The sequence below is a fragment of the Notolabrus celidotus genome, chromosome 19 (genome assembly GCF_009762535.1).
Source record: "Notolabrus celidotus isolate fNotCel1 chromosome 19, fNotCel1.pri, whole genome shotgun sequence".
Lineage (NCBI taxonomy): Eukaryota > Metazoa > Chordata > Actinopteri > Labriformes > Labridae > Notolabrus > Notolabrus celidotus.
Genome location: NC_048290.1, coordinates 12,516,424 through 12,750,309, shown reverse-complemented (window position 1 = coordinate 12,750,309; position 233,886 = coordinate 12,516,424). Strand labels below are relative to the sequence as shown.

General features: G+C 38.9%; 11 protein-coding genes across 13 annotated transcripts; 6 read left to right on the top strand and 5 right to left on the bottom strand.

Annotated features, from left to right (window-relative positions):
• The first annotated feature begins 8,980 nt into the window (after positions 1 to 8,980).
• Positions 8,981 to 18,041, top strand: LOC117830844 (Golgi phosphoprotein 3-like). The gene is made up of 5 exons (XM_034709140.1): positions 8,981 to 9,421; positions 9,894 to 10,025; positions 14,129 to 14,243; positions 14,507 to 14,667; positions 15,711 to 18,041. The coding sequence occupies exons 1-5, from the start codon at positions 9,212 to 9,214 to the stop codon at positions 15,972 to 15,974; spliced, it is 882 nt and encodes a 293-aa protein (XP_034565031.1). The 5' UTR covers positions 8,981 to 9,211; the 3' UTR covers positions 15,975 to 18,041.
• A 9,239-nt stretch (positions 18,042 to 27,280) lies between these two features.
• Positions 27,281 to 41,048, top strand: pstpip2 (proline-serine-threonine phosphatase interacting protein 2). The gene is made up of 14 exons (XM_034709459.1): positions 27,281 to 27,886; positions 28,826 to 28,926; positions 33,352 to 33,426; positions 35,513 to 35,547; positions 35,664 to 35,770; positions 35,869 to 35,931; positions 36,328 to 36,426; positions 37,255 to 37,300; positions 38,597 to 38,676; positions 38,764 to 38,862; positions 39,987 to 40,083; positions 40,160 to 40,244; positions 40,349 to 40,386; positions 40,572 to 41,048. The coding sequence occupies exons 1-14, from the start codon at positions 27,854 to 27,856 to the stop codon at positions 40,622 to 40,624; spliced, it is 1,011 nt and encodes a 336-aa protein (XP_034565350.1). The 5' UTR covers positions 27,281 to 27,853; the 3' UTR covers positions 40,625 to 41,048.
• A 677-nt stretch (positions 41,049 to 41,725) lies between these two features.
• On the bottom strand, positions 41,726 to 54,775 carry dhx29 (DEAH (Asp-Glu-Ala-His) box polypeptide 29). Its single transcript, XM_034709458.1, has 28 exons — positions 54,396 to 54,775; positions 53,756 to 53,829; positions 53,488 to 53,601; positions 52,447 to 52,576; positions 52,195 to 52,334; positions 51,967 to 52,110; positions 51,668 to 51,794; positions 51,418 to 51,585; positions 51,165 to 51,333; positions 49,733 to 49,853; positions 49,259 to 49,645; positions 48,901 to 49,167; positions 48,676 to 48,819; positions 48,408 to 48,584; positions 48,179 to 48,319; positions 47,947 to 48,091; positions 47,742 to 47,862; positions 47,553 to 47,637; positions 47,263 to 47,351; positions 46,349 to 46,477; positions 46,160 to 46,235; positions 45,810 to 46,034; positions 44,838 to 44,974; positions 44,652 to 44,736; positions 44,269 to 44,568; positions 44,052 to 44,183; positions 43,336 to 43,432; positions 41,726 to 42,096 (listed from the first exon to the last, which is right to left on the bottom strand). Exons 1-28 carry the CDS (start codon positions 54,565 to 54,567, stop codon positions 42,050 to 42,052), a joined length of 4,143 nt encoding a protein of 1,380 aa, XP_034565349.1. The 5' UTR covers positions 54,568 to 54,775; the 3' UTR covers positions 41,726 to 42,049.
• An 879-nt stretch (positions 54,776 to 55,654) lies between these two features.
• Positions 55,655 to 88,183, top strand: mtrex (Mtr4 exosome RNA helicase). The gene is made up of 27 exons (XM_034709152.1): positions 55,655 to 55,819; positions 56,177 to 56,317; positions 56,648 to 56,714; positions 57,255 to 57,317; positions 57,490 to 57,602; positions 57,888 to 58,062; positions 58,168 to 58,258; positions 59,828 to 59,952; positions 60,105 to 60,203; positions 61,664 to 61,781; positions 61,886 to 62,017; positions 67,132 to 67,211; positions 67,696 to 67,806; positions 69,927 to 70,028; positions 71,201 to 71,326; positions 71,971 to 72,121; positions 74,218 to 74,390; positions 74,600 to 74,668; positions 74,747 to 74,872; positions 74,955 to 75,065; positions 75,197 to 75,385; positions 77,821 to 77,984; positions 82,988 to 83,093; positions 84,999 to 85,055; positions 85,153 to 85,315; positions 86,077 to 86,181; positions 87,588 to 88,183. Exons 1-27 carry the CDS (start codon positions 55,719 to 55,721, stop codon positions 87,638 to 87,640), a joined length of 3,111 nt encoding a protein of 1,036 aa, XP_034565043.1. The 5' UTR covers positions 55,655 to 55,718; the 3' UTR covers positions 87,641 to 88,183.
• On the bottom strand, positions 87,894 to 107,562 carry plpp1a (phospholipid phosphatase 1a). 2 transcript variants are annotated; one of them, XM_034709155.1, is made up of 6 exons: positions 106,974 to 107,562; positions 100,001 to 100,152; positions 97,304 to 97,584; positions 92,892 to 92,949; positions 89,387 to 89,563; positions 87,894 to 89,173 (listed from the first exon to the last, which is right to left on the bottom strand). In XM_034709155.1, exons 1-6 carry the CDS (start codon positions 107,029 to 107,031, stop codon positions 89,057 to 89,059), a joined length of 843 nt encoding a protein of 280 aa, XP_034565046.1. In that variant the 5' UTR covers positions 107,032 to 107,562; the 3' UTR covers positions 87,894 to 89,056. The 2 variants fall into 2 exon arrangements, with proteins under 2 accessions (XP_034565046.1, XP_034565044.1); XM_034709153.1 differs by lacking the exon at positions 100,001 to 100,152 and adding an exon at positions 102,119 to 102,273 and having other exon boundaries at positions 106,974 to 107,561.
• Positions 107,563 to 109,372: 1,810 nt separating this feature from the next.
• Positions 109,373 to 166,413, bottom strand: csgalnact1a (chondroitin sulfate N-acetylgalactosaminyltransferase 1a). 2 transcript variants are annotated; one of them, XM_034708910.1, is made up of 8 exons: positions 166,291 to 166,413; positions 142,712 to 144,071; positions 133,699 to 133,915; positions 129,721 to 129,822; positions 115,613 to 115,791; positions 114,726 to 114,820; positions 114,409 to 114,490; positions 109,373 to 112,921 (listed from the first exon to the last, which is right to left on the bottom strand). In XM_034708910.1, the coding sequence occupies exons 2-8, from the start codon at positions 143,526 to 143,528 to the stop codon at positions 112,626 to 112,628; spliced, it is 1,788 nt and encodes a 595-aa protein (XP_034564801.1). In that variant the 5' UTR covers positions 143,529 to 144,071; positions 166,291 to 166,413; the 3' UTR covers positions 109,373 to 112,625. The 2 variants fall into 2 exon arrangements, with proteins under 2 accessions (XP_034564801.1, XP_034564802.1); XM_034708911.1 differs by having other exon boundaries at positions 166,278 to 166,394.
• Positions 166,414 to 172,031: 5,618 nt separating this feature from the next.
• Positions 172,032 to 176,339, bottom strand: nxnl2 (nucleoredoxin like 2). The gene is made up of 2 exons (XM_034710431.1): positions 175,772 to 176,339; positions 172,032 to 172,818 (listed from the first exon to the last, which is right to left on the bottom strand). The coding sequence occupies exons 1-2, from the start codon at positions 176,071 to 176,073 to the stop codon at positions 172,650 to 172,652; spliced, it is 471 nt and encodes a 156-aa protein (XP_034566322.1). The 5' UTR covers positions 176,074 to 176,339; the 3' UTR covers positions 172,032 to 172,649.
• A 2,297-nt stretch (positions 176,340 to 178,636) lies between these two features.
• Positions 178,637 to 181,114, top strand: gng10 (guanine nucleotide binding protein (G protein), gamma 10). The gene is made up of 3 exons (XM_034709871.1): positions 178,637 to 178,816; positions 180,743 to 180,870; positions 180,969 to 181,114. The coding sequence occupies exons 1-2, from the start codon at positions 178,736 to 178,738 to the stop codon at positions 180,866 to 180,868; spliced, it is 207 nt and encodes a 68-aa protein (XP_034565762.1). The 5' UTR covers positions 178,637 to 178,735; the 3' UTR covers positions 180,869 to 180,870; positions 180,969 to 181,114.
• Positions 181,115 to 184,211: 3,097 nt separating this feature from the next.
• On the top strand, positions 184,212 to 190,189 carry btc (betacellulin, epidermal growth factor family member). Its single transcript, XM_034709790.1, has 5 exons — positions 184,212 to 184,511; positions 185,286 to 185,393; positions 188,109 to 188,220; positions 188,519 to 188,665; positions 188,922 to 190,189. Exons 1-5 carry the CDS (start codon positions 184,472 to 184,474, stop codon positions 189,055 to 189,057), a joined length of 543 nt encoding a protein of 180 aa, XP_034565681.1. The 5' UTR covers positions 184,212 to 184,471; the 3' UTR covers positions 189,058 to 190,189.
• Positions 190,190 to 197,358: 7,169 nt separating this feature from the next.
• Positions 197,359 to 198,971, top strand: rxfp3 (relaxin family peptide receptor 3). Its single transcript, XM_034709960.1, has one exon. The coding sequence runs from the start codon at positions 197,557 to 197,559 to the stop codon at positions 198,778 to 198,780; it is 1,224 nt and encodes a 407-aa protein (XP_034565851.1). The 5' UTR covers positions 197,359 to 197,556; the 3' UTR covers positions 198,781 to 198,971.
• A 6,773-nt stretch (positions 198,972 to 205,744) lies between these two features.
• slc45a2 (solute carrier family 45 member 2) lies at positions 205,745 to 226,682 on the bottom strand. The gene is made up of 7 exons (XM_034709908.1): positions 225,950 to 226,682; positions 224,161 to 224,337; positions 214,472 to 214,830; positions 212,982 to 213,125; positions 209,745 to 209,868; positions 209,005 to 209,210; positions 205,745 to 206,004 (listed from the first exon to the last, which is right to left on the bottom strand). The coding sequence occupies exons 1-7, from the start codon at positions 226,419 to 226,421 to the stop codon at positions 205,783 to 205,785; spliced, it is 1,704 nt and encodes a 567-aa protein (XP_034565799.1). The 5' UTR covers positions 226,422 to 226,682; the 3' UTR covers positions 205,745 to 205,782.
• Between the last annotated feature and the right edge of the window lie 7,204 nt (positions 226,683 to 233,886).

Sequence of the window (233,886 nt, the reverse complement as noted above, 5' to 3'; positions counted from 1 at the left end):
ACATTTCCAATTTAACAGCTCCCCGGAAGTGAAGCCGAAACATCTATAGCTCCCCCTGGTGTCTGGCTGCTGTATTAGCCACAATGCCTGCCTAACTTTTGTAAGAAATAGAACATGGGTTATACAAGAAAACTAAAATGCATGTCTTTTTCCAAAACATGCTGTTTTCCATGACATTTCTTATCTACTGATTCATGTCAAAGTGTTTGAATCAGTTATTTGATGGTTAAAAGAAGGGATATGACGTCATGATTAACAGTTCCATTGACACATGCGGGCTCCTGCAGGGATCATTATTGGATCAGCAAAGTAGAGGGGTAACAGTAAAAGGAGAAATAACATACACTAATACAAGATTTATTTAACTTTCCATAGCCTTAAAGCTGGGGTTGGTAGTCTCGGAAAACTGGCATGAATTTGAATGTAGCATTTCCTCATGACTCAGTCTAACCCCTCCCCTCCTCCCCTCGAAACTCCTCCAAAACGACCCCCCCCCCCCCCCCCCCCCCCCCCCCCCCCGCTCACATGCACGAGCACCGCTGATTTGTGACCATATGATCGTGACTGATTCAAAACCGGTCCTCACCAAAACATTATCATAGTGAAAGTTAAAAACACAAACAAACATGGCTGCTGTTAGTACTCACAACTATCATGCTAGCATTATCCAGTTGTACTGGTGACATGATATCAGGAGAAAAGTTATAACACATATAATACTGTAACAGCTCTACTGTTTGTTAAACGTGTTCAGTGTAGATGTTCTTAATTCCTACAGTGTTGGCAGTTAGTGAAGGCATCAGGAGAGGTGTAGAGTGTGCGAGCTGGAGAGAGGAGAGACAAGAGGAGAAGTTTTTCATTCATTCAAACATTGATTGTTGTTTTGTTGGTAGTCGTGATCACAGCCGACAGTGACCGATTAGTGAAGCTCAACGTGTTCACGAATCGGCTGGTCATCACGACAGCGGACGCTACAGCAAATATACATTTTCTGTAGGACTTGCTAAATGTCATTAATTCTTTTGCTTGTCAGAGCCCCCGTGGTGAGAGCTTTTTAGACTCTGATCCGGACTACAGTCCTGAGCAAAGTACCTTATCGGGTCAGAGGGGACAGGCCCGAGGTCGAGCGAGAGGGGCAATCAGTAGAGTCAGGGGAAGCAGAGGCAGGGGACTCGGAGTGCACGCCGGGGAAATGTACACGCAGGAGGAGGCAGGCAGAACAGCAGGACTGGATTTGATTTGTTTAAAATTTTGGGACCCAAAAACGGTGATTGGTTGGTGTTTTCCCAGGTTTACTCCGGCTGTAGATAGCAGCTTTTTTTCACTTTTTTTAAAGAACACATTATGTATTGATTGCCATCAAGACATAAAGATAATTTTAACCAGTATAACAAAAAGTGTATCTAAATCTGACTACCAACCCCAGCTTTAAGTGTCTGCTTCAAATCAAAACAAGACACTGTTCTGCCATGGACTGTAGGGATCCTTATCAGTGAGTTAAATGTGTGCTTTGGTTAGCAGAAGGGGTGTGTCACGTCAGTTAGCCCAACCAGCCAGATCACCCCTGTGCTTACATGCCCAGTGTAATATGTCAGTGCAGTTTCAGTGGCGTCTCCTTTAGCAGTGGGAGGAGTTGGAGGTGTGTGGTCCAAATGTTTATACAGTCACATTAAAGTTCTAGTGCCTGTACAGGATTATCTTTGGCCACTTTTTTTCAATTGTCACAATGTGTTCAAACTGTCACTTGATATATTGTTCTTATGATAACTTTGGTTTCAGCCATTTAAGACAAGCTGTGGCAAATCAAAATGCAATTAAAAACAAGCTCTGTAAATTTAAATCAAACTCTCATGTCAGACTAAGCTTGTATTGTTCTGTTAATTATGTTAAACAAGATTTGTCCTACAAGTACAATTCTTCTTCTTTCCAGTGGCATTTTTTTGTTTGTGGCTGATTCTCAAACAATGACTTCATTCAGCCAAACACACGTGATAAAAGACTTCCTCTGCCAGAAGACTGATCTTTGCCCCAGATATGAACCTTTCAATACATGCATTTAAGCATCTGCTGTGAAATAAAGTCACTCTTTGCTCAATCAAATAATATACTGTAGATGTAGATGTAGATGTATTGCCTCATTGTTTTGTTTATTATTCATGTCACTATGAATGGGGCGAAGGCAGAGCACTTCCCGTAATTGTCCTGCGTTTGAGCAGATGTTGAAATGAGCACTGATCTGCTTTTTCTTTCACCCACTTTTTTTTTCTCTTTCGGATTTCTTACTGTATATCACACAGCCTTATTTAGCTCACCTGGCCTCTAAGCTAGCATGTCCTTGGATGTGCTACTGTCATAATCACACAATAAATTGCACCAAGGTTTCTGTTTCAACAGCTCAAAACAGAGAAATAGAATAGGCAGAGGAGAAATTTGCAGATGTGACCTTTGGTTCTCCAATTATTTGCACACAGTTTGGCCTATTTTCCTATCTTGTTTCATCTTACTCTAACAAGCTGTGAGAAAACTGATAGGATACTCAATTTCACGCAATCTTCATGCAATCCCAAAATTGAGACTCTGCTTTTTCTCAGCCTTGTGGTATTCACTTGGGCTTTCGAATATCACAAGCTGTTAAACATAATTATATTTTCTCAGCCATTATTCTCCAGTGAGATGTTCTGTAGAGACCAATTGAAAGATTCTGTAATTCACTTACTGCACTGAAACGGTAAGTGACTCCCATAGTTCCCTCAGTGGGGGTGTTGTCTTTAAAGGGTGTGCGCATGTGTGTGGGAGTGTGTTCCTGTGCATTTATATAGACTGGGGGACCGAGGGTCAACCCCTTTGCCCACTCTAGAGACAGGAAATGGCTCCAATATGGGCCTGAGTGTGGCCTCATGCAAAGCCCTGGGGAGTGATTTACGCGTCTTGTCAGGACCACAACTGCAGGATCAGTGAGCAAAAATGTACAAAGTGAAAAATACAGATGTTCAGCTCGCACCATTTGAAACCATGGATCTCTGAAAGACTTCGCAGGGACCAAAAGGTTTATTAATAGTGTCAGTGGGGCAGCAAATGATGAGCGGATATGTCAGGAAAAATGTATGTCCAGTATAATAGTTAAATTTTGAACCAATGAGGGTTTCTCAGTGGATAGATTTATAACCTTTCCTCATCTTGATGCTTTTTATAGACATTTAATAGGAATCCATAAACATTCATTTATCAGTTAAGCCTATTTAACTAGTATTGTTATATTAAATCTTTCTATTCAGCTTCCTGTGCCCTTACTTCAGCACAAGGAGATTTATTAGACAACTCCAGACCTAACACTCTTGTCATCTTGGAACGAGTGCAAATATTCTACCTAGATGGTCAGAGCAGTGGATGAGTGTCTTGGCTGTGATGATAGCAGGGATGGTTGTTTACACAGAGCATATTTCCGACCGTCTGGGGAATCACCTCTCCAAGGAATTTTTAGGACCACACTTACGAGCCCCTTAACGTGAAAGGAGGAGATTGTTTTTGTCACTTTGTAGGCTCTTTTTGATGTGTTATGACTTCCAGGCGGGGTCTATTATGGAAATACAAAGAAGAGATTATTGTGTGATGAAAACAATGATTTCATTTATTTATATTGTTCCAAATCAGGAGGGAGGGAATTGATGCCTCTGCTCATCAGTGGTCTTACATAACTAAGTTAATTGACTCAATACTTTACTTAAGTTTTCCACTGTATGCCATTTTATATCTACTCTACTACAGGTCAGAGTCAAATATTGCAGACAGAACTCCATTTAATTCACTTGACTGTTATAAGTTGCTAACAATTAAAGATCTCTACAGCTACAGGGGTAGTGTGTCTTATTCTTTGAAGTTTACTTCTTCTTCTTCTTCTTCTTCTTCTTCTTCTTCTTTCATTTTAATAATGTTGCCTGCATGGCACACACGACTAGAGCGCCCCTCATAGATTTTCTATCTGTACATTTTTCCCAGCTGGGGGGGCCCTGATACCAACACACCACCATACAAGGACGCTACATCCTAGGAACCAGATTCCACCACATGGAACGAAATCCAGGCTCATAAGCATCATTTTGAATTTTGTGCAGAATGACATAGGGTGCTGTTACTTTGTCTTTTTCTAAGAATTGTAGAATTTCTGCAGGGAAGAGGCCTCTGCAAGCCCATGCAATAAAAATACTACACTGATCCCCGGTGACTGAACTATGAAACTACATTATATGCATTTTCACATAGGTGAGCACTTTTTGTTTTACAATTCTTAAAAGGTAATTGGACTTATCTAATCACTTTGGTCATCTGTTATTATAGATCTTTACATTAGGTACACCTGCTCAGAGCAGTTTTGGCCCTGACCTGACAAGACATGGCATCCACAAGACCTCTTAGTTTAACATGACTCAAACAGCTCAAAAATTCTTTACTTATCACTGACTGGTGCTTTTAAAACCCTAATTTCAGCGTCTGTCTGAAATACTTAATTTCAGCTAAAGTCTCTTTGATGCCCCCCAGCACTCTGGAAGCCTCCTCCACTGTAGTCATGCAACAACGTTATGCTTCTCTATTTAAAATGGCAAACTACATCATTTACGTGTGTTTTGGACCACAAATATAACCTGGAAAGTTTGGAAAGGAACAGGAACACCACACAAGAGCTGCAATTGTGGTGATGCTTTAACATAGTCTTCTAGCCATCACAGTTTGTCCCATGTTGAAGTTTCCCACATTCTTATGCATGTCTGTTTTTCCTGTTTCCAGCTCTACGCTTTATAGGATAAAATGCTCACCTGTTCAAGACAGTTACTGTGGTAATATGATAACTGATGATATTTACTTCAACTACCAGTGGTCATAGTGTTGTGTCTGAAAGGTGCATGTGCATAATGCTAAGAATAGGGGAGAACGGGGTTGGTTGTCATACTCATTATATCTCGCCACCAGAGGGCGCTGTCGCTCAAATTGGGGTAAGGACATTTCCAGAATTAGGATCAGAGCTCACATACATAGTCTTCTCTGGAGTAAGACAGCTGAACTTGAGGTGAGAGGACTTTTTGTGTTTTTCATGTCAAATTGTAAATATTCAGCTCCTCATTATATTTCTTCTAGGCTTTTAAACGATGGGTTTATAACAAAACAAGTGTTACCCTTACAAAGTGTGAGGGGAAAGCTGTAGTTTAAATTTTTATTAGCTAGCTAACTACTTGTTAGATGGTTGTTAGCCTTGATGCTAGCAAAAAATTCCAGTTGGGATTGGTCGTCAAATTCTCTTTGGGGTTGGTTGTCACATGTAATGCCTAGTTGAGTAGTCCATTATTGTTCGGCCTATTTGTTTTGTTCTTTATGTTGTTACATAGGCTGGCCTAAAGATGTGTTTCCTGCTCACGTTCCTTGCTCATTTTATGTTAAAATGCATTAAGTTATGTAGGCCTATCACTTGTCAGTGCAATTAAACTTTCAAATTTAGTTCTGCCTTCTTGCTTTTTTAAAAGATTTTTCCCATTGAAATACCATTGTGACAACCAACCCCATAGTGTGTGACAGCCATCCCCTTGATGGGGTTGGTTGTCACGATGTGTCAGAGTGTCTTTGATAGTTATTTGCCTCTTTGTTACAATGAGTTGGAAAATGAGAGGGATACACATTTCAACACCTTAAGCTACAATTTAATGTAGCTGCACTCCCAATAAATCAAACTTTATTTGTATAGCGCCAGGTCACAACAAACGTTACCTCAACATGCTTTTACAAACAGAGCAGGTCTAGACCATACTCTATGTTAAATTATTAACAAAGACCCAACATCAAGACAGGATACAGCCCAGTCCCTTCTTACTGACTGGACTCGATCTTATCTCATCTTAATCCACCATGAGCATTGCACCTCACAGTATGTAGTTAGTTACAGCAGCAAGGAAAAACATCCTTTGAACAGGCAGAAACCTTGAACAGAACCAGACTCATGTTAGACAGCCATCTGCCTCGACTGAGTATGGGTTGGAAAAAGGGATAGAGGAGATTCAGAGATAGAGAGAGAGAGAGAGAGAGTGATGACAGTGATGAGACGGATAGTAGTAGTAGCTGTTGCTGCTGGAGTCCGGCCTGCTGTAACAGTTGGAGTCTGGAGTGTCCACAACAGCAGGCCATCTACGGCAGCAACTCAGACGAACCTGAGACAATGGAGGTCAGGGACTCCAGAAAGGAGGTTAGTAAAATACTCTATCTTCTTACTCCAGATCTAGAATTCAGGTTTGTGTAAGCTGGTTACATTACAGGCTACACCTCTGCTCAGCAACAACAGCTGACACAATCCAGCTTCTCCTTTCCTCTCTTCCTCTTTTGCTTTATGATCAGTCCACAAAGTGACTTTGCGGACATGAGGAGAGGACTGCAGTGAATTAAATGGGAGGGGAGGGAGGTCAAGTGGAACACATTTGGGACTTTATACATCATCATTAGCAATGGACCTCTGCCAAAAACAAAGTGGTGCTATAATAAGTGACACACAGCAGCACAAGTAAAAAACCCTACCTGCCCTGCACTGTTAACATTTGGTAACAAAACAAAATAGGAATAAACACATGATAAGATGTCAAGTTGCATGATAATTGTTTGAAGTAAGTCTCTGGAAAATTACATTCCCTAGTTTGTATTTTCAGAATGCAACCTTGTTTGAAAGAGTATTCAGCAGCATCAGTTGTCTGTACAGCGCAGTGAAGAGAGGAGAAAAAGACCAGTAGACTTGTAACGTCTCCTACTCACAGTCTGCCACCTTGTGCTGACAATATGCATTGCATCACGGATTTAGATGTCTGTTTGTCTTAATGATAAAAACTGTTCATGTGTATTGCTTGATATTCTAACTGTAATGGTAAAATAGCAATGAACTTACTATTTACACAAAAAAAATTGTATCAACTTAATCAATAATATAAGTCCATCTATCAAGGGTCTTGCTGATGAGCACTCCAGCAGCAGTGATGGAGTTCGTTATTTTACCTTTCAAATGTTTTGGTCAGTTTTTGTAGTCTTACAAAATGACATTACATTCAAATAAAACATTGGAAATTTACTTTTAAAGATCAATTAGGAGGTTTAATCTGGTTATGAAAAAGACTGAAATGAACAATTAACGTTTCATTTTCATTTTTTATAATGTAAAACTACCTCTGCAACTCAACACTACACTTTATCATATTATTTTAGCCTGTACATATTAGTCAAGCCTATTTGTTGTTTCTTTGTATTTATAGCTAAGGTTATTGTTATTATATTTTTATTTTATTTTTTATTGTAGTTCTTATTCTTATTCCTATTCTTATGCCTTGTACAAAGAGAGCACAGTTTACTAAAGTCAAATTCCTTGTGTGTTCAAGCATACTTGGCGAATAAAGCTGATTCTGATTCTGATTCTGATTTCCACAGTAAAGATTACTGATGAACATTAGATTTGACTATAACAAGAAAGCGGGAAACAATTTGGGGGGTTTTAAAAAATCACCAGTTACACTACTTGTGCAGGGCAAAATCAGGAAAGGGATTAAAGGTACTGATCTGTCCACTGGGGGGCGACAAATTCAAAACAAGCGTTTTAAAGTTAGAAGTTGCAGCATTTTTTTTTATTTTGGAGTGCACATTCACTGATATGAAATGCTCAAGGATGCATCTTGCATAATTTACAATTTTGATGATTTCATAAACAACTGATGATCGTATTTTAAATACTTTGCATACTACTAAATTGATATTTATTTTTTGCTATGAGGGTCGTCGTAGTTGACAAATAAGCCTCAAAAAAGTAGTTTTTAAAGTATTTCCAGAATGGTTGCAATGCATATTTTTGTGTCTGGAATAATGTGTTCAAACAAGGCTTGTTTGAACACATAACGTTTTTTTTAAGTGTTTAAATTGTTGTTGTTTTTTCACCCTTTTCTTAACTTGAACACCCAAAAAATGTCAGGTGGCGCAACCAGATTTTTGTCAAAATATATGTACTTACCTATCATTTATTCTGATTGAAAGTTTTAGTAAGTATACCTTAGAGTGGATACAGTGCTTTACACATTTGTGTTTTGTGAGTATATTTTGTATTTAAAATATATTAGGATTTTTGCATTCTATTGGCCATGTATAAAATATACATTTTACAGTTTTAGGTTGGTTGTACCACCTGACATGGAAAGTGTTACCGTCCACCTATAAGTTGATAAAAGCTTTTCTATTATTATTTAAGAGACATCTACAAACCATTTAACTCAGCCATGACAATTAGTAGGGTCCTCTGAATGATTTCATATGTTGAAGTCCATTATAACTACTTACTTTCAAAATAAAAGGTCCATGAGTATGGTGGTGACACCCTGACATTTGAGAACATGCAAATTACTGGACAAAAGTTTTAAATAACCTTAGGTGCCTTTTAAGCTATTGATATTTATGAAATTATGTTTATTTCAAAGCTCTTATATGTAAAGTCATGCCATGGTGTCTTAATTTGAATTTATTATTATTAAAATACAGTTTTTATAGTGTTTTAAGTCAGTTCAATTGCTCGGACAGTTGCGCCACCTGACATTTTCAGGGTTTGAGATACTTAAAAATAAATTTCAATATTTAAATGTACTGAAATTGTATTCAAAATAAGCAAGTTTTATAGAATCAATTGATGTATGTCTTAAAAATAAAATAAATCTCAATATCTGAATGTACTGAAATTGTATTCAAAATAAGCAGGTTTTATAGAATCAGTTGATGTATGTCTTAAAAATAAATTATTTCAAAAGAAAATGTAAGCATTTACTTACTATAAAAAAAACATGTTCATGGGCCCACGACAGACGAATTCAAGCATTTGTGATACACTTATTTTGCTTTCAGTGCATTGGACATTCATATTTACCGCATTTTTCAGTGTCACTGAATGCAACAGGCGTGATGCGTTCAACGTTCCAGTGAAACCACACTCGACGTCACAGCCACTGCCACCATGTTGGATCAGGAAGTGGGCAGAGTCGAAGCAGGACTCCCGAGCCAAGCTTAACGTAGACGGCTGTCTTTATTCGATCGATCAACCGGTTCCCTGTTTTCATCTTTAACATCCAGGTTACATGCTGCGTGGCTTTCCGACTAGTCGAGGTAGGCGCTTTTCTTCGGATTTGATCGTTTTGCAGCAGCAGCAGCAGCAGCAGCTATGGCCGCTCTCACGCAAAGAAACTCGGGCCTCGTTCAGCGGAAGACCGAGGCCATTCGCAGCGCCGCCGCCGACAAGGAGAGGGAGTCCGGCGATGAGGAGGACGAGAGCCGCCGCGGAGAGGAGGAGGACGAGGACAAGGGGGACTCGAAGGAAACCAGGCTCACACTGATGGAGGAAGTGTTGCTATTGGGCCTCAAGGATCGAGAGGTGTGGGCTGTTTTTAATCCGTCAACTAGCACGGCTTATTGGAGACTGTACTCAACATTGCGTCAACCGCCGTGTTTGCAAACGTCAATAAAGTTAACTCGAGTGACTGTTATCGCAGTTGGAAATGTAGTGTTTTAACGGCTGTAATTGCTCGCTGAGGTTACAGTAAAGCTAGCTAGCTTGTGTATAAACACCACAAATACGTCGTGCTAGTATCTTTACTCTTAAGCTGCATTTTGCTGCTCGTAAGACGCAAAAACGACCCACTGAATGAAAGCAATTATCCCATGTTAAGCTAATTAACTGCCTTCTACGTGGCCCTCTCTCTTTCGTTACCTGTCCTGTTTTTTTGACAACTTGCCAGCAGCGACATAACTCGAGCCTTGTTTCATATATTCATACAAACACGTCAGCTAAGCTAACAAACCCTGCACCTTGGCTGTTTTTCTCCTCCTCCTCCTCTTTCTACCAGGGCTACACGTCTTTCTGGAACGACTGTATTTCTTCCGGACTTCGAGGATGTATGCTGGTGGAACTGGCTCTCAGAGGAAGGCTACATCTGGAGCCCTGCGGGGTGAGGAGGAAAAGCCTGCTCTCTAGGAAGGTGAGGAGTATATGCTGATGTGTCCAGGAATTCAGATGACGGGGGGGGGGACAGCTGTGTTCAACCTGCATTCACGTGCTCCTTAAAAGATAGGAAGTTCTGAATTCGTTGTGCTTACTTCGGTGTGTTCAGCATTCCAAATTATGTAACTTGTTGGTGGGTCAGCCCTGAGTCCTTGGTGTATTCCTACCAAGCGCATTTTAAACGAAGCATTGTATGTCTAAATACAAGATAAATAATTCCTTTGAGTCTTATATCAACGTTTCTCAAAAAGAAGGAGCAATATTGTGAGTTCAAACAGCTAGAATTTACAATTTTGGGATACAATGGAAGTCAATGGAAGATATAAATTGGCTCCATTGACAATACTTGCTAAAATGATCAATTCAATGTAAACCTGTGTTCCTTTTTGTGATATTTGTATAGTAAGAGACTACAATAGTGGAAGTCTGTGGTACATATAAATCCGCTTTGTAGGCACTTCACTGTGGAACACAAATGGAAGTCAATGGTAATTGTAAATGTGATACATAGACAGCACCTTATTCATTATTGATAACAGTCTTTTCCTGGCATATGTTTTTTGTTATAGAAAAGGCAAAATGAAAGCACTGTGATCAAACTGTGGGTATCCTTCCAATAGTTTTAGTACAAAGATGGAGGTCAATAACACATATTGACAACCAATAAAGATGGTACTTTAATTGATCATTTTGGTCTTTTCATAACATTATCCGATTATGGTACTGTAGCTGGTGTTTGGGTCATTGACATGATGTGCATATTTTTGTGTTCGAATCCATTATTTTCTTCTGAAATAATTTGTTATTTTTAAGATATACATCAATTGATTCTATAAAACCTGCTTATTTTAAATTCAATTTCAGTACATTCAAATATTGAGATTTATTTTATTTTTAAGTATCTCAAACCCTGAAAATGTCAGGTGGCGCAACTGTCCGAGCAAGTGAACTGACTTAAAACACTATAAAAAATGTATTTTAATAATAATAATAAATTCAAATTAAAACACCATGGCATGATTCTGCATATAGGAGCTTTGAAATAAGCATAATTTCATGAATATCAATAGTTTAAAGACACCTAAGGTTATTTAAAAACTTGTCCGGCAATTTGCATGTTCTCAAATGTCAGGGTGGCACCACCGTACTCATGGACCTTTTATTTTGAAAGTAAGTAGTTATCATGGACTTCAACATATGAAATAATTCAGAGGACCCTACTAATTGTCATGGCTGAGTTAAATGGTTTGTAGATGTCTCTTAAATAATAATAGAAAAGTTTTTATCAACTTATAGGTGGATGGTAACACTTTCCATGTCAGGTGGTACAACCAACCTAAAACTGTAAAAATTATATTTTATACCTGGCCAATAGAATGCAAAAATCCTAATATACTGTTAATAAAAAATATACTCACAAAATATAAAATATGTAAAGCACTGTAACCACTGTAAGGGATACTTCCTAAAACTTTCAGTTAGAATTAATGATAGGTAAGTACATATATTTTGACAAATATCTGGTTGCACCACCTGACATTTTTTGGATGTTCAAGTTAAGAAAAGGGTAAAAAAAAAATTTAAACACTTAAAAAAGCCATTTTACATATAAGCCTTGTGAGAACACATTATCCCAGACACAAAAATATGCATTGTGACCATTCTGGAAATACTTAAACAAAAAACTTTTTTTGAGGCATATTTGTCAACGACCCTGGTACAGAAGTATAAAAGTGTTTTACCCACATTAAATGTAAAGACAATATTAAGGCCACCATTTTTTTTTCTTTTCAAATTTTGTTTTTTAGACTGTAGGTCAAACTTTTTTCTTTCAAGTTACTGTTATCATTTCAGATGTAAATTAGCTGTAAGCTAACCCTGGTACAATGCATCAAATGGTAACATTTATGTTAGATATTGCACATGGTCCCTTTATAAATAAATCAAATAACGAAAATAAAAAAAACACTCGGGTTATTTCATGTCAATTTTCTTGTTTTTTTCAAACACAAATTTTCCTAAACTGCTGAGATGTTCAGAGTTACTAATTTTTTCAGTTGTTTTGATTTTTGTGTGCCTAAAGCTTTTGGCTTTAAGCTTAGACTAGGGGAGAACGGGGTTGATTGTCACACTTTTTACTGTTTTGATGATTGCTCATCATCAAAACATCTTTCAATAGTCTTTCCTACATTAAATTTGAACTTAAGGTGCTGGCTTGAAATGTGTATCCCTCTCATTTTCCAACTCATTTTAACAAAGAGGCATTTAACTATCATAGACACTCTGACACATCGTGACAACCAACCCCATCACGGGGATGGTTGTCACACACTATGGGGTTGGTTGTCACAATGGTATTTCAATGGGATTTTTTTCTTAAAAAAAGCAAGAAGGCAGAACTAAATTTGAAAGTTTAATTGCACTGACAAGTCATAGGCCTACATAACTTAATGCATTTTAACATAAAATGAGCAAGGAACATGAACAGGAAACACATCTTTAGGCCAGCCTATGTAACAACATAAAGAACAAAACAAAGAGGCCGAACAATAACAGCCTACTCAACTAGGCGTTATATGTGACAACCAACCCCAAAGAGAATGTGACGACCAACCCCAACTGGAATTGTTTGCTAGCATCAAGGCTAACAACCATCTAACAAGTAGTTAGCTAGCTAATATAAATCTAAACTATAGCTTTCCCCTCACATTTTGTAAGGGTAACACTTGTTTTGTTATAAATCCATCGTTTAAAAGCCTAGAAGAAAAATAATGAGGAGCTGAATATTTACAATTTGACATGAAAAACACAAAAAGTCCTCTCACCTCAAGTTCAGCTGTCTTACTCCAGAGAAGACTGTGTGAGCTCTGATCCCAATTCTGGAAATGTCCCTACCCCAATTTGAGAGACAGTGCCCTGTGGTGGTGAGACATAACGAGTGTGCCAACCAACCCGTGTGACAACCAACCCCGTTCTCCCCTATATATTTAATTGTTAAGTCAAAAAATATTTAATCTAATTAAACAACAACTAATGATTCCAACCTTAAAATTCATACAAATCTTGAATATGACCACACATAATTTGCAGCACACAAACTAATTAAATAATCTTTGACTATCAAACCAATGGCAAGCCTCCCAAATGTTCCTCAATTTGTTAGACTTTTTAACCGGAAGAAATATTGAATTTTCACTGTGAAAACAACACAGACACTCCTAATATGATACATTGTATTTTATCACTTAGAGCTAATTTGGGTCACTCTTATATGTAAAGAAACGAATGACCTAAACCCATGTCATTATTCACATTGTATTCAAGAAGAAGTTTCTTGTCATCAACACAACATTTACTTTAGTCCACCCTTTGTTTTGATATGTCATCAGGTGTTTTCATGTTTGGAAGTTGGGTAACAAATGCACCTGACTTTCAGAGTTGTATGGAAATACATTTTTTCGCTTATTAAGACACCAACTTACCGTTTATAACTTGGATATTCAGAATGCTGATGTTATTCTTGTGCCTACAATGTGCTTAAAGTTGTATGAAGAAACCAACTTGTTCAAATTGTAGATAATGTTTTGTGTTACGGCTCTTGTTTGAGAGCTAATGGCTGCAATCTCATATTACATTCAGCCTTGCATATAGGCAAAAATGAATATTCAATGCACTAATTCCTGTAGACGTTTCTTTCAATTTGACAGAGCACAACAGTCACTCTCATCTGCAACTTTAATTTTGTGTAAATGCCCAGGTGTTTGACAACCAGACTAAACTAGAATAAACTGGTGGGGATTCTAACATAGAATACCCTTGTCAGAAACACATTTTTTCTATCATTCTGATACCTCATGGATGTAGGATTAATGCAGGGGTCAGTCAGCCTTACTAGAATATTTTAAATGGCAAAGAAACCGTACAACTTTACGTCTTATTACTGTGAAATTCATCCCTTCACTTAGATGTTGCTTAAGCACGTTTATCAAGTCCTGTGCAAACAGGATGTGAATCTGGGTGGAAGCTAAACTGACGTTAATATGCATCCCAGTTTAAACATGCCTCTTTTTGTTTGCCAAGGTGATCTGCAAGTCAGACGCCCCAACAGGAGATGTGCTACTGGATGAGGCCTTGAAGCACGTAAAAGAAACCCAGCCTCCTGAGACTGTGCAGAGCTGGATAGAGCTGCTGAGCGGTGAGATAAGCCCAACGGTTTGCTTACCTGACCATGTGTTGTTTTACCTGTTGGACTTGTTAGTGACATTTCCATTGTGATAACTTGTGTTATCTTTGCTGTTGCTTGATATCAGCTAACAACTTTATCTGGATTGGTTAATACAAGTTGATGTAAATGGCTGTTGGGGAGTGAAACAAATTTGACCTTGACACTTGAGGCAACATCTTGTCAAAATGATACCATAGTTGTGTCCTTAAAATGGTTGTTATCCTGGCTTTTAGGAGAGACCTGGAATCCCCTGAAGCTGCACTACCAGCTGAGAAATGTTCGAGAGCGCCTGGCCAAAAACCTGGTAGAGAAAGGTGTCCTCACCACAGAGAAACAAAACTTCTTGCTCTTTGACATGACCACACATCCGCTCACCAACAGCACCATTAAACAGGTAAGGTTTGGGAATCGTCAGTATCATTTTCATTCTGCAAACATTTAGCTTTAATGAGAGTGAGACCCACAGCTACAGCTACAACTGTCTGTGATATTGACCTGGACTTGCACCATAACAGCTATTCTGGATCCTGTTACAGTCAGTCCAACTTAAATTTAAGCACAGGTTAATTCTGATGCTGCTTACAATCCCTGAAAGAATTAAGACATTCAAGATACATACTATATTATACTTTCAGGATGGATAGAGAAATTAGCTACGTAGAGCCAAGCCGTTTTTTGAACCAGGCTGTAAACATGTTTATTAATGCTGCAAAGATCATCTTTTTTGAATTGGTGTGTATGTGGTTTCCAGTGTTTCTGCAGCCAGCCTCAAGCGGATTCTCAATGAGTTGCAGTTTATAACACTTCTGCATGGGCTTCGTACTTTGAGACCGGAGGTAGCCGCTGGTCTACAGTCAATCATAATAGATAGAATTTGGTTATTACAACCAAGCACCTCAAAAATCAACCCACTAAATGGCTTTGCACCTTAACTTGTTGAATGACCAGCTAAGTAGTTGTGAAAAAAAAAGTACTGCCTACATCAGTTTTCATATAGCCAGTTAACTAGCTAGTTGTTAAGATAAGATAAGATAAGATATACTCTATTTGTTTATTTTTCTATACAGAACAGTGTCAAAATTAGCAAGAGCATTAATGTTTTTTTCTGCGTTAGATACATGTAGCATTTTCTGCCTCTGGTTTAGTAGTACAACAAGCAAAATGATGCTTGTAGGTATTACACTTAGAATCCAACCTCATTTAGAGCAGAATTATCTCACTTTATAATATATTTGATCGCATTTTCGAGCATCTTATGTTGATTAGCCCGTGTTATAATGTAAGGTGGTAGCTTTATGCTAACAAATCCCTTTGTTAGCATTAAGGCAGGGTAGCATTGCCTTAATGCATTGCATTCATTCTGCTTCTTTAATTCAGTTCAATGCATGTGATGCTTATAATGTCTGTAAAACACTCAGTTCATGTCATTGCCTACAGCGCCTCATCAAGAAAGTCCAGGAATCCGTTTTGGAGAAGTGGGTCAATGATCCTTGCCGCATGGACAAGCGTATTCTTGCTCTGATCCTCCTGGCCCACTCATCCGACGTCCTCGAGAATGCCTTCGCCCCGCTCCAAGATGACCAGTACGACCTGGGCATGAAGAGAGTCCACACTCTGCTCGAGCTGGAGCCTGAAAAGGAGACCGCAAAGCCCAATGCTAACGAACTCATGTGGGCCGTGGTGGCCGCGTTCACTAAATGAAAACACCTGATTGGTTGGACTGGAAGATCTGGCTATGGTCTGTGTTATTTAATCGGTTGAAGGACTTCACTTAATGAGACAGACTTCACTTTAATGAGACAATCTATTTTTGGTTGGGGAGCCTGTTTGTTCATCTATTCCAGATGACATTTATTGGTGGTAGTCCATATTAACCCAGTGCAATGATTGGTGGTGGGCTTCACCAAGTAACATTTGGTTGGTTGGAACGATCTCTGAATGAAAAAGGACTGAGAGCTTTCACTCAATGAGGTAAAAAAAACAACCTGCTACTGGCCTCGATACACGTGTAAACATCAACAATACAAACAGATGGGCCTCTGTTAATGGTAGACTAAAACAAAGAACAAAGATGATGGCAGCAGCAGTCATGGTGGCTATGAAGATTTTTGACTGGGGCCAAGTTTCCCTTCTACAATAAAGAGACATCTCTCCATCATTACAAGATCAGTCCAGAATCACATGCTGGTCTCCATACTCTCCCCACACGCTTATGCAAGGATACAGGATAGCTAATCACATGGCTAACAATGCTTTTTGCACTCATGCAGGTCCTCTGCTTTCAACTTTTCATTCCCACCTGTCTTTGGACTACAAACATGGGGTTATTATTCGAATAGACTACCTGAATTTTCCTAAATTCACTCTGTCCTTCCAGTAAATCCTCTTTTCTCTTTTCCTTTTCCTTTTTGAGGATTAAAAAGAGAAAGCTAATAAACAGTAAAGTTTATCATTTGGTTCTTTTTGTCTCTTCCTCAGATGAAGAGTTAAACCTTCAGTCTAACAAAAAGTCGTTAGTTTTCTGTTTCTGCAAAGGGTCCGTTCTGTGTTTTGCAGAGTGAGACCTGTCTTCCACTTGTATTTATGTTGCTTATCGATGCTTGGAGTAGACGCCGTTTAAACTATTTTGCACAGTCTATAGCCCTGTAGGTAGGTCGTAGATCATATCTAGCAGCCATGGTATAAAAATAGAAGATCTCACTTATTTTGTCTACAGCTATTGAGCTTTATGATATCTTAAAAATCATTCCTCTAGATATATATATTAAAAAAGACTCTGCTCATATTTCTGTGTGAGCTGAGATGTAAAGATACCGAAAAAGTGGTCTAATCCATTCTGATATAGATCACCTCAGACATATTTCTCATACATACTGTATGTTAGCCTACTGGGCTAGTTTCAGGTTAGAAAAGTGTTGAGTCACCCAAATATGAAAACACATTTTCTTACTCTAGTGGTATCTGCAGCAGCCATGCAGGTAATTGGGGTTACATTTAGCTGCTGAACTGTGTCTCAATAATGGAACTTTCTTTTACAATGCTCATCAGCTGTAGAAAACTATATCTGAAGCCACATCTCTTTCTGGAGATTTTGTGACTAACCTACTAAAATTCCTGTAAGTGTTTTTATTTGGAACTACTTTGTCTGGAAGATATTGCCCCTGTGAAATGCAACTGAGTAAGTGGAGGTAAGTGAGTCTGTATTGCATCATTTGGGTGAACTGACACCTTAGGTTTCACTTTTGCTACATTTGTCTCTCAGTTTGTCACGTCAAAATTGTTATTGAAGTCAAATCTGTTTTATTATTTCATACATGCAGATTATTGGAGGGTTACTTGTGCCCCAGATGAATCCTTTATCAAAGACTGAAACTGTTCAACAACATGCAATCTATCGGATATAAAATCATGATTGTAAATGTTTTTCTGGTCTGTTGAGTGTGATCTGTGTATGAAGTTATGTTACCTTTTGTTTCATAGCATACTTTATAGTTCTGTCTTTTTGTTTCTGCCTACAAACAACCAACAGGAATGAAGAAGTGTTGAGATCTGTTTACAGCAAAGAGACCATGCATGCTATCGGTGGAGGGCTGGGTACTTGTGGATGTAGCTACAGAGAAAAAGGCTTGTATGTAATTAATAGTCATTTTATGTGTACGATCTAATGGAATTCAAAGAAAGGGATCTTCTCTCCTATCCTCTATAATTCTGTATGCTTTTGTATTACCACACAAAATAAAGTAAGGATCCTTTAAGTGCCTGAATTTAGCACTGTTTTGCTGTTGTTGTTTTTTATGAGAACTTCTCTTTGATGCAACTTATTAGAAAGTCCCATGTTATGTCAAGGGAATACCATAATGCTCAGACTAATGTGTTTTTATCAGCTTTATTTAGGACTGGATTCTGTGGAAAGTGAATCAATTCCCTGTAAATTAAAAGTTTTCATAGTTGAGTAATCATCTAAATAACTTGGCAAGCAGAACTCCAAATATTTGAGGGTTGCAGTTTGTCATGTCTAAGGATTTTCCGTTATAAATCAATCATATTTAGCAAAGCCACCATATTCCCTGAGGCTATAAATGTTTGTTAATTTCACCAAAACCAAAATATGTTCAGTTTAAAGTATAACCCCAACTTCAGAAAAATTAGGACACACTGTGAAATGTTGATAAGAACAGATTTTGATGGTTTGCAAATAATTTAATTACGTACTGTATTGTGCGAAAACAACACAAGTTGAAATACAAAAACGTATTATTTTATGAAGGATATGCTCCTTTTAAATTTGATGTCAGCAACACATTTCAAAAAAGTTTGGACAGGCACATATTTACCATTGTGATACACCTCTTCTATTAACAACAATCAAAAATGTTTGTGAACGCAGGAAACCAGTTTCTGGACTTTTGAAAGTCCAATGTTCTATTCTTGTCGGATATAAGATTTCAGCTGCTCAGCAGTTCGGGGTCTCCTTTGTCTTATTTTTCATTTCATGATGCAACAAATGTTTTCAATGGGTGTCAAGTTGGGGCTGCAGACAGGCCAGTTTAGCATCAAGACTCTTCTACTACTGAGCCATGCTGTTGTAATACATACAGAACGTGGTTTGGCAACGTCGGTCCATGGGTACTTATTCACCCCCATACCACCACTGATACTATCTTTTGAACTGTGCAGATTCATGTCTGTTTTTAATGCAGCACTGCCTGAAGGCCCAAAGATCCTGGCCATACAGTATTGTTTTTTTGGCCTTTTACAAAATATGTAAACAGTAAAATGGAATATATATATATATATATATTATAATTTGACATAGAGTGGTCTAGACCTCCTATGTTTGTAAAAGCGTCTTGAGATAACGTTTGTTGTGATTTGGCGCTATACAAATAAAGATTGATTTATATATATATATATATATATATATATATATAATTTTCTCTAGTTTTCTGACCACTTAAAGTTCTTTCACATTTTATGTCACATTCAAACATTAAAGCACTGATGGCAGAGGCTGCTATGTTAGTTACCCATCAGTATTAACTACTACCATTCACACACAGCTGGCATAGCCATGTGTGGGGCAGTTTGGGGTTAAGTGTCTTGACCAAGGACACTTTGGCATGTGGATAGTTGGACCTGAGATTGAACCCCTAACCTTACAATTGGCAGATGACCAACTACCACTGAGCCACAGCTGCCCCTTGTAGTAACACATTAATGCCAGCAATGAATCATAGAGGACCCCAAAATGTTGTTTTTCAATTACAAAATAAGGGATAATTGTAATTTAAAAGTTATGGTATTGTATTTTCAGTATTTCTATCTTTTTACCCTTCTTACCTTGCACTTATTTTTTAAAACAATAATTTAGGATCATGTCTTGTCCTTTGAAGCAAGAAATCATTTAAAATATATGCTAAAATTCCCATCCTACTCTTGACTTTTGAGAAAATTGGTTCCTGACTGTCTGAACTCTAACTATGAATAACATAGGTACGATCTGGACTTGCTCTTTTTGTAAAGTGTCTTGAAATAACATTAGTTGTGAATTGGCACTTTATAGATAAAGTTTAATTAATGTCTGACTGTTTAAACAGCGACCACCAAAGTGTTGAACTCACTCACATTGTGATCTAGCTTTTGATGAATTTCTCATTTAACAAATGGTAACTATTAGTTCTATTTTAGCAAAAAATAATCCTGCTGTCACCTGGTGTTTACAAGTATTTACCTTATTTTTGTACCTGAGTCTGTGTACCTTGTCTTTGTGTGTTTTGTGTATTAACACGACAGTGACACCGGTATCTCGTGCCGGACCAATTAAGTTCATGTTCAAGTTCAAGTAAACATGTAGCTTAGAGCTAGTTAGCTTAACCAAGTGTGAATACTGGAAACAGGGCGCTGTCCAAAGAAAGAAAAAAAAGTTCTACCAGCACCATTAGAGCTCTCTTATTATCCCAAATAAAACATTTTTAAATCTATACATGAGTGTAAATATGATTAGCTGTTTGTGTGTTTCTTGTCTTTATGCTAAGCCAAGCTAGCCAACATGATTTCACCTTTAGAGCTATCTAGTTATCACATTATAGATAGTTGTATAATCTGGATAGAAGTGTAAGAACAGCTAGCTTGGCTGCCCTGTTTCAACTCTAGTCTACCGAAAGCCATTGGTTAGCTAAGCTAACGGCTTTTTACCTGTAGACTTTTCTAACTCTCCAATTATGACAAGCTGTTTAATCTGTATGGAGGTGTAAAACCAATTTACTGTGTCCTTCTGTTTCCTGCTTCTATGCTAGCTAAGCTAACTGACTGAATTTTACCATTGAGGCAAAAGCTGGCCATTTTACTCTCAGCAAAAGAGTTCACAAGCATATTTCCAAAATATTCAACTCTAACTTCTATGAACAAGTTGTAGATTTAGCCTGACATTCAGCTAACAAACATAATTTCACCTTTTGAGCTATCTAGTTATTGCATTATAAACAGTTATTTAATCTGGATTGAAGTGCAAGAACAGCTAGCTGCCCTGTTTCCACTCTTTTTGCCTTGCTAAGCTTACCAACAGCTTTTTACTAGTAGACTTTCCAAACCATCCAGTTATAAAAAGTTGTTTAATCTGTATGGAGGTGTAAAAAAAAAGTTAGTGTTCTTCTTTTTCCTGACTTTATGCTAGCTAAGCTAACTGACTGAATATAACCACTGAGGCAAAATGTGGCTATTTCACTGACAGCAAAAGAGCAAGCGCATTTCCAAAATATTCAACTCAAGTTGTAGATTTAGCCTGACATTCAATGGCTTACTTCCATGTAAAACACACGCAACCACATACTGACTTATTCAATTGACATCATTTATTAAAAACTCAAATACTTCCATTTAGAAAAACAGAAAGAGTAATAAATTAGAAAGAGTCTTCAATCTTCAGTCTTAATTTCTTCAGTTGATATAAATGTGACAGTTTTATATGTTCATACATACAAACAGAGCACTTGAGACAACCAACACCTCCTAGCATAGCGTCCATTCATTTGTTCTACTTTGGCTCCAGCTACCAGTGGGTCCTAAACAGAGGATCGACACCATCCCACATGTTGGATTTGTTCTGTGGAGCTCCAGTCTTCAATGACAGCAGTCCATTGACAGTGCATATCCATGTCCCCATCAAGGTGTTTCCACAAGCTTAGATTCACCTTGAATGAAGCCATTTTGCCTACAGTTATGAGTCAAAATCCAAGACTCTTCAACTTAGGCTCTGACTGCCTTTCAGCTTTGTGAAATTCCATTTTCTCTCAATGTTCTTTGGAGACATTTGCTGTTAGATTTTTGTGACAGTCTTGTAGTTCTTGATCAGAATCTCCAGCAGCTTGTATTTCCAGTCAAGGCCATCTCCAATCTGGCGCAGCTCATGTGCACAGGTATCAAGCGTTTCAGCAACATCTGTAGACGAAAGAGAGATAGGCTTAGAACACATGATCTAATGCAAGTTTAAGCTGATGAAGCTCAAATAAAAACAGGTTTAATTGAATAAAATATTTTAGAAAACTTACCATGCCCAGCCATTTCTCTAACAATAATGCTCCAGTGAAGCAAAGAAAGCCTTTTGAGGTTTGGTTTTCCTTCCTCTCAGCGCTGTAGAAGCTCTGTAGTTGTTGTCAGACAAGAAGGAACAGGTTTGAACTATTGATAGCAGAGCGTGCTTAAATACAGCGGCGTGACGTATCTTTATGGCCAAGGAATCCCCGCAGGCTGCAGCCAAGTTCCTCCCACACTAGGTAGACGTCTCTGTTCACAGAATTGTTGTGAGGTTTTTAATCAGTAGCACAAAGTAAACTGTGTGCTTATGTCTTTAACAATTTGTATAACAAAACAAACATCTGTTATCTGTCAGCCAAAGAGGTTGGTGTTTGCAGAAGATATTATGTTTGAAATGTATGGAGCATCAAGTAGGCTAATCAAATTATGTGTGAAAGTTATAAAAGAGGAATAAGGAATTTGTTTACAATAATTCAACAACAGAATCAGAATTTTAATCAAATTGGGTTTTTTTTATTCACAACTTAAATATATTGTTGCTTTTTGCTCATTTAGGTTAAAAAATAAAGTTTTGTTGACATTTTTTGACCAGAATTAATTTTATTTGACAATTAATTTTATTTTTATTTTTTAAGTCTGGGATACATTTTTGAAATTTGGCAACTTTTGTGTGCAATTATTTTTTCATACTGCCAACTCTTTGGCCAGAACCTATCCTTGTAGAAATGTACTACATTCAAACATATGATAACATTAGATAACCTACATTAAAAACCATAATGATGATGAATTAGGTCAGACATAAATTTACAGGAAGTCAAAACAAAACAAAAGGGTGTCATGTGGAACAAGACTAAAGTATGACAAATCACACTGTGCAAAACACAAGCAACCGATTTTCACACCTCACACTTGCATAATCTCACCATAAAGTTTTACTGTCCTGTCAGAGCAAGATTTGGATGCACAACAGTTCACAGGAGCATCAGTAGCTCATGTTGTGTCCTAATGGGTCAATGGTGATAAGATATTCTGGATGTAGGCCGTAAAACACTAACGTCATTACACAGGTTATAAAAATACTAACAATGAAAAATAAGCAGCATGATGTGATCTGATCGGAAAACATGTTATATCATAAGAAATGTCTGAATAACATTGGGCAATTAAGGAGCAGCATTTGTAACCTCAATTTATTTGTCATGACAAAGGTATTTCATTCAAGCAGCACAGCTTCCTGTTACATTGCACACAGCAGGGCAGTGACCTGAATGCACCACAAACCAAATACATGCTCTGTAATGAGATTTTGGAAATGTCCAGTGCATTTGGTTAAAATTCCCTCAGAAAAGGCACAAAGTCTTCTTCAAATACCATTCTCAGCACCTGCATCATAGACATGTTACAGCTTGCCTGCAGCTATCTCTTTCCATCTGAGAAACGGGGAAGTTCCAGGAAGTAACAGCGTCTGCAGTCAGGTGATATGAGCAACATTGTGAGCACAGTAATATATGTTCACGAGACCTCAATGGAACTGACTCAGTGTGCATCAGGACACAGAAAGAGGGAGATTACATAAAATTGAATCAGGGACTATGTGATATGAACATTTGAAAGAGGAACCAGAACCCAAGTGACTTAATCATTGAAACCCAAGATAAATAAAGTGAAACTCTGACTCTTTATAACTACCATTATATTAATATAGAAATTGATGATGAAAAGGAAAGTATACTTTCATAAGTATGATCAGTAAAATGCTCATAAAGCATCAAAAGTAGAACTACTAGCTCTGCAGAAACTATACAACTAGAGATTGATTCATTGATTCATTCCTTTCAGGAAACATACATGATTGAATCAATTATACAGTAGAAGTGTAGGCATAGAAAGCAGCTTAACAGTATATTGTCATTATTCAAAAGTGATTATAGGAAGGCTCCGGCAAGGTATCAAACCAAGGACCTGCTAGACGTGAGGCATCAGTGTTAACCATCACATTAAGGTGCTGCTTTGTAAGGCCTTCTTGGTTAGGTTTATCTACTTTCAAGTATGTTTTTACAATTTAAAAGCATTGTTCGGTTGTGCCCCTGAATAATGCTGAACTAAAGCTTTCAAACAGCAAAGTAGCACTGAACATTTTTGCAATAAATTTACACTTGATTATTGTATTGATTCAGCGGTAACAAGAAGGGGGGTCTGGGGGTCCTCAGTTCAGAAATAAAAAATGTATGGTAGATTTCAATAATGAAAATAATGTTATTCATCAATCAATCAATCAATTAATCAATCAATCAATCAATCAATCAATCAATCAATCAATCAATCAATCACTCAATCAATCAATCAATCAATCAATCAATCAATCAATCAATCAATCAATCAATCAATCAATCTTTATTTGTATAGCGCCAAATCAAAACACGTTATCTCAAGACGCTTTTACAAACATAGCAGGTCTAGACCATACTCTATGTTAAATTATTATCAAAGACCCAACATCAAGACAGGATACGATCCAGTCCCCTCTTACTGACAGGATTCCATCTTAAGGAAAGCCATGTTACGTGGTAATATGGCCCCATCTGCAGCAGTTGATAGCATGATGACCGTACTGGTTCTCTGGATGTTTTTTCAGTAACAGAGCTGAGCTGTCTGGCATGCCCTATAATAATAATCAAGTACTAAACGTTATGTGAATAATGGTGTTTAACATTATTGTATGAATAATCAAGGGTAAAATAGATTCAAAATGTGTTATTCAAAAGAATGCCTTTCAACTAGTGTTTGAATGAGTTTCAGCTTCAAATAGTTATTTAAATGGAACCATGTGCGAAGAGGGGAAATACCTCCATGGTTAAGCATCTAACAAATACCAGACCTGTAAAATTTTGCAACAAGCAAAACTTCACTTAAAATGGTAGAAATAGCAATTCACAATGTCCTTTTGTAAGCAGCACAAAGTTAAACTCTGCCACCTAAAATCTGCACATTTCAACCATAATCTAGTTCATTGGTTTATCAGTACTTTGAAAAAAGAAAGGTCTAAAGGCTGCAGAAGGCTCTGCTGATAAGAGATGTTATAAATCATTCTCAATCATCCTCCCTACTTGACTTATACAGCGTTACATACCTCCATGACAAAGTATTATGAAGAGAAATGCACTATGAACATGCTTATCAGAGTTACTGTACCTGCAAAGACTCAAGTCATGTGATATCCACACGTCAACAAACTGTGTGTTGCTGTTTTTGTTTTCATGTTGTGACATTATCTTGCATAAGTTGTCTGAGGAGATACATGACCTCACGCTTTTTTCCACTGTCTGGAAGTTGAGCAGGCCAAAAGAGGTTTCAATGTCATTGGGGGTGAGAACAAAACAACTATTTAACATTGACTCTGATGATGACACTTAACAGGTAAGACAGGTTTGTTTCGCATGTTTGTCTCTTTGTCAAAACCAATCCTGTGATCATTTAAGAGAAACAGAGAGTCATAGGGTCCCTTCACGCAAGTGTTTATGTAATAAAACAGCTCTACCAAGAGAAACTAAGTACAACTGTCAACAAAGCTTTAGACTGCAAACCATGAATGAACCCTTGTCAGAGATATATCTGATACCATAAACATGAAATTGTGCACTATTAAAATGTTACATGAGAAACTTCAAAGTCATTCATTCAAACTGAAAATGAAACTCACTCAGTAATTTAAATTGACAGTCTACCTCAAAACTTTGTTCTCTAACCTCTAGTGAAGGTTTATATTTATAGCATTAAAGTGTATATGAAGGTGATTTGTGTCAGAGTTCTTATGCTTTTTTTTAGATGGGGGCACTAGAATATACCTAACTCTCCAAAAAGATACAGCTACCTCTGCCAGACTATGAATTCTGGTGTTCCACTTTGAACCTGATTTAGGTCATATTCTTACTTCAGATCCTTGTTGCTCCCTCCTGACCTGCTGTGACCTCCTGTTCATGTCATTCTTGTCATGTCATTCATCAGCCAAAACAAGCTGCTCAGCTGTTCCCACGTCCCTCATTAACTTTGCAATACTGTACTGAGAGGTCATGTAAACAACTGAAACTATATAATGAATACATATGAAAGCATACCCAGCATTGCAAATTATTATTTTAAGAACTGCTCTTTACCAAATACCCTTCACTCTAAAAATCACACTTCGGATTAGGATTTGTAAAGGTAAAAATGAACAGACTTAAGTTATGCTTCTGTAAATTTAGTGTAAAGATAATAACCACAACTGTTTGAATAAGCACTTCTGACAAAAAAAATCCCCCCCAATTTATTTTTTTTCTGATTTGAAATGTATAAGTTTTTGCAAACACTCAAGACAAATAATGACATTACAATACAAAAAAGAAAACAGACAAAAATGAAACGAAACAAAATCTAATCTAATAAAGTAACAATAAAAATAAATAAATACTAAATAGATAAATAAATAAATAAAATAAAAATAAAACCCAAACAAACGTACAATATATATATATATATATATATAAAACCCAATAATAATAATGAAAATAATAAAAAGATAATTAAAAAAAATTAAAAAGGGGGAAAAAAATCCCCAAACAAACATACCATAGACACAAAAATATCATGCATATACCTATGCACACATGCACTCATAAGCACATATACATGTACACATTTTAAAGAAAGATACATAAATAAATAAATAAATAAAATAAAATAGGGGGGGGGCTCTCATTTTCCAACTCATTGTAACGAAGAGGCAATTAACTATCAAAGACACTCTGACACATTGTGACAACCAACCCCATCACGGGGATGGTTGTCACACACTATAGGGTTGGTTGTCAAACACTATGGGGATGGTTGTCACAATTGTATTTCAATGGGAAAAATCTTTTAAAAAAGGCAAGAAGGCAGAACTAAATTTGAAAGTTTAATTGCACTGACAAGTGATAGGCCTACATAACTTAATGCATTTTAACATAAAATGAGCAAGGAACATGAACAGGAAACACATCTTTAGGCCAGCCTATATAACAACATAAAGAACAAAACAAATAGGCCGAACAATAATGGCCTACTCAACTAGGTGTTACATGTGACGACCAACCCTAAAGAGAATGTGACGACCAACCCCAACTGGAATTGTTTGCTAGCATCAAGGCTAACAACCATCTAACAAGTAGTAGTATTAGCTAGCTAATAAAAATCTGAACTATAGCTTTCCCCTCACACTTTGTAAGGGTAACACTTGTTTTGTTATAAACCCATCGTTTAAAAGCCTAGAAGAAAAATACTGAGGAGCTGAATATTTACAATTTGACTTGAAAAACACAAAAAGTCCTCTCACCTCAAGTTCAGCTGTCTTACTCCAGAGAAGACTATGTAGGTGAGCTCTGATCCTAATTCTGGAAATGTCCATACCACAATTTGAGAGACAGTGCCCTCTGGTGGCGAGATATGACGAGTGTGCCAACCAACCCGTGTGACAACCAACCCCGTTCTCCCCTACTCGAGCTACAGCGTTTTGGACCAGCAATCAAAAGGAGCCATCAAAGACTGTCAGCCATCCGCAAACTGAAAGGACTCTATATTGCCCCTCGTCTCCTCCTACTGCTGTATCAAAGCATGATTCAATCCAAGGGCTCGCCTACTGAACAGAAGGCTTTGTGAACAGTGTAGAGTGCAGACTGGGTTTTTTTTTAATGTTGACGTTGGTGTTTGCTTGCATTAAAGTCTAAAGTCTGAAGAGTCTTTAGAGACTTATAAAGGCAGCATGATCAAAAGGGAATTAAAGTAATCAATATCAATTATATTAACAGAGCTTCACTTAGGCTTGATTGCTGTGAACCATGTACATACCTCAGTTCATCACTAGGTGGCAGCACACTAGAAGTGAAGTGAACGTGTGAACCGTTGACGTTAACTCCCTCATGCCCAGCCCATACTGTCACTGTGGCTTTAACAGGCAGAGCTGATGAACAGTCACTGTCAGTCAGAGAACAGACCTGTGAAACCACTGTTCCTGTCCTTTTCAAAACATGAAAAACCTTCATTTCAAGGATTTCTTCTGGGTAAGTTTTGTACAATTTACTTATTTTTTGTTACAATTATGAGTATTTGTTGGGAACAGTGATTCTGTTTGGTAAATTCTTGTTTTTTGGGGGGAGGGTTGCATTTGAATGGTTCCACTTTTGGTAAGTTATTTATGTATATAGTACCAGGGGATAAAAATTAAAACCACTGAAAAATTCTTAGTTAAAAGTTTTGTATAGATAGATATACGTATGCCAAAGTGGGCTACCTATGCAAATATAAAAACAAACATCCATATGTTACCTTTAACTCTAGTCTGTTCCTATTCATGTTTTGGGAGTTTTATAATTTGTGCATTATTGTGTAAGTTTCATTCTATGTTTGTAGCAAGTCATAGTTGGTAAACTGAATATAAGAGCTGATTATAGATTCACAAGTATCTGCAAAGTCACTAGTATCTACAGTGTGGTTTTAAGATAAATGTGAATAAAAAGTTCTGTATTCCAAAGTGAATAAAATGTAAATAGTCAAGTAAAGTACATGTGCTATTCAAAGTACTTTGTACTTAGTACTCCACTGCTATCTCTGTAATTTTACAATAGGCCACTTGAATTTGCCTTATAATAAAAAGTTTTTTAAAGTTTTTAGAAATAGAGAGGCAATATCTTGCTGAGCAAGGTTAGGTTGATTATATGCTGTAACCCTTCTTAGCTTAACTAAATTATGGAGAAGTAATGTGCAAAACATCAATTTACACTCACTGTTTAAAATCTTGATGTGTAAGTGTATCTTCACAAGTTTAGACAGAGCCTGCTGGCCTTGTGGTAAAGGACCGGGTGTTTGACAGAGAAGTGGTAGTAAAGGTTATGGCAATCTATTATATTTGTTAATGGTGCATAACATCTAAAAAATGATCCTCAACTGTGCTACAATCCAAAGGAGATAAACATAAATAATATTTTACATTTAATTTACAGAACTCTGACCTGACCTGCACTGGTGGCTATGATGCCATCATTCTGTATCTCAATGATGGCAGAAGGACATGCAAAGAGGTGGAAGAGTTCATGAAAGCCAGGTAGTACCTTGATTAGTACCTAATCTGTGTGTCATGATGCAAAACAGACCATCTACAACATATTTGTTTGTTAGTTAGTTAGTTTTGGATTGTAAATTATTACTGTGGTAGTTACTGTATTGCATATCAGAGGCAGCATATGTATCAGTGCATTAAGGCTATAGATAGAAAACAGTGTGATAAAGTTCAAGTGAAAAGCCCTTGTGGTTTTCTTGGTTTTGATCCCCATCACAATTGACTTTATTTCCGCAGCAGCTGATAAAATGCTTGATTGCACAAACAGCTACACCTTCAATGTTTGACAAAGTAAGAGAACAAAAGTCAGATAAGGAGAGTTTGCAGAAAGTGAAAGCTTAAAAAGAGAAGGAACATGGACTGTAGACTTTGCAGAGTCATTATAATGGGAAGTTGCAAGATTCATGAGTGAGAGAGATGAGTGAGAGATACTTCCTGAGTGACCAGTAAGTGGATATGAAGCAATCAAAGACAAAAATAACAAAGGATTAAGCATAGCTTTGTGAGAAGTTATTCGAGAGGGCACAAGAAACCAACAAGTGCAAACACAGATATCATATAAATAATAGATCATTGAAGAGGGAGGGTGAACTTGAGATCTACAGTTTATTTTAACAGGACATTTCTGAACATTTAGAGAATGCCCTCTGGGTGATTTTAAAAGTAAACTGAAGACTTGCCTTTTTAATCTGGCTGTAATTTCCTTTTAGCCCTGGACTTCATTATAACCATTATGACCATTGTTTTAGCATCCTTTTTATTTATTTAATTATATTCTATATTTTTCTCTGGTATTTATATGATTTCATTTAATTGTTCTTATTTTAATTGATTTTATTTTAGTTTTCAGTGTTTCATTTCACATTCCTCAATCTTGTTTTAGTCTTGTATCATGTTATCTGTTGCTGTTGTTATCTGCCTCTGTTCTTTTTAGAAGCACTTTGGGCTGCATGCTTGAATGTATGTAAAAGGTGCTATATACTGTAAATAGAAATGAGTTGAGTGGAGAGAGTCGAGTTGCCATTTTGGAGAAAAATTACCAACAAAGGCAAAATTATGAGTTGGTCAGTAATCTGGACCGGCTGTATTAAAAGATGTAGTTAGAGTGTTAAGTGCCAGGGAGCATTTTCAAAAGTTTTGTATGCACAAACAAAACTTTAAAGTCTAAGTTCAATATTTGTATTGAGAAATATTGCAAATGTACAGTGACAGCTCAAGTTAGAGAATCACAAAAGCAAATAAATGTACAGGAAGTGACTAAATTTAAATCTTAATTTTATTTCCTGATCTTATATTGGTAGTATAGCTTATTTAGTGGCACCTGTTCCACTTAGAGGAGAAATGGAAAAATATGTAATGTATTACCATCCTGTAGCTCTCAACCTGTCATAACAAATCATGTATTGTGAGGCATGATCTAGATAGAGTTTATAATGAAGTCATACAAAGTTTTTCATTTGAATTTTGATTTCCTCCTTCCTTATGAGATTAGAAATCAGTCAACCTTTCTCTTCGTCTTATCTCTCTCTGATATCCCACACACATATGCACCAACACATACACATGTCCCATTGGCAGCAAGTGACATAAACCTCCTGTGTTTCCACTGCAGTGCAATTATTCAAAAATTAGCAAAAATTAAAATGATGTGGGGACATTATTGATTCATGTAAATAACAGACGCTTTTCTTCAGCAGAATATAACACAAAAATGGAAATTAAGCAAATGAGGATATTGTGAAAGAACATAACTGAAAGTATCCTCATGGTGGAACAAGAAGTATTGACAAGGTTTTCCAAAATATCACAAGAGCTGCCATAAAATGTACAGCATGGACACGTGCTAGAAATACCATGTGGTGGAGAATTAGCTAAACAAGGTAGAAAGATACATTTGTGGGGGGCGAGTTTGGCCTTTAGTCCAATCAGCCATTCTTCACTCTCTGTCCTGGTTTTCTGCTCTATCCACTGTCCTATCCTCTCAGAATACAGACATAAATGCTTGAAAAATATAGCTTAAAAAAACAAAGATCAATCTGTGTATTTATTTGCAAGATGTATAGATAAGGATGGTACTATTTTGAATTCATGGAATATGTAGTGAAAAAAATTATATATAAAGTAGGGAAGATACGTTTGTAAGAAATCAGGGCTGATACTTATATTTTTTACATTGACCTTTGAGCATTTTTCATGTCTGTTTTTCAAATCAGCCATGTGTTTTCACTTATTTAAATTGCTGCTAGTAGTCTCTCCTCTCTCTCCCTTTCTCTCTCTCTCTCTCTCTCTCTCTCTCTCTCTCTCTCTCTCTCTCTCTATATATATATATATATATATATATATATATATATATATATATATATATGTATATATATATATATATATATGTCATGATTTTCCTTGATGTGCTTACTTTTATATTTATACACACACATGTATATGTGTATATATATATATGTGTGTGTATGTACGTATATGTATATATATATGTGAATGTAAATATATATATGTATATATATGTCTATGTAAATATATATATATATGTATATATATGTGTATATACATATATATACACAGTATATATAAATACGTTTATAAATACATATACTATACACATGCACACACACACACACACACACACACACACATACAGTATATATATATATATGTATGTGTGTTTATATTTCTATATAAATATATATATATATATATATATATATATTTTTTTTTTTTTTTTTTTTAATTGTTGCATGTAGTCCCTTCTCCTCAAATGTCACTGGAGAATGGCTTACAATCTGAATGTCGCAGATCTTCCTTAGAGACAGTGTAACATTAAGCACAGCACCTATTGCCCTTTTATACCACCTCAACTTGCTCTAATATTTATCCCTGTCAAAATAAGAATAAGCAAAATCCATCGATGAGTTTTAGTTTTGTGTTGATATGTATCTAAAGTAGGAACTAAACAATGTCACAATCTCACATAGAGAGCACTTGGTGTGTTTATTTTTAATAGCATGCTGTCAGCAGAGAATTTTGTTGACTTCCTGACTCTGCAGACCCAATAAAACAGTTTGGCAAAATCCATCGATGAGTTTTAGTTTTTTGTGTTGAAATGCATTCAAAGTAGGAACCAAACATTGTCACAATGTCACAATGTCACAGAGAGAGCACTTGGTGTGTTAAATTTTAATAGCATGCTGTCAGCTGAGAATCCTGTTGACTTCCTGATTCTGCAGACCTAATAAAACAGTGTAGGTATTCAAGTAATTGAGAATAGAAATCATTTACAGAAGTTATTTCCTGGTTGGCACACACGTTGTCTTGTTGCACACGTGTGTAAATGCTTTAGACTAGGGATGTCCCTTTTAGCTGTTTGGGCCTCTGATCCCAATATCACATAGTAGTATTTGCCTACATATTAGAGCTATAAACTGTATTTTTTTTGCTTGTTAATAATAAAACAAAAGTAAACAAGTGAACAAAAAGATGTCTTCAGCCTGTTTTAAATGCTCTGTTGTATAAGACCCACAAAACTGGAGTGTATAAACTTGAAAGTGGAGGAATACACATGGGACAAACAACAAACTCCAAATGTCACCAACGCCAGTCACATCATGTTATCAATCACCTCATATGTTGTCACAAACTTTGTTGCACAGCTCCGGTAAGGTGGTGTCTGAAATGTAGTGTTGAGATGGAAGGACATACCATGAGTCGAAAAGCTCCAAAAGAAGGGAAAAACTTGCAACTTCCAACACAGGGATAGGCTAATTGTCCAAAGGGTTGAAATTAAACACAATCTCTGTAATGTTTTTGGTCTTTTTTCTTGTTGGGTCATCTATCCCTCTTTTAGAGTCCAGAGTTTGTTTCCTCAGCACCTTTCCTCTGTAGCTTTGGAGAACACGCCGTATTCAGTTCAATGTTAAGTTTGTAGATGCATCAAACTGGTCGTCTTAAATGCATTCACATGCTACCACTTTGATAATAATAATCATAAATGTATGTATAACTCAGACCTTCTAAATAATGGAACTTAAAGTAAATGTATGGCCCTGTTTGGATTTTTTCAAAATAGCCACCTTCATTTGTTGTCCTATTTTCATTTTGTTTCAGCAGGAGTTCGAAGCAGTGTGATAACAGTGTTGGAAAAACTGTTCTGTTTCCTAAGCCACTCGCATGCAAACCGAATATTTGTTAGTCTAGGATGTGGTCTTGCCTTCTTCATTGTCAGCAAACTATCAATTTATGACATCTGTTTCTAAAAATAGCTGCTGATTGTAAGTGTTGACCAAGCTGTTTGCATATATGTAAACAAGTGAACCATTACGAATGTCTTGTTTTACAAGACATAGTCGTCTTTATTCATACTTTCACACTGGACTCTCTTTTTCTGGTTCTTTCTTTCAGGGCCTCAATTGAAGAAAAATATGCCAAAGAACTGCTGGGTTTGTCCAAGAAGGTGTGTGGACACAATGAGATGAAGTAAGCAACCTCTGTGTTGAGATGGGGCGATTCATTTTTGTCTATGACCAGAACTGTTTGCAGAGTGTATCACCTCAGTGGTGGCGTTATGCACATTTTTAAGTGGAATACAAAAAGCAATAATAAGATTAACATTTCTAACAGTTTGAAAGCAGGACTGAAGATTACATATCTTTGTCTGTAGTTTCCTCATAATGTTACTTTAAATGGTCAGGTTTGGACATTTTGTTTCTGTATCAGCAAGTCTAGTTCCCATTCAGTTTGTGGTTACACTGAGAGCGACTGTGTTTCTGCTTAGAGGTGTTGTTGAGGTGGGAAGAGGAAGGAAGACTCATGGGGGAGGGTGACAGTAAAGAGTACTTCATAGCTTTCTAAAGTGATGGTGCATTGTTAATAATGCTCTCTGTTTGAGCTTCCCTGTGGACATTTTTGCAAGCAAACAAAAGGTGCTTTTCTATCACCATTTATCATCAAAAGCTTGTGTCAAACCATAAAAAGTGTTCTGCAGGTTATGAAGTCTGAACATGTATATGTATATGTATATATACATACATATATATATATATGTAAAATCTATTTAAGTATAATATATATATAAATTTACTTACAATCTATATATTTAAAAATATATAGGGATATATATATATATATATATTCCGCATCTCAATAATAATCTGAGCTAGTTCCCAGTTGACAGAAATTAGAGAAATAAATTAGCTTGCTTTCTCCTTTCTCTCTCTTCTATTTGATATCCTGGTTTCACTTACCTATAGAGAGACATGGTGCTCCAGCATCAGGCACTTGGCTCTATGGACTGTAATCAAATCAATCCTGTTGTGTCTTGGACTGAACTTTTTTGCCGTTTGGTCAATCAATCAATCAATATCAATCAATCTTTATTTGTATAGCACCAAATCACAACAAATGTTATCTCAAGACACTTTTACAAACATAGGAGGTCTAGAGAGAGAGAGAGAGAGAGAGAGATGATAGTGATGAGACAGTGAGTAATCTGTCCTACTTTTCCCCCTACTACAACGGATGGAACCTGGATGGTTGAACTTTTACCTGTCACTTATACCAGTCTAGATTGCACTATCTTAATAAAAGACATTGCTAAGCGAGTATTGAAAAGGGGAGCAACACTGAAAAACTCTTTTTTCCAACACTTTGGCCTGTAGGATCTTCTGGTAAAAGGCTGCATTCTATGAAGGGTTCAAAAGTATCAAGAAGTATTCAATTTCAAATGTTAACTGTATTTCTTGCATAATTTAAAATTTTTAGTGCTGAGTTTAAAATACTTTCTGACTTCTTGACTACTCTGTTTTTTCAGTCGCCTTTACTTCCTTTTCTTTGAATGAGTACACATCTGTCAAGGTGTTACTCTTCCTTGTTCATGCCATGGGGGAACAGTTCTTATCAATATTGCTCATAGTGTCACCAGCATAGGCTGCATAAAAAACGGATGTAGCATCCGTGACATTATCCATCTGTTCCTGAGCGCTGTTTTGAAGCCGATCGTTGACGGGTGCCATATTGGAAATGCTGAGCACAACCAAACTTTGTCCGAGTTACTGTGAAGTAAAGAGGCTGGCCTTTAGGGTTTTCGCTAACAGCTACAGGGTGCCTGCCTGTCAATCAAGTGAGCCATGTCCTTATTTGGGCAAAACTAATAAGTTTAATATCTTCGAAAATGCTGAGTTATAAAAAAAAAATCACCCCCTGTACAGTGTGTGCCGATACAGAAATGAGCTACTCAGACCTAAACAGTTTTTTGAACCAGGCTGTAAACATGTTTATTAATGCTGCTAAGATCGCCGTTTGAATGGGTGTGTATGTGGTTTCTGGTTTCCTCAAACGGACGCTTAATGAACTGTAGTTTTTAGCACTTCCGCATGGGGTTCATATTTTTAGACCAGAGGTTGCTGCTTGGTCACCAGCAATCAAAAGCTCTGCAGTGTAGCTTTGATTTGATCTAATGGTTCAGTGAAGCAAAAGTTAAAGGGATTTGTGGTTGACTCAGTTTATGCAGAATTTGTACAAGCATTCCCCTTTCTTAAAAACTTTTTTTTTTCTCCCTTTAAAGCACCCTGAAAAGATCACTGGACGTGTTCAAATTACGTAAGTGTTTTGAATTTTACAGTTTTCATTATAACTCCTGTTTTACTGCCATCATTAATTTTCTTCATTTTGATGCTCTGCAGCTTAGAAATTAAAACATGTTTTTACCATTGCAGAGACTGAACATGTGAGTCTGTCACACCTACAACTAGCCCAGAGCATGAGGGACGAGGCCAAAAAACTGGAGGACTTCAGAGAAAAACAAAAAGAAGCAAGGAAAAAGGTTGGGAGTTTGATAATGCAGCATTATGATGGTGTAATGTACCAGCCTGTGTGCAATACATGTGAAGTTTCTGACTAGATATAATTGTTTCATTTTAGATTGAGCAGCAGATGGATGCCCTCCACAAACAGAAGTCTTCACAGTTCAAAAAGACAATGGATGTGAGTAAAAAGGAATTTCCTTTTATCTGCCAAACCAAAGCCATAACACTACTTTTTTTTTAATTCAAAGGCCAAAAATGCTACCTATTAGGTTACAAATAACAGAAGTATTTCAATAAAGGGACACCAGCAGAGCTTATTTTGTGAGTCATGTAAGAGGGGTTTCAGTTGTGTTATGAAAACAGTGAAAAAAATAATCCCTCCTCTGTTCTTCCTCTTTGGTGGGGGAAGTTGTGTTGGCCAGTCTGGGAAGCTTACCACAGGGAAAACATTTTAATACCATTAATATCTTCAAAGAAGAAGTACTTGTCATGTACCATACAAAGATTTTCAATAGAATCTAAATGAACTTAACGGTAGATTGATTGTATGTTTACTGTGACGGTGTGTCCCTAGACCAAGAAGACGTACGAGCAGAAGTGCAGAGACAAAGAAGAGGCCGATCAGAACGTGAACCGAAACACCAACACCAACAACACCAAGCACATAGAGAAGGTACGATGGAAACACTGGAGCAAGAGTCAACAGTTAGACAAAGGTTAAAATATTTCATTTCTACACCTGTGGTTGTATTTTTTTTAAGTTTATTTCTGTCGCTACTCATTTACAAAATTGTCATTCATCCTCTGAAGTAGTGTGTCAGTCTGCACACATGAAGAAAAGCAGTGCTCGTCTTTATTTGTCAACATTTTGGTGACAGAAATCATGAATCATGAATCATTTGAGCTTTTTATTAGATCAGAAAAATAAACATGCACTGTACCACCTTCTTTTGTTCAGTTGGATTGTTTTTAGATGTTGTAAGAGGATGTAAACCTTATATGATTTACCTAATAAATGAACCCTTTCATCAGAAGTACTATTTACAAAAATTTACAAAAGATAGATTTTTAAGCCTCCCAGACCCTGACTGGTAGATGATTCCAAAGGAGAAGTGCCTGATAACTGAAGGCTCTACCTCCCATACTACAATTTTAAAGACTTTAGGTATGACAAGCAGGTCTGCATGCTGGGAGCGTAGTGTTCTAGAGGGGTGATAGGGCACCATAACACAAGTTAATTATAAAAGGCCACTTTATATCTTGTGTCACATCAAGGACTAAGATGTGAAACTACACTTTGGAAATCTGAGACAGGTAGACATTGTATTGAAGAGGCAATAGACTACAAAAAGTGCTACTGTTAACACACTAGTTTTTGAGAGTGGAATCACTGATATTGTCTTTCAGCTGTAATTCCTGTTTACATTAGTTGCTGTGTGTTGAACTTTGATCCACTGTTAAATAGATTTTTCTCATCTGCTCTTTGTTAAACATCTTTCAGCTCTACTCAAAAGCACAGCAAGCAAAACAGAATGCAGAAGAAGCAGGTAAGTTGACAAAGTAAAACCTGCTGCTTTACAACATCAATTGTACGGTTTATGAGCTGTTCTTAACCCAGATGGACTAGATTAATAGAGTTATGTAGCACTTTTATCCAAGCTGCTTCACAGTTTGCTTTTATGTCATGCTTTCACACACATACTTAAACTACAGAGGTTTTGAGCCACCATGCAATGTACCAGATTGAACCATGTTGGTTATTCATTTCTTGCCTGAGAACACTCAAAAACAAATATCTCAACAACTCAACAACAATGTCACAACTTCTCTTACTTTACCTCCAGTGCCAATGTTTGGTTCACATTTGTGGTTTTGAGGGGTTATTCTTAGTCGAAGGATACTTCAACTTGGTGCCACCTGCTGGTAAAATTTTAATCTTCCATGAGTTTGACTTGAGATCCAATACCTGCAAAAGTACACATTCTTGTCATCAGCATAGCATTTAGAGCCGTTCAGATAACATGACACTTCTATACCAAAGGCTCTTTCACATCTTTCACACAATCTTTCAAGCATGTTAATATGCTGATATTAACCTTTGGCTCATGCAAAGCTGTACCAGAGCAGTCTGGTACAAGTCTTAAATAGCTACCAACACTGCAACTATCAAGGCTGATATACATGAGGCTCTTTTTACCACTATGATAGTCGCAGCCGTAGACGGCCTGCTGCTGTGGACGTTCCAGACTCCAGCTGCTACAGACATGCCGGACTCCAGCGGCAACAGCCACTACTACTACTACTACTACTACTACTACTACTATCCGTCTCAACACTATCATCACTCTCTATCTCTCTTATTCTCCTCTATCCCTTTTTCTGACCCCAACTTGGTCAAAGCAGATGGCTGTCTAACATGAGTCTGGTTCTGCTCGAGGTTTCTTCCTGTTAAAAGAACGTCGAGCAGAACCAGAAAAGAACGTTTTTCCTTGCTGCTGTAAAAAGCAAAGTACTGCAAGGTGCAATGCTCATGGTGGATTAAGATGAGATGTCTTGATGTTGAGTCTTTGTTAATAATTGAACATAGAGTATGGTCTAGACCTGCTATGTTTGTAAAAGCATCTTGAGACAATGTGTGTTGTGATTTGGCACGATACAAATAGAGATTGATTGATTGATTGATTGATTGATTGATTGATTGATTGATTGATTGATTGATTGATTGATTGATTGATTGATTGATTGATTGATTGATTGATTGATTGATGATATACCACAAGGGAGACTGTACTGTAAGAAGGCTACATTGTAATTTATGACATGACATATTTTTGGGCTTCTAGACAGGTTATACATCCAGAATGTGACAACACTAGGAAAGGTGAGAGACGAATGGCTGAAGGAACACATGAATGCCTGTGAGGTAAGACTTTTGGTAACTAAAAAATCCAAACATTCCATACCAACACATAGGAAGTGAAGGACCCAAAGATTTTTTTTTATTTCACAGATGTTTGAAAAACAGGCAATGGAGCGCATTAACTTTCTGAGGAACACAGTGTGGACTCACCTCAACCAACTTTCTCAGCAGTATGTGACCAGTGATGAGGTAAAGGCTGCATTGGAAGTAATTCAAGAGCTGAAAAAACAACATTTATTTTTCATAATATGAAATGAGTATGTAGGATATGAAAGAGGTCACTTGTAATGACTAAATCTACCTGTGTTATAGATAACACTCATATTTATGTAGGGTATTTGTTACTTTCAGCTAATTGTTCATAAAGATAGATTTAACATGCCTTCTCATCTCAGACATATTGCAGTTACCTGGTTAACATGGTGGAGCAATGTTAAATCTGCTGGTGGAGACCAAAAACAGAGCTAAAAAGAGAGCTAAATGTTGACTTACATTGATCAGGTGGCCACGAATGAACCTTATTATTTCTTTGTGTTTGTTACTTGCTAACATTTATGCTATGTAAACTTTGTAAGGTGATGATATGTCAGTATTGTGTTTACAGCTTGTACTTCCACTTCAAGTGCCCCCAAAAAGTGATTATATGTACATTGAAGTCATAGTAGAAGAGCATACTAATTGATATACCTATAAAGATTCATCCATGAGTGATACATTTGAATTTTAAAAGAAAACACACCTACACATTTACAGGACAAGATCAGCAAAAGAGATAAGTGATGCATCTTTGTATGCCAGGGTCGCCAAAATCAACCCAATTCCAAAGTATCCCTCAGGAGCTTCAAGTGACTGTGTTTTCTATCTGTTCTTATTTTCCTCACAGCAGGTGTTTGTTTGTAGTGAAATAACTGTAGAAATCTACCGTACACTACCTTCTCATCTCAAACAGACGTATTGCAGTTACCTGGTTAACATAGTGGAGCAACGTTAAATCTGCTGGTGGAGACTAAAAACAGAGCTAATAAGAGAGCTAAATGTTGACTTGCATTGATCAGGTGGCCACAAATGAAACTTCCTATTTTTTCTTTGTGTTTGTTACTTATATGAACTTGCTAACATGTATGCCATGTAAAATTTGGAAGGTGATGATATGTCAGTATTGTGTTTACAGCTTGTACTTCTACTGCAAGGCCCTCCACAAAACAATTCAATGTCTGATTCAAGTCATAGTAGAAGAGCATACCTATAAAGATATAGTTCATTTGACTCTGCCCTTGTTTTTAATGTCTCTTTTTTCTTGTGTGTGTGCATAGCTGCATGAGGAAGTGAGGAAGTCACTAGAACAGTGCGATGTCCAGGAGGATATTGAACACTTTGTTAACCTCAGGCGAAGTGGAGACAAACCACCAGGTGGGAGTCCTGTTACTCTTATTTACAAAATTAACAACTACAGTACATGAACTGTATTTTTCATCCTCTCTAACAGCTCCAGTTGTGTATGAGAATTTCTATAGCAGTCAGAGATCTCCAACTGGCGCTCAACCATCTCGACAGCCTCCACCAGTCATCAGGTTAAACAAGAGTCCTTTAATTTCACAATTTGACCTGCCCTTTACATTTTTTTGTCCCTCTCTGACTGTGATGTTTTTGCTCTACTCGTTTTATGGATTTGCAGACGAGGGCCGTTACCTGATCCAGCAAACAGCAGCAGGGGTATGTTTTGTTTTCACTTTAACACGCTGTAATGTGGGTTGCTTGCTTATGTGAGGGAAACAAAACACATTTTCAGAGGTTGGATTTGAGCTTGTGGCTTTAACATCAACAGCATTGCTGCTGCACACTTCTACCTTTCATACTCAACCACTGCAACCACTGTCCTATTTGTACTTTGATTGCAGACAACTCCTACTCATCGGTGCAGGACGCGGACTACAGTGTTATCCAGTACTAACACGCACAGATCAGCTGGTTAAGATCAAATCAGCTGGGCATGACTGGAGCTTTGTAATGGACACAAAGCTTACACAGGCCTCATCACTGTCTCGTTTGTGATTTCCTGTAAAGATACCACATGGAAATTAGTTTCACAGTTGTGTGAATGTGTAGTTTATCACAGCTTTATATGCAGATATGCTAATATTTTTTTATCCTCAGGTTCTTGTGTATACAGTGAACCTATATATATATATACGTATACATTGTATAGAACATTGGTAAAATTTGCCTTAATATAAAACCCTATTATCCGTTGAGCTACTTACTTAAAATAAATAGCAGAAGTCATTTGTGCAAGGCTTTTTTCTTCTGCTGCTTTCTGTCATACTTTCTATGTACTTATTTGTAGCATTACTTTTTAAACATTAGACTGATATTCACAACATGGATTCTGCATACCTTTTCCTTCTTCTCCGTTTCCTATTAAATGTCCGCTAACAGGAATGTTGTTGTTGATCGAGATGGTTTATACGCCCTGATTTTCATTTTGAAATTGTACAAGTCCTGTTTGTTGACATTCAATCAACATCTTAATATTTGGACAATTATGTTAAAGAAACAACTATAGATAATGGTTAAGTAAGATTACTTTCTATGTTCTGGATCAACAATCAAGTCATTAAATTACTTATTTATGATTGTGTCACAGTTTTTTGTAGTTCTTAAAACTGCTGTTAGAATTTGCACTTTGATTTTGCTTTATTTATGTTGAGAACACAATAATTTGTAGATCTTTCTGCAGACTATGACTAATATTGAAACTGTAGGAGGGTAGACGGAAGGAGGGAAATGGCATTTCACTGTGTGACCAACTTAGCGTTTATCACATTAAACCACTGTTTCCGTATTTGCACTTTGTCTTCTTGTTTTCTAATAGTATCATTATTAAAGTGACCTGCCCTCATCTTTAAATTATGCCTTATTCCTCCATCCAAAGAAAAGTTTGTCTTATTTCTAACTAAGACTTTTGAACTTATATCTTTGACATGTTTAAGTTCTGAAATGAATTACTTTAATAATACTTATGGGAGTATGATAACCACAACACAATACTATATTGAAATAAAAATGTGTACAGCTTTATTTAACCGCTCTTTTCATCATAATTTTCTCTTGTTTTCTTCCACTCAAATTTCAGCATTACATTTTTTTGCATTTCATATAATACAGTCATCCTCAATGTGAGTAAGAGTTCCTGATAACAATCAGTTCATCTTAGTCTGCTGGATTTGTTCATCCTGCATACCAGGGCGAGAAACAGGAAGCACTTTGTCTCCAAGACGCCTGGACACATGGCTTTAAGGATTGTGTGAGAAAAGGCTCTGGTGAGCAGGGCTCTTCAGCAGCAGTGAAGACCATTTGGAGGAACAGTATCAAACAGTCAGTCTGATTTGATCAGATCCAGAATCAGCTGGATGGTCCTCTCACCTACAACAGACAGAGACGGATAGGTTAAAAGAATGTATCCAGTCATTTTTGTAAGCAGACTAGTTTAACTTTGTGTATTTTAGCAATCTACATACATACGATTAAGTTACATTTTTATCAGTTAACAAGAGATACACAGGTCATTTAGCCTGGAAGTACAAATTATTGCTCGACATGAAGAATAGGAAATGCTATTGCTACTGTAACTGCAATTCCAATTCCGGCACTTTTGTTTAAAATTTCAAAACCAGTGCCGGACTTAAGAAAACAGATAAAAGCCCTTTTTAAAATTTTATTCACATTGATTATTCAGTATTTTTCAGTAAAGCGTTTGACTCAGTAACAGGGGCATGTGGTCAAGAGTAAAAAATAAATAATGATTAAATAAAAATCCTTTCAATTTTAGTTCTCTGGCCTGTGCTTTATATTGATTTTCTTTTTAAATTCAATAATGTCCATGATTTCATAGTCAATATTGCTGAATTTGCGTATTTCCTGTCCAAAAACATGGGCGAGACGTGAAGTGTGGCAGCGAGCAGCCTCACCTCACCTCACCTCACCTCACCTCACCTCACCTCACCTCACCTCACCTCATGCAATCCCTCACTGACTGGGTTGAGGCTTGTAATTGGCACGTGCCTTTTTCTCTCTCTTCACGTCTCCAATATACTGTTATCAAAAACTTTTAAAATGCAATCTAATTTTCCACAGTCAGGCTAATGTATTTAATATTTGTGTGTTACATATTTAGTTTTGCTGATCGCATAAAACCGCAGATAAAAAAGCAGTACTCTGCCTCACTGAAGGGGGCCTACGAGAGCACACAGGTTCACGTTGCTGCCGTTCTTCTACGCAGAGACACAGCGCTGCAATTTCAAAATCAAATGTGCAGCTGCAGTCCGTTCATTCTAAAATTTTGTTCCAATTGAAAGCCAAACATGGAAGATATTATATCTAACCTTAAAATGTTCTCAAAACTGGACTACCAATCAAAACAGGATCTAATTAATAAAGGAAGACCGACACCAGAGCTTAAAGATCTGCTTCAAATATCAGGTCAGAAAATAACCCAGTCCTTTCAAACAGGGCTGTTTGGCTCATAAATTTGTAAATCTGACTCTAATGTAAGTGCCTCACCAGCCATGAACCTCACTGCACGTCACTGCTCAGTAATCACACTCAGATTACAGCTAACTCTGAAATAAATGGCATTTATTTATACTGCAATGCTTTAAATACCTTCCAGATTCATCCTGGGATTCTCCAGCTTCTTCTCAAGCAGAGAGTCCATCAGCTTCCTCAGGTGTTTGAAGATGACGCCGATCCGTACAGGAGCCTTTGAGGACAAACAACATCGATTTCAAAAGACCGTCTTGAATATTTTTTGTTGCAAGTCCAGTTTATAGAAACTCAACAATTACTGTTTATAATGAAGGGAGTGGAAGAGAAAGGGGTACAAGGAGTCATTAGCTCCTTTTACACATTCTGTTCAAGACAGGAGTGTTTTAAATTGCTGTCTGTGTGAAAGGCTCGGAAAGGAGGATCAAATTATTCTGTTGCTAAACCGGCTTTTTATGGAGTAATAGAGACATAACGAAGAGGAAACTGCGATCTCAAACATGGATGAAGTCACTGTGACTCCATCTGTTGGTTTCTGACAAAGCCTTATGAAGCCAAGAGATGAAGGTTGCTATATTGGAAATACCAACTCAAACTAACATTCAGCTATGCTAAAAACCCACAAGGGGTGGAGTTGATGCCCAAGTTGTGCAACTTAGCAAACAGCTGCCCACCTGTCAAATAGGCCACTCCCCTAATCATGTGAAATTGGACACCATTATAATGGTTATATTTTGTATATTGTGAATTAATAAAGGCACTGTCACCTTATCTTTGTGTAAAAAGGGCTAAGGATACAATAAATAACAAACTCCAAACCCGGTGCAACCTCTGACCTGGAAGTGAATCCATCCGTCTAATGTGATGAGCCTCTCTCTGTGCTGGATATCGATGTCCCCTCCAAACAGCAGCATGGGAAAAGGAGGAATCAGAGTGGTGTCTCGCAGGTAGATCTTAGTGTACTTCACCTGTGGAGAGAAAAAGACCTATTATTACACTAATGTAACTTGCAGACAGGCAGACAACACACACACAGTCAGTCCTCATCCTTACCTTCTCCTGGTACAGCAGCCAGCCATGTGTCTGCAGGTTGCGGTTTACAGATGAGGGATGGACCTGGGCCTTCCCTTGTGGTGTCTCCACCGTGCAGGCAATCCGCTCTAGAACGTCCACAGAGGGGGTGCACAAGACCCGAGCTACGCTGTCATAGAGTCCCGCCGTCAGCACTGCGTTCAGGACAGAGATTTGCTGCCTGGAGAGAGGGGCAGCCTGCAGCTTAGAGTGATGGGAGGAGGAGCGAGAGGACCAGAAACCTGCCTGCTCCATCATCTTCATCAGCTCGTGCTTCACATCCTGGAGGGATGATGGGATTTTAACATGTACAGACAGGGCTTGGAAGAGAGTTTTTATAGATTAAATAGAGAATCGTGTGTTACCTGTATTGTGATGAGAGCTGTACGGTTGAGGAAGTGTTTCCTACAGTATGACATTTCTGTTCTATCAGTCTGAGAGTTCTTCCACCTAAGAGGGTGACAAGTTAAGAGGAAAAAAAAACATATCACAAGTTGAAAACTAAAACTGAGCTATTAAAAATAACTATTATCAATCAATGAAGCCCATACCCCAAATATGCATTGTATATTGTCAGGTGATCAGAGTTGGCTACTGCCAGTGCTGCTTTAGCCAGGTTGGCCTCATCTTTCCTGTTCATTGGGGTGGAGAATGGAGACTTCTCTGTGATGGCTGCTGCAATTGTTGCCTGAAACAAAAAGTCTTATTAATACTAGTGAACCTATTCTTATGTTGTTGTAGATGTAGCATGTAGAGATACACACAACTCATGGTACGATATAACTCATGATGTAAGTTTCACAATACAAAATCAAAATCAATTAAAGCTGCAAGCAGTATTGAACGGGCCCTCGCAACTTCTCGCACGTCAGTGTGAGATGCTTGTCGGGGTGTGGCACAAAGGCGTGATGCTGAGCAGCCGCAGAGTTTTTGTGATGTCTTTAAGAAACTTCTCAGCTGGTTATGGTGTGCATCTCTCACTCTGAGGGACAGCAGTCATTGTGCTCCTCTTCAACACAACAGACAGCTACACCAACCTGCATCCCAAAGCTCTCAAATAAAACTACCTTGGTTCTTGGTCAAACCAGTGGTACTTTTGGATCTGTTGTGTCACAGAGTAGCCCAAAATTATGCTCAGAGGAAAGAGGATCGCAAACACAGGGGGAGAATTGGAGGAGTACAATGCGAGGCTACATGATAAAACTTCACAACATCACCAGAGTTGAATAAGTTGGTTTCTAAATACTTGGTGTGTGATGAGCTGGGAATAAAATAGTTTTTCCAGGTGAGTGTTAAGAATAAAATATTGAGCATAATGTCAAAAAATCATTATATATTAAAGCATCACTTCAAAATTAGATTTCAGATTTTTTTTTCTGATTTCCTGTCCCACAAAAAAAATAGTTATATAGTCTCTAATCTAATCCTTGTTTGAAGAGTGTTACATAAAGTTGCAAGTTGTTTAAAATCAAACATTAGTTACAGTGTTAGTTTTTTCGTAATTCTGATGCAGCAAGACTCACTATGGGCTCCAGGCAGCCTAGGATGGCTCCATAAATGAGCATCTTTCCAATCTTCACATTTACAGGCAGGCTGGCCAGGTGCTGTCCCAGAGGTGTGAGGACATGTTTGGTGGAATGACACGCACCTATCTTCCTCAGTAGATTGACAGCATTACTAACGGACTGAGGCTGAGGAGGATCCAATGCCTGACTCAGGAAGTCCTCCGGGGAGCCGTACTGACATTTCTAAACGAGGAAAGGTGAAGGAGATCAGGGAGGTTAAAGAACAATCTTAACATGAGCTGTTGTGATGTTTAAACATAGTGAGTGGTAGAAAGTAAAGCATGCTCTAATGTTTCTGGTTTGTATACCATAATATGAAGGCAGAGCTCCTCCAGTGGAACTCTCAGTATCTCAGGAATAGAGTAATCCATGAAGGCATTAAACCTGGAGGACAGGAGGTTCAACAGAATTTTTACAGATTAGCAGATGAACAACATCAAGAACATGATGTTGTTGTATAATCATTCATATCAGATGAATACTGATGTTCTCAGTACCTGAATTTTGGGTAGAGTCTGAAGCAGAAGCCGTTTTGGACTCGACCCGCTCTGCCCTGCCTCTGGAGGGCGCTGGCTTTGGAAACAAAAGTTTCCACCAGAGAACTCATCTGGCTGCTCTCGTGGTACCTGGACGACACATGATCAGTGACTCACTTGCGTTTTCCCACTAATGTAGTTTTTAGCTAGTGCTTGTATTCAATAATTACATCACTTCAGGCCAGATTGACATAACTGAACAACTACTGGGTGGATTGCGATGAAAATTGGTACAGACATCTTGTGCTAAATGTGCTTTAATGATTAAGGCACTTGGTTGAGGCAGATGGCAGAAGTCTTTCATTGCCGCTGTAACTAGCTGAATACTGTGAGATGCAATGCTCATCAAACGCTTATCAAACCACTATCAGGTCAAAACTGCACTTTAACCAGCAAATGTTAGCATGCTAACCCACTTAACTATGTTAAATATTGTTGACATCATACCTGCCTCACAGTGTCGAGTTAGCATTTCATATTTTTTAACTTTCCCCTTTTGATAAAGCTTATAGTTAGGGCATCTCTTTCTCTCTGCATCTTTCTCCATCCCTCTTTCCAACCCCAAAATGCTGGAGGCAGATGGCTGTCTAACATGAGTCTGGTTCTGCTCGAGGTTTCTGCCTGTTAAGAGGATGCTTTTCCTTGCTGCTGTAACTTCCCAAATGTTGCAAAGTGCTCTTCTCATGGTGGATTAAGATGAGATAAGATGTCTGAAAGATGGGACTGGATCTTATCCTGATGTTGGTTCTTTGTTAATAATACAATACAGCTTACTGCTGATGAAAACTGGAGTCTGTTTTTAGAAGAAGATTGAATATTGACACTGAATCATGCATGCTGAATCAATTTTTCTGCTGTTGTTAATGAGCTCTTACTTGTTTTCTTTGGTCTTTCCAGTGTCGATGACAAACACAACATCAGGAATGGTCACCCCTGTTTCAGCAATGTTAGTCGACAGGACAATCTGTGTAGAAGAAGGGGACATGTAACTATATGGGATTTTTTATTGGTTCAAACTATTACATTTCTAATGAGAATATAAAAATATGACATCATAAGATATTTTTCAGCTTTCCAAAAATGACTTTCTCAAATCATATTAGGTAAATTAGGTTGTTATCTTCCCATTACTCTATCTTTCATTCTATCACAATCTTTGAGGTACCTTTCTGACACCAGCAGGTGGCACTGTAAAGGCAGCAGCCTGGTCCTTTGATGAAAGAGTTGAGTGAAGAGCAACAATCCTGTATCTTAAAGAGGAAGATGAAAACACACATTTAAAGTTCCTGTGTCTCACTTATTTTCTTGTTGTGAAAAAGTCTGTATTGTTCATAGGTTTATTCGTGTACGTCACCTGTTTTTATCTTTGAACCTCTTATCAGAGGTGAGCAGGTCATAGAGCTGCTGGATGTGAGCCAAACCAGGGAGGAACACTAAAACTGCGCCTTCCACCTCTGCGAACTGTGGGGATTTCTCTGGCAAATAACAAAAAAATAGAGAAATCAAATTAACATGTAACACGATCTAAACACAGTTGTGTGATATGTGTGTTTTGGTACCTAGATAGTCAATGAGGTCAACCAGTAAGTCCATGTTGATCTTATTGGGGTTCATGTACTGCAGCACATGCCGAGTCCTACTGCTGAAGTGGTCAAGATCTGGACCCAAATCCCAGCCAGAGGAGGAGTCCTTCAAGATGAACTCCTGGAACAGTCAGTCAATACAAGAATCAAACACTACTATCATATATACAGTATGTTGTCCATCACTGCTGCAGAGAGACAAAGTTACCTGGTGCTGTAACGTCTTGCCACCTTTTTGTGTAACAGAGACACTGACTTCCTCTTCCTCTTCAAGGATTCTCTGGCTGTACTCTGAGTCCTTTTCCAGGACGTAGCCCATCTCCTCCACAATATCTTCTAAGTGGAACACCTAGAAACATGTATACAAAGGGCTGATTGTCCTGCCTTGTTTATTTCATTCAAAAGAACAACAGATAGCTGTACAAGCAGCTCCTTACCTCTACGGGGAATGTCCTGCCAGGGATATTGATCACTGGGCAGCGGTTGAAGTAGTTGGAAAACTTGTGGCAGTCAACAGTGGCGCTCATAAGGATCAGCTGCAGGTCAGATCTCCTCATAACAACATCTTTGAGGATGGTCAACAGGAAGTCTGACTGCACACTGCGCTCATGGACCTGACAAAAAAGAAGCAAGGTGAAGTGGATAGTTTAAATATTAAAGAAAATAGGTCTGATAGGATTGTGTTCAGGGAAGAACTGCCAGTACCTCGTCCACAATGATGTGTGTGAGGGAGCTGAGGTGTCTGTCATGCTGTAGTTTCCTCAGCAGAACTCCGGTGGTGCAGTACAGCAGACGAGTCCACTCCCCTGACTGGTTCTCCATCCGGATCTGGTATCCACAAAGCGATGACTGAAACGAGATTTCAACACCAAACATGAATATCGTAGCACCCTAAAAGATAACGCATTTCCCGCATTTTGAAATTCTCACCTTTGATCCTGGTCCATCCTCACAGCCGAGCTCCTGGCTGACTCTGCAAGCCAGGCTCATGGCAGAGATCCTGCGTGGCTGCGTCACCACAATGTTGCAGGGTTTGGCCTCTTTGCCTCCTGTTAACAGCTCGTCCAAGAGGAACTGAGGAATCTGAGTGCTCTTCCCACTGCCGGTCTCACCTGCAACTACGACCACAGGGTGACGCTGCAGAGCCTCCAGCACCCGATGGCGGTGTTGGAAGACTGGAAGTTGCTCTCGATCTGCCTTGAAGGTCAAAAATATTATCAATACCTTAAATTTTGAATTCTTAAAATACTGAAGCATGCACTTTATGGTACAACGTTGGTGCTTTTACCTTCAGTTTTTGGGCCAGTGACGAATTCTTCAGCTTCTGTAAGAGCTCTCTAGATGCCTCAAGGGCTCCTTCTCTCCTTCCACCTCTCTTCTCACTCTTCTCCTCCACTTCTTCTCCTCCCGCCCCAATATCAAGTCCAGCCAGATTCTCCCAGGACTCCTCAGGCTCTTCGTCCCCAGCCCCGTCCTGCCCCTGCTGACCTCCAGATCCAGACTCCTCCCCCTGGTTCTGGTTCTGCTGTTGTTTGAGTTTAGTCAGAAGCCGGGAGATGAACTGGTCTCTTGGCTTGTTGGCTGCAGTGCGGGTCTCTTCCTGCTGCTGCTGCTCGCTGTCTCTCCACTCGAGCCATACGTCTCTGTAAGTCGGAGGGAGGAGCTGGTGCACGGACTGAGAGGAGAGGTTCAGAGAAATGGATGAGTATTTGTTAGTGGAGGAAAAATAAATGGGAGGTGATCAGCACAGCACATGTGTTACCTGTCCTTTAATCAGAGTGTAGAGTGCCAGAGTGGCTCCCAGATGCTGAGCCTGCATGCCGTCCTCAGTCAAGATGGTTGGACAAACTTCTAGAACATCATCTGGCCTCTGAACTCGCACCCTAGTGAAGGCAAACACATTAACATTATAACAAATCCTTAAAATTCAAAAGACAGGTTAGAGACATGTAATATTGTATGATAATCTATACTTAATTAAATATAACAATAAATAGAGGAAGAGGAAAGAGAAAGAAGAAAGGGAAATGAAGAAGAGGAAGAAAAATAAGAAAGGGGGAAATGCAGCAGAAGAAATAGCTGAAAGAAAATAAGAAAAAAAAGAAGAACAAGAAAAAAGACACAAGAAGGAAACAAAGTAATTGATAAGAGGGTTGAAGAAGAAATTAAAAAAAGAAAAAGAAAAGAGTAAGGAAAAGAGAAAAGGAGAAAAAAATAAGGAAATGAAAAAGAAGTGAAAAAGAGAAAGGAAGGAAGAAACAACAAAAGAAGTAACTGATGAGAAGTTGAGAAATAAAAAAGAATGAACAAGAAAAAGAGAAGAAAAAAAGGAAAAGAGAAGAACAAAAAAGAGAAGAAAGAAAGAAAGAAGGGGAAAAGGAAATAAAGAGCAAGAAAGTAGTAAAAAAAAGAAAAAATAAGTGGAAAAAGGGAGACTTGAAAGAAATTGGAAGAAAAAGAATGATAAGGAAAAAGAGGAAGGAAAAGGGATAAGATGAATAAAAAAGAAAAGAGGAGAAGTAGCAGAGGAAGAAAAAGCTGAAAGAAAAGGAGAAAAGAAGAAGAAGAAGAAAAAAGACACAAGAAACAAACAAAGTAATTTTCTATGTATTGAATAAGAAATAAGAAAAAAGAAAAAGGAAGGACGGAAGGAAAAGAGATGTGGAGAAAAGAAAAAATGGAGGAAACCAAAAAGAGTGAAGGAAGAAAGAGAGAATGGAGGAAGAAGAAAAGAAACAGAAAGAAAAAGAAGAAAGAAAGAAGGGGAAAGGAAGATAAAGACCAAGAATCGAATAAAAGAATAAAAGGGAAGAAAAAGAATGATAAAGAAAAAGAGGAAGCGAAAGGGGGAAGATGAAGAAAAAAAAATTCACAAGATGCTTTACAATGGCAACAAAATAAAACAGACAGGACACGAAATCCTGAGAATTTGAAAGTTGGTAGATGTAAGAGCTGGGTCACAAATTAAAATTAACTTCAAATCAATGAAAAATCTCTGACAGGTTTTAAAACTTCAAAGCGATCACTCACTCTTGTAGTGTGTAGCATAAAAGACCAACATTTGAAGGGTGCAGTGATTTTCAGTACATCAAGATTTTTCCCTTTTTCAACATGTCTTTAGGAATAGACTGAATAGAATCTACAGTATGGTTTTTTTTGTAAACAGAAACATGTAGACATGCAAACACACTAACTTGCATCTCCAGTATCGACCAGCAGCCACTTTGTGAAAAGCGGGTGCTGGACTCTTGGGCAGGTTCTTTCTGACCCAGTCGATGAGGAACTGTTTGGGAGACTTTCCTGTCCAGCTTCGAGCTGTGTAGTCAAAGTTGCGAATGTCTTTTGGCTCATTCTTTTTCACAACTGCAAAGGAAATTATGACAAATTGATCAATAAAACAAAATGAATCTACAAGTTTGAAAAATGTATGCTTGTTTGTATGCAAACCTTTTTCTGCAGGAGGAGCCTTTTCAGCTTTTTCAGCTTTTTCAAACAGGCTGAAGCCGACGTCCTCTTTTTCCTCTTTTGCAGAGACTGCTTTCTTCTCCTTTTGAGGTGCATCTACCACTTTAATGGCTGGATTGAAGACGGGGTGGGACTCGTGCTGCTTCATTTCTACAAAAGAGATAATGTTTTTGTTTTCTATAAGTCAAAGGTCAGCATGGAGGGTTTGTCTGATCTCTGTAACCACACTCACCTTGCTGTATGATGCGTATCCTGTCCTGTGCCATCCTCTGGCCCTGCTTGTCTCCTTTTGTCTTTGAAGTAGCTGCCATTTCTTTGGCGTCATACAGTTGAGCAGTAAGGATCAAATACCTGTCATTCTACACCAGGAAATAAAAAATTACACAAAAGTGAATGTTTTTACACCATGAAATGCAAGAAAATGTGCTTTAATATTCTCCCAAATATTTTTTTCTTTCATTCCCATCCTATTTTTTTTTTCCTAATCTCAAATTTTGAGTTTCAGTCTTAAGTTGTTTGAGTTTCACTTACTGGATCAAACTTTTCATCCAGCTCAGGATTACGTGCAGCATTTTTCCCTTCTGCCTCTTCCTCCTCCTCCTCTTCATCACTGCTCTGCTCTGCATACCTTAAGATCCAATCCTTCATGCTGGCAGCCTCATCCTTTTCTGTGGCCTGAAAAACAAAAGACTACTTATAAGGTGTTCGTTTTGCCAAAATGAACACTGAGCCATCTTACTTTTAAATCAATGCACAAACCTTGGGCGCCTCTTTGGGGGTGTTGATGGGAACCTTAGGGCTTGCAGGTGCAGGTTTCTGCTGAGCTGGGGGCTGGAACCTGGGCCTGCTCTTCTGACTCTCCTCCTGCATCTGCTGGCTGAAACCCTCTGGCAGCTCGTCTGTTTTATGAAGAATGAATTCACAAAACCATGAAGTATTGACAGTCTTGTGTCCTGAAGTGCTATCTTCTGGTGACAAACTGTATAAATGTTTGCAAATGTTGAAAGTTACCATCTTTAAGGTTGAGGCAGAGCCAGTCGAGAGCAGAGTGGAGATCCCCTCCATACAGCACGCTACTCTTCATTGCCTCCTCAATGTGCTCTCTCTTGAAGTTGAACTTCTCTAGAGCGGTGTACAGGTCCTGCAAACACACAAAAAAACAACAACAGCTGTAATGAACAAATACTGCTTTCAGTCAGAGGAACATCTCAATGTGTTTTAACATGAAGAATCAGCACGGTTCTGGAAAAACGTTAGAAAAGAGGTACATACAATCTTAAACAAAAAAATTAAACTTGAACCTGCATTGTTTCTGTTGGGATTTCCACAAGATGGTCTAGATCTTAATCAATCACAATACACCCTTTTAATGAAATTGTTTCTACTAGCAAGAAGGTGTATTTTGTTTCAGTGGATCAAGGAAAAACCACCAACAGTGACACAGTGGTACAGAGAAGTATACAAGGTTATACCAATGGAGAGCCTCTCCTCAAAGTTAAAAGGGAACAACAGATATTTTTTGGAAATTTGGCAACCAGTCTTAGTTTATCTACCCAATGAAATTACAGATTTGTTACAAAAAGGCGGAGTACCTCTCAATCTGAACCCTATTCTATAAATAAGAATTGCATTTTCCCATCCCCTTTTGCTGTTTTGGCGGGTTGCCGTTAGCCCTCTTTGGGAAGGGCTGGTGGCACAATGCCTTGTATATGTTCACCTCTTTGCCAGTGTGTGTTTTGCTACTTGAGCGGCATGTGCTATAGGGTGTTGCTGTCTGGTTGTGAGTCTTGATCTGGGGGCTGTCGGGTTATTGTCTTCTTGTATTGTTTTGTTTGTATCTTATGGATTGTTTTGGTGTTCTGTCTTTTTCGTCTTTTATCTTCTTTGTCTTGTACTGATGTGTGTTGTTGTTGTTGTTGTTTTTTTGTTGTTGTTTTTATGTCTTTGTTGTTTCTGTTTTTTTTTTTTGTTGTTGTTGTTGATGTCCACTTTGAAAATTAATAAAAAAATATATATACTAAGAATCAGAGGGATTATTCTGTATATATTTACCAGCAGTTTCTTGCTTGTAAGTCTGCCTGAGATGGGCCCTTTGTCTCCATTCTCCTCTCTGAAGTCATTGATCAGTTTGATGATCTTCTTCTCCAGGTCAGCTTGGATAAAAACCTGCATTAAAACATCAAATCACACTTATATCTTAAAAAAAGAGTTTTTCAGCATAAAAGGTTAGAAAATCAACAACAGATTACAGCTACAACATACATTTTCTTGGAAAAAGGAGAGAGAGACCCTGTGTTTAGTTGCGGATGCAAATACTTGCCTTAAGTATCGATTTGTCCGACACTCCACTTGTGTCAACCTGGGCAGTGTTGGCAAGACTGTAGGTCTTTGGAGCTGGAGGAGGGCAAAATAACAAAAAGCATGTCAGATAAAAGGATTTGGAATGCCAAATCATTTGTTAATCTCTAGAATAGTTGACATCTTCACTTGTTTCATATGAGAATGTCTAGGGTGAAATATTGGGGATTATAAAAGCTTTAATGGTGACCATTAATGTATCACCATATGTGTAATAATGTTAAATATGCATTACAATATACTTTAAATGTGTTATCTGTCCTCTGGTTTCCTCTGTGGTGAGGTGTACACAATGCAAACTAAGAAAGATGACAGAGAGGTATTTCTGAAGCGGATGGCCTATAAGAAGCCTTTGTTGTTTTTTACTGGTGTTTACAGTACAATATGTTCCATATCAAGAAATACTAAATCCTTCACAGGCATGAGTATCAGAGACATTATACATTTATTTAACATACACACAACATGCATGTACACAAACACATGCTACAGCCCTTCAACGACAAAGGCAACATACACACCGTCACTGTTATGTGTCTCAATAATACTGGGCTTTTACTATTTCCAAAAATGTCCAAAGAGTACCATTCAGGTGATACAACCTTTTGACTTGTTCTCTTTGGCTGCTTTGCCCGGTTTGGTGCTGGCTGGCTGCTTCTTCGGGTCCTCCGCCACGCCGTTGCCGGTTGCAGCGACACTGGTCCTGCCTGCTGCTCCTGCCGGGGCTCCCGGTGTAGCCGCTTGTGCTGCTGATTTCTTCTTCTTTCCACCCATTATGACAACTCAACTCTGCTCGTCTAAGGCTCCTCTATAAGACTACTTGATAACAAGACATTGGCTTATTCATAAATAGTGATGGTTTTGTTGAGAGCGTAAAGATAATGCTGAATGTGTATCTCCTCGCAGTCATGTCAGACTGGTAACTTTTTGGACAGCACAGCTTCCGTAGTGGTGTTCTGCAAAACTGTGCTGCCTCGCCGAATGAAGCTTCCTCAAAGGTTTTCATTTCATAAAGGAATACCTCCCAGCGTAGAATTTTGTTTTATGGTTTCTGATTACACACTACTAAATACTTTGGTATTATACTATAAAACCTTCATTAAAGGTTTAAGACTAACGTCCCCTGCTTGTCCAGCAATGCATCTAGTACAAAACCCCATTACCCCTTTATTTTGATCGGGTGCATAAAGTTAATTAATTTATTTTATTTTTACTTTGCAATTAAATGTGCTAGGTTAACCCTTTTATTTACAGCCTATGGGTTAACTATTGAAAAAAAATAATGTTATGGTGATTCACATATATATATTTGCATTCCCGTATTATTTTTTATTTATTGCTTAATCTGTCATTACCAACCATAATCACACCATGTCAACCTGTCACTACTGAATTTTTTTTTTAATACTGCCTGTAATTACTCCTATTTAATTGAAATTTCATTGTAACATTGTATATATCTAAATTGTATTTTAGCTTTATTTATCTATTTTTATTTTTACTTATTTTATTTCATTTCATTTTATTTTATTTTATTTATTTTATTTATTTTATTTATTTATTTTATTTATTTTATTTTATTTTATTTTATTTTATTTTATTTTTACTTATTGAAACTTCTCTCTTGATTGTACTTATGCCTGAGTTGCTGTAACAACTAAATAAGTAGCTCAACGGATAATAGGGTTTTATATTAAGTCAAATTTTACCAATGTTCTATACAATGTATATATATATATATTTTATACAGTCTATGGTTATGGTTAAAGACGAACGCCCAAAATTGTAGCCATGCGCATGCGCAAACAGCGCGGTAGAGCGGTGTAGAGACACATTTCGAAAGGTAGCACTTTTTGTTAGTACACCGGAAGTACTACAGGCTAGCAACCTCGTGTTGTATTGTGGGTAGTTCACCCCTAACAATCATGGCAGACGCCTTCGGAGACGGCTTGTTCAGCGTGTTTGACGAAGAACAACAATCGACAACGGGTAAAAAGATACCCGCGTCGTTGACACCAGATATAGGGTAAGTGTTCGGGGTTTGCTTTGTAACGGCTGGTGGTAAAATTCGAATGTTTCGAATGGAGCAGGGGCCGTGAATGCAGCATCATGTGTACTCGTGCAGTCAACGTTAACTTGCTAGTTAGCAGGCTTGTGTAATAGAAACTAGAAATTGGACGTAGCACATGACAGTGCCGATAAGCGCGAACTTAAAGAAATTCATCCAGTTGTTTTTAAGTGTAACATCCTTATCACTTAATTATTTTAAAACCCAAAGTTCTAATTTAGTAGCTTGCTATCTGGTGTAGAATTCAAGTGTAAATAATAGCAGGTTAGCCTTAGCTTACCAGTTCTGTGAATGAGGGCTTGTTTTCTTTTACAGAAAAGTTGTTGGTAAAAATGGGACTGACAAGGAGGCTGGTCCATCTCCCCGGATCAAGAGGGAGGCAGACAGTGACGGAGGAGAGGAGGTGGTGTTTGGGAAGAAGGCTCGACATGAGGCAGTCTCTGCTAATGACTTGAAGTAAGATGAGTTCAGTCTGACTCTACAGGGTACCCATGTGTTGTTCTACATTTTGTCTGTCAATTTAATTCAACTTGACCTTTGACTAAGCATTTCAGAGGGAAATCTGTCACATTGTACTTCACCACTTTATGCACCACTTACTCACTTACACTGTAGTTTTGCTATGTTTAACAAAGTCCTGACCATAAGTACTCCCACCACTGTAACTTATGCAGATTCATGCAGCACTGGACTCTCTTTCAGAGAAGTGGTGATTGAACTTGAAGTAACTTAAATATGAAAAATATTGTAAAGTTGCTTGATAAGTAACACATTTTTTTACTTCAGTCTGTCAGAATTTATGCCCCAAGTGAAGGTGGAGCAAGTTGAAACGGTGGAGGGATGCTCACACGAGGTAAGTAAATCAAACCAAAGTAAGTTTATGGATGACATTTTTATAGGAATATCCCCTCTTGAACGATACATTCAGAGATAATATCCATCCATCCATCCATCCAGAGATAATATTCTAAGATATTCTGTTATTCAGCGCTTTCTTTTTTCTTTTTTGTGCTCTGTGGCGTTGTCTGATATGTCATTGCAAATTAGCAATGCTATTTTTTCTTAAAAAATTTTTTTTTTTTTGTCCATTGATTTTTCATGGACATACATTCATAATTATCAGGGATACAATGTTTAATATAGACACAAAAACTCCATTTGCACACATATGTGAAGTGTTGCCAGTCAAAGTAATTTAACAGTATACCAAATCTGCTGGATGTTAATCAGTCCAACTGCAGCCCATCAAGATCCTTGACAAAGTTCATGAAACCATCCCAAGTGCTATGAAAGTTCTTGAGGGCGCCATTTACACTGTATCGGATCTTTTCCAACTATTTTTTCTTACTTTTAATGTCAAACCTTGATTGTTAAAACTTTCTTCTCCTAACAGGTTGCTCTACCTGCTAGTGAAGATTATAAACCCCTGAAACCACGAGTGGGGAAAGCAGCCAAGGTATAATGTTTTTAAATGATTCTTGTTCAATCAAGTATTTTATCCAAATGAATTTATGTTGTGTATGGGGTAAATAAATTACCCAGCCTTTCATTTAAAAAAAAAAAAAATGTAGTTCATGTCATTATCCTAAAGGTATTCTCTGCTTTGATACATTTTTCTTGTCTTACAGGAGTACCCTTTTATTCTCGACCCGTTCCAGCGGGAGGCTTTATTATGCATCGACAACAATGAGTCTGTGCTCGTGTCTGCACACACCTCTGCTGGAAAGACTGTCTGTGCTGAGTGAGTACCTTCAGTAAACAGACCTTTTATGAAGATCCGTATTATTTGTTGTTTTTACTCCAATGATTTGACTATTGTCCTTTTGAATGCTGGTGTGCTTCAAACCTGTGCTCTACTGTTTGGGAGATCAGCATGCTATCAAACTCAAACCACCGCACATATAGCATGTTTTCATTATCTCTGATGGTAGCATTTGTAAAATGATTTATTTCACTCACTTCCAATTAATTTTGTAGAATATTGTCTAATTCGTGACGCTAACTGGTTGATATCCTCCTCTTGTAGATATGCCATCGCTCTAGCCCTCAGAGAGAAGCAGAGAGTGATCTTCACCAGCCCCATCAAGGCGCTCTCCAACCAGAAGTACAGAGAGATGTACGAAGAGTTTCAGGATGTGGGGCTGATGACGGGTGATGTCACCATCAACCCCACTGCCTCCTGTCTTGTCATGACAACAGAAGTGAGCAAGACAGAGATATGTCAAGATGCTGATGTAACTCAGGTTTAATGTGCAGAAGCAGCTGTTAGAGAATGGCCTGATGTCATGAACTGTTTTTCTCTGCAGATCCTGAGGAGCATGCTGTACCGAGGCTCTGAGATCATGAGGGAGGTGGCATGGGTTGTTTTTGATGAGATCCACTACATGAGAGATGCAGGTGTGTACTGGAATCAAACAGACTTTTTTTTTTCTTCGTTAGATTACACATATTTTGCCCTCCTGTAAGAACCACTCATGCACAGGTTCATAGCATGTTGGAGGGACTTGATAACATATTCATCATTCAAGGATTTTCTCTCCCAATGAATTTATTTATTTTACTCACTGGCACATTTTTTTTTTTTTTTTACAAAACCACCCCAAAATATTAAGCTGGCTGCTTTTTTGAAATCCGCAGAACTATGTGGTTTTATGTAATAGAAATAAAAAACATTTATTGGGATAAACTCCTTGAGATGTGCCATCTCGATTTAGAGGGGGTCCCAGACCGACAATAACAAATAGAAAACAGTACAATACAAAATCTACAACGAAACATGAATCCTTCAAAAGAGAAAAAAACACACAAACAAACAATTACACACAAACAAACAAAAAACCCAACCCACGAACAGTCAGACAATAAACCAACTCAACGACAAAAACAACGACAACAACAATAATAAAATGGATTGGCACAACCTTAAACAAGGTACAATCGACAAGGGAAAAATAGAATACAATTCAATAAACTAATTAATAAGTAATTGGCCACTGTACACTTTATTATGCTGTATATATAAAGAGTTAAAGTTATAGACTATCTTTGCAACACTTCAGATTAGGGCTGGGCCATATCATACCGTCTACGGTAATACCGGTATAAATTTCCATGTGATTAAAAAAAAGTGTCCTATCGCACTAAAATGGATTTAATGACTAGATGAAAAAAGACGCTCCAGAGAAGAGCCAGGCGCTACATGTGAAATATGCACTCACAAACGCGATCACACAATGAAATAAAGGTTTCCAGCTGCATACTGTCTATGATGACTCTCCTCATAAAGGCTAACATCATTTTACAACAATCCAATGATTTACTCTCTCCTCAGTAAAGGTTTAGTGTCAGATAAATCAGCCTTGGAGAACATTATTAAAGGCACTAAGCAGCCTCAAACTAATAAAGCAAAATAGATTAAAATAAACTTTTTTTTTTTCTGTTTGTGAGCAGCAAAGAGCAGGTCCAAATTTTGTTTAGAAGTTGAAATATTTATCTTTAATATTCAACATATTACTTTAATGCTCTAAGCCTTGTTTACTATATTACACACCATTACAACGTGTTATTGATTAAAAAAGATTAAACGGTAAAAACAATCTGTAGCTGGTAGGTTTAGGAAACCAAAAGCATCAGTGACAGGTGGACAAAAAAGTGAATACTTTCATGGAAAATGCCCGATGGAAAATATTGTGATACATATCATTATTGCACATTTTCTTGAAATATCGTGATATAATTTTGAGGCCATATCGCCCACCCCTACTTCAGACTCATATTCTCTATGTGATTATATTTATGATTGATTGCAATCGTCCCCATAAAGTAAGATGAAATCAGAACAAAGTGGAACAGCTACCTTTGTGTGGCTATTAAATGGTCATGTAGCAAACAATTTATGAAGGAAGTTTTGTTAGAATACATGAACCTGTTCTGGTAACAAACCCTTATATGTTCTGTTGATTTCAGAGCGTGGTGTGGTGTGGGAGGAGACCATCATTCTTCTTCCTGACAATGTGCATTACGTCTTCCTGTCAGCCACCATCCCCAATGCCAGACAGTTTGCTGAGTGGATCTGCCACTTACATAAGCAGGTGGGACTTTGTTTTGATATGCATTATAAGGGTTAAGCTGCTTCTTTGTCTCTTCTTTTAAGTTCAATGAAGAGAAGACAAAGTATATAGATTAATTGTTTGTTTGTTTGCTATTTTTAAAATGATACAAGATTTTCTCCTTTGTCCTGCAGCCATGCCATGTAGTCTACACAGACTACCGTCCTACTCCGCTGCAACACTACATCTTCCCAGCAGGTGGCGACGGACTCCACCTGGTTGTTGATGAGAATGTAAGGACAAACATACTGTAGTTCTCTGTGTTAGAGTTGGTTAATTAATCACATGGGAGTCAGAGTATCAATCAATCAATCTTTATTTGCACCAAATCACAACAAACTCTAGACTTTTTTTTTACAAACATATCAGGTCTAGACCATACTCTATGTTAAATTGATAACAAAAGGCAATTTTCGACCAGAGGAACTTTACCCCTTAACTACGTGCGTTTCGACCTGTGGACCCAGGATCTAAATTAAGTTCAGGGGTAGATAATCTCCACCCTAAAAAGCCCCTGCTAGGGGGTTAGTACTTTTTTAGTACCCGGGGCTTTCGGAGGGGCAGGGCCTGCAATGCCGAACCTGTCTCATTGGTAGCTTACCTGCAGTGTTTTTATTCCGCCCGCCGTCCACAATAACATCACACACATCTGGGATTCACTTGATTTCTCTTTCTTTAATTTGTTCTATCTTTTCTGTATGTGTGTTTACTTTTCAAAAAAAGAAGACGCTGTGATTCCCTTTTTTAGCTGCTTGTAACAGTAGTCTTCTCCGAACCCACAGTGAATGCGTCGCTACTGGTGTTACAATTTTAAAAGTGACCCTGTAAACTGCAGACCTTCAGCTAAACGTAAGAGTGTTTGTGGAGTTCACACAGCTGTTGAAACACAGATGGAGTTCCTGGGAATGCAAACATTTTTTTTTATTAAGATTTCAAAATATCTTCATCAGTTTAGTAATAGATGATCGTCTAAAGACAGTCATGAGGGACGCATCTGGCTGAAAGTCTCCAGTTAACAGGGTTGCGGTTTAAACCAATACACCGGCCGATCTCTGCCACGGCTTCTTGAGTAAAAACGATTTTAAAGCCGTGTTGAAACGTCTTTGCTGCTTGCACTTATCTACTCTCACGTGTTGATTCAGTGAATCCATCTGTGATGAGATAAAGCACGATCTAAAACAGCGTGACCTGAGTCTCTCCCATGCTAACAAGCTAACTGTTGTGTTACTCATAATGATACCTGCCTGTCCGTCTGCTTCTATGGTGTCATCTGTGATGAATGGCCTTTGTCTTTGTTTTACTGCCCTCTACTGGTCTGGTGGTGTAGTGCATAAACTTTTTTTCCTCTCCATACGTCACTGGCCTGATTGGCACAATCTACCCGGGACTTCAGCCTGCGGTCGAAACGCAAACAACAATGGAGGCAAAGGAACCTTTTAGTTCAGGGTAAAGTAGTTCTGGGGGCTAAAAGACCCCGGAACTCTTGGTCGAAATGCACCTAACGACCCAACATCACGACAGGATACGATCCACTCCCCTCTTACTGACAGGACTCAATCTTATCTCATTTTAATCCACCATGAGCATTGCACTGCAAGGAAAAACATCCTTTTAACAGGCAGAAACCTCAAGCAGACCCTGACTCATGTTAGACAGCTATCTGCCTCGACAGCTCATTTTTTCTTTTCTTCAGGGTGACTTCAGAGAGGACAATTTTAACACAGCGATGCAGGTGCTGAGAGATGCAGGGGATTCTGGGAGCAGCAGTGGAGGCAAGTGGGACCCAAGAGGACGGAAAGGAGGCACTAAAGGTGTGTTATAGTTTCCATGCATACATTCTGTAAATTTCAAAATGCATTCATCAGTTGACATCTGAATACATTTCAGTGTGTACTCATCTGTGTGATTTCCCCAGGACCGTCCAGCGTATTTAAGATAGTGAAGATGATCATGGAGAGAAACTTCCAGCCTGTCATCATTTTCAGCTTCAGTAAGAAAGAGTGTGAGGCCTACGCCCTGCAGGTCGCCAAACTCGACTTCAACACAGGTAAGTGTTGTGTTGTAATTATCTTTGTTTATGGTTCTGTTTGGGTTGGTATAATCAATGATCCCCATTGTTTTGTGAAACATCAATCAATCTTTATCAATTCATCTTTATTTGTATAGCACCAAATCACAACAAATGTTATCTCAAGATGCTTTTACAAACATAGTAGGTCTAGACCGTACTCCAGTCCCTTTTTACAGATAGGACTCGATCTTATTTCATATTAGTCCACCATGAGCACCTGTAGTATTTAGCTAGTTACAGCGGCAAGGAAAAACCTCCTATTAACAGGCAGAAACTTCGAACAGGACCAGACTCATGTTACACAGCCATCTGCTTCGACGGAGTTGGGGTTGGAAAGAGGAATCGAGGAGATTAAGAGAGAGAGAGCGATGAGACGCATATTAGTAGTAGAAGTAGTAGCTGTTGCTGCTGGATTATGGCACGTCCGTAGCATCTGGAGTCTGGAACGTCCCCAGCAGCAGGACGACCTACGAGACAAGGGAGCTCAGGGACTCCAGAAAGATCTATAGTTACTAACTTTAATGGCATAGGGAGAGTTAAAGCAAGTGATGGCTAGTATCTGTCAGCAAGGAGGCTAAATGACCCGCCTCCGAACCATGTCTTTGCACCATGCTTCATTGACCGAAGTTAGGTTGAGTCAGCATTTTCAATATGATAACCACAACCGAAAGTTACTCACTGCAGCTTTAAAAATGTCAGCTCTGCTTGTTGTATTTAGATTATAACCGTTGTCTTTTGGTGGACAAAATATTGAGTATCATCGGAAAAAGGATAAGCACATGAATTGCTTGTCATGCCCCAAAAACTGTCCCTGTGGAATATTTAAAATCAGGTTGTTTGTCTTTCTTGGCCCGGATCAGCTTGATATAATGTACTTCTTTCTAGTGTATTCTCAATTTTGACTGTATTAGTCAGTTATTACATATAAAGCTGCATTATCAGCACTCTTGATTCGTTTCAAGGTTGGTGGACTGAACACTTAAATGCCAAACAAATACATGGTAGAGACAAATTGTTTGAGTTCTGGTGGGAGTTGGAATTGGGCAGCGGAATCACTCACCAGAATGGGAAACTGTTGGCAAGTGGAGCTGAATAAATCCTCCCTGCATACTGAGCACCATCAATCTGGTTTATTGTCGCTGCACAGCTGGACCCTCTGTTTGGTTCAGCACATCAGTGAAGTTTCTTCACAAGGACAAATCTCTGTAGGATGGGAGAAAGTCCAGAAGTAGATTGAGGTTGGCTGGTGTCCACCTGCTTCAGGCTTTGTCAGTGAAATAAAACATTAAGTCTGACTTGGGAAACATTCTCCTCCCTCGTCTCGGTTTGTTTTTCCTGCATTGTGACATTCTCATAAATTAAGAAGTTTGTTTTAATGCTCTGCTCTCCCAACACTGAGGGCCTTTCTCTCTCTCTCTCAGACCTGCCAGTTCCTTCATTAATGTCAGAAAAAACAAAAACAAATGGATGAACACTGCCAGAAGTAATTCCTAATTTCCCACAGTTTCACGAGAAGTTCCTGATGTAGCCTTTCTTAGAAAAACAAAGCAGACGTTGTCCAATGATAGCAGGCGGGAGGATGATTTGATTGGATTGGAAAAAACTTCACTTGATTGTGAGGAAAAATGTTGTAATGAAATAATCAGATCCACAGATGAGTCCAATTATTCTATCAGCATGTTTATGTAGTTTAAAGACTTGAAAAGCCTTTTAATATAAAGTCTACTGTAATTGATGTGTTTATATGCCTGCAGAAAAAATGGTATCACACGTGAAGCTGAAGTCATCGCTTGGACAGACCAGCTGTTTAAACCTTTAGAAGTGTTTCAGGGGTAGAAGCTGATTCATTCTTTGTGTGTCATTTAAATCTCACAGGAAACAGTCCTTGTGTGTTTGTCGACAGGTTGTTGCTCTTGTGAAGTTTCCTCAGTTCGTGAATGTAGGTGGCTTATAATGAAAAGAGGAGGCCACGTAGACCTGCTTTCTTTCATTCCCTCTCATTTTTTCTCAATCCATATTTTCTGAGTCTGTTTTTCTTTTGACAGAGCCCCCCCTCCCCTCCTCTCTCTCTCTCTGCCTTCCTGCAGTGTGTTGTGACACATACTTTCTGGCCAGTGTGTGTGTGGAATGGCAGAGCAGTGTTGGAGTCAGGGGACCAGCTGGTGCCGATAGATAAACCAGTTGACCATGCAAAGAAATGCAGCTTAAGAAAACCACAAATAAGAAACACTCATTAAAGTTTTGTGTAGTGAAGCAGCAGTGTTGGTAGTTTTAAAGAAATCTTTTTCCTTTATCGGCAAACCTTGAGGTTTATGATGTGGATTAATGTGAAACTGCTTTGCGATGAAGAAGAAGATAATGTTTTCAAACTAGCAGAAGGTAGGCATATTGAAAAATTCAAGCAGAGCAAGCAAATTAAGATTTTTTTTCTCCAAAACAGAGCTCAAACAGATTCTGATATTTTTTTAAGGCTCATATAATTCCCAAAATTGGCTGATTTGTTGGTGACATAGTGAACTTTTGGGACATTTTCCTCAGATATGACTTTGAGCTTATAATAAGACTGCTTGACATAATGAAACATTATTACCTGGCTTTGTTAATACTTGATATCCTATAGCAACAGTGTGCTATTTCTCGACAACTAAGCATTGCCAGGGACAACCTGATACCACACGTCATTGACAGACTCAGATTAACTTGTAGAAGGGAGTCCAGCACATTCCACCTCTGCCTGTTGTCACTGTGTATGTGATTGTCACAGCACTGCAAGTAAACACTCCATGGTCCGGTCAGCAGTCCACTGCCTGTGTGTCTTCAACGCTAACGAGTCTTACAATCTGTCTAGCTTAATCAAGCGTATGCCGTGGTATTATTGGTCGCCGTTTGCAGAGTTGTGCACACTAAATATAACGGCAACAATTCTCAACATTTAGCTCCAAAATGTCATTAAAAAAAAGTTACTTTTAAAAATTTCACACTACATTTAGAGCAATATTTATGATCTTCTTCACATTTAATTTTGCTGTGAAAAATACAATCACTGTTAAAGCTGGGGTTTGTAGTCTGATTTAGATACACTTTTTGTCATACTGGTTAAAATGATCTTTATGTCCTGATAGCAATCAATACATAATGTTACAGCCCTTGGTAAATGATGAGACGTTGAGGTCGACAGGTGCAATATATTTATTTGTCTCCAGCACGCACCGTGAAACTAAAAGCAAACAAAGAACATTTTAATTCATAAATCCCACACCATTACGTTTCTCGTATAAAAATAGATTCACTGTGATTTAAAAAACAGACATACCTCGCTTCGCCTACCAAGGGTGCAAAACATTTAAGTCTGGAGAACCATCTCGACCATGGATTACTACGAGGCCTCCCCGACTGCACACACGCCACTCGCACAGATCCCTGCTGCTGCTCTGCCCGATCACAGCTGCTGCTCCGCTACTGATCAGCTGTGATCAGCTGTGATCCTCCGATCAGCTGATTGCGCAGAGATGCCGCCGTGCATTTAAACTCTGAGCAGTTCCGGGGTATCCGCTTCCAACCCAGAACTTTTAACATTTAATTTTAACTTAATTTAATTGCCGTTTCTGGCCACTTACACATAATGTGTTCCTAAAAAAGAGCGAAAAAAAGCCGCTATCTACAGCCGGAGTGAACCTGGGAAAACACCAACCAATCACCATATTTTTTTATTTATAGCTCCTAGTCTTTGCAACATATATTTTTCTAATGTGCTCAGCACAGCAACACCTGCTGCACATCAGGCGGTGTCGCACATCAGGCAGTGTCGAACATCAGGCGGTGGCATAAATCAGGTGGTGCTTGTGCGATGGCTCGCTCATTACCGCTTGTGGCTTGAATTATATTTATATTTAGCATTTGGATTTAACAGTGATAGTAACTTTAATATATTTTTCACAACAATGTTCAAGAAGATCACAAATATTGCCCTAAATATGATAAAAAGGTGACTTATACCATACGGTATAAGTAATGGCAGCAGTGTTGCGTGCGTGCGTGTTTTTTTTTTTACAGTCATGTGACACACTGAAACAGGCTGTACATCCACAGCGGCAATTTCTCTGTGTTTTCAAGTGAATTAACATCGGGCAGACCTTTATTGACGACCATTTGAAGAAAAAGGGGAACTCGTGACAGCATGATGTGTTTCAAGTGAGATGACTGACATCGCACATCCTGCGATATGACTGTTGGATGCATGCGCACATTGCAATTGCAATAGTCAAACTTTATATTGTTCAGCCTTGCCATCACCCTCTTTCAGTTTCCAAGTAAAACTATTTGTTTATCCTTACTTGAAGAGATATCTGAAGACTTATGTCTCTAAAGTGTTTGTTAGTTTGTTTTCACACAGTGGGATCAAATCAACTATGTAACCTCTTGGGTCCATTTTGGCCTGTGTATATTTATCTCTGGTATGGCTTTGTTATTCCAGTATTAAAGGCTCCCTTGACACTGAAGTAATGTGACATTAAAAATAAATTCTGGGGCAGCAAGACTTTTCTGGAAGTCCAAGATTCTGACTAACACAGGGCTAACAAATGAATCTTTCCCAGAATTGTGACTAAGTTTCCACATAGACAGAGAAAGGTAGCCACAGCAAACAATTTAACGTGATCTGCACAATAATAAGTCAAAGTGTGTTAATACATAACCCCGTACAACAATATGATGTCAAGATTTCAACCACTTCCATGCAGTGATTTGTGTTTCTAGTAAAACCTCGGCTCTAATGGTGGTTTTAAAAACCTGTCTTCATGTCATCAGGGAGAATATTTGTAATGTTTTGAAAAACTGAGTAAGAAATCCCTCTAATGATTTAAATATTAGAAAGTGTGTCGTTAAACATGTGGCTAAGAAATCAACTAAAGTCCGACACAGGCTTGCTTCAGTTTTAGTTGGTACACTCTTTCCCACTTGGGCCATGAGGAATCATATTACAAAGGATTGAAAATTAAGTGAGTGATTGTGTGTGTAAGAAATGTCTTTGTGCTCTTTGAACGATTACTGGAAAGCTTTTAAGAAACAATGTGTTATTGTTTTTTTTCCAGATGATGAGAAACGACTGGTGGAGGAAGTGTTCAACAATGCAGTGGACTGTCTCTCAGACGAAGACAAAAAGCTCCCTCAGGTGAGGAAGATGGGTCATTCTCACAGTTTCCTTTCGGATTGGGAGATATTTCTATTACCTTCATTTTTCTCACCCCTTTTTTAAACCCAGCTCTTCCACCTTTTTAAAGCTAAGAAAAACACACTCAATATTTCCTTCAGGGTCATTCTCTGCTCGGAAAAGACAGTTGAACTACTGTCATGTAAATAGCTGCTCACAGAATGTCAACACAGGCTTTAACACAGAGCTCCTGTTATTCTACCCCGCTGTGTGAAGCCACTTTATGAAAACCAGCCGTGCTGAGGTAATACTTGTTAGTGGGTCGACCACTACAGCACGAGCAGCCACAGGGCCAAATGTACACCACACATTTCCTCCACAAGGGTTCAATTCTTTTCCATCTTCTTGTGTCTTTACCTCCGATGTTGTGATTACATGAAGAAACTGGTCAATTTGCTCTATCTCAGACACTCATCTGCCGATTGATGCTCTCAATGTGTTTCAGGTAGAACACGTGCTGCCGCTGTTAAAGAGGGGGATAGGAATCCATCATGGAGGTCTGCTGCCCATCCTGAAAGAGACCATAGAGATTCTTTTCTCTGAGGGCCTGCTGAAGGTATGACTATGGTGCACTGTGCAGGATACGCGAATGAAAATCACTGTTATTATTACAGGTTTAATATGCTTCAACTCAAAAACTGCATAGAAGGTATATTGAGAACTTTGGTGCAGAAAATTACATTTTTTTCACCTATAAAAAAGGGCTGCACCCTGTATACCAATGCAATTAATATGCAATTAACCATAGACACTGCCATTGACTTAGAAAAGCAACAAATATGACCTCTAATAAGGAAACGTTGGTGCAATCAAGATTTGTTTCTTTAAAGGTGACATATCATGCAAAATCGACTTTTCAATGGTTCTCTACCTGAAATATGTGTCCCTGGCATGTCTACAAATCCCCCGAAAATGAAAAAAATCCATTCTGCCCCTGTTCTGATTTCTCCACCTTTCTGTAAATGTGTGCTGAAACGAGCCGTTTCAGTTTTCAGTGTTTTTCATACGTCATAACGCCATCCGGTCTGTAACGGAAGTCAGAGCTCGGAGCTTGTTCAGCCCATAGACTGTATAAAATACAACTCAACTCCTCCTCCGTTTTTCATTACCTGCACACATGTGTGCTAACAAGGAGCTTAGGAGGGAGGCATGCTAGTTGTAGGCTGTCTTAATAAACACAAAGGTCAGTTTTACTCCCCACGTCTGCAGATTTGAAGATCTAGTGGATGATTTTTTATTTTTCATGGAAAAGTGCTAGTGCTAGTTAGCATAGCTACATAGCTATATGTTTGTCACTGTTTACCAAGACACACGTCGACATACTGACAAATAAAACAACAAGAAACACAAAATCTGTGACCAATTGTTCAGAAAGGTCCTGCTGCAGGCGCCTCTCCGTCAGGATCAGATTCTGGATCAAATTCAGAGGGTTGAAGTAACGCGGGTCTGTGAGCAGCCATGTATATTCAGCCAACATGTAAACATTAGATCAACGTGCTGGACAGCCAAGGCCACATCCACTTCCTGAGGGGGCGTGGTCAGAGAGCTCATTCTCATTTAAAGGCAAAGACACAGAAAACAGCCTGTTCTGAGCAGGGCTGAAAAAGAGGGGTTTACATGCATGCAAAAATCTGATTTCAAAGTGTTTTTTGAGCAACAAACTTTAAAGACATGTTTTGGGGACCTCTTAGACCAATATATTTTGATGAAAAAGAGCATAATATGTCACCTTTAAGAGCACTAGTAATGCTTTGTTGAGTGCATCCAAAGATTTACTCATCATTTTATGTATCATAACAGAATATATATTGAACACCAGCCAGCCTCTGTTTTAGATTTAATAATGCTGTGATTTAAGATGAGAAAATATGTTATCATTTAGGGGGCGTTAAGATTGCTCAACTGCAGCCACACTGACTAGGCTGCCTGCAGTGTCTGCAGACATTTGTTTCATTCTTATTATTTCAAAATGTCATTAATTGGCCTCATTAATCGATCTATCTGTCTCTCTACCTATCTATCTAACTATATAAACATATTTAATATGGAAGACAACAAATCTAAACAAGTGAAAACTTACAATACTCCCTAGGGTTTTATTTTTGTAAGCTGGATAAGAAATGGAATTCAATCAATCAATCTTTATTTGTACAGCGCCAAATCACAACAAACGTTATCTCAAGACACTTTTAAAAACATAGCAAGTGTAGACCATACTCTATGTTAAATTATTAACATTGACCCAACATCAAGACGATACGATCCAGTCCCCTCTTACTACCAGGACTCGATCTTATCTCATCTTAATCCACCATGAGCATTGCACCTTGCAGTGTTTAGCTAGTTACAGCGGCAAGGAAAAACTTCCTATTAACAGGCAGAAACTTTAGCAGAACCAGACTCATGTTAGTCAGCCATCTGCCCCGACCGAGTTGGGGTTGGAAAGAGGGATAGAGGAGAAAAAGAGAGAGAGAGAGAGAGAGAACAGTGATTGTGATGAGATGGATAGTAGTAGTAGTTGTTGCCGCTGGAGTCTGGAACGTCCACAACAGCAGGACGTCTACGTCAGCGACTCAGAGGAGCCTACGAGACAATGAAGCTCAGGGACTCCAGAGGGAATTGTGCTAAATGGTGATCAAATCTCTCCTAATGATGCCTTTCTCATTCTCATTTCAGGCCCTGTTTGCCACAGAGACATTTGCCATGGGCATCAACATGCCGGCTCGCACTGTTCTCTTCACCAGCGCACGCAAGTTTGATGGCAAGAACCACCGCTTTGTAAGAGCACACATGTACACACAGACATTTTCACACAGTAAATCAGTTAAAATATTTTGTCAAGAGGAAATTTGTTGAAATTTTTCCCTCTGACTCTACTTTGCATGCAGAATTCTAACCAGATCATTGTGTAGTGAGTTTTTAATTGCTGTGGCTTCAGTCAACCATAAGGAGAAAGATGAGCCCAGAAAAATGTAGTCTACGGAAACCATGTATCCACATTTGGAAAGGTTTCCCTGCCTTTGAAGGGGAGCTGATATTTGGTCTGTAATCACAGGATTACAGAGCTAAACAAAGCTAATCTCCCTGTTATACTACCTTCAAAGAGCAGCCAATGAAATAGTTAAACTCCCCTTAAACTGTGCTCTCTCTTCAAAACAACTGCTCCAGCCTGGGTGCAGTGTGGGGTTGTCACACAGAGTGTTACTCAGAGGACTTTACATGGTCTTCTTCAAGTCCTGCAGCTTGCGTTGCCACATAAACAGCCACGTATTGTTTAGAGGAGGTGGGGGGCTGTGTGTGTGTGTGTGCGCGCGTGTAGAGCTGCTGTCACTTAGAAGCACCCTTCAAATTCACCTCATTCAAACACACACACACACACACACACATACACTGACAGAGAGCGAGAAGGAAACTGCCCTCCAAGAGGCTCATGAAGAACATCTGGTACCGGTGAGGGTGCCAAAGCTCCACGCAGGCACTCACACTTTTGAACACACGCGACTCTCATTCCTGAGCTGCACAGTATTGTGTATCAAGAGCTGATCCCATCGCATGCCTCGAATTAAGATGCGATCGTTTCAACACAGGAATGATCTTATCTTCCTTTTTTTGTAAACATTTTTATTGCACAAAGACCAGTAGATAAGCACAGCTCAATCGAAGCAATGTGCAGAGACAAGGGAAGTCCCTTGAGACCTGTGGAAAACTGTTTTAATCTGGTTCTCATGAGAAGATTTCATCTTGTAGATTTCTCTGTTGCTTATTCGCATACTTGGCAAAGCCCCAACTGTAGAAAAAATGCATCTATTTTTAATTTCCCCTAAAGCTATGTTTTTGGATAAACACAAAGTCCTCTTCTTTCTTTAATGGGTTTACCTCTTTCGTTGTGGTCAGGTTGCCACATGTAGTAACACATTTCTCTCCTCCTACTGTGTCTCTGTGCGATCCAGATCACATCAGGTGAGTACATCCAGATGTCTGGGCGAGCCGGGAGGAGAGGAATGGACGACAGGGGCATCGTTATCTTCATGGTGGACGAGAAGATGAGTCCAGCTGTGGGCAAACAGCTGCTCAAGGTACAGTGAATAGAGCTGCAAGCACTCCTCGGTTTTCTGAATTAGAAGCGCTCGTTATCCATCCCATCTTCGCAGACCACTTCAGTGCTGTCTACAAACTCTTCTGTTAAGAGCATTGTCCCACTCACATCAGTGGAACTCATTCCCCCTGCTGTCTTGCTAAGAATTTCTTGGAATGGTTGAATGGAAATTGTCAGAAGTGACTCTTAAGTTTTTTTCTCTCAAAGTATCGTCAGGCCCTTTGTTGCTCCATTAAGCACTCGATAACACAGTCACCAGGAAGCCAAAGTCTCTTGGTCTTTTGTCTTTGATTTATATCTGCTATAAATATATAGCTGAGTAGCTTTCCAACAAGATTTTTTAATGTAAAACTGTTTGTTGGCAGTGTCATGGTGCTCAACTCACTGGGAGTTTTTGGAAAGCTGCCCCACATATCTGTGGTTTTGGAGTTGTGATTGCAAAATCCTCCTCAGTGTTTATTTTGGGAGAAGTGACTTCAGACGGCTTTAATTTAAACCTTGCAGCTTTCTTGGAGCTCATAGTATAATACCAACAACATTACCAAAACACATCATTAACCACTGCTGTATATTGTTAAAATCAAAGCATTACATTTTGTATGTGTCCATGTTCTGTTTCTGCAGGGCTCAGCTGACCCTTTGAACAGTGCCTTCCACCTGACTTACAACATGGTGCTCAACCTGCTGCGTGTGGAGGAGATCAACCCTGAGTACATGCTGGAGAAGTCTTTCTACCAGTTCCAGCACTACAGAGCGTTGCCTGGTGTGGTGGAGAGTAAGGAGTTCTTCCAGATTTTTACAGTAAAGCTGGATGGGTGCAATTTGCGCTGTGCCAAAAGCTGTGAAAGATCAATCTTACTGGAAAGCTTAATCTGCGTCAGTTTGAAACTAGAGAATAAGACAGTGAAAATTTAGGTCAGAGCTGGGACTCAGGTGCAGAGAAAAAGTCCAGCAGCCTGTTGCACGAGTGTAACTTCTCATTTAGGATGGGGTTTACACTCTACTAACGTTTTGGGCGTTACACCAAATGAGATAGTTCCAACGTTAGCATTAGTTACATCTTAAATTTTACACCTAGCTCTGAGTAGGTGTAAAGTCCTCCGTAAAAGACCGGTTGTCATGGCCCACTGTTTTCAAATATGGGATTAGTTGATGGATGAGGAGAGGCTGATGTCACATTCACACCAGGCGCGAACGATCGTGCTGTTTGTGCGAATACAGTTGCGAGAATGTTTTTTTACTTGCTCTATTTGCGCAAATGACTAATTCAATTCACGCCTCAAAATCGCGTGTACATGAGTGCCCAAGACGCAAATTTTCACAAGAGGAAGGAGGGGTTCCTGTTGAGCTAACCAACATTGAATGGGGAAGCCTGTTATGTCAAAGGGGAAGAGCTAACTACCTACTACAAACCATTGCTGAATTCAAGTGACAGACAAAGTTCAGAAGACAGTTAGCTTTACTAAAACAGTGCAGGGGTCATACACAGTAAGTCAGTCAGTAAAGGCAAGCAAATCCACAAAATCAAAATCCAAAAATCCAAGCAAAAGTCAGAAACGGGGAAGGCAAACACGAGGAAAACAGGACTTGAAAGCATGAACACACTCGGCAAAAATGACAATCTGGCAGAGGGTAGGTGGAAACGCAGGGGTATAAACTCAGGCCAGGTTAATAGCAAAGGAGGCACAGGTGTGTATGGAAAAAACAGAACAGTGGAAGGAAGTAACATTAGACATGAACACCAGGGCTGTTTTCGAAACGGCCTGCTACATACTGCATATGAATTTAGTATTTAGTATGACTGTTCTGTTTGATCTGTTCTGCAGTAAGCTGGGTCAGACGTCACTGGATTTCCAGTTTCAGAAAGTGGAAGTAAACAACGGCCAAGCTGATAGCGAAGCTGCTTCTTTAGCATTTACTAATGATTTAAAAAAATTAAGAAGTGGTTTATATGTAATTTAGTAGTTTTCACAGCACCTAAAAACTGAGTGCCACCTTTAAAAAAAAAGAAGAAAAAAGAAAAAGCCTGACAAGCGCTGTCCATTATGGGAAACAGTACGCAAGGGAGACTAGTCTGATGCAAACTGTGAAATTTTCCTGAATCAGTATGACATCTGGGTAGTTTTGGCATGCTGCAGATTTTGCTCTTTTTTACATACTACATACTGAATTTTGGCCAAATCAGTAAGTACTACTAGAATAGTAGGCGGTTTTGAAAACAGCCTATGTTTACTAAATCAAACAGGAAGTGGGCTAAATACACAACAAAGCAAACTAAGCACAATATTATAAAGGCAGAATTCATTCAGCCTGCCTTTTAACTCCTTTTGGCAGATTTATGGTTTGACCTACAAATTTACAGGCGTGAAACCTACTCAGCAGGACCACAGTCATGATCAAAACTCTGTAACTTGATATGAATATAAAATAGTTGTTATTCAGCCAAAAAACAAATTGAACCAGGGTGCAGTTTTATTCAACTCTTTTTGGATTGTTCAGACTCTTGGACCAATCAGAGGAAGTTCTGGCAGACTGTCTGGATCAGAAAAAGGAAAAAAACAACTAGAAAAGTCCAACTATATAGCTCAAGCTGACATAAAGACAGAAAATGTTCATTTGATTTTTCAATCAGACTCTTATAAGTTTGTCTGACTGAAAGTGAAACAAAAACCCGGGCAATGTAACAAAAATGCCAGTCTTGCTGCCATCAGATGTGAAAGTACCAAAAAGTATCCATTACTGACTGTCTGGTGTGAACTTATTCTGTCTTCAGGAGTCAACGAGCGTAAACTCTTTAAAATAAAATTCCCATCCTGTTGTGGTGTCGTTCCAATATGAGCTTTAATCATATGGCACATTTTTTCTGTGCAGAAATAAAGAAGTATGAGGAGCAGTACCACTCCATCGAGATCCCCAATGAAGAGGGCGTAGTCACCTACTTCAAAATCAGACAGCAGCTTGCCAAACTGGGCAAAGAGATACAAGAGTTCATCCACAAACCAAAATACTGCTTACCCTTCCTGCAGCCTGGGCGCCTTGTTAAGGTAGGTGCATACACACACACACACACACACACACACACACACACACACACACACACACACACACACACACACACACACACACACACACACACACACACACACACACGTACACACACGAACACACACGAACACACACGCACGCACACACACACACACATATGCCTGTGATAGCTCTTTATATGAATAAAGTTGTTTTTGTGTTCCTGCAGGTGAAAAATGAAGAAGCTGACTTTGGATGGGGAGTTGTTGTTAACTTCTGCAAGAAGTCGAACACCAAAGTAAGTCAGTGTCACAATGTCACATGTATTTGAATATGTCTACGTACCGCTATGACTAATCTACGTTTCCTCATGTAGGCAAGCACAGACTCTGAGCCGCTGTATGTGGTGGAGGTTTTGGTCCACTGTAGTAAGGAGAGTGTGAAAGATGCTGCGACTGAGGCTGCAAAACCTGCAGCTGCAGGAGAGACTGGAGAGATGCAGGTGAGTGGTGCAAACACACAAAACAAGCTGTACTGCTTAAAACACACATATGAAGATAACACTTTTTTTATTTTTGGTGCAGGTGGTCCCCGTTATGCTCCATCTCCTCACCTCCATCAGCTCTGTTCGCCTGTACATCCCAAAAGATCTGCGTCCCTTTGACAACAGACAGCTAATGCTCAAGTCTATACAGGTACAGAATGCAGCCGTCTCAAAACGATGATACTAAAACTTCACAAAAATTGTGATCTGTAATTGTAAAACTGTTGCTTTTTATTTATTTATGTATTTATTCATCCTCCCCTCCAAACATTTTGTCTGCAGGAGGTACAGAAACGTTTCCCAGATGGTGTTCCTCTTCTTGACCCCGTGGATGACATGGGCATCAAAGACCCGGCGCTCAAGAAAGTTATTCAGAAAGTGGAGGCCTTCGAGCACCGCATGTACTCGCACCCCCTGCACAGTGACCCCAACCTGGAATCTGTCTATTCTCTGTGTGAGAAGAAAGCTCTGGTGAGAAATGATCCGTGTTATCTGCAGTTAAAAGTCAGCTATATAAAACACACTGCTAAATGTCAGCCCTCCCGTTATCACAGTTCATCACAGTTATGTTATGTTTTTGTTACCAGGGAATTATTAATTACCTTATCTTTCCTTTTCATTCTCTTTGGCTGCTCTTTTAAAAGGTTACAAATCCTGACCTTTCATTGTCTTTTCCTGCCAGACATGTCGACTTCAGCCATTTATACTGGCAACGACAATCACAGGAAGAAAGCAGGGACATTATTCTTACAGGGCCAAAGCATTAGTTACAGGCCATAAAACATCAGATCACATCAAAAGAGGGGATTTTTTTTTCTATGTGGTGGGTCTCACTCTGCATTGTTGAATATAGCAGACGAAGGACCTCACTTCCTGTCTTTCTGCTCTTTATCACAGCTGCCCTAAGATACAGTGAAAACAGAGCATCTGTGTCTCACAGTGACAAACTCCAGGACAGAAGCAGAGTCCATGACTATAATACATAGCTTTCGATACATGCTTTACACCACATACCTGTGGAAAAAAGGAAACATCCACAGGGTCTCTTGCATAAACGAGTGTACAACCAAAGTTGATAAGTGCTATCAACAGTGCACTTTACAACAACTATGCCTACATAAAAGTCATGACTATTTTTGTTGTCCAGGTTTTCTTTTCATGAGATGGGGTCAAATTCTAACCTTCAAGGGATATTTCAGTGTTTTTTAAGTTTTATGTCACTAGTAATTGTACCAGCCATGACGGATGCCGCTCAGCTCGGCCCCTGTCACCAACAGGTAACGTGTGAATCTCTCCTGCTCTCCAGTTTAGGAGTATCCGTTGTGGCTAGTACAATTACTAGTGACATAAAACTCATACAACCCCACTTCAAAAAAACTGAAATATCCTTTTAAGATGTGACAAATTAGTACAATAAGTTTTGGCTTCTTTACAATAGCTCAAATTACCAATATTATAACAATTCAGCAACACTCAAGGGTTTGTGCTACCCAAACAACTTAGAGCTAGATGCTAGCGCTAACAAGTGCTATCATCAGGATGATAACTAACATTATTAGCATGAGGTTCATCGTCTACCACTGGCTTGGTTTAGTGTGTCAGCGTGCCAACCATAAACATATAAATCATAGATGTAGTAATATTACCCATTGGTTTCTAAGGAGGTGTTGCGTGGGCCAGGTCTAAGCCAATCTAGAAACCAGCAAAGAAGCGGGGTTGAGGCCTTCCTTTTACCAGGCAGAAACCTCGAGCAGAACCAGACTCATGTTAGACAGCCATCTGCCTGGGCCGAGTTGGGGTTGGAAAGAGGGATAGAGGAGAATAAGAGAGAGAGATGATAGTGATGAGAAGCGGAGTTGAGGCCATAGCTTAGCTGCCAAACAGCTACAACACATTCATTTTTGCTATAAAAATAGGGATTGAAACATGGAGCCCAATGGGGAGCTGGTTTGGCTAAATAGTTTAAGTGTGCACCCCATGTACAGTAGCTATAGCCCTTGTGGCATTGGTTGTTGGATCAACTCCCGGCCAATTTGTGGATTGTCATTAGATTTGCAGGCTTTTTCAGGTACCAAAGTATTAAGAGAACTACATGAGGGGACCATGAATATATGCAGCAAATCTCATGACCCAGTGTGGCTGATGTAAAAAACAAACAACAGGTTTCTACCAGTGAGGGAAAATGCAAACCAGTCCACATTTGATCATTTACATAATCATTTACATCCTCTGTGGTTGTGTTGGTGTGTGTTGTGAAATGACAGAGTTACTTAAGGATTACTTCATGTCTGAAAGCAGAATAAGAGATTAACCATCTTCCAATCTAATCCCTGGATGTCCCTCTGCAGATAATCCTCAGCCTCAGTCTTATAACTAACCTCCACTTTGACCTTTTGTTGAACTGATACCTCACCTGCCTTGTTTGTCTGATTTAATCCTTTTTTACTGCTGTTAGATTCTTAGAAATGTCAGAACAAATCAACCTCCCAGTTTTTGTGTGCCCATGTGAGAGATTTCTTCACTATCCTGCCAAAGTTGAGACAAAGTGGGCTTCAATTTTAACAAAATAGATTCAACTCTTTGAGTAATGAGCCCATCTTGTGAAATCTCAGTGTGCATGTGTTTGCTTGTTTGGCTCTGAGGTGTGTTGTAATGATGAGGGGTAAAGGTTAAAGTGGATAATGGACATCAGTGAGGACCGATAAGCAGGCTGAAGATCATCTGTTGGCAGATTACTCAATGATAAATCACTCTAACAGATAATGAATTGTTTGAGTTCATCCCATGCCAAAAAGCAGCTGGTGTTTATCACAGCGAGCAGAATAATTGAAAGGTATGTTCTAGGAATGCCTCAAAAACTGGAAGGGTCCCATTTGTAACAATAGATATGTGTGTGTGTGTTCTAGATCGCAGCAGATGTTCGAACAGCCAAGCGGGAGCTGAAGAAAGCCCGCACCGTCCTGCAGATGGACAAACTGAAGTGCAGAAAGAGAGTTCTGAGGCGCCTCGGCTTTGCCAGTCCCTCTGATGTCATCGAGATGAAAGGACGGGTCGCCTGTGAAATTAGCAGGTAAGGCTCGCCCAGTGTACAAGTTTTTAAAGACACAGATTATTTATTTTTTAAATTGTATCTTTATTTGGAACGGACAGGTAGATACAACAGCATAGCAACCAAGCGGCAAACTCCGGTCTTAAACGATGAAGCCAATGCGGAAGTGCTATAAACTGCAGTACATCGAGAATCCGCTTGAGGCTGGCTGCAGAAACACCGGAAACTACATAGATATGAATGGGAAAAAGACGATCTTTGCAGCATTAATAAACATGTTTACAGCCTGGTTAAAAAAACGGCTTGGCCCTATGAAGCTAATCTCTCTAATGGCACACACTGTACGGGGGGTGAATTTTTTTCTAACGTGACGGTTCAGCAGATATTAAGATTACGAGTTTTGCCCAAATAAGGACATTACTGACGTGACTCCCGGTCGGGAACACACAGCCATTGGCTAAGAGACTCACACTACGTCACACTCTGCCTGGTTGAGTTCCGCATTACCAATATGGCTGCTGCCGTCGATTTGCTTCAAAACAGCTCTCAGGAACAGATGGGTGACATCACGGATACTACGTCCATATTTTATACAGTCTATGATAGCAACATTAGTAAAAGTAAAAACAAAATTCCTTCCAGTTTTGTTTGTTTTGAGTCCAGAAAAATTTAATTTCTGGAATAAGAGTCATAGACCATGGATCAGATTTTGTTTATCCATTATGGGGTCCACACTTCTCTGATAACTTAAATTTCCCAGCAATTGTGAAAAAGAAACAATAATAGTGGATACACAATGACCTCTTATGAACAGACCATAGACTGTATAAAATATGGACGTAGTATCCGTGACGTCACCCATCTGTTCCTGAGCGTTGTTTTGTAGCCAATCAACGGCGGCAGTCACATTTGGAAATGCTGAACTCAACCAGGCAGAGTGTGACGTAAAGGGGCGGAGTTTGAGCCAACAGCTATGTGTTCCCGGCCGGGAGTCAAGTCAGTCATGTCCTTATTTGGGCAAAAACTCGTAATTTTAATATCTTCTGAACTGTTGCGTTAGAAAATAATTCACCCCCGTACAGTGTGTGCCATTAGAGAGATTAGCTACGTAGGGCCAAGCTGTTTTTTGAACCAGGCTGTGAACATGTTTATTAATGCTGCAAGAGCGTCTTTTTTTAATTGGGGTCTATGTGGTTTCCGGTGTTTCTGCAGCCAGCCTCAAGCGGATTCTCGATGAATTGCAGTTTATAACACTTCCACATGGGCTTCATAGTTTGAGACCGGAGGTTGCCGCTTGGGACAGACCTGACAATTTGCTCGGGATAAACTCTGCCAGAGGAGGCTCACTTGTTCACTTAAAACGAACTCTGTTAAAACTTAATTAAAGATAGAAAAGCGTACATGGAACTATGAACAAAAAAAAGGGTGGTCACCTGCCGCTGCCGTCAAAAAAAATCTTCAATAACCATTCAGAAATTAAATCGTAAAATTACAAAACAATATTACCAGTGAGACCACACAAAATCTGCTCTTTTGGGGGTAACAAATAAAATCCAGTTGTTCCAAGTTCTGTAAAATTTGTCCATTTGGATTCTTAATCGATAGGTCAGTTTTTCCATCCTGAATATCTCAAGAGTTATCCAATCCAATCATCCAGGGAAGGCTGAATCGGGCTTAACCATCTCCTTGTAATTGTTGTCTTACTTGCCACCAAGAGTAATTGTAGCAGCTTAATCTCGCTTCTATGTTCCAAAAAAGAGACACGGCCCAGGTATAGAACATCAAAACTCAGAGGTACTTGAGTGTTAAAGACCGTGCTCAAGGAAGCATGGACACCCTTCCAGAAAACACTGAGCTTGGGACATTCCCAGAAGATATGATAATGGTTAGCAACAGTCGAGCCACATTGTCTCCAGCATGGCCTATGTGCACCTTTATACCGCTCCTGATATGGTGACTTGAAAAACCTCATAACATTCTTCCAGCAGTGTTCTCTCCAGCTCATAGAGCTGGATGTTGACCACTGGAAGGACCAGATACTGCCCCACGCCTCCTCAGAAATCTCAATCCGATTCCCTTTCCCATTTACCTTTAATGTATAAAGTGTTATTAGCATGGGACAGAGCTTTGTACAGCTTTAAAATTGATTTTGAAGGGGTCATGGTCATGGCATTTTTCAGAGTGTAGAAAAATTCTGATTCAACTACTGAAAGGTTAGTCAATTTACATTCATGATCAATATATGACCGTAAAAGACACAGATTTAATAAGATAAAGATCCAGTCCCCTCTTACTGACAGGACCCTGACTTATTTAATCTTGATCCACCATGAGCAGAGCACCTTGTATTATTTAGCTAGTTACAACGGCAAGGAAAAACATCTTTTTAACAGGCAGATGGAGGAGAATAAGAGAGAGAGAGAGAGAGAGAGAGTGATGATAGTGATGAGACGGATAGTAGTAGTTGTAGTATCTGTTGCAGCTGGAGTCTGGACTCGGAGGAACTTATGAGTGTGGAGCTCAGGGATTCAGGAAAGGTCTATGGTTAGTAACTTTCAATGGGACAGGGAGAGTTAAAGTAAGTGATGGGGGGCGGGGGCCGAGATAGGATCCCGGCGTGCCAGTTCCCAGCCTATAGCAGAATAACTAAGAGCTGGTCCAAGCCTAAGCCAGCTTCAACTATGAACTTTATCAAAAAAGGAAAGTTTTAGGTCTAATCTGAAAAGTAGAGAGGGATTTCTCCCTCCCAGACCCTGACTGGTAGATGATTCCAAAGGAGAGGTGCCTGATAACTGAAGGCTCTACCTCCCATACTACTTTTAGAGACTTTGATTATGACAAGCAGGCCTGCATGCATGGAGTGTGGGGTTCTAGAGGGGTCAGAGTTAAGTCATTCAAGAAAAGCAAAGAGTGTAATGTAATGTAATTAATTATAATAAAAGCAAAGTAACACAGAATAAGTTTGTGTACTTAACTTTTTGTTTAATTTGATCCAAAGTCTCAGTTTGTTGTTGCAGCAGCCAGCACCACAAAACAAATAACGTACTGTCCAACACCCAGCCCACTGCTAAACTGAGGGCTGTAGGACCGAGCAAGACGAGAGGCTAAGCTTTGTCTGTTGAGCCAGAGTAGTTCATGTCACAAAGCTGGGTCTCTTTTAACCTGGATACAAAACCATGGTAATTTAGTCTAAACTCATAACTGGGCCAGGTTATATGTTACTAGGTTATATGCGCAGAGTTTGGGCTTTAGATTGTCTGTAAAGTGCCTAAATCACACCAGATGATCCATACAAAACAAGTCAAAGTATTTAAGGACACTGCATTGAATATTCATGCTTTGACCCAGAAACCTGAAAAAATCAGTCCATTAGTTTGACCTCTATTTGTCTGAATACCAAAGTCACAGCCACATACTTTCTATGGAGTAAAAGTATCCCATCTAATTGCAGTTCCTGACTACACAGCTAAAATCCTGTCAGTATTCAAGCTGAATAGAAGTACTGTGTGCTGTCACAAAAATAAACAGGAGGCAGCGATTTAATCATGTGAGGCACTGTATTAAAAGATGAATCAATCCCTTCATTATCAGCAGCATCCCCCGCTATCCTTTCTTATTGTTGCTTCTAAATATATCAGTCTGACTGATATGGAAGAAGATAAGGATCACTGAAAAAAAAAAAATGTTGAGCCCAAGCGAGCCAAAAAATAAATTAATAAGTATAATTTTTTTGGATATTCTGAGATTAAAGTAATAATTTATTAAAGGGAGGCAAGCAAATACATTTTTTTAAGGTTTATTGTTTTTTTTTTCTGCATTCTGAGACTTAAGTCAGAATCTAAGATTAAAGGCAGAATCTGAGAAAAATTGAAGGTGTAATTTAAAAAAAAAAGTCAGATTAAAATCAGAATTCCAATTTTTTTCCCCTCAGAATTACAAAAAATACACCTTAATAATTTTTTTTATTTCTCTTCCCTGCCCTGAAAGTGACCCCAATCCTCTTCTGCAGACTGAAGTAGACAGGCAGCGATTACTCCTTTTAGTTCAAATTCAAAGTCATAAGTCAAAGTTCAAAGTCTTTTTTATTGTCAAACAAACTGTAGTGTGCACTAGACATACTGAGGAGGGGGTCAGTGACCGGGTTAAGTCTGTGAAGGGAGCACTATGGGAAGAGGGGGCAAAACAGGGAGAAAGTTCAGCATACTGACTGCCTGGTGGATGAAACTGTCCCTCAGTCTGCTGGTTCTGGCCTGGAGACTGCGTAGTCTCCTTCCTGATGGCAACAGGCTGAAGAGGCTGTGAGACGGGTGGGAGGGGTCGCCTGCTATGCGCAGGTTTTTTGGGTAAGGGCGGGAAGAGTAAATGTCATGGAGGGAGACGAGAGAGGCACCAACAATCTTCTCAGCTGTTCTCGTGTTGCGCTGGAGGGTCATTAGGCGGTAGAGGGCAAAACAAAGCACAAATCGCCCCATTTAATATGAGCTAGCATGGAGAAGCTAACGTTAAATGCAAACGCTCATAAACACAGTCATAAGTTCTAGTGTCTCTAACTGAGGCTTCAGGCTCTATGGAACCTGCTTACTCAAAGGAAGTTTGGATATGTTGAACTTGCTTTGTAGTACACCTCTTTGGACTCTCTGGATTATTATAACCTCAAAATTGTATTCGATAATGGTGTCGTCAACTCATTCTAAGGGGTTCTCTTGATATAAATTCATGGCTTCAGATACATTAGAAAAGTGATGTACCACCACTTTACGGATCTTCTTCCACTCTAACCCCAGGTTTGTTTATTACTCATGAATCGGACCGTGACTCTGAATCCTGGTGATTAAAACATTGTATTCATAATGGTAGTAGGAAATACAAATCCCTCTCGGGGAAGGAAATGTGCTCTCATTTGTTCTTTTTTTGCACACCTGTAACCCATTTCTGCATTTCTCACAGTGAAAAGGAAGACATGTAACAGACCCAGTTGAATAAAATGGAAATAATTCCCTCTGATTTTGTGTGAATGTTCTCAGTGGTGACGAGCTCCTGCTGACCGAGATGATTTTCAACGGCCTCTTCAACGATCTGACGGTGGAACAAGCCACCGCCCTGCTGTCCTGCTTCGTCTTCCAGGAGAACGTACGAGCAAACGCACACAAACACATAATTCCTCTAATTCTCCACACAAACAGATATTTAAGCCTTCTCCCCGCAGTGAATACTGAGACAAACAGCTAAGTGCCATTCCCACACATACCAGCTGCAATCTCATTCTTCACCTCTTCCCCTGCGCAGCAACCAAAACAGAAACCTGAGGGAGATGTGTGTTTTTTCTTCACTAATGACGCCTGTTCTCTCAATGGGACAACCCAGCATCGGATGGTTAAACAAAGCTTTTCTTTGGCTCAGCATCAGCTCCGTCTTCCCCCACTGTCACTGTCTATCTTGATTCCTATTCAATAGCTCTGTCAGAGAGGGAATGACGACCAGCAGCTGTTGGCATATGTAGTACTCCACTCTGACACCTCTGTTTGTGTGTGTGTGTGAGTGTGAGTGTGAGTGTCAATTTATGCAGCTGTCATCCGTCATTTAAAAACACCCGCTGCTTGTCTGGCTTGGGATGACGGCTAACCCTTCATGCTGGGTGTGTTTTCTGAACCACTGATATGATAGCGCTCCAATAACAGTTTAAAATAACCCAGGTCAAAGCAAAGATTTGAAACACACACCAGTTCGAGATTTATTTCCTGAGTCCTAATATGATCAAATTCAAGTTATTTTCCCATTTCAGCAAGCTGTAATGGCATGGGTGTAACAGTGACAGTATTGCCCAAGCATCAAGTAATAATCAGATAAATATGAGAGGAATAAAACAGTCAACAACATCCATGTGAGAAACAACGCTCAGAAAAGTTTCACAGTGCTAATCTTTGATTTATGGTTCTTCTTCTTTTTTGATATGCGCTGTTTTAGATAAATGTAAACTCATAGAGAGACTAAACCTTTTGGACTGTTGGTCTCGTAACAGGAACATTTGGAGAAGTAAAAAAATGATCTCAATGTGCAGGAAAGTATTGAAAATAGATAACTTGCTGTCATAGACGTGTCAGGTCAGTTTCATACCTGGAGTTAGACAAGAGCATTGATACTACTCGCATTGTCCCTGAATTTACAATCAGTAGCTCACTAGCTTAGCTTAGCATATAGGTCAGGAACATAGACAGTAAATAAAAATGGACAGTGTTGCTCCACCTCTTTCCGTTGTATGGTTCTGAAGCCAAAAAAGGGGGGGCAGACACTCAGCTGAAAGCTTCACTTCCAGCCGAGCGAGATGCACCCCTGTTCAGGAACCACAGATCTTATATAGAATGGACGTAGTATCTGTGACGTCACCCATTTGTTCCTGCTGTTTTGAAGCCAATCGTCAGCGGGTGCCATATTGAAAATGCCGAACACAAACAAACTTCGTCTGAGGTAAAGAGGCGGACCTTTAGACTTTTTGCTAAAGGCTACAGGGTGCCTGCCTGTCAATCAAGTCAGAAATGTCCTTATTTGGGCAAAACTTGTAAGATTAATATCTTTGAAAAATACAGAGTTATTTAAAAAATTTGCCCCCCGTAGAGTGTGCGCCGATCGAGATATTAGTTACTTAGACCTGAACCGTTTTTTTGAACCAGGCTGTAAACAGGTTTATTAATGCTGCAAAGATCTTCTTTTTTGAATGGGTGTGTATGTTGTGTCCGGTGTTTCTGCAGCCAGCCTCAAGCGGACACTCCATAAACTGCAGTTTTTGGCACTTCCAACAGTATTTAGCTAGTTACAGAGGCAAGGAGAGACATTCTTTTAACAGGCAGAAACCTCGAGCAGAAACAGACTCAGGTTAGACAGCCATCTGCCTCGACCGAGTTGGGGTTGGAAAGAGGGATAGAGGAGAATAAGAGAGAGAAACAGCGATGAAAAGAACATATTTGTCAGGACTTTGGTCCAAAAAGTAAATGTTTGAAGTTTTCCTTCAGTACGCAATTAACTGCATTTTCCCTCCAGGCCAGTGAGATGCCAAAACTTACTGAGCAACTGGCAGCTCCTCTGAGACAGATGCAGGTGAGATGACATTAAACAATCTAAACTTTGTAACTGAATCCCTCAAAGTTTGAACTTGAGCTAAACTAAATGCTGCTGTTGTTCTTGATGTCTTCAGGAGTGTGCAAAGCGGATAGCCAAAGTGTCTGCAGATGCCAAGGTGGAGGTGGACGAGGAGACGTATCTAAACCAGTTTAAACCTCACCTGATGGACGTGGTATATGCCTGGGCCAACGGTGCAACGTTTGCTCAGATCTGCAAGATGACTGACGTCTTTGAAGGTGAATATTTACTTTTGTTCGTTCATTTTCTCACATTCTTCAACCATGTGCATCAGTAAAATGCTGTGAACACATCCAACCATCTGCATATGATATCTTATAAACTTGAGTAATGATATATCAGTCACAGCGGGGGGCCCACATTACTTGTTTGTTGAGGATTTGAATGTAATAAATCCATTGCTGTTACTCTGATGCTGTAAGAGTCTCACTAAGTGATTTATTATGATTTAATCTCAGTTCCAAGTCCATTTGCTCTCCTCATAGATTCATCTCTGACTCTCAGCAGTGATCTCAGCTGTGAAACATTAGTGAGCATCGCAATAAGGAAGTAATGCTGCAGGAGTCGAGAAACTGTAATGGGGGGTGAGATAGGATCCCAGTGTGCCAGCTCCCCCGACATTCTAAGCCTATAGCAGTATAATTAAGAGCTGGTCAAAGCCTGAGCCAGCTTTAACAATAAGCTTTATCAAAAAGGAAAGTTTAAGCCTAATCCTAAAAGTAGAGAAGGTGCATGCCTCCCGGACCCTGACTGGTAGATGATTCCGAAGGAGCGGGGCCTGATAACGGAAGGCTCTACCTCCCATACTACTTTACATGTCTGTTATCTCTTAATAATTCACATACTTGTGTTTGTAGTTCTGTGCATTGATGGATCTGTGAGGAGTGTGTGTCTACTTTTATTTGTTGCTTACTAAAACTCTTTTTAAAAAATGTAATTAAAGAGTCTCTTATTTCAAATGTTTGTGTGTTATGTGCAGGGAGCATCATCCGCTGCATGCGTCGTCTGGAGGAGGTCCTGAGACAGATGTGTTCTGCAGCCAAAGCCATCGGAAACACAGAATTGGAGAACAAGTTTGCAGAAGGTTAGAAACACTACTTAATTTTCAAAAAGAGATCAATTAATACATGTACAAAATGAGCCTTTTATAGTTGATTTTTGAATTGAAAAAAAACATCTTATTCTCACAGGTGAAAACACACCTGTTTTACCTCCATTGATAAACAATATGGAGGATTTGAACTGTAAGACAAAGCATGACATTGAAAATGATGATGTCGGACTCATTATTTGACATTTTCTGGACTTTTATTGCCCAAAAAAAGACTCAAATATTTAAAAAGAATCATTAGTGTTCCAAACCTTGAGGAGCACTGCATTAGCCTTCAACAATGGCTGTTTTTGAAACCTCCTGCTACATCCAACCTACAAATGTAGCATTCAGTAGGTACTGCATACTGCGTTTGAAGGTAGTATGTAGTGCGATTGTTTTGTTGGAAAGCAGAAGTAAACAACGGCTAAGCTGTTAGCGAATCTGCTTCTTAAGCATCCACTTATGATTTCATAAGATAACTACTCCTGTTGTGTTGCGGGTCAAATTGACCCTTTTAAAAGTCTATTTTAGGCAATATATGCCTTCCAAACCAGCTAAATGCAGCATTAAAATCTGGGCAGCATGTGACAGAAGAGGAGTCGTGTCAATTCATCAACATCACTTCATAAAAATTTAAAATAAATATATAAAAAATTTTTTTTTCAAATAAACAAAAATCTACGTCATGTAAAACTATTTTATTTATACTCAGGGCTTTCCAATGTGGATTAAATTTTTTTAACATGAATTTAAATGAAAATGGAGTGAGTTATCCTCTTTCAACCATGATCTGTGAGAATTAAAAAACACCAACGGACTAAATATTGATTTAAATGGTTAGTAAAATTCGATTTAAAAAAAAACGTATATTGGGATTTTTTGGGTTCTGACACTTGGATAATTGAATATTACCCGGGTCAAATTGACCCAGGAACATTATTGCTGTTCCAGAGAAACGAAGATAACAGGAGGGTTAAGGAGTGGTTCATATGGAATTTTATACATTTTCACTGGACCTAAAAACTGAGTGCCCCCTCTGTCAGAAAAGCAACGAAAGCGGAACGTTAGCGCTGTGCATTGTGGGAAACAGTATGTGAAGGAGACTTGTCCGATGCATACTGACACATTTGCCCGAATCAGTACGACATTGGGGGAGTTTTGGCATACTGCATATTTCGCTGTTTTCCATATACTAAAGACTTCATGCTGAATTTTTGACAAATCAGTACGTAATGCTAGTGTACCGGGTGGTTTCAAAAACAGCTGATGTGATTTTTTCACTGTCATCATCTCTGAGGATATAAACTTTAGAAGAATGACTATTTACTGCAGTCATCTAAAAGGTACTGTTAACATTTTATTTTAAACTAACTCTTATCATTTTTATGTCTCTGCAGGAATAACGAAGATCAAGAGAGACATTGTGTTTGCTGCTAGTCTCTACCTATAGAGATCTCAGCTTTCTTACACGAAGGACTCTCGCTATGCCAGGATTAGGATTGGTTTATTTGTAATTTCTTAGTTGTGATTAACCCCCTGATTGATCTCTAACTCTCTAAATTGATTCATTTCTGAGGTCGTCAGTTTCTTCTTCACAAGACCTAAAGTGCGCTTTGTTAAGTCGTGTTGAGTCACATTATCTACAGTGTGCTAAATAAAAGTGTGCACATTTTTCCTGTTAGTGAATGCCTCTAAGAACACACTGAACATTCATTCTTTTATTGTTTCTGCATACATTAGGAAAAGTGGTGCATAATATGACATCATTTTCAAAATATGAGGCTGCAAGTAAACAAAAGAGGTCAGGCTTTAATTTAAATTGAAGGCTCATGATAGAATACATCACACATGTATGTTTCATTTGAGTTCATGTTAATGAGTGAAATGGCTTTCTTTTTCCTCTTTTCTTATCTTACACATTTGTAAATATTTGTAACTGTTTTTCAATAAAAGTCTGTATGGTGGTTTGTTCTTGCATACAGATGATATAAAAGCTCATAGTTATGTGTTCACTTGATGTTTATATTAGTTCTTGGATACACCAGGTGCTGATAGCAGCAGTAGCAGTCCAGGAAAGGCAACATGGGACTTAACTAACAGTTTAAAACTCTTCAACTTTCTAACCAAACATGATGAGAGTCGAGCTCTTTCTTTCTCGACACAGAGGTTAGATAGTTGGAGAATAAGGCGGCAGGGGCGACCTGGAGTCAGCAGCTCAGGATGTGATTAGCTTCAGGCTGCAGCACTTTCCAGCCTTCAGAAGCACATTCCTCTTTTAAATTAGCCCTTTTAATTAACACCACACATTAAGGCAGACTCAGACCTCCTCCTGGGTGCTTGACTTCAAACTGACCCTGAATCAGATCCTTGAGCACACTGACTCCAGGTCAAGAAATAGCACAAAGCAAGGTTACATTCACAGGTTTCCAACCGTCCTCTCTTCCTCCTAGAAGTGGTCAGACCCTTTAGTTGGCGCGTGCAGGCATGATTTCCCACTAGCTCAGTAGACACAAACATTAATAATTTGTTGGTTCCCGTCTTCTCAGAACGTCCAGCCTTGGAAATCGTGTCCATCTCAGTCCTTTAAAGCATATTTACAAGTCTTTGACAGGCAGTCTCCCCACTTTCAGCAGGGGAATTGGTAGATAAAGCAAATTTTCTAAAATTTGAAATCTTAACGGGGCTGAGGTGATTTTTTTTTTTTTTTGGTGGTGTGCAATCTTCTACGAGCTTCCTTCAGTCAAGTTTGCTGTAAATCCATGCAGGAGTATTGGGGGCAAATTTGCGTGAGATGAAAGGCTAGACTGCTGGAATCCTGGGTGTGCGTTTGGACAGAGCAGAGTTCATCTTCTATCCCTCCATTAGCTTAGTTTGGACTCTCAAAGTTTCCATTCGTCGAGGTCTCCTGTAGGGTCGTGTGTGGGATGTCGGCCTCCTGACGGGGAGCAACACGTGGCTTGAAAAAGTCAGACACGAAAAAGACCTGCAAGACAAAGAAAAGGATACAAACTTTGTGAGCTTGATGTTGGGTCTTTATTAATAATTTAACAGAGTACGGTCTAGACCTGCTCTGTTGTATGTAACAGCGTCTTGAGATAATGTTTGTTGTGATTTGCCCACTATACAACTAAAGATTGATTGATATTTCTAAAAAGTCAACTTATCTTTAATACAAATATTCTGACTCATCACTTACCACCAGGAGTGCCATGAGGGCACCCTGAAGGAGTCCAGCCAGCACGTCACTCCAGTGATGTTTGTAGTCAGACACTCTCGACAACCCGGTATACACTGTGGCAGCGATCAGGAAAAACTGGATTGTGGGTCTCAGCAGCCTTGCCCATTCAGCCTGGAGACGAGCCTGCAGGTAGAGCTGTGAAAAGAAAAGGGCATGGCACAGCGTTACTGTAGCTCCGGAACACATGCAGATCAATATTTCAGCAGGAGGCACTCCTCTTTGGTGACTGGCAGGAAAATGAGCTGAGGATGACTCAGTGCATTTCCATTACCACCAAAACCGGAGATAAATCTATCCTCACAGGAAAATGTTCATGACAAATCAAACATCCTTTTTTTTTTTATAGATCAAGTTAGAAGCTCTCCAGTTAACTTCTTCCAGTGTTCCTTAAAGCTGGAAAATAAATAAAGCGGTCTTGAAACAATCTCACTGAAAGAAGTAATGTCTACATTTATGGACCGTTTATTCTTTGGGATAGAATTTCTAGAATTTAATAAAATCATTTCCGCTTTTTGAACATTACAGCACTCCACCAGAATGAGCTGTCATTAAAAATCGTTGGCCAGCTGAGTGTCATGTTCACATGGGTCATAGACCAACATTTTGTTTGTACTCTAGGGTGCGTCTGTGTTGTTTTTATAATTGGGGACAAACAAGCTCTACCGCATTTTTGTTCACGTTTCCCTTCTTCACAAACATTTCCTGATGCACTTGGCTGTTCCTTTTTAAACAGCATCTCCACTATTTGCAGGTAGTTATGTAAAAGTCAGCTGCTGCTGCTTCTTTCACTCCATACAGAGGGAGAGAGAGCTTTCTTTTGGCACCAAGACTTTGTCCCCGAGTCTATTTATATCTGCTGGTATTGAATGAATCAGCATTATATAAAGTATATCAGGGTTGGGCTCTGAATAAACAGGGTACTCAAAAACCCTGTGACAAAACAGAACAGTGATTCTGATATAGATTAGGACATCTCAGTTTTATTTTTTATTTTGGTGAGACTTAGAGGGGACCGATTTACCTTGAAGTCTGTGAAAAATAAAGCTACAACCAGACAAGTTTTAATTTCATTTTATTATATTTTAGATTTTTGGGGCTTTTACACCTTTATTTTATAGAGGAGAGGACAGTGGATAGTGTAGGAAACTGGGAGAGAGTGGGGGAATGATATGCTGGGGAGAGGCATGAGGCTGGATTCAAACCTGGGCCACCAACTACATGAGTGCGCAACTTAACCATCAAGTCCAGCCAGACAACAGTTTGATCAATCAACCTTTTTGTTATAGTGCCAAATCACAACTAACGTTATCTCAAGACACTTTTACAAGCATAGCAGGTCTATACTGTACTCTACTCTTGCTGACAGGACTCGATCTTATCTCATCTTAAATCACCATGAGCATTGCACCTCGCAGTACTTAAGTAGTTACAGCGGCAAGGAAAAACTTCCTTTTAACAGGCAGAAACCTCGAGCAGAACCAGACTCATCTTAGACAGCCATCTGCCTAGACTGAGTTTACAACAAAGTTAATATGTGTAGAAAAGGCCCCAAAGTTATGTTAAATCCTGTTCGATTTCAGTTCTGTTTCAGTTATGTGGTAGGAGCTTACCCAGCTAGTGTTTGACTGTGAGTGAGGGATGCCATGCGGTGATGAGTAGCTGGTGCAGTGAGAGACAAGTGATAAAAGCTGGATGTGCGTGAATGAAAGAGTGAGTATTAATCTAAAAGGATAATTGTAATAGGAACGTTGATTTATTTGATGTTGCACTGTGAACAGTTATTGAGCCACCGTTTGGAGTGTAGATGTTCACCATGTGTTCATTGTGTAGATTTGCAGACATCTCTGGGTAAGCTATTGCGGTAGTATAAAGAAGTGTTTTTATGGCTTTACCTATTTAAGATATATTTGTTGTCCCTTTTCTTTGTAGAAAAACCACACACACACACCGAGTAAAACCCAAATCAACCAACTTACGACATTTCGTGTGCTTGAGAATTTGGCCTTAAGTGGTGTTCTGGCCGACACCCCTGTGTGAACCTGGTGAAAGTTCACAAACTAGTGTCCAGACGGAGTTATCAACATTATCTCCACTACATATGGTTTGATTGTTACATTTAGGGTTTTGCATAAACTTCAACGTTCAAGATAAAACATGTTTATTAGTGAGTCTTTCAAATATTTGTAGGTGGCCCTAGCCATTTCCACTATTATTAGTCTTCATGCCAAGCTAACATGGAAATGAGTGTTCAAAGTATACTTTGAGCAGATAGATGAGAATACTAACACTCATCTTATATCTATCAGGGTGGAAAAGTATACAGTTAGATGTCTTTTTTAAAAAAAGCCTGTAAAGGCTAGTTGATTCTCATATTACTGGTCTTTATGCTAAGCTAACACGAAACTGGGAGAAGTCCTCTATTCACATCAACTATTTTATTTTTAGCTGCTAGTTTTACAAGAAGAATATCAGTATAATATCTGTCCAAGGAGGGAACGTGAGAAGCTGAGAACGCCACAGAACAAAACAAAAAAACAAACAAACAACGACAACATCCGGAGAACCCAAAACTGAGCACAGTAAAGCTATTTCTCTCAAATCCGCCACTTTATGCTTTGCCAAACTAACCAGCTAAAATGTGTTGCCGCTGTAACTAGCTAACTTAAAACTACTGTGCAGAAATTGCATATCTTGTAGCTTATTTTCTTGTTTGCTTGTTATAGTTCATATAGGTATCAGTTTAATTACAGTCTGTTTCATTAACAGCTAAAACCTTCTTAGATCAGCTTTAAATGATGTCTGATTCATGTCATTGCTGGAGACAGTCTGCTGCTGTGAACGTTCCAGACTCCAGCTGCTACGGACATGCCGGACAACTACTACCACTATCCGTCTATTCACTATAATTGCTCTCTTTCTTCATCTCCCTCTATCCATCTCTCCAACCCCAACTCGGTCGAGGCAGATGGCTGTCTAACATGAGTCTAGCTCTGCTCGAGGTTTCTGCCTGTTATAAGGAAGTTTTTCCTTGCTGCTGTAACTAGCTAAATACTGCAAGGTGCAATCAATGCTCATGGTGGATTAAGATGAGGTAGGATCGAGTCCTGGTAGTAAGAGGGGACTGGATGTTATTCTGTCTTGATGTTAATAATTTAACAGAGTACAGTCTTGACCTGCTATGTTTGTAAAAGCATCTTGAGATAACGTTTGTTGCGAGTTTGCACTAAAAAAATAAAGATTGAAGATTGAGTCATAATTACTGGACAACACATTTTCCCTCAGAATATCACACCACTATTACGTTTGCAAATGTGACACCGCCTGATATCTAAAATGTATTTGTATTTACAGTTGTTTGAACACTCAAAATGTTTGCTTTTACAACCTTGTTTTAACTCCATTACCCAGTAACTATTGATTTTGACATGTAGACTAATATTATGTTACTTGGCTTGGTACTTACTGCCAGGAACAGCATGCAGTACATGGAGAAGGAGGAGTGGCCGGAGTAAAAGGAAAGCCTGAAAGAAAGACAAAAGCATAGTTCAACATGTTATGTGATTAATTCCTTGTCAGCAAAAAAACAAAACAAGTTAAACTTATAACACCGGGTTATCATGTTGAATTGTTTTGTTTAATCTGATGTCAAAACCATAAAAACACACACATTCACATCTTTGAAAACCTTTCTTTGTGGTGCAGTCAACGGTCAAGGACATAGTGAGGTTGAATTGTACAGGCTGTTAGACAGCAGCAGCTATAAAAGAAACAGGCCCTTCAGCCCCTCCTGCCATGGTTACTTCCTGTTTAAAATAACAGTGCTATGTTTAATACTGTTGTCTGGAGCACATCCACAGGAAACACAAATACACACACTGATTATTTATACTGTCACCATGTTTATTTAGGTTACACTTGTGGAAGGGCTGGGGACTTCATAGAGTAAATACGAGGGAGAGGTGATAAGATGTGTATCTCAAATGTTGAATCAGTGAAAATAACCTGGTTACTGTAAGTTATACAAGAGTAAAGTCGTTATGCCATAATAGATTAGATTGATTTACAAGTCTATCATTCATTTCTAACATGTTTAGCCATGATAGCTCTGGAAATAAAGCTGCGAGTTTGGTCTGGACAGAAATGTCTCTGACATTGGATTGAGGCTGCAACATTTGGTGTAGATTCATGGTCCCAGGAGGATGAGATGACCTCAAGTTTAGAATCAGGAGAAGGTAAAAGTCTGATGAAATACCAGACCATAATTTTGATGGCACAAAAAAATTGTTTGCTTTGCGTCAAACTCCCTGTAAAGTTAATTATATTCCCTCCAGCCTTGGGTGGAGCGCTGGATCTAGCACTAATTAGCAAATTCTAGCATGCTAACAAAGACAGGTAACTTGGCAACACTGTATATGCAAAACATTAGAAGTTAAGCATTGCTTTTGTGACCATGTTAGCACTCTGTTAATAATTAGCTAAGTTTACCTCTGTCTCACAGAGCTGTTATAGTGGTTGTAAAGTCTTACAAAGTACGTAAGAAAACCTTTTACAACATGGGACACAAAAGGGGGAAGATGTTCCCTGTAGTTGAGGTCTGAAACTTATTTCCTCTACATTTTTGTGTTGTTCTTTGTATTTCTTAGTCTCAATTAAATGAGGCATCTCTCAAATTTTAGATAATGACAACCCAAGTTTTTATTCAGCTTACAGCAGATGGCTATCTACCATGAGTCTGGTCCTGCTCAAGGTTTCTGCCTGTTAAAAGGAAGTTTTTCCTTGCCGCTGTAACTAGCTAACTTAAAACTACCGTGCAGAAATTGCATATCTTGTAGCTTATTTTCTTGTTTGCTTGTTATAGTTCATATAGGTATCAGTTTAATTACAGTCTGTTTCATTAACAGCTAAAACCTTCTTAAATCAGCTTTAAATGATGTCTGATTCATGTCATTGCTGGAGACAGTCTGCTGCTGTGAACGTTCCAGACTCCAGCTGCTACAGACATGCCGGACTACTACTACTACTATCCGTCTATTCACTATAATTGCTCTCTTTCTTCATCTCCCTCTATCCATCTCTCCAACCCCAACTCGGTCGAGGCAGATGGCTGTCTAACATGAGTCTAGCTCTGCTTGAGGTTTCTGCCTGTTATAAGGAAGTTTTTCCTTGCTGCTGTAACTAGCTAAATACTGCAAGGTGCAATGCTCATGGTGGATTAAGATGAGGTAGGATCGAGTCCTGGTAGTAAGAGGGGACTTGATCGTATCCTGTCTTGATGTTTGGTCTTTGTAATAATTTAACATAGAGTATAGTCTAGACTTGCTATGTTTGTAAAAGCATCTTGAGATAATGTTTGTTGTGATTTGGTGCAATAAAAATAAATATTGATATATAATAAATGTTTTAACTTTGCTTTTATTTTAGAGATACATTAAGGGCTACTTGTTTAGTAGTGGTTTGTCACATTCTCTGTTGCACCACATTAATAATTCATTCTGGTTAGACCTTGTGAGGCCTCCACTCATCCTACATTAATGGCATCCAAGTGTTGGAAGTTTAACTTATGCTTTACAACTACCACCATACAAGGAGCAAATATTTAATTTTGACCAACACTTGAGTAGTATCTTAGCTTTTATGATGCAAACAAACAGACTGACTGCTCTGATAGTAGGCCTCCTGTCTTGCATGAGTTGGCCATGGAGGAATCATGTTACAGTAAAATGATCCAGCACAGGCTTCCCTGCTGTGCCCTTTCCTCTCCTGCTGCGCTTATTAAGTATATCGCTGACAAGCAGGCCACAGTGAATATATGTTATGCCTTGATGTTTGTCTGAAAAAATCTGGGAATCTGCCATAAAATTAAGAATCAGAACTAGGGTTTATGCTGTTTGTTTATATATACATATACAAGACCTTTGTTTCTGTGATTTTGGTGCACACCAGTAAACATAGTAATAGAATAAAACATGGGAACAAAGTGAACTGAAAATGTTCTACTTTCAAAAACTTAATGCAAGATGCAATAAATTGGAACATTAAATTAAAATGAACATATTGTATCAATTTGTTAAAGGAGAAGAGCTTTATATTTTATACAGATGTGTGCACAATATTGGAGGAGTGTGCAAAACTTGACTTTATGAATGACATGAAATCAAATCAACAGGTTTGATTTAATCTTTGCCTCAGCTAGTTCAGATGGCAGAGTAGTATCAAGTCTCCAGGAATTATCAAGAACCATGCGCCACACCCGGGTAGATTTTCAGTAGATAACTCAGGGGGGTGATCGGACACATTTCCACTCCGATTTTAGACTTAAATGCGAAGACTTGAACCTCAAAGAATAACAACCTTTAGGTAACTGAGTAGAACAGATGGGACAGTTCCTTTTGGCTCATAATGAACTGTTCTTAACAGGGATAAAATCTGCACAGCTGATGTCACTATTCAGGCCTCTGCTTCTATTATTACCTCTATTCCCACTAGCTGTTCCTACACCAGAATGAAAAGTGGATATCCTCTCCTCCCTCTGTACTTCCCTCTGCTTGGTGCCGATAACGCACACAGACCCTTAATCAAAACAAGCTTTACATTCCTGCGATGTTACTCAACCTCTGCTGTTGCGTGCTGCCAATGCATTCTGCTAAAAAAAACACAGCCTCATGTCATCCATGTGAGGCCGGATACTCACTACAGATGAAATATTGCACAACTTTATTTGGGCATGGCCATGCTTTTACAGCAACAATTACACAACCATCAAAATCTGTTCTTAAGAACATTCTACGTTTGTACTCACACAAGGATGTGAGTACAAACGAGGATGTGACCACGCAATGGAAAGCACAAAAGTCGAAGGTTTGCCTCTTAGACTTTGTTGTAATCTCATGAGCGACAAAAACCAAACCTGCAACGCTTACATTTTAAAGGTGACACATCATGCAAAATCGACTTTTTTAATGGTTCTCTACCTGAAATATGTTTCCCTGGCATGTCTAAAAAAAACCTGAAAATGAGAAAAATCCATTCTGCCCCTGTTCTGATTTCTCCACCTTTCTGTAAATGTGTGCTGAAACGAGCCGTTTCAGTTTTCAGTGTTTTTCATACGTCACAACACCATCCGGTCTGTAACGGAAGTCAGAGCTCGGAGCTTGTTCAGCCCATAGACTGTATAAAATACAACTCAACCCCTCCTCCTAGGCTGTCTTAATAAACACAAAGGTCGGTTTTACTCCCCACGTCTGCAGATTTGAAGATCTAGTGGATGATTTTTATTTTTCATGGAAAAGTGCTAGTGCTAGTTAGCATAGCCACATAGCTACATGTTCTTAGGTGTGTACCAAGACACACGTCGACATACTGACAAATAAAACAACAAGACACACTAAATCTGTGACCAATGGTTCAGAAAGGTCCTGCTGCAGGCGCCTCTCCGTCAGGATCAGATTCTTGATCAAATTCAGAGGGTTGAAGTAACGCGGGTCTGTGAGCAGCCGTGTATATTCAGCCAACATGTAAACATTAGATCAACGTGCTGGAGAGCCGAGGGCACATCCACTTCCTGAGGGGGCGTGGTCAGAGAGCTCATTCTCATTTAAAGGCACAGACACAGAAAACAGTCTGTTCTGAGCAGGGCTGAAAAAGAGGGGTTTACAGGCATGCCAAAAGTGTTTTTTGAACATAAACTTCAAAGACATGTTTTGGGGACCTCTTAGACGAATATATTTTGATGAAAAAGAGCACAATATGTCACCTTTAAATAAGGAGCTAGTTTTGGTATCAAACATCTACAACTGTGAGCCAGTTTATTTCTTCACACCATCAATAAATCCACTCATTTTTTTCCCCAACAAGCGTTAAAACAAGCAAACCCACCTGCCCTCGTTGGCCATGGTGGCGTCTCCGGTGCAGGTGAATTCTTCAATGTAAGCCCCTGATGAACAGTTGATCTTCTTCCAATCAGGTTGGCACACGTCCAGGAAGTGCGGCCTGAGCCGGCCAATAGAATACTTGGCTATGTCGGTCAGAGACTGGCTCATCGCGGCACCAAACAAAAAGGTACCAACAGCTTTGTAAACAGAGGCCACATAGCTGCCGAATGAGGACTTGGACTTGAGGCGCTTTAGATAAACTGAAAGACACTCGCCAAAGATCATCTGCAAAGAGGAGGACAGTATAGAGAGTTAGAGGTTTGTACAGACAACAGCAGGCCCAGAAATACTTCCAAGAATACTGAGCTCAACCAAGTTAATTTAAAGACCTTTGATACACACATATTTACTTCCTTGTTTAGACTTTGATAAGAGAGTGTATACCACTATCATGGTGTTACACTGAGTAGCAACTACCACCAGCAGCTTGTTAGCAAAGCTTAGCGGCAAAAGTGAAAACTGTGGGAAGCAGCAAGCCTGGCTTCAGTAGAGCCAGCTAGCCTGGCTAGCCTGTAAGCTAGGCTAACAAAGTCAAAGATTGTAGCTTCAGAGAGTGCTAGGGGTATTTTTGTTTTCAGCCATTAGAATGATGGTTGTTTGCTGTTTCCACATGTTTTCGGTCACCTCCCAGGTTAAGCTTATTATCTCCTGGCTACTTCAGAGTATGATTGATTTTCTAATTACATTTTTGCAAGAACATCATGGTTTGTTTTTTTTTATGTTTATCTTAAACCAAAATGTCAAACTGTCTTGTAAACACCCTCCCAACAAAAATCAAGATGAAGTAGATAATGTATGAGGTATAGCAACAGGATGATGTCCACTTCAGAAAAAATAACATTAGGAGCGGGAATCACAGGTTAATTCAAGATACGCTACAATAACGATAACGATAACAATGACAATAACAATAACGATACGATACGCTACGATAATGATACGATGGACAATTAGTGTCAATGTCATTAGCCACACAAGGTATCATGACTAGTGAAGAATATAATGTATGAGGTATAGCAACAGGATGATGTCCACTTCAAAAAAATTAAAGCTGGGGTTGGTTGTCAGATTTAGATATACTTTTTGTTATACTGGTTAAAATGATCTTTAAGTCCCGATGGCAATCAATACATAATGTGTTCTTTAAAAAGAGTAAAAAAAAGCTGCTATCTACAGCCGGAGTAAACCTGGGAAAACACCAACCAATCCCTGCCATCAGGAGCCAAAATATGAAACCAATCAAATTCTATCCTGCCGTTCTGCCCGCCTCCTGCGCGTACATTTCATGTTTGTTTGTGTTTTTAACTTTCACTATGATAATGTTTTGGTGTTTTCTTACCGCTGAGTGAGACATGAGTTGATGTAGTGCAAAACACAAACGATGTGCTGAGGACCGGTTTTGAATCAGTCACATGGTCGTGAATCAGTGGCGCTCGTACATGTGATCAGGGGCGTCGTTTTGCAGGAGCTCCGACGGGAGGTTAGACGGAGTCCGGAGGAAATGCTTCATTCAAATTCATGCTAATTTTCCATGACTGCCAACCCTAGCTTTATCATTAGGGGCCAGAATCACAGAATAAATCAAGATACACTGCGATATGCTACAATACAATAGACAATTAGTGTCAATGTCATTAGCCATCGCAAGGCATCATGAACTTTTGATACGGTAAGAGAGACTCAAGGGGAACATTTTTTTATTTCCACATTATTCCTCAATTAAAATATTGATTGATGTATTGCTGTATCAACCAAGACGGGATGACAGTATAAGTCTGCATGGAAAATCTGTTCCGCCTCTGATAACATATAGAAAATGGCTTGATTTAAAATTATTAAATAAACGCCTGTGTTGTCTTTTAGTGGAACATTATAATCATACACGCGTTCGTGCCAACATACTGTGCGGGATGTGTCAAAAGAATGACTCATAAATTCCTCTTGTTAGGTGTGTTGTGGTTAAGATGCATCTGAGTGAGTGTTTCACAACCCTGCTTGCAGATAAGGCCTAGAGGGTCCAACAAGAAGAGCTGACTGCTCTGTTATCTTCAAAAGCTTTTAAAACTGGGGAACATATGTCTGTTAGCAGTGTAAAGGTGTGTTTTAAGAGGTTTTTTGCCTAAACCAAAATAAAGGTTGATTGTGTCGCTCTTGTGGGCTCAGTAAGTGCTATAACATTTTTTTCAATTCCATTCAGCATCGACTGACATTGTTTACTACTGAGCTGCTCTCAAAGAGTTTCACATCTGCTGGATTTAGCGTCTCTCTGTAGCAGCTGGAGATGAATCTAGGGCAGGTCCATTTCAAAATAAAAGTCTGCCTTGAGCCACCTTGCCACTTTATTTTGGAATTTTCCTTTCTTAGAGGCTTTGGGAAAAATGCAACTACCAAACTGACGTAGATTAGCAACATGAAAGCACACAAACATTACAGAAGAAAAGTGTTAAGCCTGGGTTAAATTAAAAGATGGAGAGAAATAAGTTATTAAGTCAGATATGGGAAGTAGAAAAGTGAACAGTTTGCAGTAAATGACTGTTCGCTAATGGGTTAAATTAAAAGATGGAAAGAAAGAAATAAGTTATGTTACATAAGGGAAGTCGAAAAGAGAACCATTAGCAGCAAACGAGACAGGTGCACTTACAGTGAGTATTGTGACGGGAATCATAACACCTCCTAACAACTGATGAGATATGGTATCTTCTTTATACGGGTACTTGATCGAATCATCATTACAGAAAAAGCCTCGGCGGTAAGGATTGTGCAGCGCTGTGAGTATTACAAAGGGCAGTCCAACTGGCAGAGAAGCAATGAGAGAAAAAATAAACAGGTTACAAGATCATGTCTTCCCATGATGCAACGCTGTGTCCCTGTTTTGAGAAAAGCAGGAGACGGCGGCCGTGTTGCATCCTCTGAAAAGGCGATGGAGGCGGCGGCAACCTTCACCAGCTTTCAGGGAAAGAATTTGTGTGGAAATGTTAATGGTTAAAAGTGCAGGCATGGCATCAAAACAGATAAATGCTAACAGAGAGTGGATGTTAATATTAATAAAGAAACGTTAAACTCAAAAGCACAGAGAGGACATTCTGAGCAGGTTAATGAGCCGCACTGAAATGTGAAACTTCCATGCTTTCACTCAGGTTGTGTGTTTAGAATGTCTTCAGTTCCTGCAAATTCGCTTCTCACAGACCGAAACCCACATCAAGCTGCTGCTCTATCCAGTGGTCTCATATGTGTGACTGAAACGCACATTTCTGATTCACACTATGTGAAGAGACACGGAAATGGTTGACCTTTATTTTTTTGTCTGCCATTCTTTACCACTTACTAAATTCCCCTCATCCTCCTTTGGCAGCAATCAGTGATGACAAGTGTTGATTCAGACTACAATAGCTTTAAAGAGTGAGAGAAAGTGTTACAGATTCACATAAAAGATCACAGACAGAGTTGAAAGAGAAAAAAGAGTGATACCACTTAGGAGGAACAAACGACGGACACATAGGTGAAACTCTAGGCCTTTGTCGACCATCTCCACCACCACTACCCCCATCACCCATAAACAAAAAAACGCTCTGATCCAGGAGCATTCCAGCTATTTTAAGGAACAGACAGACACAGCACGCAGCCTGAACATGTGCTGTGATAATTACCAACAGAGAGAGAAAGCTCAGCCCATAGTAAGCTACAGACATTTTGGAGCAAGCAATAACAAACTGCTGCTCCACTTGAACCATGGTGCATAAACTAAAAGTGCATTAAATTGGGGAGGTTTCAGTGCGCAAGATTTGACATTTACTTTGGCTGCTTCTATTTTGTATTGTATTGTTATTTGAAGTGGACATCCTCCTAGGCCTTTAGCTTTTTATTCACAACACTCAGAGTTGATGCTAGTGAACAAAAAGCCTCCCGCTGGTTCTATCTGGTTTCAATTGCAGGTGCATGTGCTATAGAACAGCTACTGAATAATTCAAGCTTCTGTATCATCAAACAGGAAGCTAGCCTTTCTGAATACATATCCTACATCAAGCTGGAGATGAATGTTTTAACATAATTGACTCTTTAACCCTCCTATTATGTTGCGGGTCAAATTGACCCTTTTTGAAGTCTTTAGGCAATATATGCCTTCCAAACCAGCTAAACGCAGCATAAAAATCTGGGCATCATGTGACAGAAGAGGTGTCGTGTTAATTTATCAACATCACTTCATAAAAATAAACAAAAATTCAAGTTGTTAAATAAAATAAACAAAAATCTATGTCATGTAAAACTATTCTACTTAACTTTTAACATTAATTTTAATGAAAAACGAGAGAGTTATCCTCATTGAACCATGATCTGTGAGAATTAAAGAACACCAACGGACTAAATCTTGATCTAAATGGTTGGTAATGGAGTTAAAAATTAGATTTAAAAAAGGGGGACCAGGATTTTTGGGATTTCTGACACTTTTGGATAATTGAATATGCTCCGGGTCAAATTAACCCAGGAACATTATTGCTGTTTCAGAGAAACAAACATAACAGGAGGGTTAAGTCAGCTATACTGGTAACTGCCTTAAAAAAAATACACAGGTGTAGCCAATAAACATTAAATAAAGTAAACTTTCTCTGTGGGTGTGCCAGTTCAGCAGCGCGTGTATGAAGTGTTAGGCTCTGGCACATCTTGGAATATATTCAAGTTATTGGCTACACCTGCAGCTGTTGACAAGTTAATATATCTTCCATGGAGAGTTAAGGTTAATGTTGGTGGACCTCCTACTTACGCAGCTAATGGGCAGGCTGAAGCCCACAGTGTACAGCACTGTGGAGGTGACTGTGCTGTGGTGGAAAGGGTACTTGATGCTTTCGTCGTTACAGAAAAAGCCCCTCTGATAGGGGCGGATCTTACCCAGGTTAAAGGCCGCAAGAGGCAGACCTCCTGTGAATGAAGAGATTCAGAGGAAAAGGGTCACAGGTTAAAAAACATCAATGGCAGAGAGTGAAGGTGCTGAAAGAAAATGTTGAGGTCATCAAATCTGTTGTCTCTCAGATAGAGTGAATGACAATCTGCAGATAAATCAAATTAAAATTGTTGTGACAGAAAAGAGAGACCCCAACATTTCTAGCAGTTTAAGGAGAAGACTTTTTTTTGCTTGGTTTTTAATTCTCAATTTCAATGATAAGACCAAAACCAACATTATTGATCCAAAACACTCAGCCCTGAGTCCTTGGTCTATACCAACCAAGCACATTTTAAAAGAAGTTTTTTATGTCTAAATAAAAGATAAATAAATTCCTTTGAGTCTTATATCAACGTTTCTCAAAAAATAGGAGCAATATTGTGAGTTCAAACAGCTAGAATTTACAATTTTGGGATACAATGGAAGTCAATGGAAGATATAAATTGGCTCCATTGACAATACTTGCTAAAATGATCAATTCAATGTAAACTTGTGTTCCTTTTTGTGATATTTGTAGAGTAAGAGCCTACAAGAGTGGAAGTCTACGGTACATATAAATCCGCTTTGTAGGCACTTCACTGTGGAACACAAATGGAAGTCAATGGTAAATGTAAATGTGATACATAGACAGCACCTTATTCATTATTGATAACAGTCTTTTCCTGGCATATTTTTTTTGTTATAGAAAAGGCAAAATGAAAGCACTGTGGTCAAACTGTGGGTATCCTTCCAATAGTTTTAGTACAAAGATGGAGGTCAATAACACATATTGACAACCAATAAAGATGGTACTTTAATTGATCATTTTGGTCTTTTCATAACATTATCCGATTATGGTACTGTAGCTGGTGTTTGGGTCATTGACATGATGTGCATATTTTTGTGTCCGAATCCATTATTTTCTTCTGAAATAATTTGTTATTTTTAAGACATACATCAATTGATTCTATAAAACCTGCTTATTTTAAATTAAATTTCAGTACATTCAAATATTGAGATTTATTTTATTTTTAAGTATCTCAAACCCTGAAAATGTCAGGTGGCGCAACCGTACTCATGGACCTTTTATTTTGAAAGTAAGTAGTTATCATGGACTTCAACATATGAAATCATTCAGAGGACCCTACTAATTGTCATGGCTGAGTTAAAAGGTTTGTAGATGTCTCTTAAATAATAATAGAAAAGCTTTTATCAACTTATAGGTGGATGGTAACACTTTCCATGTCAGGTGGTACAACCAACCTAAAACTATGTATATTTTAAACCTGGCCAATAGAATGCAAAAATCCTAACATATTGTAAATAAAAAATAGACTCACAAAATATAAAATGTGTAAAGCACTGTATCCACTCTAAAGGGATACTTCCTAAAACTTTCAGTTAGAATTAATGATAGGTAAGTACATATATTTTGACAAATATCTGGTTGCGCCACCTGACATTTTTTGGGTGTTCAAGTTAAGATAAGGGTAAAAAATATATATATATATATTGAAACACTAAAAAAAAGGAATGTTTTCAAACAAGCCTTGTTTGAACAGATTATTCCAGACACAAAAATATGGATTGCAACCATTCTGGAAATACTTAAAAAAAAAGAACTTTTTTGAGGCTTATTTGTCAACGACCAATTTACAGTTTATCTGTTTTCCATAGTTCTGACAACAATGACTTCAATGGAAGTTAATGGCAAATATTTATCACGCACAAAGTTGTTATTGGATTAAGTCATTTTAAATTTTGGGCTTTCTCTGACATTTGTCATGTACTTTATAGTCCTGTAGTCAATTAAGGATATATGTTTTTTAAGGTTTAAGAAAATAACGGAAGTCAATAACACATATCAGTTCATTGTTAATTTAGGTGTTTTCCTTTGATTTATCCATTGTAGTACAGTTTATACTGCTGTAATCACACTCTCTAAACACACACAGGCAATATTTGTTTTAAGATGAACTCATTGTTGATTTTGGTCTTTTAATTTCATGTGAACACTTTAAGAAACATACAAATAGAAGCCAGACATATCCTTTGACACAGAGCCTCAGAAAATGTGCATTACTAAGCTCAACACCATGTATCGCATAACATAAGAGAGACACTCAAGTGCAGTGACCTGAGGACAGCAGATCATGCTAATAGATTTTGACAGTTTAAAGTCTGTTTGTCAAGCTGCTGTCACTTCTCCAGTTGATTTAGCCTTTTGTAAGACGGACAAAGATTAATTTGTTCATCCATTCAAACAGAACATAAGGGTGTGTTATCGAACTGTAATGCACATTACAAACTTAAGACATCGTATGCAGCAACACCTTCACCCACAATATCTTTTAAATCAGCTTTTCCTTTTTTTTTTCTTGCCTTTGCAGCCATCAGCTGTATCATCTAATATTGAATGGCTGAAACAGTTGGAAACACCAGAAAGTGGGGACACAATCACACACAAGCTAACAGGCTGAACGAGGCCATCACTTTCTAACCAACGGCAGAGTGAGGGTGACTTTCTAAAGCAATGTTAAACTTTAACTTGTTCTCATCCATATAACTGCACTAATGAGAAACGAACATACACAGACAGACATGTGGAAACTTCAACATAAATACATAACTTTTCTACAGACTCAATATCAGTTTCATATCAAATTTCCTTATAAAAGAAACAACGATAAGCTGTTTGTTTGCACACCATGCACTTTATAATGTCCATTAGATTCCTCTCATTAATTAACCTAGCATTGTGCACTTCAGGTCACATGCAGCCTCGCAAGACTTTTAAAAACAACCTCAGGGTGGACGCCTGGTTATAATCGAATAGTCAGGATTGGCAGGATAATCAAGTTAGCTTTTGCATCATGCATCCAAATTACAGTCATGCTGCTTTTTTGTCTTGTGCTGTGCTTTAAGGCACTCACACGTTATCCCCCTCTAGCAGAGACATCGAATGTGTCTCTAAAGATATCTTAAGGGCATACTTAACATTGGCATGTAGTAAAATGATAGTACATGAAAATGCGTATCAAGCTGTAGGCTTTGAAAAGGAGCCAAGACTCGATGAGTCATCATTAAGGCACCAATCACTCGTAATCAGAATTTAAAGGCACAGTAATGTTATTATATAGGGAAATTATTATTATTGCTCTTTATAGTAGCATTATTACTATTATTAGCATTATTAGTCTTACTTTTAATTTATTATTTTGTATTATCTGTGTTTGGAGTAGGGGGTGACAGTACATATATGTGTCTGAAAATCTGCTTTGTACAAAAAGTAAGCCTTGAATATTTTTATTTTGTTCTGAGAATGATAAAATAAGAAAAACATATGTATAAAAAAAAATTAAATGAGAAATGAGAAAAAAAATTAAAAGCATGAGACTTTTGCATTTTAAAAACTGAAAACCTACATTAGTTTATATATTTAAATAAAAAAGGTTTTATTTTTTAAAGAGTTTCAATTTTCAAAAGACTTCATGTTTAACATTCAGTGTAATGATTTCAGATCAGAAAACCTTCAAGTTATGTTGTATGACTCATGCTTGATTTCAACAAATGAAATAAAGTGTCAAAGGAAACCTAAAGTTTGAGTTTTGAGAGAACACAGCAGTCAATGATAGGTAAGAGAGTTGCAACAGTAATGTGATATAAAAGGGACACATGATATATAGGCTAGTGAATGGGAATAATCATCATAATACCCAGTGACCCAGCACTTGGTACTTTGGTCATTATTGTGGTGATGTTAAGTGTTGATGATGATAATAGAAGGGTCTTAAATGGTCTGGTTGCTTCATTGTAAATGTTCCTTATTTTTATTTAAAGCTGCTGTGAGGAACTTTGATTTATATCAATTTTGGCCCCCCATTGTGGACAAAGTGATACCTCTTATCTCTTGTTCTGTAAATGCAAAAGTAGTGTTTTCAACAAAAACCTCACCCTGCTGTCTTTTAAAAGCTAGATGTATCACTCAATGTGATTATTTGCCATGAAAACAGCTGAAAAAAGGTTTTCTAAAGCCAAATGTCAATCATGTGGTCTGACACCTACCCCCTCTGAGTGGTTTAAGACATTAAAAATGACAACAGAGAAGGTATCAGTGTTGTTGTTTATGGTTTTGTTTGCTTTTGAAGGTCATAAAGAGGCACCAGTGTTGGTATCAGTCTGTTTCTCAGCTGGTGAAAAACTCCTCATAGTGCCTTTAAATTAAAAAAAAAAAAAAATTCTTGTCCAGATCTTTGCTTGTGTTGTTCTTTGGATAAAAGCGTCTGCTAAATGACATTGTAACATTATAATAACGCCTGATGTGCATTATCACATAATAATGAACACAGCCTGGATGACTGAAAAGGCTGATTTGCATGTGGCTCCAGATAGTTTTTAATTCTTATTCTTAATTTCATTGAGAAAAAAAACACCACAACTTGATACAGACGTCACAAATGACACTTCATATACCTTTCACTAGTGTTAACCTCACAGGTTAGATTAAAAAGTGTGTTATCGATAGTAAACCTCACTCGTGGGCTACTCAACATTCACCACTCCCTTCACGTGATGGCAAGCTGGTAAATATCCGAACAGTAGGATTATATCAAGTCACAAATCGGCTTATAGTAATAAAAATAGCACAAACAAACAGCTCACAGCAGTCAGTGAATACATTGGATATTTAAATACATACCTAGAACCAGGCAGACTATGTCGAGCAGCACAAAGGGGATTCCTCTAGCTTCGAACATGTTTGCTCTTGTGTGTCTCCGTGTCGAGTCACTGGCTTGTGGTAGTGTCCTCCTCTCCTGTAATAAACACCGGGGGGGATGCTCCTCCTTGGGACGTCGCTGCTGCTGCTGCAGCTGCTGTTGCAGTTATTTCCGATGTCGTGAGATCAGAACAACGCTACAGCACACCATATATACAAAGTAACTAAAACGTCGACGCCCTCGTAAGGAACACACAGACTGCCCAGGCCGCACGAGAACACAGCCTATCATAAGAAGATACAATGCGGGGTCGGGACGCTGCTGCTGTTCTTGTTGTTGCTGTAGGTGGTTGGCGGTGGACTGCAGCAGAGCCGATTGCTCCACTTGTCCGTCATGGCTGGTCTTAAAGGAAGTTAATAACACGAACGTTCAGTCGCGCGGTCATTTGGACGGACACCTGTCTCGTGCCGATGCGTGGTGCAGAAGCTGTTTAGATAGACCCGGAAAACCCCCAAGGGTGACCAAACAGCGTTTGGCCTGGTGGGGGTGATGCCTTCAAGAACCAGCTGAGGTATCGGAAACTTGGAACTCGACCTCATTTGAAAAGAGAAAAGTGCGTATGTATAAAAAAAGTGATAAATTCCGCAGATTGATAAAGCCCTACAAAAAGTTAAACGTCAGAGATAATAATAATAATAATAATAATAATAATAATAATAATAATAATAATAATAATAATAATAATAATATAAAGTATGAAATGAAAAATGAAAGAAAAAAAGAAAAGAAAACGTTTAAAAATAAAAATAAAAATAATTAAAAATAGAAAATAATAATAATAATAATAATAATAATAATAATAATAATAATAATAATAATAATAATAACGTATGAAATGAAAAATGAAAGAAGAAAAAGAAAATGAAAACATGTTTAAAAATACAAATAAAAAAATAATTAAAAATAGAAAATAATAATTATAATAATGATAATAATAATAATAATAATAATAATAATAATAATAATAATAATAATAATAAAGATAATAATAAAATGGAAAAATACATATTTTAGGCTGCAGCAAGGTAGCTGCTTTTTGTTTTTTAATGTTATTTTTGAGACTTTGGTAACATTTTTGATGAAAAAAATCGTGCCAGTAGCAGGTTGAATTGAATTGAATTTGTCGGACAGGCAATTGGTTTCTTATTTTCTCAGTGTACTTGTTTATTTTACAGGTAACTCCTGTTTACCTGGAAAGCAAAGAAAATCTGAGGCACTGTATGCTAAAATTATGGATTGAAGACGTGATGATCTGAATCCATTAAAATTGACTTTCCTCAGTCCAAAGTAGGCGACAATTAATTAATTATTATGAATCACAAGTAGATACTGGATAAGGGATTGTGCTTGGTTGAGGAAATAATATAGTTTACCGCATTAGTTTAATAGTGTTGGGATGCTTTGATAGATTCATCTGCTTGTTTTTAATTATCTCAGTTAATATCAGCTAATCCCAGTATTTATGTACATACAACTAATTTTATGTGGTTGTCAAAGTTAGAGTTGTATGTATTTGTTAACAGCTCAATGACGCCCCCTAGTGATTTGGAGGTTAGGTTACTGTCAAAAAATAATTCTGGGAATGTAGAGTGCCAGTGAAAGGAGATGATAAGGCAAATAAATACCACATTGTTTCAGTCCATCTAAAATTTGCTCATACACACTCATTAACTTAAGCTCATTTGGCGTGTATCAGTCGGAAGGTTTGTGGTCCTTGGGGAAGACACTGGACCCCAAATTTCTCCCGCTGTTGTTCAGTTGTTCAGGGAGGACAAGTCTATTTACCATTTTAGTCTAAAGGACATTGTTATAATGCATGTCATGCAACTTTATTTGCAAGCCCTTATAAACACTGAAACAGTTTTGATGGCTAATAATTTCTCCTGTTTTTAGTGTCAATAAAGTCCCTTTTTAATCAAATGCTGTATAACAGTCATGGTTTGGGCATCAGCAGTCAATCAGTCTTTTTTTCTTTTGCACAATATACCATATTTGACTTGGACTCATGTTATTATATGAAGAAAGTCTTAATGACCAAAATGAGGAGTGCCTCAATAAAGTACTATTTCAGTCTTTACACGAGCACCTGGTTAATGTTTGAAGCTTAAGAGGAAAGAAAATATATGGGCACAGAACATGCCCAATATCAATGTTCAATGTAAAGTACTTTTTAACATCAGGTGTTTTATTTATTTGTAACGTTTTCACAAACTTGACTTTTGAATGGAGTCCTAGTTAGGCCGATTTAATGCATTTCTTTCCTAGCCGATTACTAAACTTGTCAGGTCTCATTTGAAGACCGCATACAGAAGAAAACATACAGAATGCACAAAATGTTTATTCAACTCATTTACAAGAAGAAAAAAGTAACTTGAAACACAAAGAAAACAATTAAATGCATTATTACAAAGGAATGTCTCAATGGCAGAACATAAAAGCAAGATTCAAAAAGTTCCTTACACCTTCACATCTTTGGTCATCAACCCCTAATACAGCTTGTCATGCCTCTTAGGACTTCAGAAGTGCTGGAGCAATGTTTAGTTTAAGCAACCTCGAGGCGTATTTACCGTCTTTTCATTTCTGTTTCTGTGACTGAACAGTAACACAACTAATCTTCACTTTTTCACTCCGTGTCCATTATCCTGTAATGACAGAAACTAAAATGTTAAAAACGATAGTTTCATTCTGACTTTAATTAAGTCATCGTCTACCATGACACCAAACAGTAATACTGTCTTCGACACAATTTAATTTAGCAAAACTGGTTACCTTTAGTGATCCAACTACAGAAAACCATCTTTAGTCAAAATTTAGAGAATTATTCATCTTAAAAATAAGATTATCTTTAATTTTGTACATAAATACTTATGCCTCAAATGTGAAAGGCTTTCAAGAAGAAAAAAAACATGTTAAAAATAAATACAAACTCTTACAAGAAACAGTCAAGGCCCATAGGGTTAAATTCTTACAAATATTGAGTTGTAACCATTATCTGACTCTGTGGTGAGAAATGTTAATTTCTTTTCTGAAAACAGGTTGTTATATTTTACAAATTAAAACTTGAAGTCAAAGCCCAGCATGGAGTTATGACTGTGTTGCTGCCGTAGTTTTACTGCCATTTACAGCTGATCAGACAGCTAAAGTAGCACTACCTGATAAGAGGCTAGCCTGTCACTTAATGTTATTCATTTCCCCTACCTGTTATCAGTGAATTTACTATTTCTATTGACCATTTTTATGCCACTATATGTAAAATAAAGCAGTAGCTAGTAAAAAATAAATTTAAAAAAAGCCTTCCTGCTATAGCTAACAGTAGATACCTTAGCTAAGCAGTAGCAGCCACCAATGATGTTGAATTCACTTGGTTCCATTAAGCTAACTTAAAACCACATACTGTATGTAAGTTAATAAAAATGTGAATGAGTCTTCACTGGCTTTGGATTGTAAAATCTATAGTTTACATGAATATTAAAGCTGTGGGGGCAATTTAATTGATAGATGATAGATACTGCAGTTACTCTGGATGCTGTATGCAGAGACTGAGTACTCTACTGTATTTATTACCATGGCGGTAGTTATAAATTCTATTTGAGTGTAAAAGAACCAGTCTTAAGACATAAATTGAAAGCCTTTCTGTATGTTTCTCAGTGAGGAATCTTGCCTGGAAACTGAATCCTTATGTCTTAACGCCACTACAGTCTTTGGAGGGTGGTCGTACAGAGCCCCTAAGCTGACATGTTTTCATACATTTTTTTTCTGCTTTCCTACGATTACCAGTAACTTTTGTTTACTCAACATCTCAATTTTCATTCCCATTCTGTTGATATGACGTTGGTATTTTCCTGTAATTATGAATTAATTTGTCTCATTATTTTGAGAAAGAAAAACTTGTTTTCTCATGGCAATCTAGTAAACAAAACAATTGGCTGGTGACTGTGACAGGCCAGACCACTACATGTATGCCATGGTGCTATTGCCCACATTAAAGAAGTAATTTAAGCCTATTTCTTTGTGTATTTTGTGAAGCTCTGGGGGTATGAGTTGTGATCTCCTAATGTTGGGTCAAAATGGATGAATAAAATCTATAAATACATGTCCACTTAGGGCTTCCGTAGTATTGATTCTGTCACTCATAGCATGTTTTGTTTGAAACAGCGTCTTCATTTGATTATACTGTAGATGTGAAAGGCCCATACACACACACACACACACACACACACACACACACACACAAACAGTACTGTCCAGGCGACAGCTGCTTCACCTATCAGTCCCTGTAATTGGTGGCATTGATAAAACAAACATTAAATTAAAACAACTAAAACATTAATACATGAATAAAGATGATAAATCAATAATTTATTTTAAGAAATGTTCTACAAGGCCATTCCAGGCTTCTAAAAAGAGTCCTTCATTCACTTTCAGTCCACTAGGTGGTCCTGTTTTCCTACATAATAAAAATCCTGTAGGTTAATTCGGTTTTCACCAGCCGCCCTGAGGAGACAGCGTTTGGGTTTTGTTTACTGAAGGCACACGTTTTGGAGAGATTCCAAAGCTCAAACTCAGGAAATAATAATATCTGGTTTCTCCCAGAAAGTCCTTGCTGCAGTAGCCAAGGAATTTGAAAGATGTTTCAGACAGGATATCTGTTGATAAATGTCCGTCGAGAGTCCACTGCAGTTGTAAAGATGAATTCCTCAGGCTATGAAATCTTTTTTTTTTTTTTTTTTTTATAATTTAATGTTGTCCTTCCAAAAAAGCAACAAAGTTCTCTGAGTCCTTGAAAAGTAAAAAAAAAGCCTTCACATTATTAAATTAAAGGAACAGGAAGTAGGGATGGAAGGTAGGAAGGAAGTTGACATTTTGGAAAAAGACAGCCTTTTTGCTGTCTTGCCATGAAGTAGATGAGTGCAGCAATACCAACCTTATCCTTATTTGTGATATAAAGCTATAGCCAGAAGATGGATAGCATCTCAGCGTTAGTGAGATTAGAAACAAAGATAAACAGCTAAAGTCTGGCTCTCTACAAGGGTAAAAATGATCTGCCATGCAGCACCTTCAGAGCACAAAAATGATAACATCATATCTTGTTTTTTTCATCTTTACATAAAAAGCGAAGAAAAGTTATAACTCTAGCTGGTAGGAGGATTTCAGCTTTGCACTGAGTCAAGCTAGCTGTTTCCCCTTCACTTGCAGTATTCCAGCAGCAGCTATATAGCTAACTGGGCCAAGGACCTAAGCACACAAAGCCTCCTGTAAAGCCACAATTAGTCCGTTTTTACACTTCCCCCTCAAGGTAACTAAAAACACCATAAAACTGTTCATTAGAAAGCTTTAGAGGTGGCTCTGGGGGCACTTTTTACCTTACTGACATAGCAGTGTAGCTGATTCCCCTTTTCCAGTCTCCAGGTGATTAGCTTGCTGGCTATGGCTTTATATTCACAGTATAGAGATCAGACTGCTGCTGCTGGTTTCTTCATCGAACTCTTGGCAAGACAGCAAATGTGTATACCCTCCAAAATCAGAGTTAAATTCATCTGCACTGTTTTGACAGGAAGCAGTCATTGGGGTCTTCATGTCTTCTTTGGGTTTGAGTTTTGCTGTTGTTTCTGTTTGCGGAGGTGAGCCTCGATCTCATGCCTGAAGAACAGCATCCCCAGCTGCCCGTGCGAGGCCTCGTTCATGGCCTTGGACTGCATGCACATGCGGTACTGGTCTGGTGGAAGCTCGTCAGCGCAGTGTTTCTCGTGCCACAGGTGGAAGAGGCCTCGTGATGGTGCTCTGACCACCAGCAGGTTGCTGTGGAGGTACTTCCTGTACAGGTGGACATCTTCGCCCCCCCAGCCTTTGATGTCAATGTCAAATCCACCTGGAGATGAGAGAGCAGGAGGTTAATGGAGTGTAACACAAAGCTGTATAACTCCTTCAGAGGATGTGTTATGATAAATGGAGATGTTAAACCTGTGATATTCAATCATTCCAGAGTAATTACTTTCTTCAGTTCTGTGTTCATAGCCCCTTTAAGGAATGCTGATTATGAATCTTGATTAGAGTCTACAGTCTGTGATCATAATCTGTTTTCTCTCCACACAGCCAAGATTGTTATTTCATGAGGAGGCGGTGGGGGAACTTTGGACTGATGCTGTGTACTAAGCAGCTCTTGACCAGGCGTGTTTAAACCTGCATCTTAAGACGTCTGAGTTAAACGCGTCTGCTTTTGCTCTCACGCTGTATCTCTCTGCAGCTTATTTTGATTGCTCTGTCTGTCTCTGTCTCAATTTTTAACTCTGCTCCAGGGCCAAACAGAGATAAGATGGAATTCTAAACCCGACTGATCAATTGTTCAGTTGTTTGTGTGTATGCACTCATAAAGATAACATACTGCAATGAGAATTCTGCCAACTATAAAACTTTATTGGGGGGGAATCATGCTTATTCCCTCATCACGAAGAATCAGTCTATAATGTGATACTTCTATGTGGTAAATAGAGCTATGTGGCAGCTTGAAGCTTCATCTGACTGCATTAAACTGCCCTCATACTCAGGCTTCCATCCAAAAGGCAATAAGGTTGGTACTAACTGACAAAGCGATGTGTTTCTCCGAAATGCTCATGACGATGAGCTTGGGAATTGTACAGACCTGAAAGCAAACATCTCATGTAGGTGTTTATTTATAAGTGAGGATATCTTGATTGTTGAAATCTAACCTAATACTAATATATATGAACATATTTACCTACTTTAACACATATACTAAGATATTACTCTTAGCAGGAAGAGGCCTTCTTTTGCAAAATGTCAAACTGTCTCTCTCTAACTTTCTCTACTCCTCATTTCTTGTATCAAATTTCAGCTCTTAAGTGAGAGCATTTGTATGCCTCTGTGTGTGAATGTGTGTGTGTGCGTGTGTGTGATGCAATAAACCACTTTGAATTTCCCTCTAGCCTCTCATTGATTTCACTTTGGAGGGAAACTAAATTGATGTAAATCTGCCTTGAGAGCTGATATTCCTCAATATACAGATTGGGAGGACACAGGGCCATGAGATATGCTAATATATGCTGCTGCTGCTGCTGCTCTGAGCTGCTCCATGAGGAGTAATATAATGAAATCTCCTTCCAGTTAAGAAAAGCAATGTTATATTTCTGTCCTGATGTGGTTCACATCCATTAAGCTATGGCTCCATTAGCAAACTGTGGTAGAGCGACTGTTTTGGTAGCCATCCAGGAAGCCCATCTTTACTGAGGTGTTGTTATGCAACACCTCAGTACAGATGAGAGCCACTGTTTACTTATCCCTTTATTTCTCAGAGGTTGTGCTGAATATAACTATAGTGAATGTTGCTTTAATATTTACCTATGTTGATGAAGTCGGACCGGTACTGGCAGGTCATGCCGAAACCAAAATCCCTCCAGAACCCAGTGTCTTTCTTGATCACCTGCAGGCAAGAGAACACGTCTTAGAGAACTTATGAATGGAAATACTTCAGCTCAACACACTTCAGCTTCAACAGAATCGGACTTATTCTGGAGATTTTTTTTTTCAGCAGCTTGAGATGGGAAACATTTCTAAACCTTAAAGCACCACACTAAGTGTGGTATTTTCCATTTCGGCTTGCAGAACGCTTAAAGAGGGAGAATAAGGAGAGGATAGATTTGATTGGTGTTTCTTACCAGCTGTTGCTCCACAGGTGGGATGTGTTCAGGACTTCCATAGATCAGAGTTGGGTTGTACTGGCTGAATAGGACCGGGTAGAAGACCTTTTTACCTGAGAGGAAGCAAGGCAGTGCTGTCAGACAAGGGAATGATTTTCTTTTGAAGCCTTTTAACAGTTTACAAGTTTCACTTAGCATCTCTACATCATTGACTGTATAATAATAATGGATGGCAATGCTTCCATCTCTGCCCAGTGCAAAAAAGTGAAGCCAAGATACTGCCTTTTGCTGGTGATGTATTTTTGGCACCGGGGAGCCGGGTACTTCAACTTAATAAAACACACATTTGACTCCCTGATAAAACATTCATAAACAAAAATGGAAGTTTGTAGTATTGAAAAGTTCAATGAATACAAATTAAAATCATTCTTCTGACCTACAAAGCCCTTAATGATCAGGCACCCTCATATCTTAAAGAGCTCAGGCTTGGACCAGCTCTTAGTTATGCTGCTATAGGCTTAGACTGTGGGGGGAACTGGCGCACTGACACACTGTGATCCTATCTCATATTTACAAAGGAGTTATGGAAATCTTCAAATTTGTATTTGTGGAGGATTTTGAAATGTAAAAGGTATTATTTGACTATCCTTAATTAAAATTACAAGTCTATGATTGCACATAATCCATCTACATGCACTCAAGCGTATATGAAGATCTCTTGACATCATATATTCAACTGAGATAACTATAATTTTAATTAATCCTGTCAATCTTTCTAATTACAACCAGGCTCTGTGTGTGTGTGTGTGTGTGTGTGTGTGTGTGTGTGTGTGTGTGTGTGTGTGTGTGTGTGTGTGTGTGTGTGTGTGTGTGTGTGTGTGTGTGTGTGTGTGTGTGTGTCTAACCAGGCTGTGTGTTGAGTCTGCAGGTGTTGAGGAAGTCAGCGGTGAAGTATATGTCCACGTCGCAGAAAAAAAGCAAAACATTGCCTCCCTTCCAAGCCCGGGCCCCGACATCAAGACCACGTCCCCGAGAAAACTCCTCATCCAACTGCAGCAGAGTGTAGTTCTTAAAATTCACCTCCCTGCGGAGACACACAGAGAAAGATGGTGGTTAGACTGAGAAACTGAGAGCATTGCTTTTGTTTTTCACAATTGATTTTGGGGCTATTTTCCCTTTATTTGGAGAGACAGGACGGTGGTAGAGTAGGAAAATAAGGAGAGAGTGAGGAATGAACTGTGGGGGTTAAGGGCCACAAGTTGGAATCAAACCCTGGCTGTCCTCTTCAAAGACTCTAGCCTCTGTATAGGGTCTGTATAACATCATATAATATAATCATTATTCTGATAATTCTGTACTTCAATCAATCAATCAATCAATCAATCAATCAATCAATCAATCAATCAATCAATCAATCAATCAATCTTTAAATCTTTATTTGTATAGCTCCAAATCACAACAAACATTATCTCAAGATGATTTTACAAACATAGCAGGTCTAGACCACTCTATGTCAAATGCATCACATACTCTATTTTCTTTTGTTTTTAGTTCTTTTTTGATATTTTTTTCCCATCAGATGACATTGCCATCTGACACAAACTATTTACACATCACCATGGCCGTGTTATAGAAATAATATGAAATTAAATATAATGACTGAGAACAAATAAGTAAAATAAAGCGGGGTGACACAGGGTCATGCATTCATCCATACAATTGCAAGAAGAAATAAACAAATACATAAATAAAAATAAATTAAATATACTGTAGTTTTTAAGTTAATAATGTTTTCAGATATTTTCATACTGTAATAGATTATTTTCCATTCTTCTAATTTATATCATAACCTATTTAAAATCTCTACTGTTTCTTTGCCTCAGAAAAAGCTATTTTAATTTTAAATTTTCTCTCTTGTCCTTTTTTTTTTTTTTCAAAAACGTTTTTTTTATGGCTTATGTAAAACACCTTGAAATATCTTTGTGTTTGAAAAAACTTTGCTCCCCTCCATATGCTTTTTGCAAAGTGTTTCTCATTTTTTATTTTTTTTTATTGACATTTTTGCATTAAACACTTCCATGGTATATACATAATCTCTACATTCTCCACATAAGCTTTGAAATCATAATTTCAAAATCACATATATAGCAACGGAATTAAAATAACATAACAGAAACTAAAAGCAAATCATGTACAACAAGGGAGTAGTCTTTTCTTTACTTAAAACATACAATAAAACTAATAAGCAGTGAAAATAAAATCCAGTCTATGGAGGGTCACAAAATTAACCCATTTCCTCCCGTTAGCAATGAAAGTGTTTCTCATTTAAAGGCCATAAGCCTGATCAGGATGAATTTGAAAAAGGAGATACAGTAAAATGAGAATTAGTAACTGAAATCACAAGATGATTAAAAAGGATACTGAAAAAGATGAATCAGGGTGATGAATTGATTCATTGTTATGTCATCGTCTTTACACCACTGCCCTTTGGCCATAAAATTGCCCCAGGGGACATACACATAAATTTAATGAATTGAATATGTAAAGCAAATATTCAACAGGTAATCTTGCAGGTGTGGAAGGAATGAGGACCTGTGAGCCCATTGTGCACCTCAGCTATGAAATCTTATTGTGCCAATCTGCCGCAAATACATCATCATGATCTGCATGCTGATTTACTGGCAGCTGCACCAGAGTCTTCTCCTGAAGCTGTTTTAACTGCTAAGAAAAAGGGGAAAGAGGTCCAGTGCCTTAGATGAACACTGATGCAATTATTTTTGTGGCACATTTATCAAAGGATTCAATAACTTTGTTCAGGCATATGTCTAACTGAAGTACAATAAAACGTTAATTGAAATCGTCAGTGCAAAATTCCAATTAAAAGTCATTATTATAGCAGTTGATGTTGTCCTCAAATGGTGCCTTTCCTCAATACACTTCCATTAAATCAAATTACCAAAAAATAACAACATGGCACACAAGCAGACAGATTATTCTCAGAGAACGGGTTGGTTTCAAGGACTCACGAAGCTGCCAAATGCGCTGTATTTAACGGTTACTTAAAGGCCACAGAGGAGGGTCAATAGAGGCCAACAACTGTGCAATTTTGCCCCAGGCTTCCCTCCCGGGTTAATCTGTCCCTATTATCCTCTGTTTTCTGCCTTTAATATTTCCCAACTAAAGATTACAACATAATGACCTCACAAATCCTCTGGTTCACATCAGCACAGCTTTCATTTTCTCTTGGATTCTGGTTGTACAATATTTTACTGGAATCAGATATTAATTGCTCAGGACTGCAAAGCTGCTTCCATCACAGGCATAAAGTTTTGTGAGGATGTGGTGAGCATTGAGACTAACAGCTGGATTCACATGTTCACAGCTGTGGCTTTTTTTCCCCCACCAAACCGCAACAATTCACGCTGTAAGTGACTAATCCGTTGCTCATGCATGCACAGACTCACATGCACACTCATACTTTCATCTAACTCGGTCACAGAAGACTGTTTTTCTGTTAAAGGCAGAAAAAAGGATCTGACCTCCTACTCCATCCATGTGACTCTGGATGACTTAACACATGTGAAACAGTAAAACAGAGCAGGTAGGCAGAGGACGAAAAACAGGATGACCAAAGGAAACATGGTTGGTTTGTTTGTGCCAGAGGCAGCTTGAATCATGCTTTTCCATTTCACTGTTGTGTGTGAGTGGATGTCAGTCAATTTCTATTCATGTGTATGTAAAAGCTGTGTGAAAATCAATAGCTTAATTGCATTATTTTAGCTTTTTCAATGAAAAAGTCATAATCCTTCCAAAAGCAATAAAATATGACCCGACTCATTAGCATTAACAGCTCTGTCTGAAAACAACTTCCAGTGAAATGGAACTATTACAATTTGCCAATCAACATGTTTTTGTGCTCTGTTGGTTGATACGTCTGCAAACAGAGTCCAGACCTCCTGTCTGTCTGTCTACAGTTTATGAATCCAAACAGAGTCGATCTGTTACAGTCTACAGAGAGTCCCAGGAGAGGCTGACCCACCCGCTGGCACTAAACTGTCCACAGATGGTAGAACCAGAGCACAATGGCTCTGTTTGTCTCAAACAATGTTAATGCAATAGCAGCTAGCTATCACATGTTGATTCAGTCTCAACTTTAATGGGGCGGTGAGCACTTTTGTCTGAAAGAGAAAGCTAAACTTTATAAACGCGATGAATACATTGATTCCCTAAAAATAAACAAAATAAGATAAAAGTATGTTTTATGCCTTTGCTTGAAAGGAATAAACACTTCTGGACTTCAGATTGCTACAGTCAGTAGCAATTTAGCTTAACTTAACTCAAAATTAGGGTAAACAGCTAAGCAGAAGTCTCTCCACATACAAGAAACTCTTGACCTGTTTTTACATTTCAGTACTGTTTTAAAGTTAAGCAAACTCCAACAAAAGTGTGCCTACTAGCATCTTTAAAGCTTCCAAATTAACTCTATGTGTTGTTTAAGATGTAAAATCAAAATAAAAGCTACTATTTTTTTTTATCTCTGTATGTTTCTGACATTGTATTTAATAAGTAAAACAGTATTAGTGTGATATTTGAAGTGCTGTTATGCAGATTTTGTAACATTTAAACAGATTACAGCTGTCTTTTTCTCTCAGTTTTAAGTGCTACTATACAAGCTCAGCTAAGTAGCTACTAGCTAGCTAAAGCTGGTAGTGGGTTGGCTTAGCTTTGCAGAAAACTCAAAATGAGGGAGAATAGCTTGGTTGAAGTCCCATCACCTACCAAAAACTTCTACAGCTAATTATACATAATTCAGATTCAATCTTTGTCTTGAATCAAACTACTATTTGTATCTCTGTACGTTTCTGCCGATGTATTTAATGAGTAAAACAAAGGATATGGGGAATTTTTAAGTTCTGTTACACAGATACTGTTACATTTACACAGATTAAAGCTGGCCCTTTACACTCTGTTTTTATTAGGCTCTAAGCTAAGTAGCTAATCGCTAGCTAAAGCTGGTAGTGGGTTGGCTTGGCAGAAGTCTGTCCACCTCTCTCCAGCTGATTTTAAATTACAGTTCTTTGTAAAGGTAAACACACTAACTAACATGGCAAAATAAAAATAGCCTACTAGCATCTTCAAAGCTTTGAAATCAAATAATTTAGAGACGACCAATTGTAGTTTTATGTTTTTTTGTATCATGTATCACACAAACATTTGGTAAGCTTTCCAAGTGCTGGTGTGCGGACTGTTTTACATCATACCTTCACACAGATGTGAGCTAGCTTTACCTCCCTGGTTGTAGCAAACAAGCTAACCAGTGAGTTGCTTTAGTGAAGATAGTGTCCAACTAACTTCCAAATAAAAGAAGTACAGGTCCAAAACTGAAACCTTTTCATTCAAGGAGCCGTCTTTTACATTTTGGAACAGGTAGGCGAAAAAAATTTGCAAACTTGTGTGTACTTGTGTGTAGGTATGTGTCTAAGCTCTCAACAATACCACCCATTATATTTTACTGTAGCAATTTATTTCCCTTTGGAGGCACACTCAACTGAAGTAACACTTATAAGCGTAGTCCTCACTCTATTTCAAGGTACAAAAAAATAACAAGCAAGTCACTGATAACTAATGTGTTAATGAGTAAGATTTGCATGTTTTTTTTTAAAGTGTATTTTCTTACTTTTCCAGGCTTCATGCTAAGCTAGAAAAAACACTTTCACATCAGAAGCAGCTTCGTAATTAGCTTACAGTTTCACTTCATTTCTGAATCTCCTTCTATAATTACATTATTCTGCTGTGTGTATTTATAACTTTAGAGATGTCAGATGAGTAATAATTCATAAGCAGCTTTATGGTTGTGATGTTTTCCTGATTACCAACATTATTTAGGGGAATTGTCCCTGAGAGCCACCGTTGATCTATTATTCAAAGTGCTGTGTGTGCTGGCCTGATCATATTACCTCTATAAATTATTCTGCAATGTTTATTTGTCCACGTACCTATTTCCTGAGTCTCTAATATGGCCAAAAATATAGACACAAGCATCATTATTGTCTTCTCGTGAAAAACTCCTCTTGAACCCTGCAGTACCCTTGTTTTCTAAATTACTTTTTATATTTGGCTGTTTTTCTCCCGTCTTCCCCACAGGCATCAGCACCCCTATTATGGCTTAAAATAGTCAATTTGTTTACTGTGGGCGTGATGGCTGGTACCTTGTACAGACTAAATTGTTGAAAGTGTGTCAGAGTGAGAATCCTGTAAAGAGCTGTCATGTTGTGTCTCAGCAGCAGGCCTGATCCTGTTAGTTCTGCTGAGGACAGGGAGCCGAGACCAGATTTTCTCTTCTCTTTCTTTGTGAAACTGTGCCTCAGTGTAACCGTTGTATTTATTTGTTTGCATGTGGATATAGCTGGAGGACTGACTGCAGATATGGTGCTTAGTGAAAGTGAAAATTCCTGCCTGTAAGCTCCCCTACGTGACCATATTCAGGCTTCTTTTCAGTCTAAACATGTTTCTGAGACACCAGGGAAGTATTGTTGCTGCTTAGCCTCACTAGCAACATGGGGCTGAGGCAGGCAGCTTTAGTCTGTTTGTCTGCCCACCACATCAAACCCCATTGAAATATTTCAACAACCATTTCACAGATTGCCATCACATTTTGTACAAATATGGTAGTCCTCAAAGGATGAATCCTACTGGCTTGTTGTTCTCTGACTGTTTGTCTTTCACATTGAGCTTCGTTTGTGGTTTTGAGTAAAATTTGTTACCCTGTTCGTGGATTTGGGGCAGAGATTATTGATCAGGTTGAATTTCAACCCAGTTTACACCTGATATGAAAATATGATTTGTCAGACTCTTGTTAGACAGCCACTTGCCTTGACCGAGTTGTGGGGGTGGGAAAGAGTGATAGAGGAGAAAAAAAGAGAGAGAGAGAGAGAGAGAGAGAGAGAGAGAGAGAGAGAGAGAGTGATGATAGTGATGAGATGGATAGTAGTAGTAGTAGTAGTAGTAGTAGTAATAGTAGCTGTTGCAGCTGGAGTCCAGCACGTCCGTAATAATTGTGTGGGTAACTAAATGCGCAATTTTCTGCTGTGTTCACACGTCTGCTCACCTTGACTTCAGGAATTTTATGAAGGGGCTGACAAGAAAAAAGTTGGACAAGTCGTGTGGAAAATTTGCCAATTTGTGTTCACCTCCTGAAAATGACCTGAAATTTGTCAGGAGTTAAGTGCAGGGCTACGCTGTAAGCAAACAAACTGTCAAACGTTGCCTTCACCCCGTCCCTCTCCTCACAGTGTCAGCACCTCACAAGCTGGCGAGCAGCTCTCTCATTAGCAATGATTGAGCAAATAAAGCAAACTGCACTTGCTCCTATAATTACTTGATGTTGTACTAATTAAGCAGTGCCTTTACTTTTGTCTTCCTGTAAAGAGGAATGGTAGACAGGAGAGCCAATATCTCCTCTTCAAGATCCACCACAGGTTAACATTTAACTCCCTGTCACACCAACATGTCAGTTTTTGCAGTTTTTTTCTGCCAATTATTGCTCAGTTCCAAGGCGTTTTTTTTCTCATTTGCTTAAAGTTTCATATTTTATCCCTTAATAAATGGGTGAATGAGCATTTTTAGCATTGCTGATCATTCATGCTTTGCCTGGTGCTTAACAGAGCAATCCCTCATGCCCCATATGAAATTAATAATGACAAACTCTTGTCATTATTGCTGCATTAAATAATTGCATTAATAGGCCTTTACTGTAAGTATGACTGCCTCATTTGAAATAATGGGGAAAACTGCTTTCACTTCTTCAACATCTCTTCATGCAGCCAAACTTAGCTCTCTTTTGCCTTAGATTCTTTTTTAATACCTGCAATCGATTTTGAGCAAGTCAATCTTCCTGCCTCTCCGTCTTTCATCTTGTCTGTTGTTTACAGAGCAGGCAGGCTGCTGTATTCTCTCTGGGCTTTTGTGTAGAGGAAAAAAAAGAAGGGCTTGTGCTTTACAGTGAGCCGGGGAATCAGCAGTCTGTGCATGTAATGGAGAGGTAAGTGCGAGCCATAAAAAATGTAGACTTGTTGTGACTCTCAGGCTCAGCCCTCCGGCAAGACAGCTACACGAGTTATCAGCAGTGAGTAATTTGTGCACACTCCCTTTCTTTAAGATGAATAATGGACAGCTTTCAGATCTCCTCCATGATGTGTTTATCTCTCCATCCACTCATGATTTTTTTCCCTGGTTTTCCTTATATTTCTTCAGAGCTGTCAGAGGCTCTTCAGAGTGTTGTTGACCTGTCTGTGAACTGAAAGAAACGCCACAATAAAATTAAAGGCTTATAGAGGCGTCTGTCGGGAGGATGGTGCAAGGGAAAGATGAGGTAAATGCTGCTGGAGCTGAAGGAGTGATAGAGTGATCTCATCCTTTGTGTCTTTATCTGTCTAAATTTCTGATCCCTCCTCTTTCATCAAAACCCACTACTTCCTTTGATATCCTTGTTGATGTTCTTCTTCCACCTCCGCAAAAACTGTCCTTTCTCAAGACTTCTCTCATCTTATCTTTGCACCTTTTGCTCCAACTTCCCTTCTCTTTGTTCCCCTTCAGCCATCGTCTCTCCCCTGAGTCTGAAACACGGATTCCATTCCCACGTATCGACTGGTATCTCCTTTTCCTGGCTCCCCTTCGTTGCATCTCTTCCTCTTTATCTAACCTTGCTCTGAATCATTATTCCTGAGCATGTAGGGCTCAGAGACGTACATGCCCCCCGATGGTTTGATCCCGAGTTCAGGCTTTGAAGTGTGGATGTGTAAGCGTAATACTTGAAACTTCAGCAGCTGATCCCATCTATTTTAAAAGACATCCCTGGTGTCTGGCAGAAGCCTTGGAAAGGGAGGCTCCTATTTTCTGGAGCATTGCTTTTTCTCCATTCTGCTTCTTTGGCTTCAGTTACAGTACAACCTCTTTGGCATTTGATATAAACCAAAATAATTAGCACCTGTTATAAAATTCAAGGATTCTCAACCCTCATTTGATTCTTGAAAAATAGATGTATGAGAGTCAAATCCTACTAGACTCAGGAAAATCAGCTTCAAGTGGTTTGTAATAGCTCCTGAATCTATGTGATTGTATTTTTATGCAGGTAGTTTAAGCGAGGACAACAGTTCACTAAAGCAGGGTATGTTGCCGCTTGTGACTGAAAAAAGGACAAATAGCAGGAGGATGTTTGGGAGCTGAGACGAATCAAACCACTTGCTGGAGGTGAATTTAATTTGTAGGAAGGGCAGCGTAGAATCGTATCAGCCTGTAATGATGCCGTCACTGCTGGGAACAGATATCGAGTGGTTTGTGAGTGAAGGTGTGTGAGTGTGTTAGTGTACTTGCACTTAAACTGTGTTGTTATGTGAACCAATTCGAGCTATTGAGAGTAACAGTGATTTCAACCTTTCTTAACTGCTCTGTAAGTGTTTGGACTTGTTTTTGAGGATAAAGTATCAGATAATGAATAGTGAGTGATTGGTTATGCATATTAGAATCTCAACAGGGTGAGCAGGGCACTAAATGGAAGTAGGGGGGGGTTGCTTATTTGTTAAAAAGTTGTAGTTGACAAACCATAAAACAAAAAGTAGGAAAACGTCACAACTTTTAACTCTGCTGCTATTATCACTACCACTACCTTCTGTTGCCAGTCTTGTACAGTGTACTCTGCTGCACGCCTCCTCACCTGCACCCGCTCCCGTGACATCACCCCCGTCCTCCAACATCTTCATTGGCTCCCCGTCCCCTACCGCATACAGTTTAAAGTCCTCCTCCTCACCCACAAAGCATTCCACCACCAGGCCCCTTCCTACATCACTGACCTCCTTCACCATCACACTCCTTCCCGTAACCTGCGCTCCTCACACGCCAACCTCTCCACCTCACAGAACCAAGCACCGAACCTGGGGGGACAGAGCCTTCTCAGTAGCCGCCCCCACCCTCTGGAACTCACTCCCCTCCCATATCCAAAACTGCTCTGACCCTCCAGCTTTCAAATCTCTTTTAAAAACTCACCTTTTTAAGTTAGCTTTTAATTTGTGATTGTACTGTTGTTTTGTTTGATCTGTGTTATTTGTTTTTTGCTTGTATTGATTTTAACAATTGTACAGTGTCTTTGAGTTTTTGAAAAAAACTATATGAATAAAATGTATTATCATAATTATTATTACAGTATATCAACATACTGTAGACTGCTAACCACAGACTGCATAAAAAATGGCCACAGTAACTGTGACCTCACCCATCTGTTCCTGAGCGCTGTTTTGAAGCCAATCTTCAGCGGGTGCCATATTGGAAATACTGAACACAAACAAACTTTGTCCGAGTAAAGGCTGATTTATACTTCTGCGTCTCCCCTATGCAGCAGGGGCTGACGCAGACATTAGCACCACATACTTGTGCGTCGATGGCTGTTTCCGAAACGGCCTGCTACATACTACTTACTAATGTAGTAGGCAGTAGGTATTGCCTACTACATACTGCGTTTGAATTTAGTATGTAGTATGACTGTTCTGTCCGATCTGTCATGCAGCATGCTGAGCCAGACTTCGCTGGATTTCCGGTTTCGGAAAGCGGAAGTAAACAACGGCGAAGCCGATAAATAAAATGCTTATTTAGCATCCATTTATGATTTAAAAAGTTAGGAAATGGTTTATATGTAATTTGATAACTTTCACAGCACCCAAAAACGGATTTCCTCCCGTCAAAAAATGAGGAAAAAGAAAAAGCAGAACGAGCGCTGTGCATTATGGGAAACAGTACGCGAGGCAGACTGGTCCGATGCACACTGAGATATTTTCCCGAATCAGTAGACATCCGGGGAGTTTTGGCATACTGCAGATTTTGCTCTTGTTCACATACTACTTACTACATACTGAATTTTGGACATATCAGTACGTACTGCTAGTATAGTAGGCGATTTCGGAAACAGCCATTGAGTAGTTACATTTTGGAGGAGGTTCACGTCTGCTACGTATGTATGCCTCGGCGTAGGTACGGGAACTACGCGGACCCCCGGCGTAGGGTACGCTGTTGGTTCGAAGCAGAAGTATAAATCAGGCTTTAGTGTGAGGTAAAGAGGCGGGCCTTCGAAAATATAGAGTTATAAAACAAATTCACCCCACATACAGTGTGTGCCGATAGAGAAATGAGCTACTCAGACCTAAACAGTTTTTTTCCAATCAGTCTTAGCTTTGCTTTGTATCTATTGCTAACAAGTGCTGGCAAGCTAGCAGGCTTCAGAAAGACTGCACACATGGTGCACATTATACTTGCTAAACAATAGCATGTTTTAATCCCCACTCTGAGCATGTTAGCTCGTTATTACTGGCATGAGTTCAGAGCTCCACGGTGCCTCTGGGCTGTGCTATGCTCAAAAAGGAACTAGTTCATACTTTAGTCACTGATACCTGGCACGTTTTCAGACAGTTGTTTCTGGAAGGCTTTCACAGTGTTGCAGTTGTTTGAACACATGCAGTATGACTGTAATTGATGCGGTAGGAATGGAATAAAAGTGCAAGGAGGAGAGTTCAAAATCTGCCAACAATATCAGACACCTGTTCAATCCCAGCTATTTTCCACATGTATAGAAAGAATAAGTGCATTCATCAAAACAAATTACTGATGACTCAATAAAGAGTAATAGTTCTCAGTTGCAGCCAAATTGCCCTTGCACACATTCGTTCATCTTCCTGTGTGAGACGAGTTCTACAAGTGCGCTGTATGTGTGTGCGTGTCTGCGTCCAGGATGATTGCACCACAGGTAGCTATCTCCGATGATGATTCACATTCATTTCAATCACAGCCTGAAAGCAAGATAAAGCAAAGAGGAGAACAGAGTTGATTACAAGCCCTGATTAACACCCAGATAAGCTGCTACATAACTGCAGAATGCATCATGTGCACCGTGAGAGGAATACAAAATGCTTTTTAAGAGTTCAAGGCTGATCTGCTGCTCAGGGAGAGAGATTAGAGGAGAGTTTTCAGGATCCCTCCACTCACCCACTGTCCTTTAACAAACTTCTGCTCCAACTGTTTTTAATTAACAAAGTTTCTCTTACAAAGCTTCCTTGACTGGCTTTGCAGGATAATGGTCCTGATGGTGGTGCTGCAGCAGGAATATACAGTTTGAAACCATATCAATCACACAAATCAGTCTTACGCACTACAGCTTTGCTCCAAAAAAGGGCTGATTTAGAAGAACTACTCACAAGCTTTTAGTTGGCAGGATTTATGCAGTCCATCGTCCTGTTTTTCTTAAAGACTGTTGAACAAATTGAACCCATATCCTCAGCTTCTGGCCGCCAAACTGCCTAAACGTTGTCATCAGATGGTCTCTCAGGATCCAGACAGATTTTTAATGATCAAAATCGAGCCAACAAAGCATCAAAATGTCCAACTTTAAACGGCTACTGCATACTCTCGCTAAATTAATCAATCCTATTATGATATCATGAAAGGTGCAGTTTGACAACTCTCTGAATTTTGTCATGATTAATGATTTTTTTACACACAATTCTGAAATCTGCTTGAATAACTGTTCTCATGATAACGCCTGATCTTAGCTCACTGCCATACAGCAGCTATAACATTACAGTATCAGTGTTTCTCTTTCTCAGAGACAGAGTGTTAAATGATGGATGACATGTCAAAGGTGAAGCCAAATCTTTTATAATCCTCCCTGGTGACTGGCTGCAGACTAGGGCTAGGCAGATGGCTGTCTAACATGAGTCTGGTTCTACTCGAGGTTTCTGCCTGTTAAAAGGAAGTTCTTCCTTGCCGCTGTATCTAGCTAAATACTGCAAGGTGCAATGCTCATGGCAGATTAAGATGAGATAAGATCGAGCCCTGTCAGTAAGAGGGGACTGGATCGTATCCTGTCTTGATGTTGGGTCTTTGTTAATAATTTAACATAGAGTACGGTCCAGACAGGCTATGCTTGTAAAAAGCGTCTTGAAATAACGTTTGTTGTAATTTTGCACTATACAAATAAAGATTGATTGATAGGTCGTAAAGCTCGCCTTCTCCATATAAACAGATGGGACATGGGTGAAACTATAAAATCAAAATACATGTAAAAAAACATTTTTGTCACACCCAAAATTAAAAACAAGCAACTTGGTACTCAGCAGCAATGTTGGAGACAATGTGGTCAGCTGAATGTCAATCACATATTTTCTGGTTGTGTGTAAAATTGAAAACATTCTGGGATAGTGTTATTAGGTGTTTGGAAGATATTCTGTGTTACAAGATCCCCAGAGACCCATGGATTGTGTATCTGGGCATGATCCCTAATGACTTGATCCCTAAAGAAGATATCTACATTTTTAAAATCTTGATTCCAGCACAGTGGTCGGCTATAGTGGAAGAAATATATTCCATGAAAAAACTGACACATTACCTGCGGACTAAAGCACGGACCCATGATCAACGCTGGAATAAATGACAGAATAGAAAGACAGGTGGTGATACCTGCTGTGCGGAAAAGACTTCATAAAACAACAATATAGATATTGAGAAGGAGCCCCTTACTATATTCATGTTTGTGTGTGTATGTTTTGTGTATTTGTTGTGCATTATGTTTGTCAATATTGGAAAAAGGCAAATAAAAAGTTAAAAAAAATAAATAAAAAAACACACATTTTTGTGAGTCACAGTTTCTGTCCTTAAAGGAATTCTAATTTATGTCCAAATTGTTATTTTTTTTTTGTAGAAGTCTAGTTTTTTAAAGCCTTAAAAAGGGGGTTTAATGCTCGGTTGACAGCTCTGTTGACAAACGCAGCTTCTGGGGCACTGTGAACACCAGATCAGCAGAGTAAGGGTGGAGCTAACACTAATGCAAGGGTCTTTGAACTTCCATGACCACGAGTGTCTACTTCAAAGTGACACAAGAATCTGTTCTGCTGACAATCTGAGGAATCTTTGCTGATTTAATCAGTGAGATAAAATGTGTTTTGGTCAGTGGAAGGGGTGGGAAGTCACGCCACAGGATGATTCTGACTGTGAAGGCTTTGGCTCCAAATGACATCACCAGTGCAATATGTCAGTGCCAGTTAGTGGAGGGATAATGGCTTCAGTTTGAAATAGAGATGCATCGACCATCTTTGAAGACATCAAATGTAAATCTATCCCTTCTTCTTTGTTCAAAACCACCAGTGTCCCTAATGTACCTCCATCACTGTAAATTTCAGTCTGTTTCATAACTAGCAGAAGACTTGCAAGAGCTTTAAAGATTAATTAATAATTTTGGTCTGGACAGCTCTGATCAAAGTGCCTGGACTGGGCCCGCTCTGTTTTTGCATATTTGCATTTGCAGATTTTAGTTTTGCCATTTCTGTATTTAACTTTTCCTCAAGTCTATCAGACACTGCCTTCTTCTAATCCTCACACTTCCCTCTAAGTGACAGCAGTGGGCAGAGACACCCAGAAACAAAGAGACGCTGTGAGATACGACAGATCGTCCAATTGACTCAAGGCCAAACAAAAACCTTCGAGGCTGGGAATCGACAAGCGTCGCCATAGCAACTCCCTGGGGAGAATCTGCAGCTCATTCCACAGGAGAGGACCGGATCGGCCGGCAGCGATCGTCTTTGGAGGTGTGGGTGTCGAGGTCTGTGTTAGAGGTTTTAGTGTGAGTCAGGGATGATCACAGGCCTGATGTAATTTATCTGTGTTGGCTGGTGGCTCTCAGCTCCTCGGCGTGGGTGGCACTCTGCTACTCCATTATTCATCAGACAGATGAGTGGCTGTGGCAGGACGCCCAGCCAGGAGGTGTATGCATGTGTGTGCTTCTGTGTGAATGTGGGGTGAGGCAGAATACAAAATTTGATGGAGATGAGAGTTTTTTGCAAAAAAAAAAAAAAAAAAAAAAACGTGTCTGCAGTGTTTGCTTCTGAAAGCGGGCGCACGACTGCAGTGGAGTTCATTTTTGTCTCGTAAATTACCCTCAGCCTCTCATTCAAAGATCTTGGCTGTGTTTCCCACCCACCTGGATGTGTTCTCCAGAGTGCTGCGGACTTCGCTCATCTGCTCCTTCCCAAAATACACCACCGTCAGATGGACCCGGCCATCCTGTCGCACGCACACTTCCCTGTACACACACATACATAGAAACACAAGGAGGAAGGGACATTAGGGATGAAAGCACTCTCACACTAAGTGGAAAGGAGGAGGAGGAGGTTACAGGAAGGAAGAGCCTTGTGAAAAAATGAGGGTTTTTGAAAACAAGGCTTTGTTTTGGAGGTTTAAGTCTCCCAAGTGCAGATTGAGAAGTCCAACAACCCCTCAGATACACAGTTTAAACAACTAAAAATGTCAAGCTTTAGCAGGATCTCGCTCTAGACTGTGGTTATTTGCTGCCTTTCCCTGATTTATATCACAATAAATTTAAGATATTCTTCAAACAAAAGGTCCTATACATTTTTTGCAACTTTAGATCTAGGATATTATAATCAAAAAATGTAATAATTTCCTAGAATTTAAAACTGTAGAATTTGTAAAATCTGAATTTCAACAGGATAAACAGGATACCCCTTTGGATCTGTAAGAATGTAATGTTCTTTTTTCTCTTATTTTGGATATTTAGTGGTTAAATAATTTAATAAATTTAACCCAAATAATTAGAACATTCAAAATTATAATGAAAATATTATATATGTAAGTCTGCACCAGGCTGACCATTGACCCCCCCCCCCCCCCCCCCACACCCTCACATGAACAGATCCATACCATCCCTGCATTGTCTGTCACACTCAATCATCTCATCCCGAACTGACTCTCTGACTGCTGATGACATTATAATGCATAATATATTGTATTATATAATTATCTTTGTTATATAACATTATGTCTTATTACATTATCATAGTTAACTACAACTCACAGTCATATTACATACCCATATTATTTTTATTTATTGCTTAATCTGTCATTACTAACCATAATCACCTTATGTCAACCTGTCACTACTGAAACATTTTTAATACTGCCTGTAATTACTGCTATTTAATCTAAATTCCATTGTAACATTGTATATATCTAAATTGTATCCTAGCTTTATTTATCTATCTTTATTTTTAATTATTTTATCTTATCTTAAAATGGAAAATAAATCAAACAAAAAACTAATGAAGTAATTTTTTTTGCTTTACAGTAGGTTCAACCTTAAAATCTTGAATGGGATAATGTTCCTTTTTTTCTTTATTTCCTGATATTAAAGCTCCTTTATGGAACTTTCAGTGTGTTGATTTTGGCGCCCCCCTGTGGACAAAGCTATACCTATCAACTTTTGGCTGATCTCGTCCTACATCTGTTAATCATGTTTTCTAAAGAATAATCTCATCCTGCTTTCTTTTCAAATTCACATGTATCACTCACTGTTACAGCTGTCAATTAACAGGTCTTACACCTATCCCCCCCTACAATGGTTACAGGCATTAAAAGTTATAGTGCCAAGATAGTCTGTCTTATTGCTGATGCTCTCATCTGCTTGTGTAGGTCATAAAAATGCATCAATGTGAATTTCAGTCTGTTTCATTACCAGCTAAAAACTCCATACTGGAGCTTTAATGGCAGATTAATAAAGATTAATAAATAAAACAGAAAAATCCCCTACTGTGGAATTAAAAACTAAAACAATCTTTATTTTCAGGTATGATCTGTGTTGTACTCATTCTGACTGTTAGCAGAGAAACAGATCATACGCAAAAAAGAACACAGAGAGACCAGTTGGGAGATGCCTGCAGGCACTTTGATGGAGACATGTCAAATATATCACACACATGCTGAAGATAATTCACCTCCTGTCTCATGACACACATATGCCAGGTGTCAGGATTTTCCCCACAAGCACAAGAGGGAAAAAATGTCTCATAACGCACAACAAGATATACAAAAGATGCAAAAAAAAAAAAAGACACTGAGTAGACTTAATATTGTGGGGATGCACAATAAGAATTGTTCTGAGAGATTATCAGCTGATAAAGGGAATATTTGATTATTTATTATTTCAATTATAAAATTGTATCAGATACAAACAACCAGTATAAGTAAATGTATTTACTTATTAACATTCCTATAAATTCACAATAGGTGGCAGTATTCTATCTGCCCTTATATACAGAGAAGAAAAAGAAGAGCAGCCACAACAAGCTGGTGTAACAGTAAATCTGGTGTCACCGGTGTGGATGTTTTTCACTGTGTTAAAGGAGAATAACACAACTGCATTTTGCTAAACCTGAGCCACATGAATTCTGAGACGAGGTAAAGAAGTCCTCAAGTTTAAACATGACAAATCTTTTTAGTCAACCGAAAAGTTATCATCGCAACAAGGGGAGAAAAAAAAACTCTTTTGCTGTAGTGCTGATTTGAGAACTTTATTTAAGTACCAGGAGACAACCCAAAGTCAAAGCTAAATTTGGCAAAATGGTGTATTTTGAACAGTATTCCAAGTCCCGGCTACTTTGCAGACCTATCCTCATGCTCTGTGCGATGTGATCTCTACACACCTTCACAGTCTGAGAGTATGCTAAATATTTAAACTATAACAATGCAATCAGAAATAAAAATAGTAGGTAATCATTGTGTATTAGCCGTCAGGTTCAGATGATTATCGGTTATAGGCATCCCTAGTTATTACAGATGCTGTTGTGTTAAAGATGCTCTTTGAATGCCAGCACTGACAGAAGTAAATACACTTCTATTGTCTGGGGTGTGATGAGATATTTTGTCGCTTGAACCACAAAATAGATTTCTAAAAGACTCAAACTTATGTCGTCATAAAAGGGCCGTATTTCCTTTTTAAAGTCCCGAGTGCCTGTCTGCAAATCTTTCTAGCTTGCTTGTCTGAATGAACATTTTATCTCCTTATTCTGCACTAGGGAGACATATCACAGTACATCATAAGTGCTGTTATTTCCCAGTCTGAAAGTGAATAAAGAATATGTTATAAACAGGCAGTTACTCACTGTTATCACCCCCTAAACACGCACACATACGCAATTTCTCCTGGCACACCTTTAATATGGATGAGGGTAAAATGTTTGCTCAGCGACTCGCCGACTCTTTCAAGTAAGTACACTTTGTGCCACGTTGTATATCAGCTGCTGGTAGTCTGCCCAGGGGGGCTTTTTAATGGGCTGCAACACTGCTACTAAGCAGGATTTATCATGTAAAAAGAGCTGTGATAAGCAGCAGCGGCAGCACAATAAATCAGACACTAAGGAGGATGTTTCCTGAACTGATGGTGACAGACAGCAGAGCTGAAAAAAGCACATCTTACTGTGAGCTGATGGGTTTTGTGCTGCCAATCAGCCCCTAATTGTTTGTCTTATTTAATGCTTTTATCACACACACACACACACACACACACACACACACACACACACACACAAACACACACACACACACACACACACACACACGCACACACAGACAAGCCTGCATGTAATTGTGATCTATAAAAATATACATCAAAAAGCATAAATGTACCTTTTCATTCGCCTTGTGGTGAAAAGTGAGCTGGTTTCTGAAAGCCTTTTGTATTTATGCTCTTGTTTGAATCATTTAAACCTCGCTCAGATTTGTTTATGTTCTAATTATGCTGACCAGCACCAAAATAAATTAACTGATAACACAACATATGCAGTTTCAAATTTTTAATTGCATGTTTCAACAAAAATAGCCCCTCTGATGTTAATTTCCCATCCTCTAATCTCTCCCTCCTTGTCTCCGTCTGGTTCATTCTCTCCATTCGCCAATTAAAATGTAAAACTGGAGTTGAAACTTGGTTTTCAATAACAGAGTATAGCATTTTCCTGAATTAGTTACGTGTGACACAGAGAGCCATCTTGAATAATTCAAAGTCTTCTGTTTATGTCACATAGTTTGTCTGACTTTCTGATTATGAGTTTCAAAGAGGTTGAGGAATTCAATCGTCTGAGGAAAAAGTTCAATCATCAAGTCTCACCTGAAGTTGTTCATGAACTGTTTGAACTTGTCTGTGCGTCTGGACAGCGGGACGATGATGTTGATCGGGATGTTGACGGTGTCCACCCTCTCATTTCTCACTTTCATCAGAGGTCCAAATGGGCGGAAGAGGACAAGGCGTCTGAATTCACGACTGGACTCCCCTCTGAAGGTCAGCTCGTACAGTGTCCCTTTGTCCCTCTCTGTGCGGGTGATACCTGACAGGTGAGACACAGAGACATAAAATCATGAGCAAAACATTTAAGGTCAGTTTTCTCTTGATTATACCTGAAGGGGGGTTGTTTATCAAGCATGTAAAAACAGAAAATAGAGGCACAGGGTGCATCTCAAAGCTCTTAACTGCAGTCTCCTCTCTCCTCGCTCAAATCGGCAGTAGTTACTGACCCGCCATTTTAAGTTGCGTCCCATATTCATGGTCAGTTATTTCTCCTGTTAGTTTCCCCGTTTGTTCTTGTTTTATTCATGAAGAGAATTAAAGTCTGGCGGTAAAGTTTGTCTGTTAGTAAAAACACTTCTTTTATTGCCTGTCAGGTTAATAACCTTTCATATGAGGTTGATCATTAATGGGGATGGGGTTTGAAAAGAGTTGCATGATTTATATTTTCCCTTAAAGTAATAAATAATTTAATAATGAAGCATTTTAAAAGTGAATCGATCTGTGATGCTTCAGGACAGAATAAACAGAGAGCAGATTCTCTTCATGTGCAGGTGTGTGTTAAACAGGTAAAGCACAGAGACAGAGCTCTGTTACTGTTTATATCTATCAGAGTTATTACAGTGAACGTGTGTGCAGACACAAACAGCTGTTAAAGCCGTCATCCCAAATCGACGTCGCTTCACGTGACGTTCCTGAGTAAAGGACGTCTCATTTCTCTTAATACAAATCTCCTCGGCTGTTTCCGAAATGGCCTGCTACATACTACTTACTAATGTAGTAGGCAGTAGGTATTGCCTACTACATACTGCGTTTGAATTTAGTATGTAGTATGACTGTTCTGTTCGATCTGTCATGCAGCATGCTGAGCCAGACGTCGCTGACTTTCCGGTTTCGGAAAGCGGAAGTAAACAACGGCGAAGCCGATAAATAAAATGTTTATTTAGCATCCATTTATGATTTAAAAAGATAGGAAGCAGTTTATATGTAATTTGATAACTTTCACAGCACCCAAAAACGGATTTCCTCCTGTCAAAAAATAAGGAAAAAGAAAAAGCAGAACGAGCGCTGTGCATTATGGGAAACAGTACGCGAGGCAGACTGGTCCGATGCATGCTTAGATATTTTCCCGAATCAGTAGACATCCGGGGAGTTTTGGCTTACTGCAGATTTTGCTCTTGTTCACATACTACTTACTACATACTGAATTTTGGACATATCAGTACATACTGCTAGTATAGTAGGCGATTTCGGAAACAGCCCTCGTTTCCTCTCTCCTCTCCTTTCATTTCCTCGCATCTCTGGTGGGAGGGGCTAAGATGCGAGTGAACGACGCGAGCATGGACGTTAAGAGCTTTGAGATGCACCCACAGACTCAACAACAACATTAAAACACATGAACACAAGAGAACACCTGGTGACGACAGGATGCTGAGAGAAGTAAAACTATCATTTAAACCAGTGGTTTCCAAAGTAGGACTACAAGACACTTGTACAATAAGAATTTAGAATAATTTATAATTTAGTATTTTATCCATTATTGTCAAGATATATACAAAGATTGTAGCTACATTTTTGATAAAATCATGCACATTTAAAATGTCATCAATTTTCTTCTTGGCTAATTAGTGCCTGCATTCGACGGTGAGCAACATTTAACCACCTCAGGAAAACAGGTGTTCTCCAGCTCCTGGCACCGCGGACTAAAAAGTATGGGAACCCTGGATTTAAAGCATCATTAGAAATCCGGCTAGATGAATGTTTCATGTACTGAGTCATCTCTAGAATAAAGTAGATACAGTGACAGTCACCATACTTTTTTTTGCTGGTAATTCAGTAGCTGAATCATGTGCAAAAGCAATGTTCACTCTATAAGCATGTTTCATATTTACATTCCAATTCAATTATTTACTGATGATACTATAAGCTAGCAGACACTCACTTTAGCTTAGTTAAGCTTGGCATAATGACAAGGGGAAGGAGAAAACAGCTTGCACACAGTTGCCTAGATCTAAATGCTCATATCAACATTATAAGATCATAGACTGTATAAAAAATGTGACATCACCAAGCGGCAACCTCCCGTCTAAAATATGAGTCCAATGTGGAAATGCTAAAAACTGCAGTTCATCAAGGATCCGCTTGAGGCTGGCTCCGGAAGTACCGGAAGTCACATACACCTGAATTGAAAAAAGACGATCTTTACAGCAGAAATAAACATGTTTACAGCCTGGTACAAAAGACAAGTGTAGTCTGGATAGCTCATTTCTCGATCGGTACACACTGTATGGGGGGTGAATTTTTTCATAACTTGGTACTTTCAAAGATATTGAGATTACGAGTCTTCCAATGAGAGGCACTGCTGACTTGATTGACAGGCGGGAACACTGCAGCTGTTGGCTAGGAGGCTCAAACTCCCCCTCTTTACGTCACACTCACTCAACAGCAGCAATATGGCTGCCGTCGACGATTGGCCTCAAAACAGCGCTTCAGAAACAGATGGGTGAGGTCATGGATAGTGTTACAAAGCCCAGTGATGGAGGTCACCATCTTGGAAATGCTGACTCAACTAAGTCAACAACACTGCTAACAATCCCATGTGACAACCATTAGCATACTCAAGACTCTTGGAGGCTTACATTTTCTAGCTCTGTCCATCAGTCTGGTTAGAACTGAAGAAACATTTCCGAGGAGAGGTGAAATGTCTTCAAAAATGTCTATCAAGTTCAGTTGAATTTTTCGTATCAAGCTTCAAACTCAACCTAACTTTCTTTCAATCTAGAAACAGGCAAAGAGGTGGAGCTGAGGCAGCCCTGAAGCCTACTGACGAACAGCAACATCCTTCCCATCTGTCAGTGAACTCAGCAGTGCCCTTATTATATAAATGCATGCATAACTCAGCCTCAAGATAATCAACATGATTAGGTTCATACAAAAAAACTCACCCCCTGTGATGTTTTTACAAACAAAGAGATGAGTTATTGGGACCAAAACCATTCTCTGAACCAGACTGTAAACCTGTGTAATTATTGAAAAAGTGCCCATTTGACTTTCCACATGGGACCTGATGAGGATTCCATGCATTTGGTCGACACTTCCAGAACGGCAGTTTTCTGCACTTCCACATTGGCAATATTTTTCAGGCTCAATGAGAGTGCTAGCATGCTACAGTACTATTCGTCCTCACAATCATTGTTAAGCATTTTAACATGCTAGCACTCGCTATATGGCATTTAACACTGGGTACAGCTGATGTAGAATGCTGTGTTATTTTCCAGTACTAGGTCCTATACAAAATTGTAATCTATATCACGCAGCTGCCACAACATCTCCTAGCTAGCTACTTTGACACTCATTATTACCTGGCTTTCTTAGTGATCTTCTGGTTGTGTAAGATACTTGATTCTGAAGGCTGATTTATACCTCTGCGTCTCCCCTTCGCAGCAGGGGCTGACGCAGACATGAGCACCACATACTTGTGTGTCGTTGTGTCCATGAAGAGCAGCAATTCTCCACTGAAACGCTTGAGGGCAGTGTGGGTTGAGTTTTTGAAAAGCGCTATATGAATAAAATGTATTATTATAATTATTATTACAGTATATCAACATACTGTAGACTGCTAACCACAGACTGCATAAAAAATGGCCACAGTAACTGTGACCTCACCCATCTGTTCCTGAGCGCTGTTTTGAAGCCAATCTTCAGCGGGTGCCATATTGGAAATACTGAACACAAATAAACTTTGTCCGAGTAAAGGCTGATTTATACCTCTGCGTCTCCCCCATGCAGCAGGGGCTGACGCAGACATGAGCACCACATACTTGTGCCTCGTTGTGTCAGTGAAGAGCAGCAATTCTCCGCTGAAACGCTTGAGGGCAGTGTGGTCTCTCTGATAGCCGGTCGCCTGCTTCCGCCCCCGCTACGATCTCTGCTTACTTTTCCACAGAGATTCAGAGCGTGTTATGTTAATCTACAGCTGTAGAGTTCAGCATGTTGCTGTTTATCATACAGACATGATTACATGAAGAATGGAGAGGAGGAGATGAAATACATGGCCAGTATGCGGCCGATGTCCGGGATCCCGGAAGTGCTGTAAATGCGGGAAACACAATGCCGCCGAGCTGACCAATAACGAGGCTTGCGGTCTGCGTCGATTCTACACGTAGTTACATTTTGAAGGAGGTGCACGTCAGCTACGTGCGTAGGCCTCTGTGTAGGTACGGGAGCTACGTGGACCCCTGGCGTAGGCTTCGCCGTCGATTTCGACGCAGAAGGATAAATCAGCCTTGATTGGTCAAAACCCCTTGACAACCCCACAACAAAGGTTGTTAACTTTCACTAATATGAGCAACACCAGAAGCGAACTGGTCTCCAACATTTCAAATCAATCCGCAGAAAAGAGTTCCGGCACATTGTGCTTCTGCTTGTTGGTAACATAGACTGTACAGTGAGGTGAAACCGTTAGTTTCTGTTCACATGAAAACAATGTGGCTAAAACGCTAGTTTCTGTAAGCATGCTAATGCGGCTGGCTAAACAGCATGGACATTTACATGTTGGATCCTGTCCAGCATTCCTAGCAATGAGTGGAGCAGGTGAGAGCAACTTTGTGTTAGCGATCGCTACAAACAAACCTAAATCATGAGCGGTGATTATGTATTTTTAAAGGTGTCAGCCGCAGAGCTCAGAGAAAAAGGAGAGCTGAATGAGGACAGTTTAATGTTAAATCAACCTCAACAGATAAGAATCTATTGCAATGAAATGCTAACTGCAGTGGAATCACTGGGACTATCTCTAAATCAATTTAAATCATGTCTCACCCTTGACTCACCCTGTCAGGATTCTATTTCCCATAACTACCTAATAACCATACATTATCCCTTACCTAATAAAAACATATTTTCTTTATTTAAACTCTACAAGAAACAAAATATAAAAAAGTTTTTTGTGTTTTTTAAACCCACCAGACTGTTACAAAGTGGTTTGGATTTTTAATCCAACTCTTAGCAAGAAAGTGTTTTCCATAAAAATCTGAACGTGTTGTTGCTACATAAGCATTTTCTTTCAGTTTAACTTTTGGCAAGTTTGGGGAATTAGTAATGTGTACATTAAAATTGCATTAAACCAAACTAAATTACAATTATGTATGATGATGATTAAAATACTATAAGCCACAGCAAAAACTGTGAGTTATAAGGTCAGCTTTACTTGCTGCGCCTGGGGTCCCACCAGTGATGTTTTTTTTCCAGGGAACAGCTTTTGTTTACATCCCTTGAGACTTTGCTAGTTGTTAGAACCAAAGATCACATTATTTCCCTGTGATTTTTTAACATCTATCTTAGAACATTATAGCCCTTTTTTTTAAAGTAACATACTTCAGCATCCACTTCATCATTATGCCTTAGTATTCCTCTCTGACAGCCTGAAAGTGTCTGTATTTGTGAGAACATAAAAATGGGTTTTCAAGGCCATTGGAGAGATTGTCCATGCACTCAGATGCTGGGCTCAGAGCCCCAACCAAACATTCACACAAAACACACACAAACACACTGACAGAAGCAACTCCAATGATCCAGACCAATTTTCTTGTAGTCTTGAACGTCAGCTTGCTTCTTGGGAGAGAAGTTCTTTTTCAATTACAAGGATTATTACTTGCAAATGGACCAGCTGAGGTCTGCGGGGGCAGAGAGAGATCAGGGAAACAGAATAGAGACAGTAAGAAGTGAAAGAAGAGTGAAATAGACTGGGAAAGACAGGGAGACATGACCTTCAAAAAGAGAGGGTGACAGAGAAAGAGCAGACAGATAATAAACGAGAGAGTGAAAAGCAAGTCAGAAAAAGAGAACGGAAAGAGGTCTGCGGGCAAAGATTTACAGAATGATAGCAGCAAGAATTTAAGGCCTTCCTGTTAAGTCTACGCGCTTCCTGTGATGGCAGGCTTCATTTCCTTGACATGATAAGCTTTCGCTTACTCAAAACGCAAAACAATTTTACCCAAATTACTGCACTTCCTGACTGTCGTTCTGTCTAACTGCTCTGATCTGTTCCTTTCTGAGGACAAAATTGAGTGGTAGGAGAGTTCATCATCTTGCATAGCTCCACTAGCCTTCTAATGCAGCCCTGAAAAGCACCCTGAAGATGCTTTTGTCAGTCTGGCAATCTTGCCTGCCTTTCATTTGTCTGGCTGGTTGGATAAAGTCTGGCTTTTTCAAGATTTGCTTAAAATCAATATCCATTAAAGAGCATTTAGAGCCAGATTTGAGCGGGAGAGAGTAACTGTGTCGCTAAAAGCAAGCTGCACTTTCGAAATCTTTTTTTCCAAGTTTAGAAAGGCTGTTTAGATACACACAGATGTATGCACATCTATTTAAATCACCCTGGCATAAACACACATACATTACAGAGGACCACACACACTCTCATACACATGGAAGAGGCTCCATATCGTGACCTATGGCTCATTTCCCTTGGAGCCAGGTGCCCCTATTACTCACTTTAAATCCTCCACCCACTCACACACTGAAGGGGGTGACCTTCAGATTGTGGATCACCAACCACAGAGATATTCACACACACAGGAGTACAGGGCTGGAAAAGATGCTGCTCAGTGAATGAGGAGCAGCTGTGTTCATTTCCTGGGGTTGTGAGTGAGTCTGAGCTGAACAAACTGAGAGGAAATCCTGGCTGTTCTTCTTCACAAACACACTCACGTTTCTGACCTTTCTGGGATTGATTTACAAAAGAAAAAAACAAAATAAATAAGCTAGAGGTTGAAGAAGAAAGTGGAGGTGTTTGGATGTAGAAAATTGGTTCTCAATTTGCAACCTTGTCCCTGGGAAATCAGTTTAAGAAGCTCTGATTTGTTTTCTCAATTACATCTTAGAGATAAATTATGTGATTACCGAAAAGACAGATGCAGAGAGTGATGCTGCCATTAACACTGCAATAAACCTTGAATCTTAGTGATCAAATTTGTCTAATTTGTAGTCAAAATATCTCATTACTCTAAAAATGAGTCACATTTACCTGACAAGATCAAAAACAAATCTCATTTTAAGATACTGAAAACTTTAAATAAGGACTCAACTGCTTGTATTGAGTAAAAATGTTCAACATAGTTTTGGAAACGGGCAATCAGTTGTCCCTAGGGGGCTAAATGCATGCAGCATTTACCCTGTATGGTACCCATTACAGACCCTACAGCAACCCATCTTGGTCATCACAGTGTCTTCATGGACAACGAGGCTGGGTCCAAGCTGTGATGAAGTCAGATGGGCCGAGGTGCAACCACACATGGGGTGCTGGCTGGCATCATGGGGAATCTTTTTGTAATTTTACTAATGAAGAGTCTCACCTCTCCAAAAAATTTGGGCTTTATGCCTAAACCTAACCTTTAGGCTTACTCGCAATTTATCCCCTCGCCCAACCCATAGCCTAACCCTAACCACTCTGACTTTATTCCTAACGGCCAAATTCCACCAGATCTGTCTCCGATCCATCTCTGCACCAGAGCTTTCTATTCTAGTCAATCTGTTAACTCCCACTGGATCCACTCTGTTGCGTTCCGGCTGCGTCTCTGATCCGGCTTCTATTTTTGCCGGATGCCGGAGCACGACGCATCAATATGCACAGAGCAGATGGAGTGGGACAGGAAGTCAGGCACCACAACAAAATGAAAACATCTGGTTAATTTTAAGAATAAAACACTCCGTGTTATTGTTATATCGTTTTCAACTGAACTATGACAACAAATTGTCAACTTGAGCGGAGGCAGGCCTGAAGTCATGAAGTCAGAGATTTTCAGAGGACCATAAAGACAACATGGATGAGGAGAGGAGGAGGAGAGTCCTTGATTCAGTGATTGCCATAGGAAAACCTTGGTCACATGAATCCAGCAGTCCCGCGGTCCTGCTCACGGAGCTGGACCGCAGCAGATCGGAGACGGATCAATTGGAAGTCCAGTGTAACCCTAACCCTGGGTATTTGTTGGTAGACTGTTTCCCTTAACCTAACCGGCAGTTAACTTTATCCTAAACCCTAACCCTTGGCATTTTTCAGTGGGGTATATCCCTAAACCTAACCTTCTTGACAAGTGAGACTGTCTGAGATTCCTCATGATGCCAGAGAGCACCCCATGTGTGGTTGAACCTCGGCCCATCTGAGAGGCCCAACTTGGACCCAGTCTAAGAGTCCATGGAGACCCTACAGGGGTTGGCCCAGATGGGTTGCTGTAGGGCCTTTAATGGGCACCATACAGGTTAAATGCTGCATGAAAGTAGCCCCCTAAAGACAACTGATTAACATTTTTCAATGTTTAACTGGTATGCCTGTTTCCAAAACTATGTAGGTTCTACTTTAAGACACTGGCTGGGATTATTGCCTTGTCCAAACCAAAATCAAGCAGTGCCCAATCATTGACATTAAAGCTCCAGTAAGTTTTTAACTGGTTATGGATCCCACACTGAATAAATGGTGATAAATATTTATGACCTTCAAAAGTAGAAAACAAGATAGATTTCTTCCTGTAAAGTAATTATTGATTCCCAGAAGTTTTTGACTGCATGTGTTTTTCATTTTCTACAGCAAAGATACATTTCACTCTTATCAGAAAGCAGGATGTGATTTTTTGTTGTTGAGATTGGAGCTAATGTTACATCGTACACTAGGGAAGGTTTTCATGAACTAGTATTGGCTGGGAAAACTGCTTTTGCCAACATTTTGCAACTTGTAAGATAGGGGGCATTTAATGTTCTTGTTCCTTAAAGCATGTTCACGATTTCATATAATTTGTACTTAAAAGCAATTTTCAGGAGCTAGGGTTGATATTTGACATGTACTCACCTTCTATAAAGTCAGATGGCGAGTACACTTTGCTCGCTTGAGTCTTTCCTGCCGCACTCTTGCCGTCTTGCTGTGATGATGGAGTGTTGAGGCTATGCAGCGCCATCTCCAGCACCTCCCCCAGCTCCTCCCTCTTATCCTTCCTCACTGGCTTCTCCTCGGGGTGCCTTGTAAGTCCCATCTCCAGCTGGTACACCCTCTGAAGGGTGAAACTCTCAAAGGGCACCACTGCATATTCGCTTGGCAACCTGGTGCCAGCGGTCACCTCTGCCTTGGACAGCTGGCTTCTCATGAACTCCTGGAGGTCTGTTTGCTGGCTCTTAGCTCCCTGCACCTCCCCGAGACCACCTCCTTGTAATCCAGCCCCAGCTTCCTGTCCTTCAGCAGGGCCTCCTGCAACTCTCTTTAGGCTCTCCTGCACTCCTTTCAACTGCTGGCTTCGCTCTTGCAAAGCCTCCTTAAGCTGAGCAATCTGCTTCTTCAAGGAGGAGATGTGGAGGCGGTGTTGCTCCTCGCGCTCTTGGAGAAGCACTTGATAAGACTGAGCACCAGGTGGACCTCCACTTTGAGAAGCTCCAGATCGGATTCCTCCTGTCCCAACTGCTCCTGCTCCAATCCCTGGCCCTGTGCCTCCGAGGCTGGGGTGGTTGGGTCCAGCACGGGGCAGTGCGTGGCTCAGTGGGGGGTCGTCAGAGTGCGGTGGACTGCAGGTCATAACATAAAGGAGCGACAGGGAGCAGCAAAGGAGCACCAGCACTCCTCCAACACGGGACACCCAGGCTAGAAGTCCACGCCGCAACATTGCTGCATGTAGCATCAAAACTCACTCCTCTGAGTTAAAGACACACACGCGCACAAATATCATGTAACCTCACACACTCCAGCCTCAATGATTAGAGCCCATTTGTGATTATGTTCCATCACCCAGTGTGGAAGCTGGCTACTTATCAGTATGAGGTCATTTAATCTGAATTAGGTCATTGCCTCCCCGCCGCTTGAGATTGTAACGTGTTTTGTCATTTGCAAATTGAATGTACGATGCTCAAAAGCCAGGAAAAAAACACTTTCTCCCTCTCTGTTGCTCCAATTAGCTCCATATTCTGTTAGAAGATTCTGTCCCAAACACTCTTACATCACTCAAATGTGACTCATCTGTTCACATGGGCTCTCAGTCTGTCTGTAATGTCTTCTTCTTGTCTGCCAGACTGTTACCAAGCACAGAGAGACTGTCACAGGAAACGTCTCAGAGTGATTCAATATGCAGCCAGTATGAAACGGGGTGATGCACAGGGCAAAAATGCTACGTTTCATGCGAAAGTAAATCCTCTCTGGTCAGTGGCAGCTCCCTTATGTTGACTTCCTAAAAGTAAGAACAGAAAACAGACAATCATTTGAACATGTGCATCACATCCAACATCTGTATCACATCAACATTACTTGTGTTATTTAAAAATCTGATACATGCCAGACCATTTTGAAATGTTAGCTTAGCATGGCAAAGGGTTGCACTGCTTGTGCCAAACTAAGCATTCCTTTAGGACTGCAGCTCCTGGAAAACAGTGTTGTCACTGATGTGCTAGGAAATGAGGCAATGTGCGAGGGTGTGTGCTAAAAAGTGTACAAACAGTTGATGTGTTTTTTATGTTACTGAGGAAACTTGAAACAAATATATTCATGTATCCATCTATGTACTGTATCTATCTCTGCAGTATATATTTAGTAGAGGCAGTGTTGCTTTTCTGCCAGGCTGCTCCATTTATTTATTTACTTTTTGAAGTTTTATTTAACCACACTGTCCCTTGAGATACATTATCTCTATTTTGAGAGTCCCAATGTGATATCGTTGCCTATTTAAAAACCATTAGTCATTATGAAGCATTTTATTTTTATGTAGTGTTTGACTGACTGAATCAAAGGCAGAGATTGCAAATTAAGTTTATCAAACTGTTATTTTAAGCATAGGGTTCAAAACTGTGTGTGACTGTGTTTCCTCCCCCAGTCAAAGACACTGAAAGAAGATACAGAACATTTGGCTACTCTAAATAATCTATAGATGTGAATGTAATTGTGAATTATAGTCTCCCAGACTGTGATAGACTGTCAAACCGTCTTAAGTGATTAACTGTGTAAATACTCTCTAGCCTCCAGCAGAGAAAGAATACATAAGATTGTGTAGAACTTGAATTTTAAATTAAAAGACAATCTTTCCACATTCAGAAAAATCCTTAATATTTAGCCATATGGGTCACAGAGTGCCGGTACAAGGAAGAGCCTCCATCCTGTAAATGCAGAGCTATAGCTAAAAGACTGTTAGCTTAGCTTAGCAGAGACAGCAAAACAGCGAGTCATCTCTAGCTGTTTTGTCACTTCACAATAGAGATAGACCAATATGTTTTTTTCAGGGCTGATACTGATACCGATTATTAGTAGTCAAGGAGGCCGATAACCGATATTTGGAGCCGATATTCATTTGCAGTAAAAGGGAAAATATTGGCGTCAAAATTTTGAATAATACAAACTCCAACACTTAACTTAGTTTAAATGCCTTTAAGTATATGTTTATTAAACAGCTTTTCAGATTTGCAAAAACAAACTGACTTTCTGCTGATAAAATCAAAGTAGAGTGTACACGTAATCAGAAGTGAGTGCTCTGGTGGGAATCTTTCAAAATTTGCTAAATCACTTGATAGAAATGACACCATCTGCAAAAAAACGGTAGCCTAGCTTGCGTTCCATTTCTACCTGCAGTTCCTCAATGGCTGATTGGTTGTTACCCATGCCATGGCTCTGCATGTAACCAATCAGATGGTGTTGTGAGTGGGACAATGCTGAAGACAGAGTAGTGACAGCAGACAGAGAGGTGCAACTGCATCAGAGCCAAAATAACCCAGTTTTAAACTGATCTCTTATCAGCTGCCGGATTTAAAAAAAAAGGCTGATACCGATATGCATCAAAATGCTGAATATCAGCCCGGCCGATAATCGGCCTATCCCTACTTCCCGATATAAAAATAACTTAAAAAACTGGTAAAAAATGTACAGGTTTGAGTAGGTACATTTTGTGTTCTATGCTAGCTGTCATCTTGTATGCAGTCTTTATGGTACATAAAGCTAGCCAGCTACGTCCTGCCTTAAGCCTAAGTTTACCAACAAATAAGAGTGGTTTAAGATTTCTTATCTAAATCTTAGACAGAAACTAAATTAATGTTTTCTCCAAATTTGGAGCTATTCCTCTCATATTAATGACTACAGACATAAGACTGTATAAAATATGGACGTAGTCAGGGCGCTGGTGGCCTGGCAGTCTAAGCACCCCACAAACAGAGGCTATAGTCCTCGTCGCAGAGGTTGCCGGTTCTACTCCCAACCGCCACCATGCACTGCATGTCTTCCCCCCTCTCTACTCCCCACATGTCCTTTCTCTCTTCAGCTGTCCTTTCATAAAGGCAAAAAAGCCCCAAAATATAACTTTAAAAAAAAAATGGACGTAGTATCCGTGGCGTCACCCATCTATTCCTGAGCGTCGTTTTGAAGCCAATCGTCAGCCAGTGCCATATTAGAAATGCTGAAAACAGCCAAACTTCGTCCAAGCTTGTGTGAGGTAAAGTGCCGGGCTTTTAGCCTTTTCACTAACAGCGACAGGGTGCTCGCCTGCCTGTCAATCAAGTCAGCCATGTCCTTATTTGGGCAAAACTCATAAGTTATATAACTTTGAAAATACTGAGTTTTTAAAAAATGCATCAAATTTGCTACTCAAACCTAAACTGTTGTTTGAACCAGGCTGTAAACATGTTTATTATTGCTGCAAAGATCCTCTTTTTCAAATGGGTTTGTATGTGGTTCCCAGTGTTTCTGTAGCCAGCCTCAAGGGGAAGCTTGATGAACTGCAGTTTTTAGCACTTCTGCATGGGCTTCATATTTTAACACCAGAGGTTGCCGCTTGCTACAGACGTGTGTGTTCTAATAGCCTAGCTTAGAGATTGGAAACAGGGCTAAAAGGCTACCATAGCTCCATTTGTAGCAAAAAAAAAAATGCCTTTAGCATTTGTTAACTAAAATGTTATTAGGTTACTTGTTGTTTTTCTCCTAAAAAACCCAAATATTTTACTTCCTTATGGGACACAGTCAAGCTAGCTGCTTCCTTGTTTCCAGTTTTATACTACACTTTGCTAACTGTCAGCTGACTCTGGGTCCATATTTAAAGTAAACATGAGAGTGAAACCTCACATAAGTCCCAGAAAAAGGAGTAAAATGTATTTCACATTTGTTCCATCCCCTTTCAAAAAGAAAATACAAGCACAATTTACGATACACATGACTGTGGGTTTCTTTTTCGGATCTTTGGGGGTCTTCATATTTCCAAAAAAATCTGCTTTCTCAGCTCATGACCATACTACAGTAAAAAAAAAAAAAAAGTAGCTTCAATGTCATCATTTACAAATATGGTTAAACTCAAATTCAAGTCATTTTAAAAAGGTAGGGTAGATGTTACCTTGAATCTAAAATCAAGAGGAGGGGAATGTATCCCAGGTGTATATTGAGGTGTAACTTTGAGTCTTGAGTATGTATGTATATATATATATATATATATATATAGGTGTTTCAGTGTTTGAGTTACAGTACATATCTGTAAATGTATCAGCCTCAGTCTCTGCTGACTCCTCACACAGTTAGCTCTTTGACAGAACTGCCTGAAGCCGAGTCTAATGAAAGGATTAGTATATGGCAGCGGTGAATACTGAACTGTGCTTGAACAGACAGCTGAATCAGGAGAGACGGGGCGTCTCTCCAGCAGGACCTCCACTGCGACTCAAAAATGTTTGAGGAGAAGCATGCTCGGGGAAAAAGAGGGTGAGTGAGTTTTGTCAAGCAAAATATGGCTGCTTTGATGGAGCATCATCTTTTCAATTACAGGAAAACCCTCATGATGTCATTATATGAGTCTATAAATCCCCAGAAAAATATAGCAAGACATTAATGGTGTGGTGGCAGTTTAATCACTTTCTCTGCTTGGTTCACAAGCAGCACTCATTATTCTTGTATCCATGTGATCACAAGCTGGGAACCTTTGAATAATTACATCACTTCTCCCAGATGACTTTGGTTTTCCTGATTTCTAGACGTCTTCTAATGAGCTACATCAGAGCCAGTAAAAGGAACCACAAGCATGCTCACAATTAAAAACATGAACTTAGTCCTGACTTTTTGGAAGTTAATTTGTAGCTTTTGTTGGGGAACAAATGTACTACTCGTGTCAGAGAAGAAAGAGTTTCTAATCTTAACACAATCACTAGACAAATATCATTAAGTTTAGACAAAAAAACAAGAATAGGAGACAGTTAGAATATCTTTAAATATGTTTTCTAAATATCCAATGGAACACAATCTCAAACAAACAATTTTTCAATTATATGCAAAATGTCAGAAACGTTTGAAAGATTTGCTCACCACAAGTTGCCAAAGCACAAGGTAATGATTTAAGTTATTCATGCTAAATTCAAAGATATCAAATTTCCAATGTACCTTTGTACAAACACGAAATTTAGTTGACCTCTTATGCTTTAGAAATGAAATGGTGAGAACTTCTTCAACCAAAATGTGATTAGCTAAGTTAGCAAAAAAGGGTAAAAGAGCAGCTAAGTTTAGAGTCAAAAACAAAAGGCTGATTGACTGATCAACACATTATATATAAGTAAATGAGTACAAAAATGTATATGTATAAATAATACATAGCTTGGCTAACTGCTTGTTCAACCCTTATATTTGGCACACAGACACAACTTGACGTTTTTGCATCTTGGTGCTAACAAACCCAAGCTTTGACCAAGTGGCAACCTCCAGTCTAAAAATATGAGTGCAATGCATTAGTGCTTAAAAACTGCAGTTCATCAAGGATCCGCTTGAGGCTGACTCAGGAAGTACCAGAAACCATGTAGGCTGGGAGGCTCAAAGCCCGCCTCTTAACGTCACAATCGCTTGACAGCAGCACTATGGCTGCCGCCGATTGGCCTCAAAACAGCGCTTCAGAAACAGATGAGTGACGTCAATATTTTATACAGTCTATGGCTTTGACTTGCCAATTAATCATCTGCTAGGCTAGTTGCTGAGAGTGTAGCTTCATATTCAGCATATAGGCATGTAAATATGTTGTTTGGTTCAAGTTGGTCTGTCGAGGCAGATGGCTGTCTAACATGAGTCTGGTCCTGCTCGAGGTTTCTGCCTGTTAAAAGGAAGTTTTTCCTTGCCGTTGTAACTAGCTAAATACTGTGAAGTGAAATGCTTGTGGTGGATTAAGATGTTATTCTTTCTTGATGTTGGGTCTTTGTTAATAAATTAACAGAGTATGGTTTAGACCTGCTATGTTTGTAAAAGCATCTTGGGATAACATTTGTTGTGATTTGGCGCTGTACAAATAAAGATTGATTGATTGATTTTATTCAGTTTAACTTTTGGCAACAATGCAAATAAGGCTATTTCCCCAAATGTTAAACAATTCCTTTTTACAATTCTTATTCTGATTGTAGTGATTTATCTTCTGTTATGCGACTGAATGAGTCATCTTTTCAGTGTGGATATAAAATTCCTATAAAATAGAATTATATCACACAAGAAACCGAAACAACACCAAAGCATTATGGATATCTATATGCGACAATACTACATTTCTCCTTCTGCAACCTTGCTGAGACATGTTTTCCTTAGGAACAATAGTCAAATGTATCACAAACACAAGTAGTAATCCTCTGTGGAAAAGCAGTCAACCCCTACTGTTGCAAGCTACAAGTGAAAGATACATCCCTGAAAGAGGGCTGGGTGGCTGAGTTTGCAGAGACTCACAGTCAAACCACTGAGTCTCACCGGGGATGAGTGAGTTGATTCAGTGCCGGTTCTTTGACTCCCTATGGGGATAGGCAGGGCTGCAACACAGGAACACTGGCAGCTAAATAATCAGGTTTGATTTTATTGGCACTGGGGTGTCTCAACACAACAGGCAGTCACACCTCCTGCTCTGTTATCAGGCTTGTAATCATATAAAACTCATCCTTTTTTTTTTTTTCAAAGACATGTTTTGCACACCATAACAAATTTCATTTTAATCCAAACTTTAGAAAGAATTGTAAAAATTCTTGATCGCTTTGCATTTCTATTAAGACTACCTCACCCCACTCCAACCCATCCCCTGTAGTGCCAACAGCATGTCTAAGCTTTCACTTATTCAGGTATCCAGAGACCTTCATGTTTCCCACACAATTGAACCTTGTGAATTTGGCAAAGAATGAACTGCAATAACTTTTCTGATCCTGTGACTTTTCTCCCTTTATCATCAGATACAATTTGAATCCCATCCAGTGCTTTGGAATCTGAATAATCCTGCAGATATTTGATCAAAAACCAATCTGCCATAGCTGCCATTGTGTCATGTAGCATTTTAGCTAATGTTGCATGCTAAGCCCAAAAATATAATGAAGAATATGGAAAGAATTCTGGCTACCAAACATCAGCTTGTAAGCATTGCTGTTAATCCTTCTTATATTGAGATTCCTTCACAAAGTTGTAACAAAGCACTGACTGCCTCTTCCCCTTTGCACCTTTACAGAGTCTGGTTCTGCTTGAGATTTCTGCTGCTTAAAAAGACTTTTCCCTTGCCTCTGTTGCGCTGTGCTTGTTTATTGGTTGTTTAAGTAGGGTTTCTTTACATTCTATTTATGGTCCAGGCATGCTCTAACTGATAGGTGTCATGATGACATGCTTGAAACCCAGCTGGTTTCAATAGATGACTTTGTACCATCGAGTCTGGTTCAGCCTAAGATTTCTGCCCATTAAAAGGAAGTTATTTTCTAGTGTTAGAAAGTACTACCGCATCGGTGTCTGTAAATTATATTGAAGCAGTCAGACATATTCTATAGTTAGGTGTTATGATGTGCTTGTAATCCAGCTGGTTGTGGCAGATTGCTTTCGACCATTGAGTCTGGTTCTGCTTGAGATATTTGCCTGTTAAAAAGGAGTGTTTATCTACAACTGCTGCAAAGTACTTGCTTATTGGTGGATTATGTTTGATACCTATATCATAAAGTATCGTCCAGGCAATCTATGTCTGTCGCAATGACATGACTTTTGTTGTGGTTGAGGATTTAAGATAGGGATGCACCGAAATGAAAATTCTTGGCCGAAACCAAAAACCGAAAATGAGGAAACCAAGGCCGAAAACCGAAAACCGAAAACCGAAAACCGAAACACCGAAATAAATTAGTATGCCAATTATTAGTAGGGAGACCGGCGACAGTTGTAACATTTCACTCCTTGGATTTGTGATTAAGCCATGCATTTTCTGTTAGTGTTGCACAGGCATTTTCTATGCTTTTTACCCTCAAATGTGAGTTTGAAAAAACATCTTTTGTAAGTCCTTAAAGAATTAATCTTAGAAGATGTATTTTTTCTTTGTCATGTTTTTTTTTTTTTTAAGTCAAAGGGAATATAACAACTGTTTAATACTTTAATGAAAGTATGTTGTGAAGACAGAAAGGGTCAATGTTATTTATTTGTAAATGCACTGGCCACTCCTGCCTATGTGAGAGCCTCAGTTGGGCCACCCCGGTCAAAAAGCCTCTACCCCTAGGCCCAACTGTTCTCCATCTCCAAGCGTGTTCTCCTCATCCATCACGGCCTGGATCATTTGCGCGCTGCTTTATTCCCACATCCAAGTAATGATCTTTATAACATGGATCAAGTACAGTCGCGATGAAGTGCAGAGGATCCGAATAGATCTCAGTGAAACGTGTGCTGACAGACTCTAAGAGTGTACTTTTCATTGTTTTCACTCCGTGGTCCGTCTCAACCTCTTTGCTTAGAAGACGCTTTAGTGCTGCAATTAAAGGAATAACGTCTTCTACAGATGCATCAGAGGAGTTGATCTCTTTAGTTAGCTGCTCAAAGGGGGCAAGAAGAGAGGGAGTGTTCTCTATGAAGACCCACTGGTGTGAAGTGAATGTCGCAGGGAAATCGTGATCTGCGATGCAGGACTCGCTTTTGCACATAGCAATCTAGACACGTTTTTTGCTTGCGTCATCACAACATTCTGTTTCGGCCGTGTTGTTTCAGTGAAAAAAGTGTTTCGGCCGAAAACTGGAAAAAGCATTTTTTGGCCATTTTCGGCCAAAAATTTTCGATGATTGAATATTGGGTGCATCCCTACTTTAAAACGAAAAAAAAAAAAGATCGATTCATTGAATTTTACAAAAACATTTTGTTGTGAAGTAACCTCCAAGGAAAAAATAAGTTGACTTCAGAGAATTCAGGCTGCAGCATCATTCGAAACCAGTATACTGTAAGAGGAAATGGCATTATTTGGAAGTGTGAATTTCTGTTTGGCACCTTAGCACAACACCATGCCTTCAATTTACACCAGACCATGCACATTTGTTCTGTTCACAGCACGCTCCCACAAAAGACAACGCTAATTGAACCTGACATGAAACCAGACAGTTACTGACTTGTATCTGTTTGAAGCACAACTTCCCTCCCTATTGCTCATATCAGAACGAGCACCTGATCTCAGTTTCCTAACGTTTGTTTAACTGTCTACTACAGTCTTAACTTCAGATCTAACGGTACTGAATCTGCCTTAAATCTTCTCCACACACCAGAGCTAATAAATCTACATGCAAGACAAACACTGTCAGGCTTGTTTACCAACAGAGAAACAAGGAAGAGGACACATTTCTCCCACTTCCTGGGATGACATAACTGATAAATGTGTTTTCACTCCTTATCACATATTTCATTCTCTCTGCTAGAAATAGAAACAGAGATGCTGGTAGAGGGTCAGAAAGAGAGAGAGAGAAGGAATAAAGGATCAGGTTGTCATAAAAGAGGAGAGAAAGAAAGAGAAGAAAGAGAATGATTTAGTGTTTGGTGACCAGATATGTTTCCAAAGCAGAGCTTTGCGGCATCTGGTTCAGCCTTCGAAATCACTTCCTTCCCTCCTGCTGCTGCTTCCTGCCCAGAGGCTAGTCGTGTGTTTTTTGTGCATGTGTGTGCTTCAAAGAGTGCCTATGTGTGTCTACTCCACTTGCAGCGAAAAATATTAATGTAACCTTTTCGACACCTGTTAAAAAAAGCTGTGAAAAGAAGTCCGGATGAGGAAAAAGAGCCTGAGAAAAGTTTGCAGTCAGAAAACAGAAAGAATGAATTATCTCTCCGTCTTCTGCCTTGTTTTTGGTCACACTTGCACAGCAGAAATCACACACAAGTGACATGTGATCTCTGTGTGTGCTGCTCTCTGTACTACAGTCTAAACAGGTCAACTTTTAAATGTCTGAGGCATTTGAGAAGCAACTTTGTGACCCTCTCGTCTCGACCAATGTGGCATCTCAGCCCTGCTGTCAGATTTAAAGAGCAGATTCTCTGTGCACTGCGGTTATTTCAAATATTCAAACCCAACCACACTACATTTAATGTATGCACCGACACCATACAGCATGTGTTCTTCTCAAAGGCAGAAGCACTTTGCAAATGCATTAATTGAGGGGGTATGAGTGAGTGATAGAGGGAGAGTGAGAGAGAGGAAAAAAGGCAGGAAAGAGAGAAAACAGGACCAGAAAACTGTAGATTGTATCTGCTTGAAATTATTATAATCCTTCAATTTTTTGCTTCCAAACTGCAAATTATGTGCTTTAACATTTCAACTGACCATTTCATATATTTCACTTGAGATATAAACAGTATTTTTGCCTCTATTTTTAGTAATTGTTGTCTTACATTCATTTCTGCAGTTTGGAAATCCATTAGCTGAAGGTTGGAGTCCATCCAAAGTAAACATCCAATTAAGTTTCACCAAAGTTACATAATCATTTTCAGTTTAATCAAAGTAAAAGGTTACGCCATTGATTTAACATTGCACTTCCATAAATCTGAAGGACATTCAAATGTTCCGGCTAAAGAAGGGTTTAAGGTTGTGCATTTAGAGAAATAGGGTGTAGCTATGGAGCTTATAATCACAAAGTTCTCATAGCTACTCTTATGCAACTGAATTTATGTTGATGCTATAGCCGCCACTAGCTACACAGTGAAGGACTTGTTATTGAGTCTTGGAGGGGGAAGAGATAATCTCTTTTTCAAGTATCATATAAAGCAACTGCCTACTAGGGATCTGAGCGCTCTCAGTTGAAAAAAAGTAAACATTTTGGTGGTGCACAGTGGTACAGTGGGTAGCACTTTTTCCTCACAGTAAGGAGGTTCTGAGTTTGTGTCCCCTGTTGGGCAGATACCTTTCTATGTGGAGTTTGAATGTTCTCCTTGTACATGCGTGGGTTCTCTCCGGGTACTGCGGCTTCCTCCCACAGTCCAAAAACATGCTCACCAGGTTAATTGGTCACTCTAAATTACCCGTAGGTTTGAGTGTGTGTGTTAATGGTTGTCTATCTTCCATGTTTGCCCTGTGTTAGGTTGGCAACCTGTCCAGGGTGTACCCTGCCTTCTGCCCAAAGTCAGCTGGGATTGACTCCAGCCACCCGTGTCCCCGAACGGAATAAGCGGTTAAGATAATGGATGAATGGATTGAACTTAAGTTTTGTTCCTGCAGCATGATTATTTAGTGTTATTGTACCATTTAAAATTAAGTTGGATCTAAACATTGCAAATAAGTAATGGTAACGTCAATACTTTATGTTCACTCAACATATTAACTTTAGTTGGTTCAACAAAATTGTGTCTTGCTAAATGAAAGCATTTTAATTAGGTGGAAATTCTTTCCATAATTTTATTATGTTCACCCAACAAATTATTTCTTTGAGTGTGGCAGTTGACACGGCGCCTTAAATGTATGAAACAGCGCCACACTCATCAATACCACTTTCTGATCACCGACCAATCAGGATCAAGAAGGGGTGGGACTTCTGATATCAACTTTGTCAACAGCAATGGCGGAGGTCCGAACAGAGGACAAGGTCATCATGTTTGTTTTTTTTCGGGGCACAATTTCCAAGTCTAGAGCTGCTACTTATGCTCTGACTCGATTTCTAGCAATAGTTTTTACAGTTTCTTGTTAAAATGCCACTGAATGAAAGCAAATTATATGAAGCCTACAAAGCATTTTAAAACTGCTGTTAAGGGAATGGGAAGTGCCAAGAGGGTAACTTTCGTAACCAAGCAACAGTAAATGCTGGTGTGAAGTGCTCTGAAATTGTGGTTGCCAACCCCAAAAACACCTTAGTGAACACGGCCCCTGATTATTGTCATCCTCAATAGTCAGCTCCAGAATTTCTAATCAATTCGACAAATTGCTGATATTTTTATTTTTGAGGTCCAAAATGCCGGTCATGTGTTGTGTCTGAGCTGTAGCGTAGCCACCCTCCACTAGCTAGGGCTGTTACCCCAACCAAAGCTAAGCTACTGCCATACAATGCAATAATGTTCTAGTACAAAAGGTGTAAATGACAGAGCTTCTTGTGGTGCTCTGCTAATGTTTGCCCCACTCAACTATCCAATCTGACAGTGTTTACCCACAGACTCTGTGATCCTGTGTTTAGCTGCATTCAATAAACTGCGCTCAATTTTGACTGTGTGTGTTATGATGTTTACCTTGGACAAGTCAGTAGGTCGGAATTCAGATTCTATGTTAACGACATGCACATTTACACTTCAGAATATCCCTACAGCTAACTTCAATCAAATCCAAACCACAAAGGAAAACAAAACTGCATCAATAACAAGAAAGAGTTGTATATTTTGTCCCAAGTGACCTCTCATTGTTGATCCCAAAGTTACTTTTGGAAAATAAACAAAGCATATTAGCGTTTGATCATGCACTATAAATCTGTCAAGTGGTACAGAGGTGCTGTCAGAGCAAGAAAGCCGATGCTAAATAATTAACCCTTCTTAACCCTTTGCATCGACTACTGTATGAACTCAGCCTCAGGCATTGTGAGTTTTGAACCATTAAAACAGTGGTTAAAGCATCGCAGATTCATATAAACTTTGATCTTCCAGACTCCATGCTCCACAGAGGCTTTTTTGTTTTAAATGTGGAGTCCTTCAACCCGGGTTGAGATAACCCCCTGATGACATCATGGGCTCAGCAAAGCTCCTCAGGGAGATACTGGAGACATTTTTCAGCTGTTTCGAGAGCCAAGAGACAATCTGCAAAATTACAGAAGTTCCCCATTTGCTCTCCCCATAACCAACCTGCTTTGAAATAAATAAATGCTGATTTAATGTTTAAAGGTTTCACTACTGAAGCAGTTTTTAAAGAGTGTTATGAGATTTCATATTGTATAGGAATAAATCAGACCAAAACTCATACTATTCATTAACATACTGTTAACTGCAGTGGTTTGTGTGATAATAAGCTGTGAAGTATGTTTGAATGCAGATCCATCCAAGTATACAGATTTTTTTAAAGTGCCAAGGGACCAAACATTTGCATTTCCTAAGTCAGAAAAGTATTACTGTCGTACAACCCAAACTCTATTTTCAATTATGCATAGGGATTCAATCATTTGCAAAATATCAAAATTGTCACAACTTTTTTAGAACTGGGGTTGTACTAGGGATGGGACATGATTTTCGAATGTTCAAATATTCGTTCACTTAATAAAAATCTAAGAGTTAATCCAAGTATTTTATCATTTTAAAAGTAAAAATTTTGATTGTTTTCACCAGTGCCTGCTTGTATTACGGTATTCCCGCCAGACGGTGGCTCTAGAGCGTCTTAGAGCTGCTTGCTAGCCGCATTACATGGTAAATGGTAAATTGACTTGTACTTATATAGCGCTTTTCTAGTCTGTCTGACCACTCAAAGCACTTTTACATACTACTCGTCGCATTCACCCATTCATACCCATTCACTCACTAATGGAAGAGGCTGCTATGGTAAGGAACCATCAGTATAAGCCGATCTCTCATTTGTACACATTCACACACTGCTGAACAACAGCTCAAGGACACTTCAACAAGTGACTGCCGGAGCTGGGATCGAACCACCAACCATCCGATTATAAGACGACCGACTCTACCCACTGAGCCACAGCCACCCCAATATGTAACATTTACGCATTAAGTAAAGTTTTGGCTTGAAATTCCCAGCCCTAGGTTGAACCTTTTAAAACTTAAAGCTAAATACGTTGTTGTTTCACATACATTTTAAATTTAAAGGGGCTGCCATTACTGTCAGCTGCTTTTGACACAGTAAACCACCAAATCCTCCTCTCTACACTCTCCTCACTTGGTATCTCAGGGTCTGCCCTCCAGTGGTTCAAGTCCTACCTCACAGAGAGATCTTTTAGAGTATCATGGAGAGGAGAAGTGTCCAATATGCATGGCTTATCAACAGGGGTACCTCAAGGGTCAGTGCTTGGTCCCCTCCTGTTCTCAATATACACCACATCACTTGGTGCAGTGATTCGCTCCCATGACTTTTCCTATCACTGCTATGCAGATGATACACAGCTTTTCCTGTCTTTTCCACATGACGACACAACTGTCTCAGGTCGGATCTCATCCTGCCTTGCTGACATATCTAAATGGATGAGGGAACGTCACCTACAGCTCAACCTGTCCAAGACTGAGCTTATTATCATTCCAGCCAGTCCCACTATGGACCCACAGATCAATATCCAGTTTGGATCTCAAAACCTCATGCCCACTAAGTCTGCCCGAAATCTGGGTGTCATGATCGATGACCAGCTAATCTTCGAGGTTCATGTTGCCTCGATTGCTCGGTCTTGCCGTTTTTCCCTCTATAACATCAAGATGATCAGACCCTACCTGACAGAACACGCAACACAGCTCCTGGTTCAAGCTCTTGTAATGTCACGCATTGACTACTGCAACTCTCTACTAGCAGGCCTCCCTGCATGCCCAGCCTAAGACAGCTCATGTTACTCCCCTGCTCATTTCGCTACACTGGCTTCCAGTTGCAGCTCGCATCAGATACAAAATTCTAATCGTGACTTACAAAGCAGTCACCAAAACCGCTCCAGTTTACCTGGAACCCCTCATCCAGGTCTACTGCCCTTCTCGCCCGCTACGCTCAGCCTCTGAAAAGCGCCTAGTGCTTCCAGCACACAAGGCCTCAAAATCACTAGCTCGACTCTTCTCTTCTGTTGCCCCTAAATGGTGGAATGAATTGTCCAACTCCATTCGATCCGCAGAGTCCGTCTCTACTTTCAAAAGACAGCTAAAGACCAAGCTCTTTAAGAAGCACTATGTACTTAGCTAGACTGTTCTCCACTGTTGTCCCCAGTGGCAGACCATGTCTTCCAGCTACAATTGACTCGCACTTTCCTGCTCTACTCTGCGAATTTGTGTTCAGCTCTTCAGTGACCAAGCACTTGGTACTTTGGTCATTAGTTTGGTGATGTTAATTGTTGATGATGATAATGGAAAGTCTTAAATGGTTTGGATGCTTCATTGTTGATGTTCCTTATTTTACAAAAAAAAAAAAAAATCCTTATTTACTTTGTGCATTGCCTTTACACTGCTTGGCAGTGCCTGCACCGAAATGGACTTGAAGCACTTTGTTACCCGTACTGATCTTGTTTCCTCTTGTCTAGATCTTTGCTTGTGTTGTTCTTGTTCTTGTATGTACGTCACTTTGGATAAAAGCGTCTGCTAAATGACGTTGTAACATTGTAACATTGTAAAATGTTGATCTCATAACACAACATTTCTTATAGCATAAATTAGCTTAAATTAGCTTGTATTGCTGCTTCGAGAGGCATACATTTTCTTGCAGAGGATTTTAATGTTTTTTTACTTACGTATTTTTTTATTCTATTAAATATTTACAGTGCTTTATAAATTATTTGTATGTTATTAAAGAGCTGGATTGAGGTTGTCAAGGGGCCAGATTCAGTGGCTGATTGAAGAGGTCTACTCTAATGGTAGCAAATGGGCTAATACTCTGAGAACTGCTGCTGTACTACTCTCTCTTTAAAATCAGATTCCCACATGTTTATAGTAAAAAATCATGGCATCATTAATCTTTAACAACATCCCTCCTCCCATACATACCCACTCTCTCTTAGTTAAGAGCCTCTGCGATGACTGCAAACAACCTGATAATCCACAGAACCCAGTATGTTTAAACTCTGCTCTAAAGTCTGTCAGCATCTCTCTATCCTGTCTTCCTACAGCCTCTAGTGGGCTGTATATTTGTTACAGGTCAAGGATGTTAATACGTTTATGTGCACACTGGCCTCGGTGAATGTCAGGGCTTCGTCTTCTCAGACAGCTCTGTCTGAACCTGCCCTCCAGCTATCACACTGTAAAAATGAGGAATGTCCTCTGGGGAGGGAAGAAAAGATACAGCGGAAGAGGAAAGAGAAGAGGAAGAGATTAATTAAGATGAATTAAAAATGAATGTAAAAAAACAATGTATAGCATGCCCACGGATTACTTGAGGGGACTAATAAACTGGTAGATTAGATACATGGTATGAGGAGAAAATGAGGAAGGCAGGATAAAGTGAGCATGTGGGAGGGAAAAAAGCAGAGAGAGGCAGAGAAAGGTTCCTTTGATGTCTCCTGTCCCCTCAGGTGATTCTCCCTCCCATTCATTAGGGGCCGGTTTCCCCGGAACCTTCCTGTCGACGTGCCATCTGGAAGGCCCTTAAAAAACAAACCACATTACTCTCCTCTACTTCTCTACAAGCTGCTCGTGTTAACATTCACCACCCGCCCCCTCCCTTCCTATCCGTTGGTCCTCAAAGTGTCCCATTTCTTCACAGTTAGGTTAGATTGTATCAGATGAAAGTTTAATGGAGCCCCATGGGAAAATGGGTCAGGAGAAGCAGAACTAAATGCAGATAGAAAGCTAGATAGATCGCAAAACTGCCTTTAGATAGAAAGATAGCTTGATACCTAGATACAAAGACCAAGTCTTTGTTTTCTGGACTCTTTGTCTTGCCTATAAACCAGACAGATCTGTGAGCTTCTGCTTAATTTGCCCATACGGATGCATCTGCCCCCCCCCCCCCCCTCTGACAGACAGATTTCCATCTGACCTGATTTAGGTCCAGCCAATCACAACCATTGTCAAATACAGGGTAATATTAAGTGTTGTTGCAGCATTTTTTTTTATGGCCACCCCTGGGGTCTACACTAAGAGGTGAGTTCAACCTATCCTGGGTATCTTCTAGATATTGACTCGATTAACTTGTGTTTATTCCCGTAAACTGATTTGTTGTTCCCATTTATTATTTTGACAGTTTTAGACGTAATATTTCAGCTCAAGCCCTGATGGTATCAAAGTGGGGTATGGAGATAAAAAAAATGAATATGATAAGCGATAAGCACACAGAATTTAACATCTAAAAAGTGCAAAAACTTCAAGGTGCTGGTGTTAGCCTACTTTAGTCTCCGATGGAGGATGATATCAGAAAACAGTCAATAGCTCTCCTCTTTTTTGTATGCAGAATCATATGGTATGACAAAATGTTTGCCGGTCTCTCCCCTCCTCCCCTCACAATCAGCTCACAGAGCTCCACAATCAAGAGAATTGATTTGTCAGTGGGCGGTGTTTTACAGAGGATGATCTCCAGAGCTCTGGAGGAGGTTATGTTCAGGATACAGTGCATCCAGGAAGTATTCACACCCCTTAACTTTGTACACATGTTGTTATGATACAGACTTATTTTAAAGAGATTGACTTTATTTTTCTTCTTTAACTAACTCTCCTTGTCCCATTGAAAGTTACTAACCATAGACTTTTCAGGAGTCCCTGAGCTCCCTTCTCTCGTAGGTTCCCTCTGAGCCGCTGCTGAAGACTTCCTGCTGCTGTGGATGTTCCAGAATCCAGCTGCAACAACTACTACTACTACTCTCTCTCTCTCTCTCTCTCTCTCTCTCTCTCTCTCTCTCTCTCTCTCTCTCTCTCTCTCTCTCTCTCTCTCTCTCTCTCTCTCTCTCTCTCTTATTCTCCTCTCTATTTCCAACCCCAACTCAGTCAAGGCAGATGGCCGTCTAACCTGAGTCTGGGTCTGTTCCAGGTTTCTGCCTGTTAAAAAAAAAGTTTCCTTGCCGCTGTAACTAGCTAAATACTGTGAGGTGCAATGCTCATAATGGATTAAGACATAAGAGAGATAAGATCGAGTCCTGCCACTCGATCTTATCTCATCCTGATATTGGGTCATTGTTAATAATTTAACACTATGGTCTAGACCAGCTATGTTTGTAAAAGCATCTTGAGATAACGTTTGTTGTGATTTGGCACTATACAAATAAAGATTGATTAATCCAATACTTTCTGGATGTAATGTAAGTTACCATGATGATCTAACCCAGTAAGAAGTGATTAACCTCTGAGTTAACCCTTAAATTGTCATGATAACTGAAAATCTTCCTTCAAAATAAAAGCCCCTGATTTGCAGGGTTCTAAAATTGCTTGGAATGACTTCACACCAGCACATTGTGCTGGGTGGTTGAAGGCAGATCAACATTTACTGTTACAGTAATGAAAGGCAAAATATATAGGACTTTTTCTAAAAGTAATGTTTAACTAAAGTAAAACATTCCCTCTAAATGATTAATTATTATAGTCTGGATTGTCATTCATAATCCAGAGGAGATGTGTGTATCTGCAGATACTATGCTCTCTGTCAGTATTTTCTCATTGTCTTACTAATTTGGTCATTTTCTGGGCATCAATCACGGTGCAGTACTATGAAGCTCATGTCAACAGTCCATTGGTCTGGACAGACATAGGGATGAGGTGTTCTCTCTGCTCTTCTATATTGCGCATGTCTATATTAGATGCTTAATGGACCTTAAAAATGTCATAATTTTGACTGTGACATTAGTCAGCAAAAGTATTGTAGGTTTAACAAGAAGACAGAAGATGGATTTTAACAGAAAATTTACACTGATCATTATTTTCCTTTACCCATTTTCTGGCATGTAAATATTCATGGAAATTCACACAAGGATATTATTATCAAAGATATTGCATCATATCCTGTGGTAAGGTAGCACATTACAGTAAGTCAAGATTGACTAGCTGGAGGAATCAAGCAATGGTTAGCTATACAGTCAATGCCTTACTTTAGACAGTTATCAAAGCTATAGGGATTTATATATAAGAAAAACAGCAGTTTAAAAACAATTACTGCTGATGTTTCATAGTTTGTTTACCAGATCCCTTTTTTTTTTTAATTAACATTTTTCAGCCAAATGCACAATTCAAATTAGATGCATCATTATGAGGCTATTTTTATGTTTGTTTGTTTGCTTTTTGTGCCAAAGATACAATAAAAAATTAACAAACTAATCAAATGTGAATGACAATCAAAATTTTAGAGATGTGCTTTGTAAGCACTTAAAAACAGTATCTGTCAGTACAGCATTTGTGAGCCATCAAATGCTACTCTGATTTAAATTAACACAGGGCAACACAAACATCGATTTTATTGCCCCAGTCAAAAGAGAAAATTGATCCCTGCCATAAACCAATGAAACAACAACAGCCACCACCCAATTCTACAATGTGCTATATACAGTGTGTCTCTGCACTATGGGGAAAATTAGTTGCTACCTCATTCAGCTGAACACAATGAGAAACCACAATACAGTCCTGGGAGGCATAGCTCATCTCCGGGTAATTATGGAGCAATATAATAAATCTTAGTTTGTACAGCAAGACACTCCCTCTCTAACAGGCGTCACAGTTGCAGACAGTGATTTTACAAGTAGAAAATTATGACTTCTTGATGATACAGATGGTATTTCACTCGCTCAGCAGATATTCCTCTGACATCATGTTTAAGGTAGGAAACTGAGGTTGCTCAAGGACATTGTTAAACGGATGAGCTTATGTACACTTTTTATTATACTGGTTACAATGATCTTTCTGTCCCGATGCCAATCAATGCATAATGTGTTCTTACAAAAGAGCGAAACAAACAATCAAATCCATTAAAGGTGACATATTATGCTCTTTTTCATCAAAATATATTGGTCTAAGAGGTCCCCAAAACATGTGTTTAAAGTTTATGCTCAAAAAAACACTTTGAAATCAGATTTTGGTATGCCTGTAAACCCCTCTTTTTTAGCCCTGCTCAGAACAGGCTGTTTTCTGTGTCTTTGCCTTTAAATGAGAATGAGCTCTCTGACCACGCCCCCTCAGGAAGTGGATGTGGCCTTGGCTCTCCAGCACTTTGATCTAATGTTTACATGTTGGCTGCTCACAGACCTGCGTTACTTCAACCCTCTGAATTTGATCCAGAATCTGATCCTGACGGAGAGGCGCCTGCAGCAGGACCTTTCTGAACGATTGGTCACAGATTTAGTGTTTCTTGTTGTTTTATTTGTCAGTATGTCGACGTGTGTCTTGGTACACAGCTACTAACATGTAGCTATGTGGCTATGCTAACCAGCGCTAGCACTTTTCCATTAAAAATAAAATTCACTAGGTCTTCAAATCTGCAGACGTGGGGAGTAAAACTGACCTTTGTGTTTATTAAGACAGCCTACAACTAGCATGCCTCCCTCCTAAGCTCCTTGTTAGCACACGTGTGCAGGGAATGAAAAACGGAGGAGGGGTTGAGTTGTATTTTATACAGTCTATGGGCTGAACAAGCTCCGAGCTCTGACTTCCGTTACAGACCGGATGTTGTTGTGACGTATGAAAAACACTGAAAACTGAAACGGCTCGTTTCACACACATTTACAGAAAGGTGGAGAAATTAGAACAGAGGCAGAATGGATTTTTTTTCATTTTCAGGGGGTTTGTAGACATGCCAGGGACACATATTTCAGGTAAAGAACCATTAAAAAGTCAATTTTGCATGATATGTCACCTTTAATGATACACTGATTTCTCAACTTGTCTGCCATCCATCTTACCACGTAAGTGCAGTTAAGATCCTTCCTTCTCAGGTAAACAATCCCAGCATGGATGCGCCTAATGATGGGGAATTCCGGCTCTTTTCAGTGATCCAAAACATTTTGCCCAACGGTTCTTTCTGCTTACAAGCAGCTCTTATAAATACCATTTAGTCAAGCTAACTAGAGTCAGTTATTAGAGCCAAGTCGTTCGTGACGGACACGGGTCACTCCCCTCCTCAGCATGCTGGTGATGTCAGGTAACTCGAAAATGACAACCTTAGGGCCAACTCGATTTAAAGGAAGTTTAAGGTTGTGATTTTCAAGGTTATTTTTCAATGTAAGGTCCACGTTAAAAGATATTGAAAAAGTAACGCAGATGATTAAAGGATGGACGTGTGCCCAGTTAATTCAACTATATTGTCTTGTTATCTTAGCAGCTGATCAACCTGAAATGAACCTGAATGTTCAGATTCCCTTAATAGTCTACAGTTTGCATCTCTAGTTTAGCCTACAGCAGTACCAAATTAAACAGTATTTGGGCCTCGCACCCTGAGAGTGACATAAAAACCCCTGACCCCTCACACCCTGGACACAAATTCTTCAAACTCCTCCCCTCCAGCAGGCGCTACAGATCACTGTGCGCCAAAACAACCCGCCATAAGAACAGTTTCTTCCCCCAGGCTGTCACTCTGATGAACACTAAACCATAACAGTGTCATACCTGTTGGATCAATACTCTCTGTAAATATACATGTAAATATACAATGCAACAATTCTCCAAGCAGAATTCCATATTATTTTATTATTTAACTACTATTTTTTTAATGTAAAAACTACCTCTGCTACTCACCACTGCACTATTATTATATTATTTTAGCCTGTACATATTAGTCATGCCTATTTGTTGTTATTTTGTATTTATAGCTGATGTTATTGTTATTATACTTTTATTTTTATTTGTATGTCTTATTCTTATGCCTTGTACAAAGAGAGCACAATTTAGCAAGTCAAATTCCTTGTGTGTTCAAGCATACCTGGCCAATAAAGCTGATTCTGATTCTGATTCTGATTCTGAAAAGAAGTTGCCATGAAGTGAGTTTGGTAAATCCACCAAATAAATAAATAAACTTGAATAAATCCAGAGTGGGAAACATCCAATCTGTTCATAGCCATTTCTCTGCAATATACCGCTGTGATTGCACATCACCTCCTTTCAATGTCCTACGGAAATGTTTGGCAAATGAGTTGAGAAAGACATTAGCAAGTGCGAGTCAGTCAGGGCCAGAGCTCATTACTTCCCTCTTCTCCCTGGACAGTAAACCGCCACACTGACTTTACTACCAGGCTGAAGTGCAGCATTTGTCAACTGTAGCCTCTTTGCAAAGGTGTACTGTTGTTGTTTGCCTGTAAGCAAGTAAAAACAGGTCTTGTTTACAGCAATAAATGTGTCAGAACCAGCTCCACCCTCTGCTGTTGAAAATATATACAGACTGAGTGAAACTGACAGTCAACCCTAGAGGCAATATACCTTTCATAAGCTCTCCATTTAATTTAATAGATTTTTGTAAACCTGCATTATCTAAATGAGCCAGGGCAAGTGTAATATAATCACAGGTTTTCAATGCACTGCAGGGGCGTTACATCAGCACCATTAAAATGTTACTGGGTAAATGTCCTGTTAGATTCTGTGATCTGATCTGTGAAACATGAGATTAAATGTGGTCTGCACTGCAACACAGAAATACACGCTCATAGACATGAACCAAACATACAGTTGGGACACACTCATAATACACAGGCTGCAATTTTATCTCCGAGGCACATGAAGCACATTTATGTCACCCAGTATCACATCAATTTTTCCACTTAATCACTCATATAGGGTACAGGCATGTGTGGTAATTTACTCTCAGCATTCAGCATGTGTGCACTGTGCAAAGTGTTTCTCTTCTCTGCTTGCTAAACAAGCTCAAATCCCACATAATCTCCAGTTTCATTCTTCCAATGTGAGAAGAAAAACAAGTCTGCCAGCCTGCAAACCAAATATTTCAGGGTGCAAGGTGCCTGTTTGTGAATGCACTAAGCAGGATTAGAGCAATTTTCCTGATAAAACCACAGGCTCGCTCAGTATGCTCTGTGCTGTTTGCATGTTTGAGTCGGCACACTGTGTGAGGGAAAAAGCTACACTTTCACTGAGTGCTTGTAATTTCATTACCTGGGTCCAGCTAGGCTACATACTAGAAATGATTGTGGGTGTTTTGTTTTTTTCTGTAACTCCAGCATGAGTTAAGATTCCAATTGACTTGGCAGGTTGATAAACCTGGCTGGTATTTTCCAATATTTGCCATTAAGGAGTGTTTCATTTACACTAATGGAAATAATAACATTACATTTGTCAAATAAAACCTCCCCCACACAGTTCTCACTGATCACAAAATCACTTCAGCACTTAAACTCAAAGAAAGCAGGTAAAACTGTGATTTTAAACAAATATTCCCAGTGATTGTCTTCAAAGTGCATTATGAAGAATATATTGCCAAATAGAATTAAAATGTATAGCAGTCTTACTCCATAACTTTACAAAAGTAGCTGTATTAACATGGGAAACCTATTATACATTAATCATCATGAGAATATCACCATGAAGCCAGTCTATGCGCATTAAGTTAAGATTTTGTGACTAATTTCACATTTTCTGTCATCAGCAGGCATAATCAGTCGTTTAAACTGAAAACGTGCTCTCTCACCCGGTGAACTAACCTCATGTCTCAGCTCTCATTGGTTCACTTGAGGTTTTTGTTTTGGTCCCGGTACTGCAGCGGTTCCGTATTGCAGCCCTTCACCGGTCTACAGCCGACTATAGCAGAGTGCACGAGCGGGTGTGAGCGTTTGTACCGCCGAGGAGGCTCAAGCGTGCTACAAAGAGCCGGGTTAAACCCGGAAATCAGAGAAGATGCCTTCAAAATAAAACCACTGTAGTTCTCGAACACCAAATCAAAGTTGTACCTTAAAACAAGCCTACACTCCTACTGTGATGGGCTTATTACCCCCCGATGTAAAAATGTACAAACAGAGAATTGAGAGAGAGGGAGGGGGAGGGGGGGGGTTCTAGACCTATTATTATTATTATTATTATTATTATTATTATTATTATTATTATTATTATTGTTGTTATTGTTGTTGTAGTAGAAGTAATATTAGTAACAACAACAACAACAACAACAACAATAATAATAATAATAATAATAATAATAATAATAATAATAATAATAATACACAAACAAGCATGTCACAAAAATTACCTGTGTAGGTGTAAGATAACATTTGCAGACAATAAATATCCCCAAATATAACTGACTAATAAATGAGTGAAATAACAAATGTGTCATATTTTATTTTTATATTACTCCTATCAATTATTTATAAGATGGTCTTGATAATATATCTTAAATAAAACATAACTATGTGACCCCGAAAGTTATTTCAAAATGGAAGGAAATGGGACAATGCAGTGCATGTTACATATTCACTTCTTTAAACCCATTTAAATGGTCCACATTTTTTAAGTTAAATATGTTTTCTTGTTGCAGAGTAATGCTTGAATTAAAGTCTGTGACAATACAAGTTTGATTGGTGTGTATCTGTATCTGTATCCCCATAAAAGTATCACAGTTTTCTCTGTGCTTGGGCACCCATGGCATTTTGCAGGTACATTTTATTTTCTTCTACTCCTTTTGATCTGCCTTCATAAACAGCAAAAAAGTTCTATTCCTAAATGAATCTTAAAAGTTAACCGACAATCCATAGGCACTTTATCAACGCCTCTTATTCTGAAGGACTCCAGCGGAAGTTCTGTGTAAAAACCTAGCAGCCTTGACACTGGCGCTCTTTCCGTGCAGGGTCCGCCGGTCCACCCAGCACCCCGCCTCCCTTCCTCCTACTCTGACATAAAGACAGCCTTGTTACTTGATTCAAGACACCGTTACAGGAGCAGAAACACTACCGCCTTTCATTCAACAAGTTACACCGACTCCAATAAATGTGAAGTCTACATAAAGATCCATCTTCATCTGAAGTGACCTGAAGACTGAGGTCTGTATCAGGCAGCAGGCAGGAAGTGTAAACATGAAACCAGAGACCTGAGGGAAGGTTTTCTCCATCCTCCTATTCCCATTTATACAAAAAAAATCCCTCTACAGACTCATAAGTGTACAAATTCAGTTTATGTGCAATAACTTGACACAGTTGGGAAGTTGAAGTAGAGTACACTTTGACACATTTGGCAAGTCTTTAACCCAAATCTGAATTAACTTACGCACAAATATTGGAATTAAACCATATTTTAAGTAGTAAATATTGTTTTATCCATTAAAATGCCCAATATTGAGACACAGGGACATGTTTAGAGAGTGTTGTGGTGATGATCCAGATGAACTCGCTGAGGTCACATGCTCATGTGCTGCTTTCTGCTGGGACATGATTATTTCATGTAAGAAGGCCAAAATCTACCCCAATAAAAAGCAATGTGGAACCAACTCTGTTGACAAGCGGAGAAACTTGTGTTTAACCATGGAACAGCCTCTAAGCTATATGCAGCCACAAAGGTGGTAAAAACTGAAAAATCAAAAGCTAAACAGAACTACAAATTGAAGTTGGAGAAAAAGATGGCTACAAAGAACCTTGGCTCAGCCTGTTCAAGCTGGACAACCACCACTGGTCTCAAAAATTCAACAAAACAGCAGCAATGTCACTTTAGAAGGCTTTGACTCCAATGGAATTTGCAAAACCTCTTAATTGTTTTTATGCACTTTTGATTTTAGCAAAGAAATACAGTACAGGAGTTAAACACTTGATACACAATAAGCACATTTATATTAGCCAAAAGGAAACTGAAAGGCTTCCTTTTCTCTTCCAACTAATAAGAGTCATGGCCTTGATGAAATGTGTGGTTGGTTGCTTAAATCTTGTGCAAAAGAACCGTGCTTGATGTTTCAGTATATCTAGAATCAGTCCTTAAAGATGTAATGTGTACAGCCCCAATTTCAAAGAAATTGGAATGCTGTACAATGTTAATAAAAACAGATTTTCATGGTTTGCTAATCATTTCAATCCTATATTGAATTGAACACAGTGCAAAGACACATCCAATGTTGAAACAGTTTTTTTGTTTTGTTTTAATGATAGAATATGCTCATTTTAAATCGGATTCCAGCAAAATGTTTCAAACTAGTTGGTACAGGGACAACTAAAACTCAAAAGTTGTGTAATGCAAAAAAACAAACAAGAAAAAAAAGAAAAGGAAGCCCCTGGAGTATCATCTCTCAGCTAATTAGGTTAATTTGCAACAGGTTAGTAACTTGACTGGATGTAGAAAAGTCATTCCAGAGAGTCTCTAACAAATTCAGAGCAATGTTCCTCAATGTAAAATTGCCAAGAATTTGGGGGTTTCATCATCATCATCATCAACAGTACATTATATCATTGCATGATTCAGAGAATCTGGAGAACTATACTGGAGAACTATATCTGTGCATAAAGGACAAAGTGAGAAAACAATACTGGATGTCCCTCAGGTTGCACTGCATTAAAAAAATAGACATGACATAGTGGGAGTCTCTGCATGGACTCAAAATCACTTCCAAAAACCATCATCTGAAAACACAGTTTGTCACTGCATCTACAAAAGCAGTTTAAAACAGTACCATACAAAAAGGAAACCATATTATTATTATTATTCCTCTCTCTCTCTCTTTCTAACCCCAACTTGGTCGAGGCAGATGGCTGTCTAACATGAGTCTGGTTCTGCTCGAGGTTTCTGCCTGTTAAAAGGAAGTTTTTCCTTGCCGCTGTAACTATCTAAATACTGTGAGGTGCAATGGATTAAGATGAGATAAGATCCAGTCCTGTCTTAAGAAGGAACTGGATCTTATCATGTCTTGATGTTGGGTCTTTGTTAATAATTGAATGTAGAGTATGGTCTAGACCTGCTATGTTTGTAAAAGCATCTTGAGATAACATTTGTTGTGATTTTGCGCCATACAAATAAAGATTGATTGATTCTTTCAAGATTTCCACTGGCTCGACAAGGATGTGTACTCTTGCCTCTCTTGTTCATCCTCTACACTAATATGTGTCGCAGATGCAGAGAGGATGGGACCTTTTCAAAGTATGCTGATGATTCTTTATTGACAGTTTGCTGCAAGACAGTCATCAGTGACTTTCTTAAATGGTGTGAAGACTCTGAAACTAACAGGATGTTGAACTTTGGTGAAAACTGTGAAGCTGTATGTGAAAAGGGACACCGGACCAGTGCTTGTTTTACCTGAGAAAACAATCCTCTTTCCACATACAAACCCACGTGACTTTTCTTCTTATAGTGCTTCTTGTGAATCTGTTTTACCTTTTTTTTGCTTGATTTTATGGTTTGGGAACTTGTCTTCAAGAAACTGAAGCTGTCTGAATCTGATTGTAAAATGATCCAGCAGGCTGATCGGACACTCACAGCTTAACTCAGAATCACTGTACAGCCGACAGTTTGGTTCTATTTTAAAAGAAGACTACCATCCTTTAAATAGTAAATATCAGCTTCTTCCCATCTGGATATACTGTAGGTACAAGGTCCCAGCCTGTGAAACCAAGCTGTACAAAAACAGCTTTGTCCCAGCAGCAGCCATCAGGGAACAGCAAGTCTCTGTAACACACTATCTGTGTTCTAAAGGCAAATTTCTGCATTATTTATTGACTATTTATAGATCTACACTTCTTTTTCTTTATATTGTTTTTCCTTAAGGCAAGGATTATTGATGATTATTATTCTATGGTTACTCACTCTGTAAACCAAATCTACCTAGCCTACAAATAAACCTAGCCTAAGAAATATTTACTCTTGAGGTGTAAACTTGACTTTTGACCTCATGTCACACTCCCACACTTTTAAAGCTGATAATACAATCACAAACACCCCTACTCCCAACAGGATAATGTAACTTCCATTTAAACCTATGATAACCTTTGCAGGCGGTCACATGATGAGAAAAATGTGTAAGGAAAGACGAGGCTGAACTTGCTGCCCTCACACTCTGGTCCACAAAGACTCCCTCCAAAGACATTTTTAATCATAGATCAAATACTTTCCTGTACAATCCTTTTTTTTTTACTATTAAGTTGTGTAAATGGCATCTACTCCCTCAGCCTAAATGTGAAAACACGTCTCCAGTAAGTGCACTTTGAGGTAAGAAATCCAAATGAAGTCATGTTTTTGATCGGAGTGGAGCTCAGAATGGCCTTTGGGATGAGATATGACTCAATCTGAGCCACTGGATTTTCTTCCAACTTATACATCTCAATACTGATAATACTGATGACACATTTAAACCCCCTTTACCACAGTTTATTCAGTCAGTAAGTGCGTGGGTTACATTTCCGGATTTTATTCTAATGTATGGCTAAATAGCGACCCCACCTGGTCAACTAAAGGACTGCAGCATCCTTTAAAAGCATCCAAGGAACAAGGATCCAAACTAGATCTGTAAAGTTTAAGTAGATGTCATAATAAACCAGGAAGTTTGATGCCTCTCTGTCAAACTTGCATATTAAAGTCTTGTGCTTCACTTTAATTATTGGAGGAGTTGCATCAGTTTATCCTCTGATGAACAGATAGACGCAGGAGGGCTTTTTCCCTGCTGTGTCCTATGAGACACACCTGTGATGAAGGGGGTGATGAATACACCTGAAGTGAGGTGAAGCTGAATAATTTACCCCCACAGGAGCCTTGAGGCATAACTTAATGTGACAGCAAATTATTTGATGTGCCATTACAAATCTGGAGTTTGCAGCCCTGTGCAGACTCATCATTATGTCCTCATCATGCCTGTTAGATATTTTGTGTACTAAGTGATACCAGCAGCGTCAGCATGCACAAGGGGGCAAAAAGCAATTAGTACGAAGGATGCGAATGTGCTAGCATGTTGGAAACTGTGTCCTGTGGGCTTTGTATGTCTTAACGAGACTTAAGGGAATCACTGTTTGTCGGTTAAACACACACAAACACACACAGAGGCTCTTTGACTTAAGGAAGGAAATTTAGGGTAACACAAACAATAGAATAAATCAGCTCACACAAACACAGATTTTTATTTTTTTTTAATTTTTTAATAATATCTATCTTAACTCATAAAAAACAATATACAAAAATATACAGGCAGCTCAAGGTTGAACTACAAGTCAGACTTTAAAAGTACAAAAGCAAGAGTGCTTCACCAGCGCTCTGGAAAGAAGTCATTTGATTGGTATGGGCAAAGTTAAAGGGATAGTTCGCTTTTTTTGAAGTTTAAAGGGTTGTACGAGATACTTATCAACCTTTTTGCAGGTGGGGAATGCATATGTGTTAATTCAGTACTGGCAGGTGCATAGAATTGTCTCTATGAAGCAAACACTTAAACCTAAAATCATGTTTGATTCTTACAATCTTCAAATTAGCTAAATAACATGGTGCAAATGTCCCCATCTGCATACATCCAGGTACTCAGCATGCTTTCTCAATAAAGGGGCCAGGCTGACAAGCATTTATCTATATGCTTACTATTCATAAGTACCTTATACAACCCTACTTCAAAAAAACAGACCCTTACCTTTAAGCTGTTTAACACATTAGCTTCATAAACCACCAAATATATTTTCAAATGTGCAATGAAACCAGTACAATTTTTCTAAAGTAGCGCATTTCTCACATGTGAATCACATGCCTGAGGATTGCCTTAAATGCATAGCAGTTTGCTAAAAGTCAGCAACTAGTAAATAAGTGTTTCAAGACCCATTTGGCTTGGAAATAATCCCATCATCAAAGCATAACATGAGCAATTTGACAAAAGTATGATTGTCAGACTGAAGAAAAAACATCCTGGATTAAACCAGGAAAAAAAGACTAATTCAGGAACCAAAATAATTTGCTCTTTGTAACACTTTAAATCATCTTGGGTGAGTTACTCCAACAGTTGAGAACCACTAACTGAAAAATGAAAGCAGAAATATTTTGGTGTTGTCCAGCTCTCTAATGCGGCTGCAGCAGTTGCATTCATGAAAAGATGGGCAGATTTTTTCGCCTTCTCTTATTTGGCTTTCTATCCCTTAAAGTTCTGAAAGATCTCTGCAGCGTCAAGCCAGGACCTGAAGCAAGCCAGGCCTCGGTCTCTGATCTGTTTCCGGCCCTTCTCTGTGATCACGTCTCCGTTCTCCTTTACGATCACCAGTTTGGGCACTGCTGTGATCTTGTAGCGCTGTTTCAACTCACTAAAGAGAGAAGAGACACACACAATAAAGTTATTATTACAAAAACACATCTGCCATAACTATGACACAAGCAAGTGAATGTAAAAACCGTTACTTGTATTTTGTACTTAACATTTTAGAGGAAAACTACTCCACTACATTTATTCTTCAGCTGATACCACAGAATAAACATTGAAGAATAGCCCGAATAAAAACCTTGACCAGTCGTTGGACAAAAACATATTGTTCAACTGTATAACATTTTTAAGATCTCTGACTTGAGACTTCTTCTGTAAGTACTTCCTATTTTTTATTACCATGATATGATTCTGAACTGGATTTGTGGGATCTCTGACACCTGGGCGGACAAAAATGAAGTTTAAAAGTGACTCATTGGGCCTCTAGACACAAAAAGAAACTTTAACACAATTTATTTGTAAACCCACTGACTGGATTTTTGACAAAGTAATCAACATATCATTCGGTAACGTAAGTAGCCGTTAGCTGCAGCACTAGTATTGTTATCAGTTTAAACTAGAATGATATCATTTATATTATCTTAAAATACTATTCAATATTTTATGATATTAAAATAATATAACATCAAATATGAAAGCCTGTAGCATCAGGCCATTAATTTCAATACGATTAAGGTCTGAAATTAATGCTTCACTTTTTTAAACTGCTTGCTATCGATGTATTCCTTTCCTCACTCTGTAGCTGGGCTGCTGCAGTGTCTTCCTGCTTCCCGTTGCCGCCTTAATGGAAAACAAGGACACCACTGGACTTTTGAATGACACAGCTGACAAGTCCAAAGTAAAATGCACCTTCTGTAAATTAAAATTGTAATGAATTAAAATCAGACTGAGTTCAGCAGGCCACAGACCTTTGGGGAATTGCCACAGACCTTTGGATGGAACCGTCTGAAGCTGTCTCCTACTTCTAATCATGGTTTTACAGTGTACTAGTGCAACAGTGCAGCATTTATTTTAGTAACAAATCTAGAGTCAAGATCCTCAAGTGCATTTCATTGCTTTCAATTGATTCCCAAATCAATATATGGGATCAAAAATGTGATGAAACAAGATTAACTATTGAAGCAATATATAACAGTATACTATGTTATATTATCCAGCTTTTTAAAATGATCTATGCATCAATTTTTGACACAAGTACTGCTTATATGTGTATGCTGTCTTAATTGTTTTGATAGATATCTTTGAAAACCCATGGATGAGTGTAAAGTAGTCTATGTACACATACAACATTACACTTTAGATTCATTAGATCAAAGTAAGTGTCACTGTCAGCTGTGTCAGGCAGACTGCCCGCTCTCTGCTTAAAGCTCTAATCCCTGAGTGGGTGACCCTCATAATAACCATCCAGACTGCTCAGGACATCTGGAACAGGTCTGCTTTATTTGCTTTATGTCTCCTTCAGAACCAAACATGGAGAAGCAGACTTCAGTTTTTATATTTCAAATACCAGGAACAAATATCCAGAAAATGATACCTATAATAAAACACTCAACTCTTTCAAATCCAGGATGGAGACTCACCTCTTTACATCTGCCTTTCATTAAAAAATGATTATCCATTGTCATTTACAGAGTTATCATTTATTAATTACTATTACTATTATTATCATTATTATTGATGTCATTATTGTTATTATTTTCCTTTTTTGACCTTTGTCACTTTCCTGTCTTGATTTTAACCTTTCCAGTTGTAGGATACTTCAGGGGATGTTGGGGATGTACATGTATATGTTTGTACCTGTTCAAACATTAAGTAAAAACATATAAATCAGGTTAAAAAAAACATTGAATCATCTACTTTTATCGCACAACTCGTTGTGTAACAATTAAGTGCATATTTAAAATCTATCTTATTATATTTTAAACTTCTGTTTATGATTTTTCTTTGCTCTGATTGGCTTTTTTTTAATTACTTTTAAATGTATTCTTCCAACTCTTCTGGCTAGGAGGTTGATCCTGATGAAGTGGAAATCTCCTACACCCCCCTCCCATACACACTGGATTCGTGATGTACTATTTTATGTTAAATTAGAAAAAATAAGATTCTGTCTCTTAGGTAGGTCCAATAAGTTTGTAAAGGTCTGGGGCCCCTTTCCTGAATATGTTCAAAGATCTAAGTTTCAGATATTCCACATTAGAGCAAGGTGAAATGAATGTGGAATGTAAGTAGTGTGGTAGGATGTGGCAGCATGAGCTCTTTATTTATTTAAAAAAAAATTGGTTTAACTTAACTTATGATGCTTTCGTATGGTTTGCTGTTTTCTTTTTTGTTTCAATTTTGACATTTTGGATGTTTGTATGTCTATATATTTTTGTATATATATATTTCTGTTTGTGTATATGTATTTTTATCAAACTTTTATCATTATTATTTTTGCACCTTTTTTTATTTTTTTCCTTATATTTTATGTTAAAGCTGGAATCACAAGTGTGGTCATTGTTATTAGTAATGTTGTCTGTTCGACATCAACAAATATTATAATATAATAATAATATAATCATATGTACATTGTTGATGCCACTAAACAAAAGGCGCTCATATATGTATCTGTCATTATTGTAAAATCCTGTGAATGCTAATAAAAAATAAAATAAAAATGTATTCTTCAAAAAATGTTTAAATGCTTTCTTTCAATGTATTTTCTTGACTTTTGTAGTGATTCTTTTACTGTCTGATGTGAAACACTTTGAATTGCCTTGGTGCCGAAATGCCCTATATAGCCTAAATATACTTCCCTTACCTTAACTTACATAAGAGGGAGGGAGCACAGCCTAATTGGCTAAAAAGACAATAGTGTTAAAGCATAATGAGATATGACAAATATAGAACAAATGTGTTGCCATATTAACTTCGGCTAATATATATATTGTTTTTACATATCTAAAAGTAAGTTCAAAAGTAACTCAGTGGACATTTCATGAGATTTTGATACTTACTTTTTGTAATCATCAGTCCAAGGCAGTGCCAGCCAGTCTCCATGCATATCATGATAATATTCAACCATGTCATCCGCCGACTTGTCAGAGGAAATAAAAACTATTTCAAACTGAGCAGGAGGTTCATTTTCTTCAACTAGCTCCGTGTAGAAATCACACAGGATGGGTGTGAAGTCTCGACAAGGCGGACACCAACCCGCAGAAAAGTAAATCCCAACCACTTTATTCCTCAACGCTTCTTCAGGATCCACGAACTCCCCGTCTTTATTCAGCAGAGTCCGCCCGGTAAAGACCTCCACCATGTCTGCTGAAGTCTCAGACACGCTTCAACATGAAGAAGAGGTGGAGGTGTGACCGCTCCAGCTCACATCTCCGTTTGTTACTTCACCTGTAATGTGAACCTTTCGGCGAAAGCTACTTACAGCCAATCCTGATAATCACCCACCGACCAATGAGGACACAAGAACACCCTGTGGGGATTCATTAGCCATGTGAGTTTCAGGGAAAAGGCTGCAGTCAGATCAGACGCGCCGCGTATGCTAGTAATTTTGGCTGCTGCACGACAGCTCGCAGCATTTCACGGCAGCCAAGGCAAGCGCATGCGCAAGGCAACTTTAGGAGAATCAGAATCAGAATCAGCTTTATTGGCCAGGCATGCTTGAACACACAAGGAATTTGACTTGGTAAGCTGTGCTCTCTTTGTACAAGAATGCAAATAATAAAAATAAATGAATAAAAAAGAAAATATGAATAGTAATAATAATAATAATAATAATAATATCAACTATAAACACAAAAAGAACAACAAGTAGGCATTACTAATATGTACAGGCTAAAAAATATGATAATAGTGCAGTGGTGAGCATGGCTGTGGGAAGTAGGGGTGCTGAGGGTGCTGCAGCACCCACTGTTTTTTTCATTGTAGTATTTTCTGAAAATGTAATGCCTGAGGAAGATTTGAGAAATAATTATAGCAATTTTAAATATTTATTCATTTTAAAATAACCCGATTCATGGGCCCTGTGTGTGTGCCTGATTAAAACTAAACGTATTTGGATAAGTTCTGCAGAACCTTGTAAAACAGGCCTTTCGGGCTCTGTTTTACCAGGTTTGGCTTGTATGCTCTTTGCTGTACAACGGGGTATGGAAGTTGCAATTTGTGAATCTATAATGAAAAGTTGTCTTGAAAGCTTGTATTCAAACCAGATAAATAAAAATAAAATGTATGTGCGCTATAGCCTATCAGTTGCATAAGTAACCTAAATGCAAAAAGAAAAAAAAAATTGCACCTCTTACTACAGCACCCCAACTTAAAGCCACTTCCCACGGCTCTGGTGGTGAGTAGTGCAGAGGGAGTTTTTACATTATTAAGTATATGTAGGTGATAGTTAAATAATAAATGAATAAAAATATGTGAATTCTGCTTGGAGAATTGTTGCATTGTATATCTACATGCAGGGGCTGCACATACCTACTGTCTCTCATTTTGTCAGGAAAAAAATGTAGTTTTAGCGTTAGTATTGTACGCTTTAACAGGAAAGTAAATTCATGTATTTGATTTAAGGTTAAAACATGTTAACATTATTTATATAGTGAATTATTTACATATTGGTTTACTACAGGTATTATTTGTATAGTTCACTTGCTTGTTTCATATTAACTTGTAAAACATTAATAGTCGTTTGGCATGACTTACACCAGTATTGCCTCCTTTGAAAATGTTCAATGCCCTTACAGGATCAAACAGTGAGCATCTGAAAGCCACAGTGAGGAGCTCTTAGGTTGTTTTGATTTGGCGCCCCCCTTGGGATAGAGCTATACTTATCATCTGTTTGTTGATTTCATCCTACACATGTGTATTTGTTTTTTTAAGCATTAAAAATAACTATATAACAATAGTAAATTATGATGCTGGTGGTCTTGTGAGCTTTTCAGTCATAAAGAGGCATCAGAATTAATGTCATTCTGTCACAAAGCAAGTAAAAAACTCATCTCAGGAGCTTTAAAAAAATGTGTGACTTGATCAGCTTAACTGTTTAGCATACCTGACCTCCATAGCTTACTTGCAACCACACCTCCATAGCTTACTTGCAACCACACCTCTACTCACACTGCATGCCCAAAAGTATCATTACATCTGGATTTCCAACTCAACTCTGTCAAGTGATATTCAAGTTGCAGACATGAAGAAAGTCTGCACCTCCATTAGCACTTACCATCACTCCATCTTCTCGTTTGAATTGCAGCAGACTCTGTCTCTGTCTTTTCTGGTCTCCCACAACAGAGCAGCACAGTAGAACCACTTCCACTTATTGTTGCAACTTGATTTCCTGTAAGAGTGACCACTGAGGTTTGTTGTCAGTCATGTTATCGGCTGCTAGGTTGTAGAGACACAGAAAATGATCTAAAAAGCAGTAGCTTAAACATGATGAATGAAACGGGAAAATACATACATGCAAAAAACTACAAAAAATGTCAAATGAAATGTAAACATTCATCAAGTTGGCATTTTACATTGTAATTCCTCTTCCTTCACACTCATTTGTGACCTCATTTTTCTTCCTTTCTTTCACATCCCCCCTTTGTAGTATAACATGAAAGAAAAAGTGAGAAACTTATTTTTTCCCTCCCATTTCCTCAGTTTTTAACCCATCCTTTCCTTCTTTTCCTGCTTACAGTCTTTCTATTTTTGCAATACAAACAAGTAAAACCGAACGAAACAGGACTGCAAGTTAAAAATCAAACAATTAATAAAGAATATGTCTACATACAGGAGTGTGTGAATCGTACTTCTTCTATCTCTCCTTGTTTCTTTGGTGGAGTGGACAGAGGAAACTCAGCCACTCCCCCTTCCTTCATCAGCGTTTTTCTGCCCATTAGTGGAGTCCACTCCTGTGTTGAAAGACCAAAGGGAAGTTTGTTAGGGGGGACTTTTCTCTTTTTCCAAAACCTTTTTACACCAACATGACGTCTAATTCGAATTTATCCAACATGAGACGGCTGGTGGAACAACTGCAGCTGGAGGCGAGCGTGGAGAGAATCAAGGTAAAGAGAAAAAGAAATGAAACAGAAGATAGAGCATGAGAGTTTAAGGGTTAGTCCTTTGGTTTTGTTGTCTGTTTAACTGTGTAATACTTGTAAAAAATGATCAGTGACAAAAATCTGTTTGACTGTATTAGAGTCAGCAAACTCTTGCCTGAGTATTGCCTGAGAGTGCATACAATACATTAGTTATTTCCCACCTACATGTCTTGTTACAACCTGTCCATTCAATATAGTCTCACTCTTTATTTATTGTTATTCAATATCATTTATCTCAGTATAAGTATTCGCCAGTTTACTTTCTCACAAAAGTATGGTTTATTTTTGTCCTCTTAATCCTCTCTTTTGTGACTTTTTAATTTCATAGTAGTATTGTGTTCCATGATTGCCCTTTTTTTGTTTTGTGTCTGTTGCTTACATTCCTCCACTGCATGTTTCTTGGCCTACTCATTTTAGCTTGTCATGCCCTGCCTTATTACAATATTATATTGTAATAAAATTTAAGATAATCTAACTTTAAGAAAGGTAACACTTCCATGGTAATGGATCCTGCTCAGCCTTCTTACAGGTTGAATAAACATTAAACTGAACATTTCACTTCATGGTGGAGTTAAGACATAAGCCTGCTTATTTGATATAACTGACAATAAACTGAACATTTATGTTGAAGTTGGCCTTAGACAAGGTGAACAGGACTAGTGCAGGAATACCAACATCTCTGTCCTCATATAGCTCTCCTTCTTCTCAGAGCTTTACAGTTGACACACCTTTCAAAATGAAAGTGTCACAACTTTTAACGTGATTGCTATTATCCCTAACGTTTGTGGTTTAAGTTACTTTGTGGCAATCAGCACATAAGAGATGCACTCACAAGCTTTTGTAGGATCTTACTCCACTTTTGCTCCACTTGCTCTGCTTTTTGTTAACTGTCATTATTTCCTGACTCTTAAGATCAGCTTGAGATGAAAAACTGATGTTTTTGCCAGAGTGTCAACAGGCAGAGGTGCTGGATTGCAGTGGCGTACTCAGGCTGTTTGAGGGGCATGGGCGGAAACAAAAAAAAAGGGGGCACCTCCTTTCAAACACCTGGGGCCTTATGTACAAAGACTTGCTTGGATTTCCTACTGAAACATGGCGTACGCTCAAATCCAGAAAACGTCATCCGCACAAAATATTCAGATGTTAGAATCTGTGCGCAAGGATCAACAGCTGTAGAAACATGTGTACGCCAGCCATGAAGTTGGCGTGAGGCACCACACATTTCCACGGTCATTTCACTCTTGATACATCTGAACTTTGCCGTGAAAAAGAGTGTACGCCACATTTTTGTGCGCATGCACCCTCTGTACATGAAGCCCCTGGTACTCACAGTTTAGGGTGAATTCAAATATATTAGGGCAGCGCTAACAAGCATCTGACAGTTAATTCTGGTGAATATTTATGGGACCATTTGGGCTGGAAATTCAATTATGAAAAAGGAAAACACAAAACAATTTATTTATTCCTATACTATTGATTATAGTACATAATTAACATAACATAACATAATTAACTACATGGGTGTCCAGAGAGCACCTTTGAACATTTTACACATTTAAGGGCTATCCAGATGGCACTTTTTTGCGTTTTATACATTTGAGGGGCATATAGAGGGTACTTTTTCATACATTTTCGACTGAAAGAGCATCAGAGAGGCCATTTTTAGTGTTTTATCTACTACAGTGGAATCCAAGAGGGTACTTTAGTGTGTTTTCTTTGAGACATGATGGCACCAGTGGGGAGCAAATCATATAACTTTGACTTTAGAAGTTGTTATCATTTATCAGCCACTTAAAAGCCATCAGTCACTGCGCATACACCTCATGGGTAACTACTTAGAAAGTGGTTTAAGTCTAACAAACATACATTTGTGATAATTTGTGTTTCGAGGTGTCTCAGGCAGCTGCAGAGCTGCAGCAGTACTGTCTTCAGAATGCAGGCAAAGATGCCCTGCTGGTTGGAGTCCCCACAGGCAGCAACCCCTTCAGAGAACCACGGTCCTGTGCTGTGGTGTGAAGGTCAGAGTCCTCAGAGTTTACAGCTTTTATTTGTGTATAAGATCTGTTATTATGGAAGTATTTCACAGAGATAATAATTCCATGTGCATTCTTTGCAGAGACAAAGGAAATGGACACAACATGAAGAAGAAAAGAATACATGTTGTTTTAGACTGCTTTCACTGGATTGAATTCAGTGCAGAAAATGCATTAATATGAAGTTTCACACATTTTGTGTTTAAAATAAATGTTTTCTTTTACATCACTGTATTGCTTCGTGATTGTTGAAACACAAAAAAGCCTCCCATATCTGGTCAGTCTCTTTATCCGTCCTCTTTGAAAGCGAATGCTGAAAAAGTTAACAGTGCTATTATCTATGCATTGCAGAGAGCGGATGTTTATAGCCGGGCTCTAAATCACGCCTAGGAATCTGGTGGAGTCGGAGCTTCCTGATGCTCAGACTAAGTTAGGAGCACAGGCAGAGAGAGGAAACTGAGTCTTCCTGTTCAGAAGTACAAACACACTCAACAGAGAGTCACACTTTACTCTGCCTCTGAGATTGTAAAGATATCGAACATTTCTTTACAAGCTAAAGGCTTTGCTGTTTAGGGTACAAACATGAATCATTATATGAAAGGAAGTAGTTAAGTGTTTTAAAGAGGGTACATTCAATGGAGTTTTAGTTTGTTTGTATATATTTTGTACTATATTTTCCTTTTCTATTAAAAATGTAGACAGTTTACCAGAAAAGTCTGGATCAGCACTAAAGATGTCTCGCCGGTCAGGCGCTCTCTACTATGCCACTTCCTTTTCCTCTCTGTACACTGTGAGTGCACAAGTCTCAATAAATTGTGGCGCCTCCTTTCCTTTCAAACTTTGTTCAGTTTCTTTGAAGATGTTCTTGATACTCCTTTTTAAAAATGTGCTACTCATATTGGAGTGTGATTTCTTTTTTTAAAAGAAGTACTAGATAGGTCTATCAAATGATTTTAAAGACTCAAAACTTTGCTGAAGTTACACAAAGTATGCAGTCAGTGACCATACAGGCAGGTATATGACAGTAAATCTGGTATAAAATAATACAATATTAAATAGTATACATCATTTAGTCCCAAAGTAAATGGTAATTGGTAAATTGACTTACTTATATAGCTCTTTTTTTGTCTTTCTGACCACTTAAAGTGCTTTTACACCACTCAACATATTCACTCATTCACACAACATTCACTCACTGATGGTAGAAGCTGCTATAGTGAGGGTCCATCAGTATAAGCTAATCTCATTCATACACATTCACATACCACTAAACAACAGTAAGAGCAATTTGGGAATCAGTGTCTGGCCCAAGGACACTTGGGCATGCGACCACCCAACCTTCCTATTGATACTGTAGATGACCATCTCTACCCACTGAGCAACAGCTGCCCTAGACTGTGGGTCACCGCCCTCTAGTGAGCTGTGTGGATATTGCAGGTAGGCTGCCAGTGGTTCCTCATATATTTTTTAATTGCTTTATATGAATATAGGTGGATTCATTGTTTCCAGATCATTACTTAAAGTAAACATTCACAGAGTAATTTTCTGAAATGAAATACAACTATCTCATTAAAACTATGCAAATAGGCATTCAATTTCAGCTTTATTTCATTATTTCATCAAAATGGGGTCACCATCTAATCAATAAACTCATGGACAATCCTCTTTCCAAGGTCTCCACTTAAGTGCACCAGAAACACACACACACACACACACACACACACACACACACACACACACACACACACACACACACACAGACACACACACACACACACACACACACACACACACACACACACACACACACACACACACACACACACACTCATGCAGAGAAAGGAACAAAAATGAGCACTTCCCGAGTTACTTTCTCAAACAGGCCTCCCCTAAATGAGTAGTCTGTTCCTTGTATTGAGATTAAATCATAAGAAAGGTATGAGGGAAGTAGAGACAGCCAGTTTTATTTATAACCTTAACCATAACTGAGCTGTTTCGTCATGCTGTGGAGTTATGGAGTTGGCTATTCACAGGAAGGGGAAAATAAAGGATGAAGGGGGATTATTAGCCCATATATCAGGGGTGATATATGTGTTGCAGAATGGGGGAAACTTTGAAAGGAAAGTGTACCATCTACTGGCCTTAACAGAGAATGAAAATATCACATTCTAAAAGCAGCAGATCCAGTGATGGGTGAATGTTCAGTTTAAAACAATACTTATATAGAAAATGTAGCCTTTTTGCTAATTAGAGCCTTTAATGTGCATTTTAGTTGGTGGTATTTTATTCAAGGACAAACAGATGAATTGATGTAATTATAAAGAAGAAAGTGAGACAGGATCCCAGTGTATCAGTGTGCCAGTTCCCCCGGCAGTCTAAATCTATAGCAGAATAACTAAAGCTGTTCCAAGCCTGAGCCAGCTCTAGATATAAGCTTTATCAAAAAGGAAAATTTTAAGCCTAATCTTAAAGGTAGAGAGGGTGTCTGCCTCCTGGAGCCTGACTGGTAGATGATTCCAATGGAGAGGGGCCAAAGGATTCTACCTTCCATAGTCATGCTTTTAGAGACTTTACTATGAACAGCAGGCCTGCTTACTAGGAGCGTAGTGTTCTAGAGTGGTAATAAAGCACTATGAGCTCTTTAAGATACGAAGGTGCCGGACCTTTAAGAGCTTTTTAGGTCAAAGGAAGGATTTTAAATTCTATTCCACATTTTCTGGGGAGTCATCAAACTACATCTTTACTGTTTTGATTTAGAGGCCTCTTGTGACATAACTGTGTGTATCAGATCAACAGAATACTAAAAGTAGAAGACTTTCCTCTAAAATACAGACAGTTTAAATGAAATATTATAAAAAAGTATGTTTTAGCTATTAAAAGTAGTTTGTTTTATTTTCCTTGGAATATTTTCACTGCAGGAGTCAGTGAAACCCTACAAGTACCAGATGTTACCGCAGTGTTTGAGTACTGATTCTGTCAGTCCTTTTTAGTTTATCTACTTTCTCTCAGGTCAGGGAATATGCAAAACTCTCTTCCTACCCTGGCATGTTCCTTTTATAAGACACACCATGGAAACCATAAATGTGTTCTGAGCAGCTTTTCAGTAAACCTTCCTGTTGTTGTTTCTCAATGAGTCTCACGCCTCTCACTTCATTCTTAGGAACACTGGATAAAGTGAGCAGAAAGGTGGAGTTGTTCTTGAAAGAGGAAAGAACCGGCATAGCTTGAATGGAGTCGTATTCTCCTTTAAAGGTGTGGGCGGGGAGCAGAGAGCAGAGTTAGGTTTCAATGCCATCCCCTTTTTTTCTATTCTCACATACACACACACTGCTGTGCAGTCCAGCTAGGGAGCAGTTTGTGTGTGTGAGTAAATTGGTTATAGACTCAAGCTTTCTGGATGACTATGAACTTCACCGCTATCAATGAAGGACCAGGATACGAGACACCACTGGGGAACCTGCGCAGCCTGTCCACACCTTTTTCAAAGGTCAACGACCTCTGAGAAAGGATCGATCCAGTTTCAGTTGGATTTGTCAATGAAACTGAACTTTGATTTATCCGATGTGTGCTTTTATCAAGTGAAGAGATGGCTAAGGTGTACAGGGTCTGTGTAGGAATCATAACAGGTAAGATTTAATGTTGTTTGATCTTGTCACTTGTATCAGAATTAAACTTTATTACTTACAGGGTATAAACTTAAGGCCTCCATTAACATAAGACTTTTTCAGCCTCAGACAGACATCATGTTAAAATTATGTTTACCCTTAACTCTTTTTTTAAACATGAGCACTTTTCCACTTGAAGGGGCATACAAGGTAAATAATACTAGTGTATGAGTTATGTCTATTGTTTTGATAGTTGGCACACTTTCCAACACCCATGCGCCTTTGAAGCAATGCAGCTAAAGCCGGTTTGAAGACAGTGCTCTCACTCTAGAGCCATATTTGTACAGTAGACTTCAGTGTTGGTTAATGATTGAATGAAGAGTCCATACCCCTGTAATATATCCCCTGTGATCACTAATCCTTGTCAAAACAATCTTCCCTAATATGGAGTATCCTCCAGGTTTATACCATCTGTGTTCAGCTTTTATGTAATCAAACTGCTCTATTAGGGACCTGTTAATATGGTTTTGTTTAGAGAAGTAAAAGTGTGTGTGAGTGGGCGTGAACCAGAGAAATCACTCTCTCCTAACCAAAATGCTGGCTGGCATCATGACTCAGCACGATTTCAATAATAACTGGGATAGTGATTGTATGCTTTTTTCCTTTCAGCGCTTACGTAGATCTTACACTGTGGTTTGAATGTCGTCACAAATGCTCGAGCATTTGCACACGTGCATTTATTTGTTTGTTGTATGAGTCTGTAATTGTCTGTTCTGTTTGTGGTCCCGGCTGTAGCTCTGGCTTTGTGCAAATACTCTCTGGCAGAGTGGAATGTCACCGAGGAGTCTGCCAACCACACTGTGTCAGACTGTCATCACCATGGCGACAGAGTCAATTGCACAGGTAGATATTGACAGGAAGGGGAGGGAGGTGGTATTTTTGTCATGCCATAAATGTAGCTTTAAAGTTTAAAGGTTTGATGGAAAATTTTGAAAGCAGAGGTGTTGATATAAACCTTCAAACACACCTATCCCTGTAAACATGGATCAAAGAAAGAAAATAGGGTGTTTTCAACTCTCATGCTCTGTGGAATTTCAGATGCAAGAAGAAATTAAACACATTATTCCTCACTATGATTTATTTTCAAATATTTTTAATTATAAATCTATATTTGGTATTAATATGGTGGGTATTTACTTCTACTGAGGTGTATTGTAGGCATAACTGAGATCCAACTTATTTCTGAAATTTCTGGCTCTTATTGATAGCTACCAATGTCATTCCCATCATGACAAGTGATGTTCAAGCTGTTGTATTGATTTGTTTTCTTTCTAAGTGCGGAAGACACTCTTAAATCTACAGGCTAGGCTAAAAATACCAGCGGCAGGTGATCTTAGCTAAGCAAAAAGGCTGGAAACAGCCAACTGTCCTCATTATCACAACTTTACTTTGTGTTCTTTTATAAAGATAAACAAAAAATGATGAGACATAAAAATATACATGGTGACAGTTGGTAGGTGACTTTGTTGCTGTCAAGGTTAGCTGTTACCTTTAACTAGCCAAACTGGGGTAAATTTAACTCATCACTTGACTTGTAATTTCAACTGGTGAGTTTTACAAATGGAATAAAGTTGACATGCAAGTACGCAAGCTCAGTTGCTTGTAGTTGTTTGAAACCCTTCTAGGTTAGCTGTCTCATTTGTTAAATTACGCTGACCCAACCAACAGCAGGGCTGCCAAACAACAAGATGTAACTCATTACTAGATTTCCCTTTGAAATCAAAACTTAACACTTTGATAGTTATAAACATAAAACAAATGTCATATATAAATTAGTTAGCTTAGGAGCTGGTAGTATTTTGATCTTTTCTAGGCTAACTATTTCCCAGTAAATAGCTTTTAATTTCCAGTACGAAGCTAATTCAACTAACAGCTGACTAGCTTATATTTGTGTATACACATAATTGTGTAACAAGTAGTTCTAGGTGATGTAGATATTCCTAATCAACTCTACGCTAACAACACTAATGGGACTAATTAATCCATTTGCTGGGCTGCGTAAACTAGTAGCATGTTAGCTGAGCTAAGTTGAAAAATGGCACTCTACTCAGAAGTGATACTTGAAATGTTAACTCTTTTTTCTGCTTTATTATCTTTTCTTTATTTTTACATTAAAATGACAAGATATAAATATGTATTGGTCAGCTGAGGTGGTTTGAAAAGTTGTCATTTTCTTCCAGGCCTGTTGTTTTCATGTCAAGATAAGTTAAACTAAACTAAACTGCTAACCTGCTAAAACAAACAGAAAGTTGGGAAGAAAGGAACATGGGTTAATGCAATACGCTTGATTCTCAAACAATAGTTATCATTTTGAAGGAGCAGTATTTTCCTACACACATAAAAAACGTAAGATACGACTTAAAAAAAAGTAGGCTAGGGTGTTCTTAAATATTATATATCTCAGCCTAGCTGTTTTGTTAAAAAGCTAAGCTGAACTAACCACATTTTGAATACTGTATTAAGTGAAGACATAAGAGTGGTCAAATCTATTGGCTGTTTATTTAGCAAACAAATGTATTATTCCTTTGAACTTTGTAACTGGATATTTTTCTTTACAACGGCAAGGTCATGGCAGCCGGCAGGATCTCATGTTTCACTTAACAACAGAGGTGCTTTCATTGATGTCACCTGAAAAGCAGTATTCTTTTACAAGTCGATTTTCAAAGATAACTTCATATGAATGGGTTGTAAAGATAGTGGCAGCTTCTAGTTTCAAAAGCACCATGAGTAACCAGGGTCAGAGGTTCAGCATTATGACCTACTAGCAGTTATGTTAGGGTGTTTTAGTTTGTTACTATGTATAAAGTTAGAGAAAAGAAGGCTAAAGGTAAACTTTAGACATAAAGACTGAGAATAATACTAAAACTATCCCACTTTACCATATGTTTCTTAAAATGAAAGATATATGGGTAATTTATACATAATATCTGAGGTATGCGGTTAATGAGACCTTGGTGACACCAGGCTTTTCCTAGCAATGACTCATCAGGACTCCTCTCTAGATCATATTGCAAACAGTCTAATTATAAATCAGGCCATACCAGAATGTGAGCGTGTCAGTCAAAGAGGCAAGCTGAAAGAACGTGACACAGTTACAGAAATAGTTAGACATTTTGGAAATCAGACACTCCGCTTCTCTTGATAAAAGTTAGGTGACAACATCAGTGCCACTTAAATGCCTGCATAGTAAATATTAAGTTACCAATAGCACTCATAAAAGAGTGGAAACAGAAGGAAACAGGTTGCCAAAGTGTGCATTTATGAGACTAAGAGGTGCTTGTGGGAGGTTTTTTATTTACCTTCAGGCCTAGCCAAGTAAGCTTTTATGTTGAACCAAGCGAGACCGGGCAAATTGCCGGCTGTAAATGAAAAGGCATCAAAGTGTTATAGATCTTCTCTACGAACTGTGAAAAAAAGCACATTTTTATACATATTTTCCAAAATATTTCAGATTTCTTTGAACACAACTCTTCGGATTAATATCAAGTAATTTTTATAGGCTTGTATAAACAAACTAACTCTCTAAACTACATTCATCATTTTCTCCTGCAAATACAGACGATACAGGTCAGTGGAATGGTCACTTCTCTAAGTGTCCCGAGGAACTGACACACTACTGCGTCCACGGGGACTGCCGTTACATCATAGAACAGAAGACACCGTCTTGCAGGTGAGAGAAGTCTCGTGAGAACGGATGTAACAATTTAGAAATGTAAAGAGATAGATTTAGATGTACAGTGGAAAGGCAAGCAGGATAGTCAGAAAAGGAGGACTTAAATGTCAAGGAAATACAAACAAAACACTGTCATTAGTCAAGTAGTCAATAGAGATGTTTCACTGTTAGAGCTGTATGTTCCTTTCTGTTATTAATTAGGTCTTTGGTTGATAAATGGCTGCAAGGAAGACTTGGATTGAATATTTTTTAAACTTATGTCAATTCAGCAATATTTTCCTGCTTTTTGTTCCAGATGTATGCATGGTTACATTGGCTCCAGGTGTGAATATGTGGACCTGGACTGGCGGATAGGAGAGAAGCGACACATAATAGTTGTTGGCGTCATTGCCGGGCTCATTTTACTCATTCTCCTCATTGTATTCATCTGCTGCTTTTCACAGTAAGCTATTGACCCAAATAATGGAAATTACTATTACTATTACGTACTAGTGTCCTTGAATGGAGCTGTTTTCTCCTGTTTACAGCCTGAATGTCAAGCTAAGCTAACATACTTTCTCTAATATGTAAGACGCCAAATAAAGGTATTTGCCAAAGTTATACAGATTTATAAGAGCCGCTTGAATATGACTGTTTTTTTTCTACTGCATGTAAATGAAAGGTACCTGAATATCCTAACATGTTAATATATTTGTCAGCCGTAGGAGCAGATTGTGTCGTTGGAAGAGGAGACGGAGCGAAGAACCAATGAACGGAACAGAGAAACACAGCATGATGGACACAGCACACACAACTTTAGACTTAAAAGAGGCACCAGAAACCAACGCTGTTTAAGAGCTGAGTGTGAGCTCATGTGCGACCACAAGTCTGGGGAATTGTTGGGACCCAAGGGATTTTGTCCTTTGATGTGACAGCTGCTGCCCTCTGTCTCACTGTGTTGGTAGAGTGCTGCAAGAAGTCCATCCTGTGCTGGAAGGGACTAAAGCCTGCTCTAAGGATGGACATTTCTGGATAAAATTTATATCTGGCTGTGTTAGCTCCAGCAGAAACAGAGACGTTTGCAGCCCTGTCTAAGACTTTGATGAAGCTTTGGAACAGAGGATGCCTTCCTGGATTTTTGATAAACACAAGCAAGAGATGATTGTTCAGCTGGTTCTGAGTTGGCAGGGAGGATCTTTTTTTTCCAGTGGCATGGAGCCACATCCACTTGTAGCCTTTGACTTAGCAATGCTGACTGCATAGCACTGAATAATTTGTTGCTATGTTGGAAAAAGCTGTGCCACCAGCTGGCAGCTGGTGATAATAGCTGATCAGGTTATTAGTGTGCATAATGAGTGAGTGAAAAGGAAGAGAAGGAACTGTGTGAAGACATGCACTCCATGTCCTTAGAAAACTCTTGTCACGTAAATAAGTTATTAAATGTTTAGAAAGATGCAGCTAAAGGGTGCCGTTTAAGAAAGCTTTATCATTGTGTCATACTGTTTCTACTTTCTTTATTGCAGGTTTGACTCACACATGTACGATTTTCATAATCAACCTCACAAAAATCAACAGTTAACTTAATTTATTCCTCTTTTCAAAGCAAAGTCTCCACATTAACTTACACAGAATATTGTTACTCATCAACATTAGCAATGCAAGAAAAGCTTTCTATATACTAAATGGTACATTTATGGACTCCAGAGGTTGGAGGAGGACAAGGAGAACTTGTGCAGAAGGCTTTTTTGAACTGTATATTTGGAGTGGAGCAGCGTCCAAGCTTAAGAGGCAGAACAGCAGATCCTGTGTGTGGAGGCTCCAACGACGTGAAAGTGTTCCACTGTGCGAGACAGATTCTAGACAGCCAGCCCCTCTCTAGATTTCAAATGTTTATCTGTATTAAGATTAAAAGTAGGGTGAAGAGAGTTTGGAGAGAGTCAGTAGAGTCTGTTTATATGGCACCTTTAATAAATGAGTGTACTGTAAATGTGCTGTCCATTCAAGTTCCTTTTTTCACACAAAAATCCACCAGTTTCTTAAAGATTCAATTCTAAACTATGAATCAAACACTTGAAATATTAACAGCTCTATAAAATAAACAACAGTGTAAGATGTGGCTAGATTCTGTAGAAAGTATGCTTCTTTTCATGTGTTGAACTTTGGAAACACTTTTATGATGTTTTTGTGCTGCTATGGTGTTGAATTACAAACTGGAGTTGGAGGGATCATGTAATGGGAGTCATAATACGGTTGCGTCCTCTGACACAACATGCTTTAATCCATTTGTAACAAGGGAATCATCGTGTCTCTGATGTTGTCCTTGATTATAACTCTGACTCAAATGTCATTCTAGTCTTTGAAATGCTGGGCTGCCAAACATGGATAAATTATGCATGAATATATGAGGATTTAAACACATAACAAGCGACAGACAGGGACTACCCTCTGGAGCCAGACTTTGACAGCAAGCGTCAGATGGGCAGGCAAAGAGCTCTGGCTGGGCTCAAACTAGAATACAACATGGAGCTACTGCTTTGTGAGCCCACCACCTGGGGAGTTAGGGATGGGGTTCAGGTACTTTGTAAGCCAGATGGTAGATAAAGTTGGGGGCCTTGGCATTCTCATATTTGGTGGGGCAGACTGGTATTTGATCCATGGAATGTTACTTTTGTGTGGGCAAAGAGTCATAGTTGCAGGTGGTGGAGCATCATCAGCAAACCCCAAGCTGAGGGTTCCACCGGGGACAGTATAGTTTGGCTAGAGGACTCACATGCTAGTGTGGGGAATGATGAAAACACCTAGTGGAGACTGATTTAGAGGAATGGCCTGCATGATCTGATAAGAGTGGTGCTTTGTTAAAGAACCTCTGTACCAGCCATAGATTGGCCTTAATGAACACCATGTACACATTTAGGGTGGTTCAAAATTGTTCTTGGTACCAGAGCACCATAAGCCAAAGATCAATGATCAGTCCTGTTGCCAGATTGGCAGATCTGCAGCAGTTATTCTTGGACACTCAGCTGAAGAGAAGAACAAAGATGATTACCATATCTGGTGGTAAATTGGATTAAGTGGTAGGGAAGGCTGCCGTACAGCCTTGGCAAACCTTAAACATAGTGTGGGTGAACTTAGCACTGCCCTGTCTGCAATGTCTTCAACTCCCACCTCCACCTCTTGAGCAATCCCGGAACATGTGCTGGACCTGAAATCCGAGTAAGCTATGTTAGAGGGCTTGGCTAGCCCAGAAGTAGCAGACAGGTACCTAGTGGCAGGGAGGACTGTAGCTTCAATAGTTGTGGAATCTAACAATGGGGATATCTTTGGAGGTTGAGGAACTCCTGAATTTGACCAACACATCCTTAAATGTCGAGACAGAGTTTAAAGACCTGGTGGAGGCCTTACCTACATCTTTGGCAAAGATCGCTGAGGTAGTTAAAAAGCTCCTCAGTAGCGAGGCACCAGTTGTAGATGAGACTTGCCTTGAGATGTTGATGGCTCTGGAGATTGCTTGGCTGTCTTGGCTGACACCTCTTCAGTGTCATGTAAAGGTCTTGGACAGTGCCTTTGGAATGGAACACTAGGGAGATCGTTTCCATTTTTAAGAAAGGGGGGACCACAGGGTTTGCTCCAACAATTTGAGTATCACACTCCATCTAAGGTTGATCGAAAGTAGCCTTTGGCCCATCATCTAACCTGGAATACAGGAAAAACAATGCTGATTCCATCCTGTGTGCAAAACTGTCAACCAACTCTTTACCCTTGCAGGGCTATATGGGAGTTCGTTGGAAGTGAAGGCACAGCCAGAGAGAGGGGGGCATATGGTTCAAGAGGGATGAGGGTGAGCACCTCCAAGTCAAAGGCCACAGTTCTCTGATGGACAACATTGGCATTGCTTCCTCTAGGTTAGGATTGCATCTCTGCTTCAAATGAAGAAGTTCAAGTATCTTGTAGTCTCGCTCACCAGCAAAGGTGAAAGCAGCATCAGTAAATGGAGGCCTCGGGGTAGACAAGGACTTCGCTGGAGGAATGGGGAACATCTCTGAAAACCCCAGGAAGAAATGAAAAACATTGCCAGATTGAGGGATGTCTGTGCTGACCTGTTAGCCGGCTGCCACGTTAAGCCATGCACAGAGGCACATTTCTTGATGAAGTGGCCCTAGGTTAGACTGCAGCCTTTGACCCCTTGCGTGATTTCATGCCCAGAATCTCTAGCCATATTTCCTGTGTCTGTCTGCAGTTAAAAGTGACACCCTAGGTGTCACTGGAGAGAAAAAAGATAGATTTCCACGGTTATATATTTTGTAGCAGAGGCACAATTGACTTGTTCCTAGCTTATGTTGCTGGGAATTGCTTTTCTCGGAATGCCTGAATGACATTTCAAAATCCTTAGCAGGGAAACTATGAAACAAAGTAAAAGGAGAGAGAAAAAAAAGGCTGAAGTGTTGTGTTCAAGGACATCTGTACTCTGCTCTGCTCATAATAAATGTGTTTGGATCTTTGCCCTAATTTAAGGTGACCTGTGAGCCCGGCTGTCTGTAAAGAGTGACAGCTGTGGAATGCTGGAGTTTCTATATGAGGGGTGTGTCTGCAGGACTTAGATAAGAGACAGATACCAGACACACCGCTGTGGATGTTTGATATGTAACAGACACTATAAAAGCCCTTTCATAAATCCAGACAGCTCAGCAAGTATTTTTTTTAATCACCTTTCTTGACAATAGAAATAGATAATAAAAGCTCCTTGTTGATACAATGGTAGTCTGTGAATGTGACAGCAGGGTCCATTCAGCACCGTCTTCACACTGCATGCTAACAGCTCCATCTGTTCTCTGGCATGTGTGCAGGCTGTTGGCACAAACAGCTGTGATATGACTGACAAACAGTAACACTGAAAGAGACTGCTTGCACACAGAAGGAGTGGCAATATCGGAAGTGTGCAATGGGAGTTATACATTTCCCATCTTCTAAAGTTCAAACCAGTTTGCGTGCAGTTTTTGTAGTTTACATGACTTCCACTGGAGGTCAGCAGAAGACCTACAACAATAGCCTTGAAAATACTGAACACAGATAATTTATATACAAGTACATTTACAGAGACAATTTACTGAGCAACAATTTGAAGTATTTGCACTGTGCTTGAATGTATTAATATTATGCTGCTTAATAACTAAATATGGAGTCACAGTCATATGTTGTTAGTTATATGACAGGTGAACTTTTTATTCTGCTGACTAAAGGCTGCAATTAAAAAATATATGTATGATATATAATATAGCATATATAATAATTGAAATATGCTTCACCTCAAAAATAAGATGTATATTTCATATCAATTTTGAGTAAAGCAATATTCTATTAAATTGAATTTGACAGGTATACTTTTTATTCTGCTGATAATAGGCCACACAAATCCTAAAAAAATTGTTTTATATAATATATATAATATCATATATCATATCTAATAATTGAAATAAGTTTCACCTTAAAATGTTTTAGTAAAATTTATACTAAATATCAATTTTGAGTGAAGCAATATTCTATTAAAATGAATTTGATGACAAAGCCAATACTGTAGTTTTGGATACTTTCTGTACATTTTACGTCCATCTCAGTGTTAAAGGCATGACTTAAAAAAACAAAAACATTATATTTTTCAGTAGTGTTTCTTTTACTTGAATGAATGTTCTCTATTTTTCTTCCACTACACGCTTTGTTCAATTGCCTTTATTTCCAGTAAGGAATACCAAATTCATGCAGTTAAATGTCAGCACGATCTATTTTTGACTGTGGAATATTGAGGGATTAAAAAGGGGAGAGGGTAAGCAGAGTGTGGATGTTGCAACTGTCAGCAATGCTCTGTAAATCCATTCACTTCAAGCCATCAGCTGTCTTGGGAGGATATCCTCAGGATCAAGGATATAGAAAACCATTAGTGTTATGACAGCTAGTACATATTGGAACATGTAACAGTTATAGCTAAGAATACTTCTGTCAAGTGCTTACTGCAATAGCTGTTCAGAAGGCTCAGGACAAGAAGATATTTGTTGAAGATTCACAGCATAGAAGCTCATAGTGGAGGTCAAATGGTTATGGAACAATACTTACATGAGTCTAGTCTTTGTTACCATAACCCAGTGGCTTGGCTGTTATTCCCCAGTGTATTTGACAATTTTACGAATGGAATCAGTACTATAGGGAAATAGTCTTAATGCTGGTTTTACAACAAGAATCTTAAGTGTAAAACATCAATATTAATGTTAAGTAAAATAAGTTTCTGTCTGTTAGATTGACAGGAACTGATTTAACTTGTCTGTGACCAAGTTATCTTCACACTGTCCTCAATGAACCATGACAAATTTCTGATTTCACCAAGCAAAAAGGTCAACTAAAATGCATCACAGTGTTAATTGTTGATCCAAATTCTCATGAATGACTTAAAATGATGCTCTCTCTCTCTCTCTCTCTCTCTCTCTCTCTCTCTCTCACTATCATCTCTCTCTCTCTCTCTCTCTCTCTCTCTCTCTCTCTCTCTCTCTCTCTCACTATCATCTCTCTCTCTCTCTCTCTCTCTCTCTCACTATCATCTCTCTCTCTCTCTCTCACTATCATCTCTCTCTCTCTCTCTCTCACTATCATCTCTCTCTCTCTCTCTCTCTCTCTCTCTCACTATCATCTCTCTCTCTCTCTCTCTCTCTCTCTCTCTCTCTCTCTCTCTCTCTCTCTCTCTCTCTCCGGTCTTGATGTTGGGTCTTTGTTAATAATTTAACATAGAGCATGGTCTGGACCTGCTATGTTTGTAAAAGCATCTTGGGATAACATTTGTTGTGGTATGGCGCTATACAAACAAAGAAAAGATTGATTGATTGATAATTAATATTTTGGTGCAATTTTGACTCCCATTTTATTTCATAAAGCTGCAGACTATATCAAAACATAATGTTGTACATAAGGTGTATCAATTCCAGGAACATTGTCTTTTTTACTGAACTTTTGACACTAATTTAAAATCTGACTTTCCATGCATTTAAAGCCATTGCCACATCCCTTGTCTCTCCCTAAAAGGAAAAAAACAATAAAAACAATCTAGCAGTGTCATCTGATGAACTCCTCTATTATTCTCATTTATTTTTCCACGCTCGCTTCCATGACCATCTTCCCCCTCCACATGCATGTTCTTCTTCTCCTCCTCATCAAAATGCCTGGCCTGACTTACTACTGTACTGATGATTCTCAAATAGAGAATGTGTCGGGGTCCAAATACATCAATGCTGATGGAGTGCATGCTTTGTTGACTGCCTTGGTTATGAATAGTGATTTGTTTTTCCATCCTTCCATAGTCACCTCTCATGACACATTATGTTTCTATCATGATGCTGTCTGTTACATTTAGTAAAACTATGATGCATGCTGAATACAGAATACCTTCTTTAGGAATACCTAAAGAAAAAGCACCTGTCATGCTTTTCTCTTACTTATACTAAGTTCAGTCTAGGGTTACTTTGTCTGTGTCACATCAGCAAAGCTAATAACAGTCTGAAACTGAATCAAATGACTGCCTGTAATATGAATGTTGCTTCTGGTGTCAGTAAACACTTCTGTTTTTTCTATCTAATAGTACTAGAAGCATCTTTTGTTCCACATAATGACAAAAAACAAAGAAATGTTTGCAACCCGTCTACTGACAAATACACTGTAAGTTCAAACCAAGTATTCTGATCAGACAACAGGGAATTCAATGCATGTTGATGGAGTATAACATCACCAGGACATTTCTGTATGCATCTCACACCACCTCAGACATTCAGAATACTGTTCATTAACATTACAGCAGAAGCTCTTTGTCTCTAGTGGTTAGGCTGAGTCCTTTAGAATCACACAGACCACCAACACAGGGTTGCATGATAGATTTAAAGGTATAGACATCCATCCATTATCTATTCCACCTATTCTGTTTCTGGTCACAGGGGGCTGGAGCCTATCCCAGGTGAGGTGGGGTGCACACTGTACAGGTCGCACACAATCACACAGGCAATTTAAAGTCATCAACTAACATGCTTTTACTGTGGGAGGAAGCACCCTGAGAGAGCCCACACATGCACGAGGAGAATATGCATATCCCACACAAAAAGGCAGCTACTTTATCTGGCCCGGAGGTTCAAACCAGGAACCTTCTTGCTGCTGAGGCAACAGCACTAACCACTTCATAACATGAAGCCCGAGGTACAGACAAGTTTACATAATTCAAAGAAATTATTCTGCTCAAACTTTTAGACACACAAACAAACTAGCCAAAGTGCAGTGCAATGTTTTATAACACAGCTGTGTTGAATACTAAATTCTAATTGGTCAATACTCCATAGCAACAGTCAAGTTATTTCTTGACAGCCCACTCTAATCATAGACTCCAACAGAATAACTGTAAATATGTTGGGTCTTTGTTAATAACATAGAGTACGGTATAGACCTGCTATGTTTGTAAAAGCATCTTGAGATAACGATTGTTGTGATTTGGTGCTATACTAATAAAGATTGATTGATTGATTAATTGATTGATTGATTGATTGATTGATTGATTGATAATGCCTAATTGTATAGCAGATAAGACTCAATATTATTATTCAGCATTATTTTTTAAATTCAGGTTAAAACCAAATAGAGTCACTGTGAATCAAATCATAAAACCCTTTAGCAGATGACAATAACCTTCAAACATGACCGTTGCTACATCTTTCTCTCTGACTCTGACTCTCTCTCTCTCTCTCTCTCTCTCTCTCTCTCTCTCTCTCTCTCTCTCTCTCTCTCTCTCTCTCTCTTCCTACAGATGTTATTGCGCCTGTTTGTGAACTGAGCTTAGGTTTCAACTGTAAATAAGATCTTAAGCCCAACCCCCCTTTCTATTCAAGAGCAGTTGGCTTTAAAATTACAACAAATAACACCCCACACAGTTTTCATCAAACTCATTAATGTCATGGGACTTTTTTTCCTCTTTGCGTTCACTCAGGACCAAGGACAGTGCCTGAGTGTGCGTCTGAGCGCTGCGTCAGGACCAGGACGCGTTTTTCCCACGGTTGAAGAGCAGAGACCATAGACTGTATAAAATAGGCAGAGACGCAAAGAGAAAATCTCAGAGCAACACGGAAACCTGAGGAGGAGCTAAATCCCCTCTCACAGACACAGCTTCATCTTGGGTTTTTTTTGTCTATATTTCAATTCTAGGTTACTTAAGAAGCTTTTCAGTGTAGACTTTATTCACAATGCATGATTTGCAATTAACAAAATAGCTTACACAGGAACCTAAAATCAAAGGATTTAGCGACATGACCTGAGTAAAGATGATCTGGAGTTGAGATTAAAATGTCTGGAGAACTCATGGACACCAATTACGAAGGCTCAGCGGGGATCGATGCTGCAACCTTCAACTTCAGCGGTGTGTCCAACACGTGTAACCGCACTCACGGGGACTACCTCCACCTGTCAGACTTTGCCAAAACGGATTTTGCTGGAGATGGCGCCGCTGTTGTGCGTATTGTCATCTCTGTCATTTACTCGCTGGTTTGCGCACTGGGTCTGGTTGGGAACTTACTGGTCCTGCATTTAATGAAGACAAAACACATGTGGAGAAAATCCTCCATTAATCTTTTTGTAACTAGTCTGGCGGTGACTGACTTGCAGTTTGTGCTCACTCTGCCTTTCTGGGCGGTGGAGAACGCGCTGGACTTCACGTGGCTTTTCGGCAAAGCCATGTGTAAGATTGTGTCCTATGTGACCGCTATGAACATGTACGCCAGCGTGTTTTTCCTCACTGCCATGAGCGTTGCGCGGTATTGGTCTCTCGCCTCTGCGCTTAAAGGGAGGAGGCGGCGCCCGTTGTGCTGCGCCGCGCGGTGCATTACAGTGTTCATCTGGATTGCCGCTGTGTCTGCCGCTCTGCCGCACGCGGTTTTCACCACAACCGTGACTGTCTCAAATGAGGACTTGTGTCTAGTCAAATTCCCAGAAACAAACGGCAGCGCGCAGCTTTGGCTGGGACTATACCACTCTCAGAAAGTGCTGCTGGGATTTGTTATACCTCTGGCGATCATCTCAGCTTCCTATCTACTTCTTTTGCGCTTCATCACATCCAAAAACATTAACACATCGAGCGCAAAACGGCGCGCAAAAGTCACAAAATCTGTTACCATTGTGGTTTTATCTTTCTTCCTTTGCTGGCTGCCCAATCAGGCGCTCACCATGTGGGGCATCCTCATCAAACTCAACGTGGTTCATTTCACATATGAGTACTACACCACGCAGGTGTACGTCTTCCCTGTGTCCGTGTGCCTCGCGCACTCAAACAGCTGCCTGAATCCCGTCCTGTATTGCCTGACGAGGCAGGAGTTCAGGAAAGCGCTGAAGAAACTCTTCTGGCGGATGACGTCGCCAAATGTACGACCGATCACAGCCACCACGAAGCAGGAGGTGGACGAGCAAAGACATATGCTGGCCCCGGTGAACGCGCCCGAGGAGCCCGCGCTGGTGTTTTACCCTCCTGGGGCTGTGATGTACAATGACAGGAGAGATCTGCCAAACAGCCACTGAACTGTCATATTTGTTGAATGCTCCTTTTTCTTTTTCATCAGTAATGTTCATCGCTCAGTTTTTTGTCTGGAGATTCTGGAATGATTGAAAACATTTTGTACATCTCAGCCCGGTGTAATAGACAAGGGGACATTCAATGTGCATCATCAGAGTATAGAACGCCTTTTGAATAAATACGTTTGTCCAACCTATTCTCATTTGATGTAAAGTGCATCTATCATAGACAAGGTGCATAATGTTGCTGTTTTGTTCAGCTAAGAGGAAAACGCTTTATCTCTATTAAGTCATCAGTGAGCGGGAACTAGTTGCCAAACAGCTTCTATCATTTAGGGGCACTGATAAAAATGATTCATATGAGGTCCTAAGATGGGGCTAGGTGCTACATTTGGAGAGAAAGACTGCTGGATATACAGTAGGTAGTTATCAAGACTGCATAACACATAAGTTGCATCTTAGCATTAAAATAAGGTCTCATAAGTCTTGATTATCTTCAGACACTGCACAGCCTTTAAATCAATTTGCTACCATAAAAGTGTTAAGAATGCAGGTTCTTTTAGAATTTGTTTTGAATAAGATTTAAGAGGTGCACATTCATTTCAGATATTCTTCTTTTCTTCTATGAAATGTCAGAGGAATTTAAAAGTATTCCTTCAAATCACAACCACATTTAGAGCAAATACCTATGAATGTCAAAAGTGCAAACTCAAGGAGACAGTAAGTGCACTTTATAGACATAAATTGATTTTTTATAATAACAAAATAAATTTTTGAAAGAATCTCTGACTTACAAAGTGCTGAATTAATTGCAAAATGATTTATGATACATACAGAAAGGCCTGAACATGATTTGTGCAAGATTATAAAATAAGAGCTTCTGACTTTTGGTGCAACAAGTACAAACCATTAAGATAATCCATGTAATTGAAATGGCTGTAACTGTATGTACAACACAAGCGCACGTTATATCATGCCCCACTTATGTGAATCTCTCAGCAGCTTCAAAGTCAAACTGAAAAGTCTGCTAAAGGACACTCAACATTGCATACTCTGATTTAATACTTTTAACTTGAAATACAGTATTGTTTTTGTGTGTGTGTGTGTGTGTGTGTATGTGTGTGTGTGTGTGTGTGTGTGTGTGTGTGTGTGTGTGTGTGTGTGTGTGTGTGTGTGTGCGTGTGCTTGTGCGTGTGTCTGTGCGTGCGCTGTGTGCATGCGTGCGTGCGAGTGAGCGTTTCAAAAATGTGATGTTTTAATTGTGACCTGCCAAGGGACTGCAGATGTAAATTAGCTTTAAGCTATCAAATGGTGACATTTATGTTAAATATTGTACATGGTCCCTTTACAAATAAATCACATAAATAAATGTTCAAGAGAAACATGTCAAACAAATACAAAACTGCAACCACCAACAATCACATCCCATGTCAACGTCTCAGAAAAGAGAAAAGAGTCTGTGAAGGACTATACTGCTTAGAGCAAACACAGCTGTAGCTCTGCTAATGTTTTGTTCATAGCAAGACAGAATTAGATCCAATCCCCTCCTACTGACTGGACTCGATCTTATCTCATCTTAATCCACCATGAGCATTGCACCTCGCAGTCTTGAGCAAGTTACAGTGGCAAGGAAAGTAGTAGCTGTTGCAGCTGGAGTTCGGCACATCCGTAGCAGCTGGAGTCTGGAACGTCCACAGCAGCAGGACATCTACGGCAGCGACTCAGAGGAACTATACGAGAAAATGGAGCTCAGGGACTCCAGAGAGGTCTATGGTTGGTAACCTTCTTATGTCATTATGACCAAGAAAAGTATTCATAAAGTTAGTTTTGTGTGAATATAAATTAAAGACAAATCAGTGTGAATAAAATCAAATCAGTGTTTCTGATTCTGATTAGTTCTAGTACCGGATTATTCCTTTCACTCAAATTTCTGCCGCTGGTTTGAGCAGACCCATGTTGGACGCCTTCATTCAAACTTTGCAACAGCACATAGTCATCCCTGATCTACGTAACCTTTTTGATTTGAAAAATGGACTCTGTAATGAAACAGTTGATCTCAAGATTAAATCTAAAAGCACTAGATTGAATTAAAATCTAGATTCATTCTGTCTTTAGGAAAATAATGTATCAAACAAATATGGTTCAAAACCTTTCAATACTTTTCCTCCAGCTTTGTGCAAGAGTGTGTGTGTGCATTGTTTTTGTTAGTGACAAAGGGAAACAGAAACATTGATTTTTATCTGAAAAGTATGACTCTATTCTTTAACTTTATGACTTTATTCTCATAATATTACAACTTCTCAAACTCAAACTCTATTTATCCTTCTTGTGGTCCAAATCCTCTGTTGTAGAAAAGAGAGAAGCTCACAAGAGTCTGGCAAATATTACAATAAAAAGCAACATCCTGAGAAAAATATTCATTTGATTTCTTAATTAACCAGCTAAAAGCAAATGGATGAATCATTTCAAAAGTGATGCACATACAGACAGAGTTATCTAAAAAAAAAAAAAAGGAATGGGTAATTGCCCATGGACCTGGGTATTACATGGGAACACTAGTATTTCAGCTGCTGGTTAAGTCTGCTTTTAGGGGAGAAAAAAGAAGCTTAATCAAAAAAATTATACCAAACTCCATTTTACCAGTGTGTATCCTGTTCCCCAAGAGACTAACTGTTATCTCTGTTGATCTCTCAGGGTGCAGGAAAATACTCTCTGATGTGTTTTTGCATGCTTGGAAACAGATTTTTCAAAGACTGTTTTTTGGATATTATGCAGATGGTTTTGTTGTGTGCCACATTAAAACATTTTTTTCACAATGCGACATTGAGTCTGACAGCACCTGTGAAATGTAGACAGACATGTTTATGACTGTCTAACAAGCTGTGTCTTTCCTGCAATTTTCAGAGGAGCATTAATGACAAGAGTGAAAACAAGCTTTGAAAATACGGCCTTCATTTTCTCTGTCCTTGCAAAACCTGCAGGCAAAAACAGGATTCATTTGAGGAGCAATGGAGAGTAACATGTGTTTCATTGTGGTCCAAAAAACATTGATCTTGTTTGTAATGAGAAAGACATCTTACTATAATGGTAAATGGTAAACAGATTTTACATTTCTAGAGCTTTTTCTATCATTTTTCTACCACAAAGCACTTTTATACAAAGTTATTCAGCCGTTCACACCACATGCACTCAAAGCAAAGGCTGCAAGTGCCCATCAGTGTTAAATAATTCCAATCACACACAATCACACACTGCTGGCTACACCACCTAAAGCCCCAGGACACTTCAACCTGTGGACTCTGGGAAATAAACGCCCAACCCTTCATTTTATGGACAACAGGCTCGTCCTGCAGCGTTCTGTTCCAGATAAGCAGAGTAGAGGAGGAACCGTGAGAGAAGATATGAAGAAGATGAACACGAGGGTCATTGAACCTTCCAAAAGTTTCTGCTTTCAATCAGCACAAAGACAATTTTCTGCTGTGGACTGTATGCACTTGAGGGATCTTCAATGTTTTAGCAGTATGTTTTATTCATGTCTTGGTCAGTAGGGTAAGGATGTGACATCTGTCCCATGGCTCTACCAGCCTGGTAGCTTCTGTGCATTCTTTGGCTCCCACAGCACAATATGTCGGCGCCTGTCAAGGTGGTCTTTTCACCTTGCATCTCACAATGGGCAGAAGTAAAGGCACGTTGTCCACTCTGTATGCAGTCATTAGGATAAGTCCTGTGATTTTGTGGAGGGACATGGTACATATGTACATTTGTGAACTGAAAGAAGAAATCGCCCTTATAATGGATTTAAAGCCCACATTAAACAGAGAAAGTTTGCACCACAGTTGCCTCAAAAAAGGCATAATGGGCCGAAATATCTCTCTCTCTATCTATCTCTCTCTCTCCTCTCTCTCTCTCTCTCTCTGTTTCTCAACACAGCATGTGATGGTCAGTAGATCCCTCTCACAAGAGTAGCGTGAACAGGCTCTGACGGGATAGAGCAAGAGAGAGCATTGCAGAGATTTAAAATTCAAGAGAATGGTGTAGAATTGAAATTTGACCTTGCAAATTGAATCAGTTCATCCTGTAGTGGAAGGGAACATTTCTAACAAACTTTAAGATGTATCCTCCAGGTTTTCCTGAGATGTCTTGTTCAGAAATATGTGATAGTAATAAAGGTCAGAAAAGTGTTTTTCAGAGCCATTTTGATGTTGCACCTTTGACTTATTATCACTTTTCCAACAAGTCTTATGAGAAGCTTATGTAAAAATGGCATAATTAGAATGTAATGCTTGCATAATAGCCAAAAGCAATTTCAGCAATGTCAGACACCACCCAATTCACTATACACATATTTCTTCCAACACCTCCCACACTGAGTTGGAAGTCAAACCGCTCTATGCTAAAATGCTCTATGCTGTGTTCCAGGGTACACTTACTTAAGGGAATCTCCCAATAACCCCAGCTGGTTAATCAGGGAGTGAAGGAAAATTGTGACCTAGGTTAACCTTCCTGTTATGTTCAGGGTCAGATTGACCCTTTTCTAAGTTGAAAAAAAAAATAAAAAAAAATGCTTAAAGTGTTTTTTCGGTATGAAACGTCTTCTACTTGCCTTAATTAGCGTAATCAACATATAAAATAAAAATGGTTCCTTTCACATATTTGCAACCCCCCCTGCATGTTTATATTACATAGATACTGTTCATGGGTCAATTTGACCCGGCAGTCAAAGTGGAGGCTAAAAGGAGCCAGAAGTGTCAAATACTAATTGTTTCTTTGCAACTGTGACATATTTCACCACAATCACGTATATACACACACACACACACACACACACACACACACACACACACACACACACACACACACGCATGCACACGCGCACACACACACACACACACACACACACACACACACACACGCACACCCTCTCCCTATCTCTTGACCTCATCTGTAAAGTGCGAGAATGCAGGTGTTGGCATGACTTTTGATGGGAACCTTCTCTTTTTCCGTGGACAAACTCCACCCACATTGAGGGGACTCTCAGCAGAGTAGTGATGTGTCATGATCAAAAGCTGCGGCTCTGAGAGCCGATGCTTTATAGTGAATCAAAAGAGTCGGCTTGCATCAAGAGAGAGCCGGCTCCCAGTTTTTTCCTTTCGCTGCTTAGCTCTCACAGTGTTCAGCCTGGTTAGCTATTTGTTGTTGGTGTTCTGTGGGGGACTCAGCTATCATAAGCTGCTGATTTATGATAGTATTTGATGTGCTACTAAGCTAACATAGAGCTATGTAGATTAATTCACACTATATTTCGGAGCCACCTTCAATTGGACACTTTAGGAATTGCCGTTTTTGTTACTTTTTTTTTTTTTTTTACAAAATTGTTAAACGCTAACCTTGTCTGCTGTCTGATAAAAGCCAGGGGTAACGAAACATGTTTTGACTTGAAATACATCTTTTGATTTTTCTCCAATATATCCCTCCTGCTGCCGACAATTGAAAATCAGTGAAGCGATTACGTTTCTTCAGCTTATCTACGTTTTAAGTACTTAACACAGCAGTAAGACATGATAATAGCATGTAAGCTTCATACCAGGGGCTTAATGTCAGAGAAAAATGGCCAAAATGTGGATAGCTTCAGCTCTAATCAGTGTACCCTTGAGCCTGATGACATATTAACAAATGTATAGAAATTCAATACAGGATTTCCTTGATAAAACATTCATAAGAATGTGATGTACAAATTGAAGCACAACCCTTAAAATGTAATTCAGTCAGCAATATTTCACAGGTATATTATTCAGGTTTCGCCTTTTCTGCCAAACAGGCACTTTTACCTTTCAGTGGAAACTGCTGATGATGTGCTTTACTAAAATATTACTTTGAGATCATTTAGATAAGCACAGGATCCAAAGGCTTCTTTTACCATTTTACATGATAGCGGTGTCAATCTGCAGATTTGAGCCTTAATATGACTGCATGATGGGGATGCAGTCCGAAATGTCAAGCTTTTCTTTAAATAATAACCACTTGGGTTCAGTCCCATTTATGCCTGCAAGCTAGTTCAGGCAGACAACTCGAGCCGCGCTCATCATACTGACACGTCACCACCTCTCCATCAGCTGATCTCAACATCCTCATTCTGCGGTCTATTTAAACGGCAAGCCTCCCTGTCTCTGCCTCTGCTTGCAGTGCTCCTGCTGTTCTGCTCAGTGCTGTGTGAAGTTTGTCCCCACCTCCTCCCCGGCTTCCACCTGCGGGCTCCAGGGGGGTTAGTCCTCTCTCATTGCTCCTAATGTCTGCATTTAAATAATCTACGAGGAGTAATGAAATTCGGAGCCCACACGCCAAACACAATACTGTATGCTGCAATAAACTTATTAAGTAAACGTGAGTTGTCTGACTGAACTAGTTTTGTCCTCCACTCGTCCTCTTAACTCAGGACAGAGTCAAGAGGGGTAGTGGTGAAAGCCTTTCCGACGAAATGAGACCCTGATACATCATCTGTAGCCGTCATTGGCGTTTACGTAACTAGCTAGCAACATTAGCTAGCTTGATAGTTATTCTGAGACATAAGTGAACTACATTTTTTTTTTAAAGCTTGTTCTAACGAAAAAGTACCTAATACACTAAACAACACATAACTAGGATAATATGATGGTTTATGCAGTGTAGTGACAAATCTGCATTTGAAGGGTAATGCAGCCCCATCACTTCACCCTGCCCCTCCATCTCAACAAGAATCAGGACACCTGACCCTGAGATGTGCGTGTGTAAAAACACAGGGGTAAGGCTAAGTGTTAAGTGCAAGGGATGTAGAAGGTTGAGCCTTATGCACCTCACCATGAGAATAAACATTGAAAGCACTCTAGCCAACCACACAAACAGTCCAGGCCATCAAAATGATTGCAAGGATAAAATGAGTAGGATGAATAGGAATCAAAGACATTTAATGATATAATAAAGAATTTCCATTTATTAAAAGAATACCATTACAATAATTTCATATGAGCAGAATCAATCTACATATTTAATAAAGAGGGCGATGAAGATGCAGCCTAACAGGGACATGGTCGACGCCGACACGACCACCACGATTACACTTCCTGCCATGTTGACCAGAGCGCCAAGCCCCGCCCCCACGATAATCTGAGCCAGCTGGACCATGCACGTGAGCGCGGCACAGTCCACGCCGGTGCCTCTTGGGGCTTCATCTTTTCCTTGCAGCTTCATTTGTTCCTGGAAGCACAGGGGGAAGTGTGGGTGGCAATTAAAAGGGAGGAGAGGGGAAAAATAGCCAAAGCAGAAAGCAAACAGTAAACAGATTCAGATCAGTCCAAAGGCAATAGACCATTTTATGTTAATGCTTTCCAGGCAGCTCAGATTATTCTTGTTATGGGTTGATTTCAGCTCATCTGATTCAGATTTAAAAGGTATTGAAATGGCATGTAATACGAAAACATGTCTACCAAGAATTTATTTTTTGAACCACCACAAAAAGGACATTGCATTTATGTATTCATGAGTTTTAAAATGATAGAATTGGCCCCTTTGCAGCAATACAAGCCCAGTTGTCAGATGTCAAATAAGTATTTTGAATGGAGATATTTTTCTACATTGAATTATGATTAAACTCTGTCAAAACACCTTCTGAAATTACTTAGAAAAAATAAACCCTATTAAACAACTGTGATGTTCTTATAATGAATGCTGTTGTTAAAAATGTCATGTTTAAGTCAGCTGCCAGGATGAGGACGTCTTTATTCAAGGACTGCCGAACGAAACAAGTAAAAAAATGAGTCAGTAGGTTTTTAAATGTCAACTGAAGAGAGGATGTGTAATTGATTGACGGATCATTTTAAAAACATTTCACAGCTTTAATGTAAGTGTTTGTCGGCATCTAAATGTATTTCAAAGGTTTTACAGCTTGATAGCATGCTTTAGAAGATGTTCTGAGGAAAAAAGCATTGGTACTGAGTTAATTACTTTTGTGTATGGACATTTTTTTTTATTGCAGGAACATTAAATTAATTTCTATTACAAAGGTCATCTGAGTCTTAAAGGGAGGAATAAGCAAACAGTTAGATAAGCCTTAACAGCTTTGTGATGACGTTTCTATCTCAGCCTTATACTTTTAGACATCAAATGTTCAAGCAGAAGTCTATGATTTTGTAACCTGGAGGTATGAATTCAATCAGAATGGCTGACTACAAAAATAAATCTTCTTATTGGTTTGTCTTCTGTACACCGTCTTACAAACTGAAAACACTCAAATATATTATAGCATGGTGCATAAACACTGTGCACAACATGTTCCCTCTAAGCAGAGAAACTTACAAGTAAAACGCTCTCTCGTTTCTCCTTTTTTTCTTTAGATATTTTTTCTTTCACATAGTGTTTTATGCTCATGGCTGACACTGGAAAAAATACTTATGTTCTCTGTTGAAGTATTGTTATAGATGGAGAAACTTGAGCCATGAATAGGATATAACTTTCATGCCAGTATGTGAATGCTTCCCTGTGAAGCACATGGTATACAAGAGCGTTAAACCCAAGCGGCAACCTCCGGCAACCTTGGAAGTACTGGAAACCACATACACACCAATTCAAAAAAGCCGATCTTTACAGCAGAACTAAACACATTTACAGAGTTTAATCTGAATAGCTTATTTCTCGATAGGCACAAACTGTACAGGGAGTGAACTTTTTTCATAACACGGCAGTTTCGAAGGTATTATGATTACGAGTTTTCCATTATGAGAGGCATAGCTGACTTGATTGACAGGCGGGAACACTGTAGCTGTTGGCTAGGAGGCTCAAAGCCCGCCTCTTTACCTCACACTAGCTTGACAGCACTTAGGTTGAGTTCAGCATTTCCAATATGGCTCCCATCGATGATTGGCTTCAAAACTGTGCTTCAGAAACAGATGGGGGACATCACGGATACTACGTCCGTTATTTTTACAGTCTATGGTTAAACCGTTTGCATATTTACATTATTTGAAAATGTATCAGGACCTCATAGGTAATATCAAACCAACATGTCTGGTCACTTTTTATAAGCTAAATAGTAATAAATCAGAGTTTACTCAGTTTTATTGTTATGACGTTACAATTTATAAATGCACGTAGCTACAAATCAATTCATTACCAATCTGCATACTGGAAAAAGTAGTACTAAAAAGAAGATCTGTAGTCTTTTAATTTGCTTCCACAACAAATGCACACTTTGTTCAGAGCCACATCTTTATGACAGGGTGTGATGGTGGGTCATAGGAAATGCAGTTTTCATCCCCAAAAAACATGACGGATTTCTTTCGAAGGAGCTTACCAGAATCAACACAACATGAGGTTCCTCAAAGTGTTTCTATAACTTGTAGATATGGTTTCTGTTTAATCTTTTTCCTCCCGCCTGAGTTTTTTTTTCTCTAAAATGTTGCTGTAGTGAGTTTGTTCATATTAGCCTTTCAATAATTGAAGGTAAAATGATTAACTATCCCTCTTTGATTGTCTGAATCAAATAACTGAAGGTTGGTTCGTTCTGAAAGAGTTGGAGCATAGCTAGAGTTAGTAAAAGCTCAAAAAGTATTAATCTTGAAATGTAGGACTGCAAAATGGTTACGTTAAAGGCGCAGTGTGTAGTATTTAGCAGCATTTAGCAGAACAGACGTTAGACATGGAATTTAATATTCATAAGTATGTCTAAATTAGTTTAAAATCACCTGAATATAAAAGTCATTTTATTTGTGTTCATTTTGAATAAGCTTTTTCATATCTACATCAGGGTCTGATCTGCTTCCATGGAGACTGCCATCTTACACAGCCGTGTTTCTACAGTAGCTGAGAATGGACAAACTAGTAACATATGCATTTTTGTATTTAGTTAGCAGCTGTGTGAAATACACTGGTTGGAAGGGAGAAGTTGTTGTGGTGTGAAAAATAATTAGTATTAATAATTATAATTTGAGGAATGGAGGATCATAGCTTTCATTCACACAGTAGCTTCTTGTCCTTGAAGGCCACTGTCACTTTACTGATTGGAGGGGTGAGCATGGGAGCGTTTCATCCTAGAGTCTGACTGCTAGATATTGTAAAAAAAAATACTCATCTCTACACACTGTACCTTTAAAAACAAAAAAAAATTGAAAACAAATGTGTTGTCCTTCTTAGGGTGCATTTTGTTAAGTTCAATGTCTTTTAGCCCTTAAAGGCATTTCTATGTGAACGATTCTCTCTTACCTCCTCTTCACGCTGATACTCAGCTACCAGGTTGAAAGGGATGGTGTAGAGCGTGCTAGACATAACACCAAACACACTACAGAGGACAAGTGTGGCGATGATGTTTGGGAAGAGGCCAATCAGGCTAGTGCCCAAGCCGAACACAAAGTAGCCCATAAAGTATAATCCCTTCAGGCCGATGTATTGGAGCAGGAAACGCTGCACGTCTGTAAAACACACAAACACGCACAAATACGTCATGCCTGGTTACAAAGGATACATTTTTATTTGAGAACCACAGCAAACCCCCCGTCAACTGCCTTGTCTTTTATTGTACCTCATAAAGAGTTTAAAACCCTCTGCAGTACACATTAGATTTTCTACGGCTGACTGGAGAGGTGATTGGACAGGCTGTCATCATCAGGACAGCAATGTAAGAAGAAAAGCATGTTATAAGACCATCTGCACAGACTCTAGACTGTAAATAGACCCAGCTGCACACTAGGAGGCTGAACCTTGCTTTATTTCCATGTGTCTCTTGCCCCTCAACTGTTTTTATTTTCTTAGCTACAGCTTATCATGTTTTATTGTTTGTACATTTACTGTAATGGATGGCTGCAGCAGAGTACAGTCACAAAGAGGAGATGGTAAATTCTCACTCAATAAACTTGTCTTTAATTCACTTAAGAGTTGAAGATGTTGGTGAATAACTTGGTGGTGTAAAAGGAAACTGTGATGCCTTTTAAAAAATGTTCACTTACAGGAGTAGAGAGCAGAAGAAACAGCATTAATACACAATCCCCAGCAGCCCACTTCCACTCCTCTCTCATATGTGGCGTAGGCTGCTGAGTTATGGTCTGCGTAAGGATTTCCATTGTATACAATCTGCAACATGGGAAAAGAAAAACAGAGAGACAGACAATAGGTAGTGGTGAGTGGTTTAATAATCAGGGGTATGCACTTTGTGCTGCTTTTTTCTAGGCTGCATGAACATTATACAGAAGTGACAGCGTGGACAAAGTAGACACCAGACAGAGTGATGAAGCAGCAGAGGAACTTATAGCGATTTGAAAATGTGTGAATATGTTGGTACCATTTCCCTGTAATACATGCAATGAAAGTATCTAAACCTGTTACCTGTATACTGAGATACACTGACAGAAAGAAGAGTATATGAAAGATATGATTACTGTGGAACTGTGGGAAGAGGTTACACTACCGTAGTCTAAAACTGCAGCTAATCACACTTACGCTGAAAGCCAGGTTGTGAAACTCTAGCACCAATATGTGGAACAAGATACTGAACGTTAACAGCAAACCTAACCAGATTTAAAGGCATCTTGGGCCTTCGGTGGCATGGGGCCCCAATAAATGTTTGGTTGCCACCCAAGGTACAATCACATAGTCTTATACCACTATTGGATATTAAGGTTGTCTTCCAACAGGCTGCTAGTAGTTTTTCTTTTGTATTTCAATGAAAGTGAAACAGTTACAGCATAGCTTGGAAATCCTGCCTCCTATATATGAACAGATGGGACATGGGTCAAACTTTAAATTTCAAATTCACACCAAATATTCCCCAAAAATGTTTTCAGACAATGTGGTAAGTTCAATACATGCTTTAAAAAGGGGTGATTTTGGAACCCATAAGCAATCATCAACTATCATGAAAGGGGATTTATGCCTCTGGGAATAGATGCCAGCTTTTCAGTTACTCCAGTGTAACCAGCAGTTGTAACCAGCTGTATTTAGGACTGCTAAGTAAACACTGTAAAACACTGTATTCAATACATCCCCTCGGTTAGTGCTCTATCTTCTGTTATAAGAACTAGTTCTCAGCTCAACACAGATACTTTACTCTGGCTTACTTAAGGGGTATAAATCCAAACAAAATACACCTATTTTTCTTGTAATTTACTTCCTGTTTATGTGTGCTCTGTTTGCTGAAATAATAACTTTATGATAAAGATTCTTAATGAAAAAGAGGCAAATTCCCATATCAGGGGGCCACTGACTCCCACGCCTATTTCCTGATTCATGTGTCTGCTTTTTTAGATTACATGTTTGTGCCTCAGGTTTCAACGAAGTGTGACGGTGAGCAGCATTTCATGTTGCTCAGTACCTTCTTAAATCAGAATTCACAGCATGAGACTGTGAGGCATTTATCATTTCAACACCTGTCAACATAAGATTACACACATCAGTAGAATTGCTTCTCCCCGGAACCTCTCCCAATCCTCCCGACCTCCCCCAATGTAAGCCTCAATACAAACAGGGAGGAATGGAGCTTAAACAAAGCAACATATTGGTGCTTTATGTTCTGCACTTCAAATGTTACTGTCCTCAATGTGTACTTTTGTTTTGTTTGACAATGAATAACTTTAATAACTTAGGCCCTAAAGACCATAACACAAATATAACAGGCATAAAGTAATGAAAAAAAGAAAAAAAACAATCAACACATTTCCCAGTATTTTTTTTTTTTTTTACACTATATTAGTTTGCTAATCTTCTGAGTACCTCACGTATTAAAAACCATTCAAAAATGATCTTAGCTAGGTTTGTAGCATTCAACTTCTCTACAAAAGCAATAGGTCATACAGGTTTTAAGGATAAAATATTTTCTTTCTTGCCAAGAGGTTCACAAAAAACTTAACAAGTGTGTAGCTCTGGCCTAGACATAGCTAGCTAACTTATAAAGAAGAAAAGCAGGGGGCAAACAAGCCCTGTTCTGCCTAGCCATTTACACATCATTCTCAATCTTTATCATGAACCAAGCTAACTGGCTGCGTGTCATACATTACAGTCATCAAGCAGAAAGTTGGTGAGAGGATTGACGCTAGTCCTGAATCTGTCCAGGTCACACACACAACCAGCCATTAGATAGCAAGTTTTGCGCTGGTTAACTAGCAGGCAACTGATAGCTGGGCTCCTTTTAAGGGGAAAAAAAATCTGCTAATACCTCTTATTTGGGTAAGAGGTATTAGCTTTTTGTGTGCTAGCAAGCAGGTTTTGCTACATTTAGACAAAGCCATGCAAGCTACCACTCGCTAAAAGTCTTAACACTAAACTAAGCTGACCTTTAACTGGATGCAGCTTCATTTTCTTTATCACAGAACCAAGCCAACTGGCTAGTCCTGAATCTGTCCGGGTCACACACAACCAGCCATTAGATAGCAAGTTTTGTGCTGGTTAACTAGAAGGTTTTGCTACATTTAGACAAAGCTATGCAAGATGCCTTCCCTTGCTAAAAGTCACACTAAACTAAGCTGACCTTTAACTGGATGCAGCTTAATTTCTCTCGGTACAGACCAGAAAGATGTATCAGTCTTCACAATTATTTCTAGGAAAGATAGAACATATTTCCCAAAGTATCAAACTGTTTCTTTGACTTGCAAGTTTGATCTTTTAAGCTTTAAATAGCCTACCTTTATTTCGTCGTATTTATGCTAAATTGTGCGAGATTCTAATAAAAAACAAAGAGTGCTTAGTTTTAATAAATGGAAAATGACATTTATTTAACTGTATGTAAGGAATTAACAGGGCTGTGATTAGGATTATTTTCTCAATTATTTAATAAATATGATATAAAATGTGAGGAAAATGCATCTATTTCTAGTTCTCACTTTGCACTGTAATGTCCAGTCACACAGTGTGCAAGAGCCAAAATGACAGTTTGAAATATCTTGATAGTGTAATCAAAAGTCTAATGATAGGCCTAAGATATATAGCTGGAGACTGAAATGATCATCTATTATTTTCAATGCAGCAAGAAAAACGACACGATAGCTTATAATGATTTGTAAGAGCAAAGACAGAGGAATGATGCATATAATCACACTGATTACTATAATTCAATGAGGATTGACAGGAACTAGGAGCTCTACGTTGCATAAAGGGTAGGTCCTCAATTCTATGACATGGATTAGTGCGATTTTAAAATAGATTAAATCAAGTCCTAACACATTATCTTCATGCAGATACAACAAAATCATTACCTGTCCCATGAAATCAGTGAAGAACAGCATGTTACAAAGAAAAGCTGTCCATCCCAGCAGGTGACTGACACACAGGCAGCGGTAGTGATGTGGCATATTGATGATAGCTTTCATCATTGACCTGAATGTCATTTTCTTCTGGTCCTGCCAATGCATGAAAACATCACAAGGGTCAGTGTTCAACAGCTACAGTAGTGACAGGCTGAAAAGCTCTAACTCCAGCACGCATTACTGTCCTGGTATTTAATAGCTGATGGTGCTTCAAATGCCCAAAGCTGTTGACAGTTTGAGAGCCTCGAAGGTTAAAATGTGTGCATTCTTCGATTACTGCTCAAGGTTAATAAATAGGACATGGTGAAAGACAAAAAGCACAAGCCGAAGGACAGATATAACACCAAAATGGTTTCAGAAAAGTGACTGATGTATTAAATCTTTTCAATGTTATGTGAGAAAAAATATATGAACTAAGTGAAGAGGTTTTACTGTTCAATGTCAAACCTTAATAGAATCGCAGCAGTAAATATTTCCTCCTTCAATCCATGATGTTGGTGAATGCTTCTGATGGAACTTTATCGTTGCAACGTTTACATTCATACTATATCTAAATGTCACATGATTGTTTCAAGAGAGTTTTATATAATGTCTACAACAGATGAGAAAAAGCAGTAAAACAATCTTTCAGGATCAATAAATCCTGGGTTTTATCTTATTGTTTCCCATATAATGTTGTTTCTTCATATAAATACAGGAGGGAAACAACAAAGATCAAAACTAAAGATGGTTCACCAAGGGCGCTGTTGGCCTAGCTTGTGCCCTATTTCAAGGTATGAGGTATCCCCACCACTTTTCATGAATATACCATGAGATCAAATGCAAATATTCCAGTTTGTTTGTTTTTATATTTCTAGTTCAGTCTAAAGGTTATGATCATTGAATCTCCAAAGGTTAAATTTGATTAGCTGCAGCGAGTCTGACACACCACTCACAGCTATACAAACATTACTGTCAATGTGCTCACATTATTTAATATAGGTAACCTTACTCTGTTTGTTTATGAATAAATTTCCAGTCTCTTGGCTTTGAATTCTGCAATACAACTGACATTAAGATGACTTAAAAGGTAAACTGTCTCCTTTAAAATGCTGGCCTCATATGTACCAAAAAATAATTCTTAACAAAGATGCTCTTCTTTAATTCTTTGTGCACCAAAATACTTTGGATTGGATTCAGCTATCTCAAAACTGTTCTCATTTTCTCTGTAGAAAACAACCAAAGAAAAGGTTTTCTTCTGACAAGTTTTCTGATGTTTGAATTACAGAGAATAACTCCTGAAATTACTTAAAATTTTCCCTGAGAGTGTGAACAGGATAGGGGTTTTGTAAGTGGTAAATCAACAACTAAGCATTTGTATTCCACATGTTTTGACCACGTCTGTGCAGTGAAAACACATGATCCCTCGGAGAGTATTTGAGCTGAACATTTTTATATACCTTGTTGGGCTGTTTGGCACTGGAGGTCACTGAGTTGGCCTCACCGAGAGCAGAAAATGACCTGGGCCTGTGATCAGGAACAGATGTTGGCAAAGAGACAGGCTCTTTAGCTAGGGATCCATAAACATTGCTTTGGGAGCCCAGCAGACGGAGGGCACTGGGAGGTGTAAGGTCAGATGCAGATGGATCTTTGCCCAGTGGTATCTCAGGAATACTGAAGAGGTGCACAGTGAGGAAGATGCCCCAAGTCAATGCTGAGAAGAAGTAGATGACTGTGTACTCAGAGCCCATCAATTTGCCAATCACAGAGTGACCCCAGTCCATAGCTCCCACCAGGTAGCCGAAGGCTCCACCTAGACCTGAAATGGACAGCGAAATGATAGACATTAAACGGGCAGTTGATCGAAAACAGCAGGGAAAGAGGTGGTGGTCGATTGATTCCCCTAATGTGGCATTTTTCAGTAACAGTTTCTTGTCTTAACTTGCAGCAAAAACACTATCATTAATGTGTTCACGCACGTCGATATTCACTTTCCTTTATCCTTGCTTTTGATCTCCACTTATCCTGAAAAAAACATCTGGTTCTTTGTTTGCCTAACACTCTGATGTACTAACAAGCTACAACTGTGCAATCTGCTGCTTGGTGCTGAACAGGTTTGTGGTGGGTTTTTAAATCATTATTTGTAAAAAATAATAAAAAATAAAAAAAATGGCTAAGAGTGACACTAGACACTCATTGAAAGTGGTCCAGAACCAGAACCAGAACAGTAAAATTGTGGTCTTGAAAAAAAAATATGAATCAGTCGAAACATGGAGTATACTTTAGGGTCATAGGAATCATATCACAGAAAGTGAGGGACTAACTCACTTATTGGGCCAGATGTATTTTAAGAGAGTTATTTGGTTCACAGATACGTTTCCAAGAAATCATACATAATATAAGGGCCTGTGTCCACTACTAGCATTTTTGTGCTGGAAGCACCAATTTCCATGTAGGTCGGGTTTTAAGTGCTCATTGTCTTAAGTCGAAAATGATAAAATACATTAACTTTTGGAACATCCACACTCACCAATGCCACGTCCTCATCAATGACCTTACAAATTATAAAAGAGTGGGACTTCTGTCATCAACTTCATATGCGATAATGGCAGAGGTCATGAGAGGTGGATCCAACTACATCTGATTTTTCCAGGGGTGACAATTTCCAGGTGTCAATTTAGTTGTAAAGCTGTGACAAGGTCTCTATCAAATGCTATTATAATTTCTTTGTAAAAGAAATAATAGTAAAATAATAATAATGATAATAATAATAATAATGATAATAATAATAATAATAATAATAATAATAATAATAATAATAATAATAATAATAATAACAATAATAATAATAATAATAATAATAATAATAATAATAATAATAATAATAATAACAACTTTGTAATAACTATTTGTATAGCACGTTTAATACAAATGTTTACAAAGTGCTTTGACAAGCAAAGCATGGCAGGATTTGGAAGACAAAATAAATCTTTGACAGATAGAGAGGAGTGTAGAAAAAATCTAACAATGCAAAAACAAAATACAACACAAAATATTAAAAAGAATAAACGCAAATCAAAAAGAATAAAGTGGTGAGACAGCAGACCAATAAATTATATTTAAACTGTTTTTTAAAAAAAACCCATAAATAAATAAAAATAGATGTGTGAATAAAGTGAATAAAAGCATTAAAGGACAATAAAAAGGTTTTAAGAAGAAGAAAACATCAAATCAGATAAAATTGAAAATTATTAATTAAGAACATTAAAATAAGAAATGACAAAATTAATTAAAAAATCAAATAATCAAATAAAATTAATACAATTAATTATTTGGATAAAAACTATAAATAATAATAAATAAAAATAAAAGGCTGTTTAAAAGATGAAGTCTGTAAAAAATAGGAGATTTAAATTATGTCACTGACTCTGCGAGCCTTATACTAATCCATTGAATAAAAGCAAATATGAAGCATACAGAGCACATAACAAACTTCATGGTCACAGTGAAGCAGGAGTGCCATCGGAAAACTTTTGTAGCCAAGCAACAGTAAGTGTTTTTGAGAAGCCCTCTGATTTTGGGTACATGGACACTGCCAGCGTGAAAAAAAAAAAGCCAGTCGAAGCAGGTGGTGAATGTTAATCATAGACTGTATAAAATATGGACGTAGTATCCGTGACGTCACCCATCTGTACCTGAACACTGTTTTGAAGCCAATCGACGGCGGCAGCCATATTGGAAATGCGGAACTCAACCAGGAGTCAAGTCAGTCATGTCCTTATTTGGGCAAAAACTCTTAATCTTAATATCTTCTGAACCGTTGCATTAGAAAATAATTCACCCCCCGTACAGTGTGTGCCGATAGAGAAATTGGCTACGAAGAGCCAAGATGCTTTTTGAACCAGGCTGTAAACATGTTGATTAATGCTGCAAAGATCGTCTTTTCTGAATTGGTGTCTATGGGATTTCTGGTGTTTCTGCAGCCTCAAGAGGATTTATAACACTTCGGCATGGGCTTCATAGTTTGAGACCAGAGGTTGCCGCTTGGCGTTAACATTATATGCTGACAGAAATCCATGTAATAAAAGGTAGTCTTGTATTAAGCCTAACAGAATCATCCTTTCTCCCATCTCTGAGATCAGTTAACATTTGTTATTACTACTTTTGTGATGGCCGCTTTCATTAAGGAGGATAATACGTATCAGAGATTATACTGTATATGCAGTAAATATTCTATACACACAGAACTGGAGTAGTCATACTATGAAAGACTGACTGCTGAAAAAAGGAAATCATCTCTGCTGACAAAAGGCACAAATCAACACAAAATGATGAACACTGCATAAGCACAAGAGAGATGATCATCAGTGATTATTTTAAATTGGAGAGAATTATTTGTTTACTTTGATTACCGCTGTAAGCCTCAGACAAACACTCCTAACAAAATGTTCCTAACTCAATTTCCAGGCAGTAGTTGTGACCTACTGTATCACAACACTTTTTAAAAGTGTTGTCTGTTTTCTTGAAGGCTTAAAAACTGCATACAGGTGGGCAAAGAACACACACACACACACACAACATCATACACAACATGGTCATCAGTGCTGAATTAAATGTCACGTTACTCTTAGCTCTTCTGGTTTTCATTAACAACACCCCCTCCTCTCATTACTCTAAAAGGTTAATTAAATGCTGTGACCTGACAGCCTCAAGAAAGGTGAGAGGCCCTGACCACTTATTTGACGAGCATTTCAAGAGGCAAAGTTAGCTTCTCTCTATGTTGCTGTTGCACATTTACTATAAGACAAACAGATGGAGAAAAAGAAGCCCATCCAGTCTGCACTGTTAGTGAGCCAACCTGTGTGTTATTCAACATGTTTTGCTGAGATGCAGTTTGTGAAATGTTTTTTATCATTTCAACTTAGTCCTGAAGACTTCACACCTCAGGGAGCCAAACCACTTCAGATCTGTGGCCCTCACTTCTCACTGGATGAGGATGATTCTGAATAACCTCTGCCCAATGGCGGGCCAAAATCTGGACCCCAGCAATTTCCTTACCAACCAGATATTAGGGTGGAGGATGCTGTCATCTACCTGGTTCACCCGGAGAACATCAGCAGTACTGTGAGAGTCATATTCTTTGACTTATTTGACACACTTCAGTATTCAATGCTCCGGGGGAAGCTAGAAGAAGCAGGAGTGGACCATCACCTGGCTGCATGGACACAGCAATACCTCACTAACAGATCACAGTGTGGGAGGCTCAAGGAGGCCTCTTCTACAGACTTCAGTGTATGAGGTCTGCAGAAGAGGGGCCCTCAGGGGACAGTGCTCTCCCCCTTTTTCTTCATCTCATACACATCAGACTTCACCTCCTGAAGACACAGCCATCGTCAAACAGGAGTACAGGGAAGTCATCATGGACTTTGTTGAAGTCATCATGGACTTTGTTGAAGGGTGTGAGCTCAACCATCTTTGGGTCAACGCCATCAAGACAAGGTCACACAACACAGACATCCTGAAAAGCCAAAGTCGTCTACACCTGCAAAGGACACTGAGGTCTTTAGGAGAGTGCAGGATTCTGTTGCAGACATTTTATGACACTGTGGAAGTCTGCACTCTTCTAGTGGTGATCTAGAGAGGGACGGAAAAGAAGACTGAACAAACTGGTCAAGAGGGCCAGTTCTGTCCTGGACTGTTCTCTGGACTCCATATAGGAGGTGGGCGAGAGAAGGATCTTAGCCAAGCTGACGTCCATTATAAATGTCATCTCTCACACACCCTGCGTGAGACTGTAGGAGCCATGAGTAGCTTCTTCAGCAGCGGACTGCTACACTAACCCTACCATAAGGAGTGCTACTGAAGGTCTTCTACTCCTTCTGCAATCAGACTCTTTCACTAGCATCACTGCATGATCACAATAAATGATACTGTTATGATACTTAAAAGGGGCAATTCTAGGATCGGATGTTTAGGGGTGCTGAGGCGGGCGAGATCAATTTCACTGTTTTGTACATTTTAATGCAATCTTTATCAAATCTGATAAAGATCATTTAAATCCTGAGCCACAGCAAAAGAGAAATGGATTGGAATTATAAAAGTAACATATGGTAACCCTAATTTCTGGGGAAAGACAACTCATTTTGATACAGCAGCTCCTCAACATATACTTTAACCAGCCCCCTAGTGAGAACCAAAAATTGACATAGGAGTTAGTTTTTGGACTTTCATTTGAAATGCAATGCACAACATGTAAAACGCAGTGGAGCTGCTGTATTTTTGGTGTTAAAATATTACGTTTCAACCAAGTACTGTATGGTTTTGAAACTTTTCTAGCTTGTTAAAAAGGACATACAGCAAAAAAAAAATTAAAAATCTCTCAAATTTTAGGGGTTCTGGGATTCAATTTAGAGGGGCTTCAGCACCCCAAAAATGGGCTAGAAACGCCTGTGATACTTATATACTAGTATTGTACATTGTTTGTGTATTGCTGCTGTGTTAATAAAGTATGCAGATACAGGGCCGAGTGACTAAGGCACAAAAACTATTAGTGAGTACAGTTGAGCGGTTAAGGTACATTTACTTACCTGTGGAATCTGACAAGTCTGTGCAGTGATTTATTGCTTGTAGCACTGAGAATAATGCCAGAGGATCATCATTCCTTATTAACACATACAGATAACTACATTTAAAAGCTGTCTGAAACGAAAAGGTATGACCACAAACATCTAAATTAAAACCAAATTATGATTCACATTTCTGCCAGTGGCATAATAATGTGTGATATTTATTGAATCACCAGGTACTTCATTTTTTAATTGAGGGAAGAGAGAGTGTGAAAATATATTGCCTTTTAGAATAGGTCAAATGTAATGGGGGTTATTTTTCTACATTACAGCAGCAGGCAGGTAAAGTAATAACCACCTCAGGGTTCAGACTTGGCTTGTGTTTGCATTGCTAGAACATTAGCATTGGAGTCCTATCTTTGATTCAAGAACCTTCTCACCTTTCTGTCTGTCATTGCTGTTTGTTTTAGCAGATACTAATTTGCCAGTGGAATTACTCTGGGCTTATTATTGCAGAGTGCAACAGTCTTGTCACGTGACTCACTTTGGACTTTTTCATGAAACAATGAGAGATTAGAGAGAGGGGAGAGGGATTGAAATCAGCAAGGTGAGGTCTGGCATATTGTAAATGAACTCAAAAAGTATCTGTCAAATTGATTCAGTGACACATTTCACTGGTTAAAAAAAGTTGTTTACAGTATCATGCATGTTGGGTTCGCATACAAAGCAATAAATAGCAATAAAGACATCTGACACAAGTATTTTTTCATCAAACAAAGGACTTGACCAGACAACATTTTGGCCTGTAGATGGTACTAGGTAAGTAGGAATTACAAAATACATTGAGATTCATCTTCTGGGAAACATGAATGTGGGTCAAAGTCTATTAGACTAGTTAGCAAGTCAAAGATTTGTTATGTAGATGGTGCTGGATGAAAGGGTGTCATGATGAAGTACCTGAATGTAAAATAGGGCTAACCAAGGGTTGAGCAGGGGGATAATGAGTAAAGAACACTTCTACATAATGTCATAGGAAAAGTTCACGCATTAGAGCAAAATATTTACCACACTAAGTGTGTTAGCTTAGTTTGTTGGCATGCTAACAACTGTATTTGAGTATAGAAAGGTAGAAAGAGCAGCAGGAATTAGAAAATGCATTAAGATTCACCCTCTAGAAACTGTGATTGAATGTAAAAGTTTACTACACTAACTAGACTAGTGTACATTTTACCAAGTAGATGGTGCTAGAAGAAAGGGGAATTATGAAACACATTACAGTTTATCCTCTGGGAGCCATGAATATGTACAACGGGGTGAGCTGGGGGGGGGGGGGGGGGGGCTGCAAAGCACAGAACACTTGTGACATTTCATCAGAACTGTTTACTCTCTAAAGGTTGAATTCTAGGTTCATAAAGGAGTTACAATAATTACAAAGGAACCCACTACAACTTGTGCTCCTCCCTCCCCAAACCTCACATACCAGCAGTGGCAGCGGCGTCCAAGGAGTCATGTGCCTGGCCTCTGTCTCTCTCAGCCCAGACCCATGACTGCAGCACATGACTAGCTCAGGGCTGGATTACAGCCTGACTAGCATGCTCACACCACCCGGTGCCTGCTGACAGCTGAGCACACCACTGACGCTCACACCAAAAGCATCATCTTACACCAGAGAATAACCAAATATTGCTTGATCTGGTTTATTTCTAGGACCTTCTTTATTTACTTATTTGGAACATTTTTTTAGATAGTGTTTTGAAAGAAAGGTTAAACTTAAGATGGATTACAGTAAAATTAACTTTTTTTATAGCCTGATTGTAGGACAATAGGACTGATTTCAGTGATTCTTCCAGCGATAAGTATTAAAATAGTCCATTGCAAGTCCTCTAATTAAAAGAAAACTGTTTTAGTGCTCTAAAGTAATTTCTTGACCTTACACTGTATCTCAGACCACTTGATTGCTAAGTTTTTTCCATCTATAAGCAGTCTTTTTGTGCTTTGAGTAGAGCCAGAGGAAATATACCAATCCAAGTTCATACCTTCAGGTGCTTCTGAATGTGTCATTATGTGCAATCCTACAAGAGAGCAATCCATAATTGTATAATTATTGCGGAGGTCTCAAATGCAATTACAGCCTTGTTCCCTCAAGTCCATTGTGTGTAAAAATGTCTATCTTCGACTGACCTCAGTCCATGTCCATTATGCCAGCAAAGAACATTGCATTGCTTTTCCTCTTATCACATTGAACTTTGGAGAAACTGGACTTCATTTTTTCAATGAGAATACATTCATTTATTCAGCCACAAGTCCATGACCTAAAAATGAAGTTGAAACAGAATCCATCAAGACCCAAAACGAACCAAGAGAGTCTTGATTTCAGGGGCTGTGGAATACACAATTTCAGGAAAGGAAGCAGTAGGTTGCATTTGCTCATCTATCTCATTTCTTCATAAAGGGATGTGGTACTGGCAAGATTTGAAAGATAAAATAGTAGAAGATAAAACAGTTTCTTCAATCATATTTAATATAAACTTCAATGGATCTGTATTCATTCATTTTGTATTTGATTCAGAGTCAAAACTGCCCAAATATTGAGCTGAACATATTTTTCTTCTTCCAAACATCTATCTATTTAGCTGCTTTCTATTCCAATATGTTAGCCTGTTAACATAGTGGAGGCTGAATTAAAAGACTGGCTGAAATCTATCATGTTGCCGGTTGAAAATACAAAAGAATGAGCTGAAATAAGCTAAAGTGCATTGCAGCACTGAATGGGTTGGCTAGTAATTCTTTCTGGCTTTTTGGCTGTGAGCAAACCCCTTTCACACACGCACACGGTCATTTGATTCGGTGTTGAAACACAAATATTCAATAAAGCAGCTTTTGGTTAAGGAGCTGCTGAGCATAATATTCAGTAACAGAACTAATGCTCTATACTTCTTGATTACACTACTGAAAAGTGTTAAGTACACTAAAAAACAACAAAACTTAGATTGTGCTATTTGCTTATTCAGGCATCATTCCACACACCTCACCTTTCAGTGTTGTCCATTGCAAAATGCTGTGCAGTCCATTATACGATGGATACATTTACAAATGACAGTAATGATAGTAAATAGGGACCAATGTATCATTTAACTGGTTATGGAACAGGCTCAATTAAATATGACCTTTTGATTTAATAACTTTCACCGTCGCCACTGGGTCAGCTTCAGAGGAAATCATTTAGAGAACGATTTTCAACTAAAGTCTACTAGGAATATCAGAGAAAATTTACTTAATTGGAGGCCTGTCTGTTTAGCCCCCTAGTCCATCATCAAGCATCAAAAATATCTTTTTTCTGATACGCTGGGATAATGAACGCTGTTTTTGTCATGATTAAATAACTTTTGTCAGGAGACCAGTAGCATCAACATTCTTCATTGAAGAGAATTGTTTAAGGCCATGTGGCACATCAGAAAAAGCCACTCTGTTATTTGCAAACAGTATGGGTGTAACAGTGCATCAAAGTCACATCAATTTTCCTTCATGAGGAACTTAAAGAACTTCCCTTTTACTCATTGTCTCAAGCACGGCATTGATAGCTCATGCTTGTAGGCCTCCTCAAATGTCTTTTTTTTTTTTTAAACATTTGAAATGAAACACAAATGAAAAAGAACATATATAATAAATATATATAAAGAGAAACAGGACAACACTGCAATCTTCTACCAAAACAGCTTCCACTATTTGAACAATTCTAAAAGAAGTTACACTGAGTTCCTCTGAGACAGACACTATCGTTGTCCTTGAACGCTCCTTGAACACTCCTTGAACGCGTCAGTACCTCTGCATGTCTATCCATCAGTTGTAAGTCCTGCACCAGATGCCTTTGACAAGTCCACAAGTCCTGAGTACTCATCAATTAAGTATGGCGGTAATTACAAAATTACATGCAAACTTTTAAATGCCAAAGGGAGCATTGAACTGTTTTTTATCTTAGTTGCCATGATATTCACATTCATGTGATGCCGATTTATAAGCATTAACAGGTTGGACATGTTGCCAACATTGCCAGCACACTACTTTCATGTTATCCACTTGTCTTTGTCCAGTGTTGTATTTCACAGAGAAACCAAAGTGGTCCCAAACAGGAGACATTAATGATAGCAGGGGATCTTAAAGGTCTTCAGGTTCACTTGGGAACTTAGGTTTGAGATTCATCTGCACCATACTGAAATGGTCAGGTACAAATATGTTTACCTTTACACCTCTGGCAAACAGAAATCATCTACACACGCACTTCATACACCATCTTACTTAAAATTGTCATAACAGAAACATGGTACCAGAAGACAGCAGCACAGCTGTTCCACCCCCCAGGATGCTAGTATTACCACCAGAAAGAGATTAAATTCAGCTCAGAGGATCACAACATTATCGTGTGCTACGGTGGGGGGGGTGAAACAACTACCCTCAAGAAAGCTATCACCTGCTGAAAGTCGCACTTAACAAGGAACTCAAGCTGACAGCAAATGCTTTAAGATACATGCTGGAAATACAAAAAGAGTGTGAGTGTTTGTGTGTATATCCATGTGAGTACACACCTGTGAGCAGAGCATGGTAGTGCAGGCCTCGTTCCTTGTCCTGATAAGAACACACGTCAAACAGGTAAGCCTTGATGGGCCCATCGATGAAGTCAGCAGCGAAGTCAAACAGCACAACGCCGAACATCACCACCACTATGGCCCATACGCTCTTCAACGACTTATCAGTGACTATTGCTGGAAAACAGAGCAAAACATCTCAAAATGACTGAGCACTGTAGCAAAGTGATTCAATCTTTAATAGCAGCCATGAAGTGTAAAATTATCTTTTTTAATAGGGCAGATAGAGCCTCAGGGAAAAGAAACACTCGCACACATTTAGAGCTTGAAATTAAAGAAATTAAGACAAAAATGGAAACAATTTTGTGAAGTGGAAAATGATTATGTTTTAAAAGTTGAGTGCTCTCTAAAACAAGAGAATTAAGGCAGGAACAATATGAAAGTCTAACAAAAATTTAGAACAGATTCATTGGCGAAGACAGATTTTCTAATATTTAAAGAACATTCAGTCTTTGTTTCACATGAACTAAAATTTCTCTAAGAATCAAAAATACAGAGCAACATTATCTGCCACACAAAAAGGCTCATTCTTATGGTGGTCAACGTGAGGCTGTTGGACTGAGAGCTGTTTCAACAATGCAAACATTATGTCGCACGATTCCTGCAGCATTTTCTACACCCCTGAGAAACATGGAAGGGTAATCAGCTTACCCTGCCTTCGCCAAAAAGAAAGAAATATTTGATAATTCATATGATGATGATGGCAAAGCCCTGAGGCTTCTTACAAATAAACTCAATCAACAATTACAGCATTCAACGCAGGAGAAAAAAGTGAGTTTCATTGTGAATAAATGTGTTGTGATTTCTCTCCTTAGCTTATGTGGTTAAATTGTAAGGAGTTCTCAACCTTTAGTGCAGAGATGTGAAGCAGCCTTCTGAAAATAAGCTTTTGTTGTTCTCAATGGGATGTCAAGTGATTACACAGTTAAGTTACGAGCCAATTTATTAAATTGAGGTTTAAAGGTTGACATATTTCAAGTTCTATTATTACAGGAATTTAGAGCTGTTCTCAGGAAAGTCATTTCAGGTGGATATACTGCAAAAACACATTTCCTTACTCCTCTTATCTTTTTTTAAAGGTCACACATTCTCTTGTAGAAAGAGTTTGTCCAATGAGGTTTCATTTCTTTGACTGGCATCACTGGTTTTCCTCTTGTTACTAAATGAACAATGAGTTTTTTCACACTCTGCCTTATCGTCTGTTGGTGCCAGTGGGCATCGGATCAAGGCAACCTTACAAAGCCACACAATTAACTTGAGTCACAAGTTAATAGTGCGAGCGTAAGAGCCTCTCAGGACTGTATGCCAACACATTGAACAAGTTAAATCTTTTAAAATCTGGGCTGAGAAGGCCAACACGGTTACAGTTTGAATCACAGAGTGTGAAAGTTAGAGACGTAAGAAGAAACATAAAATAATAAAAAAATTAGAAGTTCAAAATATTTGAATCAACAAGATGGTAATCCCATTATATCATAAAGCAAGATGAGTAAAAGTTCACTGAGGGAAAACTAAGCTATTGGAATAAAAAGTTATAGATGTCTGGAAAAACTTTAAACTTTTACGAGACAGCATTTATATCTCATTCTATTCAATTCCATCGAAATTAAAGGTCCAGTCAGCCCAACAACTTTACATTTTCAGATACAGCACTTGGACTAATACTTCTTACTTCTCATATTTTACTTCCTCTCTTCCTCAAATAGTTCCTCAACTTTTTATCCCTTACCTGAGATGACAGCATCTCCGTTTAAGAACAGGGTGATCCCCAGCAGCATGAAGATGCCAAGGGCCAGGATGTAAGGTCTCCGTCGGCCCCATGATGATCGACAGTAGTCGCTGGCTGAGCCGATGATGGGCTGGAGCAGGAAACCCAGGATTGGACTGATCAGCCACACCAGGCTGTACAGACTGCGAGGAAGACCCACGCTCAGAAGCACTGGTGTGACAAACGCGGCCTCCACGGCGTAGCAGAATTCCCTTCCAAACATGACCATGCCGTGGAGAATGAGTCGTCCCCTTGAGCGCTTTGGGGGCTCCATGTTTTGGTAGACAACACTCTCCCCACTGGTCATGTATTCCTCTTTGGAGCCATTGTAGCCCATTGAGAACTGGTGCAGAGAGTTGCTGATGTGTTTGCCAGGCTCTGGAAGCCGGCAGGGCTGGGGTCTCGCAGACTGGTCCTCTGAAAGCAGGGTCATTTTTAAAAGAGAGGGGAAAGAGGGGTGAAAGGAGAAAGGGAGAAGGTGAGGGAGAATGACACAGGAGCAAAGAGGAGATTTCGGTAAAAACTGTCAGAGAAAAAGAGTGTGGTTTCTCCTCTCCAGATCATGCATAAATGGCGAAATGCCCAATCCTTGCACTGGCACCCAGCCTTTAGTCCTCAGTCTTAATCCCCCTCTCTACTGCATAGCTGAGCAATGAGTCCTATATCCACAGAGCTTTACTCTACATGTGGAGGTCTAACTCTGGGTCTGAGCCGAACAGAGACGGACTCAATGAAGAAGAGTGGAAGAAGGGAGGAGTGAAAGAAGTGGGTGTATTTAAGGGATTTACTAAGGGTCTTGTCCCTTTCTTAATTCTTCAAAGTGCTGTAGTGAAAGCCAGAGGGCGATTCATGGGAGTGTGTGTTAGGGATTATATGCATGTGAGCATGAGTGATGTGTGTGGCTAACAAGACCTTTTACAACTGTATTCCATTGTTTCAAAGCCAATGATCAGTCAGTAACAATTTTTATTTCCCTGCTTTCTTACAATGGGACACAGTCACTACCAAAACCTCCTTCATTTATTGATACATGTATTGGCTAATAATAAAAGTGGTTTGATTTAAACATTTGATGAAAGTGGAGATAAAGGTCTTAATTCCACGCCTGCATTCTTGGATAAGAAATAACCAATCCTTGTTTTTTCTTGGTTGTCAAAAAACGTTAAGCCTTTCATTGTTCATTTATCTATCTTATAATAAATCATACAGTATTTGTCTATCTCTCTCTGTAGGTCAATACTTTGGGTTCTGACTCATGAATCTTGTCACAATTTAATAGATTTCCATTTATTTTGCGCTAACATTTATGGCAAACTGGATCAAAACTGACAGTGGTAATCAATTATGCATTTAGTGTTCCATAAGTCTATACTTGTTGTTTTAAGTTTAAAGCTTCAAAAACTTTAAGATGGACTGCCATAAGATTTGCAGATGTATGCAGACATTCATGGTTCCGAGAAGATAAATCCAACTCTCTTGGGTAGTAGGTTACTTGTTTTTTTATGCAGCACTCACATAACTTTAAGATTTCTGGTTTTGATTTAAAAACTTCAATAACTGAAACAAGGATTGCGGCAGGGTTTTTTTTTTTGGCCAACATTCATGGTCCCCGGGGGATGAATCCCACTGGCTTTGATGAAAACCCGATTTATATCAACACCAACATAAAGTTTACATGTGTTGATTGGGTTTGACCTGTCAACAACTTAACATTAAGACTGACTTACACAGGGTTTCTTGGATTCGTTCATGGTCCCCAGGAGATATGTTCCATGAACTTTTGTCATCATCTGACTTTTTAAACACCCCTCTACTATTTCTTGCTTTCATTTGTAAGTTTACTCTTTGAGTCATGACTGGCAAATCTCATTAACATCAACATTGATTTCTTTGAGATTTTCTGTGGATGTTCATGGTCCCCAGAGGACAGATCAAACTTCATTTGTTTTATACTAAATTTACTTTGAAGAACAAACCATTCACTTCAAATTTGTTATCTTCTAGTTTCACACCCCAACAACTATTAAGTACATTTGCGGAGAATTGTATACAAACATGAATGTGACAGTATTAGTCATCACCTGACATTTAAAAACACCACAGCAACTATCTTGTTACATTGATACTTCATAATGGATCTCTTAATTGTTTTTTTTAACTTTCTTACAACAACTTAATATAAAGACTGACTTACACAGAGTTTCTTGGGTTCGTTCATGGTCCCCAGCAGATATGTTCCACAAACTTTTGTCGTCATCTGACTTTATAAAACCCCCACTATCTTGTCCCATTGGCTTGGGTCTTCTTATAAATCCTCACTACTATTTCTTGCTTCCATTTGTAAGTTTACTCCTTGAGTCAAGATTGGCATATCTCATTAACTTCAAGATGGATTTCTTTGAGACATTCTTAAGATATTCATGGTCCCCAAAGGACAGATCAAATTTGTTTCATACTTAACTTAATTTGGAGAGCAAACCATTCACTTCAATTTTTTTATTTTAAGTTTCACACCCCAACAACTATTAAGTACATTTGCAGAGAATTGTATACAAACATGAATGTGACAGCATTAGTCATCATCTGACATTTAAAAACACCACAGCAACTATCTTGTTACATTGACACTTCATAATGGATCTCTTAATTATCTTTTAACTTTCTTGAGTAGGCTTTCAATTTCGTGAGGCAACAACTGAGATTGACAAATGTCATTGACTTAAAGATGGTTTCCCTGACAATTTTGTTTGGACATCCGTGGGCCCTAGAGGATGAATCAAACTAACTGTTTATCACTTTCGTTTTTGTGGTGGACCCATCATATGGTTCACATTTGTGGTTTTGAGTTACCACTGAAAATTGTATTCACAGTCTCAAGGGGATAAATCCTATGGGGCGCCGTTTGTAAAGTTGTGCACACTGAAAATAACAGCAACATTTCTCCACATTTAGCTCCAAAACGTCATTAAAATGTAGAGTGAATTTTTAAAAGTCACTTTTTTATCACATTTAGAGGAATATTTGTGATCATCTTCACATTTAATTTTGTTGTGAAAATATATTAAGTTAAAAATTTGTTAAATCCAAATGCTAAATCTAAATGTTACATATAAATCTAAATATTCTACGATAAATCTAAATTTATAACGATAAATCTAAATGTTAAATATAAATATTAATGTTATATATAAATATTAATGTTAAATATAAATGTTAAATGTTGCTCTGTGATCCAAAATATTTAGCTGATATGCAAATTCACACTGCCGCATATCAGCTAAAGATTTAGGATTGTGGAGCAACATTTAACATTTAGATTTAACATTTAAATATATATTTAACATTTAGATTTATTGTTGAACATTTATATTTATATTTAACATTTATATTTATATTTAGCATTTGGATTTAACAAGGATTTTAACTTAATATATTTTTCACAACAAAATTAAATGTGAAGATGATCACAAATATTCCTCTAAATGTGATAAAAAAGTGACTTTTAAAAATTCACTCCACATTTTTATGACGTTCTGGAGCTAAATGTGGAGAAATGTTACTGTTATTTTCGGTGTGCACAACTTTACAAACGGCGCCCCATAGGATCCGTCTTACTTGGGTGATCATCTGAATTTGCTGAACACCTAAATGACAGTAACTTAAGTTATAATGAAATATCTGATTTAGCTATGGTTAACCCTTGGCTTTTGTGATTTGGCAAATCATCTGGATATAATTTGACCTAAGCTTCAGTTTTGATCAAATATGTGCAGAACTTTTGGTCGTCTCAATGGCCTCGGTTATACTATCTGTTTAATAGGGGTTAGCAAATGCTGGCATGCTAACACACTTAACTTCGATCACTAAACTTACATGGATATATAATTATGAAAAAATGAGAATGATGATGTCAGTGTTAAACTCAAAATTTCAAAGTTTCACAGAAGAGCTAGCGTGTTTGTAAATCTAATTCAGGGGTGTCAAACTCATTTCAGTTAAGGGGCCACACACAGCCCAAGTTGATCTGAAGTGGGCCGGACCAGTAAAATCATAACATAATAACCTATAAATAACGACAACTTTACATTTTCCCCTTTGTTTTAGTGCAAAATAGTACAAGTATGTGCTGAAAATGTAATCAACTATCTTTCTACAAAAACAGTTCTCCATGATGAGTCTCATAGTGGGGCAGAACATTTTACTCTTTAAGCACTGAAACCTGCTGCAAACACACCAAACAAGTTATCAATTCCCCTGACACAGAGTGTCATTTTTACTGCAAAAGAACAGAGAGATTATAATAATGAAGAAGGTAAAGTTGGCTATCCTGGACCCCTCAGCTCCGAAAGGAACTGTTTGCTTGCTGGACAGTGTTGTATGCAGGGGTGTTGTGCTAGTGCTAGTAGTTAGTGGATCATCTTAAAGTGCTCTAAAAAGACTTAATGAATCTCAACCCGATTTTGCAAACAGCAAGTCATCTATTTTCTCACTTTGAGAAAAAAGTCCCGGGAAAAAGTGCTGTTCAGGTGCGCTCCATCAGCACTATGATTGTATGCGACCCTCAGAGGACAAAGTTTTCAAGAGAAGAGCAAGGACCACAAAATACTGTATCAAAATAAGCTGTATTCATTATTACTTGCAGATTTGGCTTTCTCATCCAGGTCTACTTTTCTGCTTGTGAGTTGAGATGAAGCCGTGACCTTAATTCACCACTCAGCAAGATATTCATGACTAACTCCTCATGCTGAACCTCATTCTGCTTATCAATGACAGCTTCCTTGAAAGGCCATGCTAAGGTCAAGCGTCTCAAAATCAGCAGACCAACTACAGAACCAATCACAAGAAAATCATTAGGACTCAATCCCACACACAGACACAGCATGGGAGCACTCAGAGACCTATAGTATTCTTGCGCTTTCATTTTCTTGCTTTTTTAAAAGAAAAGCATATTTCTTTTGAACCTTTCAAACTTTCTGTTCAGTAAAGTGACCTATTCTTCTGCAGTGGCCTGGTCTTGCTCAGCTGGTGATCCATTTTCTGAAGCTAGATCCCTGTTATAAAAACAGGATTAATCTTGGACAAAGAATCCGTGCTGAGCAGGATGAAAGGACAGCTTGGGGGGCTGAGCCACTTTCAACTGTTCCAACTTGAAAGTCTGATTGACTGTAAAATGTGTGTAATTGGTCAGCTAAATAAGAATGATCTCAAGCACTTTCATGTTGTGATAATCATGTATTTATAAAGTTAAGGTGCTACAATATTCAAAAGGCAGCATTTTTTCTCAACTGCATGCTCAGGGTAAGAAGCTCAATTCATTTTGCAAATTTGTTAGAAAAGTAGGGAAGCTTATTATCAATTCTCCTCTTCTCAACTAAGACAGCAATGGTTGAGACAAATCTTGAAAGACGGTGGCGCCATTGGCCTAGCGGTTTTAGTGTGCACGCCATATACAGAGGCTGCAGTCCTCGTTGCAATGTTCGCTGGTTCAACTCTTGGCCAAGGCAATTTGCTGCATGTCTTTCCCCTCTCTGTGCTCCCTATATTTCCTGTCTCCCTTCAGCTTTCCTATCCAATAACAGCAAAAATGTCCCAGAAAGTGACTTAAAAATAATACAATTTAGAATCAGGTCACTCAAAACTGCTAATGCTTGCATTCAACCAATTTCTAAACAATTGCAAAAACGTTAGGACGTTAGTCGGACCTCAGCATGAAGTAGAGGGGTCTTGTCTCACCTTGACGGGGTTCTTCTTTGCACAACCACCCGTCCACTTTACATAATCTCTTACTTACCCTAAGCGAGGGACTTACACATTTCAAACCAATACTGTATAACTGTAATGTTAGCAGTAAGTTGTTGCATGCTAACGTTAGCTGTTTAATTAAACATGTTGAAAATGCGCCAATGCCACTACAGTTATTCACCAATCATTGTCGTTCCAGTTCCTAATGAATTGGGAAAACAGTGAATTAACAACATGAGGTCAAATTTGTACGATGATTCCAAACATTTCAGATCCCAACCTGAGCATTGCATCAGAAGAAAATGAATGCTCTGCAAAGCAAAGCCAACTTGTGAATGTAGCCAGCTAAACATACAATACAGAACTGTTACTTCTTAAAGAGTGTTTTTACTGCGTGGTATTACTTCTTTGACTTACCCTAAAGATGTGAAGACTTAGCCCTGGTATAAAGAAGCAGAATGCAGCTAATTAGATGTCAACAGTTCACCCATACTTTTTCGATCCAACAATCAATATCCCAGACATCCCATAAATATTGGTATCAATAAACAGCTATTCATGCTGTTAACAACCAACAGAGAATAGGTTCCTATGTTCCAAGATAAGGGCTTGAACTCACACTATCTTATGTTTGTAGCATTTTCAGTTGTTGTATTTTATTTCTATATAGCATTCACAGTTTTTCTTTATGTTTGTAGCATTTTAGTTTTGTATTTCATGTTTGTTGCATTTTCAGTTTTGTATTTCATGTATATTTTGTGTTGTTTGTTTTATGTGGACCCCAGGAAGAGTAGCTGCTGCATTAGTGGCAGCTAATGGGGATCTGAATAAAGAATAAAGAATAAAGAGATGAGACTCTGACATAAAACTTTTTAACCTTCCCCTTGTCAGGAAGGCTCCAAGATACAAAAAGCTAACGCAACAGCTATATGGACACCAGACAATACAGAAAGTAAACAAGCTTAAAGACTTAAACACTTTCAGATGTATGCCTATTTTATTACTTGATCAAAGTTAGATAATGACACCAACCTCTTAGTTAAATATAAAGCTGTATCTGGTTAGCTTAGCATAGCATTAATGTTAGAAGTAAGGAAACAGCTACGTAACAAAGAATGCCTATTGACATACATATTAATATGGCCTTATTTCTTTATCTAAGTTTGTTAATAGAAAAAGTGTGAAAACAAATAATCATGGCCTTATTAATCCCCTTGGTTTAGCATATTAGCATCCTAACATCATCAGATTCCCACAGAAAATAAGTGTGGATAAGGCTACTACAAATGTCATTTATTCCAGGTAGTTGTATGCAACTCTTATGATGTGACTGAAAATGGTGATAAATACACATTCGGACATAGTTTGCTACCAAATGTCGTAATCCAACCTGAGAAGATATTACAGTCCAGATCCAAATGGAAACCAACTGACCCAGACAAAAAATGTTATGAAATGTTGCTCCTTTGTGTCTGAGGATGTGAATAATGGAAGAGAGAGAGAACAATTTTCCACTAACATATCAGCTCATAAAGTGGCAGCTGCTCCTGGAGGTAATAAAGGTTACCTGCACATCAGTGCTGCAGAAATTCAAAGTCAGAATAACCCATTGATATTCACAGACACATATTTTATTCCCCCTTTATCACTCCATTCCTAATCATAGCTGACCCTGCCAACAGCCTGCCACTTTCAGAATGCAATTATACAAGTATATCAACAGTCCTCTGTATAAGACCTTTAAAATGGATATGTGCTCCCTGTGCTTGAGGTTTAGTGTGTGAATGAAGGGGTTGATTCCATATATGAATAATACTGCTCATTCTTGAGTAGCTTCATTCTTCAGACTTCAATATCAAAAAAGGCCAAGCCCAAGTTTAACACACTCAAAGGAGAGATCATACTGATGATATCAAGGTGTCAAGGCGCCAGGCTCAAACTGGCATGACATGCCAATTACATTTCCCCATATGTGCTGTTATGTAATACATTGCAGCACATACATTGAAACCAACATGACAGCATTAAAAAAAAAAGTGCAGTATACAAACGATTCTTTTTTAGCTTTAAAGTCTCCCATCATTTTTCCCATCATTTTGAGTTACAGAAGCCCTAAAGGAAAATTACATTGAATTGACATCCAGAGAGGCCCTCAG

Excerpts from the sequence above, each read along its gene's own strand:
- gng10 (XM_034709871.1), top strand. The coding sequence starts at position 178,736 with ATGACGTCTAATTCGAATTTATCCAACATGAGACGGCTGGTGGAACAA. Across the intron at positions 178,817-180,742 it reads CGAGCGTGGAGAGAATCAAG|GTGTCTCAGGCAGCTGCAGA; the intron begins GTAAAGAGAAAA and ends TTGTGTTTCGAG.
- pstpip2 (XM_034709459.1), top strand. The coding sequence starts at position 27,854 with ATGAAAAACCTTCATTTCAAGGATTTCTTCTGG. Across the intron at positions 36,427-37,254 it reads ACACCAAGCACATAGAGAAG|CTCTACTCAAAAGCACAGCA; the intron begins GTACGATGGAAA and ends AACATCTTTCAG. Across the intron at positions 40,245-40,348 it reads CAGCCTCCACCAGTCATCAG|ACGAGGGCCGTTACCTGATC; the intron begins GTTAAACAAGAG and ends ATGGATTTGCAG.
- slc45a2 (XM_034709908.1), bottom strand. The coding sequence starts at position 226,421 with ATGACCCTGCTTTCAGAGGACCAGTCTGCGAGACCCCAGCCCTGCCGG. Across the intron at positions 214,831-224,160 it reads CTACCATGCTCTGCTCACAG|GTCTAGGTGGAGCCTTCGGC; the intron begins GTGTGTACTCAC and ends TGTCCATTTCAG. Across the intron at positions 206,005-209,004 it reads AGTATCAGCGTGAAGAGGAG|GAACAAATGAAGCTGCAAGG; the intron begins GTAAGAGAGAAT and ends CTGTGCTTCCAG.
- plpp1a (XM_034709153.1), bottom strand. The coding sequence starts at position 107,031 with ATGTTCGAAGCTAGAGGAATCCCCTTTGTGCTGCTCGACATAGTCTGC. Across the intron at positions 92,950-97,303 it reads ACCATGGCCAACGAGGGCAG|GCTTTCCTTTTACTCCGGCC; the intron begins GTGGGTTTGCTT and ends TCTTTCTTTCAG. Across the intron at positions 89,564-92,891 it reads ACTGCATGCTGTTCCTGGCA|CTCTACCTGCAGGCTCGTCT; the intron begins GTAAGTACCAAG and ends TTCTTTTCACAG.
- mtrex (XM_034709152.1), top strand. The coding sequence starts at position 55,719 with ATGGCAGACGCCTTCGGAGACGGCTTGTTCAGCGTGTTTGACGAAGAA. Across the intron at positions 74,391-74,599 it reads AGCCTGGGCGCCTTGTTAAG|GTGAAAAATGAAGAAGCTGA; the intron begins GTAGGTGCATAC and ends GTGTTCCTGCAG. Across the intron at positions 77,985-82,987 it reads GTCGCCTGTGAAATTAGCAG|TGGTGACGAGCTCCTGCTGA; the intron begins GTAAGGCTCGCC and ends GAATGTTCTCAG.
- csgalnact1a (XM_034708910.1), bottom strand. The coding sequence starts at position 143,528 with ATGCTACATGCAGCAATGTTGCGGCGTGGACTTCTAGCCTGGGTGTCC. Across the intron at positions 133,916-142,711 it reads GCCATCTGACTTTATAGAAG|GTATCACCCGCACAGAGAGG; the intron begins GTGAGTACATGT and ends CTCACCTGTCAG. Across the intron at positions 112,922-114,408 it reads GTCCGACTTCATCAACATAG|GTGGATTTGACATTGACATC; the intron begins GTAAATATTAAA and ends TCTCATCTCCAG.
- btc (XM_034709790.1), top strand. The coding sequence starts at position 184,472 with ATGGCTAAGGTGTACAGGGTCTGTGTAGGAATCATAACAG. Across the intron at positions 184,512-185,285 it reads CTGTGTAGGAATCATAACAG|CTCTGGCTTTGTGCAAATAC; the intron begins GTAAGATTTAAT and ends TCCCGGCTGTAG. Across the intron at positions 185,394-188,108 it reads CGACAGAGTCAATTGCACAG|ACGATACAGGTCAGTGGAAT; the intron begins GTAGATATTGAC and ends CTGCAAATACAG.
- rxfp3 (XM_034709960.1), top strand. The coding sequence starts at position 197,557 with ATGTCTGGAGAACTCATGGACACCAATTACGAAGGCTCAGCGGGGATC.
- nxnl2 (XM_034710431.1), bottom strand. The coding sequence starts at position 176,073 with ATGGTGGAGGTCTTTACCGGGCGGACTCTGCTGAATAAAGACGGGGAG. Across the intron at positions 172,819-175,771 it reads TGGACTGATGATTACAAAAA|TGAGTTGAAACAGCGCTACA; the intron begins GTAAGTATCAAA and ends TTCTCTCTTTAG.
- LOC117830844 (XM_034709140.1), top strand. The coding sequence starts at position 9,212 with ATGGCCGCTCTCACGCAAAGAAACTCGGGCCTCGTTCAGCGGAAGACC. Across the intron at positions 9,422-9,893 it reads TGGGCCTCAAGGATCGAGAG|GGCTACACGTCTTTCTGGAA; the intron begins GTGTGGGCTGTT and ends TCTTTCTACCAG. Across the intron at positions 14,244-14,506 it reads CTGGATAGAGCTGCTGAGCG|GAGAGACCTGGAATCCCCTG; the intron begins GTGAGATAAGCC and ends CCTGGCTTTTAG.
- dhx29 (XM_034709458.1), bottom strand. The coding sequence starts at position 54,567 with ATGGGTGGAAAGAAGAAGAAATCAGCAGCACAAGCGGCTACACCGGGA. Across the intron at positions 51,586-51,667 it reads GATACGCATCATACAGCAAG|AAATGAAGCAGCACGAGTCC; the intron begins GTGAGTGTGGTT and ends TCTCTTTTGTAG. Across the intron at positions 48,820-48,900 it reads AGGATGGACCAGGATCAAAG|TCATCGCTTTGTGGATACCA; the intron begins GTGAGAATTTCA and ends ATCTCGTTTCAG.